Source organism: Myotis nattereri (assembly GCF_964212035.1).
Source record: "Myotis nattereri genome assembly, chromosome: X".
Classification (NCBI taxonomy): domain Eukaryota; kingdom Metazoa; phylum Chordata; class Mammalia; order Chiroptera; family Vespertilionidae; genus Myotis; species Myotis nattereri.
The window spans coordinates 13,499,478-13,787,835 of record NC_138078.1 but is presented as its reverse complement, the minus strand read 5'-3'; the positions used below and the strand labels follow the sequence as shown (position 1 = coordinate 13,787,835).

General features: G+C 40.2%; 1 protein-coding gene across 2 annotated transcripts; it reads right to left on the bottom strand.

Annotated features, from left to right (window-relative positions):
* Positions 1 to 63,562: 63,562 nt before the first annotated feature.
* On the bottom strand, positions 63,563 to 263,545 carry PHEX (phosphate regulating endopeptidase X-linked; the record flags this gene model as incomplete). 2 transcript variants are annotated; one of them, XM_081081267.1, is made up of 22 exons in its annotated part: positions 63,563 to 63,665; positions 65,912 to 65,988; positions 71,937 to 72,041; positions 73,045 to 73,110; positions 78,824 to 78,950; positions 82,236 to 82,307; positions 89,745 to 89,799; positions 113,295 to 113,353; positions 122,741 to 122,844; positions 133,524 to 133,601; positions 176,800 to 176,901; positions 197,875 to 198,003; positions 201,090 to 201,183; positions 211,179 to 211,324; positions 212,484 to 212,567; positions 215,456 to 215,572; positions 218,830 to 218,898; positions 224,800 to 225,026; positions 226,351 to 226,437; positions 251,945 to 252,106; positions 258,452 to 258,520; positions 263,428 to 263,545. In XM_081081267.1, 22 exons carry the CDS (start codon positions 263,543 to 263,545, stop codon positions 63,563 to 63,565), a joined length of 2,250 nt encoding a protein of 749 aa, XP_080937393.1. The 2 variants fall into 2 exon arrangements, with proteins under 2 accessions (XP_080937393.1, XP_080937394.1); XM_081081268.1 differs by lacking the exon at positions 65,912 to 65,988 and having other exon boundaries at positions 63,648 to 63,665.
* Positions 263,546 to 288,358: the final 24,813 nt, after the last annotated feature.

Here is a 288,358-nt window from a genome sequence, read left to right as displayed (position 1 = left end):
TGGGGCCGGCCGGGTCTGGGTCTCGCACGATTTCGAAGTGCATGCGGTGGGCAGTGACTTGACTCTGGGTCCCATGGCGTGCCCCAGACTCTGACAAGAGGAAGATTTTCATATACATTTTACTAATTTTCTTTCATCTCTGACACATATTATAGAGAAAGGGCAAACAGCAATATTAAAATATTTCCTCTAATTAATTCCCTTTTAATGTGCACGAATTTCGTGCACTGGGCCACTAGTAGTATAGAAAATGCACATTCTTTCTTGGGAGGGAATTTAAGCAGCTTCAGGAAAACTGTCATAATAGCCCCACTGAAAAATGAAGAAGGCATCAGCACCCAATTGGCATTCAATAAATATGTGTTGAAAAGATCAATAAATAATTGTAAACTGAGGCATATTAAAAGGTTTAATGGTTTGAGAAAAAGTCATTTTGAATTGGGCAGTATCCCATCTAACAGATAGAAAGGAGCTTGAAGGAGCTCCACAAAATGGAAGACTTCTATAGGCAGAAGGGGTAGGCACAAGGAAGTGATGCCAGGCAACAAAGTGGATTGCTTATTGCAAAGTCACTTGCCTTTAGGGCAGTGGTTCTCAACCTGTGGGTCGCGACCCCTTTGGGGGTCGAACGACCCTTTCACAGGGGTTGCCTAAATACATCCTGCATATCAGATATTTACATTACGATTTCATAACAGTAGCAAAATTACAGTTATGAAGTAGCAACGAAAATAATTTTATGGTTGGGGGTCACCACAACATAAGGAACTGTATTAAAGGGTCGCAGCATTAGGAAGGTTGAGAACCACTGCTTTAGGGGATAGCAAGGGTACATCAGGCAGATTACCTAACTAGCGTTGATCAGGTGATCCGTAACTTGGCTGGTGTTAGGATTCCATTTCTGGGAGAGCCAAAAACTATAATTAAGTCTCCGTTTGGTGACATGGAGCTTAGCACAAGTGACTCCATGTGGGGCTTGTTGTCTTGTTTTTAACAGAAGAAATGAATGCATAAATTAATGAATGAATGGATTCATGCAAGCAAGCTGGACGCAGAATCCTGAAGATTTCAGGAAAATGTATTCAGATTGAAAAAGCAAACTCTGGATAAGATGAAACCAAACTTACAAACTATCAGAAAATGCCTCCTCCTGCAGTGGAGAGCATCACTCGGCTGTTAATGACAGAGTATATGCATATTTACACTGAAATAACACATGGACTTGACAGCTTAATTCACAGTGTTTTCTCCTCACCACTTTGTTTCTTTGGAAATCTGCTAAACAAGAACTAAATGCCCAAATGTATGCACTGTGGCATTTCTGATGCTGAATGACAATGAACAACCTCTGTGGCATAATATGATAGGCATTTCCTCCCAGGAAAGCTTCCCAGAATGTAAAACTTGCATCCCATTTGTGGTGCTTGAGACCGAGTGATTTGCCCTCCATTAAACATGCTTTGTAGTTAATCCTCTCAAAAGTGTGTTCGTAAGCCAACCAAAGAGCTCTGTGCATTAAGAGATTTGGTCAATGACCATGTTTTAATGACCAGCAGATCACCAGGCAGTGGAGTTCTTTTACCTGCAATTTCCCCTGATAGGCCCTGCTTTAAATATGCAGGCACTGGGAGATGAGCTGGGAAACCAAGCCAAGAGGAGAGAGTGTGAATTATAAGCACATCAGAGCCTTGGAAATTGGCAAGCCCGCTTCATAAGTAGAAATGTCCCTTAGCAGAGGCCATCTGTCTCATATTCCATGTTGAGTCTTTTACCTGTTCTTTTAAGTAACAAAATATGGCACAGTAAGAACTTCCCACCCAAAGGACATGTCTTCAAGAATGAATGAATAGCTCCATTTAAAAAGCACTCAAAATATTGGATATGAGTCGGGGGGAAAGCAAGGCCACCCTTACCATACCCTTCCAACCTGGCTAAGCACCTCCCTCCCCACACGTGGCCCCACCACCATGAAATGTCCCGTCTCATCTTAGTCTCCTTCGACATTATTTTGTAATGTTTACCTAATTTTCGTCAAAGCATCACAGATCTTGAATCAGGTAACTTCCAGATTTGAACCTAACACCTTCCCTTCCTGGCAATGCAATCCGGGAAGAAATAATGTGAACCTCACTAGGACTCCATTTCTTCATCTGCAAAATGGAACAAGACTAGTGCCTCGTTCATGGGGCTCATGGGAGACGTAGGATCACACATGCAAACTGTTTTGCAAAGTGGCATATGATACATACTCACTGGATGCTCAGCAATAATAATAACAGCTGTCTATTATTGTAATTATAGCTATTCTATGCAACTGTCAAACCTTAAAGGTAGCAGAGGTTTTAAGAGCATGAAAAATCATGGCTCCCCATTAAAATCTGCTGTTACTATTGTTCTGTTTTTTAGTACTGATCCTCCTGGTCCCACCCCCAGAGATTGTGATTGACTTGATCTGGGTGGGGCCTAGGCAGTGCTATCTTTTTTTAAAAAAAAGTAATCTGCATTCATTGCATTCTTTTTTAAAATATATTTTTATTGATTTCAGAGAGGAAGGGAGAGGGAGAGATAGAAACATCAATGATGAGAGAGAATCATTGATCGGCTGCCTCCTGCACGCCCCACACTGGGGATCGAGCCCACAACTCTGGCATGTGCCCTGACCATGAATCAAATCCAGGACCCTTCAGTCCACAGGATGACACTCTATCCACTGAGTCAAACCAGCTGGGCCAGAGTTGAAAACTACAAACGCCCTCATGTTACAGGTGATGAGAATGAGTTCCAAAAAGCTGCATCAACCTCCTCCAGGTCACATGGCTATTTGGTATGGTCAAAGAAAAACCAGAGCTGGACAGTAGTTAAAGTAGTGCAAATTGATTTTACTCAGGATTGTTGTAATAGGGGAAAGAGACCATGGTAAAGAACGGGGCTCAATTTGGAATACAGCATGAGCAAGTAGAAATTTATAGCCAAGGAGCAGCAAGGGGGAGGGGGCAGCGGATAAAAAAAATTACTAAGAGAAAATGTGAGGGGTAAAGAGGATTCTTTCTAAAATGACTTTGCTGGGTTCTTTGCTAAAGACAGGCCACAGTGATCAGACATCACAGGGTAAGTAATGGAGGATGAGTAACCTGATTTGCTATTGAGGGGGATTAGATATGCTGATGGAGGGCTCTTGCTAAAATGACTTAGAAAGGTTCTTGCTAAAATGGGATTTTACAAGGAAGTGCCCCGCTGGGCCTAGGAGAAGATTCAGGTACCTGACTAACGTTGGGTCAAGCAAAGAATCTTTATCAGAATGTCTAAGCCTCAATCCCAGTATTGGTATTTCTGTCCCCTGCTTAACCCTGAAGGGTCTCCTCTGTGATGTATTTTTCACCTACAATGAAGCTTTAGGAAAAGAAGATGCCCTGTCCTTGGTTGGTAGGTAGCCCCACGGGGCAGCACAGTCCTCAGTTTAGGGAACCTACGTGTTTAATGGTCTAGGACCCAAACAATGATTGCTGGGTCCTGGCCAGTGAAGCATAAGCTGTTTGGATGTTGTCACCAGAGGCATGTGTGACAGAGGGCCATCCTGGTGCAGGCTTCCCTGTCTGATGCTCAACACAAGGGCAGTCAGGAAATGGACAAATTAGTCATATCTCCTAGAGCCTGTTCAATATCCAGGCCATGGCTTTTCCTGCTTCTGCTTTTCTTCATTTTGTATCATGGATGTCTAAGTATAAAATCTAAAATCTTAGGCAACATAAATTTGGTTATGCAGCAGCCTTACTCCAGCCCAGGCCCATTCCTGCCTCCAGGCCTTTGTGTATGCCATTCCACCCTCCAGTAGTGCCCTCCCTTCACCTCCTCCTTCCTCTCTACGCAAAATTCTACCCATTCATCAAGGTCCATCTTTGTCTTAATTAGCTCTAACTTTGAGAAATTTTCTCTTGCCTATGAACAATCATGCCAAGTCAATATCACACAGTTCAATATTTAATCCAACTTAGAAACTCAATTATGAGCTCCTCAGGGAAGGGAATTGTGGGAACATTTTTCTGTATATAATACAACACTAGAATATAGCGGAGCACCTATCAAATTTTTGATAAACAACTCTGGTTTGCTTTAGTTTGGGTCTATTACTTCCTAAAGGGGACGTAATGGGTGGGTTAATGAAGGAAAAAACAGCATGGATAAGCTAGGAATTAAAAATGTAATGGGAAGATAAACATTATAGGAATAGATTGAGGAGGAACTAATAATAACAAGGAGGAAACAAGCACATAAAGAATCAAAAACCTCTACTCTAGAGAGCAAAAGTGGGCCTCCTGGACGTCATCATGGAAGAGACGATGGATCCTTAAAACCCTCATTCTCGGTTCACACAGAATATTTATAAGGAGAGCAGAGGAAGTACTTTCTTCCCTTTGAAACCCAGAGGAAAAGTTGAGGTACCTCCTGCAACAGCTTGGATTATTGTTCAGCAAATATCCCCCCCCCCCACACACACACACACTATGAATACTCTACTTCCTTGCCCCCTTAATGTTAGACTTCACCATGTTAGAAGAAATGAGACAAGCAAGGCCTTAAATGTAAATGCACTTATATAATTGGGCTTGAACCTTCCATTACAAAATTCATCCATGAAAAGACCAAGCTGCAAAAGCCAAAGCTCCTTCAGCCTGGGCACCATAAACAGGTACATGAAGCGCACCTGAACCCAACCCACAACTTGAAGCCAAGTCCAGCCAACAGGCAGCTTGAAGAACAGCTAACCAGCCTGACCCAGCCAAACCACAATCAACCGACAGCCCTGTGAACAGGAGAATAGATGCTTTTTGTTATAAGCCAGTGAGTCTGGGGGTTGTTGTGCAGTATTTTTGGGCAGCAGCTGGTTAATACACCTTACATAGTCTGAAGGGGAATGTTGGATTGAATGTGCCGAAAAGTAATAACCCAGATAAATTCATTATCTGAGTCTAAAACACCCGGTTTTATAGCTTACATGACTCATGGCCTTCTAAGTAGAGCCAGCGAAAAACAAAAGTTCTAAAAGGGAGAAAATATCCCCCTGGTGCTGCAAACATTTTCTTCAATACAGCAGCACCGCAATGTCTATCTAAAAGAAGCTTTGGAGAGGTAATAAGATTGGGGGGCAGCAACTGCTGAGTTTAAATCTCTATTTGCGTAACAACTGAGAACTGTCAACTCTCCTCCATATAAAAGATTGGAAGTGGCCAATGACGATTCGGAGGGAGGGCTGCAAAAGCCCTTATGCTACCCTTTGGTGTCATGTGTCTTTTCCTCCATGTGAACCCATAGAGAAAGGGAAGGGAAGCATCCACAGGTTTAAACCAGACTCATCTGATCCTATTCCATTTTGGGGTTTGATAGAAGGTAAAATTCATAGGAACAGCATGAGGGAAAGAAAAGGAGTAGGCAAAGATAAAAGGCTCAAGTATTCAAGATGTCAACATCTTTAAATTTTATATACATACACATATATATATATATTTCCTTTTCCAAAAGGTAATACACTCATGTAATGGAACATTTGCATAGATGTGTGTACATGCATGTTTATGTATACATGTATGCATTTACACATATGTGTATGTGTATCTGTGTATATGAAAACTCTCCCACCTTGTCTGACATTAGTCTAGTTCCCCATACCTTAAAACCCACAAGTAATTACATTTATTAATTTCTCAAATATATTTCCAGAATTTCTTTAGGCAAACAGAAATATGCATTATAATTTTCTCATTTTTATTTATTTATTTTAAATATATTTTTATTGATTTCAGAGAGGAAGGGAGAGGGAAAGAGAGATAGAAACATCAATGGGGATCGAGCCCGCAAACCAGGCATATGCCCTTGACTGGAATTGAACCTGCGACCCTTTAGTCCACAGGCCGATGCTCTATCCACTGAGCCAAGCCGGCTAGGGCTAATTTTCTCATTTTTAACACAAAAGATAGCACTGCTATACCCATTGCTGTATACTGTTTTTTTTACTTCAGAATATATCCTGGAGAGCTTTCCATTTCAGAACAGAGAGATATACCTCATTTTTAAACAGCCACATAATATTCCATTCTTTGATTGTTATTGTGGCCTTTTAAACTTCCAATATGACTGTGTTCTTGCTTGAATGATTTCAAGTTTTATATTTCTTACAGATAAATGGGTTATCACTACATTTATTATAAATGGGACAATAATGATTCAAATGGAAAATGTGGTGATTACAGGATGAGTTTTATGATGTCTGAAACAATCTCTGAGATGTCAGGAACCTTAATAATAAAAATTCAAGAATCCCAGACTTCTTGGCAGAAAATGTGAATTTAAGAGTAAGATATTCCTCTGGGGGAACCATCATTACAAAACAGAAGAAGGGTGGACTCATGTTAATGAAACGCCCACAGATGTGAGCTAAGAGATCTTGTCCTTAGGTGCTCATGTTTTCAATCTTTTCCTGGGGAGCATACTAAATTGGGCGAAACAATGTCCTCCTTTTGTTTTCTGTAGAATTCCGGGAATTTGACTACTGTTTCCATAGGTCTTTTGGGGCCGTGTTTCTCTTGTTTTTATCTCTTCTCCCAGGGCACCATCTGGGTTTAGATTTAGTGTCTATTCAAAACTCTCACTTTTATAAAATAAAATTTCCTTGCTTTTCAAATGCAAGCTGTTGAAACCACTGTCTGAATGACAAAGTTTAGCACGAACTCCGCAATGTCGCCTGCTAGGAGTTAAAGAATGGGCTTCCCTGGGAAAAGGGAAATGTACAAATTCAGGGTCAGGAAATATGGAAGTCACATGTCCCCCATCCTCTATTATCCTGAAGAGAACATGCTAAGACTTAGACAATCTGCTGGGTCATGAAGCATGGGTTTGTGTTCCCCTAAAGCAGTGGTTTTCAACTGGAGATGAACTGCTTATCCGGGTCACTTGGCAGTATCTGAAGACAGTTTTGATTGTTACAAATGGGGTTGGGGAAGGTACTATTAGCCTTTTGTGGGTTGACACCAGAGATGCTGCTGACCATCCTACAATGGATGGATCTTCCCCCCACAAGAAAGAATGATCAAGTCCATAATGTCAATGGTGCTGAGGTTGAGAAACCCTATGCTAGAGGGATTTTCCAAATATGGCGATCTCTCTCCAACTAGGTTCTGCATTTCAAAACTTCTACTCTGCTAACCTTGCATCCTACAGTAGGATGGGCATATTGCACCATCTGATTTTTGTTCTTCCCCAAAAGCAGAGCCTGACACAAGGCTCTCATGGCATGGCTTGCATACGGGTAGTTTATTTTGGAATATAACCCCAAGGAACAGAAATGGGGTTATGGAGAAGCGTGAAATAGTGAGGGTGGAAAGCCAATTTAAGGACACAATATTATACTGTCACTACTGTGAACAATTGGAGCGCAATCCTTCTAAAGATCCCTTGAAGGGCCACATAGAATGCACCTCAAAATTGTCTGCCCTAGGGACTGATATTTATCTACTGACTGCCATTCCCCAAAGGTCAAGCATTTTCCCAGGGGAGTCAACTCCCTTCAGGTTTCTACATTCAGCTAATGAGTTAAGCAGTTAAGATAAGGTGCATATATCCATCTACATAGAGCTGGTTACCACCATAGAAAAATATGTGGGCAAGAGGATATGAGGCTAGCCCTGACCAGTTTGGCTCAGTGGACCTGCAGACTGAAAGGTCCCAGGTTCAATTCCAGTCAAGGGCATGTACCTTGGTTGCAGGCACATCCCCAGTAGGGGGTGTGCAGGAGGCAGCTGATCGATGTTTCTCTCTCATTGATGTTTTTAGCTTTCTATCCCTCTCCCTTCCTCTCTGTAAAAAAAATCAATAAAAATATATTTTTTAAAAAGAGGATATGAGGCTTAGCACAAGATATGTCCAGTACACTGTTGAGCTATTTATTTTGCAGTAGGGGGTCTGGTATTAAACCCTTCCTAATGCCCATGATTTAACTTTACAGATAGAAATAAGCAATCAGCCATCTAGCAATTTTTCTAGTCAAGAGTGAGGCTCTAGCCTGGAGAGAGCTTGATTCTCTTTCCTGGTAATGTTCCATTTCTAGCTGTTTTGGATCTTTTCTAAACAGCTCCTAGGTGATATCCTTAGGATGCCCCCAGCTGCTCAGATAGCATCCTGGGGTGATGACTTTCTCTCCATCCTTTGCCCTTAGGGCTCAGGGCTTTCAGACTCTTGAGGGAACAGAGTGGGCTTCTTCAGCCACCTGATACCACCATTCCGCACACAGGATTCTGCTCTCACAGTGAGCCCACCACTCCAGGATTCCCAAATGTCAAGCTTTCCCGTGTTCTAGTATTCTCAGATGGACAATAAAGCCACTGGACCACTGGCCATTCCTGAGCTGAGTTGCCTGGCCTGCCCACACAGGGGCTATGGGTAATTCAAGATCAGCATGGTCATCCAGTGGCCTTCCCTCATCGCAGATGACCCTGCTCACCATCTGTCCAGATTCCTTATCTGCATCCCCAGGATGGGTATCTCCTAATGGCAAGGTGGCCCATTGGGCCTTTCCTACTGGACAAGATAAATTTTGTTCACCTGCTTTGTCAGGTGGGTCCACTGTGGTTATCACCTCTTGTGTTAAAGGACTTAAAATAAATGCCACAAGGCAACACCATGTAATGTGGAAACATACAAGGCCAGGGTCATAAGATAAGAAGGGACACACGTGTCCCTCCTTCCCATTAGCTACATGAAGAGGTGTCCCAGGGCCAGGTCATTGGTTTGCATTCCTGATATGACACTGGCTCTTTCACTCTCAATCTTAGAGCAAATATGAGAGAAACTGGCCTTGTCAGAGAGGATACAAACACGTTCCTGGGCACCATGCTGTCTGGCTTTGGGTCCCAGCTCTTGGCAGGAGTTGTCTGAAAACACAAACTGGCAGGCATCTGGGGTATATGGGGCCAATGGGAAACACAACCATTTCTGTCCAGGTATGGGAGCTGCACGGCTCATGGAAAGCTGAGCGTGGGCGCAGCCACTCTTCCTGGGAAAAATAGGCAACGGGCTAGATGACCATCCAATCCCTTCCAAAATAACCAAAACATCAAAATAAATAAGAGAGATCTGCCATCATTGCATTACAATTCCAAAGCAGTAGATGTCCTTGATTGCTAAAATACAACCTAGGAGATTTGGGAGGAGCTAATGCTGACTTTCAATATTGGGCTGGGAAACAATGGGGAGACACTGACAAGCAAAACACTGCCTCTGTTCCGATTCTCTCTCCAGCCACTGCTGCATCCATTAATTTTCTGCCCGGATGACAGCATGCCTCCTAACGTTTGCCTTGCCTCTTTTCTGTTTGCCAATCAGCTCCAGCAAACCCCTTGCAAAAGAGAGTAAAAAACAAGCGCTTGGTAAGGAAAACACAAATAAAGCTTCACTGGTCTAGACAGACAGGTGCCATCATCAACTCTGACAGCAGCCTTAGCAAAGGAGCAGCCAAAATGATTTCCTTCCCTTCTTAAAAAAATAATGAGTAAGAAGGGAAAGATCAAATTATAATACATATTGGGGAGGTTTCCTCAAAAAAAGGAGGTAATAAAAAAGACTGCCATTGTATTTGAACACAGTTGATTCCCCGGTGTGTTTCCAGAACAGACAACAGAAAACACGAGAAACTGCAAGTAAACAAAACTGCAAATGTCATTTGGTCCTGAGGGGTGCAGCCCCCAAACAGCCCAAACGGTGCGGAGAGAATCAGTAATCACGTCCTCCTCCAGCCTGTGGTTAACAAATCAGCAGCACCCGCTCTCTAGGTATAATGGTGTTCTAAAAATAGCCGCCTGCCTCCTTATGTAACCCCCAGGCAATCTCATTCCGTTTCTAAATTTAGAGCCCACGGCAAAGGCCAGTCTGGTGGGGAGGTGGTTGGTGGTGCCAGTTAGCAGAATGACTCATAGATCTCAGCTAATCAAAATTAAGTTTCTCTCCCCCTGGAATAATATATGAAAGCATACAAGGATGGGAAGCATTTTTAAGAGCCCCAAATAAGATAAAGTAAGCTCCATGATTGCAATCAGGGAGGGAGAGGACAACTCAAATTCTCTTGTAATAGAAACAAAAATCCTATTATGTTTATCTAGTAACCTTACGAGGAGGGATTCTGAACGCGTCAACTTGGCGCCACTGATTGCAGACTGTTTATATGTATGGGTCAGCGACTGGGTTCGTGGTGACAATTTCTGAAGCAAAAACAAGACTTATTTACTTGGAAGTTTTCCATTAAACAGACACACGCTTTCCTATTCTAACCCCCTTACCCCCACTGATCATCTTTTGCATCTAACAGCAAGTTTACAAATAGAGCGATACACACATACACATTACAGATGCGTATCTGTCATAACATACTGGAATGGTCAAGTAATAACAGAGCCAGTTTTGTTTCTAGTCTCTATTCACAAATTCTCATTTACCCCCGTAAAAAGCTTCCATTTATCCAGCATGCACACCACCAGGAAACACTCACAGCCAGAACTGCTTGCAGTAATGTTCCAAATAACAAATGCTCGCAATGGTGGCTGAAGTGTTACAATAACCTAAAGTGTGTTTTGAATTATGATAGAAAGACAGCTTTCTGGTTTGAAGGAAACTGTCTAAATGTAGATGGATGAGAGGAATTTTCCACAGGCTGCAGGATGGAAAACCCAGGTCCGAGTCCAGCCTGCTAGCAATTCCCTTCAGAAGAATTCATTTCAACTTTCTGAGCCTCAAAAACCTACACCTGTAAAATGAGGCTAATAATACTTTCTTAGCAAAGTGCTATAAGCATTAAATGAAATGTAAAAAAATATTTTGAAATTATGAACTATAAAATTGTTCGGTTTTATAGTTTATGCTCTAATGACTAGGTGGAACAAAATTTAACAGCATAATCCTTTCAATGATCATTCTAGATAAATATAAATTCACTGTATTCAACCTGTGCATTTGTACAGTAACAAAATATAACCACCGTGAAAGAAAACATTTATCAAATTCATAACTTGCACTTTTATTTACACATCTGTTTCCAAAACTAATTATTTATTCAACCAGGAGCACCTTCCCTAAGTAGAGGCTGCAAGGAAATGAGATGTTGGGAAAGAAGGAAACATGATAGTAATAGCTAACACTTGTATTGCCTTCAGGTTACACCAAGTGCCCGCTGTACACTGTTCTAAGTACTTTGCAAATATCAATGTGTTTAATCCTCCTAACCACCCTCTGAGTAGCTACTATTATTGTCTCCATTTTATATATGGGAAACAGAGGTGCTGAGAGGTTAAAAATAACTTTCCTGAGGTCTCTCAGCATCTGAGTGACAGCTAAGAGACCCAAACGCTGAGTCCAGCCCTTGAGGCTGGGTCTAAAACCACTATACTACACTGCCTCAACCTGGGATCTTTTTTTCCCCCAGTGAGGATTCAGTCTGCTGACCCTGAGCTTGACTCCAGATCCAGAAGCACCCGTGTCACGTGTCACCATCTGTAAACTGTGCTCATTGGAAAAGAAATCTGAAACCCTGCATATAAAATTCCAGTGCTCAGCTTTGCTTGTTTGACTTACAAACAAATAACAAGTAAGGGAGATTGTAATGGACTTTCTGGTTGGGTTTTAGGGTCCTGTTTGCCTCTAGGGCCCAAGCCTTTTTGGGAGTTTCTTGCCCAAAAGAAACCCAAAAAGAGCTTGGACCTTGAAGATGAATAGTGTGGGGTATAATAGCCGGTCAATGATTCTCTCCAATCTCTGATGTTTCTCCCTCTCCTCTCCTCTCCTCTCCTCTCCTCTCCTCTCCTCTCCTCTCCTCTCCTCTCCTCTCCTCTCCTCTCCTCTCCCTTCTTCTCTGAAATCAATAATATATATATATATATATATATATATATATATATATATATATATATATATATATATTTTTAAAGGAAACCCAAGGCAGTATTGGTACAGTAATGGCAGGCCACGTAAGGAATCAAAGCCCCTCAATTGCATCAGTAGAGCCTGAAGCCTCAGCACAACCATTGTTATACACAGTGATCCTAAATCATCCAATACATTTAGACCAGCGGTTGCCAACCAGTGATCCTCGGACCACTGGTGGTCCGTGAGGTCCAAAAGGTTGGAAACCACTGATTTAGACCACATTCAGAATTCTTGAGTGAAGGAGTCAGAGGTAAAAATACATTTCCATAAAATAATTAAAATAAAATGTTGACATGCATACAATTTTTCTCTAAATGGAAAGTTTGCTCTACATGGACCATATCATTTCCTTATCATATCAGCACATTTACCGGTGATTACCCTGAAGAATCTTTGCAATGCACCGTACTAAGAACTTACTAGTAAAGCAATGGCATTCAAATTAGACTGTCTGAAAAAGATACAGAAATAGGGTTTAGGGTTTACTCTCTAGGCAAGGTTAATGGAGAGACTGAATGAGAAGAAGAAGGAGGAGGAGGAGGTGGAGGAGGAAGAGGAGAAGGAGGAGGAGGAGGTCATAAATGATGAGAAAAGAGAGGGAAGATCATTTGCAGTTGGAAAGGCATTATCATTTTAGATGCAAAAACCCTGGAGTGATAACATTATCAAAGCTCTGAAATCCTAATCAAAAACCTTATCATATGTGAAGAGATGCTATCTCTGAAATTTAAATCCTTCAACCTGTTTGCTTATGATTTCTTGAGACTGCAGCACCAACACCTAGGGATGCTTAAAATCCTCTGGAAGACAGGAATCTTCCAGAAAATCCAGTTTCACACTGTTGCAATGCAAAGGAATCCCACGTGGGGAGCTTGCTGTCATGCCAGCACCTTTAAAGGTAGGTGAGTGAATGAAACAGCCAGAAGTTTTGAGGTGTGGAACTGGGCTGAATGAATCTTCTTATTTCACACTTTGAGCTGGCCACAAAGCACTGAACAATATTGTGCTTGTTTGTGTCACCAGAGCCAGGAAGCTCAACAAATCCTAACATACAGACACACATTTAGCTGAGTCCACAGTAGCAATACTCTTTATTTCCTACGAGAGGTGCAGCATATTGATTCGACTGCTATCACTAGGCAGAGAGACAGAATTAAGATTTCATCTATTTTCCTTTGTACAGAAAAACCTTTCCATCCAATGGGGCATAGATGAGTGACCTACACAAGCAGGTAGTGGTATATTTATCTGTCTCAATATTTGTATTTCCCTTATAAATGTGTGTATATACAGCATAGCTTCCCCCATGACTACTGAAGTGAAAGAAGTTGGAATAAGATGATGGAAAATCCCCTCACAGAAATCCCTACTGTCAAACAGCATCTCTTACTGAGTCATTTACTCCTCTAACTGCCTAGAAAATGGCCTCTTCCAGGGAACTAAATGGCATCTCAAGTTGCTTGAGAAATCTAATGCACCACCTTCTACCAGACAATCTGTTCTCTTTTCATATGTACCATTAGGCCTATTATCCTTAATTCTACACCCACACAGGCTGTTACCTAGGCAACAATACCCCAGATCACAGGTTGGTCAAGACAAAATTTCCATCCATCTTTGTGAATCAAATGGGTTGCTAATATGATCAAATATACCAAAGTTGACTTTCAAACAGTTATAAAGGAAAGCTGTAAAAATAGCTAGAATCTCAGTGGTCAAAAGGAAGGTTAATGTGTGCAGGGAGATGTTTATGTGGTTTTCAAGGCATAAAGATAAGGTCTCTACAGGCCAGTACAGTCATACATACTAATACTTAGTCTCCCCAATTCTAGTAACAACTGAGAAGGTGCTGCTGGTTGTTTGGGAATTATTTTTTAATCCTCATCTAATGATATGTTTTGGTTTTTTTTAATTGATTTTTAGAGAGAGAGGGAGACATTTATAAAAAACATCATTCAGTTGCCTCCTGCATGCACACCAACCAGTGATCAAACCCACAACCTGGGTTTGTGCCCTGACCAGGAATGGAACCCACCACCTTTTGGTGTATGAGACAATGCTCCAACCAAATGAGCCACCTGGTGAGGGCTGTTTGGGAGATTTTTTGTTATTGTTCCTTAGAGGAAAATGTATGATATTGTTTCCATTTGCAATATCCCAGAAACAGATCCTGACCCCAGGATTTGGGTACAAGTAGTTTATTTGGGAGAGGATATACAAGACAGGCAGAAAAGGGAAAGAAGCCAACAAAGCATTAATGATCTGGTTATTGTTGTGGACAGTTGGGGCCCAATCCACTGGAGACCCTCTAAAAAGAGTATGGAAGACAACTCAGAATTGTCTGACCAGCAACAGGGAAGCTGATGTATGTATCCATCTTTTTGGTTGAGGGCTGCTCCCATGCATGAACTCCCAGGTACTTCCAGTAATTTTCCTAACTTCTTTGTGCCTCAGTTCCCTCATTTGTGAAATGTGGATAATTCTAATACTTAATCCAGGATTTTTGTGAGAGTTAAATGAGATTATCTTTATAATATGCTTAATATAATGCCTAGCACACCCTACATATTCACTAAGTGGTTGGTCAGGGGAAGAAGAGGGCTTGAGTAGGTTTGTAGACTGAGGGTATAGAGGATATGGAAAGTGAGATGTTTAATAATAAAGTTGGAAAACAACATCCTAGAGGGAGAAGAAAGAAATCAGGAATCTAAAGCATTATATTACCCAGGGAATTCTGTTTAAAACTCTCTAATGATGATTCATCTTGTTGTATCATAACTTGTTGTTTATGGGACTAAACTCAATAACTCCATGAATCTATGCTTGTTGAGCTCAACCAACGAAGTGAACTGAGCCAAGCGCTACCCTCATGTGGGGGAAGACAGGCATAAATAGACATAAATATGTAACAGAAAGAGTAGGCATGAGGGCAGAAAGAAGAGAATGAGGGCACAAGAGTGGCAGCTGAAGATCATCAGGGAAAGCTTTGCTAGTAGATTGGCATTGAGCAGAGACCTGATAAGAGTGAAGGAAGGGGTCACATGGCTATCCTGAAAGGAGTATTCTAGGCAGACGGGAGAGCAAAAAGAAAAGCCTTGAGGCAGTGGGACCATCACTGAAGAGTGAGGGGAAGAGCGTGAGGGCCAGTCGGGTGGCCAGTGGAACTGGAGTGGAGGAAACAGGGGAACTGTCTGAGCTAAGGTCCCAGAGGTAGCAGGAGGCTGAGGTCAGGCAAGGCAGGCGGTCTCAAACTCCAATGCACAGCACAATCACATGGGACGCTTTGAAAAATCCCAAAATTTCAAGCTGTAGCACAAACAGGTTTAATTCGAATCTGGGGTTGGGACCCTTGCAGCAGATCCCCAGGAGACGGATGTGTAGCAAAATATGAGAACCACTGACCTGGGTCTTTGAAGGCCATTTTAAGAGCTCTGGCTTTACCTCTGAGAAGGGAAGCCATTGGAGGGTTATAAGCAGAGAGAAACACGATCTCTATTGTAAAAGGCTTGCTCTGGCTGCTGTAAGTAGAATAAGGTAGAGGGGAGAGAGGAGTGACACAGCTAGAGCAGTTAGGAGGCAAGCACTATCTTATTGATTTTCTGTAACCCAGACGCTTAGGACAATTGCAGGCATAAAATTAATATCCCAAAGACATTCCCTCTGCCTGAAACCTCTTCCTCCAGACATATGAATGGTTTATCACCATAGTTCCTTCATAGGGGTGCCAGCAAAAAATTAGGACATCCAGTTAAATTTGAATTGCAGATAAACAAATGAATAATTTTCAGTATTGCATGAGACATGCTTATACTAAAAAAATTATTCATTGTTTATCTCACAGTCAAATTTACTTGGATGCCCTGTATTTTTATTTGCTAAATCTGGCAACTCTACCTTCAGGACTTACTTAGAGAAATCTTTCCTTGACTATCAAATATAAAAATGAAGCACTAGCCCCCCAAGGATCCTCTAGCTTTTTTTTTTTTTTTATCCCACTTCATTTATTTTCAAAGCTCTGATCATTATCTGACGTGAAATACACTGATTTGTTTCTCACTTGTCTCGCCCACTGGAGAATGCTACCAGAGAGCAGGAATTCTGTTATATTCACTGTGGTATCCACAGAACCGAGAGCAGTGTCTGGCATATAGTAGATACTCAACAGATGTTTGCAGAAGGATGGAAAGAAGGAAGGAGAGAGAGAGAGAGGGAGAAAGGAAGGGGGGGGCACAATGAATACATAGAAGATAAGAATGCAAATAAAGAGCAAAAAGAGAGAACCCATGGACAACAGTGTGGTGATTGCAAGGGGAAAGAGGGGGTGGAGGTGGAAGAGGACATAGAGGGGATAAATGGTGATGGAAAAAATTAAGTTAATATTTAAAAAGTAAGATAAGAATGGATGACACTATATATACATTTTCTAAAGGAGGAAAAGAGTTTAGAAAGCTCAATTCTGACTTTTTCCCCTAAGGCCATAGGAGTTGAGGTTATCTGCTAAAACTGTGGGAGAAAGAGTTGGGCCTAAAATTCAATGAGAGAGAAAAATGTTTAGAAAGTCACAGTGGAGAAATGGGAAAGCGAGTAAAGAGTGGAAAATATAAAGAATCATTAGAATAAGGAGGAATATCTGAGGTTGATAAGTATAAGTTGCAATGAAATTCAGGCTAGGTAAGCTCATAATTATCTCCAATGGTACTCAGAGGAGTAGGATTAGGAGACAATATACATAAAGCAATTTGGGTAAAGGTCTGAGACTTAAGGGCCAATAGATCGAGGAACCCATAAGTTGATTCATAACATAAGAGAACTTAAGATTCAGGCTGGGTTAGGAGGTGAGAGGATCTTAGGGGGAGTTACTAGACTTGAACTTGAGGAAGGGGCTGAAAACCAAGTCTAGATGTATGGGAGTGTTAAGTTAGGTTATTGTAGCCACAGAGAAGAATTTTAGAGTATGAATCACTAGAAGAGGTAATAATCTAAAACAGTTATAACAATATACTGTAATAAAAGTTATGTGAATGTGATCTCCCTCTCTCAAAATATCTTATTGTACTGTACTCACCTTTTCACTTAAAGGAAGCACTTTACAGCTTCTCATTGGCCTGTCCGAATAGACAGCATCACTTCTCTTGCACTTGCCTTATAAATTGTGTTGTGGTAATTAACTCAGTTAATGTATGTAAAGTACTTAGAATAGTTCACAGTAGGTAGTTTGTAAGTATTAGCTATCATAACTATGGGTATGGGTTGTTATCATTTAGTAGAAATAAAAGATGTTGTAATATAGGAGATCCATAGTGAGACAAAGAAATCAAATATACCAGATCAGTTTCATCTTGAGAAAAAGGCACAAATAACTCCAAGGAAAGTTAAGGGAAGGAAAAAGTAGAAATAAACACATAAAACAAATTTGAAAACATCATAAAAACAGACCTGGTCGATTCAAGACTTAGTTATTTGGGTAACATGTGTTGGCAAGGATGTGGTGAAAAGGGAACCCTTGTGCACTGCTGGTGGAAATAGAAATTGGTGCGGCCACTGTGGAAAACACTATGTGGATTACTCAAAAGGTTAAAAATATACCTGCCATGCCACCCAGAGATCCTACTCTGGGTATATGTCCAAAGGAAAAAATATCACAACCTTGAAGACATATGTCCCGTTCCCATGTTCATTCCAATATTATTTACAATAGCTGAAACATGGGAATAACCTAAGTGCCCACTAATAGATGAATGGATAAAGAAAATGTGGTATATACAGTAGTCCCCCCATACTGCAGGGGGGATGCTCCAAGACCCCCAGTGGATGCCTGAAACCATGGATACTACCGAGCCTTATACACACTTTGTTTTTTCCTATACATATACAATATGATATTTAATCAAATACTACCAGAAGCGAAGAAGCCCAAAACCAACAGAAAAATGGTTACTACTCATATATTCTCAGAGAGGATCCAGATACTAGAGTTAGCAAGCAAGAACTTTGAAGTTTAGTAAAGAACAGCAGAAAAGAGAGAGAATAGATGAAAAGATAGAAACTATCACCAGAGAAATAGCACCTATTAAGAAGGAATCAAGTGGAAATTGTAGAACTGAAACCTACAATATTTGAAATTAAAAACTAGGGGGAGAGAAAATGGCGGAGGTTTAGACAGACGTGTCGGTGCCTTGTCCCGGAGCAGATAAGGGCGGGCAGCTGAAACGGGTAGCATACAGCCCGAATAAGCAGAGGAGATTCAGCTGAGACAGTCTGCAGCCAGGAAAGACAGAGAAATCCTAGATAAAGGGAACGGTTAGAGGCTGAGGCTGAAACCTCTCCAGGAGCGCCGGCACAGCCGCGGAGACCGTGCCATCTTGGGTGACTGTCGCCGGCATCCAGAGACCAGCTACTAACCCGGCAACAACGGCTCTCAAGCAGCGCGACTACGTGAACTCAGAGGAACTCGGCTTCTCCCCACAGAAAGATCCAAGCAACAGCGGCCTCCTGATCTCCACACGCTCTGTCTGAGGAACAGCTGCTGTGGGTGAAGCCTCCCTCCACCAGCCAGAAGAGCCACAACAGCTGTGAACAGCACCCATCAGAAGACCCGCTAACAACAGAGGAGCAGCTGCTACCACAACCGCCCAAGGAGCAACCACAGCCCGAGGAGCCACTGCCACCTAGGGAGCAGCCACTGAACGACTCAATATCTATATACGTCAGTGAGATCAAACATGGGTAGACAAAGAAATCCCCAAAGGAAAGAAAAGGAGGACTCACCAGAAAAGCAGCTAAGTGATACAGAGGCATACAACATGACAGAAAAAGAATTCAGAATAAGGGTCCTAGAGTGCATACACCGGATGGAGGAAAAAATCGACAACTTATCCAAGAAGCAAGAAGAAACAGATGAAAAAATCGACAACTTAACTAAGACCCAAGAAGAAATGAAGTGCGATATAGCTGCAATAAAGAACACCATTGAAAGTATCAACAGTAGACTAGGAGAAGCGGAAGACCGAATTAGTGAATTAGAAGACAGGGAAGCAAAACACACCCAAACTGTACTTCAGTTGGAGAAAAAAATTAAAAGACAGGAGGAGAGCCTAAGGGAGCTTTGGGACAACATGAAACGAAACAACATACGAATAATAGGGGTGCCAGAACAACAGAAAGAGGAACAAGGATTAGAAAACCTATTGGAAGAAATAATATCAGAAAACTTCCCTGAGGTGGGGAAGAAAAAAGTCACACAAGCCCAGAGAGTCCCAAGCAAGGTGAACCCGAAAAGACCCACACCAAGACACATCATAATTACCATGGCAAATGTTCAGGACAAAGAGAGAATCTTACAGGCTGCAAGAGAGAGACGGAAAGTTACATACAAGGGATCTCCCATTAGATTATCAAATGATTTCTCAACAGAAACACATCAGGCCAGAAAAGAATGGACGGAAATTTACAAAGTGATGCAAAGCAAAGGACTGAATCCAAGAATACTCTATCCAGCAAGGCTATCATTCAAAATTGAAGGGGAAATAAGAAGCTTCACAGACAAAAAAAGGCTAAGGGAGTTTATCACCACCAAGCCAGCAATGCAAGAAATGCTAAAGGGACTGGTGTAAAAAGAAGAAATAAAAATCCCAGAAAGAAAACAGCCACACACACAAAAAAAGAAATGGCTACAAACAAGTACCTTTCAATAATAACTTTAAATGTAAACGGGCTAAATGCTCCAACCAAAAGATATCGAGTGGCTGAATGGATAAAAAATCATGACCCATACATTTGCTGTCTACAAGAGACCCACCTCATTAGAAAGGACTCACACAGACTGAAAGTGAAGGGATGGAAAAATATCTTTCAGGCTAATGGAAAAGAAAAGAAAGCTGGGGTAGCAATACTTATATCGGACAAAATAGACCTCAAAGTGAAGGCCATAACAAGAGATACGGAAGGCCACTTCATAATACTAAAAGGATCAATACAACAAGAAGATATAACCCTGATAAACATATATGCACCCAATGCAGGAGCACCCAAATACATAAAAAATCTTCTGGAAGATATCAAAGGAGAGATCGACAACAATACAATCATAGTAGGGGACTTTAATACACCACTGTCATCACTGGATAAGTCCTCTAGACAAACAATCAGCAAAGATACAGCAATACTAAATGACACACTAGATCAGATGGACTTAATAGACATCTTCAGAACACTTCACCCCAGTGCCACGGAATATACATTCTACTCAAGTGCTCATGACACATATTCAAAAATAGACCATATATTGGGTCACAAGCAAAGTATCCCCAAATTCAAGAAGATTGAAATCATAAAAAGCGTCTTCGCAGACCACGATGGCATAATATTAGAAATAAACTGCAATAAAAACAACCCAAAATACTCAAACACCTGGAAGCTGAATAGCATGCTATTAAATATTGATTGGGTTACCAATGAAATCAAAGAAGAAATTCAAAACATCCTGGAAACTAATGACAATGAAAACACAACAATCCAAAACCTATGGGACACAATGAAAGCAGTCCTGAGAGGGAAGTTTATAGCTCTACAGGCCTATCTCAAAAAACAAGAAAAAATGGTAGTTAATCAGCTAACTCTACAACTCAAAGAATTAGAAAGAGAGCAACAAGAAAACCCCAGAGTGAGCAGAAGGAAGGAGATAATAAAGATTAGAGCAGAAATAAATAACATAGAGACCAAAAAAATAATACAGAAAATCAATGAAACCAAGAGCTGGTTCTTCGAAAGGATAAACAAGATTGACAAACCTCTAGCCAGACTCACCAAGAAGCAAAGAGAGAGGACCCAAATAAACAAAATCAGAAATGAAAGAGGTGAAATAACAACAGACCCCACAGAAATACAAATGATTGTTAAAAAATACTATGGACAGCTCTACTCCAGCAAACTAGACAACCTGGAGGAAATGGACAAATTCCTAGAAAAATACAACATTCCAAAACTCAATCAGGAAGAATCTAAAGATCTCAACAGGCCAATAACTATGGAAGAAATTGAAGCAGTCATCAAAAAGCTTCCAGCAAACAAAAGCCCAGGACCAGACGGCTTCACAGGGGAGTTTTACCAAACATTCAAGGAAGAACTAAAACCTATCCTCCTCAGACTACTACAGAAAATTCAAGAGGAAGGAACACTTCCAAGCTCATTCTATGAAGCCAGCATCACCCTAATACCAAAACCAGGTAAAGACAACACAATGAAAGAGAATTACAGGCCAATATCCCTCATGAACATAGATGCCAAAATCCTCAACAAAATCTTAGCAAATCGGATCCAGCAGTACATCAGAAAGATCATACACCATGACCAAGTAGGATTTATCCCAGGGATGCAAGGATGGTACAATATCCGCAAATCAATAAACGTGATACATCACATAAACAAATTGAAAGAAAAAAACCACATGGTCATATCAATTGATGCAGAAAAAGCATTTGACAAAATTCAACACCCATTTTTGATAAAAACTCTCAGCAAGGTGGGAGTAGGAGGATCATACCTCAACATAATAAAAGCCATATATGACAGGCCCACAGCCAACATCATTCTCAATGGACAAAAACTTACACCATTTCCCCTAAGAACAGGAACAAGACAGGGATGCCCCCTCTCACCACTCCTGTTCAACATAGTACTGGAAGTGTTAGCCATTGCAATTCGGCAAGAAGAAGAAATAAAAGGCATCCAAATTGGAAAAGAGGAAGTAAAACTGTCCTTATTTGCAGACGACATGATATTATACATACAAAACCCTAGAGACTCCATCAAAAAGCTACTAGACTTAATACATGAATTTGGCAATGTAGCAGGATACAAAATTAACCCCAAGAAATCTGAGGCATTTCTATACACCAATAGTGAACTTTCAGAAAGAGAGATTATAAAAACAATCCCGTTTACCATCGCACCAAAAAAACTAAGCTACCTAGGAATAAACTTAACTAAAGAGGTAAAAGACCTCTACTCAGAAAACTACAGGACGTTGAAAAAAGATATAGAGGAAGACATAAACAGATGGAAGAACATACCGTGTTCATGGATTGGTAGAATCAACATCATTAAAATGTCCATATTACCCAAAGCAATCTATAAATTCAATGCACTTCCCATTAAAATACCAACGGCATACTTCAGAGATCTAGAACGAACTCTCCAAAAATTCATCTGGAATAAAAAAAGACCCCGAATAGCTGCAGCAATCCTGAAAAAGAACAAAGTAGGTGGGATCTCAATACCAGATATCAAGTTGTATTACAAAGCCACTGTTCTCAAAACTGCCTGGTACTGGCACAAGAATAGGCATATAGATCAATGGAATAGAATAGAGAGCCCAGAAATCGGCCCGAACCAATATGCTCAATTAATATTTGACAAAGGAGGCAAGAACATACAATGGAGCCAAGATAGTCTCTTCAATAAATGGTGTTGGGAAAATTGGACAGATATATGCAAGAAAATGAAACTAGACCACCAACTTACACCATACACAAAAATAAACTCAAAATGGATAAAGGACTTAAATGTACGACAGGAAACCATAAAAATTCTAGAAGAATCCAAAGGCAACAAAATCTCAGACATATGCCGAAGCAATTTCTTCACTGATACAGCTCCTAGGGCACTTGAAACTAAAGAGAAAATGAACAAATGGGACTACATCAAAATAAAAAGCTTCTGCACAGCAAAAGAAACCATCAACAAAACAACGAGAAAACCCACTGTGTGGGAAAACATATTTGCCAATGTCATATCTGATAAGGGCCTAATCTCCAAAATCTATAGGGAACTCATACAACTTAACAAAAGGAAGATAAACAATCCAATCAAAAAATGGGCAAAGGACCTAAATAGACACCTTTCAAAAGAGGACATTCAGAAAGCCAAGAGACATATGAAAACATGCTCAAAGTCACTAATCATCCGAGAGATGCAAATCAAAACAACAATGAGGTACCATCTCACACCTGTCAGACTGGCTATCATCAACAAATCAACAAACGACAAGTGCTGGAGAGGATGTGGAGAAAAAGGAACACTTGTGCACTGCTGGTGGGAATGCAGACTGGTGCAGCCACTATGGAAGACAGTATGGAGTTTCCTTAAAAAACTGAAAATGGAACTCCCATTTGACCCTGTGATCCCACTTCTAGGAATATATCCCAAGAAACCAGAAACACCAATCAGAAAAGATATATGCACCCCTATGTTCATAGCAGCACAATTCACCATAGCTAAGATCTGGAAACAGCCTAAGTGCCCATCAGTAGATGAATGGATTAGAAAACTGTGGTACATCTACACGATGGAATACTATGCTGCTCAAAAAAGGAAGGAACTCTTACCATTTGCAACGTCATGGATGGAACTGGAGAGCATTATGCTAAGTGAAATAAGCCAGTCAATGAAGGAAAAATACCACATGATCTCACTCATTCATGGATAATAGAGACCATTATAAACTTTTGAACAATAATAGATTCAGAGGCAGAGCTGCCTCAAACAGATTGTCAAACTGCAGTGGGAAGGCCGGGGAGGGTTGGGGGGCAGGAGGTAGGGGGGTAAGAGATCAACTAAAGGACTTGTATGCATGCGTATAAGCATAACCAATGGACATAAGACACTGGGGGATAGGGGAGGCTGGGGGACTGTCTAGGGCGGGGGGATAAAATGGACACATATGTAATACCCTTTGTAATACTTTAAGCAATAAAAAAATTAAAAAAAAAAAAAGAAATTAAAAACTAAACAGATGTATTTATCAAGAGATATGACATAGTAAAAAAAAACAGGATTTATAAACTGGGACACAGGTCAATAGAAAACATATAGACTGAAGCACAGAGAGGAGAAGCTAATGGAAAATACTCAAAGGTATATAAGACACATATGGAAAAAAAGTAAAATATCTAACACAGTCACAGAGAAAAGGAAACACAGAAAAGCACCAAACCACAGATTCAAAATGCTTAGTATATGCCAAGCAATATAAACAAAGAAAACCAAAGCTAGGTTTATATTAGTAAAACTTGCAAAAATCAAAGACTGAGAGCAAATCTTAAAATCAGAGGTAGAAAGATACATAGAGAGAGAAAAAAAAGAGCTAAGCAGGTTCTCTAAGGAAGTATAGAATCCAGAAGGCAATGGAAGTGGCACCTTTGAAGTGCTGAAAGTAACTGCCAACCTAGAATTCTATACGCAGTAAAATATGCCTAAAAAATGTTGGTGAAGTAAAGATATCTCCTAGCAAAAACTGAGAGAATTCATCACCCACAGGCCTGCAATACAAAAAATTCTCAAAGGAATTTTTCTGGAAGGAGGAAAATCATCTCAGAAAGAAACATGGAAATACAGGAAGGAAGGAAGAACAAATAAAAGCTAAAAATGAAAGTAAATCTAAATGAGTGATGAATATAGAAAATAATGAAAATATTTTCTTGTAGAGTTTAAAATATACATATAATTAAATTGCATGACAACACTAGTATAAAAGGAAGACAAGGAGGAGATAAAGTTCAATTCTTTTAAGATCTAGCATTGCCTGGGAAGTGGAAAAAGTAAAAACTTTGATTAAACTAATAAATTAAAGAAGCAGGCCATAGTCTCTGGGGTACCATTAAATTAATAGGAAAAAGATGTATAGCTAACAAGCTAACTGAGATGGGAAACTGAGTAATAAGAAATACTGATTGTCCAAAGGAAGGCAAAATTAGAGAATGAACTAGAAGTACAGGGACCACTACAGAAACTGCCTGTTACCTTCTAATCCTCTCAATCGCTGAAATTGGACAGAGGTGATCAAGATTCCTAGTGCATCTAGGCATCTGGCAGAAGCAAATGGGAACCTGCTCTGGAGGAAAATAGGATCATCTTGGACCGCAAATTATTTTTACAATTTTTCAAATACAATGTCCATCATGCAAACAAAAGCAGGCAAGACAACCATGAATTAAGACCAGCAGGGGGGGAAAAAACAGAAATACAATAACAAGGGAGGATGTTGGAGTTACCAGACAAACACCTTAATATAAATATGCTCACTAAATTCAAAGAGATAAAAGGCAATTGTGAGAATTGCAGCAGAGAAATGAAAACTACACAAGAGAATCAAGGTCCTTCTCCCAGCAGCAAAAATCAACATGTCAAGTCCAAAAACAAGTGGACCTTCTTTGTAGCACTGGCATATGAAATTACTGATTCATTTATCTAACAGGAATATATTGAGCTCGTTTTCTGTATAAGCTACAGTTAGACACTGTGAGGGAGCTAGGAAGAGAAATAAAACATTAGTACCCTGCTATCAAGGACTTTATATCTTACAGCCATATTATCATGTTATTCTATCCAAAAAGCACTGACCGACAATGCCTTAAGATTCTCTCTCTGTTGTTTTCTTTAAAGAGAATACGTTTTTATGTTTAAATGGTCTGGTCCTAAATCTATTCTGTAGGGAACTTGCTAAAGATGGATGGATGGGAGGCCATCATTACGTGTACAAGGATGGTCACTTTAATCTAGAATGGCAAGAGAAGAGTCACAATCATTCATACCTCACAGCACAATGGCTTCCATTTAAGTATTATGATCACACAGGACTTCAGGTCAGCACCATTCTTCAGCCCACGTAGGAAGCACAAGAAACTAGCTCCCAACTATACGTATTTGAAACTGGATTGATTTGGGGGCTATTGAAAGCAATATATTTCTTTTCAATTTCTTTAAAACAGGAAACTGCTGGGGCCTCCTGGAGAAAATAACCTATTCTCAATGCTGAGAGGACACTTGAATTAAAGTGTAAGTCACTTAACTTCCATGATAAATATCCCTCATTGCAAATATGGCCTTGAAAATTTTCCATTTGGAGCCTGGGAGGGAACAAAGTTATTTCTTAGAAGCATGACTTCTCTAAGCAGATGCATAAAACAAGGGGATTAAAGCTGATCTGTTAAAACACATCCTAAAAATCCCCTCTATTAAAGGACTATAGAAATTAGGAAAATCAATGTCCTCTTATACCACTCTCCTAATGTGTGTTCTTGTATAATGGGTAGTCCAATGGTCTAATTAAAGGTAATGTTTCTTAGGTGGTTAGGTCGTTGTTGCGTGGGTTAATATAGATGCTTGGTTAATAGTTAACTTAAGCATATTCTATAAACAGGCAACTATAAGTGTTGGACATGCATAGTCACAGAGAGTTTCAGAGAGATTCCAGATTCTACCATCCTTTTCTACTAGGAAATGGAAAAAATCACTGATTAAGGATAATTAAAGATAACAAGCCTTTTATGGTTGTAATTCACTTTCTCTCTCATCACATTACTGGTGCATTGTACACAAACACATTTCTGTACTGTCCAATGCGGGTCCAAGCTGGTTCATATTGGACTCATCCTGCCCTCATATCAGAAATGATATATATATATATTTGAGAAGTATTCTCAGGGTAACTTATGAAAATTCAGTGTTTAAAATTCACGGTCTTCATCAAATGCATTTCTATGGCTCCATTTCCATTGCTATTTGCTAGTACAAATGAAAGACATGAAGGTTGTAACTATTCTGCAGTACATCTGAGTTTTATAATACCTTCTGCCAAATCCCTGCAAGGCAAAGCCTTTTACAACGTGTCTGCGGGGGTTCTTCACCTCTCCATCTTTAGACAAGAATAGGGAAAGTTATGGTTTGAAAGTTTCTTACAAGAGTCTCCCCACTACTAAGACCATCCTTATCTGTAAGATTGCTTCCTGTTCCCCACTCTCAGCTCCCTGGAGGCAAGAGCTGATAAGATACAGGCATTGAAATGTTTCTGTCTCTTACACTTACTTTATTTAACTGAAGAGGTGAACACCCCTGTTTGGAAACTGGGGACCCAAAGCTTCTAATATAGACTAGACTCTGGAAGCCAGGGCTGGGCACAAAATGGAATAGAGATCGCTCTCAACTGGGAAGCATGGAACTGGAGCTGGCCAAACATATTCATGGGTGAAGGTAGACTGAAAATCACACAGACAATTCAACAGAACCACTAATTCCCAAGCCAGACGGGGAGGGGAAAACAATACAGTCACAAGGCAGACACTGACCACAGTGCTCTGGATGGCTGGGTTCAGAAGACAGATGAGATGCAGATCTGAGCGAGCACCTGGGATTCTTAAATATAAGGGACTATTTAAAGGACACATCTGGCCTTAACTATAAATGAAAAGGGATACCAGTAATGAAAGACTTGGCAAGTTTAATCTAAAAACAGGCTGTTTTTATTTTGTTTGTTTGTTTTTACTTAAAAAAAATTTTAATTCTTCAGTTGACATACAATATCAGTTTCAGGTGTACAACGCAGTGATTGATTAGACATTATATAACTTACTAAGTGATCATCCCCATAAATCTCATACTCATCTGACACTGTACATAATTGTAGTGTGAATGTTACTGGACAGGGACTGGCCCAGAGCAGGTCTGCCTCAGGCTGGGCTGTAGACGGTGAGTCATTGACTTCATGTAGGAAAGATTTCACAAGATGAGTCCAGGGGATTTTGAGAACCTGTTCTTTAAAGCTGGGGACAGTGAAACAAGGAAGGCCTTAGGGTAGAAGGTGCAACAGAAGAGAGCTTAGGCGGTGCTATGCTTTGGTTCTCTAGGAACGTTATAGGAAAGAAGTGAGCCAAGGAGGGGCTGTTGTCAGCTCACTGGGACGTCAGAGGAAAGGAGTGCCTTGGGGAGAGGTTTAGGGCAGCGGGTGCCAGCCTTTCAGACCTCACAAATCACCAGTGGTCTGCAGACCACCGGTTGGCGACCACTGCTCTAGAGCGACCCACACTGAATCTTTGTCCTGAGGGCTCTTTATTTTTCTTTTACAGACAAGAATCTTAGGGGAGGGTTTCAGGTGAATACTCATTAGCTTTCCAGGTGAATTTTTAATATGCTGATGCATCAAAATAAGCATATAGGGGTGTTTGGGATTATTCTTTGGTCTTCTTCACTGTTTTACTTTTATTTAGGGCCTATCTGGCTTTAATGGGGTTTTTGTTATTTGTCCCCCAGACTTCATCTGTCCTTGGCTTTAGCTGGCACAAATGGCATTCATTGGGTCTTTGTTCTCTATTTTCCAAGGCAGGGTGATTTAAGCTATGTATTCTCTGGTTAGGGAAGAGAGTATAAACCATTTGCTTTCAAGTGTCCTTGGTTGGGGAAGATAAGGTCTTGCGACTCACAAGTTGGCTGTAAGCTGTTCAATTTGTTTGGCCTTGTTTAATTTTCTTGTCTCAGTTTCCCTATTCCACTTGCCTAGGAATTTTCCTAGCTTCTTATCATCCTGCCACATTAAGAAGTCAGTGTAGAGGTTACTCTTAGAATGTGGCACAAGGGACCTTGAGGGGTTGCTGGTTATGTTCCGTTTCTTGATCTGTGCACAGGTTAAATAGATGTGCTCCTTGTGTGATTTATGATTTTACCATTTTCTGTAAGTTTGATATACTGCAACAAAACACTGACAAGATCCACATTATTTATGAAAAAAATGCATAAATAAAACCAGGCTCTTGAGAAAAATTTTTAAAGTATTCACATTCCCCTTTTTCAAAGATGGATTATTTGATAACACATTAATTCTCTTTTTTAAACATTTAAGCTGCTGTTTCTAATGTACGGACACAATTATTCTCATAGATCTCATGGTCTCTAGCTGCCATCTGGGACATGTTTTCTTGGGTAACCTTGAGTAAAGTTCAGATTTTACATTCAGAACTATAAAATCATGGGGGTAGGGGTACTCTTTTCAATAAAATGTTCTAAATTATCACAATTTTCAAACCACTTTCTTCTCAAGAAATGACAATAAAAGAGGGAAGCCTTGATCTCTGCAAAGAGTCCATGAATTAAGGCAAAAGGCAATATCAATTTTATTTAAATCTCCCCAAATCAAGAATACATGTTGTGGTAGGCAGAATAATGCCCCCATCCCAAAATGCCCATGTCCTAATCCCTGGAATCTCTAAATATGTTATGTTACACAGAAACATGGAATGAAGTTTTCTAATCAGGGGACCTTAGAATAAGGAGTTAGCTTGGATGACCAGGTGGGCCCCATGTGATCATGCAGGGCCTTAAATGGGGAAGTGGGAGGCAGAAGTATCAGAACCAGAGGGATGCCATCATGAGATTCAACCAGCCATGGCTGACTTGGAAGATGGAGAAAGAGATCACAAGCCAAGGAATGCAGGTAGGTAGCCCCTTGTCTAGGATATGGATTCTCTCTAGAACCAACAGAAGGAACTCAGCCCTGCCAACACCTTGATTTTAGCCAAGTGAGACCCAATTCAGACTTCTAGCCTCCAAAACTGTAAGATAATAAATTTATTGTTGCTTTAAGCCACTAAACCTGTGGTGATTTGTTACTGCGTCCTATTAATACAAGTGTTGAAATGCTTTGGAGCATTTTGGACTTCCTTGAGGTTGCCAGTCTCTTTAGAAAAGCTGGCCTGGAGGACAGTGTTTCTTGAGTATTCATGCATCTTTTTTTTTTTTTTTATTGCTTAAAGTATTACAAAGGGTATTACATATGTGTCCATTTTATCCCCCCGCCCTAGACAGTCCCCCAGCCTCCCCTATCCCCCATATGCATCTTCTTTCAAATAACCCCCGTGTTTCTTAGCATGCCACCATGGCCAGCCAGGATTCCCCTGTCACATTAAATTATTTTCCTCCACACAAACTGCTGGGCTCCACCCCTAGAGTTTCTGATCTGGGGTGAGGCCCGGGAATTTGCATTTCTAACAAATTCCCAGGGGAAGCTGAAGCTGCTGTTCGGGATGTTATCATCCTAATTAGCAGTTAATGTTAATAAAAGAAAGAGAGCAAAGGGAAAGTCAGATACTCTTGAGCATATACAGCTGGGAAGCAGAGGCCTGTTTGCTCCACCAGGAAAGTACAACTTCACACCCCAGGGAATAGCAACACTGCCCCTCTAAGGGGATTAACACCCCACCTTCCCCCACTCTGGTATTGGATAGTCGGAGGAGGAGGGGGAAATAAGGACATGCACAGTACAAGTCGGGGTGGCCCAGGGAAGGTGCCTGCCTGCCAATCTAACCTGGGGAATAATGGATTGGCTAGGGGGTGGACCCCATCAGAAACACACAAAATCTCGGGAAGTTAAAATCCCCAGATAAGAATTCCCTTTCTCTTGCTCTTCTGCTTGTTCTCTTGATCTCTCTTGCTCCATGACCACACTCATCTGTGTGATCACCTGTTCTCTCTCTATAGCCATGTGGCCTTAAGCAGCCACATGTCCCATGGCCTTGCGGACCCCACACACAATGGACTGCAGCTGGGAACACAAGCTAAGCTAGCCAGATGCTGGACTGTGCTTTAATATGGAGCAGAGATTCTGGCCAGTGACCTTCATTCAGGCCCTGCTGAAGACTGGACTTCTTCCATGGCGAGACAGATGGAGATGAGACCTTGCAGGGGAACCCCCTTAATTTTACATTATCAATAAAGCTTTCCACAAAACCCTGTGCTCCCATGGGGGCCTCAGGAAATTCCTTTCCTCGCTGCCCCCACCCAGAACTGCACTTCCACTGATAACCAGGGGACCACCCTTTGAGACGCACAGTTCTAGTGGAATAGAAAGGAGTGTAAAGAAATAATTAAATACAGTGTGATCACTGGCATGATGTAAACATACAAATGGTACCGTGGTCACAGTGCGGAGGCATCCAAATCATGCACTTGATTGGCGAAAGGCTTTAGAAAGAAATATCATTTCCACTAATACTGAAAATATATTTTTTTAAAAGAAAAGACAATGAGAAGGTGGGGGTGGGGGGGGGATTTGGCAGAGGGAAACCTGTATGGTAAGACACAAAGGGGGAAACAAACAGCTTTTTAAAGAACACCAAAAAGGTGGGAAATGAGGCCAGAGAGGGAGACGGGACAAATATGAGGGGTTTTTTATGCTAAACAAAGAAACTGACATTATCCCGAATGTTAGAGCTGTATTTGTATCTATAAACAGACTTACATGTTAGAGGGCTTACCTGGCAGATGTGTTAGATGAGTGAGACTGATGTGAGATCAGAAGCAGGGAAAATGCCAAGAAGGCTCTTCCAGCAGTCCCAGAGAAACCACGAGTGTCTGCACCACGGTAAAGGCAGAGTCTACAGACCTTGGCTACCAATTAAATATGGGGAATGCAGGAGAAGTGTGGAGGCTTGTACATCTGGTTGCCTAAGGGAAATGGTTCACCAAGAGAGGAAACAGTAGAGGAGGCATTTGCTGCTGGGAGATGATGTGGTGATGGATTCATAGAGATTGGGATTGAGGTGCCTAGATCAGGGGTCCTCAGACTTTTTAAACAGGGGGCCAGTTCACTGTCCCTCAGACCACTGGAGGGCCGGACTATAGTTTAAAAAAAAATATGAACAAATTCCTATGCACACTGCACATATCTTATTTTGAAGTAAAAACACAAAACGGGAACAAATATTTGTATTTGCATGTGGCCCGCAGGCTGTAGTTTGAGGATCCCTGGCCTAGAAAAATCCAAGGGAAGTAAACCAGATGCGAGTTATAAATACCTATAAGTTGCTAGTATATCAAAGCACAAAATGAAATTTAATGCTCAATCAAATAAAAATGTCTACTTACGGACTTTAAAAAATAACAAAGGTCATTCTATTTTCATCAGATACTTTTCATAGAACAGTATGCAACATCCTTCCAGTCTTCTCTCAATGTGTGGCAAGGCCCTTTCAAAGTCAACAGTATTGGGAAAGAAAAAAGAAAATAATTTAGTAATCATGTATTTGTGACAGAAAAAACCTAATGGCAATTATACTGAGGTAAGTGCTCTTTGTCAAAGCACCTATTCTGAGTTGGCTAGTACTTAGCTCCTTCTCTCCTATAAATAGGCAATGACTTGAAGATGTTCTGTCTGTGCCCTAAAGAAAGAACTGTTGATTGCAGTGAAACATAGGCAAAGTGTGGAGTAAATCAGAGTTACTGTTTTCAATTTTAAGTGACCATATAGATATTGCCTTAAGAATTTAAATAAGTTTGGCTGGCATGGCTCAGTGGTTAAGCATTGACATATGAACCAGGAGGTCATGGTTCCATTCCAGGACAAGGCACATATCCGGGTTGTGGGCTCAATCCCCAGTGTGGGGCGTGCAGGAGGCAGCCAACCAATGATTCTCTCTCATCATTGATGTTTCTCTCTCTCTCCTTTTCCCTCTCCCTTCTTCTCTGAAATCAATAAAAATGTTTTTTAAAAAAATTTAAATAATTTATTTATATTGAGCCCTAACTAAAACATATCAAATTCCACCACATATTCAAATGCAAATAAGTCATGTGGTATTAAAAGATAAAAATTAAAAGTTGACCCTCTATAACAAGTTCATTTAATTATTAATAAAAGAAAAATATTGTACAAAAGGTTAAAACTTGAAAACTTTTTTACAGAACATCATATAAATGCATGTAAAAATATGTACCAAAGAATCACCTAATAGAATGACAGATAATTTTTTTAGCCTTTCCTACATTGTATATTCAATAGTTGAGCACTATTGCTTTTTAAAACTAAAACACAATTTTAAAGCTATTTTCCCTAATAAAAAATAAAAGTATTTTGATTTACATTCTTAAGTATATTCTAAACTGAAAACCTAAGATTATGCAGACATCTGCCCCTATAACAGATGTTTGCCCAACTGCCCTTTCACTGTCTAAAATGCAGCCAAGTGGTATCCAAAGCTGTGTCAATCTTAGTGACAGATATCTGGGCTTATGAAGAGCTGGGGGGGCTAACAGCTTGTTCATATGTGATTGGAATATAACAAAGAGAGATATGGGAAAGCTGGACTACATAGAGAACAGAAAGTTTTAGGATATCTTGGAATATAATAAAGAGAGAGATGGGAAAGCTGTGCTACATAGAGAAATGAAAGTTTTAGGACATCAACTTAGAAAGCCATTTTGGATTATTGGGAACCATGAAAAGATAGGATTAAATGGATGGTTCTTCTTCAAAATAGCCCATGCGAATTTAATGCAAAGATAAAGAATAGGCACCGGGTGACTATGGCTCTATATGCTCCCTGAATACACATCTGTCTGTCATAAAGAATAGAGCTTAATCTTCAAGGTAAGAGCAAGGTAATAACTCAGCTATTGCACAAATGGCTGCCACAATTTTAGGAGATCCCAAGACAGCAATTCAGAAGAGAAAATCTGGAATACGGTTTTATGCTGATAAGCTCAAGACTTTGCATATAGTCTTCAGTAATTTGATCACCAAGACTCTAGGAAACACCAGCTGCATATGTAATGTCTACTTAAGCTTAATTCTCCACAATTTGTTCAAGGTTACTATGCAGTTTATTGAAGGTTAATCATCCTTATAACTTGGATATTAATGGGGAAACTGGGAAATGAATACTAGTATGTGCAGATGACAAAATATGAAGAAAATATTTAGTGTATTAAACCCTTTCAAAGGTGAACTCTCCCCATGTCTGAACATCAGATATTTGTAATTCATGTTTTAAAATATCACATTAGAGCAAATTTTAATTGTAAAACTGAACAGTGTGTGATTCTTTGACTACAAGGAGAAAGTGAAAACAAAAATGGCTTGTGTGAGTTAGCGATCACTGTGTAACAAAGCATCCAAAACTCAGTAACTTAAAGCAATACGTATTTATATTATTTCTCACAAAACTACAGGTAACCTGGGTGGTCCTTCTGGTCTCAGAGGAGCTCCTGCATGGATCTGCAGTCAAGTGTGGCTTAGGATGGGAGCTCTGCTAATCTTGGCTGGGCACTCTCACATGTTTTGAGTTTGGTTAACTTTAAGGCTGCTCTAGGATGGCTTTGAATAGGAAAAATGAGCTCTCCTCAATGTGTTCTCTCATGTCCCAGCAAGATAGACCAAGTTGGTGGCAGAACTCTGGAAGAGAGTGGAAGGATACAAGGCCTCTAGGCTCAGAACTGTCACATTGACACTTCTACCGCATTCTATGAGCCAAAGAAAATCACAAGGCCAGCCCATATTGAAGGGGGGGAGGCGGGGGGAACCAGACTCCTTTGATAAGAGGAATTGTGAAGACACACTGAAAGGGTAGAGCTATAGGAAGGGGTGAAGAACTGAGACCAATTATGTACGCACATAACCCAAAGAGAAAATCCAAGTCAAATGTTAGGAAAAAGTTAAAATACAGCAAAGCAATGTTCAATGAAGTAAGCAGTCCATTTCTTTCCTATTGTGTGATGACTTGTGATTAAAAAACACACACAACTAGATTCATTCAGCAGAAGAAAAAGGGTCTGTATCCCCACTTCATTCCAGTCATATACGAATTTCATCTATCCCATAGTTTTACCTAGGTCTGACCTTGAAAGATGCTTAAAACATAACTGAGTTCTCCCTATTAGAAATGAAATATCTCTGTTGACTATTTTGTCAAAGAAAAAATATATTATTTTATTCAGCATAATGCTGTTGCAACTGTTATGAGATATGCCAAATTCTGACATCTTTCAGAATGATTCAGATGAAACTCTGCCAAGAAAATTCCAATACCTGAGGCATTTTGCTGAATGTTGCATTTAATTATCTATTTCTTCCCCTTCCTTCATTTTTATAGACACAATCCAAGCAGATTTTATTTTCCCATCTGTGGTTCCTAAGCCATTTGAAAATCAAGAATAGCTGGGTCCAGAGTAATAATAAAAATATTTAGCCCTGGTCAGCATGGCTCAGTTGGCTGGGTATCATCCCTTGTACCAAAAGGTTGCTGGTTTGGTTCCTAGTCAGGGCACATGCCCGAGTTGTGGGCTTGATCCCCAGTAGAGGACGTGCAGGTGGCAGCTGATAGATGTTTCACTCTCACATTGATGTTTCTCTCTCTCTCTCTCTCTTTCTCTCTCTCTCCCTTTCCCTCTCCCTCTCCCCTCCCTTCCTCTCTCTATCTAAAAAATCAATACAAATATATATTTTTTAATATATTTTATTGATTTTTTACAGAGAGGAAGGGAGAGAGATAGAGAGCTAGAAACATCGATGAGAGAGAAACATCGATCAGCTGCCTCCTGCACATCTCCCACTGGGGATGTGCCTGCAACCCAGGCACATGCCTTTGACCGGAATCGAACCTGGGACCTTTCAGTCCGCAGGCCGACGCTCTATCCACTGAGCCAAACCGGTTTCGCCCAAATATATATTTTTAATATTTAACAAGAAGGATGGCATGGGCACTGACCAGTCAGAATATAGTCAGGCACTGGACTTTGCTATGCTGTGACTCCCACCACCACATCACGTCCCACTAGGAAGAAGGGATGGAAGATGGCCGTCCCCAACCCCCAGCACATGCTCTCACCCCTCCCCCACCCCCCGCATCTGTGTCCAGAGAGCAATTCTTATCAGCTACAAAAGTGCTCATGAAATAATCAATTCTTTAAAATTATAGACAGGCCCAGAAAGCACCAATCCAGTTTCTTATAGCACCAAATCAAGTAAGACCTTTCCTACTTCCCTCACCTCTCCTGCCCCAATCCCTTGCACTCTGACTCTGGAGAATCAAGACTTCCAGTTAGTGGAATAGGGGGAAATAAATTAAAGAAGATGTCACTAAGGCAAGAAGCTGACCACAACATTCTCCCCCAACTGCTAGTTTTCTACCAGCCACAGCTGGGGAAGCGGGGAAAGGCCTGACCCTTAAATCAATTCCAAAGTTTGACCATAATATCAGACTGGACATTTAATTACTAACCACAGGGCTTAACATCATCTAAAAGACTACACAAAAGTCATGAGATAGCCCAAATTTTTACCTGGGGGAAAAGAAAATATAAAACAAAGCAAACAGCAAGAAACAAAATAAAAATATTTTATAATTACATAACACTCTTTGTCTTTCTTTTAGGGACCAATAGAAAAACCCACCTGTCTTGAAAATGGCATTCTTGTAGGGGAGACAAAACTAAGAAAGCAGTAAGTTATATAACTGGTAGTACTAGTGCCATGAAGAAAAATTAAGCAGGATTAGGAGATACAGGGGGAAGTAGGGGGTAGGATATTTTCCACAGGGTAACAAGAAAGGCATTTGAACAGAGACATGAAGTGAAGATATGTGGGAAGATGGTCCAAGCAGGAAAAAAATAGCAAGTGAAAATGCAGAAGCAGGAATAAGCTTGGTGGTCTGAGAATCAAAGAAAGGGCTATATGGCTAGAATAGAGGGAGGGAGGAAAGCATAGAGGTCATGAGTGTGGAAAATTCACCAGCAGACTAATTGTACATAAAAGTCACACAAAAAACAAATTGAACCTGAAGTCTGGGGCAAAACCATTTGAGCGCCAATTTCCATTCTCAAATGATTACCTTGGTTGCTGCACACACAAAAAATGATAGACCCCTGAGAATGGAGACTGGTGACTAGTGACTAAATCTGTCAGGCAACTGCTTCCAAATCACCTAGGATACTTCCTGAAAGGGCAGATTACTAAACCCCACTCATCCCCCGAACTTACTGAATCTGAATCTTGTAAGAATAAGGCAAATGATGCTATTTTTGGCTGACTCTCCAGGAGATTCTCTCTGGCTGTCAGATTTACACAGTGGCCATTGTATGAGCACCCACAAAAGGACTTTAGCTCAGTATCAGATGTATGCTCTCTGTGAAATGTATGTATTTTGACTTGCTTCTTTGCTTTAACCACATTTCATCCAACATTAACAATGGTGCATGACCTTCTTCTGGTTTAAATTTTTCTGGTTCCAACTTTAATTTAGGCTTGAGTTTATTATTTATTCTACCTTCATTATTATTTTCCATGATTTTTATTTTTATTTATTATAAATACTATTTGTCAGTATGTATGCATCCATTTTATTGTTTTGAAGAATTAAAATGCCCCTTCAGCAACCTTCAGAATAATATAATGCACTGTATATATACTTAATTTAGATTTATGTGCATTATTAGAGGCCTGATGCACAAAATTCTTGCAAGGGGCTTGGCCCTCATAGTCCCAGCCGGCCCTCACAGCCCCTCGCAGCCCTGGCTTCATCTGGAAGGTCATCTGGACGGTAGTTCTGCTGTTTGGCCTAATTAGCATATTAGCTCTTTATTATATAGGATAGCTTCAAATTCTTTTCTGATATAAGGAAGGGTTCATATTATTTTTTTCCTATAAGAAACATTAACATTAGTCCAAATGGAGTGGCTCAATGGTTCAGCATTGACCCATGAACCAGGAGGTCATGGTTTGATTCCATCAGGGCACATGCCCAGTTGCTGGCTCAATCCCCAGTAGGAGGCATGCAGGAGGCAGCAGATTGATGATTTTCTCTCATCATTGATGTTTCTATCTCTCTCTCCCTCTTCCTTCCTCTCTCTGAAATTAATTTTTTAAAAATTAGCATTAATTGTATTATCTTTCTGCACACTACAGCTCTTCAAAGAATAACTGGATGAGTTTACTCCTAATGCCATTTAAAAATTTTGTCACAGCATGGAGGGACCTGAAGAGTATTATGCTAAGTGAAATAAGTTAGTCAGAGAAAGACAAGTATCACATGATCTCACTCATATATAGAATCTAAGTAACAAAATAAATTGCAGAATAGAGTGGATCCATAAACATGGAAAAATGGAACAGAGTGTGGAATCTCAGAGGGAAGGCAGGGGAGGGTGGGTGGGTGGGAGGTAATCAACCAAGGACCTTTTATGCATATATGCATGGCCCATGGACACAGACAATGGGATGGTGAGGGCCTGGGGTGGGGGTGGAGGGACTGGAGGGGGTCAATGTGGGGGGGAAAGAAAGGGACATATGTAATACCTTTAAAAATAAAGAATTATTAAAAACTTAAAAATTAAAATTTTGTCACTACGACATATATATCTGATCTGCTTTGCTGAATAACATATATTTCCTAAACCTAAATGAAAATAAATCAAGTTTTAAAGTCTGTCTTTATTATAAGTGAAATTTTATCATGATACTCATTTTTTGGTCCAACACAATGTGTAAGTGGTTTCATACCACATTCAACCCTAGGGGATTTCGAGAAAAGTAGGAGAGCTCTGCATAGATAATGAAAAGACTTAAAGTGATTTTGGCTATTTTCTTATTCCAGAAAACATGGAATGATATTGTATCTTAACAGTAACATTTTAGTAGCTCCTAAACTCAGGCAAAAAAGGGATTCCAGTTTATACCAACCCAAGTACCTACAATAATGTAATAGAAGCATTTACCATCAATATTTCACACGATTGCCCTCTGTGCTTCTAATAACAAGGCTTTCTCACCAGAAATATTGAATTAACACTGGACTCTCAAATTGCTAGGTGTGAAAAAAATCACTTACTTTAAAAAGAAGTGTGTTTGTCATTTCAGAGTGGTAAAGATTAAAATGTCCATTTATATTATTTCTAACTTCAGCTCTAAGCTCAGAGATGTATTGCCATTTGATCAGCAAAAATAAGAATTTGTTTTGCCTGTATCCCGCAAGATAAAAATGATAAATTAGCAATGAGTTCATCCTTTCCCCAAAAGAAATATGTTCTAAATTCATATCTATAACAATAAAAGCATAATATGCTAATTAGGCTGGACAGCCAGATGACCTTCCAGATGTCCTTCCAGACGACCTTCTGGATGAAGCTGGGCTGTGAAGGCTGAGCCCCTTGCAAGAATTTTGTGCATTGGGCCTCTAGTACTATCTATAATAATAAAAGCATAATATGCAAATCAACCAAACAACCAAACAGCAGAACAACTGTCCGGATGACCTTCCAGATGACCACACTATGACACCTACTGGCGCCAGGCCAGCCAAGGCGGGTGTGATGCTATTGGTGGGGGGCCTGGCCATTGCCCCATGATTGCCCAGCAGGGGGAGGCCCGGGTGATCGATCAATCAGGGGGCTACACAATTGCTCCAAAGAGGGAGGCCCAGGCCACTGACTGGCAGGCTGCGGAGGGTGGGCGGGGCCTCCCTCTGCGGGCATGATCAATCTCATGATCGCCCTACAGAGGGAGGCCCAGGCCACTGCCGATGGGGCGATCAATTGAGGGGGCTCTACAATCACCCCAAAGAGGGAGGCCCAGGCTACCCAGCCGGCAGTGCTGTGGCGGGTGGGTGGGGCCTCCCTCTGTGGGGGCAATCCATTGCAGAGCCCCGGCTGGGTGGGCAGGGCCTACCTCTTTGGGGCCATTGATTATAAGGCTCCTGGACTGTGAGAGGCCGGACTGAGGGACAACCCCCCCCCCTCGAGTGCACATATTTCATGCACTGGGCCTCCACATACTATATGTTTCATGTTTATACTATGTACCATTTAGCGGAGGAAATACTTCATGAGAGTATATTCAAATGATTTATAATATCCTAAGAATGTCAATTTATACATATGAATTCTGTATAAAGTGTAAATGGTCATCTTAGCAGGAATATAAGAAGTCCTTATAATGCAAAAGCTGATTGTAAAGCACCTTATAAAGCAGTGAAATTTATATAATTTAGTCATTACTTTTCTACAATAGAAAGTTATCCAGTATTCTTTACTGTTAACTTCATGCTAATATGTTCCAAGTATAGAATCCTTTACCAATAAAAGAAATAGGAAAGAAATTAATAGCTTCTTTTACTTCAAGTAAGAGGAAAAACTCTTATCACACAGTAATGAAACCAAGCAAATGTGGGTCTGTGACTATAAGAATGCCTATCATTAATAAATTATTCAAATTCCTCCATGGTACTTAAATTGTAATTTAAAACCCAATAAGCAAGAAACCATAAGAAAAGGACCAAACTCTACCATGAAATAAGGAATTATAATAAAGTCTATTCAGCCCTAAGTATTTAGTTGAAGACAATGACTGGAGTAGCACACGCTTCGTCTAAATGACACAATTTAAACAGTGCTAAAATATAATGTTACTTAAGACTAATAAATATGGTACATTATGTGATTCCAACCATTCTGGAAAAAAAATGTACTAACAAGTACTGTAACAGCATCCCCACCAGCTTGGAGCCTACAAAGTCAATTACATTGGCCATATCTTTCCAGATGATTTAGGAGTGCCTTTTAACATTACAAACATAAATCTATCACAGTGTTGGAATTCCGATGTATTTTTGTGCTTCTGGAGCTGCCTAAAAATGAAAAGGCATCCAAGTGAAATGCATTATATACTTATTATACTCAAAATTGCAGTGCCTAAAATGTGAAATAATTCTCTACCATTTAGCTGTCTGCCTTACACTATATTCTAGATTGCTACTTATATTTTGAAAAGTTAGTGGCAAACCATGTTTTTTTTTAAAAAAAAGATAGTATGTGGCTGTGCTTAAGTTTATATAAAAATAGCATCTTTACAACCATACTGAAATTTAATCCTACAAAAGGTAACAGAATATATCACACACACACACAAAAACACCCCAAAACAAAAACAATACTTTTGAAACGGAAACAATGTAAATTTATTTCAGGAACTCATATTACAAAAGGTCCTCTGGGTCATTTTACCACACTAAAGTAACAAAGTTGTTAAAATACAGCACATTACAGTATAGAACTTGAAATAATTCCTATGAAATAATTCCTAAAGTCATTGGTGTTATAGCTATCTCTATAAGAAGTGCTTTTCGCCCTAACTGGTTTGGCTCAGTGGATAGAGCATCGGCCTGTGGACTGAAAGGTCCCAGGTTCAACTCCAGTTAAGGGCATGTACCTTGGTTGTGGGCACATACCCAGTAGGGGGTGTGCAGGAGGCAGCTGATCGATGTTTCTCTCCCATCGATGTTTCTAACTCTCTATCCCTCTCCCTTCCTCTCTGTCAAAAATCAATAAAATATATTTTTAAAAAAAGAAGTGCTTTTCCTTCCTAATATAGTCAAAGTTTAATTATAAGGTTGACTATATTTAAGTCTTTTTCCTCTTCATCTCTTCAGTTCCCTTGTTAATATGGTCTGTACAGTATTTTGTCTGATCTGAACTATATGATCCAGGAAGTGAGGTTGGGGAAAGTAGACCTTGCATTGGTGAAGGAGGTAAAAATCCTTTTGATATAGGCCATATACCAGGATTTGTTTCATCTGGTTGTGGAAAGGGAGGGCCCAGAGTTTCTTGGTCTTTAGTTAACTAGGGTAAAAAGTTAGGATTGTGATGGTTGAAAGCTAATTTTCAAGCAAATGAACCACCATGTTGAGATAGAGGAGATCCTAGAGGAGAAGAGTTCATATAAGGTGGCACCTGAGCAATAATCTATCCAGGGGAAAAGTTACTGTTAATGGGTATAAAGTCATGGGTGGAGGTGGCTGATCCATTGTGCTTGTGTGGCACACATTTCCTAGGCCAGCGGTCGCCAACCGGTGGTCTGAGGACCACTGGTGGTCCGTGAGGCCCGAAAGGTTGGCAACCGCTGGCCTAGGAGGTGCAGACAGCATGCTGTACTGCTCTGGTGGAATTTGACTCACATGGTCCTTGACCAGCAGCATTACAGGGCTATCAGCTGTTGATGAGGAAATACAAGGATGAACCTTTTCCAGTGGAGCACAAGTAACAAGTTTTTCAGTTTTCCTATGGCAATGGTTGATATGAGCTTATAAGTCTCTTTGAGAAAAATGTTTTCTTGCATCCTTGGACAGCGCTACACGTGAAGAGAGAACTGTGCATGCTCAATTTGCAGCACAGGAACACTACGGCCTGAACACATCTCCATTTTCAGGGGGATTTAGTTTGTTATTGCATAAGTTAGCACAGTCATAGCAAAAAGCATGCTTGCAAGGAATCATGTGCCCACAGATTTTAATAGGAAAATCAAATTTGTCACAGAAATGAACTGGTGAATCATCCCTTTTACCTATGATGTTTACCTTAAAGTCTTCCCAAAAGCATTCAGGAAAAATTTTCTGTTTTCTCAACAGTTCACCTCCATTACAGTCAGACCCTTCTTTGTTATATTCAAATTCTTCACCAGCAGACCTCCTATTCAGTCCTTAGAGTTTGGCATGCAAATCTGCCTTTTGGTCACCTGCTTGAAAATGAACTTTAAAGGAATTCTTCAAAGATCAAGGCCACACAAGGATCCAAAACTCTCAGCACCTGGTAATCAATTATCAGCATCTGTGGGGTCCAGTTGGCATAATGGAACCCATTATGGAGCCCAGGAGACAGAGGTTAGATAAGATCTCACTCCCAACCTATGTAGCTATGACCTCCAAGGGCTTTCTTCCTCTCCCCTGCCCTATCACACCTCTCTGAGGAGGGAGTCAGGCATAGTTTGGACAAGGGGAAAAGAAGCTTCGGTGTTGAGGTTGCAAAGGCTCCTCTTCATGTGCCATAAGAGAAAGTGGTCTTTAACTGGAAAAGAGACTGATGGGAACAGGGAAGTAGGCACAGCCAAAAGAATAAGTTCCCAGCAGGTCCCACAGAGCATTGCCTTCTGGGATATCCTGATTTTTATCCGACTGCATTTTTTAAACTGCCTTAAATCTCTTGATGGTATATGTGTGCATGTGTGAGAATGTGTATGTGTACACATATATGTATATGTGTGTATACATATGTACAGTACACAGGTATATACACTGAGTGGTCAGATTATTATGACCACCCAATCAGTACTTCATTGACACTTCCAAAAATACTGAATATTTAAAACTTCCTAAGCAAATACTCTCAAGGTTTTATTATTTTTATTATTTGCATAACTAATACACTTCATTGTACTGATGGGGTGGTCATAATAATCCGGCCGGTCATAATAATCTGGCCACTCACTGTATATGTACATATACGCACACACATCTTTAAGATTTTGTCATGATACAATTAATTTAAAATCATCTTTGTCTTGAGGGAAGGAATACCATATTTATCTTATAAAGGAAGGGTCATATAAAAAGTAATTAAAATGGTAATTTCACAGGGCTAGACATTTGGTATCCTTGCTTAAAGAATGATGATGGGAATTTAGGCCAAATTTCCTCAGGTTTCACCTTCCTGCAGGTAGACACAGGACCTCAAAAATAATCACTTGGCTCCACCCCGACCTAAGGGGTCTCTCCTGAAGACATTCACCTTTTTGGCTATGTCAACTGTCAAGTATCTGCAGAAAACACCAGGGGGAAAATCACTGATCAATCAGAGAAAGTTTTTAAGACTTAACTGCAGTATAGGAAAACACTGCCTTAGCAGAATCTAAATAGTGTCTTAGAAGAAGGATGATAGCGGGCTAGAATCTCCGGGACTGGGCTGGCTGATTTCAGGGAAGGTCTTTAAAGGTTAATTGGGCAGGTTTTATAACATGACAGCTATAGATTGGTAGGCACAGGGAGGTGAGAATACTGAAGTGAATATTAACGGGGACCAGATTATTCTTGTTAAGTAAACTCTTTTCTTTGGCTCATGATTTTATCTTTTAGGAAAAAGTATTTCCTGGAAAAAATCACTAAGTTTTGCTTATTAGAATCATTTAACACTAGAGGCCTAGTGCACAGGTGGGGTCCCTTGGCCTGGCCGGTGATTGGGACCAATGGGGGGCAGGGGGCAGCCGGCTGGGGAGAGGGACCATGGGAAGTTGGCTGTGGGAGCGTACTGACCACCAGGGGGCAGCTCCTGTGTTGAGCGTCTGCCCCCTGGTGGTCAGTGTGCATCATAGCAACTGGTTGACCAGTCATTCAGTTGCTTAAGCTTTTATATATGTAGATAGAAACAGAAAACTATCCCCAGTCCCATTACTGTTCTGCATGATGACAGGAAATTATGTTGGTTTACTTTTCTCTGGTCTGGCTTGTTGGACTGTTGATTCTTGGCTACACCAATGGCAAAAGCACAATAATGCCATGAGAGTTACCACAGGCACCAGTACCCACCAATGACCAAAGTCACTGCTGCCCCAGGAAAGAAACAATACTCACCGGAGGTGCTGCTGAGTCCAAGAAGAACAATGCACTTCCTTCCCCTCTTTCCTTTCACTCTATTACATGGACTACAAAGCACTTCAGACTCAGCATTTCCAGTGTGTTAAAGAGGTTTTGCTGAAATCGCTCTTTTAATATTTACTTGCTCTTAACGATTGCCCCTGACAAAGACTCAGGTAGTGCAAACTGATGGTGGGTGGTTTAAATTTGAATGTTTAATGCCATTCACCTCTGCCACCTCCTCTATTTCTTGAGCCTTTTCAGTATTCCAGCAATGCTACCTTCTCTTAGGACCATTCACTCTCAGAAGGCAACTTCATCCCCCATGCAAATGCATTCCTCACGGGCCCATCTCATGGAGTCTCCACCTAACCTACCTAAACTCTACAGCCATCACACTTTATTCTCTGAAGCCAGGCCTCCTATTACATGTTGATTTAAATTGTATTAACGTGCAATTTTGTTGGGTTTTTTTTTAAAGCTGTATTTTTTTAATAAGCCAAAGTGGTTCTTACCAAAATATGGATGTTCTACCCCTATTATAACTGGCAAGTCAAAATTCTGAGCAAAAACTAAAACAAAGCATTAAGACATATGCAAATGTTCCTCTTTTATAATTACTATTACTTGTTTTCCAGGCAGTTTATGAGGGTTCAGTATTTTTTTCATTGATGTGCATATAATTCAAAGACCATGAATACAAAGGGGGGAAAGTCTGTCAAATATAATGTCCATACTTCTTTCCTTTCCCAGAACCAGTGTTTTTCTGTCTAAATTGAGACATTTCTCATATGACAAAATGTCCTTACACCTGACCCTGAGGGGAAAAAAAGCCAGTTGGCTAAATTTGCTTTTGCTGCTCATTGGGTCTACTTCAAATTATTTTGTAATAAATTCTAAGCTCAGCCTTTGCATCATGAAAGTATTCTTCACTATAGACAAGTGATGTTAACTTCTAGTCTAGACATCCCACACCCAGGAGCTCCTCTGGTTCAGCACTTGCAATAGCTCTGCTTATAGTATGTGCTTGTTTATAGCTGGGAGCTATAGCTGGGACCTGAAAGCCCTTAATAAATATTATTTGGTGAAATTGTTGATAAAATAAAAGGTACTGACCTTCCATTTATCCCCATCAGATTTAAGAAGCTATCTTGCTATACTTGAAAAGCTGCCATTACAAATTGATCCCTATTTAGTGCTTTTAAACAAAAAGTTAAATGGGCTTCCATTCAGCCACCTCCTTTAGGGCATAGTGATTCTGTCCTTCAATATCATTCTCTTAAAAGTTCCTAGACTTACATGGGATTGACAAAAGATTCAGTGTCAGCGTATAACAGTGACTGGATATCAAAATATTTGGGTTTGGAGATTTAGAAGAAATTGCATCTTTTGAAATTGCTTGGACTCATGGAGGCCTGTTTGAATTCGACTGCTTCAAAAAAAATCTAAATGAGGTTGGCGATGAAGAGTTATGGACTGCACAATGAAGATCAACGTGCACAATTAATGCTGGGAAACAGGATGAGACATCTCCGTTTAAGCCACGTTGCCATCTGGCCCAGACGCAGTCATTCTACCAGAGTGACACCAAAGGTCAGCGGGAGCGAGAGCCGTATGTCCCTCTGCCAGGCTCCTGGATTTTATTTCTCATTTAAGGGAATCTGATCTGTCATTCTTCTGGCTCCTGTGGGCTTTAAATTCACATAATCAACATATCACTGCCAGAGACTTAGTAATAGCTGAGGCAGTTTAAAGGTGAGTGGAGAATAATTGTGCTCCCAAGCCAGATGCCTTCAGTTTTGCAAAGAAATAAAAAGTCCATCTCTGGTCCAAAAAGTAAAGCAAATTGCCCTGTTTGAAAAAGACCTTGGCTGTCCTCCCAAATGTGCCAGTAGCTATATTTTATGTCCAAGGAGGGCTGGCCCTTTGCAAAAGTTTAGAGCAGTGGTTCTCAAAATGTGGTGCACAGACCCCTAGGGATTCCCAAGGTTCTTTCTGAGGGTCCCTCAGGTCAAAACATCAATACTAGTATGATGTTATTTGCTGTTTGACATTTGCAATGATGTTACAAAAGCAATGGTGGGTAGTACTGCTGTCATCTTAGCACTAAGCAAGGCAAAGGTACCAAACTATACCAATCATCACTGTATTTTTTACTGCCACACAGTAAAAAGAAAATAGCAGTTTCGTTTAAGAATGTCCTTGATGAAACTCTAAAAATTATTAACTTATTAAATCTAAACCCTTAAGTCCTCATCTTTTTCATCGTTTGTGTGACAACATAGAAGGTACTCATAAAGCACTTTTGCTGCATACCAAAGGACAATGGCTATCTCAAGGAAAAGCATTTATGTTGCCATTTGAGTTGGAAGGTGAACTATCTGCTTGTTTCGTGGAACACTATTTTCACTTGAAAGAGCAAGTGACAAACTATGGCTATTCAACCTTGGGTATTTGGCAGATATTTTCTCAAAAATGAACAAAGTTAGCCTGTCACTTCAAGAAAAGCAACTGACAATATTTATTGCCAATTATAAAATTCAAGCTTTTGAATGAAAATTAGAATTTTGAAAATCATGCACCTGTCACCAGGATCCTGACAGCTTCCTAGTACTTATATGATGAGATCAGTGGTGATTAATAATGAATGTATTTTTTAATTGTATGATAAAATGTGTCAACATTTAGAAGTTCTTCATAACTCAGTGAACCAATATTTTCCAATGGTTGATGTTATAAAATCATGCATGATTAAAAGACCCATTTAAAATCAAGACAACAATGAATTTTAATGTAACAGAGTATGAAAGTTTCATTAATATGCTTCAGATTCCATATTGCAAATAACCTTTAAGAAACTATCACTTGTTGAGTTTGAGTTTAGTTTCAAAGAAAACTATACACAATTATCTAAAAGGCTATTCAAATGCCCCTCCCTTCTCCAACAAATCTATAAGAACCTAAATTTTCTTCCTTTATTCCACCAAAACCAAATATCACAAAAGATTGAATGCAGAAGCAGATATGAGAATCAGGATGTCTTCTATTTAACTAGACATTACAAAGATTTAAAAATTTTTACAACAATGCTGCTCTTCTCAGTAATTTTTTCCTTTGGGGAAATATATTTTCATAAAAGTGTGTTGATTTATTATTGTTATGTTTAAATTAAATAATAAAAATGTATTTTTTAAATTTCTCGATAGATATACTCCATATAAACAACAACTCCTTGTGGTCATCAATATTTAAGAGAGTACAGGAATCCTGAGTAAAATGTTTGAGAACTGCTGCTCTTGGTGATCTTTAACATATTTTTACCTTCCCTCTCAGAGACACGCCACCTCTCCTTACATTAACTCCCCCAAACTCTCTCTCATGCAAATTGAATTGCCCAAAAGGTCTCAGATGGTCCCCATCTTCAAAATAAGCAGATGGTGGTATGTGAAGGGAAAGAAAGATCAAGATCACTTAAAACACCAAATACTGTGCTATGAATCTAATATATGGTACCTCATTTAATCTTCACAACAGCCCTATGAAATGATGACAACGACGATGATGATGATGATGATGATGATGATGATGATAATGTGCCCAAATAAAGGGGCGTGGGGACACATGGGGAGCTAATGTTATTGCAAGGGTCAACAAAACCACAGGTTCACTAAGAATTATCTATGGACCAAATAAATAAAGGGTGTCCCAAAATTCACGCAAGAAGTAATTTTGATAGAAAACACAGGTTTATAATTAAAAATTGTAAATTTTTATTTATTCATAAAGTATACAGTATAGGGTTATGTATGGAATAGCATATTGGGTAAATGGATTATCATGTCGCGATAGCGATCACCATTAACTGTTATTGCCTGAGCAGCCGCATTTTTGAAGAATGGTCCAATGATACCTCCAGCCCAATATCCGCACCAAACAGTGACACGTTGTGGATGCATTTGTTTCTCAACAATCACTTGTGGATTTTCTGAACCTCAAATGCGACAATTTTATCAATTAACCAAGCCATCAAGATGAAAATGAGCCTCATCGAAATTCAGCCACATTTATGCAAAACAGTCATGGAAAATTTCAACAAAAGAGTGCGTATGTGCCAGCAAAGCCATGGAGGCCATTTACCCTATATGCTACTCCATACATAACCTTATACTGTATACTTTATGAATCAATAAAAAATTTACAATTTTTAATTATAAACCTGTATTTTATATCAAAATTACTTCTTGCGTGAATTTTGGGACACCCTTTAAAAGCATCTTACAAATACCACACTACTAATTTTCAAATATAGGTGGGTACTGCTAGATTGAAATAAAACTTCATTGTAAAGCATTATCAAATTCACAAAAGCTTCTGGTCATTACAGTTTTTAAAAAAATTTCAATCAATGAATCACAAAACATGTGGGAGATAAAATATTTTTGACAGTGTAAAGGGAACAAAGGGATCCTCATCTTTGAAAAATATTGAGAATCACTGCACTGTAGCGTTATAACTATACTGAATCCACAGCAAATTTAGTACTTTCAGGACAATGCTAAGCTGTTCAGAGTGACATCTTCATTGCTAAAAACTCACTTTTGCCATCAAAGCATTTAAAACTCTAGACAGGGAAGTCAATAAACACATATGAAAGCCAACAGCCTGGTACGGTACAGGGTTGAATGAAGGAAATCAACAGAAAGTGCCATGAGAGTTCTGGGGACATAGAGGACTTCTGGCTGAGATCTTCAAAGAACTAATACTGGATCTGCATCTTTAAAGATCAAACTTAAATGAGCAGAGAGGAGAGTGACTGGTTTTCCAAAGGAATGACCTGTACAAAAACTCACGTGGGGAGCAGTTGTATTCCAAGGGCAAGATACTTGGCTCAATATAGGGGTCATATAAGGAAACAGTTGGGAAATACAGTTGGGAAAAGTAGTTTAGGGCCAAATGTTGGGGGACCTGAATGGACTAATGAGGGATATAACTTATCCTATAGGCAATTAAAAAATCATTGAATAAAGATATAAAAAATGGAGCAGAGTGTAGTGTAGATTGGTAAACTGAGACAGAAATCAGAAAGTCCTATGAGGAAGCAATTTAGGGCTGAAATTGTTCAGGTCTGATTGTGAAATAGAAGCCAAAAAGAATGAGTATGTGGGAGACATTGCAAGGTCAGTCTGAATGGCAGCAGGCAATGGAGAGGAGGAAAAGATTTCCAAGTTTTTCAAGCCCAAAAGATTATTACATGGTCCAATTAGGGAGGAACCATTTGGCCTGGGGCACATCTACTTACTCAACATCCCCATAAGTTTGGTCCTGGTCCACCAGAAAGTCTGAGGCCTTTGTTTTAGTGACATGGAGAAACTTTGTCTTAGTCCGAAAAAGAAATCAGAACGGTATCCCAAACTCATTACTAATCAATTCTTCAGCTTGTTTGGAAGATGCCTACTTTTCCCCACCCTATGACAGTGAGACTTGAACTTGAATGCTGCAGTTGCCCACTCACTACCCTGGCCCATATCTAGGCTGTTCCCTTCACTGAACAAGTCTGATGGATTCTCCCTGGGCTTTTGGACCAGCAAGGCCTTTGAACTCAGCTTTGTTTTTAAAGGACATTACCTTGGACTGGGAACCTTGGTTTTGTACTGTCCCATGACTCAATTACACTTGACTTTACTCCACAGCAGTGCAGAATAGGCACCTGTTTGGGTTCCCTGTTGTTTTCCACACCCTGTTTAACTCTACCGTTTCCTGTCAGATGGAGAACAAGATCAACTAGGCTTTTTGCATAGTACTAGGTCCAGTTCTGAAAAGTCTTTGGCAATAGTTAAAAGTAAAGGGATCAGAGAAATGACAAGGAGGAGGACAAGGAAAAAGCTTAAGATAAACATTTTCATTCCAGAGAAGGGGAAGGAGGGTGGCATAATGATGATGAAACAATTGTCTTCAGGTACAGAAAAGTCTCTGTTGGAGAGAAGCGTGATTGTTCTCCCCTCAGGCCAAGGGCCAGCTAAGGGGAGCCAAGGGCTTAGTTAGAGCATGTGGGATTTATAGAAGATAAAAGAATTTCTTAGACAAATGCAGAAATGGGTTTCAGAGGAGTTTGGTGTAATTACCTTTGCAGGACATGGCTAAGAATAGTACAGCTCCTCTGGCAGCCGGATGGTGAAGAGGTGTTCTGTGGAAAGCAGAAGGTGAACTTGGGTTATTTCTTGTTGTCCTTTCCAGAACTCCCCCCCACCCCCACACACACACCCTTCTTTTATGGTTTTATGGTAGAAATAGAAATTTCCAAACTTGGTTAAGCCCCCATGGAAGAACTCTGAATCCTTCTTCAGAGCAAAGGCTCTGGGCCAATTCCTGATATTTTTAGAATAAAATCAGCTAGTAAAGCTGTTGCCCCAGTGGTCACCAGAGCACTGTGGTGTTGATAATTCCAAAAGCCATAGAGCCAATTTCTGACTAAATGATATCCTACGCAGTCTAAAAAATTGTTTCTTTAACTGAAGGGTTGCATGGCTGGTTTTTAATTAGAATGGATTAATACAGTGTTCCCATTTACAAAAAACCAAAATTGAAAGGAAGGAAATGCAACAAGGTAATTCAAGTAAGGAAAATATTCTCCAGGACCTCTCCTACCCAAATATAACCTTAAAAAGAAAGAAAAAATAAAATAAAATAATTATTCTTTATATACCTAGACACTCTCTATATCTAAAATCTCACAGGTATCACATAGTTGTGTAAGTTTCATATATACATATATGTATATATGTATGTATGTATATATGTATATATGTGTGTATTTATCCATATATGTGTATACATATTTTATACCTATGTAATCATACAACCACATGCACAAATTGATTTTTGTGTATAACAGTATATGACAGTGTATATAGGTACCACTTTTATTCTATTTTCAGAATGGCACTAACACAGGGCTTCTCAGATAAACTACCTATTTCCCTCTCAACTGGCTCATTTGGAAAATTAAGAAGTTTGCATGCTAGTGCATAAGATGGTCTACATGATGTTTCACTGGAAAAAATATGAAATGTGTCATTGAGTTTTCATTCTAAGAAGCATATCCAGACTAGTCTCTTACCTACATTCCTACAACAAATGCAGGATTACCCAAGAGTACCAACAAAGCAAGAGCTCAAAAAGTGAGTAGAAAAAAATTTTTTGGAAGAATATGATATTCATTATTTCCCTCAAAATGCATCAAATTAGTTATTCTGGGGGAAAATCAGAACTTACGTGGATTTCCTTATATTTATTTTACCGTTTAAAAAAACTTTATAGTGCTGCCCAGCCAGTGTGGCTCTGGGGTTGAGTACAGACTTATGAACCTGGAGGTCACCGGCTTGATTCCCGGTCAGGGCACATGCCTGGGTTGCAGGCTCAATTACCAGTGTGGGGCATGCAGGAGACAGCTGATCAATGATTCTCTCTCATCATTGATGTTTTATCTCTCCTTCTCCCTTCCTCTCTGAAATCAATAAAAACATATATCTTTAAAAAACTTTATAGTGAAGTATACATATATAAAAGTATACAAATCATTAATGTAAGTAACATTCAGATTAAGAAACCTAATAGTATTAGTATTTCAAAAGCCATACTTGTGGGACCTTTCAGTCACTTACCTTAAAAAATCAACCACTGCCCTGACTTCTAATGGCATACATTAGTTTTGCATATTTTTATGTTTCACATAAATAGATTCACAAAGTAGGTTCTTTTTATGTCCAGTGTCTTTTATCCAGAATTATGTTTGTGAGAAACACTCATATGTGTGTAGTTGTAGTTTGTACATTCTTGTCTTTGTAGACTAGTGTTCAGTTATTTCCTTTACTGTTGGGCATTTGGACAGTTTCCAGTTTTAAACTATTATAAATAGTTCTTCTATGAACATTCTTCTACATGTCTTTTGGTGAGCATGTTTGCATTTCTGTTGGGAATACATTATATTGAACAATAGGAAATTGCCAATATTCAACCATTTTGACCTATTAAGATAATAACTTAATACCTAGAAATAAAATTACCATGTCATAGGATACATGTATATTTTAACTTTAGAAGATATTGCCTAATCGCTTTCCAAAGTGCCTGTACCTGTTTATAATCACAACAGCAGTATGTAAGAATTCTGCTTATGTAAATTCTTTGTTTCTATTTTAGCCATTCCACAGAGAGAGGTGTATAAATAAATCACATTGTAGTTTTAATTTGCATTTCCTTAATTACTAGTAAATTTAAATACCTTTTCATAGATTTGTTGGAAATTTGGATATCCTTTTGTGCGAACAAGTTCAAGTAATCTGCCCAATTTCCCATTGAGTTGTCTTCCATATTCATTTATTATTATTATTTTGATTTCACAGCTGAGAGAATTGTAATTTTTTTCATTACCGACCTTTATAAATATTTTTATCCAGTTCTGTTCCCAAAGAACCCTGTGTTCACCTCTATTCTATGATATATTAAACTGCTGAAATATTTTCATGTTCTTTTCCTTATGAATTGTTAAATAATTTTTAAATCATTAAATAATTGGGAGCTACAACTCTTATTCATCATTGTATTCCCAGTCCTAGATAATACCTAAAAAGTGATTCAGTAAATACTTGTTCAGTTACCTGATACGCATTTGACATTGTATTTTTCCTAAATTTGTGTTAATTTCCTATACTCTTGTATGAAGCTTATTCCAGCAAGGCAAATTGTATGAAATAGAGCATTCTGCCTGTCTCTACTACCTTACAAAAGAACAACACTAGTTACACAAGTACAAAGATGAGGATCAGAGCAGAGCAATAAAATTCTCCATTCTCCATTAAAATAAATGACTACATATAATAAGTAATAAAAATCTCATATAATTGAAAAGAAAAAAAATCAAGATCTTAATGAGCAAAAGGCATTGGTATACGGGTAATTTACAGGAAGTGAAAACCCAAAAGTTAATTAATAAAATTAGCAGCCAATTACATTTTTATATATTCAATAGATGCAAAATATTAGTTAAGATAAAGTTAATAACACCAAAAGCTGATCAGGTTTTGCTAAATGTGGTACCTTCTTATAGTATCCTTCATTACAGTTGTTGGCTTACATATCTATTTTCCCCAATAAACTATAACTTTTTTATGGGCAAGGACCTCTTCTGCTCTGGTTGTGTTATAAAACAATTTTCGAATCCTCATACATACAACTTTGTTAGAAAGCAATTTGTTACTATATTTCAAAAGCCACAAAAGCACATACATCATTCCCCTCTGATCAAATAAATTCACCCTTTGATATTTATTCTAAGAAAACAATCAAGAGGAAAGGGAAAATGTACACATTAAGTTATCTATCTCTGTGTTATTTACAATAGTTAAAAATGAATTCACTAATCAATTTCTAACAATAAAAAATGATTGAATAAATCTTCCAAAGATTATTCTGCCATTTAAATGGACTATTATAAAGAACCATGGATGCATGCCAATAATGAATGAAAAAAAATAATGCAAAATTATATTATGTTCTGACTAAAATTATACCGTATAATTATGCCTGGATCCAGAGAGCAACATGGAAAAGACAAATACAATAGAAGTAATTGGAAATTTAAAGTAGTGGGATTATATAGGAGTTTTGTGTTTTTTTTTCTTAAAATTTGTTATTGTTCATTTATTATCTCCCCTGCTACATTCCTGGACACAGCCATCTCTCACCTGGGTGATGGCAACAGCCCCCTAATTCATCTTGTTTCTTCTCTGGTTCATCCACAGGCTTAACACAACCAGAATCATCCTGGAAATCATGAGTCAGATCTTTTCACTTTTCTGCTCAAAAGTCTCCAATGGTTTCCATCTCACACAGACTGAAAATAAGAGTTCTTACAATGGTCTACATGACCATCAACAATCTGAATGCCAGTTTTCATTCTGATGGCATCCAGCTACACTAGCCTCCTTGCTGTCCCTCAAAGTCCTAGGGATGCTCCTACCTCAATATTGGGAGTTTTTATTTTACGCAGAATCCAATCTTATCTTTTCTTAGCTATTATAATAAAGCAAACATGCATGAACCTTTGGTATTTTCCACTTCTCCTAAAGGCATATAACAGTCTTTGGGGAATACATTTAAGATGAAAGGAATATATCTCTGTCCACCTTCCAAAGTTGCCTAGGAATATATCTAGGAGAATGCTAGAGTGGATTTGTCACAGATGCTCTGAGGAAATTTTTACTTATCAACAAGGGCCAAGAAAGAGAGAAGACAAGAAAAAAGAGAACTGGCAACTGGTTAGATCTAGGAAGATGTAAGCTAGGTGAGATGATAGACTAAGAAAGTGGATGGTCCTAATTTCGATAGGGTTATATGAAAACCATGCAAAGACCATTTCAGGCAAAGCAGTAAAAGTCCTGAGACTGAGAGTCTAGGAAAAAGCTTAGTAAATCTGAGAAACATAAAGAATACCAGTGTAAAATACCCTGAACAAACTGAGGGCTGCCAGATGGAAGTGGTGGTGGGAGGGATGGGTGAAAAAGGTGAAGGGAGTAAGAATTTACAAAATAGTTGTGGGGATATAAAAATACAAGGAATGTAGTCAGTAATATTTTAATAACAATATATGGTGCCAGGTAGTTACTACAATTATCAGGGGGATCACCGTGTAATTTATATAACTGTCTGACCTCTATGCTGTACATGTGAAACAAATATAAAAGAAAAAAACAGAATACCAGTGTAACTAGCAAGAAGTAATGAATACATGACAATGGAGGACCTGCAGGTTAGGGTAAGTTGTAATTTTATTGTAAATATAATGGAAATATCACTGAAGTGTTTTGAAACATGAATGATAATGCTATTATTATGAATTGTTTATGAAGTTTGAGGTTAAAGTCACCAAACTCCTGGATTAATCAAAATGCAATATGACTGCTAGCAATCTGCCTCATGTGTTACAGGCACATGTTAAAGGACAATTTACTTTTTTCTTATTCTGTAATAAATATTACTTCATAGATAACACCCGAACCTGGTGAGGGAGTACCTTCATCATTACTAGCATTTGTAGAGTAGTTTTAATATGCTGGAGGCTTTAAAATGGTTTTTATTCAATGTTCTCAATAAAATTGAGGCACTGAGCTTTCAGTTCCTAAAGAACCTTTTAAGCTTAAAAAGGCTTTTGATTGATTTCTTCCCAACAAGCTATGTGCATTAACTCAAATTCAATCTGCGCAGGAGCCTGCATATGTGTGCAAATGAGGGTTGAAATGTGAATCTCCAAGGACGGAACTTGGCCCTTGTAGAAAAGTAAAAATCTCCTCAGAGCATCTGTGACAAATCCACTCTAGCATTCTCCTAGATGTATTCCTAGGCCACTTTGGAAGGTGGGCAGAGATACTAATACATCCCTTTCATCTTAAATGTATTCTCCAAAGACTAAATTATATGTCTTTAGGAGAAATGGATAATACCAAATGTTTACTCATGCTTGTTTTATTAAAATAGCTAAGAAAAAATAAGACTGGATTCTGTATAAAATAAAGTGTCCCAATATTCAGCAGTTTAAAGCTTTAGACTCTTGCCCTGACTGGTTTGGCTCAGTGGATAGAGCGTCGGCCTGCGGACTGAAAGGTCCCAGGTTCGATCCCGGCCAAGGGCATGTACCTTGGTTGCAGGCACATCCCCAGTGGGAGGTATGCAGGGGGCAGCTGATCGATGTTTCTCTCTCATCGATGTTTCTGACTCTCTATCCCTCTCTCTTCTTCTCTGTGAAAAATCAATAAAATAGATTAAAGCTTTAGACTCTTTACTTACAGATATTGCTGGGTACAGACAATAATTCAGTACAGAACTATATCTATAGCACTTCTTTCAAAACAATTGTTTATTATATTTTCCCATTAGAAAACAAAATGTAGGCTTCCAGTTACTCGGATATCAATCTATTCTCCTTCTAACAAAAAAAGATACTATAAATATTTTTAAAGACATAAGCTCACACGGGCAAAAAGAAAAGACCCCTACTAGAAGCAAGCTGAAGTGCCCTGTAGAATACCAGAAGGCCTCAGGCTTTGGAAGCTCTAAGTAACAGTGAATGTCAGTATACATGATAGGGTTAAACACAAGGTGACTACTGAAAAGTCTGTAACTGAACTTACAGGCCCTCAGCTCCCTACAGGCAAGATAGCAAAGGTTTTATTCTCTGGAGAAGATGACCTGGAGACATTCTGGTTTCACAAGACCACACAGAGAGCACAGGCAATCATAAGGCTGAACACAGGTAAATCAACTGAACTGGAGAGTTATTTCAGCCCAGAAATTCAGGACTTAGGGTCACCACAACTATACGTTTGCCTCTTGGAGTGCGTGGATAAAACTAGATTCAAACCTGGCCCTGCTGTTTGCTAGCAAAATAATCATGGGCAAGCCAATGACCCCTCCAAGCTTCGGTTGCCTTACTTATAAAATGGGAATGATAACAGGATATCGGAGCTGTTGTAATAATTAAATTAAATATAGCATTTAGTGCATGTCTGGCAGGCACATGGTACATGCTCACTAAATGGAGGCTAGCATCATCAGTGAAGAACAGGTTCTGGGGCGCTTTCTGAAAGACTCAATATGGAACTACCATCAAGTACAAATACCTGTAATCTGATTCCTGTCTATGGAACATAACCTGAAATCCTAATAAGTTCAAGGTCAATATCAGGTTTGTGAATATTGTCCCATGTGCTCAAAAGAGCTTTGAAGTCAGACAAAATCAACTTTATTCCTAGCTCCTCCAATAACTGATGTGGTCTTGGCAAGCCATGCAAGCATTCCTCACCTGTGAAGTGAAGACACAGTAAGTAGTTGCAAGACTGTTGTGAAGCTTAAGCTATAATGCATGCTAGACACTAGCAGAGTGCCAAGGACATGGTGGGTGTCCAGAACTGAGAGCCCTTTTTATCGTGATCATTATTAGGGGGGAAAAACTTACAAATGCCAACTAAAAACCTGGACGATTTTGGAAAAAATGTGCTCTGGGCTATGTTTTTTTCTTCATCAAATGTCACTGGAGATGAGGATTGTGTGATTGTTACCAGGGAACTGATTCTGCTGACATCTAAGTCAGTTTGGAAGTTGACAGAGTATACTTCTAAATGGTAAACACTTCTCTTTTCGCCTAGGACAGTGGTCGGCAAACTGCGGCTCGCAAGCCACATGCGGCTCTTTGGCCCCTTGAGTGCGGCTCTTCCACAAAATACTGACTTCTGCGCATGGGCCACAAAGTTTCAATCGCACTGTACATGCACGCCCGCACCTGGTATTTTGTGGAAGAGCCACACTCAAGGGGCCAAAGAGTCGCATGTGGCTCACAAGCTGCAGTTTGCCGACCACTGGCCTAGGACATCTGCAGACATTGCAGCCCAACTGGCAGCATAAATGATAATCAATGATTCAGGTATACTTTACAAACTGGTGATTTTAATTTACTCACATAGTTCTTCTTTCTCTGTAAAGTGGAGTCTCAAGCCAGAATTACTTCAAATAGTACTTTGGTGGCTTAGACATGGACACTTATCTTCATTTCTTGGATTCTGAGCCGCAATTTGTCTTTTAAGTAGAGAAAATATAAAACAAGACATGATGAGTAGAATTTCTCATCTCATAATGAAGTAAAAATAAATGTCACATAAAATCCCTAAAGATACTAGAAGACATAGCATAAAAATTTATTTCCTAGGATATTTTATTTACTGTCTCAATGGAGTATATTTTAAAAATTTAGAACATATTGTAAACCCGTGGCATAGCTACAGAATCTTCTATTCAGTTATCGTCCTAATTGAGACAATTAACCAAACAAAATACACATTCAAATGAGATATGTATCTAAACCATTTAGAAATAATTAAAAATTATAGATCAAGTTTTCTTTCACTGATCACAAACTATGGTAATGCTTTTGTGGTGCTCATTTCCTGGCTCACTTTTGTGTGTTTATTAAAACACGGTACTGTCAGATCACAGGGAGTATCTTATTTTCATTTTCCTATCTCCAATCCTAAAGGGGATTAATTTGTCCAATTAAGCTGTTAATTAAAAAGACTCCTACAGAATGAACTGCAAGCTACCAATTGCATTTTACATTTTCATTGTGCTGTGCTCAAAAGTAATTTCCTAAATCCTTAAGAGCTCAAAAAGTTACTGCTTCATATTTCACTTTTGAGGGTACAGCTGGGATTGCTAGCTGATAGCCAAACCCACTTCCTCTTCTTTTGGGGCACACAGCTAGACTATATATCCTAACCTCCCCTGTGGTAGGTTTGGCCATATGACTAAGTTCTAGCCAATGGAATATGAGCAGAAGTGATGTAGATAACTTCTAGGCCTCTACCAAATCTTCTACTCAGTATTTTCCATGGCCTCTTTTCCTCCACCAGCTTCCTGAAGGTGAGCATGCATTGAATCATGTCAAGAATGGTGAAATTGCAATATGAAAGGAAAATGGGTCCCTAAATCACCAACTAGAAGAGAGAAGCACACTGATCATTAATATCTACTGTGTATGTAATGAAAACAAGAACTAAACTTCAATTGGATTAAGACATTGAGATGATCTGCTTTAACAGCTAGTGTGATCTTAATAAAGCAAGCAGCTGAACTTGAGGAACATGCAAATACCTACCTAAAACCTAATTGGAAATATTAGCTTCCTTCAAATTTTTATCATACATATAAATCGAAGCAGAATCAATACCTCTAGTTCTCTATCAGGGTGGGTAACGTCCAGGCTGCAGGCTGTATAAGGCCTATGAAATCATTTGGTCTGGCCCTGCCAAGGCATTAGTGGTGAGTTAATTAAATGATTGACCAAATATAGCAGGCTAATTTTTAAGTTAAGTCTGCATGGCCCGCAAATGGTGTTGTAAGTATCTAAATGTCACCTGGTAGAAAAAAGGTTCCCCACCCTTGGTCTATATAATCTATCAGATAAACCATAGCAAGATATTCTAGACTCCTGCCCTCATTCCCCCAAAGTCTCTTCTTCCTGTCCATGCCTCAGAGGTCACTCATCAACTGACATTTTTATGCATCTTTCCTTCTGCCACTACCCTATACACAAAAATTGTTATTTCAAAGGTCAGTTCACAAACTCTCCAAGAAGGGCATTAACAGGCCATACTCAGTTACTTACTACCCACCAAGTCTGCATCCCATCTGGGGTCTAGCTCCTATACATGGATGTTGTTGCACAGCTACTACAAACCATTGCATACTTTCCCAGATCTTAGAACATATTCATGCCAGAAAGATCTTTAAAATAATCAACAAGGTTGGGGGGTGAAGGCGGACTGGGAGAGGTCAATGGGGGGAAAAGTAGACATATGTAAGACTTTCAACAATAAATATTAAATAAATAATCAACAGGAATTATTTTATTTGTTAATTGAGACAATTAACAAAATACACATTCAAATGAGACATGTATCAAACCCATTTAGAAATAATCAAAATTATAGATTAGGTTTTCTTTCACTGATCACAAATTATGGTAATGCTTTTGTGATGCTCATTTCCTGGTTCACTTTGGTGTGTTTATTAAAACACGGTAGTGTCAGATCACAGGGAGTATCTTATTTTCATTTTCTATACTCGCACTGACAGCTGAACACCAAAATTCACCAGAGAAGTTAGTATGAATGCAATGGTATGCCTCTGGATTTGTCTGGACTCAGGTAAGGCAGTCAAGCTTTTGTTGTCCTGCACCACTGAGTCATTGTCCAGAGGTCGCCAGGGGACAGAAACTTTCCAGTACTTACAGTTCTCTGAAAGTTGCATGAGGCAAAGAGACTCCAGTAGCCTGAAGGCAGCCACCCTAGAGAGCCACAGCTATGTATAAAAGAAAGCACACAAAAGGTAAGGCTAGGGTGCCCAGTAAAAGGGCTTTTCCCTGTGGTGGTTGATAACTTGCTCAGAAGCCTTTTTTTTTCCTCAATAGGAATATTATTGCATAAGCAATAAGCCACATGTGTTGACTTATGTCCTGGAAGAAAATGCAATGATGACCTCGCAAATCTCTCATTGCCTGTGGATAAACTTACTGCATTCAAAACCCACTTTCCTAAGCCAAGAAACCTAGTTTAGTACAGTGATTTGTGTACTTTATGGGCAAATATTATTGTCTAAAACAGAACTAAATACGCTAAGAGATGTAATATATTTTAATATTCTTTAAAATAAGAGGTTTGAAACAGACATTTTTCAACTTTTTATTGTCCTTAAAATGATTGTTCACATTGTTTCACAAGCAGGGGAAGAAAATACAATGACCATTTAGATATAAAATGCATAATCCAAGAACATCTTTCTTTAAACCAGTGGGGCACTGTCACTGGCGATGAGAATGTTACTGCATGAGATAATCATATATCCTTCTATAATTTAATATAGGACTGAGACATTGTGCTAAAAATATCAAGGACGAAGCCTATCAAATGCTGAGATTATAGAAATATTGATAAAATAAATGTATTTAGAGATGGGTAATCGAAGGGATGAAGGCTAATGCCAAGGTCAGCAGCCAAAACACGGAAGCTCTGCCTTTTCTGACTCTGGAATACTTGACAAGTGACTTCAAACCTTTCCACTTCTCTGGCACGAGCACAACCTGTATGGCAAGCCATAGCTCCTACTTGCTTCTTAGCAATGCTCCAGGGCTAAATCAGATAAAAATTTATGTGCTATGCTTTAAGCTCCATTGAGGAAAGGCACTGAATAAACTTCAGGATAATTTATGAATCCTGAGCTTGCATTAATCATGTCCAAATCCAGCTCATAAAAGGAAAAAATGGAAATAGGAGGCCAATGCTGTGTGGTTGGTGAAAAGCTCAAGAAACTTTGGGCAATGGTGATAAGCCCAAACAATACCATTTTATATACATGAAATCCTTGACTAATCCAGATTTTCACACACACACACAAAACAAAAAACAAACAAAAAAACTATAACTCCTTCCAATGCCCAGAAATAGTTCACTGGCAGAACATCTCGTATATGAATCAGAGAAGTGTGCTATGGCAGTCCTAGTCTGAGATCCAATATCTAATTTCCTTTTAATTTACCATAATTATTTTTGTAAAACTTTATGGCTCTCCTTCAGTGGATGTGCTTAGAGAAGATTGCCAAAATACTGCCTTCTCTTCAGAATCACATTCGTAGGCCAGCTTCTCTCTACTTGTTTCCTTCCCTTCCAATTGCATTTTACCATCCACCCCTTAACCACTGTCTGCTTCTTTTAGCAATCTGTATTGAAGAGAAGGGACAACAAGAGTGTAATCTGAAAACTTAAACACGAGCATGTATTTGGAAATACAATCCAACTAGTACATTGTTCTAGCTAGTAGTGATGATTTGGTACTAATGCTTTGGTTTCATTTTATTTTAATAATGGCCATCCTTTCTAAAATTTCAGTGTAATTGAGTTATATCAAATAGAGTTAACGAGAACAAGGCAGGCTCATCATTTAGAAACTGTGAGGCTCCCAAGTGATCACCAATCAGTTTTTCTAAACCAATAAGTGACTGAACAATTCCCATTTTCAAAGTCATAATTCTATGCTTTTATCAAACACGTTCTCTGATTTGCAGGAATGTGTTTATTTGGAGTTTAAAAAGACAAATGTAGAAGGAAAATGCTTTTCCTAAAAGCATAACAAACCTCAGCTGATTTTAAATGTCCAAGAACAGGAAAAAAACAAGGAGTATCTTGTTATGTCTAAAACACAGCAGAATGACTCCTCCAGAGAAAAGGGACATATGTTTCCATCACCCCTAACCTACGAGTGCTTGTTTTTAAAATTACAAACTAATGGCATAGTAAGCCATAGTTAAGAGGAGGAAAAGGTAGCTGCCCTTCAGAAGTTTATCCATTCAGAGAGGAGGAAGTCAAGGGGAAAATCACTCTCCTCTGCCTAACACAATATAATTCTTTTCCTCATGATGGTGCCGCTGTATTTTTCTCCCTTTGAAGTTCCCATGGTTACAAAAGGACATGCCACACACACACATATATATATTTTAAAAGGATGACAAATCACAGGGATGCAAAATGGCCTCCTATAGTTGGTCTGAATTTGTCATTTTGCTTTAGAGATTTTCTCATTGGCCCACTTAATCCAGAATCACATGTACAATGAATAATGTCAACGGAGGGATGGCTATTTTAAGAAACCGTAAATGCCAAGTAACCATTTAAAGACCATTACAATTTTATACTGTGTGTGTGTGCGCGCGCGCACACATGTACACACACACACACACACACACACATACACACACTGATAAAAGATATATGAGTTCACTTGAAAGGATAAAGCTCTGAAGCTCAAAACAGTACGGCTCTTCCTTACAGACTCTTTAGAAGAAGACTTGAAGCATAAAAATTATGTTTATTTGAACTATGCAAAGACTTTTACATTTAATCAATAGATTAGAAAATGACTTCAATCAAGAAATTTTTCAAAAAGGCTTTTAAAGTAAGAGCTAACATTAATTGAGCCCAAACAGAAGGGTACTTTGCGCCCTTCTCAATGTAGTGTTTGGCCCTTTGTACTAAAATGGGATGAAAGCTATCTGTTCCTAATGGGAAATTCAAACAGCATTTATTCGGTGACTACTAGTTTTAGAAACAGGGGAATGCACATATAGGAGGGTAACAAGACAAACAGCAATTGGACTAAAGAAAAGTGTCTGGCAGACAGACATAATCACTGAGGTTTGAGCAGACTACATCAAATTTTGGAGATTTCATCTCCTAGTGTCCCTGCTGTTACATGAGTAAGAGTTTTGACTTCTTCTGGGACTTAAAAATGTATCCTTTTTTCCTATTTGATAACTCAAGTCCTTTACCAAGTAGCCTTTCTCCCAGCCTTGTTCATGCTGACTTGAACAGGGCAATCGGCTACATCAGATACAAGCTGTGAGGCCATTTTCATCCCAATATATTCCAAAGCTAAAGTCAAGAATGTCATCAACAATTACAAAATGAAGATGTAACATATTTCTAATATAACTACCTAAGATTTAATAAATGCTGGGTAATGACAATACATAAAATCTAGTAATGCATTTCACAGAGCAGGAAAACCTCCCAGATATCCAGGAACATGTCCTCTTCATTTAGAGTTAAAAGTTTAAAAGACAGAATTTTTTTCTGGATACATTCTACTTAGGCCCCTGCAAAGCTGGAGATTAAAATGTTATATACAACTTAGCTGTGGCTGACACACTAAAATGGACAATTGCAATAGTTCAGCAGATAGCGTTTTAACAAAAGTAAGTATCCTAGAGATTTTTGTTGGTTTGGTATTTTTAAAGAAACATGCTTGGTTCACTTCTTGTATTCCATTTTTTTAAGCCTTACAACTTTGAAAATATACTGTTTATATCCAAGCAATACCCAAATAATGAAGATGCATTAAAAAATAAAGGTCCTCAGGGGAATATAGGCCTAACGCAGTAGGCGGTGCATGCTCAGTGCAGCCTCTACTGGTGCTGTACAACTCTCTCAGGATGGCATACACCAGCAGTCCAGCTACCAGAGTCGGCAGGAGTCCGTGCCTCTGTTCATCGTGGAATTGGATGGACAGTTAAAAGCTTTCTGGAATTCTTCAAAGTTGCTAATTGCACCATTGACCCTAAAAAAGATATTTAATGTCATTTAATTCTTATATATCAACAGGTTCTGGATAAAAGTGTAGCAGCATATGGTAGAAGGGATGTTGCAGTAATTTAATCTCTGTATAGGACAGATAACTGAAACCCCAAATGTTTAAATAAACTTCCAAAAACAATTTAACAGAGCTGAGACTAGAACCAGCACCTCCTCAATGCCAGGAAAACAATCCTATCCATCTTCCAAATATTTTCAATTTCCTATGAACTGTAGAATTTACAGTTCCAATATGAGTATAAGATTGCATAATCCTAAAACTTTATAAATGCCTATAAACTGTAGAATTTACCAATACTTAGCTTCTCTATTTCTTTATCTTTTGGGGGAAGGTATAACTGATATAAAGTGCATGTCTTAAATGTAAAGCTCATAGTTGTTGGTTTTTCATGTGTATAACATACCCATGTTACTATCACTCAGATCAAGACATGAGATATTTCTAGCACCTAGGTGGCTCCCTAGTGTGCCCTACCAATAGTACCTCCAAGGAAAGCGACTAGTCTGACTTCTATAGCCATAGATTAGTTTTACCTGTTTTTGAACTTCATATGAATGGAACCACACAGTAGGCACTCATTTGTCACTGACTTGTTTTATTCAATATTTATGCCTGTAAGATTCAATCATGTTGCTGCTATAACTATCTTTAAATAACCCATTCATTCTACACAAACACTTTCTCTAAATTCCTATTATGTTTGAAGGCTCATATGTATCTAGAATCTGGTTCATGTAACAACACACCAATGAATGGTATCTAGTAGTTATTGGTGAGTAATGCTTTACTGGCTTTAACTTCAAATTCTGGGGTTCTTGCAAGTTACCCCAACTGCAGTAAAGGCTGAAGATTCCTACTTAGCACTCTGGTTGTAACTGCCTTGTGGAAGTAGTACTTCCATTGTGTGATTTCTGCTGTATTCAGAATATATAGTTATTGCAAACAACACTAATAAGCCAGCAAAAAACTCCCTCTCCATTTATTTCTTACTCAACTGACTTGGAGATTCAGCATTCTCAGTCACTGACTATTTCTTCGCTAATGATTTCTTTACCTATGAGCATCTGAATGAATACAATGGCCAATATCCAAAAAACATCCCCATAATCTCCTGTGTTTTAGCTGAGATGTGTAGGTAGGGATGTATATTTCATGGTGTGATTCATCCTGGGTAAGTGTTAAAGATAGAATTTAGTTGATAATTAGTAAGTATGCTCTGCAAAATTATCAGCTAAAATCCGACATTACAGGCAACTAGTTAGTAAAAGGAAATTCGTTTCTAAGAACTTATCTGTTGAGTAATTAATTTGTCAGAGGGCACACATTTTAGTCCATTAGAGACTGTCAGCATTCTTGACAGTTTAGGCTAGTGGGGGAGAATTTCTAACACAGTGATTAGATTTTATGCTATTGGGTAATTTATAGTCAATTTCTGAAGCATGTTTAAGGCAAGGTTTTAGGAATAACATTTTAAAATATAGGAGAAAGTTTAGATGACTTTCTTGCAATATGCTCATGGACTCATTTAAACATTAAATATAAAAACATACAGATGTAATATGTTCTAAGCAAAGAATGAATAAATATTGTTAAGGTTTCCTATATTTCCCATTATAATTCTTGTCCCTTACTAGAGTTCCCTCAAGCCATGCTAGACATCCAGCACAGGCTAAGTAATATTAACTTTAATTTTATTTTTACTTAATATTTTATACATTTTGAAAATTAAATAAGATTGTTATTCATAATCCTTTACCCTTCATATGTAAGCAAGTGTTTCAAAATAACATTCAAACTAAAAACCAAAATGTAGAGCTTTTGACTCTAGATATGAATTATAATAGCTTAATATGACCATATATCCTCCTTTGTGTTCAGAGCTATTCAGAAAGTGGCCACTCATTTATGTTTGTTGGTTAGCTACATAAAGAACTAGATACATTAAATAGATATTCTAGCACAAAATAAACCAGAGCTCTCTGTGTTTTAAGACACAGTCCGTTAAGATCACATCCTTGCCCAGGAAGAGACTTTTTGGGCCCATGTTTAGTTTCTATTTGGCCAGTATTTTTGCCTGTAAAATGGAGATATCACTATTTACAATACAGGCTTAGGTTCAAATCACCTATTTGGTAAAGCACTGAGATGGCTGCATAGGGCGGGGGAGGGAGATGCACATTAAAAACTATGTTACCCATTTGCCCTTTTACCTAAATTCAGGAGGGCTGTGAGCACCAATTTGGACTTGTTCTCGGGCAGCTTCCGGTCTGTAGGAATTGCACCTGACCTAGAAGAGAAAAGCATACTGGTAATTACGTTTCCATTCCAATTACACATTTTCTACTGCTTTAACTGCTCCAAATTACACTGAAGAGTAATTTTAGACTCAGTAGATGAAAGTTTTAGTAAATCAGATAAAACCTTATTCTGTAGTAACATCTATTATTCTAATCCCCGGAGTAGAAGTTTTTATCATTGTAAATAATTCCACAATTTGAGTAAATTAAGAAGGTTTCCAGACAAATGCTACAAATCAAGAGAATGGTACAGGGGTCCTCAAACTTTTTAAACAGGGGGCCAGTTCACTGTTCCTCAGACCGTTGGAGCGCCGGACTATAGTTTAAAAAAAAAAAAACTATGAACAAATACCTATGCACACTGCACATATCTTATTTTGAAGTAAAAAAACAAAACGGGAACAAATACAATATTTGTATTTGCATGTGGCCCGCGGGCCATAGTTTGAGGACCCCTGGAACGGTATATATGCCCAGGAATCAATCAATGTATTCATTGAATTAATATCATGCTTGGAATAGCCCTTATCAAATGTAACCATATTCATTTGAGTCAATAAAATGAATCAACCACCCATTATTGAGTATAGTCATAAGAAGTCAGTTTTTTGCTTGCCCTACCTTAGTCCAGCCCTTGGATAGGAGAACACTTCTCCATTCCTTTGAAGTTAGGTATGGCTATATCACTTGCTCTGACCAATGAAATATAATAAGTGATATATGTCACTTCCTAGAGAAGCTTTAAAAACTGGCAGAAGTTTTAAGAGCCTTCAGAACAATTTAAGTTGCTACATTAAGAACCAGTGCACATTTTCTCATATTTCTTTCCTACTCCTGTGGTGACCATGGAAGCACACGTCAAGATAAAGACTCTAAAACCCAGGTCCTTGAGTAATAACTATGAGCAGAGACCCATTAGTGACCAATGTTGGACATAGAGCATGAACAAGAAATAAACTTCCCTTGTTTAGTTTGTCCCTGCACCATAACCTACTTAATCCTGACTTGAAGCATGTCTTGAAACATGATATAGTCTTGAAGTATGAAAAGAACTAGGACACATGAATATGATTGGGGGGGGCAATTTAAAGTGGAGGAGAAAAGGGAAGCAAAGATAATATTTGAGAAAAAATAAAAAGAGCAAGACACTCAGCGTGGCTGAACTGTGGTGCCTAATGGGCAGCAATGGGAGACCAGGGGCGATGGTGCCAGATTTCTGAAATTCTTACCAATACCCTAAAGTGTTTAAACTATACTTAAACACCATTATGATAAAATGATAAAATCGTATTTTAGAAAGATGTATCTGTCAGGGGCATATAGAAGGAAATTAGAAACTAGTTAGAAGATTATTTCTGTATGGGCCCCAGGAAGGTTCCCAATGAATACCCACTAAATGAGTAGAAATGGGAATAGAATGAAGTAGAAAGATAAGAAGATCTGAAGGGGGAAATTGGCAGGTCACAGGAACTACAGGGACATAGAAAGCAGGAAAGGCTATACAATGCTTTGCTTTTCATAAAGATAAACCGTGAGTCTCTGTGGTTCTAAATTTAACTTTGAAGATGTTTTTTCTAATATGATTCCTTGATTTCCTCAGAAGCTAGCTATTGTGAAGTTGTTTCTGGCACTCCACTTTTCTTATATTCTTACACCAGAGGCCTGGTGCACTACATCCGTGCACTGGGGGGGGGGGGCGGTTTACTCAGCTCAGCCTTCTCCCTCTTGCAGTCTGGGACCCCTCAGGGGATGTCTGCTTGCCGCCGGCTTAGGCTCCCTCCGCAGGTGGACATCCCCAGAGGGGCCTTAGCGCTGCTAAGGAGGCTCCTGCCATAGCCGCTGCTCTTGCCAGCCATGAGCCAGGCTTCTGGCTGAGCAGTGCTCCCCCTGTGGGACCACACTGACCACCAGGGGTAGCTCCTACATTGAGCATCTGCCCCTTGGTGGTCAGTGCGTGTCATAGCGACCGGTCATTCCACCGTTTGGTAGATTTACATATTAGACTTTTATTATATAGGATTATTGTATAGTATTGTCTTTGCTTCCTGTATCATTTAGGATAATGTTAAAAACACATTATGGTTGTTATTGTTTTTCTAGTACCTTCTCAGGAGGGAAAATAACTTTGCTCCCTATAAGCAGGCATACTTCAATGTGCAAAATATTTAAAATCTCCTCACTCTTCAGTAGGAAAAGCTTCAAGATAAATTTCTCATTAGTGATATAAAATGGTTTTCCATGTTTCCAAAATCTCTTCAGTTTAAAAAAATCAGATATGGTTTGGAATTTTATTTGGAGACATTTCAAAAGTATGACTGTAATGTTGCTATCAGTTCACTTCATTCATCTACAAGGAGCTGCTGTGAACTAGAATGTAACTAAGATGGACCTTAAGTTAGTAAGTAAGAACCTGAGTAAGAACTGATGGACCCTGCACTTTAGAGTAGGGGTCAGCAAACTTTTTCTGTAAAGGGAGAGATAGTAAATATTTTAGGTTTTGCTGACCATAAGATCTCTTTCAACTACTCAACTCTGCTGTTGTAGCAGAAAACCAGGCATGGACAATACGTAAAAGAAAGTACATGGCTGTTTTCCAATAAAATGGCATTTATAAAAATAGACAGCAGGCCATATTTGGGTCCTAGTTTGCTAATACCAGCTCTAGAAAGTTCTGACTGTGTGTGTGCGTGTGTGTGTGTGTGTGTGCTTATTTTAGATATATGACCCAGTATTGACCTATAACAAAGTCTCTTTCATTAAACTGTGTTAGTCTTATACTTATGAAGTGTCTTTAATATACCCAGCATCTTTGCTGGGTGCTATGGAGATATATAAGAAATGTAAGGATCCAGAAGTTTAACTATGAAGTTAAACTAGAAGTCTTCAACATTTTGAGAACAGTTAAATATTCAACTACATGGTAATGAAGGTAAGTATAAGAGAATCAGAGGTTTACAAAAATGAGAACTGGAGTCCTTGTGGAAGTGTGGATGATGTGGAGGAGGTGGAACTTGACATGGATCCTGAAGGATAAATACGAAATTCAATAATCTGAGGGGGAGGAGTAGACAGAGGGTCACATTATAGAAGGAAAATCAAAATCAAAGCCAAAGAGACAGTAATGGGCATGGCATCATGGAGTGGAAGTGAGGACACCTTCCCAGCAAAAGATGAGTCTGATGGAGCTGTGGGAATTAAGAGCTGGTGGGTAGAATTGGATAAGGCTGAGGACAACTTTTTAGAAAGCTAGATGAAAGTGCTTGGCCTCAATTCGTTAGAACTTGGGAGCCACTGCAGTTCTTTAGCTGGTCAGTAGTGAAATAAAAGTGGTATTTCAGTGGTACGTAAGACAGTGTTGGAAAGATGCCAAAGTCTAGAAAATGTGCCATAAAGCTGGTGGAATAATCCAGAGTAGAAAAGATCAAGGCCTAGCCTACAGATGACAAAATAGGGTAATGGGGAGAAAGAGAGGCTGAATCTGAAGAGCAGTTAAAAGAATGAAACATCTAGCTTTTGGGGCATATGTCATAAAAAGAAGGACAGATAAATCAAATAAGACCTAAGAATCCAGATTTTCTAAGCAGGAAGATGCAAAGACGGGGGAGGGGGGGTATTAAAAGAAATGGGAAAACTAAAAAGAAAAGTCATTTTGTTCATAATTACACTTTTGCTGATATTGGGTCAGTAAATGATAATTTATTGAGAGCTGTCATGTCCAGCTTTTAGAAATAAAAGACCCCAGACAGGTGAGAGTCACTTAACCAGAGTTAACCGAAGAATACATGGGAATGCACGAACTTACTGAGAGAGAATACTAAGACTTAGGAACCAAAGGTTGTACTGATGAAAACTCTTATCTAATGCTGAGCATACAGATACACATCTGCCCACTTGTGGCCGTGTGTCAGAACCTTCCACAATGCACCTCTGAGTTTTTGAACATGAGGTCTACACATTTGTGACATAAACCACTGGAATAGTTAATAGCAAAGAATTGGCACTTGCTTTATTAGCCAAAGACTGGAACTCAGAATTGTGCCTTATTTAGTGCACGTCTTTCTATTTCTGCTCATAGAGCCCATTAAACTCACAAAAGAGTTAATGATTCTTCTTGCCTTTATTGTTGTTGTTTTCAGCTCTAATAGTCATCATATATTCATTTGACAGTTCAGAACACCAATGAATGAGTCACTAGAAATGGTTATTAATAGTATCAAATAGTAACATTGAGAAGCCAGGCTATATTACATAAATACCAAGTGATAGTAACGCTTGATTTTAAAAAAAAAAAAGCCAATAAATTTTGATTCAATCAATTATGTCTCATAGTTGGGGGACTGGGTGAAAAAGGTGAAGGGATTAAGAAAGTACAAATTGCTAGTCCAAAAATAGTTCCAGGGATGTAAAGTACAGCATAGGGAATCCTATATAATAAAAGTGTAGTATGGTACCATCTCACACCTGTCAGAATGGCTATCATCAACAAATCTACAAATGACAAATGCTGGCGAGGATGCGGAGAAAAAAGAACCCTCGTTCACTGCTGGTGGGAATGCAGACTGGTGCAGCCACTGTGGAGAACAGCATGGAGTTTCCTCAAAAAACTAAAAATGGAACTCCCATTTGACCCAGTGATCCCACTTCTAGGAATATATCCCAAGAAACCAGAAACACCAATCAGAAGGATATATGCATACCTATGTCCATAGCAGCACAATTTACAATAGCTAAGATTTGGAAACAGCCTAAGTGCCCATCAACAGATGAATGGATTAAAAAACTGAGGTACATCAACACAATGGAATACATTGCTGCTGTAAAAAGGAAGGAACTCTTGCCATTTGCAAAGCATGGATGGAGCTGGAGAGCATTATGCTAAGTGAAATAAGTCAGTCAGAGAAAGATAAATATCACATGCTCTCACTCATTTGTGGATTATAATGAACAACATAAACCGATGAACAAAAACAGATGTAGAGACAGAGAAGCATCGATCAGATGCTCAAAAGTCAGAGAGAAGGTGGGGGGGGGTCGGGGTGGGGGGAGAGATCAACCAAAGGACTTGTATGCATGCATATAAGCATAAGCGATGGATGTGGACAACAGAGGGTGAGGGTGAGGGCAGAATTGGGGGGATGAGAGGACATTGGGGGGGATAAGGTCACATTTGTAATATCTTAATCAATAAAGGGAAAATAAATTTTTTTAAAAAAGTGTAGCATGCAAATTGTCCCCTCGACAGGGAGTTCATCCGGGAGTTCGGCCAGGGGGCGGGGCCAGCTGGGGGAAGGGAGGGAGTACCCAGCCAGGAGCCAGCACCCGTTACGGACCCTACCAGTGCATCTATTTCATGCACTGGGCCTCTAGGATAGTGAATAATACTGTAATAACTATATGTGGTCGAGGTGGATACTGGAAATATCATGGGGAAGGTTTTGTAAAGTATATGATTATCTAACTACTATGCTGTACACCTGAAACAAACACCAAATAATACTGAATGTAAAAAATGCTTCCAATTAAGGTATAATCGGCTAAAACTTTATGTCTCATAGAGCACTTAAAAAATGAAATTTTCCCGGCTGGCATGGCTCAGCGGTTGAGTATGGACCTATGAACCAGGAGGTCACAGTTCAATTCCCAGTCAGGGCACATGCCCAGGTTGCGGGCTCAATCCCCACTGTGAGGCATGTAGGAGGCAGCCGATCAATGATGCTCTCTCATCATTGATGTTTCTGTCTCTCTCTCCTTCTCCTTTCCCCTCTGAAATCAATAAAAACATTTTTTAAATGAAATTTACCCTGAAAACAAGCAAGATAAAATTTCAGCTAAAATCAACTTTATGCCATTAAACTTTTGTTCCAAACTTTTGATCAAGGAAGCAAGCAAGCCAAAGACCCACATTTCATCTTTGATGGCCCTTCCTTGTTCTACTCACATGAGCATAACTCAGGAAGAAGAGCTGGTTATTGGTGAATGTGATACCTGGTAGCAGAGGCTCCTCAACTCCCTGCCTCTTGTCATTTATCCATTTCCTATAAGCCTGGTGAGAGAAGCAAAATGAATGATCTTCTGCAATGATGGCTTTTCTCTTTTCCCATCCAGTGCAGAGATATTAAATATATCCTCTACCATGTACATAATATATTTTGTCAAGGTTTCCTTTAAGAAAACAAACCTGGAAATGCAAATCAATGTTGTATGGCTTAACAGTGAGGCAGGTTCACCTGAATAAAGACCTTACATTCAATAAATACCAAAGCAATAGGGTCAAAGTGTTCAATAACTACCCTTCCTGCAAAAAAAAAAAATGTTCTTTATCTTCCTACCAGGGAACAAACAAATCAAGCACAATGACAAAGCCTATGGAAATAAATTTTGGGGTCAACATACTGCCAATTTTAAATTTTGCCAAGTAAGAGGGAAAACAATCATCTTCAATAACCATCATCTTGTAGAAATAAAATATATTTTAACTAGAATAGAGGAAGGATTTAATCTTCGAATAACACCCTGGTCTTTACATTGAATGGATTTAGCTTTATGAAAATCTTTCCATATCACCCTATGTTTCTTGTTTCACCACAAACCAGTGAATGATGAAAGCATTATTATGGACTCTTACCTGGCCCACTATATGAGAACCACTAGCCTCTGGTCATAATATATAAGTTTGATATTTTAAGAGAAAATTATAAGGAAGGAAAACTCATATGAACCTAGCCCCGAGGAGATTTCTGTAGCATGCTTTGATATTATTATGTATCTTCTGAAAACTATCTTTTAAATACGTGATTCTTAATAACAAAGATTTTTGTTTAGGAAGTAACTTTACACCCTAAAAAGAAAAAAAAAAGAAATGTAGCTCTATTCATATAATAGAGTATAATAGAGTCAATGGGGCAATATAATTCTACTTACAGAAATTCACAGAATTTACAGAAATCTAAGTCCTCAAGAACATGACTATGCTGTAAATTGAGATGTACCCATACAGTGTTTTAGAGCTTAATTTTAAAAATCACAACAAATGTTGCAGTACATACCCTAAAAGCTTCCCGCAGACCTCCATTATCGGCAATATTTTCTCCCAGGGTCCTCTTCCCTTTTACCTAATGAGAAGAAAAAGAAAAAAGAGTGTTACACAGTCAAATATCATTCAGCAAGAGGCATAAATATGATAGCAATAAAAAGTGCCACATTTTAAAGAGAAAATTACATTCAATAAGTCAGAAGTAGTCATAATATACTTTGAGATAAAAAACTAACCCCAGCAAGGTGCTCCTGAATATAATAATTTCTATTTTATTATGCAACACATTGTTTCCACCAACCTCTTTATTCTTACCCATTTAACCAGCTCCAATAAAATGTTAAAAAAAATATTCTCATTGACTCTAATTTAAAATGGGGAAAAATAAAAATGTCAATATAGAGATTACTTTCTCTGATTAACTCACATAATGTGAGTATTCTTTTCAGTGTGTTCATGTTTCCAAAAATTTACCATCACATAGTAACAAGAGTTTCAGACCAACCATCACCATTTCACCTTCACCAATTTCCAAGAAAAATTAAAAGGAGAGTAGTTTTCATGGGGAACAAAGGTCGAGGCTTGCAATATGCATGATAACTAACCAAGCATGGTGAAGAAATTCTTCTAAACTTTTGAAGATTGTTCCTTAAACCCTTTTATAGGCTATGACAAAGAACAATCTAAACCAATATAACCCACAAGCCAAAATCCAACCTGCTGCTGTGTTTGTACAGACAGCAAGGTAAGACTGGATTTTACACTGTTCAGTCTTTGGGGAAGAAGAATAGAAGAAAGCATAATATTTTGGGGTATGTGAAAATTATGTGAAGTTCAAATTTCAGTGTCCATAATTCAAGTTTTATTTGCACACAGCCATGCCTATCATGTACATATTGTCTGTGGCTGTTCTATCACTACTGTGGCAGGGTTGAGTTATTGCAACAGAGAATTTACATCCCACAAAGCCTAAAGTATTTACCAACTGGTCCTTTACAAAAGTTTGCCCATCCCTGCATAGGAGGCAGAATAATGTTCTCTGCTAAAAGATGCCTATGTCTTAATCCCTGGAATCTGTGAAAATGTTGCCTGATGTGACATAAGAGGTTTTTAAAATATGATTAAGGTAAGGATATTGAGATGGAGACATTAGCCTACATTGTTCAAGTAAGTCTAATCCTATATAATAAAAGCCTAATATGCAAATCAACCGAACAGCAGAACAACTGGTAGGCAGGGGTGAGGCTGGTGAGCGGGTGGTGCCAAGCTAGCCAAGGCAGGTGCCAGCGGGCAGAGGGAGGGGACAGTGATTGGTGGGCGGTGTGGCTGCAGGGTGATGGGGGCAGGGCCAGCATCCTCCAATCAGCTCCACCAGTTGCCTCCCTAAGCTGTCAGTCAGACATCCCCCGAGGGCTCCTGGACTGCAACTGGGTGCAGGCTGGGCTGAGGAAAGCCCTCTCCTCCCCAAGTGCATGAATTTTCGTGCACCAGGCCTCTAGTGTAATTATAAGGGTCCTTTTCAAATAGAGAAAAAGGAAGTCAGGAGAGTGAGTGTCTCAGCGTGATGCAATGTGAAAAGACTCAACCCAGCATTGCTGGTGCTGAAGAAGGAATCTGGGCAGCCTGTAAAAGCTAGAAAGGGCAAGGAAACAGATTCTTCCCTAGAGCAGCTAGAAATTAAAGCAGTCCTAGTGAGACCTGAGTCAGACATACAGAACTGTATAATAATAAAGTTGTTTTATTTCAAGTCACTAAGTTTGTGGTGATTTGCTATAGTAGCAACAAGAAACAATACACCCTGTTCTAAACCTTCAAGCCATGGATCCTATCAACTCTTTATTTTCATGCTAGCCCAATCACCCAAGTATCAGGCAATACCAATGAATTTAAGCACATCTTCAGATAACAGTGATCTCTATAATCACCCAGGACCTTCCCAGCTTCAGTCTCAAAAAGTTACCACTCCAGCTTTACATATCATCTTACAACACAAACAAAAATTAACTCAAAATGGATGATAGACTTGAACACCTAAAAACCATAAAACTCCTTGAAGAAAACAGGCAGTGAGCCCCTTAACAGTGCTCTTGGCAATAACTTTTTTTTTTATCTGACACCAAAAGCAAAAGCAAAAATGAATAAGTGGGACTGTATTCAACTAAAATGCTTCTACACAGCAAAGGAAACCATCAACAAAATTAAAAGGAAACCTACTGAAGGGGAGAAGATAATTGTACTAGTATATCATATATCAAATAAAGGACTAATATATAAAATATAACAGAGAACTCATACAACTCAATAGCAAAAAAACAAACAATTCAATTTTTAAAAATGGACAGAGGATCTAAATGACATTTTTCCAAAGAAGACATATAGATGGCCAATAGGTACATGAAAAAATGCTGAACATCGTTAATCATGAGAAACATCCAAATCAAAACCACAATAAGATATCATCTCACAGCTGTTAGAAGAGCTACTATAGGAAGGAACTCCTACCATTTGCAACAGCATGGATGGAGCTGGAGAGCATTATGCTAAATGAAATAAGTCATTCAGAGAAAGATAAATATCACACGTTCTCACTCATTTGTGGATTATAATGAACAACGTAAACCGATGAACAAAAACAGATGTAGAGACAGAGAAGCATCGATCAGATGCTCAAAACTCGGAGGGAAAGCAGGGGAGGGTGGGGGTGAGGGGGAGAGATCAACCAAAGGACTTGTATGCATGCATATAAGCATAAGTGACGGATGTGGACAACAGGGGGTGAGGGTGAGGGCAGGATTAGGGGGATGAGGGGACATTGGGGGGGGATAAGGACACATTTGTAATATCTTATTCAATAAAGGGGAAAAAAAGTAAATAATAAATAAATAAATAAATAAATAAATAAAACTTGTATAAAAATTCTTGTACAAATGCTTTTTGTGAACATGTTTTCTTTCTCTTGAATAAATACCTAGAAAAGGGAAAAAAAAAGACAAGAAATAACAAGTGTTGGCAAGGCGTATAGAAGAAGGAACCCCTGTACACTTTTGGTGGGAATGTAATTAGTGAAACTACTATGGAAAATGGTATGAAAGTTCCCCCAAAAAATTAAATATAGAATTACCATATGATCCAAGATTTCCACATTCTACTTCTGGGAATGTATCCAAAGAAAATGAAAACACTAATTCAAAAAGATATATGCACCCCCATGTTCACTGCAGTAGAAACAATCTAAATGACCATTGATGATAGATGCATGGATAAATAAGATGTGAAACACACACACACACACACACACACACACACACACACAATGGAATACTACTCAGCCATAAAAAAGAATAAAATCTTGACATTTAAGACAACATGGATGGACAATAGAGGGTATTATGCTATGTGAAATAGGCCAGAGTGAAATAAGTCAGACAGAGAAAGATAAATACCATATGATCTCACTTATGTGTGGAATCTAAAAAAACAAAATAAAAATGAAACTGAATTCATAAAGAGAACAGAGTGGTGGTTGCTAGAGGCAGAGGGTGGGGGTAGGGGAAATGAGTGAACTTGTTTTTGTTTTGTTTTCAGTTTAAATAAACTGAATTAAAATTATTTTTTTGTTAATCCTCACCCGAGGATATTCTTCCATTGATTTTTAGAGAAAGTGGAAGGGAGGAAGAGAGACACACAGAGAGAAACATCAATGTGAGAGAGACACATCAATTGGTTGCCTCCTGCACACTCCGACTGATGTCGGGGATTGAGCCTGCAACTGGGGTACATGCCCTTGACAGGAATTGAACCCGCCACCCTTCAGTCAGCAGGCCAATGCTCTATCCATTGAACCAAACCAATCAGGGCTGAATTAAAAATTTTTAAGAGAAAAAAAAATAAGGCTATTGATTTTCTTAGCAGCAGCTTCGTTGACACTATTGCTAGTCTACCAGCTGAAGAAATAGTTTAGCTGAGCTCTTGATAATTGCGACTACTGATTAGGGTGGGTGCATACCTTGGACATTTTTTCATGGAAATATTTGAGCATTAATCCTTGAAAAACTACATAATTTCATCTAGTCATTACTGGAGGTGGACAGAGTATTTATAAGGTTGCTGTACTTTGCTTCAGTATAAAGAAAAGCAGTGGGGCATCAGAGAAATGCAAATTAAAACTACATGCATGCATATAAGCATAACCAATGGACATAAGACACTGGGGGGTAGGGGAGGCCAGGGGATTGTCAAGGGCGGGGGGGGAAAAAAGGAGACATATGTAATACTTTTTGTAATACTTTAAGCAATAAAAAAAAAAACCTACAAGACATCGCCTCACACCTGTCAGAATGGCTACTATCAACAAACATGTGTAAAGAAGATATGGAGAAAAGAGAACCCTCATGCACAGTTGGTGGGAGTGCAGATTGGTGCAGCCACTGTTGAAAGCAGTATGAAGTTTCCTCAAAAAATTAAAAATGGAATGGCCTTATGACCCAGATATGCCACTCTGGGAATACATCCAAAGAAGCCCAAAACACTAATTTGAAAGAATATATGCATCCCTGTGTTCTTTGCAGAAGTATTTACAATAGCTAAATTCTGGAAGCAGCCCAAGTGTCCATCAATAGATGAGCGGATAAAAGAGTTATGGTACATTTATACAATGGATTACTATGCAGCTATAAAAAATAAGGAAATCTTAACATTTGCGACAGCATGGGTGGATCTGGAGAATATTATATTAAGTGAATTAAAGCAGTCAGAGAAAGACAAGTACCATATGATTTCACTTATATGTGAAATCTAATGAACAAAATGAACTAACAAACAAAACAGAAACAGACTCATAGAGAACAGACTGACAGCTGTCAGAGGGGTGGGGGTGGGGGCTGGGTGAGAAGGGTGAAGGGATTAAGCAAAGAAAAAAAAAAGAAAGACTCATGAACACAGGCAACAGTATGGTGATTGTCAAAGAGAAGGTTAGGGGAGGTAGAAGCAGGTAAAGAGGGAGTTAATGGTAATGGAAGGAGACTCACCACTTGGGGTGGTAAACACACAATACAATAAACAGATGATGCATTACAGAATTGTATACCTGAAACCAGTATAATTTTATTAACCAATGTCACCTCAATAAATTATTTTTTGTTATTTTTTTTATTATTAGTTAAGGTATTACAAATGTGTCCTCATCCCCCCCCATTAACCCCAACCTCCCCCCCCCCGCCCCGCACACTCATGCTCCCATCCCCCCGTTGTCCATGTCCATTGGTTTGGCTTATATACATGTATACAAGTCCTTCGGTTGATCTCTTCCCCTTACCCCCGCCCTCCCCTACTTTCCTTCTGGGGATTGATAGCCTGATTGCTGTTTCTCAGTCTTTGGGTCTGTCCCTTTTCATCAGTCTATGTTGTTCTCTATAATAAATTATTTTTTTAAAGTTATGAGTGACTAGATATCTTGTTCAGGACCAAAAGTTAGAATTGTCCCTTGCCACCCTGTAGCAACCCAATGACTATAAAGTAAATCCATGCTTCTTTTAGTTAACACCTAAAATCCCTTGGACTACTAGAGACTTGGAATTCAAATACTCCCCAAAACACAGCACATCTTGACACAGTCTTCCTCCCCAAATGTGAGTGAACTGGAAAAATAAAAGGGTTTGTATTCCTAAATGTCCCAGGGGAGAATGAAGCTGTTGGCCTGGGAACCACACTTTGAGCACCAATGGTCTAAAGCAAGCTAACATCCCAACGAGAAAAAATCCACAATATGTCCCCTTCACCACAGTCATACTCACATTTAGGCCAGCTTTCTTCCAGTAATAGTTGCTATACTGGTTAACCATGCACTTTGTTTTTTCCTTAAACTTTTCTTCGGAGTCCAGAGACCACCAAGGATCCAGGTTTCCATTTTTATCATATTTTCTACCTAGCAAAAGAAAAGTTTAAACATATTTGTATTATTTATGGAAACTAATTTCTTCATCTTCCCTATCCCTCGTTTCCACAAGTCTTGAAAAAGCAGTCCCAAGCAACAGAGACTACTCCTGGGAGCTGCTCCCGCCTTCTCTCCAGTGTCACAGGTTCATTGTAAAAGAGGAAAAAGGAGAAAGAGGTTTGAGGAAGTTCTTTCCTTCGAAGCAACAAAGAGCATTTCAATAAGACTCATCAGAAACACCATTCTTTTTTTTCAGTTCAAACTCATTTCCTTTTTATTAAAATTCAAGTTATCATTACATGGTTTGGTACTCAATAAAGGAAAATTTGTTCAAATAAGGTAATATGTTATCATCAGTATTTCCAGATGATTGTTTACACTCAAGTAGTAGTATCAGTAAATGCTTGGGAAGCCTATCGATGGGGTTTATACCTTGTCAAGGCCCAGTTCCTCTGGAGTGGAGATTCCCAGTTCATTGAAAGTTGGTCTAAGTTCCTGGATGACATAAGGGTAGATTTCCTTATGCGGTCCTGCTTTGTCCTTAACAACCTCTAGGATGTGAACAGCTCTAGTAAAACCATTTAACCGTCTGCGTGCCCGTAAAGCAGCATCAATGATTTGGGGTTCTGGAACCAGATCTTAGCCAACGAGCATGTTCATCCCTTTACGCAATTCCCAGGCATCAATATCTGGCTTGTTGAAGTATGTCATCCAGCGAGCATCAAATTCCTCATCTGTCTCATGTGACCCACGGGAGTAGCAGCGAACTGACTGGATACATCACCAGGACAGAGCCTCGGGTAATGATTGTGGTGGCAGGTAAGCCGGTCTCCTTTTTTTTCCGGCACACACCATTTTTAACTAATTTTGGATTCTTTGTCGTCACCTAATATGACCCAAAATCTTCTCTGGATTATGAAATTAAATGGCTTCAATCAGAAAGCCCGTGGAGGGAGTCAGAACACCAGTGAAATTCCAAATGATCCATAGGAACAGCCCTAATGAGTCATTCACACCCAGCAATCACAGCCCCTGACTCAACCCTATAGGAACGTGTTTCCTCCAAGTTGTCAGGAACTGAGAGACACAAAACCTGTTATGAATCATTCCACAGCCATCAGTGTGGATGGAAGGCCCATCTGTCCTGCTATGACAAGGAAGGTTGCTTTAAAAAGAGAACTTGGAACAAGAATGGAAATCTCCAAAACATAATGGAAAATGCTTTTCTTTTTCCTACAGGCTTACTCTTCACTTTCTCTACACCCTTCAAAAATGTTTGGGTGTATCTGAACTATCTTCTGTACTCACCCAAGATTACCATTGGTTTACTTTTTTTTTTTTTAATCCTCATCCAAGGATACTTTTTCCATTGATTCTTTTAGAGAGAGCAGAGGGAGGGGGAAAGAGAAAGAGAGAAACATCGGTGTGAGAAAGACACATTCCTTGGTTGCCTCCCACACGTGTCCCGACTGGCGCTGGGGCATTGAGACTGCAACCAAGGTATATGCCTTTGATCAGAATCGAACCCATGACCCTTCAGTCCGCAGGCCAATGTTCTAACCACTGAGAAAACCCAGCTAGGGCTAGTTTAAACTTAATTATGCAGAGAATTCTTTGTTGGGCATAAAAGAAAGTTCCCAAACCAAAGATGTTAATTGCTCTATTGCTCTGGCTGGTGTGGCTCAATGGTTGATCATCGATCTATGAACCAGGAGGTCACAGTTCGATTCCTGGTCAGGGCACATACCTGGGTTGCAGGCTCCATCCCCAGTAGGGGTTGTGCAAGAGGCAGTTGATTAATGATGCTCTCTCATCATTGTTGTGTCTGTCTCTCCCTCCTCCTTCTTCTCCTTCTTCTCTGAAATATATATATATATATATATATATATATATATATATATATATATTTAAAGATGTTAACTGGAATAATCTGAAGCTCTTCAATAAGGCTAGATGCCACTACCACCCTCTCTGGAAGAGTATGGAGTCACTGTCCTCCAACCACTAAACAACCAATTATAAAATAGATACTAGGCATGTCCTTATATGTACAATGTACTGATTACAGAGTGAAATATTTAGATGTTGTCCTTTGAGAGACAATCCTGAAGGCATCTAGAAGATTCCGAGGAAGCACTGTAGCACTGTACTTAAATTTCCCAGGAAGAAAGACCCAGAACCAAGAGACCAATACTGGCTTTTGTTTCTTATCTAAGACTATCCTCTCAGATAAACCAAGCATGCAAAGCTAGAAAGTATTGCTCTGGGTATTCAGATGACTACAAGGCAGCTATATTTTAACAGGGAGGAAAGACCAAGGGACCACAAAGCCTATGTGACTAAGTAAGGGCTAATGGGAATACAGGAAGAATTGTCCAGAAGGAGAAGAACCAAAAGGGTCTCTGGCCCTGGGAAGATACCCAGGAAAGGATGTTGGAGATATCACAGACATGAAAGAAAGGGGTCCCTCTATTAAATGTTGCCTTGAGCCAGCCGGGTTCTCGAGTCTACATGTAAATCTTTGTGTGGATGTAGATGTGATCATAATTTGCTGCTAATTCATAAGTTTTGGAGATTTCATATGGCTTTCCAATAGTACTCCAAACTTAAAGGAGAAAGAAGTGTTGTTTAAAAATGGTAACTCTCAAAGAGTGATCATTTCTTTAGTTTATGGCATATTCTGCTCTTTTCTTTTGCTTAAATGTCTTCAGGGAACATAGTATATTCTATATTATGTATTATTAGGAAAGCATATCCTTTTTAAAATTCTGAATATATGCCAGCATAGAGAAAAACAGAGACTGCGCATTGCATAATCCTTGAAACAGTATAAAGGAACCAGTCAGCCAAGCTCCAGATTCCTAACTCACTGAATCCTCATTTGGCAGCATGTATAATCATCCTCAGAGCAGAGCTCACACCTCCAGGGAGAGCATCAAGATGGTGAATAAAGAAATGACAAAGGGAAGAAGCTATAAAGGAATTCCTATAATTATTGTGGCAACTACAGCAATTGTGATCTGAATGCACAACTAACTTCATTGAAATGGCAAAGTCACTTTTTATCATTCTATCCCATTGCAATGGGAACAATTATTTATTTATTGCAAGCTATCACTGCAAGACATGGGGAAAGTTTATAATCAGCAATCATACTTCATTGGATAATCGTCAAGCTATGATGATGCCACTATGCAAAAATAATAGCAACAATTAACATCCACATAGTCAACATTATCATAAAAGCAGCAGCTTATAAAATGAACCAGTACTTACCATTATTATCAAATCCATGTGTAAATTCGTGTCCAACAATTACTCCTATAGCACCATAACTCAAAGATCTACAACATAAATATATAATTTGGAGAAAATTACAAGCATGAATCTCAGAGCATAATCCTTTAATTTTTTTCAATGAAAAGCAAAGATAATTTGCTTTCTAGTACCCATGTTAATAATAATCAAAAAATTTTTTAAAAAAATACCCAGCCCTAACTGGTTCGGCTCAGTGGATAGAGCGTCGGCCTGCAGACTGAAAGGCCCCAGGTTCGATTCCGGTCAAGGGCATGTACCTTGGTTGCAGGCACATCCCCAGTTGGGGGTGTGCAGAAGGCAGCTGATCGATGTTTCTCTCTCATCGATGTTTCTAACTCTCTACTCCTCTCCCTTCCTCTCTGTAAAAAATCAATAAAATGTATTTTTTAAAAAATCCAAATGTGCCCTTCTCATTAAAATGGACAAAGAAAATATAAATTCTAACATTATCATTATGACCATGTATGGGGCTTATTTCTCCTACCCTATGAAATTAGGGGTGTGAAAGAAATGGTTTCTAAAGTCCCTTCCAGCCCTAATGTTTTTATTATTCTACATCAGCTCTAGCTGTAGTTTATATTTATAAACACCCAAAGCAGTAGCAGGGTTGAAAAGATCCTGTCAGTCAACATACCATTTATTTTTTATCTGAGAACCTGTTGAAAAATCGCTACAGACTTAGAAGTTAAATTGTTTTTCAAATGTAGTCACAAAAAAGGAATAGAGCAGAGATTAAAAGGGATCAGCCTGCTGTCAAGGTAGTCACGTTTCTCTGCTTTTGTGACAGACACGCTCACAACTGAATGACAAAGACTGTGAAGCCTTAACCAGATTTGGAAAAGTCATTTTATCATTTCTCTTCACCTCTGAGGATGCATGTGGCAGATTACCTACAAGGGTGACCACTGACAATTCCACACACCCTGAATGCATGTGCCACCTCCTCCCAACAAGAGGCAACGTCTTCCTTTCCCTTAAATCTGGATAGGCCTCCGGATTTGCTATGATCAAAAGAAGGCAACAAAAGGGGCCGGATGTGGCTTCTGGACCTACGCTTTGACAGGCCTTAATGCTTAAAAATTTCCTACCTCGGAAGTCAATTCCATGTAAAGAAGGTAGACTAATCAGCTGGACACAAAGAGGCCAAGCAAGGCAAGCAAGAGACACCAAAAGTTGTCAGACTTCTAATGGAAGAGAGACCTAGCTAGGCCCCAGCCATTCAAGCCAGTCCAACTGGGACAGCAGACATGTGAAAGTCACCTTAGATCCCCTGGTCCCAGTTAAGTTGCCAGCCAACGAACACCACACAGAACAGAGACAAGCGTCTCGGCTGAATCTTGCCCGAACTGTGGATTCATATGCCAGTAGTGGTTGTTCAATGGAGCTTTGTTACATGGCAATATAACTGAAACAGAAGCATGTTAATGATATATGATGTAATCAATAAGGGGGCTTCCACTCATGTGTGTCTGGGATCTTCTCTCTCAGCTTTAAGTTCTATGAAGGTCAAACCTGTATCTACTTGATCACTGCTAAATTCTCTGTACCTAGTACACAGTAAGAAAGTAACAACGATTTAATTAACAGATTAACTTTACCGTTTCATGCAAGTGACAGATTGATATGTACCTTCTTCTAGTTATTTAATGTATGGATAAGGATTATAAACAACTTAAAATCCTTGTTATGAGGATACGTCCTGAGATTTGCAATTATGCTAAAAATACCAGTATTTCACAGTTACTTCCTGACATGCACCATCAAAGTAACCCGGCAAATAGACAGGACCAGTAAGTGGAAGGAACGAGAATTTTTGAAGCAACATGTTATTACAGGACATAATGATCCTTAACATGCTAATTGTTTGTCTCAACTATACCCAAGGAAGTGCTGCAAGATTTAATTTTTCCCCTTGGTGGCAATTCTTTCCTTTGTTATTTCTTTCCTGCAAGGTAATTTGCATTTGAAAAAATGCTTCCTACTGTTTTTCCATCATTGCAAACCTTCATTAAAGAAGTAAGAGTAAAATTATGCATTTCAATCATAGAGCTATCATAGCAGTGTGGGACAAACTTGTAATTTTACATAGTGCTAATTTTTGCAGCAGTAGCTATCACTGTGCAGCCTGTAACATTTCGTTTTTCCAGACCTCTCAGCCCTGACAATCATATTCGATTCTCTACAAGCCTTGGTCAGTGCTGTTGAATTTAAGAGATGAACAATGGACGTTTACCGGAACTGTTCTACAATAAATGTCCCTTCAGAGAGACTGCTCCAATAAGCTTCCTACTTGCGAAGGGTAATAGAGAATTCAGAAAATGATTGAATCATTGTAAGTTCTGATTCTCAGCCAAATAATTGCAATCCTTTGGACAAGAGACAAAGAAGTAATTTTACATGACTAAGCCTTACAATGATAATGGTTCATCATACTAAATTCACATATTCCATGTTATCAATGGACATTATTTAAATTAGCATATCGTAAAAATAAATAAATAAATAAATAAATAAATAAATAAAACTATGCCTTTTAACAATACAACTGGCTGGCCAGAACAAGAAGACTCCTGCAGAGAAAATCTAGCCTTCCAAAAATAAAATGGGAAAGATGAAATGTTTCCACCTACTCAGTTTCTCTTTTGTTCTTACTACCCAATGGATTTAACAAATGCACAGGGTTTGCTGTCAACAGGGAATCAATCATACTGCTGTCTGGAGCAACCATTATCTCAAGCAGTCATCAAGTAAGGGCTACTCTATGCCTGAAATGTAAAGTCATAAAAATCTCAGAGTTAGAATGTCTTTAAGGTCATCTAACTCTACTCCTTAGCTGAAGTAGGGCCCTCCTCTACAAAAACCAGTTCAAAAGGTCCTAAGACTTCTCCTTGGGCACTTTCAATAACCAGGAGCTCCCCCCACTTCTGAGGTGGCCCATTCTCTCATCAGTGGTTGTAAATAAAATAGATCTCGCCATAGCCAGTTTGGTTCAGTGGATAGAGCCTTGGCCTGAGGACTGAAGGATGCCGGGTTCGATTCTGGTCAAAGGCATATGCCAGGGTTGCAGGCTTAATCCCCAGTGTGGGGCATGCAGGAGGCAGCTGATCAATGATTCTCTCTCATCATTGATGTTTCTATCTCTCTCTCCCTCTCTGAAATCAATAAAAAAATATTTATAAAGAATAAAATAATGGTCACAGAGGCAGAGCTGCCTCGAACAGATTGTCAAAATGCAGCGGGAAGGCCGGGGAAAGTTGGGGGGCAGGAGGGAGGGGCATAAGAGATCAACCGAAGGACTTGTATGCATGCATATATGCATAACCAATGGACATGGGATGCTGGGGGGTGGGGGAGGCCAGGGGATAGTCAAGGGCGGGGGGAAAAAAAAGACACATATGTAATACCCTTTGTAATACTTTAAGCAATAAAAAAAAGAATAAAATAAAACAGATCTCCCTATTGTTAAAATGGAATCTCTTTCCTATGTCTTATATCCATTGGGTGGAATCTCTCGCTAAACACTCTCTGACCCCCCAACCCAAATATAGTAAATCATTCTGCCACCTTAAATTTCTTTCAAAAATACAAAGTTATGAGGTTCTTCCTCAAATGCTCTCTTCTCAAGTTCTTTCAACTATTTTTCTTGTCATGAACCTAGACCAGTGGTCGGCAAACTGCGGCCCCTTGAGTGTGGCTCTTCCACAAAATACCACATGCAGGCGCTCACGTACAGTGCGATTGAAACTTCGTGGCCACACTCAAGGGGCCAAAGAGCCGCATGTGGCTCGCAAGCCTCAGTTTGCCGACCACTGACCTAGACCAACATTTCCCAAAACATAGGAAAAGAGGGATTTTAGGAACCTCTAGGTTAAACATATTTAAATAAGTTTCTTTCTTACCTGCCTGAGGACTGGGGGGTCCCGGGTTCAATTCCAGTCAAGGACACATACCTTGGTTGCAGGTTCTTCCCAGGCCCGGACCCTGGTTGGGGCTCATACAGGAGACAACCAATCGATGTGTTTCTCTCACATCAATGTTTCTCTCTGTCTTTCCCTCTCTCTTCCACGCTCCCTAAAAATCAATGGAAAAATTTCCTCGGATGAGGATTAACAAAAAATAAAAATAAATAAATAAGTTTCCTTCATAGAGTTTCTTAGGAATTTTTATGCTGCTAAGTATTGTGGTTCTCCAAAACAAAGGGAAGGGGAGGATGACTTACCTCTGTTACTACTTCATGGAACACACACTTTGGAATATGTTATCTTAGGCCATTTACAATCCTGATTCTCTCCTCTGGAAACAATTCAGCCTACCAATGCCCCCATCATTATACCCAACACTCAGGGGAGGGCTAAGCTGACCAGTGTGGGCAGAAAGGATAAGCACTAGCTGGTTCTGAAGGCTATCTGTCCAGAACAGATGCATGTATGGGAATCCATCTCACTGGACTTTGATTCCCATGTGTCCAGCATCTCCATATTTCCAATGCTGATCTTAATAGAGGAGGGATGGTTTCAGTGCAGACACAGAACTCTTTAGGAAAAAAAATGCAAATCTCTCTTCCACTGAAGTCTCAAATATGGCTCAGCAAACCAAATGTTGAGCTAATCAACACTATTATTTCCTAAGTTCTTATTATTTTAATTTTTATATTAAAAATCATCTTACAGACCCAATAAACAATTTCATCAAATCGGTAACTTCAAAACTGAACCAGACTATTTCCAAGTCTCCAGGTATATAACCACAATAACAGAAGATGAGTTAAATTGCTAGTGATGAGCAGATTCATAGAATTCTAGAACTTTTTTAGTTTGAAGGGAGCTTAAGGAATATTTAGCCTAAACCTCTAATTTTATATAAATATATATATTTTTCCTAATCTTAACAATAGGGAAAATTGATTCCAAATATCTGAACACTAATGAAAACTATGCAGCTGAGGCCTAGGATGATATTAATGCATTTGGGCGATACAAACCACTTTCATTTTCATTTATGCTAACAACTCTGCTTTCCTACCATAGGCTTTACTGTTGCCTGCTCCTGTCCACTCAGCACTCACCATTTCCAAGCATAACAATCCAACATCTTCCAACTGGCAGCACCTGAAGCTACAGATGCTCCTCCATTTACAATAGGGTTACATCCCAATAAACCCATTGTAAGTGGAAAATAACTTAAAGTTGAAATGCATTCAATACACCTAACCTACGGAACATCATAGCCTAGCTTCGCCTACCTTAACTGTGCTCAGAGCAATTACAGTAGTCTACAGTTGGGCAAAATCATCTGACACAATGACTACACTGCAGAGTACCAGTTGTTCAGCTTCATGATCACTTGGCTGACTGGGAGCTGCAGCTCACTACTGCACCCAACATCACGAGTATCATACCACATAACACTAGCCCGGGAAGAGGTCAAAATTTCCACCAAATGTGTATTGCTTTTGCACCATTGTAAAGTAGACAAATCTTAAGTTAAAGCATCATAAGTGGGGGACAGTACATAGTGGGTTGCAGACTTTTCCCGCCACCAAAGCCCTCTTGGCCTAGGCTGGGGAATGCCAGAAGTTAATACAACTGGTGGAAGCCCTCAAGCAAGGATGGAAGGTGAATTGTAGGATAAATACTCTAGCTCCCTTGCCCTCGAGACAGGATCACATTGAAGTATATTCTACAGCTCTGCAGCAAGACTGTTGTCCACAGTGATAACTGGCTTTGTAACAGACGTGTCATAGGCAGAAGAGTGGCCCCCAAAAGATGTCCACATGCTAATCCCCAGAACCTGTGAATATGCTATTACATGGCAAGGGGGAATTAACACTGTTAATCAGGTGAGCTTAAAATAGGGAGATGATCCTGGTTTAAAGAGGACAGTGGGAAGAAGATGTGACTATGTATGAATGGTCAAAGAGATGCAACTTCGCAAGTTTGAAAGATGGAGGAAGAGGGCCATGAGCCAAAGAATGTGGACCACCTCTAAAAGCTAGAAAAGTCAAAAAAAAAAAAAAAATAGGTTCTTTCCCAGAGCTTTCAGAAAGGAATGCGGCCCTGCCCATATCTTGTGTTTAGCCCAGAGATCCAGGTTAGACTTATAACCTATAGAACTATAAGCAAATAAATTTACATTGTTTTAAGCCAAGTTTGTGATAATTCATTATGGCAGCCATAAAAAACTCCTACAATACAATTTATTGCTTCCTTCCCTCCTTGTCTCATTTACCCACTCTCCTGCTAGTGTTTCCTGGCATCACCTCCCAAAAGAACTATGTGCACTTGAATCCTTGTCATAGGGTATGCTTTTGGGGAAGCCCAAATCAAAACATTGCCACCATATTTAATCATATTTAAATTGCCATTTATCCAAACCAAAATACAAGAGACTGGACGTCTAAAATCAAGACTAAATTTTCTGTGCACTAAAGCAAGCAAAAGCACATAATGAAAGTGGTGATATTATTGACAATGAATATTATCAGAATTCCCAATATGTATAGAAACTCTGCATTACATAAGTCTACAATCTTTTGGTATTAATGGCCTTTAAACTGATATACATAACTCCAGACACTGCCAATTTTAAAACTATTGCATAGCTACTCAGATTATATTTCTAAAGACAAATCTGATTACTTGCTCAAAAATGTCAATATTTTCTATTGGCTATTTATGTCCAGGCTCTTTACCCGGCATTCTGAGCCCTCCAATTCAAACATCAACCCTCTTTTCTTGACTTCTTTTCCACTGCTTCCCTTCATATACCATTTAAAATAGTCAAACTAAACTCTTTGCTATTCTATCATCACATTTCTTTCCTTTTCTCACATTGTTTCTTCTATCTGGAATGTGGTTTGTTTGTTTGTTTGTTTGTCTGTTTGTTTGTTTGTTAATCTTCACCCAAGGATATTCTCTCCATTGCTTTTTAGAGAGAGAGGAGGGAGGGAGAGAAACATCACACATCGATTGGTCGCCTCCCACATGCACCCCAACCAGGGCCTAGAATGGAACCTGCAACCCAGGTGTGTGCCCTTGACCAGGAATCGAACCAGCAATCCTGTAATACTCAGGCTGAAGCTCCAACCAATGAGCCACACCGGCCAGGGCTGGAATGGTTTTAGACCCATCACCATCAACTCAAATCCCAACAATCCTTCAAGGTCCAAACATTTGTAGTATGAGTCAATGCACAAGTGAATAAATGCATAAAAATTAAAACTACCTGTATATTAATTGGCTTTTCTGTGCAGGCAGACATACGCCCTGGTAACAAGAATCAGAAAACAAATACCTAAAATGGTGAGAGTGGGTCCAGCCCATGCCAGGTTCCACGTCCTCTTTTTGCTGAACAACTACTGACTTTGTTTCTTGTTTTTTTGTTTTTTTAAACTTCTATGTTCTGCCAAAGCAGCATGTTCTTCCTTATTTGTCAATAACTGGTTTCTTTACTCATTTACTTACCTCGGATATTCTGTTCCCCAGAAGAAAGGCTTCTGGAGCTCTCCTGCTGGAAATCCTGGGAGAAAGACAAACAAACAAAAGTATAAGGGATATAGAGATTGATTTGATGATAAGTACCTGGTTCCAGCTTTAGCCTCAACGTTTCAAAGGCCCATATGAAAGGTACTCCTCAGGGAGCTAGGAACCCTCTAGGTCAGGAGGCCCAACTGTCTTGTCTCTAAGATGATATTAATTCAACTGAATTTGAAATAGGTACATTACATCAATTTCTCTTTTATCATTTTCATATTATTTCTTTTTTAAATTTACCTTTATTGGTAAAAGTATTACAGATGTCCCCTTTTTTTCCCTAGTGACCCCCCTCCACCTGTCACCCAACCCCTGCCCCTGGTCTTCACCACACTATTGTCTGTGTCCAAGGGTTATGCATACATGCATGAGTTCTTTGGTTAATCTCTCCCACCCACCCTCTGCCTTTCCTCTGAGGTTCGACAGTCTGTTTCATGCTCCTATGTCTCAGGATCTATTTTACTCATTAGTTTATTTATTTATTTTTAAAAAATCTTTATTACTAAAAGTATTACATATGTCCCCTTTTTCCCCCATTGACTGCTCCCAGCCTGCCCCCACCTTTCACCCCAGGCCTTCACGCCCCCTATTGTCTGTGTCTGTAGGTTATACATATATGTATACAAGTTCATTGGTTGATCTCTTCCCACCTACATACCCTCACCTGCCTTCCCTCTGAGGTTTGAGAGTCTGTTCCATGCTTCTATGTCTCTGGATCTATTTTTGTTCAGTTTATTTTGTTCATTAGATTCCACATATGAATAAGATCATGTGATACTTGTCTTTCTCTGACTGGCTTATTTTTCTTAGCATAATACTCTCCAGGTCCCTCTATGCTGTCTCAAAAGGTAAGAGATGCTTCTGCACAGCAAAGGAAACTATCATCAGAATGAAAAGGGAGCCCACTGTATGGAAGAACATATTTGGCAATGATACATCTGATAAGAGGTTAATTTCCAAAATATATAGAGAACTCATACAACTTAACAAAAGGAAGACAAACAATCCAATTTAAAAATGGGCAAAAGAACTAAATAGACACCTTCCAAGAGAACATACAGATGGCAAGAGACATAGGAAAAAATGTTCAACGTCACTAATCATCAGAGAGATGCAAATCAAAACGATAAAGTATCATCTCACTCCTGTCAGAATGACTACCATCAACAAATCAACAAACAAGTGTTGGTGAGGAGAAAAAGAAACCCTAGTACACTGCTGGTGGGAATGCAGACTGGTACAACCACTATGGAAAACAGTATGGAGTTTCCCCATTACATCAATTTCAAAGAAACCATTTTGCATACATATACTATTTGCATGTCTAGCCTGCCATGAACTAGAGTCCTTCATACTCAGAGTGTGCAGGAGGCTTCCAGCTATCTAGCAGCTTCCCCTAATACAAGAAGGACCACCTTTATGAACACTCACCCTGTGCAGTCATACAGGCCCTCCCATGCAGAAGGACCCTGCACTTGGTTTAATGTTCTGCTGTCACTGTCTTGAAACTCTTAATAATTTTCTCTCTGAATGTGATTTTGTAAAGGGCGTCCAAGGGGACAAGGAAGTATGTGTGTGAGCAAAGGAGTCATGCACGATTTGCGAGCCCATGGTTCCTAGATGCCTCACTTGCATGGTACTCCCCAGAGCACAGAACTCCTGTAGACCCACAATGTGTGGGAGTTCAGCAAGATGCAAAGTGAGTCTAAGGTAAGCATGTTACATCTAGGGCTGAGTAGGTGGGGGCTCCGACAGCTCAGAAGAGGCCTCTTTCCATTAGAACCAGAATGTGCTTTGATCACTAACAGGCAGTAATGGCATTCTCAGAAACAAGAATGATTAAGGTAACCTGTCATGCTCTTTCTTACTATATTAGCCAACCACATGCACCAAAAATGATGACATAGAAGGAAAGGGAAAGATAAGGCGACCCACAGTTTCTTTTCCTTTCAGTCCTTTCTTACTCATCAGTAAATGAAAGGTAGAGAGAGTTGATAGAATGTGCATGCATTAAAGTGAAGTAAAAACAGCTGAGTTAGTTTTGTGCAGTGTTCTGGTAAGAACAAAATACATATGCATGTACCAGCTACAAAATACAAATTGAATAATTTAGTTGATTCCACATACAAGTTAAAAGTTCTTATATTTGCATTTAAAACTGGCATTGCACAATATAAAGATGAACAGTAAAATTATGCTGAAGATTTAAAATTTTAATTTTCCTCACAACAGCACTAAATAGCAAGTTAAAAAAAATGACAAGTCTAGAGTACAAGAGGCCACAGAAGGCAGGAAAAAGCTTTATATTTTGGCACCTTCACGGTACTGTTTCCTGCTTTCTGAACAGGGGGAGCCCATATTTTTATTTTGCACTGGGCCCTGCAAATTATGTAGCTGGCTCCAGGTGCAGATGAGTGGGAGAAATGCTTTGCTTTGCCATTGCAGCTCACTACTAAATTTAGCACCCCAAGTTGATCCCAGGAGCTGCACTTACAAGTCATCACAACAGGGGATACAAAGAATAGTAACAAAAAGAGAAAGAGAAATATGCCTCCTTCGATGTCCTTGCCTGCTCCAGAGCAACTGTTCAAAGCCCCTTGAGACTGAAAGTTCTTTTATAAGATAAAATGCTTTCTCTTCTCTCTGTCCCTCTCAACATTCTTGCTACCTCCTCTCCATGGCAGCAGACTATGAGAAATGAGGGTAGGAAATCAAGTCCTTTTTAAAAAATATATATTTTTATTGATTTCAGAGAGGAAGGGGGGAGGAGAGAGATAGAAACATCAATGATGAGAGGGGATCATCGATCGGCTGCCTCTTGCACACCCTCCACTGGGGATGGAGCCCGCAACCCAGGCATGTGCCCTGACCGGGATTTGAACCACAACCTCCTGGTTCATAGGTCAGTACTCAACCACTGATCCAAGCTGGCCGGGCTCAAGTTCTTAATTTAGAAATGAAATGTTAATTTTATGTAACTTGTAGGTATGTAAAGTCTTTATATCTTCTTAATAATGCCATAGTTTGAGATTTCAAGGTGCAAAACCCTAATTGCAAAACAGAGATGGTTCCAGCTAGCAGTTCTCTCTTCCAGTTGCTTTCTGACTTTGAAGGGTAACATCATATTAACCTTCATAATCTCTACATTTCCTTTCATATCTTTTACATCTTTGTATCAATAGTCCATCCTTTCTGCTGGTGATTACTTTTAGTAACTCATTCTGATTTCTATATGTACAAACCACAGTTTTTATAAGAAAATTCCATCTCACAAAATCTATGATCAAAGCAATGCTATTTCCTAATAAGAACAATGATCATAAGCGAATGTGATTTAATTATTAAATCATTCTGGCTTTCCTGCTTGGAAATGTGCCCAGCTGGAAGCATTTAGCCCACTGCCAATCTCTTTACAGGAAAACATCTAACACTCCATGAGCCTCCACTTTGCCACTTTAGCTGTTAGATAGAGGCCCCATACTCACAGGTGGTGGCCATCACACCCCCGTGATCAGCTGTATCTTTCCAGCTTGTGGGGGCCATGGAACCCAATACTGATCAACAGAAGAATCTGATGCCCTTACAGCTGTTCTGCTGAAGTGAATGGATTAACAGTTTAAGCAGCATTTTTGGAGATGTCGACTGGCAAGAGTGATAGATTGAATCCCAACAGGGCCAACTCACTATCTTATCTCATAAGTGGGTAAGTTGTATTTAGCAAAGGTAGAAGTAAAAGATCTATAATAATAAAAGCATAATATGCAAATCAACCAAATGGCCGAACAGCAGAATGACCATCCGGACAACCTTCCGGACGAAGCCGGGACTGCGAAGGCCTACTCTTGCACGAATTTCTTGCACTGGGCCTCTAGTAATTAAATAAAAGGAAAGGGAATTCTTTCTCTTGCCCCTTTTAATAGGCTTTTCTTATGTTTTCTTGCATCTCCATTGCATTTCCTTTCTTCGCCATTTCAGCACTGCTTCACCACATTTCACACGTTTAAACCTCCTCCTTTTCCTATCAGTGTATTTGTGGGAGGCATTCCTCACAGTGTAAATGTGTACACACATCCACACACATATATGTGTATGAATATGAGAGAGATGAAATAGGGAGGGAGATGAAAGAGAAATTTAACTATTGGGTTGGCACAAATTAATAAATTTAATAATAAGCAATATTGGCCAGGGTGTAGGAAGTGTGTTGGTGGGAGTGAAATTGTTGCAAGCATTTGGAGAGCAATTTAGTCATCTCTTAATGCTTTAAATACCATTTAAAAAATTAGTAACTATAGAGCAGGAATGGGAAAATCCAGCCCTCGGGCCATATAAGGCCCATGAAATCATTTGGTCTGGCCCTGTGAAGGCATTAGGAGTGAATTAATGAAATGTTTGACCAAATATAGCAGGCTAATTTTTAAGTGGATCATTTTGTATGGCCCGTCAGGATGTTATAAATATCCAAATGGCCCTTGGTAGAAAAAAGGTTCCCCACCCCTGCTTTAGGAAAAGCATGAAGAGACGTTATTAAGTAAAGAAGATAAGTGAAAAAAATAACACTCAGTCATGTATGGGGTCCTTTTATGTGTAGCACATATAAATGCACACAGTCAGTTCTGCTATAACACTCATACTGAAAAGGCAAATTTGTTCCACCATGTCTGATATATTAGGGGGGAAACTGGGGCATAACTCCAATTTCACATCTGCTTATGTGCCATTTCCTTCACAAGAAATGCTAGATGAAGGCAGAAAACTGCACCCAAATGAACCGCATAGGAATACACAAAATGCACACATCCCAACATGTATGGACCAGCTACCTCCATTCACTGTGTGTTAGAAGTCACACCCACTCACATCTCATATTAAAACTGTCCTTCCAATTTCAGATAACCCTCCCTCTACCACTATACAATAACTCACAAGCTGCAAGTCCTCCAGGGCCCACTTCCACAAGCAGACTTCAGGTCTTTCCTAGGGAAAGTGCCATACTTACTGCAGCATCTATGTATTTACCCATTTAACATGTGCAAAACTGTGCTGTTATTTTTTATTAGGCTCCTAGCTTTTTTGTGTGTCGCCGACAAAGTTTTTGATTGTCGTGTCCCTAACCACTTTTCCCCATAACTCTTGTGGATTTTATTGTATAATTTTGCACTGCATAGTGATGTTTAGGAACACATGTCACATTATAACAGAACTGACTGTATATGTACACACATATATCTTACATATCTATGTGCATATTGCTGGGCCCCACCCTCAGAGTTTCTGAATCAGTAGGTCCAGAGAGGAAGATAAGAATTTGCATCTCGCCCTGACTGGTTTGGCTCAGTGGACAGAGCATCGGCCTGCGGACTGAAGGGTCCCAGGTTCGATTCCGGTCAAGGACATGTACCTTGGTTGTGGGCACATCCCCAGTAGGGAGTGTGCAGGAGGCAGCTGATCAATGTTTCTCTCTCATCGATGTTTCTAACTCTCTCTCCCTCTCTCTTCCTCTCTGTAAAAAATGAATAAAATATATTTTTTAAAAGAAAATAATTTGCATCTCTAACAAACTCCTTCACGATGCTGATGCTGCTGGTCCAGAGACTATACTTCAAGAACCACGGCCCAATGTGTACTGTGGAGTCATGGCTAAGCCTGCACATTGCTGTGTTGCTGTAATTGAGAAAAGTGTACAACAAAATAAATGTCCATCAGGAGGGAAATGACAATTATGTATAATCACATTATGGATTGCTATGCAGCAAATGAAAAGAAAGACACAGGGTTCAATAGTCTAGCATGGAAAAAATGCAAGACATATTGTTAGAATAAAGCAAGGCACATATATATAAATATCATTTATATATTTTAAATAAATATCCTATCCGTATGAATATACAGGTGGGGCAAAGGTAGGTTTACAGTTGTGAGTATGTGAAAGAGTTTATTCCTGTATTATATATTAATTATTGTATTATTGGCCATATGAACAGCTGTTAACCTACTTTTGCTCCACCCTGTATGCAAGTAAGTGCACCTAAAAGATCTGTAAAATACATGTCAAAGTGATCATAATGGCTACCTATGCCCAGACCTATTAAGCCACAATTTCTAGGATGGAGCTCTGAGCATCAGCATGTTTTAAAAGCTCCCCAGGCAAGTCTAATGTGCAAAACTTTCAGAATTGTTGGTCTAGTAAAAACAGGGAACTGCTTATAGTTAACTTAGCTGATGTATGTAAATCAGCCCTCCTGTCTCCTTCTCCTTTCTTAACCACTCCTCAACATCATGCTTGTAACATACAATTAGCTATTTTTATTATAATTTGCAGACTATTCTTTCAAAAATGAGACTTTACATGACTTAAAAATTATGACTGTATAAAAAGACAAAAATAGCTTTAATTGCACCTGCCTTGGAATATCGAAGATTAATGCTCACTCTAAGAAAGAATGATTATTACATCTTATTCAGGATTAGTTCTTGCAATCAGATAAACTGGATACCATTCTTCTAGAATCTAGGGGGCCATCAGTTGGGACATGAAAATCACTGCAATTACAAAGCACTTTTGGTTATGTTTTTTGCTATATGGGGGTTTCATTATCATCACTCTAAGATTAATAGTGGCTTTTTTTTTTCATTTGGCACCTTGCAGTAGTTTGGTGAATCCCAACCTTCTCCTTTCCAGAAAGTATCCAGTTCTAACAGCTGTGACTCATATCAAGGGATTCAGCAAGATGCCTTAGCCATCTGCTGGCTTCCTGCAGGTAACCTCCTGTCACCACATCTATCAGCCTAGAACTGACAAGCAGAAAGCAGCTTCTAAAATCTGCCTTCCATCTTGAAACCTTCTCTTCTGTCCCTTCTATTCTTTTTCTGCCATAATTACCTTTGGGCTGCAACAAAGAGAACCTCTTTGTTTGTTAGTCACCTTCTTTCCGAGGGTGACTAACCACTCCGTTTGCCCAGGACTGAAGGGGCTCCTGGGATGTGGCATTTCAGTGCTAAAATTGGGACAGTCCCAGGCAAACCAGAATGAGTTAGTTCCTCTCCCTTTACCCCAACAAGCTGTACCTCTTTTGAATTTGCAGCATTTTTATAGCTCAGTGCTTCTCAAACTTGATCATCTAGCAGAACTTTTTTTTTCACTATTTAAGATGTTTTATTCAAAAAACGATAAACAATTCAACCACAGTTGTAAATAAAAAGTGTTCTCATTATTTAAAAGTTTTAAACACACATTCTGAGCTCTATAAACAGGAATTCTTTTTTTTTATTGCTTAAAATATTACAAAGGGTATTACATATGTGTCCATTTTATCCCCCCGCCCTAGACAGTCCCCTAGCCTCCCCTATCCCCCAGTGTCTTATGTCCATTGGTTATGCTTATATGCATGCATACAAGTCCTTTAGTTGATCTCTTACCCCCCTACCTCCTGCCCCCCAACCCTCCCCGGCCTTCCCGCTGCAGTTTGACAATCTGTTTGAGGCAGCTCTGCCTCTGTATCTATTATTGTTCAAAAGTTTATAATGGTCTCTATTATCCATGAATGAGTGAGATCATGTGGTATTTTTCCTTCATTGACTGGCTTATTTCACTTAGCATAATGCTCTCCAGTTCCATCCATGACGTTGCAAATGGTAAGAGTTCCTTCCTTTTTAGAGCAGCATAGTATTCCATCGTGTAGATGTACCACAGTTTTCTAATCCATTCATCTACTGATGGGCACTTAGGCTGTTTCCAGATCTTAGCTATGGTGAATTGTGCTGCTATGAACATAGGGGTGCATATATCCTTTCTGATTGGTGTTTCTGGTTTCTTGGGATATATTCCTAGAAGTGGGATCACAGGGTCAAATGGGAGTTCCATTTTCAGTTTTTTAAGGAAACTCCATACTGTCTTCCATAGTGGCTGCACCAGTCTGCATTCCCACCAGCAGTGCACAAGTGTTCCTTTTTCTCCACATCCTCTTCAGCACTTGTCGTTTGTTGATTTGTTGATGATAGCCAGTCTGACAGGTGTGAGATGGTACCTCATTGTTGTTTTGATTTGCATCTCTCGGGTGATTAGTGACTTTGAGCATGTTTTCATATGTCTCTTGGCTTTCTGAAAGTCCTCTTTTGAAAGGTGTCTATTTAGGTCCTTTGCCCATTTTTTGATTGGATTGTTTATCTTCCTTTTGTTAAGTTGTATGAGTTCCCTATAAATTTTGGAGATTAGGCCCTTATCAGATATGACATTGGCAAATATGTTTTCCCACACAGTGGGTTTTCTCGTTGTTTTGTTGATGGTTTCTTTTGCTGTGCAGAAGCTTTTTATTTTGATGTAGTCCCATTTGTTCATTTTCTCTTTAGTTTCAAGTGCCCTAGGAGCTGTATCAGTGAAGAAATTGCTTCGGCATATGTCTGAGATTTTGTTGCCTTTGGATTCTTCTAGAATTTTTATGGTTTCCTGTCATACATTTAAGTCCTTTATCCATTTTGAGTTTATTTTTGTGTATGGTGTAAGTTGGTGGTCTGGTTTCATTCTCTTGCATATATCTGTCCAATTTTCCCAACACCATTTATTGAAGAGACTATCTTGGCTCCATTGTATGTTCTTGCCTCCTTTGTCAAATATTAATTGAGCATATTGGTTCGGGCCGATTTCTGGGCTCTCTATTCTATTCCATTGATCTATATGCCTATTCTTGTGCCAGTACCAGGCAGTTTTGAGAACAGTGGCTTTGTAATACAGCTTGATATCTGGTATTGAGATCCCACCTACTTTGTTCTTTTTCAGGATTGCTGCAGCTATTCGGGGTCTTTTTTTATTCCAGATGAATTTTTGGAGAGTTCGTTCTAGATCTATGAAGTATGCCGTTGGTATTTTAATGGGAAGTGCGTTGAATTTATAGATTGCTTTGGGTAGTATGGACATTTTAATGATGTTGATTCTACCAATCCATGAACACGGTATGTTCTTCCATCTGTTTATGTCTTCCTCTATATCTTTTTTCAACGTCCTGTAGTTTTCTGAGTAGAGGTCTTTTACCTCTTTAGTTAAGTTTATTCCTAGGTAGCTTAGTTTTTTTGGTGCGATGGTAAACGGGGTTGTTTTTATAATCTCTCTTTCTGAAAGTTCACTATTGGTGTATAGAAATGCCTCAGATTTCTTGGGGTTAATTTTGTATCCTGCTACATTGCCAAATTCATGTATTAAGTCTAGTAGCTTTTGGATGGAGTCTCTAGGGTTTTGTATGTATAATATCATGTCGTCTGCAAATAAGGACAGTTTTACTTCCCCTTTTCCAATTTGGATGCCTTTTATTTCTTCTTCTTGCCGAATTTCAATGGCTAACACTTCCAGTACTATGTTGAACAGGAGTGGTGAGAGGGGGCATCCCTGTCTTGTTCCTGTTCTTAGGGGAAATGGTGTTAGTTTTTGTCCATTGAGTATGATGTTGGCTGTGGGCCTGTCATATATGGCTTTTATTATGTTGAGGTATGATCCTTCTACTCCCACCTTGCTGAGAGTTTTTATCAAAAATGTGCCGGGGTCCAACCCCAGCAGGTCCAGGGGTTCCCAAAGGCATAGACAGAGTCGGCGAAGAAGGAATGACACGGAGACAGCGTTCAGTTGATCAGCAGCCTAGCCAGGATCTCCAGCCAAGTTCTGGTCTCGATCTCCAGAGAGGTTCTGCTCTGGATCTCCAGCCAGGTTCTGTGTCCATGTTGTCTTGCTAGGTTCTCCAGCCAGGTTCTCCAGGTTCTCCAGCCAGGTTCTGTAGCCAAGTTCCCTCACTAGGTTCTCCAGACAGGTTCTGTCCAGGTTCTCCAGCCAGGTTCAGTCACCAGGTTCTAGTCAGGTTCTCTTGCCAATTTCTGTAGTCAGGTTCAGTCCAGGATCTTTTGCCATGTTCTCTCGCTAGGTTCTGTCTCTAGGTTCTGAGGCCAGTTTCTGTCCAGGATCTTTTGCCATGTTCTCTCTAGAGAACGTTCTGTGTAGTTTCTGTGCCTAGGTTCTGTCTCTCTTGGTTCTGTCTTCTAAGTTCTGTGTCTTGCTGTCTTGTTACATCTGTATTTATACCAGTTGATTCAATCCTATCAATCTCTATTACAAAGGTTAGGGCGTTTCTTATCTCCATTCCAGGGAGTAAAGATTATGTAGCTTAAGCATGATTGTTCATAGTTAAAGTGATTAATTACCCACCTGGCACTTAGTTAAGAGGTTTTATTCCCTCCCTAACTTCAGGGGAAAATCCCTACCTGGGGAAACAACCTTTCTCAGAGACCTTGGTTAAAACACATAGTGCCAAGAAGGTGAGCAAACATATTAAGAACAGTATGCCATATATGCCAGGTCCTTTGAAACAGCAAGGATGGACCGGCTCCCGGCAAAAATGGGTGTTGAATTTTGTCAAATGCTTTTTCTGCATCAATTGATATGACCATGTGGTTTTTTTCTTTCAATTTGTTTATGTGATGTATCACGTTTATTGATTTGCGGATATTGTACCATCCTTGCATCCCTGGGATAAATCCTACTTGGTCATGGTGTATGATCTTTCTGATGTACTGCTGGATCCGTTTTGCTAAGATTTTGTTGAGGATTTTGGCATCTATGTTCATGAGGGATATTGGCCTGTAATTCTCTTTCATTGTGTTGTCTTTACCTGGTTTTGGTATTAGGGTGATGCTGGCTTCATAGAATGAGCTTGGAAGTGTTCCTTCCTCTTGAATTTTTTGTAGTAGTCTGAGGAGGATAGCTTTTAGTTCTTCCTTGAATGTTTGGTAAAACTCCCCTGTGAAGCCGTCTGGTCCTGGGCTTTTGTGTGATGGAAGCTTTTTGATGACTGCTTCAATTTCTTCCATAGTTATTGGCCTGTTGAGATTTTTAGATTCTTCCTGATTGAGTTTTGGAATGTTGTATTTTTCTAGGAATTTGTCCATTTCCTCCATGTTGTCTAGTTTGTTGGAATAGAGTTGTCCATAGTTTTTTAACAATCATTTGTATTTCTGTGGGGACTGTTGTTATTTCGCCTCTATCATTTCAGATTTTGTTTATTTGGGTCCTCTCTCTTTGCTTCTTGGTGAGTCTGGCTCATCTAGCAGAACTTTGATAGTTAAAATATTAAAACATGAATTTCCGGGCCCACCCCTGAAGTTTCAGATTTGGTAGTTCAGGGGTAGGGCCAGGTAATGCTTATTTATCACAAGTAATGCTGATACTGCTGACCCAGGGACCACACTTTGAGAACTGTTGCTATAGTTCAACACCTGACAGAGAAAACAAAAAAGTTCCTCCTACTTGAAGCTCAGTATCTCATATTCTACTCATATTCCAACAATTCCTTTCATACACATAATCGCTGTCCTAGGTATTCAAAACTGACACTAGAGGCAGTGATGTCCAGCCTAGGCCTGCAAAAACAGCAGATTCTCAATAAATACTTGGGTAGGTTCATGATTTGTATCTGGGTATGAGATAATGGTCTCAAGAATAAAAATATGACTAACATTTTCTCCCATATCAATTAGACCAAAAAAGTGAGTCTCTTTATCCATCTCCTTCAATAAAATCTTTACGATGTATATTCGGTAAAAGAAATCCATCTCTCCTATTGTTAGAGGAAATATAAACTGGTACTGATACCACTGTAATTAGCTAGTTATTAATAACTAGTGGCCTGGTACATGAATTTGTGCACATTGAAAGGAAATTAATTAGAAGAAATATTTTAATATCGCTATTTGCCCTTTCTCTATAATAGAAGTGTCAACCAAATTCACGATCAACAATGACAGATAGAAACACACGTGCAATTGGCACCAGCGAGAGCTTTATATGTATCATGCATGTGCAAGTCAACTTAGCCTTTTATAGATATGGAATAAACTTGTTTACTTAGACCTGCTTTCTGATTTAGTTAAACTTTTTCCAGCCCAGTGAAGCACCCCAACTTCTCTTTCAGGTAATTGTCAGCAACACAGCAATAAATATCAACATGAAGCAGATTATTATTGTAGATCACACAGGGAGAACAAAGGGTAAAATATTTAACTGCAGCAGTGTTTGACTATATTCTAGGCAGTGAGAAAACCTTAAGTCATTTACAAGGTCCAACATTTCTTACTTCTTATCAGTCGGGTCAAGTTTCTAAGTTTTCTAAATCTCCGTTTTCCGGCTAATTAAAAGAAAATAGTATTCCACCAAGTCTCCTATCTACCTACTCCAGGACTTCTGTGAGGATCAAATGAGATGAGGCATGGGAAAACACTTCACAGACATTTGGTTAAAGTGTAAAATGTTTCCACCTGGCTATAAAACAAGTCATTTTCCTGGACTGAAGAAACTCCAAGGAGGCTAGTTGCTAGGGAGAGGAAGCCAGGCGATGCTATGTGACATCATTACCCATTGCCCATAGCCACCGTTTCTGGGCTGGGCTGGGCTGTGGATCGCATTTTGTGCCATGGGGTCTCAGCAGCTTCGGCTGCAATTTGGTGGAGTGTCACTCTGGGGTGGTGGCGGGGCCTGTATCTCACTTGGGGTAAGGTGAGTGTTGCTTTGTGGGCACCAGGTACGCAGTGCTGTTTCTCTGTAAATGGCCAGTGCGCATCACGGCAGCTCCTGTGTTGAGCGTCTGCCCCCTGGTGGTCAGTGCATGTCATAGTGACTGGTAGGACAGACACTTAGCATATTAGCCTTTTAGATAGATAGATAGATAGATAGATAGATAGATAGATAGATAGATGATAGATAGATAGATAGATAGATAGATAGATAGATAGATAGATAAGATAAATAGATAGATAGGAAAGGAGCAAAGGGAAAGCCAGACACTGTAGGCCTGTCATGTGGGCAGCTTAACCAGGAAGCTACAACTTTGCACTCCCCAGGGAACCAATGGCCTATTCCCTGCAGGTCACTGTGGGGAGGGGTCCAACAAAGTGGAGATGAATGCATGCACAGATAAATTGGGGTGGCTAGGGAAAGTATTGCCTATTGGTTACACCTGGGAACAGAGATCACTGGCCAGAATAGGTGTGGCCACTGTAAGCACATGAAAATTTGGGAATACATAATCTCCTAAACAAAGTAGTTCTCTCTTGTGCTCTTGGCTTGCTCTGGGCTTCGTTGCATTCACCCGTGTTTCCTCCATAGCCATGTGGACCTGTAGACCCCACATGCAATGCAATGATGGACTGCTGCGTGGACACACAAGCTAAGCTAGCCTGATACTGGATTAGACTCTGCTCTAACATGGAAAGGAAACTCTGGACACTGGCTCTGATTTTAGCTCTGCTGAAGCCCCAGCTACACTTCTTCTATGGCAGGATAAAGGGGAATGGGACTATCCCATCCTCCCATGTGAATATCAGAAAATTCTTTTTCCCAGGATATCACAAGAAATCCACTCCCACTAGCACCAGGTGGGGACTAGCACCTCTCTTCTCTGAAAATAGTACCACTTTTCTCAAGAGAAGTCAGGTATACCGTATTTTAAAATCCCTAAACTGGGCATAATGTTTGACTCAGCAATTCCTCCACATCTAGGAATTTGCCCTTTAAAAAAGAGTCTCAGATTTGCACAAAGACTTATCCACAAAACATTATTTTCTACAATAAATATTAACTACTTTTAAAATAAGGATAAAAGACAACTGATTTTTTTTTTCAAGGGAGGATGTGTGAGATTTTAACCATCAAGATAAATTAGTGAGATTGCTCCCTGACTTCCTGTTCCCATCAGTATGGCTCTTTTCCACCTCCCTGATGCTCTCCTCAGTCTGGCTTACATCCAGGTTGCTCATTTCATGTGAGTGACCTACTCACACCGTACCTCTTTAATTGACCCTGACAATCAGGCCATGCTTTCTGCTACCAGCCCTGCAGCAAACCTGCTCATTCCTCTACTCTCTAAAAACAACAAGTGCCCTACAGGTGGCAAATGGGTCCCTCCTGGCATTGGTTCTGGGACTAACCAAATTAACAGGAATGCCATGAGACTGCAGGGCTTTCCATTTGAGAGTACCCTTGTCCTCTGGTGGCACTACCCTGAATGTCAATCTTGGCTGCCTCGTTGGTCAGGCCTCAGAGACAGGGGCTGTATGAGGACTTCCAGAGTCCTCGACTGCATCAGGACAAGAGCGTCTTAAAATAGTTGTAGCAGGTGACCCACAACCTTGCTTCTTGAGTGCCTTCATGACATGGTTGCTGGCTTCCCAAGAGTGACCAAGAGAGCAAAGCAGAAGCCACAATGTCTTTTATGACCTAGCCTCAGAAGTCATCCTCCATCATTTCTATAGTATCCTACTGTTTACAGAGGTCAGACTTATTCAGTGTGGGAGAGGGCTACACTGGGGCATGAATACCAGGAGGTAAGAATCACTGGGGTCTCTATAAATATTAAGTGAATAACTGGAAAAATTACTAAGAGTTGCTCTAAGTGTCAGGATCTCTTCTAGATAATGAGAAGTTTGGATCAGGTGACCATTTCAAGTTTCCTTCCTTCTAGCTTCAAAACTATGAAAGCCTATTCCCAAAATGTCCCCCACAAAAAACAGCAGCAAGTGAATTCAGGAATTTAATTCCACTTTGTGGTTTTAGGCAGAGTCAACGAAGTACGAGAAATTCTCCCAGCTTGAAACATAGTTTTTTCCTTAACAGCAAAATAAATATTTGATTTCAGGATTAATTCTATAGTTTGATGCTAGCATAAGCCCAGCCTCTGGACAAAGGCTTATTTTCTTTAGCAGAATATCTGTGATTAAACTGAGGAAACCAAATCCCTTGTGTATAACAGCAAAGATAATAACATCATTGGTTTTAGCCCTCAGGCCTTGCCTGTTTACAAGCCAAGGTTTTATTGGCTTAAAATAATTCCTTAATATGATTTGAGTCATATGAAAATAAACTGAAATGAGGCACTTTGCAGATATGCTTTGATATTGAATATATGAAATGGATTTTATTCTAAATACCAATCCATCCATCCTATCTAATAAAAGAGAAACATGGTAATTAGCGTACGACCGCTACCCTTCCCATTGGCTAATCAGCAAAATATGCAAATTAACTGCCAGCCAAGATGGCGGCTGCCAGCCAGGCAGCTTGAAACTAACATGAGGCTTGCTTGCTTCAGTGACAGAGGACTCCAATGTTCCCCGCCTGCCTTGCCGGCCTCTGAGCTTGCAGTTTAAGAAACATTGTAACAAATATAGAAGCTAAACAAAACCCCAGAAACCTGCTTTCAGCAAGCCTGGGATCTCAGAGCTGGAGTTATACATTGTTTCGATTATAGAACACAAACAAACCAGATACCTGCTTTCATCAGCAGAGGCCTCAGAGCTGGAGCCAGAGCTAAAGCTGGCCCAGAATAAATTAAAAAAAAGAAAAAAAGGAGCAGTTGGGAGCTTCAGTCGGACTGAAAACAGCCCTCAGCCCCTCAACCAGACTGGCCAGGCACCTCAGTGGGGACCCCCACCCTGAAGGGTGTGTGACCAGCTGCAAACAGCCATCATCCCCTCACCCAGGCTGGCCAGGCACCCCAGTGGGGACTCCCACCCTGATCCAGGACACCCTTCAGGGCAAACCAGCTGGCACCCACCCATGCACCAGGCCTCTATCCTATATAGTAAAAGGGTAATATGCCTCCCAGCACTGGGATCAGCGGAGCCGAGAGGCCTCCCGACACCAGGATCAGCGTGACAGGGGGCAGTGCCCAAACCCCCTGATTGCCCTGCAGCTGTGTGTGTGACAGGGGGCGGGGCCACAACCTCCCTATCAACCCTGCTCTGTTCATGACAGAGGAAGGCACCCCAACCCCCTGATCAGCCCTGCTCTGTGCCTGATAGGGGGGAGCTCCGCAACCCCCTGATCGCCCTGCAGCTCTGTGTGTGACAGGGTGCGGAGCCTCAACCCCCTGTTCGGCCCTGCTCTGTGGGTGATAGAGGGCGGCACCCCAACCCCCCCACACACAGGCCCTGCTCTGTGTGTGATGGGGTAGAGCCATAACCTCCCCATCGGCCCTGCCCTGAGTGTGACAGTGGCGGCGCCCCAACCCCCTGATCCGCCCTGCCCTGAGTGTGACAGGGGGCAGTGCCCCAACTCCCCTATCGGCCCTACTCTGTGAGTGACAGGGGGGAGCTCCTCAACCCCCTGATCGGCCCTGCTCTGTGCATGACAGGGGGGAGCTCCCTAACCCCCTGATTGACCCTGCTCTGTGCGTGACAGGGTATGGAGCCCCAACCCCCCTGATGGGCCCTGCTCTGTGCGTGACAGGGGGCAGCGCCCCAACCCCCTGATTGGTCCTGCTCTGTGCATGACAGGGTACGGAGCCCCAACCCCCTGATGGGCCCTGCTCTGTGCGTGACAGGGGGTGGCGCCACAACCTCTCCATCAACCCTGCCTTGAGTGTGACACGGGGCGGTGCCCCAACCCCCCAATTGGCCCTACCCTGAGTGTGACTGAGGGTGGCATCGCAACCTCCCAATCTGCCCTGCTCTGTGCATGACAGGGGAAGGCGCCCCAACTCCCCAATTGGCCCTGCTCTGAGCCCGACCAGGGGCTGCACCTAGGGATTGGGCCTGCCCTCTGCCACCCGGGAGCAGGCCTAAGCCTGCAGGGCGTTATCTCCCGAGGGGTCCCAGACTGCGAGAGGGCACAAGCCGGGCTGAGGGACCCCCCTTCCCCCTGAGTGCACAAATTTTTGTGCACCGGGCCTCTAGTATAAGTATAAATGGAAACCCCAAAGGTGAGGTGTTCACTCTACCACCCTCCAAACAGTATCAGTACCACCACCTGATTAGATCCAAGTTTAAAAGCTGGGTCAGAACACTCGTCAAGTCTCCTGGCTCCCATCCTCCAACAGTGCTCTACAATAGGGGTGGGCAAACTACAGTGTATGTAAATAGTTTTACTGGACACAGCATGCTCACTTGTTTATGAACTGTCTACAATTGCAATGGCAAAGTTGAGATTTTGCAACAGAGACCACATGGCTCACAAAAACAAAAATATGTACTACCTGGGCCTTTAGAGAAAGTTTGCTGATCCCTAGTCTATGCCTCTGGAGGCTTGGCCCTGAGGTAACCTGTTATTAATCCAAAATGTCTATGCATGCTATATGCTGTTCCAAATAATTTTATGGTGAAATGAGGGTGTCACTGTTTATGTTGAGGTATGACATACATACAGTAAAGGCACACATTTAATAGTAGGACTCACCTGGGCAACTACCTCCCAGATCAAGATAATGTTTCTTGTGCCTCTTCCCAGCCAATACCCCAACACAGAGAGCCATTATTTTCACTTCTGCCACTTAGATCACAGATTCATTTGTTTGTTCCCGAACTTTATGAATGGAACAATGCAGTGTTTCATTCAGCATTAAGACAGTGGCATTCTTACATACTGTAGAACGAAGCCATTTGCTCATTTTCTTTGCTATATAATATTCAATTGTATTAACATACTAATTTATTTACCTAGTCTTCTGTTGATGGACATTAAGTTCTTTCCAGGTTTTTGCCATTATGAATAAAGCTGCAATGAACATTTGTGTTACATGTCTCATTGTGAGCATAAGGATCCATCATCAAAAATGGAATTTCTGTGTTACAGGAGATATCAACAAACTGCCAAACACTTTTCCAAATTGGTTGCATTTTTTCAGTATGTAAAAATATTGTTATAATTTATAAAATATTTTAAGATCAAAAGTCCAAAATATGTCCCTCCAACACTTTCATATCTTGCTGTCTATTCTTGATGGACTGGCTCTCCTGGGGATTACTGGCATACCAGTCATCTATATATATAAAAGCCTAAACGACTAGACGACCGCTGGTAGCTATGACACGCACTGACCACCAGGGAGGCAGATGCTCAACGCAGGAGCTGTCCCCTGGTGGTCAGTGGGCTCCCACAGCGGGAGCACTGCTCAGCTGACAGACGGGTGCCAGATGCTGGGCTGACGGCTGGCAAACACAGCTGCAGCGGCATGAGCCTCTCCCATGGACACTCCCCCTGCGCACCTGATCAGCAGTGGAAGCAGACGCAGCTGGGCCAGGATGAATAGGAGTGGGGCGGCACTCTGCCCAGCCCGGCCTCAAGCTCCTCCCTGGCTGCCTGCCGCTTCCTGCACTACTTCGTGCTGTGCAGGGTCAACGCAGACAGTGGGCTGGAGCCCAACAAGCTGGCGGATAAGGCCGGGATGCGGTGGCACAGAGGTCCACTGATCTCTGCTGGCCAGGCCAAGGGACCCCACCAGTGCACCAGGCCTCTAGTAGATATATAAACCCTAACCTTGGCAATGTACTGGTACTTTTCAAATTCATCTCATTAAATCCTTACCCAAGACTCTGTGGGCTAGGTAATCTCAACATGTAGCAGATGAAGAAAATAGGGGCAAGGAAGGAAAAATACCTTGACCAAAGTCAAAACTAAATCAGTGGAACTCAAGGTCTCCCATTGAGGTTCTCGCTATTTCCCTACCCAGTGGTCAGCAAACTCATTAGTCAACAGAGCCAAATATCAATAGTACAACAATTGAAATTTCTTTTGAGAGCCAAATTTTTTAAACTTAAACTATATAGGTAGGTACACTGTTATTAACTTAATCAGGATACTCCTAAGGCTTAGGAAGAGCCACACTCAAGGGGGCAAAGAGCCGCATGTGGCTCGCGAGCCGCTGTTTGCCGACCACTGCCCTACTCACACTAAGTAGACCAGTTTTGCTGTTACCACAAAGTTAGAGAAGCACAAGCTTGGGCACCAATCACCTCAGCTCCTTGTGTTCTATTTAAACCACCTTATCAGTTCAAGTATAATTAAATTCTGCAACAGTTCCTGAGCATAACTCCTCCTTGAGCAGACTTAAACCATTACTATCTTACTATTTTGTATCTGAGGACATTGCTACCCAGCTTGACAAGGGTAGAAAAATAAGGAACTATATCCACCCTGCAAAATATCTAACATTGAAAGACAGTCACAAATAATAGTGTTTCATACAAAGTTGTGGATTTGCAAAAACAAACAAACAAACAAACAAACAAAAAAACAAACTATAGGTTTTTCATTTCTCTATTTTCTACTCAGGTCTCTACTGTACGCAGAAGCAGACTTAACTGGCATAAATCAGAAAATGATAATGGGAACTGAATGAAATCCTCATAAATCACGTTACTAAGTATAGTTACATCTTAGATGTGAAACCCAATTAAACAGATGGCCACATGCTGTCAGAATCAGGCCCTAATCAATAAAGATGTTCATTTCAGAAAATCACCTCAATTTTTCATTTCTTCAGTGAAGCAAAAAGAAGGCAGTTGGGGCTGGGGTGTCCCAGGAAACCCAGTGGGGAAATGTATAAGAAGGTACTCCACCTGTCTTAATTTGTAGTCCAGAAAAATCAGAACGGAGAGAGAAAAAAATCGCCCAAAGGATTCCTTGCCATCTTGCCTGGGAATGTAATTTACAATGAGAGCAAACACTGGTCATTAGGAAAATAGCAACAGCTGAATCTCTTAATTAAAATACCACTCAAATTGTTCATTCCAAACCCCCTCTGCTCATGAGCTTTCCAGAAACCACTGGGTTACCCTAAAATGGCTGCTTCTTCAGTAAACCTCTGATAGGATCAGTTCTTCCCAGACAAGAAAAAGGCTGAGCAGGGGTGAATCTTGGAGACAGAATTATTATGAGACTTACTTAAATCTTCAAAGGAGCAGTAAAAGCATTCACTGACATTGGAAAGTGAGTATGGAAACATTAGTGAATAGTCTATCTCAATGCCTTTTCTTGCATAACGGCTGATCTATTACATTCACTATATTGGTAAAAATTAAGTCTACCAATGCTAAGAAGTGGTTAAAATGATAGTTGATGAAAACACTTCTGTAGTCTGGAACACTAACTTTGGAAAACATTTGGTGTTATCTAGTAAAGTTGAGTATTTACATACCCTACAAGCCAGTAATTCCATCCCTAGTATAGACTCCAAACACTTTTTTAGGGGACTTGTATGAGAATATATTGAGCAGTGCTGTTCATAATAGCAAAAATATAGGGGGAAACACATAGGTCTCTCAACAGAAAAGACCTGTAAAACAAATAAGTAATCTGGGATACAGTCACACAATGGAATATTATATGGCAGTGAAAATGAAATAAACTACTGCCACATGCTACATGGATGAATCTTAAAAACATACTAATTGAAAAAACACAGTTGCTTAAGATTGCATATCATTCTTAATATGCTACAACATAAACAAAAATAAATATATTGTTTAGGGATACTTAAATGATTTAAAATTTATTTAAACAAAAACAAGAAAATGATAAACACACAAATCAGAATAATTGTTACCTCTATGGTGTGGGAGAGGAATAGGATGGGGAGGAGCATGAACAGATGCAATAATATTGGGAATGTTTCAGTTCTTGGTTGGGTGGTGGATTCACAGGCATATAGTTATCATATATTTTCTTTTATCCTTTATAACTTCATATGTTCTAGCATGTTCCATATATTATTTAGCATGTACCAAATATTACATAAAACATTTTCTTTTAAAGTGGATGATCTACAGAATTTTCTATTGCCCAATAGGTTATTTCAAGTAATATTATAATTCATATTATATAAATATAATTCATATTACTATAATGTTTATAATTGATAGCCCTAATATCATAAATTTCCATATGCAGCATAGTTTTCACCTTGGAGCTATATTAAAACATCGTGTTGTACACTTTAAATTCAGACAATTTTTATTTGTCAATTATATCTCCATAAAGCTAAGGGGAAGAAAGCAATGGTATTTTCTTGATAATAGTGAATACTTGTACAGTAAGGAGTGACATTCAAAATATTTAACTGATTTGATTACATAAATTGATGTAAAAATCCAAAATTACCACCATCTGCTTGTTTTCCTTCTGTTCACTACTCTCTCGGACCAGTCCTGCAGAGACTGCCATTCCCAAGTGTGGCCACATGAGGATGACTCTAAGGAGATGTGCCCGCTGGGAGCAGGAGACCACAGCCGCAGGGCTGTCTGTCCTCTGTGGCCAGGGAGTCCTGTCCAGATGAGGGCCAGCATGAAGGGTGTACTGTGAGCATGCAGGATGCCTCACTGAGAAGGTAGCATTTGAGCAAATATTTGAAGGAATTGGGAGTGTGAACCATACAGAGCACTTAGGGAAGTTTTCCTACTCAAAGAGAGCCCAGAGTACAAATGCCCGGAGGGAAGGGTCTCATGCTTTAGGAACAGAAAGGAGGCCAATGCTGCTGGAACAGATAGGGATAAAGGCAGCCTAGAAAGAGGGCCCTGGCCATTGCAAGTAGCTTGGCTCTTAATCTGAATAAGCGAGGAAGCTGATAACGGGTTCTGAGCAAAGGAGGAAAATGAGGTGATTGTAAAAGATCTTAAAATACTGCAATATTATATTTAGAATAGATTGAAGGGGGATCAGGACAGAAGCAGGGATGCCAGAGAGGAGGTGATTATAGGTATGGGGGCATGCTCAAGGGTGGCTAGTCTTTATAAATTCCATCCCCCACAGTCAATAAACAGCATAGAGAGATGCTTAAAACCATGAGATTAGATGTTATTGCCAAGCAAGGGAGGGAAGATGGATACCAGAAGAGGTGTAGGAGGGGGACAGGAGTATGAGAAACATGTAAGGGCTCAAGCAGAAGAGGACCACCTTCTCCGTAACAGGTAACCACCAACCTGAACTCACCATTTGTCATTCTCATGAACGTCAAATAGAATTGTCCTGCATGCTTCTGAACCTCATTTATATAGCAACATACTCAATATATTTTCCCAAGTTGTTTTTTCCACCACACAATAGAATATCTATGAGGCTCATCCATGTTAACACATGTCACTCTAGGTCAGTGATGACGAACCTATGACACGCGTGTCAGAGGTGACATGCGAACTCATTTTTGTGGTTGATTTTTCTTTGTTAAATGGCATTTAAATATATAAAATAAATATCAAAAATATAAGTCTTTGTTTTACTATGGTTGCAAATATCAAAAAATTTCTGTATATGACATGGCACCAGAGTTAAGTTAGGGTTTTTCAAAATGCTGACACGCCGAGCTCAAAAGGTTCGCTATCACTGACTTCTCTAGGTCACTCATTGTTCACTGCTATGTGGCATTCCTTTGTGTAAACATGCCACATTTAATTCATTTTCCTGTGGAGGGACACATAGCTTATTCCCCTTTTCCTGCTATTATAAACAATACTGTTATGAGCATTCTCACAGGGGCTTACTATATGAGACTTCTTTAGGGCAGTAGTTCAAACTATGTTAGAGTCACCAGGAGAGCTTAATAAAAGAGATTTCTGACCCCTGTGTCCAGGGTTTGTGAACAATAGGTCTACGGTGCATTTTAACAAGTTCCCCCATGATGTTCTTGCTGTTGTCCCAGGACCACATTTTGAGAATCACAGCACTAGGTCACATGCCAAGAGCGCAAATGATGGTCAGAGAGATGCATGCACAACTTTGTCTTTCTATGTTGCCAAATTGCTCTGCAAAGTGAGTGAACCAATTTCTACTTTCACCAGCAGTGACTGTCTGTCCTGGGTGCCAACACTTGGTGCTGTCAGATTTTTAATTTGTGCCAATCTGATCTTTAATAATTTTTAAACTTATCATGGCATTTATAATTACATATACCCACAGCATGTAAATAAAAGAAACTCAAGCCTTTGCATCCTAGGGTTAATCAGAACATTTCCAAACTTTTCTTATTCTATATAATAAAAGGCTAATATGCAAATAGACCGAACAGTGGAACGACCGGTACTATGATGTGCACTGACCACCAGGGGGCAGACACTCAATGCAGGAGGTGCCCCCTGGTGGTCAGTGCGTTCGCACAGGGGGAGCACTGCTCAGCCAGAAGCCCTGAGCCGGGCTCATGGCTGGTGAGTGCAGCGGTGGTGGTGGGAGCCTCTCCCCCCTCCGAGGCAGCTCTAAGGATGTCCGAGGGCTCCTAGACTGCGAGCGGGAGCAGGCCGGGCTGAGGTACCCCCGTTATGTGCACAATTTTGTGTACCGGGCCTCTACTATATAGATAGTACCCTCAGGTTCTATAATCTACTCAGTGCTATCTGCTTGTTTTTCTGCTCAATCCTAAAATAAACAAAATGGTATAGACAAAATCAGTAAGACCATTCTGAGAGAAAAGTGAAAGCTTGTTTCTTTTCATGGCTAACTTCATTGTATTTTTATTTATTGTAGTTGGGAGTTTTTCACTCAATGGTGATATAAAGCTTTAAAGAACTTGAAAGGTGAAAGGAGTGAGGAAAATTGGGCATATGGGTATGGAAATAAATTTCTTTCACCAAAATACCTGGTCACTTTTGGGGCAAAACTAAAAAATGCCCTACCCTTAATCATAGTCCTGGAAAAGTTCCTTCCATTTTGTACCAGATTAACAAGGAGAAGAGAAGCAGAGTACTCACGGATTTGGTTGGTAGATGCACTATAGAAAGCATTGACAGTCGTTGGATTTGTAAACCACCTGTAGCAAGAGAAACAAATATCACCAAGTGATCATCATTATCCAGGCAGGAGAGCAGCAAGAACAAACGCAATGTTAACCAGGGAACAATGGGGATATGAGGCAAGTGGGGAAATTATCGCTTCAATTTAGGGCTATTGTTCTGCTCAATAAACAATCTCATCCTAAACTGAACATGGTTCAATGAGAATATATTAACATGCCTGTTTATTCGCTGTTGCTAACTACAGAGAAAGTCAGCACCAGTGCTTCTGAAACAGTTTAATGAGAAATCCTAGACTCTAACGGGCTCTCCCTGCAGATGGAAACATGGCAACAAGCTGATGTTTGCCAGGCCCTGTTTAATGGGCCCACGGGACAGCTGAGTTACTATGCAGTGTAACCTCTGACCTTTTCTCATTAAAAAAAAAATGGAATAGTGTTAACACAGGGGTCCATGTAAAGAAAGATTAATAAAGTACAACCATGCTACCCAGAGTATCTGCCTAGTCTGGTGGAAAGTTTACTGATTTAACCACCAAAAGATCGACTGACTCGTTCTGCCACTATCACCAACTAGCTAGGCTGTGGTGGAATAGTCGCCTACTTTCTGAGGTTCAGCTTTAGCTATGAAATTAAGGTTCCAGTAGAAGATCTTGGGAGTACCTTCCAGCTATGAAGAATTTACACCCCACTTAAATTAGAACTCCGGAAAAAAAAATTTTTCTGTGAAGAGTCAGATGGTAAACATGTAGGTATTTTGCAGACAAAGAGGCAAAATCAAGGATGTTATATAGATACTGCTATAGTGAGAAATTTTTCCACAAATCTTTAATGAAATTCAAAACATAATAATCATGTACAATTTTTGGTAATACAGGACTATTAAAAATAATGGAATTCTTTTGGTGCAGGACAAAATTTTGCCTAATTGGGGTTCAAAGTTTGTGCTTTGCATCATCAAATCAACTACAAACATTTCTCTCTAAGAATTTCTCATGAGACATACAAAAACAGGCAGCAGGCAAGATTTAGCCACAAGCCATAGTTTGCCGAGCCTTGACTCAGATGGCTGTGAGTTTCGGCCAATCCCCTTTATGATTAAAACAAAGCAATTTGTTTGAAGCTAAATTGCTTAATATAAATTCCTTTTCAGAACAATCATTTTACTAATTTATGTTTAATAGAATAATTATGTATGTCAGTAATCTGAAACTAGTAGGAAATCTAAGTGATGATTCTTGTTGGCCCACCCATACCTTTTCCCCAACTATAAAGAAGTCCATGTATATGTCATTCTATTATTATTATTATTATTATTATTATTAACTAATATTCATTGAGCAATTACTATGTCCTCAGCACTTCCTATTGATAGGTTTTTCCCCATAGCAACTATAACAATTATTAGCTCATTACACAAATGAAGACAATGAAATTTACAAGCATTATATGCTTGTACAAAGTCTGGTCAGTCTGAACTTCAAACCAGTTCTCTTAAGTATTATAGTATACTGGAGATATTATTGGATATCAAGAAAGAGAGTTTCCCTTCTCTTGTCAAAATTGAAACCTATACTCTCTTCCATAAGTGTATATTCTTTTCATTCAACTTTAAGATTCGTATTTCAAAAGGTCTTAATGATTAACACAAAGTTACTGACTGGACTATTTTCCTGAGGAAATAAGTGGATATAAAAGCACCTTTATTTGTTGCTATCTATAGTAGGTAGAATTATGGTTCCCAAAAAGATATCTACATACTAATCCCTGGAAACTGTGAATATGTTACATCACATGGCAAAGAGGACTGCAGAGTAATTAAGTTTAGGGACCTAAAAATAGGGAGGTTATCCTGGATTTTCCGTGTGTTCCCATTTGAATCACATGGGCTCTTAAGAGCATTAAACCTTCTCTAACTGGAATCTGAGAGATACAACACGGAAGAGGAGGAAGTCAGAAGAGATGTTACACAACCACAAGTCCAGAGAATCCAAGAGTGAAAAGGATTCCACACACTGTTTCTGGCTCTGAGATGCAGGGGCCATGTGCAAGGACCAGAGAGAGAGCTCGAGTGAAGAGTGGCTCCCAGCTAACCGTCACGAAGGAAGGAGGGACCTTAGTTCTACAACCACAAGAAACTGGATTCTGCCAACACTTGATGAGCTTGGAAGAGGCTTCTTCCCAGAGCCTCCTGCTAAGGGCCTGCCCAGCTGACACCTTAATTTCAGCCTTGTAAAAACTGGAGCTGAGAAACCAGCCAAGCCAACCCACCCTTCTAACCTACAGAACTGTGAAATAATGCATTTGTGATTTTGAGTTGCTACAGTTGTGGTAATGTATTACAGCAGTAACATAAAAATAATACACTACCCAAAGACCCAAGCATTTGTATATCTGCTTTTTGGGTCAAGAGAGGGAGAATCTAGGTCTTTTAAATAACATTAGACTGAACTATAATATATTCAAAAGATTAAGTGTATTCCTAGAGCTCACCCCTTCTCTTCCCATTCCTCACAACTCCTCTCCCTTTTGCAAAGAATAAACTTTCAGAATATTAGGGTAAGAGCCATGAAAGGAAAATGTTTCTAACTGATGATGGATCAAGATGGACAAAACAGCCCTAACTGGTTTGGCTAAGTGGATAGAGTGTCGGCCTGTGGACTCAAGGGTCCCAGGTTCGATTCTGGTCAAGGGCATGTGCCTTGGTTGTGGGCACATACCCAGTAAGGGGTGTGCAGGAGGCGGCTGATTGATGTTTCTCTCTCATCAATGTTTCTGACTCTGTATCCCTCTCCCTTCCTCTCTGTAAAAAATCAATAAAATATATTTTTTTAAAAAGAAAATCTTTAAAAAAAAAAAAGATTGACAAAACAAAGAAATCAAACAACCACATGGGTGCTCTGAAGCTTCAGCAAGAATACCTAAGACATCTTATTTCAGATACATGACTTCAGTTTTCCTGACCTCCCAGAGCTCTTGCTGATTCTAGGGCAGGCGTGGGCAAACTACGGCCCGCGGGCCGGATCCGGCCAGTTTGAAATGAATAAAACTAAAAAAAAAAAAGACCGTACCCTTTTATGTAATGATGTTTACTTTGAATTTCTATTAGTTCACACAAACACTCCATCCATGCTTTTGTTCCGGCCCTCTGGTCCAGTTTAAGAACCCATTGTGGCCCTCGAGTCAAAAAGTTTGCCCAGCCCTGTTCTAGGGCATGTTTAGAGCCTTGAATATAGCCAGAGCTCATATCAGTTGTGGATGCTATATTTCTTACTAGAGGCCTGGTGCACAAATTCGTGCATAGGTGGGGTCAGGCCACCCGCCCCAATAGGGGCCAATCAGGGCCGGGCTGGCAGGGGTGGGGGAGAAGGGGATGTGGGAAGTTGGCCGGCCGGTCCCAACCCTGATCAGGATGGGGGTGCCAATCGGGGGTGGGGCTGGCCAGGAGGAGGGGCTGTGGGAGGTTGGCCAGCCCCGCCCCTGACCAGGATGGGGGGAGCTGATCAGGGGCGGGGCTGGCTGGGGGGAGGGGCCACGGGAGGTTGAGGGGAGCTGACTGGGGCCCCAATCAGGCCGGTTGGTCACCGCAATGTGTATCATAGTGACTGGTCATTCGGTAGCTTGGCTTTTATATATATAGATTGGTCAGTGCCCACGCTGTTAAATATTTTCTATATCACCCTTATTACATCCAAGTTTATTATATATTTAGTTTTATTATTCTCTAATATAAGGCTACCTGTGCTAGTTCTGATCTGTAATTTTTTTTACACTCCTCCTATTAAGAGGTGAAATCTAAGCTCCTCCCCTCTTGATTATGGGTTAGCCTTGGTGACTCACTTCTAAAACATACACTGCAGTGGACAATGACACCATGTGACTTCCAATGCTAGGCAGTTAAAGATGATACAACCCCTCTCCCCCATCAGGTGACCACATGTGCTGCCCTCCCTCACTCTCTCCTTCTTAGGAAACTTGTTCTTTGAAGTTTCTTGCTCAATCAGCATGCTATAAAGAAGCCCAGTACTCACAGAGAGCTGCAGCAGGCATTCCAGCCAACAGCCTGCATCAACCACTAGATGCAAGAGAGGAAGCCTTTCATGTGACTCCAGGCTCAGTCACTATCTGACTGTGACTTTCATGAAAGACCATGAGCAAGAACCACCCAGCTGGACCTAATGACCTCCAGAGCCACAAGAGAGAATAAGCAATTACTGTTGTTTTAACCCTCTAAACTTTAGGGTGGCTTGTTATACAACATTAGATCATTGAAATACTGAAAAGTTGGCTGTCCAGAGACTAAGTGCTACCTAATAGGTTGAATTTTTCCATAAAAACGTTTCATTTGTCCAACACGGTGGTTTTAAAAGGTACTAAACTGGAATCCCTTAAAATGAGATGTATGATCACTAGTGCTCCATAGTACACTCCATTCCCTACCATTTACACCTGTCTAGGCCACCCTTTGTTAACTCATGGGCCCTGAAGGCATTTGAGTTTGCATAACTTATCTCCCAACAAGATTTTAAGTTCCTTATGGGCTAAGACTATTGTCCAAGTGGTATGTGCTAAGCAGAAGATCACTAAATCTATTTAAATGAATTTATTGCTATGTATACATTTATTTGGATAAATAAAAAATGTCATTCATGTGCTTTAAATTTTCCTTCCTATGTCTTTAGGGTGTTCCTCTATGCTATGTTTGGGTAATGATTTCGTGGATAAGGAGGGAAGAGGTCTCATATAAATTTCAAATCCAAAAATACATGGAAATAAAATTATACTGGAGAATGGGATATATAAAAGGACCGTAATACTGAAATACAATAATCTAAAGGAAAGGACATTGGCACCCTGGTTTATATGAACCCTATAAAATAGATGTGCATGAAGCTAGAGTTTTATATTTTACCTATCAACTCATAATGATAGTCTAAGGAGTATAGAATGGAAAAATCATGGAGTATTTACTGCTTTATTTCTAATATCCTGTAGATTATATCCTTCCAATTCCATGTTATAGATAATGCTTTTGCAAATAAAAATTCAGCACAGGACCATAATTTGTGTAGACATTTGATGTATTTTTACACATTTTTTCAGAAGCTAGAGAAAGAAAATCCAGTCATGTTTGGTCACGGTAGAGTGAGAATGAGTTAATAGGGAAGCTAGCTTAAAATCATTTCTGTCAAAGAAGGGGGATCCTGGGGGAAAGAAATTACTTTTGATTCAAGCTGAGAAATGAAGTAAATCCCCTATTTTTAAGCAAGATGATGAAGTGACAATTCTGAGAACCAACACTAAATATGTACCTTCAGGGATGACCACCCAATTAATTCCATTCTTGCTGACATTTATCATCACATTAGAAACTTCTTAATGTACATTAGTGCAGCAAAAATGGTTTCCATGAGAATGAAAGATAAAGGGTATTTATCTCCTATACCCACAAAGAAGCAAAATGTTATTTCAGGGCTTTATAGAAATATAATCATGATGTGCTGAACTAAGTAAACTAGTGTAGTGGAGATACTCCACAATCGTCCTCACTCGATTAACTCATGAATTTTTAGGCCTAAAAGATATCTATTAAAGCCAATGAGTATCATAAAGCTAAAATTATCTACCACGCCAGAAAAGGACCAGCCCAAAATTTCTTTTAAAAAATTAACTATCGCATCACCTTATCATGTAAAAAGGACCTTAAATTCCTTAATGTTGCTTTCCCTGAAATAGACATATATCAGAGAAAATAAGATTTGCTAGCATTGTGATTTTCATTCCTGGAGAACTTTCCAGAAACATTAACCAATTTAATGTCCTTCTGAAATAGTTATTTGTGATAGAGAATAAAACTTATGCAAATCACTGTTTTTCTAAGCCCACAAAGTCAGCCAGCAAAAAATTAGAAATAGTCAAGGCTTTTAGAATCTGACAGCCCATCAGTATTTTAGGATGATGTTAAAAATGAGATAGATAGGAGTTTTTCAAATAGCAACCCAGCCTTTGCTACACACCCAAATGAACGTCATTTTGAAACTGAACAATTAACTTGGCAGCATCTCCAATACAGAAGAGTCTCTGAGAAGACCCAGAAGTTTCACAGAAATACTCGTAAGAGCCTTGCATTTTCCACAAGTTGGGAAAAAAAAGAGTTTGGATTGATCTGAAGTAGATCTGAAAGGGCAGGATGATATTCACAGATCTGTGACTACCATACTATATGCAGATGCTCATTGGGATATTGGAAACCATTTGCTGAAGTCATTGGATTTGAGAAGCTAGTTTTAGAACCCTAAAGGTGAAATTACTATTGAATTATTTAGGTTGGGAATGAAGTAGGATAGACTAAACAATACTATGATGAGAGGAGAGAACCAAGGGCAGTGGAGCAGTTGGCTTTAAACCAGTTATCTGTCATTTCCAAAGAAGTTCTAAAGCTTTCTGCTCTCTTCCTTTGTGCTTTTGATTGGCATCAGGGATGGGTAGGGGAGTGATTCAGCTTTAGGCCTACTCCTGGAGTCAAAGTTTTCACTAACTGTGTGGGTACGTGTTATAGGAAGGTTTGAATGGCAGAAGGCAGGAACTGGCTAGATGGAAATCATGGCTAAGAGGGAAAGGCAGTAATCCCAGTTTAAGGCAAGGGATGGTATGGAACGTAGAGTGTCTAGAGGCCAGAATAGAGAAGGGAGTTGGAAGGAAAAATAACAAGAGACCCAGAGAGCATAAAAAGAGCCAGCCAAAAATATGGAGGCCAGAATATAAGACAGGTTTAAAAAGTGGGCCATTCAAAAAAGGTGGGCATAGAAGCCAGACTTCCAGCTATGATGTATGAGAAGGTCAACAAATCCTTTCCACAAAAAAATCACTTGGACAAAGTTGTTAACAAACAACCATTTTAGGTCTCTGGGAATTGATCAAAGGCAAACAGCAAATTGAAAAAAAAAAGGTTTAATTTAGGAAAAACTGCTAGAGCTGGAAATAAGTAGAACAGAAGTCTATAGCCTAGCCTGGCACTGCTCCCATCCCTCCCAGCTCAGTCCATGAGAACTTTTCTCAGGATAGGGCTGGCTGAACAATCAGCAGCTTTTTGCCACAGAGGGTGGACTCAATTAGGAGTGGAGGTGAAAACTTGCAGCTATGTCAGCTCAAACTGTTGAACTTGTTAAAAAATAAATGAAGACAACCCATAGCTTTGATAGCCTGAAATTATAATTCCCATTGGGGAGAGCAATGGACCAGCCAGAAATTTAAAAGTAAGATCCTGGAACTAAGAGTCGTAGACGGGTGAGATAAGCTTGCCACACATCCCTGGCTGACTGGGAAACCAGGAACATATAGAGGGGACAGTAGAGAGTGTCCAGTGGGAAGTAAAATCTAAGGCAGGTTATAACTTTGAATGCACTCCCAACTCCTACCACAGACCAACTGGCAGAGGGCAAAAGCCCTACAGGCTAGAAGTGTTTGAGTAAAGCTCAGTCCTGATCCCTTGAGCACTAAACTATGCAGATACAGGGACAAACTCTAGGAAGTGAGGCTAATACAGTGGTTCTCAACCTGTGGGTCGCCAACCTGTGGGTTGTGACCCCTTTGGGGGTTGAACAACCCTTTCACAGGGGTTGCCTAAGACCATCGGAAAACACATATATAATTACATATTGTTTTTGTGATTAATCACTATGCTTTAATTATGTTCAATTTGTAACAATGAAAATACATCCTGCATATCAGATATTTACATTACGATTCATAACAGTAGCAAAATTACAGTTATGAAGTAGCAATGAAAATAATTTTATGGTTGGGGGTCACCACAACATGAGGTATTAAAGGGTCGCAGCATTAGGAAGGTTGAGAACCACTGGGCTAATAAATAAAATTAAAAAGAATTTAAAAAATAAGCAGAGACATCTACAGCTGCATACTATAGAGGACACAGATTCTGTAGTGTAAGTCCAGGAACATTACTTTTTAAAAAGTCTCAGAAATATCAGAACCCACATTTGCTAGAATATATTAAATGTCATTTTCACACTTTCAACAATGAAGATTAAAAAAAAATGTCATTTTCAACATGACAAAAATATGCTATGCAAAGAAAAAGTATAAAGCCAAATAAAAAGCAATCAATAAAAACTGACTCTAAATGAGCCCAGTTGTTGGGTTTAGCAGACAAAAACTTGAAAGAAGCCATTATAAATTAATTCAAAGAAATAAAATAAGCTATATTCAAAGAATTAATGGAAAATATGATGATAATGATTTAATAAATAAAGAATCACAACAGAGAAACAAACTATAAAAGGCATCCATATGGAAAGAAAAGTCCAATAATCAAAATGAAAAATGTGTTAGATGAGTCAACAGCAAATCTGAGAATATGCAAGAAGGAATCAGTGAATTTGAAGCTAGAGCAATAGAAATGATCCAATCTGGAGAACAGAGAGATAAACACATTGGAGAAGTGGACCTTAGCAGATCAGAGTCACAAGTGCTAGCAAGAATGAACAAAATGTCATCTAAACCTGAGCAGAAGAATGTCTCAATTGTAAGCCTCTTATTCATTTGTAAAATGGGGATAATAAGTAGTACCTAGACCCCACAGAATTGACAAGAGGATAAAATGAATTAAAACATGTGCAGCACTTCCTGACATACTATAAGCACATAATTATTACCTGGTGTCATCATCATCATCACACACATTTTGTTAGGGGGAAAATATCAAGGCTAGCCCAAGCCCAAAAGTTCCTAAGGAAACTTTCTTATCTTCAGGGACAGTACATATAGGCAGCTGAAAAGAAGGGGGATAAATCATAACTACTATTGGAAGGAAATAACAGAGTTATCAGTTCTGTGGCACTCATTATCTCATCAAATATCCTCTAGTTACTTACTAATTATACAATTACTTCTACATTTGTAATCATACTTTATGTTTTTAATATTTGTTCTTTGAGATCTTTAAAAGTTTCTACCTGAATGTGACATTCAGAAATTTATTTCATATATATATGAAATATATATACATATATTCATATATACTCATATATATAATATTCACATATATATTCATATATATATAATATAATATACATATACATATAACAAGATCTAGAAATGCTTTAAATGCTGGCATCCTGATAAACCCTAATAAGCCTTGTTTTGATATGTGTTGATGCTAGGAGTGAAGGAGCCATAATTAAACTGAACAAGTGATTCATATAATAGCAGAAATAAGAGTTGCCAAAACATTACACAGATTTTGCCAAAGCAAGATAACTGGCAAGCCAGTTACTTTGACTTGAGGGAAATTACAAAGTCTGGTCCAAAGAGACTCCTTTTCCCAACAACATTATTTATCTATTTCACTTTTTTTTTTTTTTTTTTTTTTTTTTTACTCACTCTGTTTTTGGAACAGCTTTTCTCAGCCAGAAGAAATCAGACTGTGCTAAATACTTGCGAGTTTGCAGGACGTTGCCAAAGTAGTCAGATTCTGAAAACTTGATCTGAATAAAACAAACCATAAGGATCATTGTTCTAAGTGCAGATAAGAGATGGCTCTGAAAAAAAAGACTTCAGTGCACAAATGAGTGATCAACAGAGAAGCTGCCCTTTTCACAGCCTCTCAGCCATCATCAGTTAACAAAGTATTCACAAAGCCATGAAAATTTCATCTCAGTGATTTTCTTTTAAAATAAAAAGCACAAAAATCAATATGGTCATTTCTGGATCACAGAAGGAAAAAAAAAAAAGAATAAGGCAAGCTGCAATAATTCACAATGTGTTTCCTTTGCTTTATAATTGAAAAATCTATTTTAACCCTTAAAGAACATATTATCGTAGGTTTAAAATTTCTTGGCCCACATGATTCTTTGAACTTTTCTAAAATGTGTACCTTATTTATTTGTCACATAGGTTCTTCTAATAACATTCAGTTTTGTCAACTGCAACCTCATTTAGCTTATAGATGACTGTTTTAGTCAAATGTTCAATCTAATTTACTGTATTCGACATTTGCTCATGAAGGAAAAAAAATGAAAGCTATTCAGAGACTTATTTTCCACCACAAGCACAATTGACTCACAAGGACAATTTAATTATTAATAGAATTTATCTATTAACACCCAAAAATGTACTGGTCACCAAAAATTAATGCAATTACAGAGGCAAGTCATAGATTACAGCTTGCATAGAAAAACAAGAAGTTGTTGGCTCACAACAATGTTGTCTAATAAAATAGGGAAACAGACATAATTGATTCTTGAGTTCCCTTTTCTTTTTTGGAAGGAAAATGGCAATTTCAATTCCATAGGCACTCTCTACATAAAATTAGCAGTATTTAGCTAAAACATTGTAAATAATATCTGTGTAAAAGTAAAAGCTATGGTTTTAATGATCTCTAATGCTTTGGTCTTAAAATATAATATTGTATCAAATAAAACAAGAAAAATATACATTGTAATAAGCAAATAACTAAGAGTAATTAAATCCTTATTAGTTGTTATATTTTGTAAATTTAAACCATGAAACTCTTTTATAGGTAAAAATTAAAGTGCAGCAAGTGAATGTACAGAAAACCCACGGGGATTGCAGTACAGATATGAATGTATATTTACAACTTCATGATTATAGACTTGACAGCGGCCTATTTGTTGGCCAATATCTGGCTTAGGTTTATCTCTACCCTAACATATAGTGGGTACCCATTATGTCTGTAGAGTAACTTTTGTTAGTGATTCAGCTTAGTCTTTTCAGGGGACCAGGCCAAAATAGAAAGAAAGGAGTAAAATAACTAAAAGCCCAGGTAGGAAAGGCAGTAATGAAAATACCAAATTCTGGCATCCTTGGTGTTCTACTTGACCAACCAGTTTTAAAGAAATGACTTTAAATTGTCCCTCCATCAATCATCTTATGGGGGTAGCTGATAAATAAATAAATTGTGGTATAATCACATAATGGAAAACAATACGGCAGTTTGAGCAAATGGTCTGTATGCATGAATATGAAATCATCTGAAAAGCAATGCTGAGTAAGACAAGTTATATGTATGAAAGAATTTAAAATTTTATAACATGTAAAACAATAATGCATGTTGCTTATAGATATGAACCTATCTTTAGCAAAAGCATAAAGAAATGCATGTGAATGATAAACACTGAATTCAAAATAGTGTTTATACCTAGGGAAGAAGAAGGCAGGGGAGAAGGACATTAGGTCAAAGACAAGTGCACAAACAATTTCCAATATATCTGTTTTATTCATTTAAAATATGTGTGTGCATGTATAAAAATATGGCAATATGTTTAATGTTTGTTAAAGCTATTTGTTCAAAATATGATTTTACATACTTTCCCAATGTTTGCTATTCTTCATATTAAAAGGAAATCTTATAATCAATTGTATTTTAAGGTAGGTATTTGTACTCAGCCTCAGAAGAAACAGAGTAAGTGCCTTGTTTTAGGAAGCAACCTCATCTAATAATCCTAATGCATTCCCAGTTTACAAATTGTGTCCACTATTCAACCCTTAGCTTTTTTCCATTTTGTTCCCAAGATAGTTCTGCCAGAACTCTCAGAATATGACTGTAACAGAAAATTCAGATACATTCTTGGGTTCAGAACAATTTCCAGGAAATTCTACCAAAGGAATTTCTGTCAAAAATATTAACTTTTTGCCCTGGCTGGGTGGGTCAGTTGGTTAGAGCTACATCCTGTGCACCAAAGGGTCACTGGTTCAATTTCTGGTCAGGGCACATGCCCAGGTTGTGGGTGCATATGGGAGGCAACTGATTGATGTTTCTCTCCCACATTGATGTTTCTCTCTCTCTCTCCCCCCCACCCTCTCTAAAAAAATCAATAAAAACATATTTTTAAAAAAATTTTAGCATTTTTGGTAATATCAGTGGAGTCAGTTGTTACTTTTAGAAGAGTTTGCTATTTGTGAGATTATCCTGTTCATCTGAGAGAAAAAAACTTGACGTTCGGGTTGTTCTACAGATATCGAAAGAAAAACCAACCAAATGTTTCCTAAAGAAGAGTCCCATGGCTAAAAATACTTTTAAGTAAATAAGGTCCTACCACATCCATGAAAATAACCATGAGGACCAAAACTCAGAAGTAAGTAATTACAATTTGTCAACAGCTTCTCATCTATGTTTAGAAGAACAACTTAAAATCGGTTTTATGAAATGCATAGTATTTACTGTTTCTTAGCCTGGTTTAGTTGATCTATTCCATTTATTTAATGGAAGTTACAGGTGATAAGAGACAAATTTTACTTTTTCCTGTGAGACAGGTTAAGTGTGGGGGTAGGAAGAGGTCAGCCGCAGTTATTACCTTGTGATAGATGGGACACAGTTAGAGAAATTACGCAACTTGGCAAAGCCATACGGTCCAAATCATTAGGTTCCTACTTCAATGTTATTTTCATTAGTCTTACTAAGAAAACCAGTGATTTAACAGAAGGAGTACAGGGAAGAAGGAGGAAAAGGTAAGAATTACGGTAAGAGAAGCACTGACTAAATAAATCATGGTACAGTTTAGTTTACTTAAAATAGACAGCTGTTAAAATAATGGTAATGAAGGCTACAGAAGACAAGGACAAAATGATAAAGGTCAGTATACAAAATTATATATAAACATCAATTACAGCTATAAAAATAGAAAGAAAGAAGACACTAAAACGGAATTACGTATTCGTATGTCCGAGCACCAATATCACAGGTACTATCGCATGCCTTTTCTCTATTTCCCAAATTTCCACCATGTGAGAATACTTTAATAATTTCAAATATTTTAACAGGCCCTTGAGTAAACAACTATGCAACTCAGCAACCACTGGGAAAGTTCCACTTGTAGAGATAGCAACAAAAATGAATGCACATGAATATTTTAAAACCACATGTAATCTTCAAAAAATGTTTAAACTCTGCAAGGGACAATTGTTGGCTGAACAGCCTCTTGTCCTTTTAGTTACTGGTGAAAATCTAAGTCAAGTTGGTAATGACTTTTAATCAATTCCATCGCCTGACTTTTCAATTGAGTGACCTTTGCAAAATTAATTGGGGCTCTTCTGTCCTTTCCTAAGAATAGCTATCCAGATCATAAAATTTAGGGGAATCTAAATTTCTCACCAAATGCCACAGACTAAACAGAATAAAGCTAATCCCCCCACCAAAGGCAAAGAACATGTAATAAGGGCAGAGCACGTGTGTTCAGCTTCTCTGCAGAATCACTAAGTACATGTTGATTAAACACTACATAAGTCAATAGAAGTATAGATTCTAGAATACTTTCTGTTTATGTTAAATCCATTTAAAGAGACTCAGAGATATATCCAAATATGTATAAGAAAGATTTTATGTTAAGCACACAAAGAACTTTCTGAATACTTAATGCATCCAGATTTTTTATTTATGTTTTCCCTTATTTAAATAGGAAAGTAATATGCAAGATTGTTTTTAGATGGCTTTGTCCATAAGTAGTGTGAGTGTGTGTGCATGTGTGTACACACCTACATTCAAACTGTTTAACAACCTACATATACGGTACACTGCGGAAGATGCAGTTCCCACAAGCAGCCAAATAAAGGTGAGGTAGCAGTAGGTAGCACACCAAACAGGAACTAGATGGCACCAGATGCCCTGTTGCCACCACCAGGAGTAAAGGCAAGTCTTGGTCTGCTCTGGCCAGTGGAGCACTCTAGATGAAAGCCAGGGCGTGGGAGTTACAGAGGGCTGGCTGGAAGGTTGGTGGATATCCCCTTCCAATGCCCACTCCTGGCTCTCCAAGGCCATGGTGGCCAGAGATCACTTGGGAGGGCTGAAGGCAATGTTTTATTTTGGTCTTCTACTAAATAGTACAGAGGCATTTCAATGTTTTAACAACCTGTCTTTCTGGAGCATTCCACCTAAATATTACCTCACTCTTGCATAGTGGCAGTAGCACTATCATTTATATACACATAAAACACACAACACATATAAATAGTTATACATTATTACATATATATATATATATATATATATATATATATATATATATATATTCCACTGGCCAGAGCAGACCAAGACCCACTCTAGAGAATATTATGTGAGTTCACATAATACCTATACCTCTCTATATGTATATATATGTTTATGTATATACTAGAGGCCCATTGTACAAAGAGATTCGTGCAATAGGCCTTCCTTCCCCTGCCAGTTTTCCTCTGGCACCTGGGACCCAGGCCTTCACTCCAGCCACAGCAGAGAAGGCAAGCCTCTTCAGTCTTCAGTTGTCTTCAGTCTTCAGTGTCTTCAGTCTTCGTTCCACACCTGCATATGCAAACTAACCGCCATCTTTGTTGGGTTAATTTGCATGCTCATCCTGATTGACTGGTGGGCTTAGCAGAGTGATACCAATTTGCATGTTTCTCTTTGATTAGTGTAAACTAGAGGCCCGGTGCACAAAAATTTGTGCACTCAGGGGGGAGAAGGGTTCCCTCAGCCCGGCCTGTGCCCTCTCACAGTCTGGGACCCCTCAGGAGATAACGACCTGCTGGCTTAGGCCTGCTCCCAGGTGGCAGAGGGAAGGCCCAATCCCAAGGTGCAGAACCTGGTCGGGCTCAGAGCAGGGCCGATTGGGGAGTTGGGGTGCCGCCCCCTGTCATGCACAGAGCAGGGCGGATTGGGAGGTTGCGATGTCACCCTCAGTCACACTCAGGGTAGGGCCGATTGGGGGGTTGGGGCACCGCCCCCTGTCACACACAGAGCAGGGTGGATCAGGGGGTTGGGGTGCCACACCCTGTCACACTCAGGGCAGGGCCAATGGGGAGGCTATGGCTCTACCCCGTCACACACAGAGCAGGGCCTGTGGGGGGGCGGGGGTTGGGGCGCCACACCCTGTCACACACAGAGCTGCAGGGCGATCAGGGGGTTGCGGAGCTCCCCCCATCAGGCACAGAGCAGGGCTGATCAGGGGGTTGGGGCGCCTTCCCCTGTCACGAACAGAGCAGGGTGGATAGGGAGGTTGTGGCCCTGCCCCCGTCACACACAGAGCCTCAGGGCGATCAGAGGGTTTGAGCGCTGCCCCCTGTCACGCTGAACCCGGTGCCGGGAGGCCTTGAGGCTCCGCTGATCCCGGTGCTGGGAGGCATATTACCCTTTTACTATATAGGATAGAGGCCTGGTGCACGGGTGGGGGCTGGCTGGTTTGCCCTGAAGGGTGTCCTGAATCAGGGTGGGGGCCCCCATTGGGGTGCCTGGCCAGCCTGGGTGAGGGGATGATGGCTGTTTGCAGCTGGTCACACACCCTTCAGGGTGGGGGTCTCCACTGGGGTGCCTGACCAGTCTGGGTGAGGGGCTGAGGGCTGTTTTCAGGCTGGCGGGTGACTGAAGCTCCCAACTGCTCCTTTTTTTCTTTTTTTTTTTTTTTAATTCTGGGCCAGCTTTAGCTCTGAGGCTTGGCTCCAGCTCTTAGGCCTCGAATGCTGAAAGCAGGTATCTGGTTTGTTTGGGTTCTATAATCGAAACACTGTTTCAACTCCAGCTCTGAGATCCTGGCTGGCTGAAAGCAGGTTTCTGGGGTTTTGTTTAGCTTCTATATTTGTTTAGCTTCTATAATGTTTCAAACCGCAAGCTCAGAGGCTGGCAAGACAGGCGGGGAACGTTGGATTCCTCCGTCACTGAAGCAAGCAAGCCTCATGTTCCCTTTAAGCTGCGTGGCTGCCGGCCGCCATCTTGGCTGGCAGTTAATTTGTATATTGCCCTGATTAGCCAATGGGAAGGGTAGCAGAGGTATGGCTAATTACCATGTTTCTCTTTTATTAGATAGGAGGACGTATCATTCACCAGAAACATTGATCTTTTCTGAAAATTTACCCATATCCAGCCCTGGCTAGTGTGGCTCAGTTGGTTAGCATTATCCTGTACAGTACACCAAAAGGTTACTGGTTCAATTCCCGTTTAGGGCACATGCCCAGGTTGAGGGCTTGATCCCTAGTAAGGGGCGTGTAGGAGGCAGCTGATCAATGTTTTGCTCTCACATCTGTGTTTCTCTCTCTTTCCCTTCCTCTCTCTCTAAAAATCAGTTGAAAAATGTATTTTTTTATAAGTTACCCATGTCCAATTCTCCTAAGTAAATGGATGTCAGCTGTGATTTTAACTTTAGTCTCTACTACAATTCTCTGCTGGCTTTCACAAGAATGAGAAAAGTGCCTAATGGTGTCGATTACTTACTTATTGTCTCTCAGATACATGCCCACCTTTTTACTCTGTTCTATAATGCTGGGGCTGGGCATCTGAAAACTATGTTTCTCAGGCTCCATTGCCAGTTAGCCCCCTGCCAATAGGAGGGACTGGGGGAAATCAGCAGGTGGCACGAGGGGAAAGAATTCTGTATTTGATCTCTTTCATTCTTTCTCTCCTTTTTCTTTTTCTGACATTGACTGTAGAAGAATCTTCATCTCCTCCTCACAGCCCCAGCTAAAATGGCAGTTCCTCCTCTGGTCTCCTAAATGATGGTACCATCACTTCCTTTTGTGCCCTAGATACAGGGATGGTAGTAGCTTCCTGAAGTTATTATCTCTGGTCTACCTCACCTTCCTGATTTCTGCCTTCCCAACTATCTCCTATATTAAATCTCCTCTCTTTGAAATACCTAGTGTGGTCTGGGCTTTTCTTAATGATACAGTAATCTTTCCAAGGTTGATATCATACCAGTCTTGAGTCTATATCCACCAAGGATCAATAAAGGACCAGTTAGTAAGGCTAATTTGAAAATGTACTGACACCTACCTTTTTTGGCTAATTAGTAGGCTTTCCTGTATGCTACTGGGGGTTCACATAAAGGACATTTCCTTTATTCTTGCTCTTTTCAAAGACTACAAAAAGATCATTATTCAGAAAAAAAAATTGGGAGTATCAATTTATCTTCTCTTCCTCAAAGGGGGGGGGGGCAAATTTTCTCTAATTCTTTACCTTTGCCTCTAAGTTCTTTCCCATTTGCTCTTATCTCAACACAGGTCCAATTTCAGTTTTCAGCCTTTCTCCTTGACCTTCTTCTAATCCATTACCTAATGTCTATCCTCTTTCCTTTTGCGTTTGTACCTGGTAAACCATATCTTCACTTGTGTCAAATAAACTAAGCTGTTTTCATTTGTGAAAGTCTCTCTCATGCTCAGAGCTTGTATAACCAGACATTTCTTATAGGCCTATAGTAGTCCTTATCTACGTATTTCTCCAAACTGAAAATACAGTCCCATTGTGTACCTGCAGTACTTTAGTCCTTTTGCTATTAACATCAGTGACACTATTGCTATCACATCAAGCAAGCATCCTTTACCTATTTTCAAGTTGCATTTTATTCATTTTCTCTATCAGTTTCCAAACACAAATGTATTTTATTTTCATGTATTTGGATTTTTTTTTCACTGTCTGTTTTTTTTTAATATATTTTATTGATTTTTTACAGAGAGGAAGGGAGAGAGATAGAGAGTTAGAAACATCAATGAGAGAGAAACATCGATCAGCTGCCTCCTGCACATCTCCTACTGGGGATGTGCCCGCAACCAAGGTACATGCCCTTGACCAGAATCGAACCTGGGACCTTTCAGTCCGTAGGCTGACGCTCTATCCACTGAGCCAAACCGGTTTCGGCCACTGTCTGTTTTTTAAAGTGTTAGAAACTCTTGGGTGTAATTGTGTCTGCTTTTTTTAAAAAAAATTTATTGATTTCATAGAGGAAGGGAGAGGGAGAAAGAGATAGAAACATCAATGATGAGAGGGAATCATTGATCAGTTGCCTCCTGTACGCCCCCCACTGGGGACCAAGCCCAGAACCCGGGCATCGAACCGTGACCTCCTGGTTCATAGGTTGACACTCAACCACCGAGCCATGCCAGCCGGGCAACTGTGTCTGCTTTGGCAGTGAGTTACAGAAAAACCATTTCTTCACAAAAGTGCTTACAAATCTTGGTATCTAATGGCTTCCATTCAGACCTTGGAGAAATGAGGGGAAATACACAACACTGCATCTGGGTTCTTTTTACAAAAGGTACCACATTCAGTGAGTCCATAAGTGTGGGGCACTGACTTTAAACAGCTGCACACTGTCAACAAAACATGATCAACTAAATAGTGTGAGTGAGGCCTAAATACTATCTTATTTGATTAAAGGTTGAGACCGTTCCCTTTATACAGCCTTTTCAATCAATTTGAGATACCTGGATAGTAGATGAGTTAATTCACAATGACTTTTCCAAACAAAAATAATTTAGTATCCTAAGTGCAAACTGAAGATGTCATAACTAACTCTTATACTGTGCTTATTGTGCCCCAGGATCAGTTCTAAATACTTTAAATATGTTAACTTATCTGATCCCCACAGCAGCTTTATAAGGGAAGGATTATTGTTATCTCCATTTTGACATGAGGAAACTTAACCACAGAGATCCTAGTTCACATAGTTACTAAACGGTAGACCGCTACACCAAATTGCCTCTCAAACCTTCTTATCTGTATCCTTGACTCGGAATATTTGCTGATCACATGTAATTGTATAGGTTCTCCTGCAATGATACTTGGTGCCCTGATGATGTTCTTCTTAGCAGCAACAGTTCTCATACTAATCCACAAAGTAACAGCTACCACTTATAGGGAGCCTACATATGTGCCAGTCATTATGGTAGGTGCTTTTACATTCATATAATCTCCCTTAATCATCCCAGCAATACTAAGACTTGGTTATTATTATCTCCAGTATCCATATAACCAAAAGGAAGCTAAATGAAGTTATGCAAGCTACACAAAACCAAACTAGTAAGTGGAAGAGGCAGAACCACTCTAAAGCCTGTGCTGTTAACCACTGGACAATATAACCTCCCCTCTTCTCTCCTCCCTTCCAACCAGCTCTAGGCAAGCAGCTCCCACCAATTCTTCAAACCTACCCCTCTATCCCTCCAGCACGGCTCCCTGACAAGGACCCTGCAGAACCCCTTTCCAGGTTACAGGCAGAGCTTCCTAGGCCCAGATTTCAGTCCCGGCTCTGATACTCAGTGTGGACTGAGGAAATCATTTAACTTCTTTGAGTCTCTACTTCCTTTTCTGCGAAACGGGGCTAAGCTCCATGTACTTCAGAGGATCACTGTGATGCTTAAAAGATAACGTACACGAATGTGTCAAGTGCATTAGTATTTTTAATTATCATAATAACTGTGAGTTTTTTCAGCATCAAAACAATGTAGAATAAGATGGGTTGTCTGAACTTTGTGATACTGTGAAGCATAATTATCTTCCTCCATGACAACTAGATCAATACTTGGAAGGGCATATCTTAGAGCCCAAAGGAAAAACTTTCTAATTAAAGCCTTCTCTCACTTTTGAATAATCTTGCAAAATTCTGACATTCATCTACAAAGCTGGAATTGCTTTCAGATATACAATTGTCAAACCTCAATTTCAGGAAAGAGCTATACCTCAGAACCAGTTATTTAAAGAATTCTTTAAAAAAGTACTTTTACAAGATAATCCAGTGAATGGTACAGACAGGGGTTTTGTAAGGAATCACAATTCTTTATCAGAAGTATTTAAAGAAAAGGAAATAACAGTGGTTGTGAGTAGAAATACCTGTAGTGAATACATCTATTGGAAAATACATGTCCCAAAATACTGGAATAAAAAAGAATTATTAGTATTCTTACATCACTAAATTACTGCAAATATACAGTCCAAGTCACAATAAATTACAGTCATATATATACGCACTTAATTTGCAAAAACACTCACTCACAAAGTTTAATGAAGTTAACGCTTAGCTGGCAGATTTATTACTAGTCATTTAATATGAATGAAGCACATAAAGATTGTTTAACAACAAATATACATTCACCATAAGAGCATGCCCACTAATTGCAAAATACGCAATTTGTTTCATTCTTTCCTTTACGATTAAATTAGGCCAAATCCAAGTGTTTTTGCTTTATGGTACCTGCTCAGCCATACATTCTTTCTGACACTTCCTTTATTTTTAATCTGTTCTAAATCTTGTGATATGCCTGAATATTAAGGCTCATACCTAGCCAAGGAATGAATAAGAAGTTGGTGCTTTTCTGGCACCGCCAGGTTTAATTGCTTGGACTTGGGTTAGTTGAAAGGCATGAGGCCAGTAAAACTTGCCAGGAAAAAAAATACAGTAAATTTAGCACTTACTGCTTTGAGGTCTTCATTAACATAAGTATCATTCATTATAAACTCAGGATAGCCAACTTTGGACAAAACAGCTCTTGCCTACAGAAAGGAAAAAGAAAATTTATGTCAGCGTTTCAGCACTTACACCATTAATAATCACAGGATGTAGGAATGCAACCTTCACCTGAAAACTACATTTACTGAATGTCTACTATATGCAACCCACTGTGAAGGGCAAAAAAATTGTTAGTCACTGCCCTAAAATACTGAAAAAAAAAACTATAGTGAATATAGCAAATAACTATATGTATAACATAAATAAAATAAAGATTTTCATAAAAATAGACACTAATGTTATCAAAGTCCAGAGCAGAGACTATTTCCACATGAGGAGAATGCTTAATGGAGCAGGGGCCAAACTGACTCTTAATAGAATGGTTGGGATTTCAAATTGCAGAGCTGAGCAGAAGGGCACTCCAGGAGAGGAAGCAGCAGGGGCAAAGTCAGGGAGATGGAAACAAAGGGCATGTGGGAGAGAGGGTGAGTAGTTGCTATACTTGGACCAGGAAGCACATGGGCGGGAAGCAGAGAACAGTACAGAAAAACTGCTTGAGCTAGATCACAGGGATTCCCGAATGCCATGCTAAAGAGGCTAGATTTGATTTTACAGATAACAGAGAACTAAATATTTTTAGCAAGAGTAAAATGAGAAGAGCCACACTTCAGCAAGATTATCCATGCAAAATTGTGAATGGTGAAAGACTTGAGGTAGGGGGTCCAGCCTAATTTAAGATGCATTATAACCATCCTTTTGACAGCCATCCTAATTATTCCCTGTGTTTTGCAGCATATACAGAATGGATAAAGCAATCACCTTAGGCACATACAAGGAACCTCCACAGGAGGAACAGACAAACTATGGCTCCTAGGCCAAATCTATTCCTCCCTCCCTCCGTCACATCTGCTTTTATAAAGCTTTATTGTGACACTGCCATGCCCACTCATTTACATGTAATCTATGGCTGCGTTTGCACCCATAATGATGTTGTTGACTGTTGACTAGTTGGAACAGAAACTCTGTGGCCAACAAAGCCTCAAATATTACTACCTGGCCCTTTATAGAAAAGGTTTTCCAACCCTTGCATTTGCAAGTGAAAATTTTTCTCTCTCCTCTCCTCAGATTCTGGGTTTCATAAAAACAAAAGAGCAGTGTACTCGAAGAGTAAGTACATTATTGGGGCTTTCCCCAATCTACTGGGATCCCTATAATCACTTCTGTACATCCCCTCCCCAGCATCAATATTCTTTTTCCTTTCTTTTTTTACAATATATTTTTTATTGATTTCAGAAAGGAAGGGAGAGGGAGAGAGAGATAGAAGCACCAATGATGAGAGAGAATCATTGATCAGCTGCTTCCTGCATGCCCCACACTGGGCATCAAGCCCGCAACCGGGGCATGTGCCCTGACTGGGAATCGAACCATGACCTCCTGGACACTCAACCACTGAGCCACGCCAGCTGGGATCTTTCTCCTATCTAATGGCCAGCACCTGAGACTCTTCGGAGGTCCCTGGGAGTTTATCTGTTTCCAAACACAACCCCACACCAGCAGCCCTCAGCTAGTGACTGACTGTGTAGGAGCATGAATGCCCAGCAGCTCCGTTGCTGCAGTTCAGACAAACTTCAAGGTATAACTGGTGCTCCAGAGTTCCCCCAAGGATCAGGCTGTCTGAGATTTCTCCGGAAATTGCACCCTTGCCCATCTCTCACCCTTCCCTGTCTGGCTTCACCCATATTCCCTTGCTGGTTTCTCTTGGGAGCACTTGCTGAATAAATCAAAAATCACTTGCACACAAATCCTCATCACCAGCTTCGCCACCAGCTTTGCCTCCAGCTTTGCCAAGATAAGACTCCAGGCAACCCCAAAAACGAGTATTTTTCCAGCAAAGCTAAACCAGTGACCTTTACATACTGCTCTTGGTAACGAGTTTTTTCCTTCATTCCCTTTCAATTTTCTTCACTCAAAATATAAATAGAATTAAGATAGTACATTTTCCTTATCTTCTTTGACATAATTCAAATGTTAAATATCAGCAGACACCTGAAACTCAAGACTCAGAAAGGATTTTACAAGTGCCGTAGGACACAGTTATAATGGGGTTTGCTGTTCCAGAGACGCAAATATAGCATAGGTCAAATTCTGCCTTCAAAGCCCAATGAGTTACACTGAAAGCCTGATGTGACCCAGATACCAGATAAGTAGAGATTACAACTCTCTCCTCAACACCAAACAATATGGCATCTGTCTATAGGTTACCATGTTCCAAGATGGTTTTATTATTTTCCTCATTGTATTTAATACCTCATTGTATTTTATCAGCTCACCACAAGCCGCAAACATACCTACAGCAAATAAAGAGATCCAGACAGTTTCCCTCAAAATAAAGACATGTACAAGCTGAGTCATCCACAACTGTTTTCTGAACACTGGTCTTTCCACGGCATACTGGTGAATTATGCATTGTTTTCTAAACCTCACGCTCTGAGACCACCCCCCACACACACTGCATTATGAAGCTACACAGAATATATTATCTTCTGCACCAGCTATGCAGGTCATTGAATCCTTTTATTTATCTATTTATTTATTTAGCAACACCATAACTTGAACAGAGCCAGAGCAGAGAAACAATTCCTATTCATCTTCCAAGGACACAGAGGTTGAATAAGGTAATAATATTAGTAGCAACATTGCCAAAATCTGAACAGAATTCTCTTCTTCCCAAAATGTGCCAAATAAATGTCTTTATTCAAACTTAAATGCTCCTTCTGCCAATCTGCTGTCAATTCCACATCATCCCACTCCACCCCATTCTCTATTCTTCCCTGAGAAGCTTCAGAACTACATCTCCCAGAATTCCATGGGCATGGTTCCAGGTTAGACTCTGCCAATTAGAAGCACTAGCAGTCACTGTTGGTAGCCAGGGACAGGTACAAAGACATCCGCAGACAGCAAATACAACACTTTGTCAGAAGCTTCCAGGCATTCTCCTGAGAAGACCCCTTTTGTGTTAGTGCAGCAGACATCATTGGCAGACTCTGCTCTTCACTTCCCAGCCTTCCCAATGGTTGCATAAGCCTGCAATTCCCCATATTACATATCTTCCTGCTTCATATACTTAGAAGGGCATCTCTATTCCTGAATAAACTCTAACTGATATACACTTTAAGGCAAATAGTGATCACATCACCTTTTTTTTCGGAATAAGAGAAATGAAGCATCAACAGTTTACTGACTTGTTGAAGGGTAAAAAAGTATTAGTGAGGCAGGCCTGAAATCAATTGCCTCAGAGGCTACATGGACAAGAAACAAAGGCAAGTCCCACTGCAAATACTGAGAGAACAGTGGCATTAATAGGTAGTAGACTGTATATTATGTCCTGCAAAAAATATTTCCTAGCCAACTGTGGTTGATAAAAAAATTCCAGTTTTCCTTAACCAGTGCATGTATCCACATCCCTTATTCACACAAACCTCTGGAAAGAGTATGCTCATGACAACCGCCTATTGTCTACCCAATCTCCATTCTCCTTTCCTTCCCTTACTATCAGACCCAAATCCTGCTTGTGGTGATAATGGACCCAACAAAAAATAGATGTATTTCCCAGCTTCCTTTGCAGCTAAAGTTGGCTGTGGGATGAGATTCAGGCCAATTACATACAACCAAGTCTTTGGTCCACTTTCACGAATCCATTTTCAAAGAGGATAGACTTGCCTGGCATATGCTTTCTGCCTTTATGCCAGTTTCTCTCCCTTAGCACTACTGACATTTCAGACCAGATAATTCTTGTTGTGAGCACTGTCCTGTGCACTGTAGATTAGCAGCATCTTTGGCTTCTACACCCTAGATGCTAGTAGCAAAACACACACACACACACACACACACACACACACACACACACACACACACCAAGGCTGTGACAACCAAAACTGTCTCCAGGTGTTGCCAAATATCTCTTAGGGACAAAATCACACCCAAGTGAGAACCACTGTTTTAGCCTTTCCTCTTCTTCCTCTCTGTAATGCTGATGCAATGCCAAGGGTAGAGCAGTTATAACAGGCAATAAACATGAGAGAGCAATCTACATGCTAAAGATGCTGGAAAGAAGCATTAATGGTATCTGAATCCCACCATATCAGGCCTGAAATGCCTTTTCCCCCCTCCAGGACAGGAGGAAAATAAACCCCTTATTTAAGGCACTGTATGACATGTTTTCTATTAGCTGTAGTTGGATGTAATCCTAACACACCCTCCTTTTCATCAGATATAGTTTGAAGGGGAAAAACCAGTACCTACTTCATAAGGTTGTCTGCAGTGATTCAGGATGACATACGTAAAGCACTTTTTATGCCTTGGTCCAGACTACATGATGAATAAATATTGACTGTATACTACACAGGGAAGTAGAAACATGACTTCTTCCAAGGATTTAGAATAACTGTTGGGTGCCTGTTTGGAGGGTCTTAGAGAGGAAGTCAGACCACATCGCACCCTTAATGGAATACTTGAACTCCCCTGTGGACATGTCACTCTCTTTGGTCATAGGCCCAGTTTCAGGAGGCCACACAAAATGGTGAGAAAGAAAGGCTGTTGAAGCAACTCTGAGATCAATGAGGAGACAAATATACCCACGGGGTTCTTGGAGCACGGTGAAAAATTTCTGGAGCAAAGCCAGACTCTAAGCATGAGCCAGATAACCCAGGCTATTCACAGCCCAAAAAAATTCTGAGGATTCTTTTGAGCGACCCTATTTACACACCTCAGAAAAGGGACACAAGAAACACTATGAAAGCTGATTCTAGAAAAAATCAACGGTTGCCTTTACTATTTGCCATCTTAATTTTGCCTTCCTGTCCTTTCTCTTTCCTGCATCCATTCCTCCTAACACCTAGCAGACCCTGGGTGTCATAACATTTGCTCTCCGATCATACCCAAGCTGACCTTTTCTTGTCAATACACTCTGCTCCAAATTCATCTCCCTTCCCCTCTTCACCCATCAAAAACGTTATTCCTGCAAAGTAGCTTATCCATTAGCTGTCATTGGGTCCTCAAACTAATTTAAAATAAAATGTGAGTGACTAATAGGAATCATTAACCCTGGAGAAATATCTGTATTTAAGAATGGTTCATTAACCAAAGGGATAAATCTAATTATATGGGAGATTTTTATAACTAAGAGAGCCTTCCTTTTCATACTACTCAAATTAAGCCGATGGCCTGTTCCACATAATCACCATTGTGTTCCCCACATGGAACACAGTGCCAGGCACATAGCAAGTGATCAATGCCCAATATATATTGACTCATATAATTATTAATTTAGTTGATAACCCTATTCTGATCAATGTCACCAATTGTATCAGAAAATATGAAAAGTTATAGTCTAAAATATGACCAAAAACATCACTCAATGCTGCTCACATCATGACATATTTCCATGTTAACTGACCTTACCATAGAAGAAAAATGGGGAGAAAGAGAGAGAGACTTTGTAAGAACCAAGGGAACTTTCTTTAAAATGAAGCAATGTTTCAAATCCATTGAAACCTAGTCTTGATGATAACCAAAACTATATTTGTAATTTATTTATAGTGTGTGTGTGTGGGGGGGTTAATTTAATTTCATAAGACTACAAAGGACACAGATCCTTAACATTATTGGAAGGTAGTAGATTTGGAATACCAAAAATATCTTCCTTTATTTCAGCATTTCTCCATGATTATAATAAATCATCAAGAACCAAAATATAAGAAAAGTGTTTAATTAAAATGATAACATCCATGTTCAATCTCCCTGATAAAGTGAGAAGATCCTCTTAAAAAGATAAGATTGCTTATATTAAAGGAGAGAACAGTTTCACAAGGATGATGCCTTATTTCTTTTTAAAGTTTCCATTAAAATCCTTGGTAATACCAATTTTTTTTTTAAAAAATTATACTTAAGATTGCCAACAAAATAGGAAATTGACTTAGATAAAAAACTATATTTTTAACATAGCTTTTTCAATCAATTGACAAATACTAATAATAGAGTCTGGGTTCAGGACTCTCCTCAGTGCTAAAAGAACATAATATATAAATGATCCATGGCCTCCCTGTATTTGTATAAAGGAACTGAGGAAAAACATTCTATGACAACCTGACATTATCATGACTACAAAGCATCAGCAGTACCTTAACTTTCTTAACCTTTCTGGTCCTCAGTTTCCTCATTTGTAAAATGTGGAAAGCTTACTTCTAATACCTACACAGTGAAATGAAGCATTGAAAGAGATATTTGAATGATAAAGGAATTGGGAAAGAAGAAGTTGAATTATCTAGATCAGGGGTGGACAAACTTTTTTCTGTAAAGGGCCCGATAGTAAATAATATCATTTTTGCAGACAAGATTATCTCCATCATAACTTTTTTAAAAATATGTTTTTATTGATTTCAGAGAGAGGAAGGGAGAAAGAGAGATCTATATAATAAAACGCCAGTGTCATAACGACCGATTACGACCGAAGGCTCAACCAGACCAGAAGTCAGTGCTGGGCTGCCGTGGACCCAGCACTGACTGGGGCACTGTGGGCGCCCTGACCCAGCACTGACTGCCTAGGGCACTGCAGATCAGGCCCGGAGAGAGGCCTGCAGAGAGAGAGAGGCAGTGTCTGATCCATAGCCTCTGTGGCAACCGTTGATCAGAACTTGCCTCTCTTACTCTCCCGGCCTGGCCAACAGCCGGACCTCCATTTCCCTCCAGGCCTCCACCGGGGCTGCTGATCAGCCCCACCTTTCTGATCAGGCCCCATTGATAGGCCCAGAGACGCTGGCTGGCATAGAAACTGACCAATCAGAACCAAATCTGGGTGAATATAAGGAACCAATGGCTGCCTAGAAGGCAGAGCTTTTGACGCTGACTGGCATAGAAACTGACCAATCAGAACCAAATCTGGGTCAACTGTGAGGAGCCAATGGCTGTCTAGGAGGCAGAGCTTTTGATGCTGACTGGCATAGAAACTGACCAATCAGAAACAAATTGGATGGCAGAGGAGGGCAGCTGGGGAGGGCAGTTAGGGGTGATCAGGCAGGCAGAGGCAGTTAGGGGCAATCAGGTCAGCAGAGAAGGGCAGTTTGGGGTGAGATCAGACTGGCAGGGGAGGGCAGTTAGGGGCGATCATGCAGGTAGAGGCAATTATGGGTGATGAGGCAGGCAGGCAGAGAGGTTAGGGGTGATCAGGCCAGCAGGGAAGGGCTATTGGGAGTAAGATCAGGCCAGCACGGGAAGGCAGAGGCGAGATCAGGATGGCAGGGGAGGGCAGTTGGGGGTGAGATCAGGCTGGCAAGGCAGGGCAGTTAGGGGTGATCAGGAAGGCAGAGGCAGTTGGGGGTGAGATCAGGTCAGCAGGGTAGAGCAGTTGGGGGCTTGATTAGGCAGGCAGGCAGAGGCAATTATAGGCGATGAGGCAGGCAGGCAGAGGGGTTAGGGGCAATCAGGCAGGCAGGCGAGTGGTTAAGAGCCAACGGTCCCAGATTGTGAGAGGGGTCCCCAATTGAAGTGGGTGCAGGCTGGGCTGAGGGAACCCCACCCCCTGTGCACAAATTTCGTGCACCAGGCCTCTAGCAGAAATATAAAAGATGAGAGAGAAGCATGGATATGGATCAGCTGCCTCTTACATACCCCCTACTGGGGATCGAGCCCAAAACATGGGCATGTCTCTTGACCAGGAATCGAACTGTGACCTCCTAGTTCACAGGTCAATACCCAACCACTGAACCACACTGGCTGGGCTCTATCACAACTTCTTAACTCTGCTGTTGTAACTGGGAAATCATCTGTAGATGACACGGACATAAATGGCTGTAACTATGTCCCAATAAAAGTTTATAGGCTTCCAGTCAAGATGGTGGAGTAGGTAAATTTGTATCCTCCCACAATCACATCAAACTTACAACTAAACTACAGAACAACCATCATTCATAACCACCAGATAGCAGGCTGAATGGAAGTCCTACAACAAGGGAATTAAAGAAGACTGGTAGGAGGGGCTGCAAAGCAGGCCCCACCCCCATATATAGAGGTCTTCCCTGAGAAGCGAGGGGTCCCAGCCCCTCACCAGGGTCCCTAGCCTATGGTTCCAGTGCCAGGAAAAGAACTCCCCATAGTTTCTGTCTATAAAAACCAGCAGGGATTGTGGTTTAGTGAGATGGAGGGCAGCTGGAGCCCTAGGCAATCCTCTTAAAGACCCTATGCATGTACTTACTTGGACTCACTCCCTCTAAGCTCCAGCACTAGGACAGCAGCTCAAAAAATGTCAGGAATATACGGGGAGGAATTGAATTGTTTGGCTTCAGAGCAAGAGCTGGAGGGGCAGCTTTCTCCCAGACAGAAGTATTGGCAGAGGCCACAGTGCCTTTGATGAGCTATTCTCCCCAAAAGCCTACAGGTAGGCACCATATCTGAATCTTCATCAACCTGGCTAGCACTGTTCACTCCTCTGGTGATTCCCTGAGATACCACCCCACCCAACTTGCAGGCCCACCCAAGCCATTTCCAGTGGTTTTTCCATACAAATGGTCTGTCTTGGCTCATGCTACGAACTTTCCTAAAACATCTCAAATAAGCAGCATCTGGCCTTGGCATGCCCTGAACCTCTCCTTAAGTGGACTTTTGCCTGACTCTAGCAGCTGGCCTTGGTTCACAGCTTGGACCCTCACAGGCACATACAAACCCCGCACAAGTAGCAGGTATCTGAACATGGCTTTGTAGCTCATGCCAGGTGGCTCCAGGTAGTGCACAGGTGGTGCCTGACATTGGCATGCATTTCCCAGGAGGCCTCAAAACCAGTTCATCCAGTGGACAGCTTCTGGACAGCTTCAGACCACACCACAGCACCACCCAACCACCTCCACAAGCGACACACTCAACAGGCAGACTCGTCCAGCACTCATCCAGAGTCCTGCTGAAACAAGTCCTGCTCCATGGGGAGGGATCCTCCAGAAAAACAACTAAACAAAATGAAGACAAGCAATCTACCAGATGCAGAGTTCAGAACACTGATTATAAGGATGCTCAATAAACTTAGGGTAAGAGTAGATGAACTTAGTAAGAACTTCAACAAAGAGATAGGAAACATAAAAACAAAAATTGAAACCATAAAAAAAGAACCAGTTAGAAATGAAGTATACAATAACTGAAATGAAGAATACTTTAAAGAGAATCAACAGTAGAGTAGATACAGCAGAGGATCAAATCAGAAATTTGGAAGATAAGGAAGCAGAAAAAAAAATCAGAACAGCAAAAAGAAAAAAAAAGAATTTTTAAAAATGAGATTACTTTAAGGAGCCTCTAGGTCAATTTCAAGCATACCAACATTTGCATCCTGGGGGTGCCAGAAAGAGAGGAGAAAGAGCAAGAAATTAAAAACCTATTTGATATATCCCAAGAAACCAGAAACACCAATCAGAAAGGATATATGCACCCCTATGTTCATAGCAGCAGAATTCACCATAGCTAAGATCTGGAAACAGCCTAAGTGCCCATCAGTAGATGAATGGATTAGAAAACTGTGGTACATCTACACGATGGAATACTATGCTGCTCTAAAAAGGAAGGAACTCTTACCATTTGCAACATCATGGATGGAACTGGAGAGCATTATGCTAAGTGAAATAAGCCAGTCAATGAAGGAAAAATACCACATGATCTCACTCATTCATGGATAATAGAGACCATTATAAACTTTTGAACAATAATAGATACAGAGCCAGAGCTGCCTCAAACAGATTGTCAAACTGCAGCGGGAAGGCCGGGGAGGGTTGGGGGGCAGGAGGTAGGGGGGTAAGAGATCAACTAAAGGACTTGTATGAATGCATATAAGCATAACCAGTGGACATAAGACATTGGGGGGTAGGGGAGGCTAGGGGACTGTCTAGGGCAGGGGGATAAAACGGACACATATGTAATACCCTTTGTAATACTTTAAGCAATAAATTAAAAAATAAAAATAAAAAAATAAAAACCTATTTGAAAAAATAATAACAGAAGACTTCCTTAACCTGGTGAAGTTTTGAAAAAGACTGACAAGTCCAGGAAGCACAGAGAGTTCCAAACAAGATGAACCCAAAGAGATACCAAGACACAGTATAATTAAAATGCCAAAGGTTAAAGACAAAAAGAGAATCTTTAAAGCATCAAGAGAAGAACAGTTAGCTATTTACAAAAGAGCTTCCATAAGACTTCCAGCTGATTTCTCAACAGAAACTTTGCAGGCCAAACGAGATTGGCACAAACCATTTAAAGTGATGAAGTTGGAGCAAGGAGCTACAACCAAGATCACTCTACCTGGCAAAGCTCTCATTTAGAATTGAAGGTCAGATAAAGAGCTTCCCAGACAAGAAAAGCTAAAGGAGTTCATCAACACCAAAACAGTATTACATGAAATGCTAAAGGGTGGGGATGAGGGGGAAAGATCAACCAAAGGACTTGTATGCATGCATATAAGCATAAGTGATGGATAGGGACAACAGGGAGTGAGGGTGAGGGCAGGATTGGGGGGATGAGGGGACATTGGGGGGATAAGGACACATTTGTAATATCTTATTCAATAAAGGGAAAAAATTTTAAAAAAGAAGAAAAAATTAATAAAAATACAAATAAAATGGCAATAATGACATATCTATCAAAAATTATTTTAAATGCAAAGGAATTAAATGATGTAATACTATATGTAAGCTCTAACTGAAAAATAAAAATTATTTTTTTGTTTAATCCCTTCACTTTTTTAACCAGCCCTGCAATGCCCCTACCCTTTGACAGCTGTCAGTCTGTTCTCTATCTATGAGTCTGTTTCTATTTTGTTTGTCAGTTTAATTTGTTCATTAGATTCCACATATAAGTGAGATCATATGGTACTTGTCTTTCTCTGGCTGGCTTATTTCACTTAGCATAAAGTTCTTCAGGTCTATCCATGTGGTTGTAAAAGGTAAGATGTCCTTCTTTTTTACAAGTAGTATTCCATTGTGTAAGCAAAAAAAACATACAAAAACCACCACCTTACAAACACAGACAATAGTATGGTGATTACTAAAGGGAAAGAGGGGAGGGGAGAAGTACAAGAAGTTAAAGCGGGGTATAAATGGTGATGGGAGGAAACTTGACTTTGGGTGGTGAACACACAATATAATATACAGATGAAATTTGTAGAACTGTACACCTGAAACCTACATAATTCGATTAACCAAAGCCAGTTAGTATTAAGTTGATCATCAAAATTGTCACCCCAATAAATTCAATAATAAATAAATAAAAGAAAAATAGCCCGGTGTGGCCCATCATCTGTACATCAAAACAGTGGCAAGTTCGATTCCTGGTCAGGGCAGATTCCCAGGTTGCAGGTTTGATCCCCAGTCGGGGTGTGGGTGGCAAATGATTAATGTTTCTCCTCTCTCTCTCTCTCTCTCTCTCTCTCTCTCTCTCTCTCCCTCCCTCCCCCTCCCTCCCTCTCTCTAAAATCAATTTTAAACATTTTAAATAAAAAGTATTTAATTATTTTAATATTTAAAAAATTTTATAGACACAAAATATTGACTCTCATATACTTTTATGTATCATGATATAGTCTTCTTCTTTTGATTTCTTTAAACAATTTAAAAATGTAAAATCTGTTCTTAGCTTTTGGATGATACAAATACAGTTTGCTGGGCTGACAAAGATAATTCAATGAGGGTAGATTGTTCGGTGAGCTGCCTCAATTAGTGGCACAGGGCCTAGTATACAGTAAGTGCTCAACAATGCTTTCCAAATTGAACAGTATTAAGTGTGAGTATGTATGTGTGCTTGTGTGTGCACGCATATGTGGGTTGGTGCATCTGTGGCTTAGCTACATTTTTTTGTTTTGCTCTTTGCTATAACTTACATGTATATGCAACAAATCTTAATTGCTTGGGAGTTTATTACTTGCCCTAAAATCTTAGGGCTACAGCTTTTAAAATTACAATTAATTTCTGTGGAAATAACAGAGCTCATAAGTGAAGATTATTATTTTGAGAGAGGAAAATATCACAATTGAACTCCAAAAAAACTTAAAACACAATATGATTTAAACTCAAGTCACCCCCCTCCCCCACCCCCCACCCCCCCGGCAGAAGTTTCCACAAAAGCATACTACAACTTGATAGTGCTTGGGGAAAGAATAGAACCAAATGTAATTCTGCTTTATTTGGCTGTGAGCTCTGAAACAGATGACCAAACTGATTTAAAGATTGGTTAAGTTGACTGCTTTACTTCTGAATTTTCAAAGCCACTTAGTATTAAGCCGATCGGTAAAAAGCAAGACAGAAAGCTCATTTGTTCTAATCCCCACTGACTTGTCTATTTAGGAGAGTCAGGTAAATTCTCAAATGCATTGCATGTATTACATCAAAGCCTTCTCTTTAATCACTTAATTAAACAGCTTTGTGATTTTTCTCTACATAGTTAAGTCTCAGCATATTTTTCCTTTTTATTAAATTAACCAACATAAGACAACATGGAACCACCGATGATCAACTGCCCTTTAATAAACAATTTATAGCACAACATTCTTAAGTTTGCAATGGCTTTGAAAGTTTCAGTCAGGCTTAACCACACCAAGGCCTTGTTCTCTGATGAGTTCTATAATAATTAATAAACATAAATCAAAATCTGAGCTTTAAGCACTCAGAAATTCAGGAGAGTGTACATAAATTATGCTATCCTTCAAAGCAATGGTTGTTTCCATAATGCCAAACAAATGATTGGCTGAAGATATTATCCTAAGCAGAGCTAATGGTATTGATGAAAATTAGCCTGAGGAACAGGCTTTAATATCCTTTGAGGCTATCTGGATCCCACAAATAATAACAATGCAGTTATCTAACAAATCTAATTTTATTGTCTTCGATAAGAATGACACTGATGTATTATGAATCTTCAAAAACTTTAATTCTGCAAATTGCTTTTGGGTGTGGTTCACAGGCTCATGCATCATGCTGGGGTGGAGGCCGGGTAAGCATTCCCATGAATCAGAGCGTACAAGTACAAGTCACAGTTTTGATTTTAAAAGAGCTGGAAGACAGGAATGAACACATTTCAGGTCTCTCACCCTTAACCCTGCCTGAGGACCCTCAGTGCAACAGACAGTCCCCATTTCTCTCCAATATGGACAACATTCTAGGAAGGCATGTTCCAAATTATAAGCCAGCTCCATCCATCCATCCTCTCTCTTGAAAACACCAACTCCATGTATCTTGGAGGTGGACAGTTTTTCCAGTCTGAAAAAGGAAACTACTCAGGCCCAGGTAAATCATAATTGAGCCACAATGACACTAAACATTTCCCTGGTGTCTTTGTGATGGTCCTCTCACTTGGGTGGGTACTGTATCCAGCAGAGTTAAAGAAAGAAATCGATATTTATGTTTTCTTAGTAAATAAATGGAACAGGGAGTAGCAATCATAGAATTAAGAACCCCAAACCATCCTATGATTAATCAATCCATAAAACAACAAATCCTCCTGAGGGTAGGGCAATATTACCTTAAAAATATAGACAACTCTCACACATCACCTTCAAAACTGAATAGGAGAGTGGCCAGATCATATAATTTTTTAAAAAATTAATACCTTTTTATTATTTTCAATCATGTAATAAATTGATCACAAAGTTTTTGCAAATAGAACAGCTGCTAGACCTGCTCAAATGAGTATCCTAAGTCTCAATTAGCTAAATCTATATGTTCAGACACAGCCAAGATAGATATACGCCCATGAGCCAGAACAATCCTATATTATGATTAGATTTGTATATGGGTAAAAGTAAATAATATCTTTCTCTGTCCAACACACCAGGCTCTACCATCAGGGGTTAGTAAACTACAACCTGCAGGCCAAAACCAGCCCACCACCTGTTGTTGTTTTTTCAATAAAGTTTTACTGGAACACAGTAAAGGGGTCCAGCGTATACCGCTGTGGCATAAGAATTATTCTGACCTGAAGGCATTTGAGAATCAACAAATGCAACAAGAGCCTTTCTCTGTACTACCCTTATCTGCCCCAAAGCAGATACTTACAAAAGAATTCCATGTCCTAAGTCCCCCTTAATGGAGGCTTCCCATTCTAGGGAGAAAGCATGACTCCTATCTCCAGAGATGAGAAATCAGCACCAGGATGAGAAACTGAACAGACCTTAGTTAAACAAACCTTACCTTCCATTAGTTTCCCCCATATACTTCTCAGCCATTTCACAACATTTAATGTCCCCTGAAATCCTAATTCTCTCCACTTGTTAAGGTGGTAAATAAGGCCCAATTTTTCACTGTTTCTCTGAGCTACATTTTCTGTGTTCTCCCGCCCACTCAAGGGAATATGGTACTTTGTTTTTTCTCTTGCTAATCTGTCAGTTTAACTCAAAGGCCCTCAAACACTGAACCTAAAAGGGTAAAGGAAAAGTTTTTCCTCTCCAACAACAGCCATGCTCATTTGCTGATGTACTGTCTACGACCATTGTCATGCTACAGACACAAAGTTATGTAGCTGCAACAGAGAACAGAGGGCCTGCAAAGCCTAACATATTTATTATTTGACTCTTTGCAGATAACAGTTTGCCAACACTTCTTCTACATAACAGGTTCCAAAAATTTTCAAAACGAATAGTAAAAAAAGCAAGGAAAAACTAAGGGAGAAAATTTAATTTTTATCGAGGTATAACTGACATATAACATTGTATTAGTTTCAGATGTACAACATAATTATTCAATATTTGTATATACTGTTAAGTGATTACTACAACAAGTCTAGTTACCAGCCATCACCATACAAAATTACAAATTTTTTTCTTGTGATGAGAACTTTTAATATTTAATCTCTTAGAAACTTTCAAATATGTAATAGAATATTGACTGTAGTCACTATGCTGTACATAACATTACATGATTTATTTATTTCATAGCTGGAGTTTGTACATCTTGACTTTGTTCACCCATTTTGTCCACCTCACAACCCAATTCCCCTCTGGCCACCACAAATCTGTTCTCTGTATCTATGAATTTTGTTTTTTGTTTGTTTTTCATATTCTGCATGTGAGTGAAATCATACAGTATTTGTCTCTGCCTTATTTATTTCACTTAGAATAATAACCTCAAGTTTCATCCATGTTGTCATAAATAGAAAGATTTCATACTTTTTATGGCTGAGTAGTATCCCATTGTGTGTGTAAACACACACACACACACACACACACACACACACACACACACACACACACTGAGTGGCCAGATTATTATGACCACCTGACATTTGTAGGCAAATTAGCTGTAATTTCCCACTGAAATTGCTAGAGGGCCAGATCATTATAAATATCTGAATAGCACAACATACCTAAGTATCGTTGCCGATCAAGTTCATCCTATCATGTTGATGGCATATCACAATGGAGATGGCTTCTTCCAACAAGACAATGCGCCATGCCACGGTGCTCGTATTGTGCAGGAGTGGTTTCAAGAACATGAGGGACACTTTACCTTGCTTAGGTGCCCCCCACAATCACCAGATCTCAATCCAATTGAGCATTTGTAGGACGAAGTTAATAGAGCCATCAGGCAGCTGGTTCCACAACCATCAAATCTCACAGAACTGGACAGTGCTATTCATCAGGCATGGTGTCAGATTCCTCGCATAACCTTTCAATATCTCGTGGAGTCAATGCCATGCCAAGAAGAATCACCGCAGTATTGAAGGCAAAAGGTGGCCCAACGAAGTACTGATGGGGTGGTCATAATAATCTGGCCACTCAGGTTCAAATATATCCCACATTCAAAGGCTGTTACATCGTGTTGTTTACCCATATCTTCAGAAAAAAATCACTTCTACTGTCGTGGTAAACAACCTGCTTCCCTATTTATAATGGTCTGGCCCTCTAGCAACTTCAGTGTGAAATTATAGCTAATTTGCCTACAAATGTCAGGTCTGGCCACTCAGTGTGTGTGTGTGTGTGTGTGTGTGTGTGTGTGTGTGTATATATATATATATATATATAATTCATCCATAAATGGACACTAAGCTTGGCTATTGTAAAAAAAAAAAAATACTGCAATGAACATAGAGGTGCATATATCTCTTAATTGTTTTAATTTTTTAAGTTTATCTTTATCGTTGAAAATCGCCCCCACCACCACCACCACCATTGATCTCCTCCATCTAGCTCCTGCTCCCTCCCCAGGCCTTCACAGCACTATTGTCTGTCCATGGATTATGCATATATGCATATAAATTCATTGTTAATCTCTTCTCAACCCCCACCTTTCCTCTGAAATCCATCATATATCTTTTAAAATTAGTGTTTTCATTTTCTTAGGATAAATACCCAGAAGTGGGATTGCTGGATCATTTGTTATTGCTTGTCTTTTTTATGAGAGCCATTCTAACAGGTATGAGGTGATACCTCATTATGGTTTTGATTTGTATTTCTCTGATGATTAGTGATGTTGACCATCTTTTCATATACCTGTTGGCCACCTATATGTCTTCTTTGAAAAAATATTTATTCAGAACCTCTGCCCATTTTTTTAATCTGATTGGTTGGGTTTTATTTTTTGTTTTGTTTTGTTTTGTTTTTGCTATTGAGTTACATGAGGTCAACATATTTTTTTTGGATATTAACCCCTAAAAGGTTAATATTTTTGGTCAGTTCCAACAAGATATAAAAATGTGATGAAATTGTAATAATGCTTCAAGTTTTGTTGAGGTAAATACCTGAATTTTAAAACACAGCCAGCGTAAAAATATTAACCAGAAATGGGAATCAATACCATGCGGAAAAAAATCAATGCACTGGGGTAAAGAAAAATGTATACAAATTATTAAAAATAATTTGCAAATGTCAAGAGTAGAAATGCACATGCAACATCTGGTCCCTAACACTTAACATTTCTCAGATAAGTTTAATCAGCTACTTAGTCCTCCTCCAATTGTTAAACTACTTACTTAAACAGACAAGCTGGAGATTAACTTAAATAAGCATACTCCCGTTCTCTCATCAACAGCTCAATTGAGTGGGAATTGTCATCCATTAAGATTTACCTCTGGGAAAGGCAAGTACCATACAATGTCACTTATATGGGGAATCTAATGAACAAAACAAACTAACAAAAAAAAAGAGAAACAGACTCATAGATACAAAGAACAGACTGACAGCTGTCAAAGGGGATCAAGCCCACAACCCAGGCATGTGTCCTGACCTGGAATCAAACTGTGACCTCCTGGTTCATAGGTTGACACTCAACCACTGAGCCACGCTGGCTGAGCTGAACAGTTCTTTAGTAGCCTAAAAAAACCTTTTGGACCACCATCCTCATAAAAATGGGGGAGAGATCAAATGATATAACTTTTCTAAATTGTCATAGTTTTCCTAACAGAGGGGGATACTGTAGGGGCAATGCCCATACATACTGCCTGTTCCTTAGACCCAGGAGTTCTCTAGTTCGGGGCTTTTTAAAGCTTTAGACTGGCAGCATCAGCACCACTTGGGAGCTTGTTAAAAATTCAAATTCATGGACCTACCTCAGACCTACTAAGTCAGAATGTCTTTGGGTTGCAATCCAGGAATCAGCATTATAACAACCTTACCATAAAGCAGGGATTCTCAACTCAGTACTACTGACATTTGGGCCAACTTATTCTTATTTACAGGGGTTTATTCTGTGCACTGTGGGTTGTTTAGCAGCATCCCTGGCCTCTATCTCCTAAATGCCAATATTTCTCCTTCTCATTTTCCAGTTGTAACCAAAACCATCTCCAGACCTTGCCAAATGTCCGCTGGGGGTACAATGTCACCCTGAGTTAGGAACAATTGCTATAGGAGATCCTCATGCATGCTCGTGTTTGAGCACTCTTTGCTTCTAGGTCAGTGATGGTGAACCTATGACACACGTGTCAGAGGTGACGCGCGAACTCATTTTTTGGTTGATTTTTCTTTGTTAAATGGCATTTAAATATATAAAATAAATATCAAAAATATAAATCTTTGTTTTACTATGGTTGCAAAGATCAAAAAATTTCTATATGTGACACGGCACCAGAGTTAAGTTAGGGTTTTCCAAAATGCTGACATGCCGAGCTCAAAAGGTTCACCATCACTGCTCTAGGTTGTGGAGTTTGCCAGGTTTCTGGACCCACTTCTGGGAAGCCATGACGTTGTAATATCCAGTCATAAGAAGAGGGTTCCTCCACTCCTTCAATATTCCTTAGGGATTTCACTAATAGTCACCACTATTATGCCATTAGGAGCATTTTATGGAAAAAAAACACCATAATATTCTTTTCCACAAATTTTTTAATGTGTCTCATGTATTTACAGTTCAACTTAATTTCTGACCAATGGCACCTAAATCCCAGGATGATAGGAGCAAAGAATTAATCAACAATTGGAAAATGCTTTGCAACAATAATTCATTATACAAATATAGCCCAAGATCTCAAAGTTGTTTAGATTAAAAGTTCCAATAACTTTTCTCTCAGTAATTTGGCAAAATCCATTTGTAAGTACTTTGAGTCATCTAAAAAGCCACGTTAATACAATTACAGTTCACTGAAAAATTAGCATGCAATCCAGTTTGAAAGCTAAAATCAGTCATAACAGGGTAATATTCCATTTAATTATAAAGATTAATTCAACCTTCATTTATTTGTGTATGTGTTTGGTCTTTTCATTTTTCACAAAATACCTGAAATTCAAATACCATCTGGTAGAATTGTTGCACAAGTGTCAGGAGCAATTATTAGAGTTGCAGATTTCATTTCAAAGTAGAATTGATAAAAAGGACAAAGGGAAGGAAGATAAGATGGAGGTGAAGGAAGTGGAGACTCAAAAAATGAGGTTTTCCACCAATTTGATGGGCATGTCTCCCTCTTTCTCCTTCATTCCCTGACATGCCACCTGCACACATGGTCCTAAATAACAAGTCCTGAAATGCCAATTTACCATATTTTCTGAAACAGGTGAAGATTCAAAGTGTTATGAGTAACAGTGTGAACTCTAATTATGATTCTCATCCGCCGTGTTTTTCCAAATTCTATTTACAACTTCCATAAAACTTGGCCTTTTAATCTTCCTTAATCATCTAGTGATTAAGACTGACCACACTTTCTTCATCATAACATCAGTTCAATATTTGACCTTTTACTGAATGACTACCAATTGCCAAACAAGCACTAGAGACTGGAAAACATCTTTTAAAATTTTTACTGAATTATAACATATACAAAGTATACAAATATTAAGTGTACAGATCAAGGATGTTTTAAACGCACACACACGGCTGTATTTGTAGCTCTGAGACAAGATTTAAAACATTTATAGTACCCAGAAGGATGCCCTGGGCGCCCTGCCAGTCAATAACCCTTCTGATAACCACTATTCTGACTTCTATCTCCATAGATTAGGTTTGCCTGTTCTTGAGCTTAAAAATGTGTTCTCTTTGGTGTTTGGCTTCTTTCACTCAACAGTACATCTGTGAAAGTCGTCGTGTTATGTGTAGAAGGAGTTGAGATACACAGTTTAATAAACTGCATCCCTGTCCTCAAGAAGTTCACAGTTGATCACATAAGGAGAACAAGGCGCAAAATAAAATTTTGAAAAGCCTACTAGAAGAATGCAGAGGATGGGATAGGACAGGATGGTCTGGAATGGGAAGGAGAAGGAAGTTCCTTATGAAAAGGTCATCTTCAAAGAGCAGAGCTAAATGGAAATAGTAACACTACAAACAACATTTTTATTAACAAAAACAATGCTCTTTACTGAACCACTACTAGGGACTAGGTGCTGGACTAAGTATTTCCTCATCACATCTAAAGTTTACTTCAACTCCGCAAGGGGGTACAGATCATGTCTATTTCCTAGCTGAGGTGCTTAGACTCAGAAAGGAGAAATAACTCTCCCCAAATCCTATAGGCTAATAAGGGCTAAAGCCAGCTTCTGAACCCAGCTTAATTTAGCTTTAATCTAACTTCAAAAAGCCCATGTTTTCCCAAAATGCCCTGTATTTTGCAGGTTAAAAAATAATATTATACAAATATTACTAATTTTTATAAATCCACATGAACTAAAAATTTATAACATATAGACCACCTCTGCATCAGTAACCATATTCAACATCCTAAGGCATATAATATTTTCAGCTGTAAGAATGACAACACACTTGCAGATTGAGTTTATGTATACTTTTAAGAAATTCTCCATCCTGCCCTAAGACTTGGCCAAGAGAGGAGGTCCAAACAGAAAAGGAAAGGTAAGAAAGTCTTTCTATTCGGGAAATATCAGAGTATCTATTTTTCAGACCAGTCAAGGTAATGAGCTAAATGAGATTTCACAACTAAGAGAAAGGTCCCAGGGAACTGGGCCCCAGGGAGAGAAGGTTGTCAACCTCATGGAAGAGATCCACTGGCAAAAACACCCTGTGAAATGAAGTCCATCCAGCCTGAGCATCCCTGGCTCAAGGATTTTTGGCTTTCACCCTCCCATTTCAAAAGAGGAATAACATCTCTCCCTAAGGGATCTTAACACTGTCATAAAGACAAATGAGAGCCAGTTTCCATTTTGAACCAATACAACTCCAAACTTTCCTGAAGCTTAACTGTGGCTGGCTTTGGAGTTACAAGTGCCATAACGTACCATAAGCAGCAGACCAGGAATCTTTGAACCTTACTCCAGAAGCCCATGAGATGGAACATGGATCTTTGGACTAAAGAGTCCTTGGTTCTAAATTTGGGTCCCCCAAAATTGACAATTTGGTCCTGCATTATCTGCTTGTAAAAATATATTACCAGCAACATGTAACTTTCTGCTGCTGTAATAGCCACACCTCTGGGTATGGCATACGTCAATGTGAATCTCATGGGTCTAGGTGCCTCGCTGCTCTCTACCTCTCAGATAGTCACAGTACCAGCCTCCATCCCTACAGACTAACCTCCAGACGTGAATGGAAGAAGACAGATAAAGAAGCTGCAACCCAAAGCCACCCTCTGCCTCCACAGTTCAGACCTGATTATTTATTCTGGGATGCCCATGGGCCATGTTTTGGAACAAATCTTAGCTCTGTTTTGATCTATCTTTGAAAAGGCAGTCTAAAGAAGGAAATCGGAAAGGCCACCTATATGCAAGGCAAAGCAATGAGACACAGCCAAGGGACAACGTGGACTGTTTGTAAACAGCAGCTTAAATGTCATCATCAATTATTCATCATTCAACAAAGCCACTGAATAAACTCTTACAAAACCACTTCATTCTTATTCAAGATTCAGCCCCACAAGAGAGGAAAGCAGCAAGATGTTAGTCAAAAACTTGAGACTAAGAAAGTTCTAGATGAGGTCGGCAAGCCATGGCTTGCAGTCCAAATTCCAGCTGCTGCCAGGTTTTGTAAATAAAGTTTTATTGACACACACCACACCTGTTTGTTCACATGTCATCTATGGCTGCATTCGTGCTATGCTAGTACCTCTGAACAGCTGCAACAGAGACCACATTGTCCATAAAGCCCAAAATATTTACCATCTGGTCCTTTACATGAACAGTTTGCCAACTCCTGCTGTATACTATCACTTCTCAAAATATGGTCCAGGGGCATCAACCTTTCCTGGGAGCTTGTCAGAAATGCAGAATCCCAGGCTCCACTCCAAACTTACTAAAAAATCTGCATTTTAACAAGGTCCCTGGGGGATGGGTATGTACACTCAATTTGAGCAGCACTGCTCTAATAGGGCTCTGCTTCTCAAACTTGATTGCTTCAGTATTTACAATAGCCAAGACATGGAAAAAACCTAAGTGTCCATCACTGGAGGAATAGATAAAGAAGTTGTGATTAACATACACATAAGAATATTATTCGGCCATAAAAAGGAGGAAATCCTACCATTAGCAAAATATGGATGGACCTTGTGGGCATTATGCTAAGGGAGATAAGTCAGACAAAGAAAAATACAGTGTGATCTCACTAATATGAAAAATCTAAATTGTTTTCAAAACCCAAATTCATAGAAAAAGTTGTCATATTTGTGGTTTACAGAGATAGGGGGTGGGGAGAGAGGGAATTGGAGGAAAGTGGCCATAAGGTACAAACTTCCAGTTATAAGATAAATAAGAACTAGGGATGTAATGTACAACATGATGACTATAGTTAACACTGCTGTATGACATATATGAAAGTTAAGAAAGTAAATCCTAAGACTTCTCATCACAAGGAAAACACTGTTTTACTTTTTTAAAAATCTCTATGAGATGATGGTACTAACTAAACTGATTGTGGTAATCATTTCATAATATACATAAGTCAAACCATTATACTGTATACCAGAAACTTATATAGTGCTATATGTCAATTACTTCTCAATTAAACTGGGCGGGGGGGGGGGCATGGCTGCTTTTTGGAATCACCTTTGAGGAGTTGTTTTTTAACTACTAATGGACTAGTCTGAGGGGCGTCCAGAATGAAAGTTTGCAGAGCTTCCAGCTCCTCCTCAAAGATCACGTGGCACCCCACACAGCTCTCATTCCCATTAGATGTTGAGAAGGAACACTCAAATAAGTTACCAATGGTTATTAGGGAGGGTCTGGGAAGTGAGGAGAGAGAAAAAGGGGAAGAGCCCTAGCTGGTTTGGCTCAATGGACAGACCGTCAGCCTTCAGACTAAAAGGTCCCAGGTTCAATTCCAGTCAAGGGCACATGCCAGGTTGTGGGCCCAATCCCCAATGTGGGCCCGATCCCCAATGGGGCCTGCAGGAGGCAGCTGATTGATGATTCTCTCTCATCATTGATGTTTCTATCTCTCTCTCTCCCTCTCCTTCCTCTCTGAAATCAATACAAATATATTTTAAAAACAAAAAGAAGGGGAAGAGATTCTCTCCTCTTCTATGCTCTCATTTTCTCATTTCAAAACTGCTCAAATGAGCTCCTTTTTGTGAATAACTTTTAATGGAAATTAGAAATTACTTAGAATTTATAGGACCTCGTTGGAAGACAATTTACTACATATTTATACAAACCACTTTGCCAAACCTTAACTTTCATTTCCAAAAGCCTAGAACAACCAGCCGAATTTATTTCATAGACTTGCAGATTTGTTTCATAACTTAACATCAGTATTAAGCAAAGGCGCTCTTACTGCAGCCCTAAAGGACGCAACCTCAGCCTTTTCCTCAACTTTATCCTGCTCTGGGACAGTCCCATTTGGCTCATTCGTTTAATCCTTACAAACCCCCACCAGGAAGCCCTTGTTAGCCTGCATAGTGAGTGTCAGTGCTGGGAACACCAGACTATATCAAAGTAGCCTATCTGCCCCCTTTACCTTAGCTCAGCAAGGACACAAAGTGAAGCATGGTCCTTCCAATGCCAGGAGTCTTTGGTTATGAAGTCCATACAGGGAAATCAGTGTAGGGGGTGTCTGTACTGAAAGTTAAGTTTATTTAGTAAGGAACTCAAACGTAAAACTGAAAAAAAAATGATTTGTCTGCTAAGATGGGTTTGGGTTCGTTGTGGCTTAGTCCAGTTCTGGGCTCTAAAGCCCAATAGGAATTTCTTACACCTATGCAGGCAGGTCTTACGGCCTGAGGCTGAGACCTTTCCCCATCTTAGTTCAATAATAACTAGGTTTACTCAAATAATTCTGTGAGTTAATGTATATACTGGTCTTGAGCTAAGGGGGAAAAAATCAGTCAATAATAAGAAACAACCTAACCAGTGGAATAGGAAAAGAGAAAAAAGTTAAAGGTGCCCAGTGGTCAGGTGTTAAAGATGGGTTAAAAATACTTCAAAATCATCTAATGCACACAATACAAAACTGAACACAAATGAGAGAGGCAAAGAACAGAAATTATTGTTAAGTACTCTCCAAAGATGGCTGCCGATAATGCCTACCCTCACTGTGTATTCATGTTGGTCCTCACATAGAGAGACGGAGTCATTCTCCTGCCCTTGAATACAGGCTCGCCTTGTCTTTGGGTCTTACTAAGAGAATATAGCACATAGAGCATTATGGGACTTCTGAGCCCAGTTCTTAGGAAGACTAACAACTTTGCTTCCTCCTTCTTGGAACCCATAGGTCCCTGGAAGAGGATCATGCTACCCTGCTGGAGAAAGAAGCCCGAACACTGAAGTACCAGACACATGACTGAAGAAGCTACTAAGACATTCAGCCATGGCCGCCATCTGAATGCAACTGCATGCGAGACTCCAGGTAAGACCAGTAGAAGAGCCATCTAGTTGAACCCCAGCCAACTCACAGAATCCTGAGAAATAATAAAATGCATGTTGCTTTAAGCAAGTTTTGGAGTGATCTGTGACACAGCGATAGGGAACTCAAGCACAGAACCACTGCAGTAAGTGAGTCATTCTACCGACATGAAAAAAATTAAAACTTGCTCTCATCTCTCTGGCAAATGATCCAGAACAAAAACAGCACAAAACTCCAAAATCTACTATAAGGAATTAATCCTTCAATAAATTCCTTTTTTTAAAAAAAGAAATTTTATTTATTTGAAACACCAAGAATAATACTTAAAATCACACTGAGATTGATTTTGTAAAATTGGCAGTGCCTCCTTCTATCAGCATACTTTGGTCGTGTCATTTCTTCCTAGCCCTGCTTCCAACCCCAAATCTTTACCTTCTTTTACAATTTCTTTCACTCATCCTACTGTTGATATCAGGCTGTTTCTCTGGTTCATAAATGAGATTCTGTCAGAAGTGGATTTGCTGTCACACCCTCTGCCTTTCCCCAGCTATACAAGGTCTAGAAAATGACAACTCAGAAGACCGGGTTAAATACAATTTCTCTCTCTTCACCTATTTTCCACTATCTGCCTGTCTGGCCCTCGGGTTATTAATGGAACTGACATTCCCATACAACTGACTGAGCAGGACCAGCAGCCAGATAAGACGGGAGCCACTGACAGCAACCGACGGACCCCAGAGATAGCAGATAAGCAAACACGTCATGGCTATTAGTTTCATCTTGGGCTGAAGGGGAGAAGCATCCCAAAATATACACAGGGAATGTAAACATTCCTAATGGACTCTTTCCTTATGAACTTAAAAAATCAATATATCAAAATTGATTCTCCAAAACCAACTAAACATGTATTTTATTAAAATATATTTTATTGATTTTTTACAGAGAGAAAGGGAGAGGGATAGAGAGTTAGAAACATTGATGAGAGAGAAACATCGATCAGCTGCCTCCTGCACACCCTCTACTGGGGATGTACCAGCAACCAAGATACATGCCCTTGACCAGAATTGAACCTGCGACCCTTGAGTATGCAGGCCGAGGCTCTATCCACTGAGCCAAACCGGTTAGGGCTAAACATGTATTTTTAAGTGAATTCCTAACATACTCAATTTGGATTTGGACCAAAGACAAATAATAAAGACAGGCTTTAAACCTCCCCCACTCATGGCAAGAATAAAAGTAATAACAATTCTCCACAACTTTTAAAAAGCATCTGTTGGCTTTGGGCCTTCGGAATTTTACTCTGAGGCTATCATGGCACTTCCCAATTGCTTTCAAAGTCCTACAACCAACCAGTCCCTTAACCCAAAATAATCCCTAATACACACTTAAAAACTAAACATTTTTACAGTACCACATTTACACTATTACTACTTGCCAATATTATAAAAAGTTTAAATATTTACTACTCCAAGTTTCATCTTTTAATACAGTTCCATTGTTCCACATTGTGCAAATTAGTTCTATTCCTTGACACTAGCACTATTTTTTAATGTAAGGCATAGTCATACACTAATTGACTCTTATTTATATTCTTGATGATCAACATTGAGAATGAACACTACAGAAATTTTCAAAACCCATAGAGTATATATTACATGTACGTCCACTGACATGCCCCTTACAAATGATAATTAACATCAACTTCTCACCCATATTTCTGCAAATTTGCTTTTTATTGAAACTCTGTATTTCAAGTTGGTAAGGAGCCTCTTTCCTCCCCCATGACAATAAAAAATCAATATACTGCTCATTGGTGAAAGAGCTAATTAAGCCCCTGATTATAAATTGTTCAAAACAGTTTGTGATTAAATAGAAGTCAAACACTACAGAAGATACCTTGTCATGCCAGAAAACAAAGACACTGTCAAAAACAACTGCAGTGGAGTCAAAATCCCCTAAAGGATGAGACTCAAGCTGGCCAATATGAGACAATTTGAGCTATAAAATAATAATTATTGTAATGGATTCAAACAAATCAAATACATAAAATCCCCTGGGTTTACCTAATTCTTTAAAAAAAAATCCTGCCTTGGCATCTTTGGAGTTACTAAGCCACCAACTCGTGAAAATTAATAAATACAGACAGACATTTATGCTGCCTTTTTATATCATTACTAGAGGCCCGGTGCACAAAAATTTGTGCACTCAGGGGAGGGGGTCCCTCAGCCCGGCCTGTGCCCTCTCGTAATCTGGGACCCCTCAGGGGATGACCACCTGTTGGCTTAGGCCTGCTCCCTGGGGGATTGGGCCTAAGATGGCAATCAGACATCCCTCTGGCAGCCCGGCAGCCCTTGGGGGATGTCCACTTGCCAGCGGGGAGCAGGCCTAAACTGCCGTCGGACATCCTTAGCGCTGCTGAGGAGGCAGGAGAGGCTCCCACCACCACCACTGTACTGGCAGCCATCAGCCTGGCTTGTGGCTGAGCAGAGCTCCTCCTATGTGAGTGCCCTGACCACCAAAGGGCAGCTCCTGCATTGAGCATCTGCCTCCTGGTGGTCAGTGTGTGTCATAGTGACCAGTCATTCCCAGTCCTTCTGCTGTTAGGGTCAGTTTGCATCTTTTACTATATAGGATAGAGGCCTGGTGCACGGGTGGGGGCCGGCTGGTTTGCCCTGAAGGGTGTCCCGGATCAGGGTGGGGGTCCCGCTTGGGTGCCTGGCCAGTCTGGGTGAGGGGCTGAGGGCTGTTTTCAGGCTGGCGGGTGACTGAAGCTCCCAACCTCTCCTTTTTTTCTTTTTTTCTTTTTTTATTCTGGGATTTATTTACCTTCTATGGCTGTCACTGGAGCTGAGAGCTGACTTTAGCTCTGAGGCTCGGCTCCAGCTCTGAGACCTCGGCTGCTGAAAGCAGGTATCTGGGTCTGTTTAGCTTCTATAATTGAAACACTGTTGCAGTTCCAGCTCTGAGGCCCAGCGGGCTGAAAGCAGATTTCTGGGGTTTGTTTAGCTTCTATAATTACAACATTGTTTCTCAGAGTGCAGCTCAGAGGCTGGCAGCGGCAGGTGGGGAACCTTGGCTTCCTTCATCACTGGAGCAAGCAAGCCTCCTGTTCGCTTCAGCTGCCTGGCTGCCGGCCGCCATCTTGGTTAGCAGTTAATTTGCATATGGCCCTGATTAGCCAATGGGAAGTGTGTTGGAGGTATGGTCAATTACCATGTCTGTCTATTATTAGATAGGATAAACTATATTCAGCATAATCAAGTGGTTGATGAGAGAAAGTCCTTTTTTAAAAAATATTTTTATTTATTTTTAGAGAGAGGGGAAGGGAGAGGGAATGAGAAAGGAAGGAAGTGGGAGTGAGAGAGAAAGAAACATCGATGTGAGAGCGAAACATCAATGGGCTGCCTCCTGCATACCCCAACCAGGGATCGAAGCAGCAACCTTTGGTGCACAGGACAACACCCAACCAACTGAGCCACACTGGCCAGGGTGAAAATCCTTTTTATTTAAAAAAAAATCCAGCTAATAAATGCAGAAAGAATGATAGAATTTTGAAAATTACCAGTTGTAACCCCTAATGAACTTGTACATCTATTCGATATTATCAATGACTTCCAAAATTAAGACAATGGTTTTCAAACGTGATTGCACACTTGTATCTCCTGAGAAACTTTTAAAAATGCTGATGCGTGGTCCCCAGAGAATCTGATGTCATTGGTCTGGGGTTTGGGCTGAGCATTAGGATTTTTTAAGCTCCCCAGGTGATTGTAAGGCACAGTCAAGAAGGAGGACCGCCACCTTAGGTGAAAGGTTGACGGGGAAGTTAAAATGGAACGATCAGGCTGACAACACCTGAAATCCACTGCTCGACCGTTTCAGTGGAAGTGGGAGAGCCTGGCATCGTGTGCCTTTTGGTGGGCTGTAATAGGAAGCACACAGCACTACTTATTAAGCCTTCTTGGCAAAAGAAAACTGAACCTGAATCAATTCAAACCTCTAGATTCAACTACAATTTACAAGAAATGTAAAGAACAGAAGAACAAATGCACTTCCCATTAAAATACCAACGGCATACTTCAGAGATCTAGAACGAACTCTCCAAAAATTCATCTGGAATAAAAAAAGACCCCGAATAGCTGCAGCAATCCTGAAAAAGAACAAAGTAGGTGGGATCTCAATACCAGATATCAAGTTGTATTACAAAGCCACTGTTCTCAAAACTGCCTGGTACTGGCACAAGAATAGGCATATAGATCAATGGAATAGAATAGAGAGCCCAGAAATCGGCCCGAACCAATATGCTCAATTAATATTTGACAAAGGAGGCAAGAACATACAATGGAGCCAAGATAGTCTCTTCAATAAATGGTGTTGGGAAAATTGGACAGATATATGCAAGAATATGAAACTAGACCACCAACTTACACCATACACAAAAATAAACTCAAAATGGATAAAGGACTTAAATGTACGACAGGAAACCATAAAAATTCTAGAAGAATCCAAAGGCAACAAAATCTCAGACATATGCCGAAGCAATTTCTTCACTGATACAGCTCCTAGGGCACTTGAAACTAAAGAGAAAATGAACAAATGGGACTACATCAAAATAAAAAGCTTCTGCACAGCAAAAGAAACCATCAACAAAACAACGAGAAAACCCACTGTGTGGGAAAACATATTTGCCAATGTCATATCTGATAAGGGCCTAATCTCCAAAATCTATAGGGAACTCATACAACTTAACAAAAGGAAGATACACAATCCAATCAAAAAATGGGCAAAGGACCTAAATAGACACCTTTCAAAAGAGGACATTCAGAAAGCCAAGAGACATATGAAAACATGCTCAAAGTCACTAATCATCCGAGAGATGCAAATCAAAACAACAATGAGGTACCATCTCACACCTGTCAGACTGGCTATCATCAACAAATCAGCAAACGACAAGTGCTGGAGAGGATGTGGAGAAAAAGGAACACTTGTGCACTGCTGGTGGGAATGCAGACTGGTGCAGCCACTATGGAAGACAGTATGGAGTTTCCTTAAAAAACTGAAAATGGAACTCCCATTTGACCCTGTGATCCCACTTCTAGGAATATATCCCAAGAAACCAGAAACACCAATCAGAAAAGATATATGCACCCCTATGTTCATAGCAGCACAATTCACCATAGCTAAGATTTGGAAACAGCCTAAGTGCCCATCAGTAGATGAATGGATTAGAAAACTGTGGTACATCTACACGATGGAATACTATGCTGCTCTAAAAAGGAAGGAACTCTTACCATTTGCAACGTCATGGATGGAACTGGAGAGCATTATGCTAAGTGAAATAAGCCAGTCAATGAAGGAAAAATACCACATGATCTCACTCATTCATGGATAATAGAGACCATTATAAACTTTTGAACAATAATAGATTCAGAGGCAGAGCTGCCTCAAACAGATTGTCAAACTGCAGTGGGAAGGCCGGGGAGGGTTGGGGGGCAGGAGGTAGGGGGGTAAGAGATCAACTAAAGGACTTGTATGCATGCGTATAAGCATAACCAATGGACATAAGACACTGGGGGATAGGGGAGGCTGGGGGACTGTCTAGGGTGGGGGGATAAAATGGACACATATGTAATACCCTTTGTAATACTTTAAGCAATAAAAAAATTTTAAAAAAAAAAAGAACAGAAGAACACATTAAAAGATGACATTAGGATATAATCAGCCATATCAAGTTTGTTGAAAATTCTACCAACCAAATGACAATTTCTTCAACAAAGAAATTTCATGGGTAAAAGAGAAGAGGATGGCTCTTAAAATTTTTAAAGTCTTAAAAGATGTACCTATTAACTACATTATGTATATCCTGCTTGCATACCGATTTGAACCAACCAACCATTTATAAAAAAGAAACAAACATTTTTTTAGATAATTACAGAAAATTGCACACAGACAGGATGCCAATTATCTCGGTATTGTTGATATTGTTAGGTTTGTTAACGGTATTGTGGTTAGTTTTTGAAAAATCTTTATCTGTTGAAAATAGATAATGAAATGTTTACAGTAAAATGATGTCTGGGATTAGCTTTAGAATTCTCAAGCATAAAAACAGGTGGGGTGGGGAGTAGATGAAATCAGGATGGCAAACATCTCTCACTAGAGAGCTGGGTGATGAGGACCTTGGGGTTTGTTATATACACTTTCATGCACATTTTTAAATTTCCACAATAAACTTTCCAAAAATATCAAACAAAGTAAAAATTAATAAAAATCCATTTTATACCTCTACCTCAAAGAAAAAAAAATGCAATTGCCTTTTCTTTCCCAATTATAAGAGATCGCAATAGGGCACTACATTATTTGTGAGAGGGAAAGAAGAGAAAACTTGGGGGGGAAATGAATATGTCATCTTACTAATACTGAGCATTTGCTCTTTGCTAATCACTGTACATTAGTTGTTTAATATTCCCAAACACGCTGTGAAAACAGTAGTCTACTTCTCATTTCATGGGTGAGGAAACTGAGCCGCCCCCCCCCCTCCCCCCCCCCAAAAAAAATGTGTTCCTTGCCTAAGGGTTTGGTGGAGCCATGATTCTTAATAAGGGCTGCTCGGTGGCCAAAGAAAAGAGTGCCATGCCATGTTAGGTTCTAAGCATATTAGACTAACCCACCGGCCACAGTTCTTCCCCTATATTTTGAGGGTAGTTTTTCAATTATGAATAAACACTACGATATTTCAAAATCGCAGAAAAGACAGGAAATATCTCACTATCAGAAATGGTAAAAAGGGTTTGTTATTCTCTTTCCAAGACTTAAATGGGAAATTAGATAAAAAAAGAATGAGAGGATATGTTACAACATGGTTGAACCTAGAAAAGGTGAAGCTAGGTGAAATAAGCCAGGCACAAGAGGTTACATACTATATGATTCTATTTATATGAAATGTCCAGAATAGGTGAATTCATAGAACGCAAATTGCTGGTTGCCTGAGGCTGGGAAAAGGAAAGAATGAGAAGTGACTGCTTAATGAGTCTGAAATTTCCTTTTGGAAACTTTTGGGGTGATGACATTTTTTCTGGAAGTAGATAGAGGTGGTGGTTGCACAAAATTGTGAATGTAGTAAATTGTACACTTTAAAATGGTTAATGTTGTGCAGAAAGAATGATAGAATTTTGAAAATGCCAGTTGCAACTCAAAAGTTTAAAGGGATAAGAAGCTAAGGGAGGAAAGAACTATGAAACAAAAATGGTAAAGATTTGAAAAGTTGTTTGGAAGTAAGACTCAACGGGATTCGGGTTCTTCCAGCTGGCTGGGAGGGAAGACTGAGATTTCTGGTTTGGGAGTCTGAAAAGCTGGCTGTGCCTCATGGAATGATGTGATCTGTACTGAGGATAAGACAGGGCCTTAGAAAGAGTGGGAGCCCATCAGGTTGCCACTTTTTAAATAGACAAATAGATTGATAAATGGTGTAATGCCCTACAATACAGTGTAACTGGGTTATAGCAAGGCATTGGAATTATCTCATACTTCTTGCAGACAAAATGGAGAAATCGGATGGCAGTTCCATGGACTAAAAATCCATTGGTTAGTGAATTAATTAATACCTAACAAAAGGAGTCTCCAAAGGATGAGCAAATAGGCTAGTTCTGGTTCCATGTTTTGAGCTTGCTCATCAATAACCCAGGTACACAATCATATAAAAAAAGCAGATTTATCAAATTATGAATAAGACAGAGGTGAAGACAGTAGTTAATATACTGAATGAGAGATAAGGTTTATAACAGTCTTTTGAAAAGCCATTCTAAGGAATTAGTCCTGAATTTGGGGGAAACATTTATATACAAAATATTTATCATAGTACATCAATAATACATCCTAAATACCCAACTGTGGAGAACTGTTTAAGTAATCTCCTACACAACCACTAAAAGAATATGCAATAGCAGTGAAAATTCTTTTATAAAGACTATGTAGTAACAGGAGAAATGCTTATAATATAAATGTTAAGAGAACGGAGAAAAAAGGAAACAAATTCATACACTCAGCATTATTCAAACCTATGTGCAGAGGAAAAAAACAAAGTTGTGCATCAAAATATTAGCAGTGCTTATGTTTGGATGACAGAACTAGCAACATTTGTTTTCTTTCTCCTTTTGTATTTTACTTTCCAGATTTTCTTTAAGGAGCACAGACCATTATAACAAAAACAAACACAGAGAAAATTCAGAAATATAGACTTTTAAAAACCAGAGCCATGAACAAAAATTAAACTGACTTTAATAAAAATATATATAAAGTTCTTGGATGAGGGTTTTTTTTAAATGCCAAGTTTAGGACTTAAAGTGACAGCACCTAACAATGGTTCCTGGGATTTAAAAAAAAAAAAAAAAAGACCTAGAAATTAACTGACTGTAAATTCATTATAAAACAACAGTGACATGGCTGAGGGGAAAAGATAGCCATAATATAAACTTCGGATTTCTTAACATAATTTGTATGCAAAACAAAGGCAGCAATAATACTCCCATGTGCTGTGTGAGTTGGACTATATCTAGAATATTGTGTTCAGCTTTAAACTTAAGCTTTAAAAAAAAGATGTTGAAACCTGGAGAGCAGCCAACAGGATGAGGCATCAGAAGCACAGCACAGAGCAGTGGTTCCCACACTTGGGCTGCATCAGAATCACCAGGAAGGCTTATTAAAATGCAGATTCGCCCTATCCTATGTGGCTCAGTGGATAAAGCATCGGCCTGAGGACTGGAGGGTCCTGGGTTCAATTCTGGTCAAGGGCATGTACCTTGGTTGCGAGCTCTATCCCCAGCTCTGGTCAGGGCACGTGCAGGAGGCAACCAATCAATGTGCCTCTCTCACACAGATGTTTCTCTCTCTGTGTTTCTCCCCTTCCCTTCCACTCTCTCTAAAAATCAATGGGAAAATATCCTCAGGTAGGATTAACCAAAAATAAATAAATAAATAAATAAAGGTTAAATCCTTCAAAAAAGTCCTCAATTTGATAAGTGCTATTTTTTAAATGCAGATTCCTAGAGCCCCTCTCAGAGTTTCTGATTCTATAGATCTGGGTTAGGGCCAAGAATCTGCATTTCTAACTAGTTCCTGGGTGATATCGACACTGCTGGTCTGGGGCCACACTCACACTTTGAGACCCACTGGCAGTGCAGATAAAAGCCAAGACCAAGTTGCCAGAGATGGGATCCCAGCTCTTCCACCTACTAACTGTGTGACCTTGGGCAAGGTTGCTTGCCCACTCTGGGCTTCAGTTTCCTCATTTGTAAAACAGAATGATTTTATCTACCTCAGATGGATATTATGGCTTTGAAGTTGTTAATATTTACTAGTATAATGCATTTAGAACATCCAGTCTGGCATATAATGTTTGTTAATTTAATGAAGAACACTTAGAGATGGTTCATCTGAAATAGAAAGACATTTAAACATCTTAAAATATTAGAAAGGCTTTTATGTGGAAGACATATTCTGCATGGTTCCTGGGGACAGACATGGAATGAAAGAGTGGAAGTGACCAAGAAGGAGCATCTGGATCTATATCAAGAAGGGCTTTTGGCCAAAACCGGTTTGGCTCAGTGGATAGAGCGTCGGCCTGCGGACTCAAGGGTCCCGGGTTCGATTCCGGTCAAGGGCATGTACCTGGGTTGCGGGCACATCCCCAGTGGGAGATGTGCAGGAGGCAGCTGATCGATGTTTCTCTCTCATCGATGTTTCTAACTCTCTATCTCTCTCCCTTCCTCTCTGTAAAAAATCAATAAAATATATTTAAAAAAAAAAAAAAAAAAAAAAAAGAAGGGCTTTTGGTACAGAAAACATACTCAATGACATGGGTACTAGACTTATCAGGGGTATCACTTCATAAATTATATCACTGTCTAACCACTATGCTGTACACCTGAAACTAATATAAAAGAAAAAAAGGAGTATATACTCTTCTTTAACTTATTACACATTAGAATATTAGGGCTCTGAGCAGTTAAAAAGAAAGAACACAAGTTACCTTTGTTTTAAATAATATTTCCCAAACTTCTTTGACCATAAATCCTTTGGCGGTATAACAACTATTAATAATATGAGAAATTCAGGATCTGAGAAACACATTTTTAGGAATGCCACCTTAATGAAGTATCACTGTCCAGGTTATCAGTAATCCAGAGTTAACTAACCTTACCAATGTTAACCCCTCTACCTAAACTCATAGACTAAAGTTGAGTAATTTTCAGTAATGATTTACTTCAAGAAAGCAACATGCTATCTATGTATGCAATTACAATGATTGGGCCTCCCTTCAGGTTGTTCTAAATATTTCATAGACATATAAGAAATCTATAAATTGAATGAGTCCATTAAAAAAGAAAACAACATGCATGAGTAGTTTTACATTATGTAAATTATATCTTAATAAAGCCTTTAAAAAAAAAGAGAGAGAGAGAGAATTGAAAATTCCACATTGAATTGCTTTGGCACCTTTGTTACAGATCAGTTGGCCAGATATAAGTGAGTCTATTTCTATATAGATATAGATGATATAGATAGATATAGATGATATAGATAGGTATAGATATAGATATATATATAGATATAGATATAGATATTTTTATTGTTGTTTTTTTTTTACAGAGAGGAAGGGAGAGGGATAGAGAATTAGAAACATCGATGAGAGAGAAACTTCAATCAGCACACTCCCTACTGGGGATGTGCCTGCAACCAAGGTACATGCCCTTGACCGGAATCGAACCTGGGACTTTTGAGTCCGCAGGCCGACGCTCTATCCACCGAGCCAAACCGGTTAGGGCGTGAGTCTATTTCTTTATACAAATACTCCACTCTCTTGATTGCTCTAGCTTTGTAGTATACCAACTTTGCTTTTTTTTTCTTTTTCGGAGTTATTGTTGCTTTTCTAGGTTGTTTGCATTTCCATATAAATTTTAGAAGCATCTTTTTTAATAAACAAAAAACACATGCTGGAATTTTATTGTGGTTGTGTTGACTCTATAGATCAACTTTGGAGAGAATCAATATTTTGGCATTATTGAGACTCTGAATCTAAGAGGATTAAAAGTTTTACTCCATTTATTTAAATTTTTAAAATTTCTCTAAGCAATATGTTGTTTTTGATGTTCAGGTTCAAAGCCTTTTGTCAAATTTATTCCTATTTCATACTTTTTGATGGTATTTTAACTTCTAATTGTTTATTTCCGTTATATAAAAATACAATTAATTTTGAATATTGACAAAAAAGAAAGGCTTTTTGGCAGATGGATCAATAATGGAGCGGGTTGCCTGGATGGGTTATGAGTGTCCCAATACTCACTTAGAACACACCCCTGTGAGAAATGGTGAAACAGGATTCCTATAAGAAGTAAGACAAAGTAGTACCTCAATAAATGTTAGCTAGTCTAGTAACACAACCTTGTTCGCGAGGGAGTTTTCACCTGTAATCACCTACACTTCTCAAAGTATTACCCCAGACCAACGGCATCACAGAAAACTTGTCAGGAATGCAAATTCCTAAACCTCAACTCAGAGCTACTGACTTAGAAACTCTGAGGATGGGGGTCTGGCAATCTGTGTTTTAACAAGCCCTCCAGATGGTGCTGATGTACATCAAGTGTAAGAACCAATGACCTATAGCATCACCCAAAGCAATATTAGCATGAGGCTATCGAACACTGAAACACGATTAAAGTAAGCTGACTCCAATAAGGTATCAGGTATAAAGTGCCTTTGATAAATACCTGCATCAAACTCCTACTTATACCGAATATTTGCTTTTGTGTTTAAAATATAGGGTGGGCCAAAAGTAGGTTCACAGTTGTTTGTATGGAAAATAATATAATAAGTAATACAAGTTTTGCGTACTCACAACTGTAAACCTACTTTGGTCCCACTCTTTATAAATCACAAAGATAATGCTAAATTTGTTCAAGAACAGAAAATCCAAAATCCACAGAGAAAAGCAATGCCCTCTTGACAGGCTCGCTATTAACCACCCTGCAGGGGTTGGGTGAGGGGATGCCATGAGAGGAAGGGCAGTGTTGTGACATGGAACATAAGAGCACATGAGAAGTGAAAGGGTCCTCAGAGACCATGCTCTTATGTCACTTCCTTCATAACCCAGAGGAAACACAGTGACCTGGATACATACACGAAACCTCACTTCGCACCTCCCTCCTCTCACTAACCAGTGTGGCCGAAGCCTCTCTGCTCCCACAGGACAGTGGTTTGGAAGAGGCAACTGAACACACTTGGAGAGCCTTTCTCATGCTCCGGGCACTCTTCTAAGTATTAAAGGTATATTAACTCCTTATAACAAATCTTTGGGTAGGTACCAATCTCCTCATTTTATAGACGTGAAAACTGAGGGTCCAAAAGGTTAAGTCATTTTCAAAGGGTCATACAGCTAATATGGGGTAGATGTTGGCTCTCGACCTAGGCAGCCTTTCTCCAGAGTCTGTACACTTAACCTCTATATCAGTGGTTCTCAACCTTCTGGCCCTTTAAATACAGTTCCTCATGTTGTGACCCCAACCATAAAATTATTTTCGTTGCTTCTTCATAACTGTAATGTTGCTACTGTTATGAATTGTAATGTAAATATCTAATAGGCAGGATGGTCTTAGGCGGCCCCTGTGAAAGGGTCGTTCGACTGCCAAAGGGGTCGCGACCCACAGGTTGAGAACCGCTATTCTATATGGTACTCCCTGTTGAGGACAGTGAGGGAGAGGAGATACAAGGCCACTAACTAGGCTTGTATGTGCATATGATAGTCAGAGAGCTACACAGCCAGGGAGACGGAGCCAGAGAGTACCAACAAGCTCAAGATGGTGACTCATGTGAACCAGGGACCCTGAAGGGAGAAATCCTAAAAGATGGTTTACTTGGTTTTGTCAGTCCCTGGCTGTCCCTGGGTATGCACTGGAATGGAGGCAGGAACCAAGGTGGCTGCATTCTTGAGCAGTTACGCAAACAGGCTTGAATCTGTACCAGGTTAGGACAGGAGATAGTATGATAAGCCTTTCCTTGCCTTTCTTCTACAAAACAATTTAGAAGAAATGTGTGAAATGAAGCAGGAGTGGAGGTCCCAAGAGAAAGTAACAGCTGGAAGCAGAGTTGTTGGGATTAGTAAGGAAGAAAGAGCCGGAGGAAGCCCTGCCCGCAGGCTGCAGGGACACATGTAGTGATGAAGAAGGGAAAGCAGCAAAGTGGGCACTCCCCGAGTCAGGTGCCCCCACACAGCATGTTTGGGCTCAGAAGCATCCTTCCCTAGACTCCCAAGACCGCTTTGTGTCTCCATCACATTAACTAACACTTCTCCCCATTTGCCTGGGATCCACGCCCTGCTGTGCCTTCCTGGGACTGTGAAAAGCCCTGCAGAAAAGGGACTGCAGTTGATCACCTCTGAATCTGCAGCTCCTGCTACATCGTCAGTTCCGGAAATGTCTGTGGAATTGAATTTGCTGAAGTGGTGCTAGCATCCAGATGCTAGAATCCAGTGTGTTGTCACCTTAAGGCGAGGAAGGATGGAAAGAGCACATACCCCAGGGTTGTGTCCTAGTTGGGGAGCTCCTAGAACTAGACCCTGAGACAAGGATTCACGTGCAAGCAGTTCATCAGTTCATTTGGGAAGTAGAAGAAACACCAAACACTGATAGGGGTCTGGGGAAGTGAAAGGAAAAAGGGAGGGTATCTGTTTGAGCCAGCTGTCAGTGTGAGCAGCTGGAGTTCACCCCACTGGAGAAGCTCTGGGAGCCTGTGCAGAACACACACTAGAGGGAGGAGGGTGCTGGGGCACATACATGACAAATCCCATCAATCTTTGGGTGTGCTCATTCCTCCAGACTATTGGGCCTTTTGTGTGGGTGGCATAGCAGACTCCAGCAGGAAGAGAAAGCTCTCAGGCAAAGTGCAGATGCTGGCAGCTGGAAGTCAAGATAAGGGTGCCGTGCAATGGTAATGGCAAGGGCAGTGGGCCTCAAACCTGAGCATGCATCAGAATCACCCAGAGGGCTTGTTAAAATGCAGGTCACAGGATCCCACTTCCATAGTTCAGCAGGCCCAGGGAGAGACCCAAGAATTTGCATCTCTAACAAGTTCCCAGGTGAGGCCACTGCTGCTGGTCTAGAAGCACTTGAAAACCACCGGGCTCGGGTTGTGGGCCCAACACGGTTGGTACAGACAGGATACTTGGGGGAAATCTAAAATCTAGAGTCAGACAGAGCTTAAAGATGAAGGAAACCAGAATGTCACCACAAAATATGTCTCTTAAACATGAAACTTATTTTGAACTGAAGGTAACAGAAGCAACAGGTACAAGAAAAGTTCCCTGCTCTCCTCCAATTTGCAAAACATAAATTTTCACAGTTGTCCTCCTCCCCTCTACACCAGGAAGGATAAAAGTGAATCAATGGAGACAACTTTAGACCCTAACAGCCCAGAGATATACCAGTCTATCTAGAGTCTATGTAACAAATTTCACTAACTAACCTGTACCTCCATTAGTTTCCAATATATCTGCCTTCCCACAACTGCCACATTTGGAAGTCTAAAACCACTTTCCTTTGTCTTGTCATTTTCCTCTACAAATTTATTGTTCTTTGTGGAAGATGATATACAAGCCCGAGTTCTAAGCCACCTCTTTGAGTTACTCATTTCTCTGAGTTTCTCTCAGATATGTATGAGATATACATGTTAATCAATTTCTGTTTGTTTTTCTCTTATTAACCTACTAGCAGCCCAGCGCGCAAAATCGCAAGAGGCGCCCCAACGTGCTGCGAGAGCCGCTGCTCGCAGGCCAGGGGGGAGGGACCGAGGGGTGCTCCATGTACCTCCTGGTGACAAGTCATTTGGTCATTGCAGCGTTATGGCCAGTGGCTTTTTATAATATAGATCTTTTGTTATAGTCAAGAGCTTAGAATGGTAAAAGGAAACATTATTTCCTCTCCAACAGAGACAAAACCAAAGATATGAGATACACTTTTGTTTGTCCTCTCTATAGGAACATTCCTCCCAGCTCACCAAAAGCCTGTGCCCAGGAGTCACGTGACTGTGGAAATGGGGCCATGCAGCAGTAACCCTCACACCTGCCAAGGTTAAAGCCACTCACAGCATCCTGAGGATATAACTCCCCTAGGAGTCCCATCCAGGTCTTTTTCTCTGGGGGTGGCTTGGCAAGCATAGGTTCCAGGGCAAAGAGTACAAACAAACAATTTTCCTAAAATGGTCCAGCTTCTGGCTACAGAATCAAATCCAACTGGTGACCAACGGAGTTCAGGAAGCTGCTCCTCCTGATCTGACACAGAGCTCTCCAGCAGAAGCCTTGCTCCCACTGCCAGGACAGTGGAAGGCAGTGCTGTGTCCCTTCCTGCCACACCTCAGAATCATTACGTAGTGACCTTGAGATCCTCCTGCTCAATTCTGGAAAAAGTAAACCTTTCAGAAGACAACCCGAAAATAATCTGTATCACTTTACATGCACTCAACATCTATGCTAACCCGAAAAATAGCAGGCCTCCTGCCTTTTGCGGCTTGTTTACAATAAGAGCACAGGCTGGCAGGGAACACAGAATCCTAAATAAAAATTGGTGCTTATTTCACCATATTAAACTCCCAACTGAAACCTACACTGTGGGTTTCACAGCACAAAACCACTCGTGACCTCTTAAGAGATGAGAGGGAAGGCAGGGAGATAGAGATAACAAATTTATCCTTTACAGGAACAGAGGCATCCTTGTTTACCTTTTACAGTGATCACCCCTAGCCAAGAGCATGAAAAAGCCACATCCCCACAATTCCATTTGGAGACCAAGGTGTTAGGCCTCAGACCACTGCAGGTATCTGGACCCTCCCAGTTCAGGAGGCCAGTCACTAGGGAATGCTGAGGTCAACACCCCTTAGGAGACGCTGTAATTAGCTGCAGTCCAGAGCTGAACAGTAAAGGAAAGAAAATCTTCTCCCCTTGCAATTCGGAACATTTGTTTCCATTTTCCCAATGGGTTGCCAAGTGACTCAGCATTGGCCCGTGTGGGCACTATTATTGATGAGAAATCTTCCACTTGGGTGATATACTGCATACAACACATGCCTACAGAACAGTGCCAAGTCATACCAGGAAGAGCAGGAGAATTTTTCACCTCCACTTCCGATGTAGGCAAATTCTGTCTTAATGCAGGGGCTACTTAGTATCAGAAAGACAAAGCCCTAAGATTGTCAGAGACTTCCTTCTAAGATTCAAGGAATCATTAGGCTGAGCCTCTCCTTGCTTGTTGACTATTAAAAGGCAATCAAATCGAGGACAGCAGAGAAAAAGGGCAAGAAAAAAATAATTTTTCAAAAACAACCCAGGGCAGAAAAGCTGCATAAAAGCCTTCAGCTGTCTAAATGTTGTCTTTGTGAGTACTACGAGCTCCACCCAGAGGTCATTTCTAGAACTGCATGTTCATTGAATTCGGAGGAACAAATCATCTCCTGGGGTCCAGGGTCTGACCTGCCTTTGAAAACTGTTGGAAATTCTTGGACCACATTCCCTCTTTCTTGCCTTTCATTAAAGGAACTGCTCCGAACTCTGAAATACAGATATACTCGGGGAACCGGATGAGATCCAGTAGAACAACTGCCTTTGATATCTGCACTCCTGGCAGGTTGAACTCAGCTCAAAGACAACCTAGAGTGTTCAAAGAATACAACAGGTCCTCAGATAACATTATTTCACTAACATCGTTTTGTTAGAACATTGATGAGATCCCATAGGAACTTAACTCTTGTGTATATCGATTAACCTATGGTAAAACTGGTTTCATTATATACCGTATCATTTAAAGTTGCAGCACCTACTGATGACCTTAACTGGGGACTTACTGTACCTTTAGAAGAAAAACTGAAGAGTGAAGAGCAACTCAGGGGGGCAAGCAGGAACATGCCTAATATTAAGACTGAGAACAATCCTCCTTAAAATTGGTCACTTGCCTTGAAGGCCTAAAGGTAAGGCATCCACTCCCTTATGCAACTCAGAAGATCTCTGTGGGGCAATCGCCAGCCATACTTCCCAAAGAACTGACTGCAGAACCCAGAACATTCACCTAGTACCCATCCATTCATAACAAGCACACACCCCTCACCACACTACCCCATCCTCCACACTGATGACCCTTAGTCCACAAGGGGTCAGGTGAGGATCAAGAGCCCACAATGCACCGAGCTGTGATCTACCCAGTAGAAAAAAAAATCCTATTCCAGATAGCACAAGCTAGCCTACAAATAAATGAAGCCTTAAAAAAAAAACACAGTATGTTGGTGCTGAAAGTTGCATCTACCATCTGGAAAGCTTCTCCTCACAGCCTGCATGCTCCTGCCTTCATCAGCTTGCGCCTTACATGACTTAAGACAGCTTTGACAGATTCTGAAAGTGGAAAAAAATCAAACTTGCCCTTTGTCTTCCTCCAACACCCCCAACCCCCGCTGTCCAATTCTTTCTTCACTGTAAACACTGAACAGCCTTTTTCTGTCTATTGATAAAAATATCTATGGCAATGTTTATGCATCTCAGGAGTATTTAAGCTCTAGGAAATATCCTTGCTAAACCTCTGCATATTCTCATTTCAACAAGGCTAAGCATTCCCAGAATGCTGCCCTTTTTTTAATGGACTTTATTTTTTTGTTCACAGCAAAATTGAACAGAAAGTTCACAGATTTCCCATACACCCTCTGCCCTCACACCTGCATAGCTGCCCCATTAACAACATCTGCACCAGAGTGGTACATTTCTTACAATCAATGAACCTCCACTGACACATCATCATCACCCAGAGTCCATAGGTTACATTAGGATTCACAGAATGTTGTACATTCTATGAGTTTGGACAAATGGATCATGACATGTATTCACCATTACAGTATCATACAGAGTAGTCTCACGGCTCTAAAAGTCCTCTCCCTCTTTGCTTCTTGACCAGACGGCAAAAATATTTGTGCACAGCATAACTCGATATGACTCTAAGCGGTATTCCTTGGGCCGGCCTAGTGATAAGAATCACCAGGCTGACTGGTTATCACAAATGTTCAGACTTCACCCTCAATTCACGAAATCAGATCTTGTTGGGGAGGGGCTCAGAAAGCTATAGAGAATCCAGACACCCCAGGTGATCGCTATCATCAGAAAAGTCTCAAAAATACATCTCTAAAGAAAAGATGCTGCTAATTTCAGAGTTTCCCAGATGCACAGCAGCATCTGTTAAGAATGTAGCAGGGATTGCCTACCCACTTGAGCTCCAGCTCCATCAGAATAACTAGAATTCAAGGTGGGTCCCATTCTTTATTTTCAAAAGCATGGCTGCTAATACTTTCCTCATTTATTCCCTTATCTGGTTGCACAGTACCAGAAACTTTTACAAGGCCTAGCAAGTGTCCACTTCTATTAGGAAATCTTTTTTTCTATTCCTCCACAATGGCCTACCACTGGTCTCCAGTTTGCATGCAAGCTAGGCGGATCATTTGTGCAAAATAATGGGTTAGAAAGTAAATCTGCTAGGTTACAGGAAAGGATTTGCCTGAGGACATTTGCACACATCATGCACGAACAGAAGGACACATGGCCAATATGGATTTTTCTCCTTTGTGCCTTGAGGGCTTTTCTGCCAACTGTTCCCCGAGGCTCCCCACAGCTCTGCATTCTGCCATAGCCAATGATGGTTTATGGCAAAAATGCGCTGGGCAGCAAGCCATGTGTCTCTTATAGACGGCAATTAGGAGGGAAGAAGGAAAGGCTGAATTACAAGGTGTTTAAAAATGTAATTCAAAAAAGAAAAAGTCATCTTATTTTCTCTTACCTGCTGGTGATGAGATCTATGTATTCATCCCAAAAGAGAAACCCAACTTTAGGGTCATTCGGAGTCAACAGCTCAGTCAATATAAAAATCAACCACATAATGTTGAGCATGAAAATCCATTAAAGCAAAAGTCAGGGTTTGGTTTCTTTTTTTTCTTCATAAACTGGAATCCTTACCTTTTCTTTGGCTTTCTTTTTGGTTCCTGCATCCATCCACTCATTTTCCTTCTCCAGCATGTCAATAAAGGCCCAGCGAACACCCTCAATCATTTCTTCCATCTACCAAAAAAAAAAAAAAATACCCGAAGATGCAGATTAAAAAATCAAAAAGCTTCAGACCAGGTTTTCTAGGCCATGAGAAAGTTCAATGCTAAACATGGTGGGAAAGAGGCTCCTTTCAGCTTGACTTTATGCTCTGGCAACATTGCCTTTCCTAGAAAAAAATCTTTTTCCCCCCACTGCTAGAGATAATTAACCATTTCTTTCCATGAGAGCAATTATTAGCCCATCCTTATCAAGGTAGCAACTAATTTCAATAGTTGCTACCTTTAATGAGGGTTTGAGAGAGAGAAGCAAAGGCCCTTTAATAAGGGTTTGAGAGAGAGAAGCGAAGGCCTGGGCTGTATATTTCAGACAGGTATTGCAGAATAAAGTGAGTGAACAGTTGAAAGAGATGCTATTAACAAAGAAACAGGCAGGGAGAACTAGCACCCCAAAGTATACATCTCCAATATAAATCACACTTATGTCAGAACCCCAGTTCGTTCCAAATTTAGTGCCAGTGGTTAAACCCAATGTTTGGCTCTTCTCTGTTGTCTTCCTACTCTCCTCTCGACTCCCTTGCAGCTCGAAAAAAGTCTTATGTTATTTCAAATCTCAAATGGTAGGTTTAAGGGGTGGGTGCTACTGAAAAGCTCTCTTCTGAAATGCCTGTCCCAAAATGTTTCATCAATGAGACCACACCCATGTTCATGATGTGTTTGCTCTGGCTTTTCTTCCAGTGTGTGATTGTGCATCAGCAGAGGGGGTGGGGGAGGGAGATGCTAACACTTAACTTCAGAGACCTTGCCTGGTTATGGATGTAAACTTCTCAAAATCTCATTCTCCTTCTGAGATGCTCCAGTTTTCTCAATGGGAGACTCAAGAAAGAATACATACTGGGTTTAACACCAGAATTAAATTTTTCATTTGATATTATGGGGTTGTAAATCCATTTTTAGAATTAATTCTAGAAGGGAAAAGGTTTAGATATTCCCTTGGTTCTATAATGAATTGTCAGCACAAAGCTCAAAACAATTTTTTCCTGTTTAATAAGTTTTCAGCTATGTTTTCAGTTCAATAACAGTTGTAAGGGAACCAGAGCTGTAAATCAGTGGGCTGGATTCCATCATATGTAAATAAGAACAAATAGCAGATGGAAAAGGGAGGGGGGGGGGACTTCACAGCTATTTCTTCCCAACTTAGTAAAAACATTAAAAGAGAAATCTCGACGTGGGATTGGGACATGATAAAAACATGAAATGACAGAAGAGCAAAGACCCTTTAAAATTACTAAGTCACTGATTCTCAATCTCGTCTGCACATAGGGATCATTAGGAGTAGCTTTAAACAATCCTGAGACCTCAGCATCAGGATTCTGATGGCATTGGTCTGTCTGGGTGCAGCCTGGATGCTGGGAGTTTTAAAAGCTCCTAGGTCCATGGTCGGCAAACTGCGGCTCGCGAGCCACATGCGACTCTTTGGCCCCTTGATTGTGGTTCTTCCTAAGCCTTAGGAGTACCCTAATTAAGTTAATAACAATATACCTACCTATATAGTTTAAGTTTAAAAAATGTGGCTCTCAAAAGAAATTTCAATCTTACTGTTGATATTTGGCTCTGTTGACTAATGAGTTTGCCGACCACCGTCCTAAGTGATTGTGCACACAGGGTGGAGACACAGTGTGTGCGTCTCCACCTATTTTACAGATAAGGAAATAAAAGTCAAGGCAGTCCATAGTCCCAGCTAGGGAGGGTCAGAGCCAGGATCTCACCACAGTGCTAAATGACAGCCATGAGCTTAGAACTCCTAGAGGTGTCCCTAATAAATCGAGGAAAATGCTAGGGAAACAGAAGGGAACCAACAGAGATGCATAAGTAAACATTTCAAATAGGAAACCCACACAAGGACAGTGTTAAAACAACAAGGAAGTCTCTAGGGACTGGATCTTTTGCCTGTGCAGCTACCAGCACCCCTAGCCTTTATGACCTCATCATGCAGCAGCTCACAACATCTAGTCCATCACCTTCACATAAAGAGAGATGCAGTATCTTCCCAAACTAGGAAGGGACAATCAGGATGGAAAGAAGTGAATGGATTGACTTGAGAGGGGTTCAGTGACCAAATTAATGGAATTGGGTGATTCATTTGTATGTGGAGAGGTGATGAAAGTGGAGAGATCAGATTAATTCCCAGATTTCAGGTGGGGGCAACTAAGTGGTTCCTGCTGCCATTTTCTAAGACTGGGAAAGAGAAGGGGCTGGAGACAGAAGCCATACATCAGTGGGATGAAGAGGGCATGAAAGGACGGCAAGTCGGAGAGAAAGCAAGGACAGAGTAAGAGTGCTTGTAGGGTTCAGAGAGGGGTCTGTGGGTTTTTGGTTTGGGTTGTGTGCATGTTTATTGATGCTGCTACTGCTTAAAGTATTACAAAGAGTATTACACATGTCTCCTTCCTCCCCCCTTGACCTTCCCGTGGCCTCCCCTACCCCCCAGTGTCTTGTGTCCATTGGTTATGCTTATATGCATGACATTTGACTATTTAAATAGCAGTGGAAACTCAACAATTAAAAAACAAAACAACAACAACAAAAAAAAAACCCTGATTTTAAAATGGACCAAAGACACCTCACCAAAGAAGACATACAGATGGGAAATAAGCCTACACAAAGATGCTCCACATCCCGTCATCAGGAAAATGCAAACTGAAACAACAATGAGATACCACAGTACACCTACTAGAATCCACAACACTGGCAACACCAAATGCTGGTGAGAATGTAAAGGAACAGAACTTTCGGTCATGAGAATACAAATGGTATATTCACTTTGGAAGACGGTTTGACAATTTCTTACAAAACTAAACTTACTCTTACTATATGATGCAGCAATCGTGCTCCTTGGTATTTACCCAAAAGAATGAAAAATTTCTGTTCACACAAAACCTGCACATAGATGTTTATAGCAACTTTATTCATAATTGCCAAAATTTGGAAACAACCAAGATATCCTTCAGTAGGTACTGAATGAATAAACTGTGGTAAAGCCACATAATGGAGTATTATTCAGTACTACAAATAAATGGCTGGGTGGCTCAGTTGGTTGGAACATGATCTCTCTCTCTCTCTTTCTCTCTCTCTCTCTCTTCCCTTTCCTCTCTCTCTAAAAGTCAATAAAAACATATCTTCAGGTGAGGATTTAAAAAATAAATTAAGCCGAAACCGGTTTGGCTCAGTGGATAGAGCGTCGGCCTGCGGACTGAAAGGTCCCAGGTTCGATTCCGGTCAAGGGCATATACCTGGGTTGCGGGCATATCCCCAGTAGGAGATGTGCAGGAGGCAGCTGGTCGATGTTTCTCTCTCATCGATGTTTCTAACTCTCTATCTCTCTCCCTTCCTCTCTGTAAAAAATCAATAAAATATATTTTTTAAAAAATAATAATAATAATAAATTTAAAAAATAAATATGCATATAAATTCTTTGATCTCTTCCCTCCCCCCTTCCCTTAAAGAATCCTCAGTCTGTTGCATGCTTCCATATCTCTCCATCTATTTTGTTTGTCAGGTCAATGGGGGGAGGTGAGAAGGGGAACATCTGTAATACATCTGTAATACTTTCAACAATAAAGATAAATCTTAAAAATTAAAAAATACAAAAGTTAAATAAAATAAGTGAACTATCACATAAGAAAACATGAAAGAACCATAAATGCATATTACTAAGTGAAAGAAACCAATCTGAAGAGACTACATATGGTATGATTCCAACTATATGCCATTCTGGAACAGGCAAACTATAGAGACAATTTTTTAAAAAAATCAGTGGTTCCCATGGTTGGGGATGGGGAGAGAAAATGAATAGGCAGAGCACAAAAAAGATACTCTGTCTGACATTATAATTATGGGATATATGTCATTATACTTTTATCCAAATTCATATAATGTACAACACCAAGAGTGAACCCGAAGGTAACCTATGAACTTTGAGTGATTATGATGTATCAGTGTAGGTGCATCTTTGGTAAACAAATATACCTCTGTTAAGTGATGTTGATAATGGTAGACTACATGTATGGGATCAGAGGGTATATGAAAAATGTCTGCACATTGCTCTCAATTTTATTGTAAATCTAAAACACTCTAAAAAAATGTCTTTTTTTAATTGAAAAATATATAGTGATTTGACCCAGTGAAGAGGAAAACGCTGAAAATATGGGAGTGAAAAAACACACGAATAAACCATGAGAGGGTAAAGGGAACAGTATCCAAAGAATACAGAAGCCCCTTGAACAACACAGGTTTGAATTGCCATGGGTCATCTTACATGTGGATTTTTAAATGCCATTCCTGGGCATTATAATAACTATCAAATTAACTAACACTTTAAGCATTTTGCATAAGTTTCCAAAGCTCTCTATCTGCCCACTGCTGATTAGCGTGCCAAATGTAAACAAAAATTGAGGCAAAAAGATTTCAGCCTATTGCCAGGACGAAGAGTAATAAACAGTTGACTCATATGCAGCTTCCTTCTACCTCTTCCTTTCCTTCTTGCCCCTCTCCCCCGCCCCGCACCCCACCTGTGTCTTCCCTAAATATCCATTCTTTGGTAACTCAACATCCTTGTGGCCCTCTCATAGATGTCAAAACCCAAGTAATGATAACTTCCCTCTTTGCTTTTCCATGAGCCTCAATACTCTCTGCCCTAGGCCTCTCAGGCACCACCACCCCTCGCCCCAGGCCCCAACACAGGTTCTCAACTTTCTCTTTTTTATAGACTTTACAGACTTTTTATATAAAATTTCTGTGAAATGGTGCTGAACTACCCCAGCAGACTTCAAGAGCAAGGAAAATCTTTGAAGCTAATTAATGTCATTAGTTGGCATGTCAATACAAATAAGAGAAATAATGATTGTAGCATGCTGGAACTACAAAGATAAATCCACTGAGCACTTCTGATTTTTATCTTTAAACTACTCCACAGCATCACATAATAATATCACCTTCAGTCAAGTCATGTTCCCTGAGGCAGCAAAAGCCTGCTATAATTTTAAAATGCATAAAGAGAGAGAAATTGTATTACTTCATCAAACCTTGACCTAATGCTCCAACAAGGCAACATATAATATTAATAGAAATTACTTAAAGTGGAAGTCATAGGGTGAAGTTATCCATAGAAAAATATTTATTTAGAGTCAAAAGTCAAAATATAACATATAAAAATTAACCCAAGTGTTATGATAAAATCGGTCACATTCAGGATAACAGCCCTCCAGGCAAAGCAGCAACTTATTAGGCATCTATTTATTTCTGATTTTATGGATCTACACTGTGAAAATACAGTTCATTTGATTGGTCTATAGGCAGCTGTTATTTCTTTACCTCAACCAGTGTTATTTAAAAGTTGGTTCCCCTTCTCATTCTCTGTACCCCAGGATTTTTCCCATAACGTTCTACATCAGACACTGGTGAATCCACATGCATATGCATGCACCTGTTATGCTTTCATCAAAGGTTTTCTGTAATGAGATTCTTCTATCTTAGTAAATTACAAATTGTCTCACCTGTTATTTCTCTTTTGACCTCTCATTAACCTTTTTCCCATTACATGGATATAGGAACTTCATGTGTTTTATAGAGTCAAGATGGTCCAATTAATGCATTTGAAGGGACATATGCCAATACAGGCATACCCTGTTTTACTGTGCTTTCCTTTGTTGTGCTTCACAGTTATTGCATTTTTATCAACATCTCACAGACCCCCCCCCAGCAAAAAAAGATTGCTACTTATTGAAAGCTCAGGTGATCATTAGCAATTTTAGCAATAAAGTATTTTTAATTAAGATATGTAACATTGTTTTTAGACATAATATTACTGCATGCTTAATAGACTATAGTACAGTCTGTAGCAATAAATCCTACGTGGCCAAATCAGATTCTACCTCATAGGCATGAATCCCAAACACTTAAGCCCACACATTCAGTGCCTTCTCTGAGATCTGTTAGACATATAATCAGAATATAGGTGTGTGTTTAATTGCCATTTATATTTATTTGGATCATGATTTAGATCAAATAAGACCATAGATATATAAGCAAACTCTAAAGTGTTGATGGGGATCAGAATTTGCAACCCCACAATATGCCTCTTTGGCATAAGGATTACTGTTAAGAAACAGCAGACAAAGGAAAAGCTCTGAAAACTTGTAAGAGACATGGACACTCATAAGGGGAATCTTCATTTGTCAGGGTAGCTCCCTCTCTTCACTAGGAAGAGGAGGATGACTCAATATCTAGAAATAAGATCTTATCACTAGAGAAGGCAAAGATTTAAATCTGTATTACAACCTTATCTTCATGTACTATGCTTTTCCTGATCACCCACCATAACTGGCTTTCCTCCCCCCTCAATATCTTTTCTCTTTTGTCTTTAGCTGGGGATGGTATTTAAGGTGGAGGCTTGGTCTATTTTGAAGAGTTACTCAATTGTCCTGGATCTCTCTCATGTATACAGGAGTGCACATGTTATTAAAATTCTGTTTGTTTTTCTTCTGTTAATATATCTTTTAAGTACAGAAGGGTCTCAGCCAAGAACCTGAAAAGGTAGAGGGAAAATTCATTTTTCCTTCCCTACAATGTTCTGTAAACTTAAAGTTATTAGTTTTACAATATTGTGTCTCACATATTTTTCACGATATGATTTCATCTCTCACATAATATAGCAGTTGCTCAATAAATACAAATTGATTTATGCTTTCATAACCTCCAGTGGGTATATAGCTAATATGTGAAACTTAATCAAATATTGTTTGCATATGCTAAGGTACAACAGTTATCCCAGCAGTTATTCCAGATATAAACTTTAGTGAAAATCAAATGACTCAGTAAGTTAGCCCAGTCCATTCTGAGATTGGTGATTCCAGCATGATATAGGACAAATGGCTAAGAATGGTTTAAATATATATTAATATATCTGGTAGAAATACTCATAGGCTGATAGTGTTACCATTATAATTAGCTAGTTATTCATATTAATAATAGAACAGATGTGAAGGGAAGCCAGACATTATAAGCATGGCCGTCTGGGCAGCTTCACCAGGAAGTTGCAATTTCACACTCCCTGCAGATCACTGGAAGAAGGGGTCCAACAAAGGGGAAGATGAGCGCATGTGCCATAAAGTTGAGGTGACGTAGAGTCTAACCTGGGAACAAAACAATTGTCCAGAGGGGCTGGAGCCACTGCAAGCCCATGAAAATTTGGCAATACATAATCCCCAAAGGAATTCTCTTTTGTTCCTCTTGTTTCACTCCTGCTTCCTTGCACTCGCCCATGCTTCCTCCATAGCCATGTGACCCTAGAAGCCCACATGCAATGGACTGCAGCTGGGAAAATAAGCCATCCTGGCCAGATGCTGGACTGGACTATGCAAATATGAAGCAGAGACTCTGGGCATTGGCTTTGATCTTAGCCCTGATGAAGACAAAATGGGACTTTTTCTATGGCGGGAGGTGGGAGGTAGGACCTGGTAAACTCAGGAGTTTAATTCCACAGAAATAAAACTTTCCACTATACCGCATCCTCCAATGGGGGCCTCCATAAAATCTTTTCCTCATGGTACCCCAAGAAGCCCATTTCCACTGGCAATTGGTAGAAACACAGAGGACACCCTACCAATTACAATAGAGTTCTTAAAAAAGAAGAAAAAGAAGAATCTTCAAGGTTGAGTATGTGTATTAATTTTAAAATAATGTAATTTTAATGAAATTCTTAAATAAGACAATGCTGAATAGATTTTCCTCTTTAATAACTTAGAAATTATAAGTAATATCTTAATAAAACCTAACATTAAAAATTCTCCTGCCCTAGCCAGTTTTTCTCAGTGGTTAGAGTGTTGGCCCGCAGTCCAAAGGGTCTCGGGTTTGATTCCAATCAAGGGCGCATATCTCAGTTGCAGACTCGATCCCCAGCATTGGCTGGAGCTCATATGGGAGGCAACCAATCAATGTGTTTCGCTCACGTTGATGTTTCTCTCTATCTCTCCCCCTTACTTCCACTTCTAAAAATCAATGGAAAAAATATCCTCAGGTGAGGAACAACAACAACAACAACAACAAATTCTCTGGTATCCCCATTGTCTTGATCAGGGCAATGTTCCTTAAGTTATAACCACTTGACTAGTGAATATGAAAAATGAAAATCATTGTCATTAATTTATGTGGCTTGCCCTGAAGAAATAGGCTACAATCTGAGGGAAGTCCCTAAAAGTTTTCTTTCTGACAATTTACTAGAAATAGAGACATTAAATAAATCAATGTACCAATAAATATTAAATATTCATTTACTCATCATTTACATACTCTATTATAAACTGGGTTTGAATTGATTCTTGATAAAGATATAATAATGGCACTAAAATAAGAAGTAAAGAAGAGACCCATATTGAGGTGGGAGAAGTGGTAAATTCAGAAAAACTAAGGATAGTTAGAAAATGCTGAGGTTTCTAGCAGCCAAGCGAGCTAATAAAACAAATTATACCAGTTTGTCAGGATTAACAAACTTGCTTAGCTAGTTTGCAAAAGAAAAATCATGTTGGCAAAAGGAAAAAGGATATCAAGTTATTTGAGCCCCAGACATGCTATAAAGCATGTTAGTTTGGTGGTGCAAAAGTTTAGTGTGTCCTTTTATCAAAAAGCCTGAGACTGGGTCAAGGACACATGCCTGGTTGTGGGCTCAATCCCCAGTAGTGGGTGTGCAGGAGGCAGCTAATCAATGATTCTCTCTCATCATTAATGTTTCTATCTCTCTCTCTCCTTCTCCCTTCCTCTCTGAAGTCAATAAAAATACATTGCTTAAAAAAGCCTGAGACTGGGGTGAAGGAAATAAGGAGTAAAATCCTATTTACTGGATATGAACAGATAGGTTGCATTCTAATTTCATAACTCATCTTTTTCTGTTTTCCACTTTCCATATCTAAATGGGAATGGAATAAAGACCAGAATAAGGTTTAGAAGTCAACCGGTCTCATAATGATCAGGCCTTGGGCTGTGGGTAAACTCCCCCGAGCAAAATAATTCTGCCTGGTCACTTCAAAAATTCAGCTCTGTTGGAGGGCATAAATGCTTTCTTCCAGTGAATGAATTTCCAGTGCAGGGTCTTCGCAGTCCACAGATCTGATCAGATATGCTTGACAAGACTCTATGTGGCAAAGGCATCAGAGTCCAATGTTAGCCAGAGATGTAGACAACAAACAAGAAAAGTGGACCAAATGTGTTGTCATTGTAGAAGAATACTCAAGACAAAGGCAAGAGTAGTGTCCACACTTATTTCAAGAGAATTCCAATGAGATTTCTGAACTATTTGTTGGGTGTCATTTTATCAAAGGTTGCTTAAAAAGAACTGTCATACTTGGGGTCTGATTACATTCTTGTGATGAGATTTAGTCAGTAGAGAGTTGTGAAACCTGGATCTGTTATGGAAATTATATTTGACTCCTTGAGTAGTTTCATGAGACACTCCTATGAGCCAGATTTAGCATTAAATGATAGAGCAGGTTCTGAAATGTGGCCAGGGCACTAGCATTAAAAGGATCTTTACCCCAACTGAAAACTACTACATGGGCATGTACGGAGGACTAGGAACAGCAAAAACCCCAGGCACTTTCCTCGCTCTCACTTTTTCTTTTCTTCACTTTCACTCTTTCTAAGAGAAATTAGAAAGAGATGAGATCTCAGTGCAGAAGAGTTGTCACAGTTTATGCCAGGACTTTGATGATATGAATTATCTCCATATGATTAATCTTAGGCACGACACACAGTAATAACAGTTGCTAACATTCACTGGGCATTTACCATGCACCAGGCATTGTACAAAGCCTTCTATGAAAATTATCTCACTCGGTCCTCACCATAAACCAATGAGGTAGGTGCAGTAATCCCCCTTTATCCACTGTTTCCCTTTCTGTGATTTCAGTTACCTGTGGTCAACCACAGTCCAAACATATTAAATAGAAAATTCCAGAAATAAACAATTCATACGTTTTAGCTTGTGTGCTGTTCTGAGTAGCATGATGAAATCTTATGCTGTCCCACCCAGGATGCGAATCATCCCTTTGTCCAGCGGATCCACACTATGTATGCTTCCCACCCGTTAGTCACTTGGTAGTTGTCTTAGATATCAGATCGGTGATGAGAGAGAGAATATTCACAAAACTTTCATTATAGTATATTGCTATAATCGTTCTATTTTATTATTAGTTATTGTTAATCTCTTACTGTGACTAATTTGTAAATTAAACTTTACCATAGGCATGCATGCACAGGCATACCTCATTTTATTGTGCTTTGTTTTATTGTTCTTCACAGATACTGCCCTTTTTACTAATTGAAGACAAGACCCTCCACCAGGAAAAATATTTCAACTCACTTTACTGTGGTGGTCTGGAACTAAACTCAAAATATTCCCAAGGTATGACTAGATAGGAAAAACCAGAGTACATATAGGGTTAGGTACTATCCATGGTTTTAGGCCTCCACTGGGGTCCTGAAACCTATCCCCCACAAATAAGGGGAGACTACTGTACTTTTGTATCCCTATCTGATTCACTGCAATGAAGGTTTAAATTCTCTACCCCTTCCTTTATCCATACCCTTGGCTGTGTCGCTTTGCAATTCCTTCCACTAAAAATGCACAGTATATTTCCCTACTCTGTCAATCTGGACTGGCCTTGTGGCTTGCTTTAGTCAACAGAATGCAGACATGATACTATGCCAGTTATGAGCTTGGGCTCAAGAGGCCTCACAGTTTACAGTTTTCTGCTTAAATAGAAAATTAAAAAATATTAAAAAGAAAATTCCAGAAATAAACAATTCATATGTTTTAACTTGTGTGCTGTTCTGAGTAGCATGATGAAATCTTATGCTGTCCACCCAGGCTGTGAATCATCCCTTTGTCCAGCGGATCCACACTATGTATGCTTCCCGCCCATTAGTCACTTAGTAGTTGTCTTAGATATCAGATCGGTGATGAGAGAGAGAATATTCACAAAACTTTCATTACAGTATATTGCTATAATCGTTCACTTGCTCACTTGCACCTCTGCTATCACTAAGCAGAGCCGAGTCATCCAGATCACCTGTGCTGAAGCCAACCTAGACCAGCCAACCCCCAGACACTCGAGAAGCCTGCCAAAATAAGCAGAGTTGCCCCTGTGAACCCAACTGACTCCAGCTGTATCAGCAATAATTGTTTATTGGTAAAACCCACTGAGGTTTTGTGATTGATCATTATGCAGCATTACTTTAGCAGCAGAAACTCATGTACCATTTATACAGGAAGACAGAGGTACAAAGAGATTAACTATCTTGCCCAAATTAATAAGAGTAGAGCTGGGATATGAGATGCTAATGCAACATTGCAGAAAATAGGATGCAATTTCTATATGTCAATATAACTATATTTAAAGACCTTTAAAATTCAAATCTCAGAGAAACTGATCTTGACATTGTGGCTGTTACCATTGACTAGACACACAGAAACAGGCACACTTGGTGCCAGAGAGGATATCCTTTCTTTGCATGACTTGTGTAGAATGGCTATCCTGAGACCAACCCTCATGAGTACCAGCATCTGCAAGGAACAAAGAACCCCTCGTATCAGAGCATTGCTATAATGAATGGCACTGACTTTCATGTGACTTCTGCCATCAACGTTAGAGTTACATCTCATTTCCTCAACCACTGAGAGAAACAGTGAGTGGGGGAATGGGAGAACTTGAATATTAATTACAGGACATCAATTCAATTATCTTGGTTCACTAATGAGGTGGACTCCTAGTGTATGGAGGTTGCAAGTTCAAACTCCACCACTGCAATTGGACCCATGTGGGTACTTAAGTCTTTGGCACCAGCTGCAGCAGTATGGGGTGGGAGGAGAAACCTGTTCTTGGAATAAGAATTACTACAGGAATTGCTCACCAGAGCAGCTCGGAAACTTGGAAGCTACTGTAGGTCATCTATTTCATTACTTGAGGACATGAACAATGTCTTTACCATAAGAGAAAAGAAGAATAAGCTACTAGAGTACAGGAGAAATTAGTGAATTGTTTTACACAGTAAGTAAAGTTTTAATTCTTCACTCAGTAAAGTCTGTATCTGAAGTGTAATAAAAGGTTTGTTCCTCGATAACTAGATTAACCTTCTGTATACAGAATGTTTTAATGTATAAGAGACCAGTGACTTTAGCTTTGATTTGAGGGTTGACAAAGACTCTCTCCTTGACTAAACTTTAGCCAGATTCCTCTAAGCCAGCGGTTCTCAACCTGTGGGTCACCAACCCTTAGGTAGCGACCCCTTTGGGGGTCGAACGACCTTTTCACAGGGGTCGCCTAAGACCATCGGAAAACACATATATAATTACATATTGTTTTGTGATTAATCACTATGCTTTAATTATGTTCAATTTGTAACAATGAAAATACATCCTGCATATCAGATATTTACATGACGATTCATAACAGTAGCAAAATTACAGTTATGAAGTAGCAACGAAAATAATTTTATGGTTGGGGGTCACCACAACATGAGGAACTGTATTAAAGGGTTGCGGCATTAGGAAGGTCGAGAACCACTGCTCTAATCCCTCTTCTTTTTTTCTTTTTCTTTTTTTAAAATATTTTTTAATTGATTTCAGAGAGAGGAAGGGAGAAGAGAGAGATAGAAACATCAGTGATGAGAGAGAATCACTGATAGGCTGCCTGCTGCACACCCCCTACTGGGGATCAAACCTGCAACCCGGGCATGTGCCCTTGGCTGAAATTGAACCTGGGACCCTTCAGTCCACAGGCCGATGCTCTATCCATTGAGCCAAACCAGCTAGACCTAAGCCCTCTTCTTTATTAGGTCTTGACCTTGGCCTCCATCCTGTCCTTGCCAGGCCTGCACAGCCCAGTTTTAGCAAGAATCCTGATTAAGTCAGTTTAGAGAGAATCCTCCACCCTTTATAACTGAGAAGCATACATATCTATTTGGTCAAACTCCTCAAAACCTGCCCCCCTGGCTAGCTGAGCACTCTGGCCTGCCTTCAGCAAAAGTCCCCTGATCCTTGATGTCTCCTCTTAGTAATTTTCCATCCATTGATCCCCTCAATATGCTGGTTGGCCATAAATCCCCAGCTGTTTAATCCAATCTCTCCCCCCTACTGTGAGAGTCTTCACACCTTTTGCAATAGTCCTGAATAAAGTCTTCCTTAGCATTTTAACAAGTATCAGAATATTTTTTCTTTAACAGGGTTCACCCTATAACAAAAAGACAGAGAATTTGAGGGAACAGCAAAAAAAAAAAAAAGAAGAAGAAGAAGAAGAAGAAGAAATGCCTATTGGCTGAATTGAGTATATGAATAAAGATAAGTAGTTTGGGACACTATCATGAAATAAAATGATATGGTTTAATAACTTGCTTCAGTGAAAATGTTTAAATGGGAGCTCCAATTTCACTGAATTTTCTAGAAATGACAGTTAAAGCAGAAAGATTGTCTGTGGATTGTTTGTTGTTGTTTTTTGCTTCAACACTTAATAGAAAATTGTTCTTGGACAATTTCACATTTGCCTTAGTAACTAAAGAATGGTAAACATTTTAAAAAGGCTTTTTGATGAAAAATCTTACAGAGCCTTAGGTCACCATGCCAAATATCAAGGATCACTCCTCAGAGTGATATATGTAGAAAATACTGGAAATTGAACTCAGTGTGTGGACTGAGCCAAAAAACATACCTAGAAAGTTGCTCTTAGATGAATTTTCTGATATCCAACTTATTTCTTATTGTTTCTTCTGAAAATTATGGAACATAAAAATGCAATGTCCACTGGTTAGACTTGAATTGATTAAAATTTCAACTGTATTTGTCTTTAAAATATTGAAATACTAGAAGCAAAATCTATTCCAACTGTTTCCTATCTCTAAAATACTAAGAAATAGATAAATGTGTCTTTTCTTTTTATAATATATTAATATATGAATAAGTAATATCCTGATAAAGGTGAATTAATTATTAAAATAGCTGCTGAGTCTCCTCATTATGACAGGTCTCTCCATGCCAGTCATGAAAATGGTGAAAATTCTAGTTTTTTGTTTAGAGAGAAGCAAGGGAATAGAGCACTGGCTTAAAGCTAGATCATCTGGGCTTAAAACCTACAAAAACCATTTTTAGGCTGTATGTTCTCAGGAAATTTACTCTCTGAACCTCCGTTTTCTCATCTGGAAAATGGAGGCAGTAATAGCAGTTATAGGTCCATTGTGAGGATTGAATGAGTTAACATATGGAAAGCACTTAGAAGAGTGCCAGACATTCAGTTAAACCTCAGTCAAAGTTACCTACTTTACTGCCACTGCCATATTTTTTAAAACATTATAGCCTGACCATCACTGTCACACTAGACCCCTGGAGACCATCCCTTCCCAGCCATCACTGGAATCTTCACCTGCCCTCCATGGATGTGGATATCTATGTGGGAGCATTTATTCAGATATTACAGATATCAATTCTCAATAATAAAAAGAAAATGGAAGAGGAAAATTACAAGTAATAACTTTAGAAATCCCTCTTCCCCCCATGTACACACATACCCCTCCCTAATCCTCTCTCCAGTCATGTAGAGGTCATGAACATACAGAACAGGGTGTGTCACAGTGGCACTGGAGCAACATCTCTATTTACAGTGACAATGCATCGTAGATTCACTAAAGGAGTCCCACTTTCATACCCTGTGTATAACTTTCCACACAATGTGTTAAATATTCAGCTAATATGCTATGTTTTAAAATTATGCATGATCTTCAACTAAATAACAAAAACTTAAAGAAGTTCTCTGAAATACAAGGTCCTGATTTGGAGTTCTGAAGATTGGGGAGAGAATGTTAGTGTTTAAAAGCACAACATTGTATTCCCCAGGATATATTAAGTTTGGCTTCCAAAGTATTGACCAAGATTTAAATGTGGGAGTTTTTTTGACCCTGTGATCCCACTTCTAGGAATATATCCCAAGAAACCAGAAACACCAATCAGAAAGGATATATACACCCATATGTTCATAGCAGCACAATTCACCATAGCTAAGATTTGGAAACAGCCTAGGTGCCCATCAGCAGATGAATGGATTAGAAAACTGTGGTACATCTACACAATGGAATACTATGCTGCTGTAAAAAAGAAGGAATTCTTACTATTTGCAACAGCATGGATGGAATTGAAGAGCATTATGCTAAGTGAAATAAGCCAGTCAGAGAAAGATAAATACCACATGATCTCACTCATTCATGGATAATAAAGACCATTATAAACTTATGAACAATAATAGATACAGAGGCAGAGCTGCCTCAAACAGATTGTCAAACTGCAGTGGGAAGGCCGGGGAGGGCTGGGGGGCAGGAGGGAGGGGGGTAAGAGATCAACCGAAGGACTTGTATGCATGCATATAAGCATAACCAATGGACATAAGACACTGGGGGGTAGGGGAGGCCAAGGGATTGTCAAGGGCGGGGGAAAAAAAGGAGACATATGTAATACTCTTTGTAATACTTTAAGCAATAAAACAATAAAAAAATTAAACAAAATAAAATAAAATGTGGGAGTTTTCACATAAAAATCCATATTTCTGACTTTTCTAAAAAACAAAACAAAACAAAAAAAACACTCCAGAATCCTTGCAACCCTTGATGGGCATCTGCTTGAAGACAGCCAGAGCTGGATCGTAGGTAGCACATGCATGCCTCTCCACCACTATTGTGTCCCAGACACTGAGCCCCAGAGACAATTACCATTCATCACTGGACTTGCCCTGGTTTTTGCTGATACCCAGCCAGCTTTACTCATGTATGTTAGTTAATGTTCCTAATTGACTGTGTGGGTATTTGAGCTTGGATCCTCTGGCTTTTGATTGAGTCCTTTGCACTCCCAGACACTAAACATCTTTTAACATGCAGACTCCACCCAACCCAGTCCCTGATCCAACAAGAACCAAGCCTCCAAGATGCTTACATCAGAGTAGGGTCTGGAATTCCTCTCCTCCTCTAAGCTGGTATGCCAGAGAACCTGAAACATCCTCATCAAGTAGCAGCTTGGCTCCCACTCCTATTCCCAGGCCATGAATCCTGGTATTGTTTGAGTCCTTCCCTGCTGATGTTAGAGTCCTCCATAAAACCTGGCAGGTCAGGAACCAAGGACCTCACCTTCCCAGGCCTGGCTACTAGCACCTCCTCACCCAGGGACTGAGCTCTGCTACACTGAACTCACGAGATCCCTCTTCAATTCATTAGATGGTCACTGTTCAATATGGTAACCACATGTCCAATATAACAGCCATGCATGGCAATTGATATGTGGCTAATCCAAACTGAGATGTGCTACAAGTATAAAATACATATGGGGTTTCAAAGACTTAGTATGAAATGAAGTATATAAACTATAACACTAATAACTTTTACATTAATTACTTGTTGAAATGCTCTCTCCCAAACTCTATGATAAATGGTGCCAACCAGAAGCAACCCTGTCATTAAGAGGCTATAGAAACAGAAATACTGAGAAGCAGTAAGTCCCTTGGAGAAACCTAGGTACCAGTTTTCCAAGGAAAACTAGATATGTGGGGGTGTGGGGGCCTGGAGGCCCTAACACAGGATTTGGGACAGTCCATTTAAACCAATTTGAACCAGGGAAAAGTTTCAATGATCTGAAAACTGAAGAGGTTCCTTGTATTAATGAAATGGACTTTCATAAATGAAGTACTGCTGTCCAACTCAACAGCCTGCCCTGCTCACATGAATCACCAGGACAGGGTTTTTTCGTGGTTAACTGCAAATGAATGATGTGAAAGCCTTGCTACTCCAAGTATGATCCCTAGAATTGCAACATCAGCATCACTTGGGAGCTTGTGATGCAAATTCTTGGGTCTTACCCCAGACCCAAGTTAAAAAGATCCTTGTTAAATGCAATGAGATCCTCCGGTGATTCCTGTAGAAATCAGAGTTCGAGAAGTACCTGAAGTTTAACCTTCTGACTGTGTTCATTTGCTTAACAACAGACTTTTGTAAATAAAACAAAGGCAGCCTTCCTTCTAAGTTAGAATCTCTGGAATTTGTCCCATTGGGGATCTTTCTGTTTTCCTTTGGGCTGTAGCTAATAATAAAAAATATTTTTCATGTAAATAAATCAGTACTTCCAGGTAGTTCTTGGATGGGAGCCCTGTAGCAGGGTATAAAAAGCCAGATATTTCTCATGTAAGTTTCCAATTTAAGTTTTCCCTGAGGCAAACAGCTTCGGCGTAAGGGATGCAAATAAATTTATGCATAATAGATGAGTATCTATGTTAACTATCACACTACCTCCATGGCCATGTACATCAAAATAAGGGGGGGGGGTAGGAATGCCAAAATCTACTTTGTTTTAGAATGTCACACTCTAACACATGAAAATGGAACTTTCACACCAAAACTGAGAAAAACAAATTAATCCACATACCTTTCATATTACTTAAAATTCTTCTACTGCCAAAAAAGTCCCACTATATAAAAAAAAACATTGTCCCTTAATTGTTTTTATATCCTTCCAAGAGGTTATGTTACCACTGTGATTATCTGATAAATTTCAACCCATTTACTCCAACCAAGGAGTGAAAGAAAGCACACAATGGGAATATTGAGTATTTTGAAATAAGACATTAATTCTTCAGTGGAATTATTTGCAAGAAGAGGACTTGTATGTTCAAATATAAAATCTCAAACATGGCTTAATTCTCCAAAGTATCAAAAGACATCAAAAATCCAGGTAAACGTATTTAGATTTATGGCATTCCAAACGAACTTCAACACATAATACATAGTTATGCATTACATATCAACACATAATACCAACCAGTTGGTATTATCATGTAGCAGCCCATAATACCAACCATGTGAAATAGCATAACAGACTTTCTTTTCTCTTTGCCTCTAAATTCAAGCTGCTGTTTGCCTTTAAATTCAACCTGCATGCAAGCTGCTCATATATTTGTATATGGTTGACTATAATGTATTGTTATTAGTGAAGGGGAGCAAAATATACCACCCCAAAATATGCCTCTTTGTCAGAGTAATTATTTGGGGCTGATTAGTTTTGAGAGGCCCCAGACACAAGAGAAGCTCTAAAAATAGAGAAGTTACCTTTTTGTGAGAGAAATTAACGTTTGCAACAAAAACCTCCATTATAAGGGTGTCTGCCTCTGTGTACCATGAAGAAAAGGATGACTAAGTCTCCAGAAACCCTTATCACTAGAGAAGGCACAACAACCTTACCTTCCTTTACTGTGCTTTTCCTGGTCACCTCCCATAACTGCCCCTCCCACTCCAACATCTTTTGTCTTTAGCTGGGGATAGTATTTATGGTGGTGCTTTGGCCTATTTCCGGGACTTACTATTTCTGGGTCTCTCCCATGTACTAGTATACAGGAGGTATACATGTTACTAAACTTCTGTTTATTTTTCTCCTATTAACTGGTCTTTGATTATGGGGGATCTTAGCCAAGAACCTAAAAGGATAGGGGGAAAATCATTTTTTCCTCCCTTACATTAGTTAATCATGCCTAGATATTTTGCTTCATGCCATTTGTAATAAATATTTCTTCACAGCTCTAGCCTGTTTGGTTCAGTGGATAGAGCGTCGGCTTGAGGACTGAAGGGTCCCAGGTTAAATTCCAGTCAAGAGCACATGCCCAGGTTGCGGGCTCCATCCCCAGTATGGGGCATGCAGAAGGCAGCCAATCAGTGATTCTCTCTCATCATTGATGTTTCTATCTTTCTCTCCCTCTCCCATCCTCTCTGAAATCAGTAAAAAAAAAAAAAAAAAATTAAAACAATACATAGCTTCCTCCAATGCAGCTGAAACAGATGAACAAGAACACACTGCCAAGGTAAGGAATCTCTTTAAATGTATGAACTTCAAACTCACCTCGACCTTTACTGCCTCCAGGCAGCCATACTGCATTTCCTCAGTTATCTCATTCTCCCACTCCCCGAGACAACTATTTCACACCTTCTCCTCTCCCCACCAACCTTCAAATACTGTCTGAAACTCAAAATTTACATACCCTCCTGCCTCCTTGACATCTTCACTTGGAAGTCTAATAAATCTCAAATTTGACAGAGCCAAAACTAAACTCCTGATCTCCTCTTCCAAACCTGGCCTTCCCACAGTATTCCCCTTATCAATTAACAACTCCATACTTCCACTTAATCAGACTCAAAGCTCTTACTCGCAGATCCCTCATCCGATCTGTCAGCAATCAACTCTACACTTCTGAATATATTCAGAATCCACCCCCTTCTCACACTGCTACTGCTACCACCTAGTTCAAGCCACTTTCATCTCTGGCCTAGTGCCTCCAGCAGTCTCCTCCCTCCTCCCTGCTTCTATCCTTGATGCCCTAGAGCAGTGATGGCGAACCTTTTGAGCTCGGCGTGTCAGCATTTTGAAAAACCCTAACTTAACTCTGGTGCCGTGTCACATATAGAAATTTTTTGATCTTTGCAACCATAGTAAAACAAAGACTTATATTTTTGATATTTATTTTATATATTTAAATGCCATTTAACAAAGAAAAATCAACCAAAAAAATGAGTTCGCGTGTCACCAGTTCGCCATCACTGCCCTATAGTCTCTTCTGAACAAAACCGCCAGGGTGATCCTCTCAACATAAGTCAGGTGACATCAGGCCTCTGCTTAAAAGCCTGCCTTCGATCTCCACTTCACTCAGGGTAGAGCCAACATTCTTACAATGAGCTACAGGCCTTACAAAATGCCACCATCCCTATTACTGCTCTGACCTCAGAGTCTATTTCTCTCACCTTCATTCCTCCCACTCCAGTCTTGTGGACCTCCCTGCTATTCCTAGATCTCTCCAGGCACATCCCCGCCTTATGGCTTTTGCTGTTCCTTCTGACTAGAACACTGTTCCCCCAGATAGTTGCCATACCTAATTTCTCGCCTCCTCCACATCTGTGACTAATGTCATCTTCCCAGTGAGGTTTTTCTTGACCATCCTATTTAATCCTACAACACAATCCATACACCCACACTTTCTGGCATGCCTGATTCCTCTTTACCCTAGCTCCTTTCTCATTTTTCCAGAGTTATTGTCATCTTCTAACACACCTGTTAATTTATACATTGTGTTTTCTACTGTCTACCCCACTTCCATTTGGATGTCAACTCAGTGAGGTCTGCTTTGTTTTCTTATGTATCCCATGGCCTAGAACAGTGTCTATATTCGGCATATAACAGGTGTTCAATAAATCTTTTTTGACTGACTGAATGAAACTTAACCTCACCTCTTATTAAATGTATTTGGCTGGGCCATTAATGCCAGTGCATCAATTACAAATAGCCAGGGACCATAGGTACCTAGAAATTCATTACACAGTTCTTTCCACTTTCATATGTTTAGAAATTTCCAAAATAAAGGGTTTCTTTTTAAGTTTATGAAAAAAATAGACACAACGTGTTTTCTGTGAGGTAAGTGTCACGCCCCTTTATTTTTGAGAAAACAGTATAAGGAGAGAAGAAAAAACCTGCATCTTATTTTTAAGCCACTTAAAAGTTGTTAAATAAAATTGTTAAATATATTGCAAATCACTCCATCTCTGGGTCTCTGGCTTCCTCATCTCTAAAACAGAGAGTCCTGACTGGAAAAACCCCTACCTTTTGTAATTACAACAGTTCAAATATCCAATCATAAAATTATCTAGGCCCTTTTTTTCCTAAGCATAGACTTCACACATTTAATTTCTCCAGGGGAAATTCTGACTCTATGTGGCTTGATTTCATACTTTTCTCAGTACTAAATTTTCTTCATTTTCATGATTACGTTCTGTGTTTGAGTTTTTAGTCAATATGAAACTGATAGCAGCCTGTTGGCCATATCCATGTCAGACCTGGTTAGCTGCCATTGGCTTTGAGTTGGGGAGCAGCACTTACCATCTCCTTCTTATCTTCCTGGAAGTGCACATCCACAAACATTTTTCCAACAACATAAGGGAGGGCACTTTCGATAAAGTTTACACATTTGTCCCATTGAGGCAACAAAGTTGTCGTCCCCTGGATTACCTGTGGGAGACAATCAATCCAGATTTAGTTCCACTTGGATGAAACCTATGGCTGAAAAAAAAAATCAACAACCTGAAGAAAACAGTCTATGAAACAGTGCACATCCCACCCATATACATGTGTCTGATAGTAGAGCCAAAGATCAAATCAGATGAAGAAAAAATTCTGCTTGTCCCCAGGTATATTTAAATTGAAATAAAGCCCTAGCCAGTTTGGCTCAGTGGATAGAGCATCGGCCTGGAGACTGAAAGGTCCTGGGTTCCATTCCAGTCAAGGGCATGTACCTTGGTTACAGGCTCCTCCCCGGCCTGGGCCCTTGTCAGGGTGTGCAGGAGGCAACCAATCAATGTTTCTCTCACATCGATATTTCTCTTTTCCTCTCCCTTCCACTCTCTCTAAAAATCAATGGAAAAAATATCCTCAAGTGAGGATTAAAACCAAATAAAAACATTTTGACAGTGGGAATAATGTAACTGTCCATCCCTTCCAATTTATCCCATTAAACAAAGGATCTAGAAGCATAGCTTTTCTGCAGTTTACAGGGATGTGGCGGGATGCTATCCAAATGTCCAGGGAATATTTAATATCCACTGAGAACTTAAGCTCCACCAAGAAAGGTCTAGAATCAATAGGGGATCCAAGTTCCTGCCCAGCGAGGGTTTCCTTGTTCTGGGCAGAAACTCACAAGGCAGACCAGGAGAACATGGCCCACCATGAACAGCGCAAGAAGCATATTTACATTGTGTCATAGCAAAGAACACACTGGTAACCAGGAAAATCCAGATGTAAATGTTTTTCCCATCTGTCCCAATTAAATCATTATAAGAAAATATTTACAAACAAGTAAGGAGGTTCCAAAACAGGATTTGCAAGGCTCAAAGGTTTACTCTTAGGGATGAAAGCAAAGAAATAAATATTATTTAATTGCACTCGGAGGTTGAGAGTTCAGAGCACTCAAAATGTAAAGTGAAGGCAGGCAGTGAGGAAGGGAGGCCCTGAGAATGGTGGCTGGAGGCGTCCCTTGAACAATGTTAGACCCAGGTTGTTGGCACAAAGCAAATGGGATTAACGTTTAAGTTCATCTATTCTTCCTCTACTCTCTGGTCACACAACCCCTCTCAGAAGTAAGGAATGCATCTATTTTTAAAAGCTCTAGAGAGAACGACTCTACAACTTTCTTTGGCAATTCAATATTATATTTAGCACTTTACACTCAAGAAACATCCCCTCATACCTAACCTCAAAATTTTCACACTCTACTTCTTACACCTCTCTCTCTGACGCTCTTCACAGTGGGGGTAGAGAACAGCTGGGTACCATCTTTTATGTGATCCATAGGAGTTAAATATATATACATATATATATGAAATCTACTAGTTTTGTAGTTTAATCCTTTGATATGACCTCAATATATATAGTTGTTTTATGCTGTTCTATATAAAGCTCAATAGTCTAGTGACTTTGAAAGGCCAAAATATATTCAAAATAACTGTGTTACTCCTCAAGAGTAATGACCCACTAAGAATTTCTGTATTTACCAGTTTCTGTAATAACTAAAACATTTGTTAAATGAAACCACAGCTTATAAAATTCATCATTCAAATACAGAGAAAAAATATTTTTTAAAGTCACTAAATTATTAAAATGTTACTTTTTTAAAATATATTTGTATTGATTTCAGAGAGGGAGAGGGAGAGAGAGATAGAAACATCAACGATGAACGAGAATCATTGATCAGCTGCCTCCTGCAAGCCCCCCACTGGGGATCAAGCCCGCAACTCAGACATGTTCCCTTGACCGGAATCGAACCTGGGACCCCCCCCAGTCCACAGGCCGACGCTCTATCCACTGAGCCAAACCAGCTAGGGCTTAAAATGTTACTTTTTTAAAAAAGCCACAAAATTCTTAAGTCCTCTAGTAGTGGGAGAATTATTCAGACAAAAGCCTCCAAAACATCCCTAGCCAGTTTGCTCAATGGATAGAGCTGCGGCCTACAGACTGAAGGGTCCCAGGTTTGATTCCGGTCAAGGGCACGTACCTTGGTTGCAGGCTCCCCCTCCCCGCACCGGGCCGGGTCCTGGTCAGGGTACGTGCAGGAGGCAACTGATCAATGTGTTTCTCTCACATTGATGTTTCTCTCTGTTTTTCCCTCTCTCTTACGCTTACTAAAAATCAACAGAAAAATATCCTAGGGTGAGGATTAAAAAAATAACCTCTAAAACAAAGACAAGCGTTAACACCAATGAGAATAAGAGTGGCAGAGAAGAAAAGTGTTTCAGACAGTTGAATGAGATCTCCCAGGAGTCTAGATTTAGGCTTCTTTGGCCTAGCAGAGTTAAGAGAGATTCTAAGATTGAAGATCAAGATGAAATTAAAGATGAAACTCTATGTCTAAATTAAGGATGAAACTTTACTATCTAATACATATGCCATGCACATTTTAAATATTCAGAATACTAAAATGAAAAATAGTTACAAATACATCACTAAGAAATATTAAAACTATAATTAGAGAGAACCAGTTAAAAACACTGGGGGCCCTTGGCTGGTATGGGTCAGTTGGTTGGGCATAATCCCTTGCACCAAGTCTGCCAGTTCCATTCCCAGTCAGGGTACATGCCTGGGTTGCAGGCTAGGTTCCTGGTGGGGAATGTGCAGGAGGCAATCGATCAACGTTTCACTCTCACATCGATGTTTTTCTTTCTCCTTCTCCTTTCCTCTCTCTCAAAAAATCAATAAAAGTAGTTAAAAGAAAAAAAAAAAACATGGGGAAAAATGGGAATAAATTGACGAAAGATGGAGTGTGAAAACAATGTGATGTCCCAAGTATTGCCCTAAATATCTTTACATAGCCTCATCAACTATATATATTGAGGTCATAGCAAAGGGCCATAACTGCACCTTACTCTAACTCTCTATGTACCTCAATAAAAATAAAGAAAGAAACAAAAAAAGTAGAGCTTGGCCTGCAAAACTCCCTCTGTCCAATTCCTGAAGATGATTTTTATTGGATTAACTAATATATAAACCATTCCTGCATGTAAAGTTATCAAGTGATGTAACATTGCAATCTTTTTAAAACTTACCCTTGAGAATTCCAGCCACCTATACTGAAAGCGCCTGCTAAGGTTTGGAATTCTGGAATAAACCATCCTCCACACCAAATAGTTGGCAATGGTCCTGTTAACAGAGAGATGCACATTTATTATATTTAGGTTGCTATCTGATGCTCTGCAAAACACCTTAGGGAAAACTGTTGGCAAAGCCCCTTGGAGGAATCTCTTGCTTATTAAAAAAAAAAAAAAAAAAAAAAAGCTGCAGAACTTTCACTTGAAAAATGACATAAGATGATACAATGTCAATACACTTAACCAAAATTGGCTTGCTTTTCACCAACTCCTACAGGTAGATGAAATGAATATTCCATCTCCAGGCCTCATTTGTGAACATTTTGCTTTCCCTCTCAGGGCATGGAGTCCACTGTTGCCCAGTGTTCCATGTCTAGAAATTGTCCACACCCACACCTTTGAATTATTAGGCGACTTGATAAAAATGCAGATGAATTCTTATCTTTGGAACAAACAGAAATATATTGGCTAATACCAATTATGTAGATTTGCACCCTGGTTCTATGCTTACTAGATATGTGAGCTTGGGAAAGTCACTTAACCTTGCTGATGTTATCATCCTTTGTCATACAATGGGGATGACTCCTACCATACACGGTTATTGTGAGGTTAATATAAATTAAGAACATACTTGGAAAATTATAAATTCCAGATTTCTGTTGCTGTTATTCACTTCCAAACATATAAACAAACCCAAATGCTCATGTAATACTCATAATGCATATCTTAAAAATCCATTACACTCTATCAAGTGTTGTCTTTTTCCATAAGCAAAAGATGCCTTGACCTCAGAGGATGTGTGACCTGAGTTAACTTCTAACTCAACAGTGATGATGAATTTTTAATGACCCATCTCCTCCCAGCTGTGCCATTATCACAGTGACTAATAACACACATTCCTGAGACAGCTCTTGAGTCAGACAGTCATGTGAGAGCAGTGTGACATGATGATGATAACTGGGCCATCAAGAACAACCCACATTTGTACTAGATTTACGGGGGTGATTGCTTTGTAAGTTATATAAATGGCTAATCACTATGCTGAATATCTGAAACTAATATAATATTGTATGTCAACTGCAATTGAAATATTAAAAAATATTTTTTAAAAAGAACGCTCTCATTTGCCTGGCACTCTAACCCAGTAAACGTGCACTCCTAGCAATAAAGTATTTTTTCAGCATATATAGCCAATATATGTGTAGTTATTTTCATTTACATAGAGATAAGCTATTGGACTAACATATTACAAATGTTTTTGACAAATGCAGAAATAGAAATTTTGGAAGTTAAAGTGAAATAAAGATATTTTCAAAAATCATTAGTTCTTCAAATACCATTAGTTAATCCTTCTAGACACATTATCCATATAGGATTAGGATAATACAATGACAGTGGCTGTAAATCCCTATTTCATATAGTCTTCTTGGGCATTTCAAAACATTTTGGACCATAGCCTTGTCATATCTGGTTAGACCACCACTGTTTTTAGCTTGTCATCTGCCTAACCAAGATGACAAACTTGAGTAGAAAAAGAGGCGCTTCTGCCATTTTCTTGCCACTCACTTGTGCTTACTTTACTAGTAGTGGCTTCAATTCCTGTTTCTCCGCAAGAATTTTTAAAGTCATTTGTCCATTTGGGGGAGGGGAATAAACTAGATAATACAATTTATAAACCTACATATATATATATAAATAGTTTGAAATTATTTTCCATATATCTAATAAAAACAAACTACTGCCAGTGACACTGCCCCCACGCCCTGTGTGTGCCATACCGATCAAATGCAGAGTTTGTGGCCACCTATATAGAATATAAAACCTAATTATTTTTTTCAAAAAAAAATAGGCATATACAAGTTTTCAGATTTTCTCTTGAATTCAGTGGATATTATTGGGATATGTGCACTCCTTCTCAGAAGCCCCTGTTCCTATCAGTAAAGTCTAGCCCTTATCCATGCTCTGAGGCTACTACAATAAATATGTAGTTTTAGATCATTCCCTTGGATCTTTTCAGTTCACATCCCTACTCCTGAGCAAGACAAGAGGTGCTCACTGAGCATTTACTGCTGCCCAAGTATTGTTCCAGATGCCATGAGGAATGTAAAGAAATAGGAATCCAGGGCCTACATTCAGAGAACTTAGAGTCTAGTTGGGGGACACAGGACTTCAGATTTCAGCTTGTTCATATAATCAGGTTTCTGAATTGAAGGCACACATAATAAGAATATATGAGATTCTCCTTTCACTCAATCAGCACATTCTGGGCACCTAGATATATACTAATAGTTCTAGGTACTGGGGAGATGGAAAGGCAAGAAAGATATAGTCAATGATCTCTTGAAGCTTTTAGCTGAGCAGGGGAAATGAGGCAAGCACATCAAGAATGTTTTGGCAGCCCTAACCAGTTTGGCTCAGTGGATAGAGCGTCGGCCTGCGGACTGAAGGGTCCTAGGTTCGAATCCAATTGGGGGCATGTACCTTAGTTGCGGGCATATCCCCAGTGGGGGGTGTGCAGGAGGCAGCTGATCGATGTTTCTCTCTCATCAATGTTTCTAACTCTCTATCCCTCTCCCCTCCTCTCTGTAAAAAACAATAAAATATATTTTAAAAAATGCTTTGGCAGACACTGGCACCCAAAAGTATGTGCCAGACACTTCACAGCTCAAACTGAGGGATGAGAGTAAGCATCATGAGAGGGACAGGGCCTGGGCTGTGCCAAAGGCTGGAAGGCTCAGGGGTGTGAAGCAAGAACATGAACTGTAGACAAGCTAAATAATGTAGGAATAGCTTGTTTGAAGGGGATGGTGAGCAGGGTCATCACTCTCGGAGGCAAAAGGCCAGCCAGCTGCAGTAAGGGAGACACAGGCAACAATCAGGGTCCAGGGTAGAGAATGTCAATGGGGCAGAGCCTGACCCTAACACAAAGTCTGTATGTTCTTCAATCTTAGAATATTGCTTGTTGGGTGTGACAGCTATGCTGGATCCATAGGTACAGATTAGAAGGTCCCTGGCCAGAAGATATCCTATGTGAATTCAAAAAATATTCCCTCAAGGGAGCAGTGATAAGCCAGATTAACTAGGGACACTGTTAGGAGGGGCCTGATGGCAGTAGAAAAGACATGGTGGTAGAAGCATACTGAAGATTTAGAAGTGTGGGCCTTTCCAGCTCCCTTGAAATCATATGGCATTTTCTAGAATCCCCACAGCAATTGCTATAGAAGAGATATTATTGTACCCATTTTACATACAAGGAAACTTGAGGCCTAGAACCATTAAGTAACTCCTCATTATTATAAAGTCAGTGGGTCTCCAACTTAGTAAAATCACCTGGGGAGTTTTAAAGGTCCAGATGTTCAGGCCCCTCCACACCAATTACATCAAAATCTCTAGGGTGGAACCCAACATAAATAGAACTGGTGTAATAAACGATGGAGGCTTGACCAGACTTGGGTGTGTCTAACTCTAAGCCTGTGTGCTTTCCCCATGCTACACCGTGATGCATGAATGCCTGTAATTCAGAAAAAAATTCTAGACCAAATCACGGAGACCCCAAAACACTCTGACAAAGGCACTTAAGCAGAAATCTGTAGGTATGAAGAAAGAACAGTGTGTGAGGAAAAGCCAGGAGATGGAATGCAGGAAGCTCGCACAGTAAGACAATGGTGCTGATGAGCTGCTCCAGTGTGTGATAAATACACTGACAGAACTCGGGGAGCACACAGCTGCAGAGTGCTAATATTACCAAGCCAGGAGCAGATCTGACCATAATGACTGAATTACTGCCACCTAATGCTCAGATACACCAAGAAAAAAAAAATTAGACTCAGCAACAGCACTTGAAAATAGCAAATAATATCTTTGTTTTTTCCAAAAAGCATTTTCAGCAGTATGGTGCTTTCCCCAAATGACAAGAAATAAAGTAGAGAAAAGCAAAACACCTCAGGAGAGAACCCACCACTAACAGAGCAACAGGAAAGCATTTCCCAAAGCGTCTGACCAGGAAGATGTTTTTAAAGAAGCTTCTGCTGCCCTGGGTTCTCAACTAACATCAGTGGCAACTAACATTTGTATTTCATTTCAAAGATCATAAAGTACCTTTTATTAAAAAAATATATTTTATTGATTTTTCACAGAGCGGAAGGGAGAGGGATAGAGAGTTAGAAACATCGATGAGAGAGAAACATCGATCAGCTGCCTCCTGCACATCTCCCACTGGGGATGTGCCCACAACCCAGGTACATGCCCTTGGCCGGAATCGAACCTGGGACCTTTCAGTCTGCAGGCCGACGCTCTACCCACCGAGCCAAACCGGTCAAAGCAAAGTACCTTTTTTGATCCTCATTACCGATGTTATGGGGTGGTTATTATTATTATCTCCATTTTCAGATGAAGAAAACAAAGGTCAAAGGTCAAGGGACTTCCAAGGATGTGTCAAATCTGGGACTAACATTTGGTCCTCAGATTCCAGAGCTTGCATTTGCTCCTCTCAGTCATACTCCCTAAGGTGAACCAGTTTCTTCTCAAAGGTTCTCAAAGCCAAAGAAATCTCCCTAAATCCTAGAGGCTGCTCAGAGGTATGCCTAAGGCTGTGATTCCCAAGTTGTGTCCCTAGCCCAGCAACTTCAGCATCACCTGAGAACTTGTTAGAAAATTCCTGGGCCTGCCCCAGAGCAACTGAATCAGAAACTGTGGGGTGGGGCTCAGCAGTATGTTTTAACAAGCCCTCTGGGGGTATTCTGATGATTGTCAGGTTTGAGAACCACTGATCTAGGAAAACTCCATCTCCTCATCTTTCTGCAGACACAGCTAAACTAGGACTTTCTAAATCCCAGATTCTGTATTCCTAACAAGCTCTCAGGCGAGGCCAATATTGCTCTCCATGGGCCATACTTTGAACAGCGAGGCCCTAGATCACCATCAGCATTGCTGAACCCTATAAGAGGTCCACAGAACAGCACATTTTCCAGGTAAGTCTCTAGGACAGTGGTTCTCAACCTTCTGGCCCTTTAAATACAGTTCCTCATGTTGTGACCCAACCACAAAATTATTTTCGTTGCTACTTCATAACTGTCATGTTGCTACTGTGATGAATCGTAATGTAAATATCTGATACGCAGGATGGTCTTAGGCGACCCCTGTGAAAGGGTCATTTGATCGCCAAAGGGGTCGCGACCCGCAGATTGAGAACCGCTGCTCTAGGAGCACCTGTGCAACAAGAGTCATCTCACTTTAATGTACACTGTGCATGCTTTATATGAAAATAAAATTGAGGACAGAAAAGATCACAGAGGCTTGGCAAAAGCTCCCAGAGTCTGCTTTAGGCCAGGCTGCTAAAGTACGGGTTGCGCGCGCGCACACACACACACACAGAAGATGCCAAGTCAAATTTCTCTGACCTCATCTTTCCTCAGCCTCCCCCTCCCATTCTTGCTCCTCAGACCAAATAAGATGGAATCTAAGACAGCCTCAAGTCAGGAGTGGGTGGAAGAACTGAAGGGAGACAGGAGGGGATGGAAGTCTGCAGCACCCATCACCCAGTGATGTGCTAGACCCATGGTCGGCAAACTGCGGCTCGTGAGCCACGTGCAGCTCTTTGGCCCCTTGAGTGTGGCTCTTCCTAAGCCTTAGGAGTACCCTAATTAAGTTAATAACAATGTACCTACCTATATAGTTTAAGTTTAAAAAATTTGGCTCTTAAAAGAAATTTCAATCGTTGTACTGTTGATATTTGGCTCTGTTGACTAATGAGTTTGCCGACCACTGTGCTAGACAACTGGCTTGCCAAGAAAAACTTGATCTGTAGCATTTGCCGATTTCCAGGTTGTAACTATTCCCAAGCCAGGAACAGATCTGACTATAATGACTGAATTACTGCCACCTAATGCTCAGACACATCAAAAATTAGAGTTGATTTCAAACTATGCATGTGATCTCATTCCACATGGAGTTGGAAAGACATGCCCGATACTTGAGGAACCCAGCACATCACTGCATCTTCACGCCCCCTTTCCACCTTGAACTCCAACTCCGTTTCCCTATAGGCAGCCTCCATGTCAAGCCCTCAAATGGCCCTGCCCTGGCCACCTACTTCCTTGTCCCTCAAGGGCCAACACAATTTCTGGAACAACCTCTGGGGGATCTCACTGCTCTAGTTTTGAACCAACTTTCAGAGTCAGTGCCTCTGTCCCCAAAGCCATTCAGTCAGAAAGAGAGGCCTGTTCCCACCAGGCTGGCAGGAGACATGATATAAGAGGATAAGAAGCAGTCAATAAATGAGCAGCTAATACCAACCCAAGATGGTTTGGTAATCCTGAAAATTAAAGGAGAGTTGTCTGTCTCCAAACTAACAGGGAAGTGTCTGAAAGGTGTCTCATTTCCATACAGAGGCATGTATGGGAAATAGACAGGACATAGAAATGAGGGTCACCGAGTTTAGAATCTCAGCTCTGCTCCCTCTAATAGGTGTGTCCTTAGGCAGGTCACTTAACCTCAGCTTCCTCATCTGTAAAACGGAAACAATATAGTTATTTTAAGGTAACTGTTAGTCATAATGGTGGTTAACATCATCATGACCCATGTGTGATTTTCACTGGCAGATTCTCAGAACAGAGGCACAGCAGAGACATCCAACTTGAGAAGGATTGGCTGTTTCTTCAAAGGTATCTCCAGGGAAGAGGTGAGAGGATGTTAAAAACCTTTCCTTTATACATCCTGAGCCCAAACCAACCCCTCAAAGCCTCCCCAGCTCTCTGGACTCTTGCTTCGAAGGCAACATGCTAGTTTCATCACTGGACATATGCAACATCCCTTTTCTACTCTCCTCTGCCTGGAAAGCTCCTCCTTATTCTCTGAGGTTCTGCTTACATATCACCTCCTGGATAGTGGTGATTGGGGCATCTGGTTAATTTCTAGAAATTTTTATGAAGTATCTACTATGAAAAGCACTGTGTTAGGCCTTGAAGTTACAAAAGCAATTACAGCAGATCCTCAAATAACATTGTCTTGTTACAACCTTGATGAGATGCTATAGGAAGTGAACTCTTATTTATATCAATTAGCCTATGGTGGCCCTACCTGGTTTGGCTCAGTAGATATAGAGCATCGGCCTGCAGACTGAAGGGTCCTGAATTCAATTCCGGTCAAGGGCACTTTCCCAGGTTGTGGGCTCGATCCCCAGTAGGGGGCATGCAGGAGGCAACCAATCAATGACTCTCTCTCATCATTGATGTTTCTATCTCTCTCTCCCTCTCCCTTCCTCTCTGACATCAATAAAAATATTTTTTTAAATCAGCCTATGGTAAAACTGGTTTCATTATATATCATTTCACTTAAAGTCATAGAACCTATGGATGACATTAAGTGAAGACTTATTATACAAGAGTGCCCACCATCAGGTGCTCACTACGTCATTTGGGGGCAGGGTGGAACAAACAAGAAAATGTCATTTCAAGAAAATTAGATCATTTATGTGATATTTTGCTCCTGGGCACACAGCTTAACTATACTTCCCAGCTTCTTCTGCGGTTAAATGGGTTATATGACTGTGTTCTGACCAATGAAATAGGGGTAGAAGGGATATGCACCACTTTCAGGCCTGAGCACAAAAACTTCCTTGCAATCTTCTACCCTCTCTCTTTCCCCACATATCAGCTGAATGGAGAAGATTTCAAACATCCAGAGAAGGGAAGTCACGAGAAGAAGGAGCCTGGATTCCCAAGGCCCTGCTTGGAAGAAAGCATCTTATAGGGACACCCACGTTGGACCGTCCCATGAGCCAAGAGTATAATTTTTATTGTGCAAGCCAATGAGAGTTTAGAGGAACTTATTGCAGCAATTGGCATGTCCTGACTAATATGTAACTATGAGAACCCAAGGGGATCGTTCCTGGACTGGAATACAACACAAGTGAGGATCAAATATGATTAGCAGTATAAAAATGCACTGTGATGTGCAAATAAAAATTAATCTTTTCAATATGTAAAGTGTCTTGAAATCTCATAAGAATATATAGGATACAAGTTGTTTTTGATGAATTGGTTTTTGAGGCATAAATTATGTGAAAGAGATGTTTTTTGTCTTTAAAACTGAAGTTTCATAATGTCTAAAGGTTATTTTATATCATGGATATACTATCTGTAGGTAACTTTTCTATCTATATATTCTTCCACTGCTGTTCACTACATTTACATCAAGTTATCACTTTGACAAGAAGCAGATTAAAATCTCCCTCTACTCATGATCTTCTTGGTCCCTTTTGTTATAACAAGTCCTGCAGTTCTAAAGTATAATCATCACCATAGAGATGATTTTTCTAATATAGTAAGCCAAGGCCCAATCTATCACGTTGTTATAAGTTAGGCTTTTATGGAAATAAAATTAATTTCCTAAAGCACCTACTAATTTACAACCAACTCACTAGGTCTGAAGAATACATATATAGCATGGTGAAAACTTCACCTTTCAACGCAAATTACCACCAAAATTTAAAATGTGCCCAATAACTCAATGGCATAGGCATAGAAAATCATTTGGGTCATATTTTATAGTATTTCAGAGCTAGGAAGCACATATGAATAAGTTATTCTAATGTAGTGAATTCCCCCCTCTCCAAAAAAAAGTAAGCATAAGACTTTCTTGAGTTGCTTGTTAAAATACAGATTCCTGGGCCTCGCTCCAGATCTACTTTATAGGCTTCTATGGAGGAGGGGCCTTGGAATCTGTATTTTTACCACAGGCTGCTGGCATTACTGGTCCATGGAGCACAGTTTGAATAGCAAGGCTCTACCCCACCCAAACACTATTTACCTCTAGATTCAATTTTTGCTTAGAGAATTTTCAAAGAATCACTGCTTATTTCTGGTAGAATCTTAAGTGAATTTATTGTTTCTTCTCCCCCTTCTATGTATGTTTACTGTCTTGCATGCTTTCCTCAAGGAACACATACTGTTTTTTCCATAAGAATATCTCATCTTAAAAAGAATACAGCTCTTCAAACGTGTCCTTCCGTAGGTGAGGATGGATGCTGAATTTTATTACTAGGACTTTGGCAAGTGGTTTTTAAAAAAATAATAACCCTTTGCAACATGCCTTGTATAAGTCCAAATAAGAAAATATGATTTTTTTTATCCTGACCTGGCAATTTGCCTTTGTCTTTGTAAACTAGTTGACCTTTCTGTGCTTCATTTTCTGTAGTGAAATCTGAATGGCTTCATAAAGATGTAAAATTACCTTTCCCGGGCATTTTTTGGGTTTCCTTATTTTGTAGTGCTAAAGTAGCACCCCAACAAATCCTAATATATTCTCTTTTTTAATATATTTTATTGATTTTTTTACAGAGAGGAAGGGAGAGGGATAGAGAGTTAGAAACATCGATGAGAGAGAAACATCGATCAGCTGCCTCCTGCACACCCCCTAACTGGGGATGTGCCTGCAACCAAGGTACATGCCCTTGACTGGAATCGAACCTGGGACCCCTTAGTCCGCAGACCGATGCTCTATCCACTGAGCCAAACCAGGTAGAGCCTAAAATATTCTTTCTAAAAAGAAAAACCTGACAGTTCCTGAAATTCTTTCATCAGTGCAATTTTTCTACAGCTCTCAGAGTGATCTTACGTCTTTTCAATATAGGTACCTTGGTTTATTGCCACCAAGTGACTTATTGGCTAAAAAGAAACAAGGGGGCGAAAGCAGCAATAGACTAAGAATTAACTGGGGGGAGAGAAGATGTTCATATGGAAGTCTCAGAAAACATTATTACATGACTAGTTCACAAAACTAACAAATAATTTAGGTTTTCAGAGAGAAAATAGGGAGAAATACTGGAAATAAGGAGCAAAAACATTGTGTATGTGCTGTCATTGCAGCAAGTAAATCACAGCAGACGATGGTTTTGGCCAATTTGTCACAAAGGGCACCGTGATTTCCCCCAAAACTCTTTTGATGCAACTTTCATTAAAAACAGTTTTCAAAGGATGTGAGAGGTAAGGCCTTAACATTTACAAGGAAAAACAAAAGTCACAGTAAAATACACAAGGAAACTCTTACTTCTTCCTCTCAGAGCCTAATATCCTAAACAGATCCTTAAAGTACTGCGGGACACGAACCACCACGTTCTCTGAAGGGCCGATGTCCTTCAGGTCAGGGTAGAGTCTGGTATCGATGACCTTCTTGATATAACCCAGCCAGTCAAACTGAGGAGTAAGAGAAAAAAAAACAGAGTGAAGTACCTCTTGCTAGGCAGCAAGCAAGGCAAATATCATCGGTTTAACAGAATCCATTGCTTGTGATTTCAAACCAAATAATTAAAAATGCAACTTCTCAAATTTAGAAAATAAATGCCCAGTCACTGCCACCCAGACCTACTACTTGCATCATAAATGGAACATGTGTTCTATACCATCCGCATATGGACAACACATACACTCACCTAGTAATACCCACACTCACTCTGCTGGTCCCTCCAGTACTCTCTGCCCCTCCCTCCTCAACTCTCCTCTCCTTCATTTCCTCTCTCCCCCTCCTGTACTCCCCTCTCCGTTCTATGCTCCCTTTCTCTCCTCCTTCTCTCTTCCCTTTCCCCCCTGTACTCTCCCTTACTCACTGTCACACCCACAAAGACACAAATGCCCCAGGACATTACCGGTCTTCCTTCTGACTCAACCTTTCTTGCATAGGGGAAACAAGCAGCAACAAAATGTAACATATCCCCTCTTCAGAGCATCACTATCTTGCTGTTTGAATTGGTCCCTCCCTTGCTTGCCTCCACTATTGAAATGAAAAACCAGCTACTCACAGGCCCAGCCATTCCTATAGGTAGGGATGGCCACATACATGCCCCAATTCTACTCAATACAAAATAAAAGGAAGCCACCTGGGAATAGTCTAGAAATGTTTTGGTTTTTCCTGGTAAAAGAATTAGATATGGCCATCACTGTCCTTTCCCCCTTCTTCCTGCCCTGATGGCAGATGTGATATATGGACCTGTGGTAGCCACCTTGCATGCCTGAATCATCCAACATGAAGTCAAAAAGCCAATACACTAAAGAGAATGGAGTGGAAAGAAAGAATCTGGGCCTTTGACAACATTGTTAAGCAGCTAAACCAACACCAGTAGCCACCTATGTCTGAACTTCTGTCATGTAGCAAAATGAGCTGTCAGTTTTCTGTCCCAAGAGCAGAAAGCATCTTGATGCACAGAAAAGGGATAGTGTATGTGATAATGGACAAAGATGATGATAACCAAAAAGACTGGTGGTAGGTTTGACAAGGCAAAAACTTACACACAGATGAAATGCAATCACCGGTAAACTAACCAGTTAAAATAAAATCCCCTGGATTGTTTTCACCAACCTGGGGAATCATAGCACTCAGTTGGGAAATGTTCATTTTGTTGTACATGGCCTCACTGGTTCGGTTTTCATGTGGAATCATTATCTGTTGAAAGGAGACTTTGGTTATTTTTTCAAAGGAACAGTTCCTTACTGCATGACACCTTCTACATGTGCGCAAACATCTGCAGACTATCATACGGTTTTTCAAGATTTTGGTGTGGTGCTGAACTTGGGAGAGAAAAACAAAAGACATCACTTCAGGCAAGATTTAGAAATAAAAAGAAACTTCCTGTCCTGTTCACTGGGAAACATTGTCCTCAGTACAAATATAACTACCCAGAATCCCTTCCTCACCTACAATGTGGATGGACAAAATCTATTATTGGCCCAGTTTTGACATCAAAGTCAATTGAGACAAACACCTTACCTTCACCTGTGGTGTCCAGATAATGAGCTCAGTGTGTCAGGAGCCACAGACCATCCTTCATCCCTAGGGCCACATTTTCACTGAACAACACTCGACGATCTGGACACCACTGCCTCCTGTCATCATTCTGTCAACAGCTCATTCCCTCGCTTCCCTTCGTCCCTCTGGTTTCCCTGGCTTTGAGATTCCCCTGGCCCCACTGCTGGCCTCACCATCCTGATACACATTTCCAAGTCAGCATCTCCAGCCCTGACCCTTCACACTCTTTCCATTCCCGATATGCATGCCCTTGCCATTTTGCCACCACCAAAAAAAAACTGAAGCTTCTAGCCTTTGCCATGTTTAATCTAATCAAAGAAGAGCCGCAATGATGACCTTCCTCATGGGCCATCGTAATCACATCCATGAACAGGCAGTCGCTCCCCATACCCACCCCTGAGTCACATCATCTGGTTCCCTTGCATTAAACTTGCCACTTACCACCTCCACAGGACTCTCCTACTCTTACACCCCCATTCACAACCACCACGCCCAGGGTTGGAACTATGATTCCAGACTTTGCCTAGATTCATTTCCTCTGTCAAATCTTGCCATTAAACTCCATTTGCCTCCAATCACAGGGGCCACTCCATCACTAAGACCTGCCCTGGTGCACACACCTCTATCTGGGATTGGTCAAATGCACACTTCCATGGCTGTATTTAAAATGACTTATTTGTGCTGGACTAAGCTGTCCTGCCACCCGAGGGAAGCTTCAGAAGCTTCCGTAGAACTCTATTTCCCACTAATTTTGAATGTCCTCAGTGACCTGGGGTGTAAGAGACGGAAGTGCGCATTACTAGCATGCCAAAAATCATGTGCCATGGATTTTTCAAGGCAAAGACACAGAGGGCTGAGTGGTAGACATCTGACCCCTCTTTTCTAAATGATTCAGTGCCCTTAGCTTCCCCGTCACCCTCCACAGAAGAGACTTCATGTGTCTCACAAACATCTTCGAGGTTTTGTTTGAATCATTGCCTCAGACTGTCCACTCCTCCCTCTACTCAGGCTTGCAGCCCCAGGTTGCAGCCCTTTGGCCTCAAAGCTGTTTTGAGCGCTCTGCTAGCTTTCTCCCCATCCCATGGATTTGTCACTTCATTTAGCCTCTTGACAATTCCCAGTCTTTCCTCAGCCCAGCTGTTTTTAGTTCCCTTTTTGGTCTAAATCCCTGGCTCAGAACAAGGCCTTCCCTGATGTATCAGAGCTTCAGTCCAAATTAGAGCTCTGGGTCTCCTATTTGCCTAGGAAGGGAATCCAGACAGCCTTTAGGCATGGCTTAAAGGCACAGTCTTTGACTCCAGAACATCTGCAGTGACCTTCATCACACAGTCTTCAAAGGTGACACGCAGGAATGGACTTTTTGTGCTGCAAGTAGAAGTTTGGAGAGAGGTCCACACATACATCACTGCTACTGAAAGGCTAATTCCTCCTCCACCTTCTCCATCACCCCAACTCCATACCTCAAAATCCCACTGCACTTCACCAAACACAAGCCAAGCAACACTTGGAGTCACATGAACTTTAGGATTTTTAGAAACTTGTTATAAAAGCCTAACAACCCATATACAAGTGTTTCTTGACAAAAGTTTGTTTTCCCCCACAGCAAAGTATCCCAACAAACAGATCTCACGATACTTGCTCTCTCTGGTTTGGGAATGTATAGGGGTTTTACACTTTGGTTCTTCTAGGAAAAAGAAGTTATTCTATAAAGAAAGCTAACCATTTAGGATTTCTCACTCTCCCTTAAGTTGGTTCTTATATCTTTTTGTTCCCAGCATTAGCCTGGAAGAATTTAAGGTGACCTACACAGAACATAGTAACACAATGAGATTCATTAAAGCAGGGCAAGAAAAGAATGAAAAAACAGGGCTGGATACAAAGTAGTACCAGAAAGGCAGCTAAAAAGGCTCACCCTATACACTTCTACATCAAATTTGTGTATCCAATATGGTGGGACAGACTTCTCTAAGTCCCTATCTTAGGTCAGACTGACCCTGAGTGGCAATGGGAAAAGAGTAGGTTAGGTAAAAAATTATCTTCCAGCCCTAGCTGGTGTGGCTCAGTGGATAGAGCATTGATCTGAGGACTGAAGGATCCCAGGTTCGATTCTGGTCAAGGTCACATGCCCAGGTTGCAGGCTCGATCCCCAGTAGGGGACGTGCAGGAGGCAGCCAATCAATGATTCTCTCTCATCATTGATGTTTCTGTCTCTCTCTCCCTCTCCCTTCCTCTCTGAAATCAATAAAAATATATATATTTTAAAAATTACCTTCCACTCAAACCAAATCAATAAGGATTCATTAAATAACTATTCTTCTATTGGAGCTATACAGGAGTTTCTCTTGGAAAATATAGTCAGAGAGTCTTTGGCCATAGTTGAGACTTTCCAGAGGAGGTGCTATTAGTTATACCTTGGACCCAAAGGACAATGTTACAGAATGCTATTTTATATATTTTTTTCATTCAGGATATACTGCCTTTAAAATAAAGAAAATTAAAAAAATAAATTTTAGATTAAGTCTTACCTCAGCTATCTTAATTTCCAGTCTAAGCACTGACTTCATGTCATGCTCTGCTCGGGAGCTATTAGCACCCAAAAGTATGGCAGTATCCACCATGAACTTGTAAAGGGCCTCCCGATACTGTAAAAGATAAAGAAGCAAGTGACCATGACAACAGTCTATTAGAAAGTATGTTTCAGAGACATTGGAGAGCAGAAGCAGCAGGTGGAAATAAATTCCCTTCATTTTCACTTGTACTCAATGTACAGTACAGTCATTATGTGATACCAAACACCCACCTACCACTTTGGGAGAAAGAAGAGTGACAGCTCCTTGGATACTGTTTCCATGAGAGGCAGAAATGTCCAGCCACCGAGAATCAAGAGAACTAGTTTTGTAGCAACCGACAATATTATGGATATGTGAAACATCTCCAAATGAGCCCAGAATAGAAAGTTAAAGGTCAGACTCCTCTTTCCAGGCAAGAGAGGCTTAATAAAATAATGGGAAAGAGCTGTTGCTAAAAGCAGAAGGCATGATCCATGAAGACTAGTGGGAACAGTGATTTATTCTCTTCCAGCTCCATTTTCCCACCTTCACACTAAAAAAAAAATAAAAGACCATCAGCTGCAGCCCTAGGTCTTTCTAGTTTTGCACAGTTTTTACAAAGTTCTCCTCACCCCCTCAGGAAAAAAAGAAGGGAGAGATGAGAGAAATGATGAAGTGAAACTGAGCAAAGAGCAAATACAGAATGTCTTCCCTGCATGTCCATAAACCCATTTTCATGACACATATTCCTGGAGGGGAGAACCTTATTTTATGGGAACTGCAGAATCTCATTGGGGGTCATATTTCTCCTTTCAGATATACTTGTAAGAACTCAATATACTAGGTATTAAATAATCTCACAGTTATGCTTTAGGAATAAGATTTCCTCACATACACCTTGAATCTGTAAGCTATTATTACTGTGTTTATGATGTTGGAACCTATACAGTGCTTGGCATATAGCAGGCCCTTAATAAGTATTTGTTGAATCAGTAAGCAAGCTTTGCAAATCGGCTCAATTAGAAACAATCTTTTGCAATTCCCAGTTTTATTAAAAAATATTTAATTAATCAACACATGTGCAGATGTCTTGCTAGGCATTCTGTGCATATGAGGGGGGTACAGATGAAAAATTAAATAATACTTAAGTCTGATTTCCCAGTGTGTGATCTGGTTCTCAGTGTGTAAGAGAGATAAACATGTAATTACAAACTTTAATATTAGAGAGACCAACATAAGTTCTTTAATAAAGCTGCTAAGTGCTCGAAGATTAAAGAGCTGGAAAAGAATTCCAGCCTGGAGAAATCGGAGACATAATGTTTGAAGGAGACAGGTTCAGGAGCAGTGAGGAGACCGCCTGTGAGATGTACGAGCTGCCTTTGCTGAGGGGGGAAAATAAATAGATGGCACATTAAAGCTGGTTTGGGACCAGGTCATGAAGAGGCCTTGAACTCCCAATGAGGAATTTATATCCTGCCTTGTGAGCAAAAGTATGATGTGAGCTGCACTAAGAAGAGAATTGATCAAGTGGTACTACAGAGGCAATGAAGGGAATGAATGGAATGGAGGGAAGAAGGTAACAATCAAAATGCTATCTGCTGTAATAAAGCCAAGAGTTACCAAGGGCCTGAACTAGAGTAGTAAGAACAGAAAGGAGGGATCAGGTAGAAGAGAGATTTTGAAGGTAGAGTCCACAGGACTTGACTGATTGGTTATAGGGGGAAATGATTTCAAGTCTAGTTGCTGATAGGGTGGTGACCCCAGCAGAAGCAGAAGTGCTCCCAGACTGAAAAGTTCATTACATCTACTTTCACCCTGGCTGGGTGGCTCAGATGATTGGAGCATTGTCCCATACACTGAAAGGTTGGGGGTTCAATTCCTGGCCAGGTCATATAACTAGGTTGCAGGTTCAATCCCTTATTGAGGTGCATATGGAAGGCAATCTATCAATGTTTCTCTCTCACATTGATGTCTGTCTCTTTCTCTCCACCCCCCCTCTAAAAGCAATAAAAAATAAATAAAAAACGTATCTTCAGGTGAGGATTAAAAATATTTTTTGAAGTTCATTCCATCCACTTTCAAGAATGAAAACTTGCCAACCTTCTTTGATGACTGCCCTCAGCCAAAAGATTGCTTAGGATCTTGGCTACCTTCCTGCCCTCCAGAGCCTTCTAGATATAGGGTCTTGTATCAGCAAAGGAGCAGGGACTTACTCTGTGAGCTAGCACTTCCCAGTCTAAATTCCTGCGTTCTCAGGCTGGGCCAGAAACCAGAGAGCTCCCTGATTGAGGAGACCCTGGGTCTGAGGCTCTTTTGGAAATTCAACAAAGTTTCCAAAATGAATTGAAAGTATTATGAATGAACCAGTTCTAATCTATAATGATAAAAGCATAATATGCTAATTAGACTGGATGTCCTTCCGGACGACCTTCTGGATGAAACTGGGGCTGTGAGGGAAGCCTGGGTCCTGGGTGCCAGAGGGAAGCCGGTGCTGGCAGCCAGGGGAAGGAAGGCCTACTCTTGCACGAATTTTGTGCATCAGGCCTCTAGTCCAATATAAAAAATAAAAAAAATGTAGGTTTCCCAGTCAACCCAAAAAATATAACCTGGTTGATCCCATCTGGTTCTCATTAATCTGTGGCAACCTGATAAGAAAACAGATTCCTGGGCTCTACTTCAAGTCTACTAAATCAGATTCTCCAGGGCTGTGGCCCAAGAATCATACATTTAATAGAATCCCAGGTGATTCTTAAGCAGCACAATTTAAGAATCATTATTTGAGAGGGTATACCTCCCCACACGTTACTTCTGAAATGTGTAGTGAGCTCTCTGTACTTCTGAGGAATGACTGCAAGCTAATTTCTTAGTTACTTCATTTGGGTGTGCTGTCTCCCGAGCTCCAACATGAGAGCACTGAGCATGGGGACTTGTACAGCCTTGATACTCAGACTTCCAGAAGTGCCATTTATGTCTGAATAAAAAGCCTTTCGTTCCTTAATTGGAAATACGGTCATCAAATAGCCACACTGCTGTCCTAGACAGTTTGGCTCAGTGGATAGAACATCAGCCTGTGGACCAAAGGATTCTGGGTTCGATTCTGGAAAAGGGCACATATCTAGGTTGCAGGCTCCTCCCCGGCCCAGGCCCTGGTCGGGGATCGTGCAGGAGGCAACCAATTGATGTGTTTCTCTCACATTGATATTTCTCTCTGTTTTTCCCTCTCTCCTCCACTCTCTCTTAAAAAAAAAAAAATGCCACACTGCTCATTTCCAGTAGTGGCAGAAATTCTAGAACAACTTATGAACCCATCAACAGCCTGACAAGGTGCAGAGTGGAAATATAAAACTTACAGATTTGGCTTCTGTGCTATTGTCAAGGTAGTCTTCCCTCACAGCTAGGGAGAGCGTTGCTTGGTCCAGCTGTTGAAATAAAAACAAAGTATTTTGCGTGCACTGTAAATTATTATGTACCATGTTAAGAAGAGTCATGAGATCTGAATCCCAGTCATATTTTGAACTTGTGTTACCATTACAAAAACAACTCAGTACACTCAGATCTACCAGTAAATAGACACTTCAGCAATGATAGATATTATGAAGTATCAGAGACTTGCCTCTGCTTCCCCAATTCATGGCTTCTACCCCTTTCAAGGTTCTATCAATAGTAAATAACCTCAAAGATATTTGAATGGGAATAGTTCTTAGAGATTATCTGATTTGCCCCCTTACTTGATGGGTGGAGACAAAAGCCAGAGAAGTGATGTGAGTTTTCCAAGGTAACATGGTTGAGCAGAGCTCATAGAATCACTGTCTCTTATTGCCAGATCCAGAACTCCTCTCACGCAGTATTTTGCAAAATGCCCATCTGGATGGAACAGACTGTCCACTTCCCCACCCCTAAAATACTGTGTTGGATTGATTTAAATTATAATTTTGAGAAATCTTAACAAATTTAGAACCCTCCCTGGACAGTTAGGATAGGTGATAAAAATACAAATAATAGGAAACAAAATAACTAGAATTATTATGGAAAAGTATAGCATAATCATTGGAATTAAAACTTTCAGCACTTTAAAGGTGATCAAAGGGAAGAAGGTAGTTTTTTCCAAGAACATGCTAGAACAACTCGACATCCATATGCAAAAAAAAAAAAAAAAAAAAGAACCTCCACCCATAGCTCAAAAATTAATCCAAAATTAATCATAGACTTAAATGCAAGACCTAAAAACTATAAACTTCTAGAAGGGAAAATCTTGTGACCTGAGGTAAGACAAAGAATTCTTAGACATGACAGCAAAATTGCAATCCATAAAAGAAAAAATAAATTAGACTTCATCAACATTAAAAAATACTGCTTTGTGAAAGAGAACAAAAAGACAAGCTACAGAAAAAGTATTTAAAAATCACATGCAGGATGGGGCAAAAATGGGTTTACAGTTGTTCAAATGGAAAATACAATAATGAATCTATATACATATAAAAGGCTTAGCAACCATCCAACTGGCCAGTAGGTATGACGTGCACTGACCACCAGGGGGCAGACGCTCAATGCAGGAGCTGCCAAGCTGCAATGACTTGGCAGCAGTGGTTCTCAGGTGACAAACCCTGCAACCAGAGAGGAGGGAGCCCGATTCCTCACTGGGCCGCGGGATTCCACCTTTGGCCCTGGGTTATGTTGTTGCAGGGCACTGTCGGCCCTGAATCAGGTTTACTGCACACTTGCCTTAACATGGGAAAATTTTAATCACATTCTGAAAAAGATAAAACTACAGGGAAAGAGAATGGGGTTTGGGGATGAGGAAACTGGTTGACTACAAAGGGGCAACATGAGGTAATTTTGGGTGGTGGTGATGAAACTATTTTATTTCTTAATTATGACGGTGATTACATGACTCTGCATTTGTCAAAACTTATAGACACATGCATCACAAAAAATGAATTTAATGACATTAAATTTAAAAACGAAATTTTATAAAGAACTTTCTCTAAATCTATGGTCATTTTTTTCTTGAATGTCAACAACTGCCTAAAGGCTAAATTATGTGGATCCCAACAGCAGATTTTCTCATTTAAATTTGATTCAGACATAAAAATGTTAGGTCAAATTAACAGGATATGAAATCTAAAAGACAAATAAAAAATTAGTAGCATCTTAATAAAAACCGGATCCCATATTCCTATATCATTAGTTTATACAATGCTAGATTGCTTGGGTCTATCTCTATTTTCTTCTTCATTTTACTATAAGCTTAAATATTTTCTATGTATAGGGTTATAGTTTTCCATGAAAATCTTCTTTATAAGCAACAAATTCTACAAAGGCCAAATTAAGAGTTAGCAAAGTCATGAAAATTTTAAGAAAAATATTGCTCTTGTTTCAATGCGGGGGGGCGGGGGGGGGATGCTTCCATAACATTCACTTTGTCTGTGTGTATTACTAAAACCCTCAAATTTTTGTGTTCAATCTTTTTCTCTAATTGGCTCAAAACAACCAAGTCACAGGCCAGCCTGGCTTCATCATAATGCAATTCCCAATCTACCACCATTTCTTCCAAAATTTAAGCAAGCCAGAACCACAAAACACAATATTATGATTAAGATGTTTTGGATTTCAATTAGATTTGGACCACTTCAAGAATCTTTTGATCTTCAGTCTCATAGGAAAGGAAATTGAGTAGACAACATTAAGGGAGCCAAAGCTTCCCTCTGATGAAATGAAGTTTAATCCACTTATTGTAAAAGTCTCAATGATTAAAATGAAGTTACCTGACCTTTTTTAAACCGTCACATTGTTATGGTTTCTAGGGAACATTTTAAATACACAAAACAGATTAAATAAGGTCTGTCAACTAAATCTCATTAGGAACATACAAAGTCTTGAGGCAAAAGACTTTCTCAAGAGGCCAACATTAGGACAATGTTATTTGAGGTTTGTTTGGTTTTTTTAAATTCTTATGTCTGAATATTGCAAGTTGAAAATAAAATATCTGTTTGGGAAACCCAACACATTGAACGGAAATATGAATTGTTTTTCTCCAACTGCAATAAACCTCAGGACAGGAAGCAGAGTAGTAATAAAAAAAGAAGCATCTGACAAATTATGATATAAGAAAAGGACAGACAAAGAAATGAGAGAAACGTCATTTCTAAGAGAGGTTGTCCTTGTCATACTTTCGGATTTTGCTATGAGTCAGACAAAAGCAGGCCACTGAGTGATGATGAGTTTAAGTCAATGTTTCAGTAACACATACTGATGAGACAACCCTGGCCTTCCAAACCCTCATGATCACATATATTGAAGTATTTCACTATCCCTTAAATCTTCATTCTTGTTATCCTCTTACATAAATAAACCCAAATACATGCAACAAGGATTGGGGGCATCAACTTTTGTTGTTTTCTGTATGTTTCTACCTTTTAAGCCTGTGATAAATCCTGTACCATCTCACCACAGAGGAAAAGGAAGTCTAAGTACATTGAGGGAGGATGGTTTGAGGTAAGGGAGACTTCTCCCAAAGCAAAAAGAGGTTCTTCTAGGTAGCCAAAGAAGTCAAAATGTCTCCTGAGCAGAGGGACCAATCAATGTCCCTAGAAGGTGGCAGGATCTGAGAGGGAGTGAGGGCCCAGGGCCCCAGCAGCAGAGACGCACACTTGAAGGGCAACATGAACTGGGATAGTGGGTTTATTTTCAGAAACAGGTAACTGATGATTGGAGGATCTCCCAGTAGCCAAGAAGAAGGCTGAGAAATGGGGCAACCAGGAGGTAGGGAAGTGACTAGACTGGTTCAATTTCCCACTAAAAGGTGGGGTGGGAGCTCAGTCATTGATGAAATTGACTAAAGAAAATGCCCATTTCTCACATACCTGAATTTGAAATCTGAGTGTTACGTTGGTTACAAAAATTGAACCAAATGGTTCTGACCAGTTGCCTGGTCATGCTCTAAGACAGGGGTGGAGAACATCAGGCTGTTGATGGGTTCATAAGCTGTTCTGTTTGTTTTTAAAAGAGAGTAATCTATTGACACAAGGCAGAGGTCAATTGGACCATTACCATCATTGTGTCTTACACAGCATGCCTTGCCCTGATAGCATTAGAATATGTGTCAGTGCTGTGTTGTTTATCACCCAGCATGGAAATAACAGCTGTCACTGGAACGAAGAGTTTTCTCTTGAGTAGATGGGAATTCTTTCAGTGTCTAAAGACTTCCACTGTTGGTAGATATGGGAAAACTACGGCCTGCAGGCCAACCAGCCACACACCCACTCATGTCTACAGCTGCTTTCCCAGGTACAAAAGCAGAGTTGAGCAGTTGAGACAGAGATGCCATGGCTCACACAGCCCAAAATATTTACATCTGATCCTTTCCAGAAAAAAATTGCCAGCTGCTTGGTATAAATAAAAAAAAAATAAACTCTAGCCCAAGTTGATTTGGCTCAGTGGATAGAGTATCTATCGGTGGAATGAAGGGTCCCAAGTTCGATTCTGGTCAAGGGCATGTACCTTGGTTGCAGGCTCGATCCCCAGCCCTGGTTGGAGCACATGCGGGAGGCAACCAATTGATGTGTCTTCTCTCACATCGATGTTACTCTATGTCTCTCCCCATCTCTTCCACTCTCTCTAAAAATCAATGGGAAAATATCCTCAGGTGAGGATTAACAAAAAATAAAAATAAAACAAATTAATTCCTGAATGTGGATTTTAAAAAGTTGATATATCAGGAAAGGGTAATACACTCTAAAAGTTTTATACTTCTGATTTGAATATAAATATATTATTAATATTTTCTAGCTCAAAAAAGGACAGAACTGGGAGGGAGGAAGCAGTAGCTCAATAAAATTTTCATTATTATTCAAAGTAACTGAGGAGGCAAAAAAATGGTAGAATCAAAGCAAAACATTTTGAGAAATGTTATTTGAAGTCTTGCCAAGCTCTTTTATTAATGAATCTTTCATTGTTGGTAGTCTCCTGATTTTACCAATCTGTGTCAAGGTATGTCTGTGTGGCCCATTCCTTGGAAGAGAAGGGATGCTTACTCTCCCAATAGAAAATGCAAGCCAAGCACTTGGAACAAGTTTCACTTTATCTTATGAAAGGAAAGGAAGAGATTCAGACTGAATTTGACAATGAAATTTTAGGCATATATGCAAGAAGGCTTTAGTGATGGAAGAACAAGGAATCATGGCATGTGTTCTCTCCTTTGTCAGGGGAATGAGAAGGTGAGGGGAAGAAGAGAGTTCAGAAAGTCTTTGCACAATAATCCTATATAATAAAAGGCTAATATGCAAATCGACCAAACTGCAGAACGACTGATCACTATGATGTGTACTGACCACCAGGGGGCAGACGATCAATGCAGGAGCTGCCCCCTAATGGTCAGTGCGCTCCCACAGGGGGAGTGCCCGTTCAGCCAGAAGCTAGGTTCATGGCTGGCAAGTGTAGCAGCGGTGGCAGGAACCTCTCCCGCCTCCATGGCAGCATTAAGGCTAGGGAGCAGGCCTAAGCCATCAGTTGGACATCCCCCGAGGGCTCCCGGACTGCAAGAGGGTGCAGGCTGGGCTGAGGGACCCCCCCTCCAGAGTGCACGAATCTCTTGCACCAGGCCTCTAGTATCATAATAAGTATGTATGGTGCAGAGTGGGTACTAGACTTATTGAGGGATCAGTTCACAAATTATATGTGTCTCACCACTATGCTCTTCACCTGAAACTAATATAAAATACTACTGAATGTCAACTATAATTGAAAAATAAAAAAAGAACATGCTAAATGAAAAAAAAAGAAGGAAGTCTTTGCAGATCTCTTCCCACTGGAATTTAGGTGCCCACACATGCTTAGAGTAGACATTGAGGGCCAGATCACAGATCACTTGAAATTAACTTGCTCACTAGCTTCTTAAAAGGCTAATAAAACTGGTTTGTTCATGATTTACAGTCTGCACATCTGTGAAGGGGGTAATACTCTAGATCAGAGGTTCTCAACCTGTGGGTCGCGACCCCTTTGGGGGTCGAACGACCCTTTCACAGGAGTCGCCTAAGACCATCGGAAAACACATATATAATTACATATTGTTTTTGTGATTAATCACTATGCTTTAATTATGTTTAATTTGTAACAATGAAATTGGGGGTCACCACAACATGAGGAACTGTATTAAAGGGTCGCAGCATTAGGAAGGTTGAGAACCACTGCTCTAGATCCTAATGTTTAACATAATTTTTCCTTATCATTTCACTAAGGTAGTATGAGTCTCTTTCCCTAGGAAGCACCCCAAAAAGCTAACCTTGGACAGAACAAACGGGATGACCAAGTCTTCACTATACCTTCAAGATGTGTTCATTGGATGCCTTGTCATCAGGGGACACATACAAACGGATAAATACAGAATTGCTGTATTGACCACGAAACGTTGCAAGTGTCTGAAGAAGGCTGAACTTTCTCTCTGACCAAACCCCTTCAGGACCGATATTAGACTCGAGCACAGGCCAGCGAAAAGGTGAGTGCCGCAGGATGTGTAGCAATGGCTTGGCATCTGCCTTTTCGATCGCTTCTGAAAGGGAAAAAAAGATTAAGGGAGAGTTAGAATTGCAAACTGGATTTCCAAGCTAGAATGCAAAGGTATCTTCTCAAGAGAAAATTCCCGTAAGACTCCAACTTAACATTTCAGCTGTTATGGAGAGGTGCCGTAGACTGAAGATAACCAGAGACAGAGCTACCTATGACTCACACAGCAATGTCACTGTCTAAACCTGGTATTCTTGCCAGAAGAGCTGACTAGGGAACCTGCTGGATATTCCCTACTATGAAAGATGGACTTACTACACTGACCCCAGGCAATGGGCGATGTTAGGCTGATAATACTCTGCAATGCTAAGGAACAACCCTAGGTAAAAGCAACTGCTCAATAAAGCCAATCACACCCCAATAAAAGTGAACTAATGCTTCAGACTTTTTCATCAACTTTTTCTGCTCTCGTCTAGCTCACTGAATAATACCCAAAATCCTAAACAAGTTAACACACTTCCCAGAAGCACTGGCTTCTTTCTGCAATGACCTTGAAAGAGCAGACGAGATAAAATTATGTATCTCTTTTAACTCCAATCAGACCCAAGATACGGAGACATGCCTAAGACAACCAACAGATTACTCTCAGGCTGATGGAGAAGCAGGAGCCTGGCCTGCCTGGGAATCTGGATTTCTCTAGGCCCGAGTAGGTCCTTAGGGGACTAGCAATACTCCCAAGTGCCCTCTCTCCCAGGTTCCTTCTCGGACCAGACCTGGCCTCTAGATTCTGGTTTCTGTACCACATATAGTGGGGTTTGACCTTCTGATCTCACCCAAATGTCTCACAGAGTAACTGATACCTAAAGAATCCAAGCCATAGAAATAGAATCATTTTCTCCATCAAACCAGCAAGAGAACATTAAGACAGGGCAGGGCTAGTCAAAACCCAGTTTTTGAGAATTGTTCCTTTTCTTAAATAATATCTTTAAACATTAAAAGAACTCTGAAGAATAGGGGTGTTAAATATTTTATTTATTTTTCTTTATTTCTTTATTGATTTACTAGAGGCCCAATGCATGAAAATTCATGCATGGAGGAGCAGTCCCTCAGCCCAGCCTGCCCCGTCTCACAGTTTGGGAGCCCTCAGGGGATGTCCTACTGGCGGCTTAGGCCCGCTCCCCACTCTGGCCTCCCTCTGCGGGAGGCAACCGGGCTGATCAGGGGAAGGCGCCACCCCCATCATCCTGCCGCTGCCGGCCACCACGGCTGCCTGCCCTCGGCCCTCGAAGCTGCTGCGGCTTTATTTGGAAGTACATTTGGCTGTCTGGTCTAATTAGCATATTATGCTTTTATTATTATAGATTACTCACTCTCATTCATGCAAGATGAATAAAGGATTTTGGCTTTCTGTATGGCTTCGGTGTCCCGCCTTCTACTGATTGATTTCTCCAAAAGTGCTAGAAGGTTAAGAAAGGATTTATTAGTATCCACCCACATATAGTGCTGAGTGGGAGGTCACTTGATAATCACAGTCTCCGCCTCCAGAAAATTAGATGTAAAGACAGACAACCCTAGAAAAAAGACTTCTATAAAAGATAGGCAGACAGCAGAGCCGATTCCAGCTTGCTTGAAGTTCAAATAAAAACAATTTAACATTATTTTCTCAAAGGTTCTACTGACTCAAAGAAACCAAAAGTTCAATTTCCAACTGAGACGGGACCTTATGCAGGGGTTAATGTTTTCTGCCACCTACACAAAAAGAAACAGAATTCATTTATTCAAGAACCAAAAATAACTAAATTCTGTTCCTTGTTTCTGCACCGAGTAATATTCTCAACGGAGGCAATTTCATCAGGGTCGGGTTTCTTAAGGTTTCTTCACAGTCCAGCCTCTCAGGGAGGTCACCTGGAAGATATTTCCCATTAGAAGTTTTATTCAATGTTGTATAAACATGCTGTGGACATGGGAGAAGTTGTTTAGACAGGAAATGGAGAGGCGAGATTAGAAAGCCTAACCAAATTGCCTAAAAACTTGTCCATTTACACATTTGAAGTCCTGGCCATTTAAATAAGGCCATGTGTATAAAATGGTTGCCAGCATAGACATAAGCCTGCCTGGAAAATGACTTTCTATTTACAAAATCACTGATGCTATTGTTTGAAGGAGGAAAATGACAGTTGTCACTATTTCAAGGAAGGAGGAAAACCAAAATTCAATAAAAAGCTACCCTCCTTCAAAAAGACCACCTTGGTTATATACTTGAGAGTATCAATTTACCAACACTAAGCCAAGACAAAGAATCCTTATGCAGCACCGTGGCACTGCCTCTATTGATCTATGTCAAACTGGTATTATCAAAGCATTTGGGGGTTATTTCTGAAATGTAGCAGCCTCCAAATGACGTTACAACAGATGCTCCTACAGTACTCTGAATTGCTTCAAAGCACAATGTACAGAGCTAATCAAATTAATAAATAATTACATATTCTCTGAAGAGGAAGCGACTTCTAAACTAGAAGTTCTACATTTCAAAAATAAGAGAAAAGCAATCCAGAGCTCCTGTCCAGGTTTTTTAAGCATCTGCAGTATGTCAAACAAGTCCATGTAACTAGATGGATTCAAATAAAATAAATTGAGTTGGATGTGGGTGTTTTCAATTATTTCAACTTGTATAGTGCTTCTTTCTTGTGTATTACACAGCAATAAACGTGGAATAACTAGCCCCAAGGATAAAGAAGGGAGTTTTTTTTTTTTTAGTAAACAGAAAGCTCTAAAACCATACCCATATATATTTCTATTCAAATCAGATCATGTGCCTTTCCACCATATTGCTTCCACGGCCACTGACTGGATTGTTGGGGAGACACGTTTGGAATAATTTCCACATCTCCAAATTTCATTTAGAGATGTGATATTATTCCAACGCTATAAACACTCCATAGGCTGCAAACATGAAGGCCCTAAAAACAAACAAACAAATAAGCAAAAAAAAAACACAGCAGCAAAAGAACTCAAAGTATTATATATCTACCTGAGTGGACACAAAGCCATTCTGTATCAGAAGAAGGAAAAAAGACATGTGTATGCTAAGTAGGGCAATCCCAAAAAGCTAACCATGCACAAATATCAATAATTTGTATATCTCACAATTCTGTTCCAGAATTTGTCTTTTAAAACAAATTCAGCTACCACGAATATCTGGCTTACCCTTTTCCTTCTCTCTTTCTCTTCATACCCAAGCAGGCAGAGCATTGATATGCAGACAGTGATGTAGCGATCAGTTAGCAGCATCCATTTAATCTATCTCTGTATCTGAATTAGTGGTAAGAGAAATAAAATCTAGCCTAGGGAGTCATTAATAAGCAGAAAACAAAGTATGCCTATCAAAGGCAATTGCTCAGATTATTAAAATGTCCCTAATGCACAGAGAAGGGCTCGTGGGTCACCCATACAAGGGCATTCCTATAATAATCTGACTTGTTTCCTGGATGATTTCTCAGTCCTCCATCCACCCCGTATCCAGTTATTCCTAATCATGTTACAACAGAAAAGGAAAATTCCAGTTCATTAAAAAACCTGTAGTGCAGTAAATCTCAGACTTTAAAATTGATTTCAAAGTGTTTCTGGTCATCAAATTTAAACATTACATATATTATGTATTTTTTTCTTGTCAGTATGCTCAATCAAATACAATTTTTAAAGGCAACATAACAGACATATAAAGGAGGTGAGCTTTCAAATGGCACAGACATGGGTTCCAGTTGCAGCTTGCCACTATGTTCCAGCTAGAACTTGAGCAGGTTCTTTAAGCCTCAGTTTCTTCATCTGCAAATTTGGATAAGTATAGTGCCTACCTCCCAGGGTTGCGGTAAGAATCAAACATTTTAATGCACAGAAAGTGCCTGTTTCAACACCCGGACACATGATAGGTGATCCATCAATGGTGGCTTAAACAGGATTACAGGCTGAGTCAGCCATGCCCCAAATTGTAAAGCAATCAACCTTATTTCTAGTGCTTCCTCCATAAATGGTCTTTCCTCCTCCTTTCTTAGGATATTGTAACCACTCTGTGTGTAGGATGATTCCACAAATTGAACCTGCCCTGGCCACCTTGCAAAACCCATGCTCTCAACACTTCCTTTGCTTTCACAGTAGAGGCAATGCTCCATGGGGAGGGATAATTTGCAGTCAGTGTTAACCTCTGAGAATATTTTGTTCCTCCTGGAAACAAGGCATTTTCTTTGTTATGTAAACACTTTCAATGAAATTACAGAAAAGTACATAATTTGCAGGACTTCCACAAAGTAAACACACCCACATAACAGATATTATGACCAGAATCTCAGAAGCCTCTTGTGCTCCCTTCCAGTCACTAACTCCAATCAAGGCAACCAACATCCTCTTACTCCAAGTCACCTTACTCAAGTCTATTTCCCATATTCTTTTTGGGTAATCTACCTTTTATCAATTTTATCAACACAAGTCCTTTGTTGAATATTTATATTGCGAAATCTTCTCCCATTTCATAGACTTCATTTTATTAATGGTATCATGGGATGAACTAACATTCTTTATTTTAATGTAGCCTAATTTGCCCACTTTTTTCCGTCTATGGTTAGCATATTTTGTGTCCTATTTAAGAAATCTTTGCCTGCCCTGAGGTCATTAAGATATTCTCTTAGGTTTTCCCCTAGAATTCTTATAGTTTCACATTTATATCTATAATCCATATAAAATCTGTTTTTGCCCATGGTGTGGACAGCCGTGCCTTTTAACACAAGCCTGGCCTCACAGAGAATGAGTTATGTGAGAATTTCAATAGAGAAGGTATTTTTGATCACTGGACCTCAAATATTATCACCAAAAAATACTTTTGGTGCATAAAATTTACATTAACAATGGCTATTTTCTATGAGATCGAGTACTCTCTAGCGCAGGGGCTGGATCACATTCATCTTTGAATGCCCAGGGCTTAATGCTTGCATTGTTGATGTCCAATGCATATTTGCCCTAGTTGAAATCCTGACAAGGAAAGTCTGAGAGAGAGTTTTTATCACACTGGAAAGGAACTGTGAGAAATTAGACTGACTTATTCTTTTTATAATCAACAATGTCCTGATTATGCTAACATCCATAATCTCCTTTTCTCACATTTTAGTCCCTAGGTCATACAATGAAATTTAAGAGCTCATCTGTTTTCATGAACAGCAGGGGTTGTTTTTTTGTTTTTTTAATATATCTTTATTGATTTCATAGAGGAAGGGAGAGGGAGAGATAGAAACATCAATGATGAGAGAGAACCATTGATTGGCTGCCTCCTGCACATCCCCCACTGGGGATCAAGCCCGCAACCCAGGCATGTGCCCTTGACCGGAATCAAACTCGGGACCCTTCAGTCCGCAGGCTGACGCTCTATCCACTGAGCCAAACCAGCTAGGGCAGGGGTTGTTTTTTGTTTTGTTTTTAATTGAATTCATTGAGGTGACATTGATTAATAAAATTATATAGGTTTCAGGGGTACAATTCTACAATATATCATTTTTATTTTATTGTGTTCACCACCCCAAGTCAGTTTTCCTTCCATCACCATTGATCCTCCATTTACCTTCTTCTACCACCCCCCTCTCCCCTTTCCCTTTGGCAATCATCATACTATTTGTTGATTGCCTATAAATTGTTTGTTTGTATAATCCCTTCACCTTTTCCACTCAGCCCCATTTGGGTTTACCAATGGTCTCAGCTTAATCATCCACTTCTACTTCTCCACTAAGGAAGGGGCAGGGGGCGGATTCTTAGTTAACATTCAACTTCCTTAAGTGCAGGAGCCAGATAGGACTATCCATTCTATTCACTCAATTCACTTCTCCTGCTCAGACAGGCTCTTTATTTAGAGTTCTGTAATAGGAAGAGGCAATTCCCAAGGAAAAAGAATGAGACTCCTTAAGAGTTGACACTCCCCTGGTAAGGTGAGAGCTCAAGGCAGTCATTTGAAGATTCTGCAATATTTAGCACCTTCTCAACTAATAGTTTTCAAAAATCCCACATGCATAATGTTTTAGGCCTTTGAACAAACACCTACCAAGAATCTCATTGTTGAGCTGAAGCCATTTTAATGAGATGGCTCCAGATAATAGGAATTCTTTCAACATAGGCTCCTTTGTGTCCTTTCCCAGACTCTGCACTCCTATATACCTGTTATACAGGAAATCATCTGGCTACTTGCTGAAAGACAATAAATGCTGGAGCTGCTTGCCTGATTTGCTTTACAGAAGCAGTAATTGCAGTCTAAAACGTTCATGTCAAATGTCATCAAGGTGATTCCTCAATTCAGAGTATATTAGAAATCAGGGGGAGTGTCCTCTTAATTCTAATGAGAGAAAAGGTATGAAAAATACCAAGTTTGGAAAACCAAATCTACATGTTTAAGGAAAGGTGTGCCCTTCCACACCTACATAATGAACAGAATGTTCTCTAGACATGTATATTTTTTAAACCTATCATATCATGGCCTGCTTTCTCCTTTGGTGGTACTAAAAAACCACCTTCGGATGGTACATGGTTGAATGTCGCCTCTAATCTTACTATTTTTAGTCCTTGTTGATTTTCCGGGCTACAGACTTCAATTTGGTTTCCAGGCTCCTCAGTTTATTTACTGCATTGAAAGGCTTCATTTTTCTAACGCACACATGCAAGGTATTAAACTTGTATGGAGTTAAACCTGGAGACTTTAAATCAGCTTGCAAAGCCCGGTGTTATTCTCATTAAAAAATAAAATTCAAGTTAACTAAGTCATGGTCTGTGGCTCCCATAGCTCTCAAGTTTTCACATGAATTGTGTGAAACTCAACTCTGCAGTTCCTGGGCCCCACAGCCAGTCAAGCATGGGATTAACTGAGTCTGTCTGACGTACTGAAAAGACAATAAAAGCTGATATTTCTCATTCTTCTGGAAATCCCCCACCTAAGGATAAGGAGAGAACCTGTCAGAAGTCTTTTCTCTGTTCGTTTTTTATGATCATCCTATAAATGATAATTATTGGCATCAGCCTAAGAAAAGGGGGCAGATAAAGATTTTTTTAAAAAAAGAAGTCTGTCAAAAAAAAGAAAAGGGGGCAGAGATTATTGTAGGGGAATCAAAAGCCTCTAACTCATCAATCTAAATCATGGGTTAGCAAATAACATAAAAATATCCCCCGTTTAACACAAAAGACCTCTTTGTCCATAATGAAATCAATTTTATAAAACTGCCAGATACTACAATAGTCTAACAGAAGGTAACTTTTTTATTATGTTCACGCATAAGAGAAGTTCTAAGGATTATACTTATCAGGGTTATACCTCAAAATAATTTAAATTCTAACATTACTCTTTGATAGCATGTTATTACAATGAATTTGCCAATATATTTTAACTCGTAAAATTAACCTTCCTACTTACATAATTTGTATCTTAGCGGGTAATTCAATGTAAGGCCTGGGCTGAACTTAAAGTCATTAAAATCCACCTTCGGTTTTTGGCCTATAATAAAACCCCTAATTATATTTTCCCTGCCTCCTATTCCTACCATCTTAACATTACAAGGAAAAGGCCATCTGTGTGGTTATATACCCCCTGTAGTGGTCCTTCCTGAGCAGTCCTCAGATATCCAAGGACCCAATGGTGACAGCATTCATTTATTAAGTACCTGCTCTGAGCCAGGCGTATGACCTCCATTAATCCCTGACCAACCCTAAGAGGCAGGTATTTAACCGCATTCTAGAGGTGAGAAACCGGTAAGAATTTATCCAAGGAAACTCAGCTAGCAAAGGTTAGAGCTTGGGTTTGGACTCCTGTTCATTCCACCAGCAAGTAGCCAGTAAAATTCCACCAGTTGCTTTCCTGTGTGAGAACTAGGCCTCCAGTGGCTAAACCAGAGGCAGCACTGCCCTCATGGACTTTCTTGACAGCTCTCTCAATCATAACCGGAAGAAAGGCCTTCTCTACTTACATAGAGACTTGTTTTCTGCAGTGGTCGAGTGACTCTGCGCTGAGCCATCTAACCCCTTTGCCCTATCACCCTATTGTGATCAGAGACACACTCCTGAGGCACCTCGCTAGAGATGGCAGGCCTGGTAAGGTTAGAACAAAACAAAGTTAGCTGGTCCCTAAGGCTGGACTTCACATAATGTCCTAGTCCCGTGGTAGGCAAACTGCGGCTCTCGAGCCACATGCGGCTCTTTGACCCCTTGAGTGTGGCTCTTCCTAAGCCTTAGGAGTACCCTAATTAAGTTAATAACAATGTAACTACCTATATAGTTTAAGTTTAAAAAATTTGGCTCTCAAAAGAAATTTCAATCGTTGTACTGTTGATATTTGGCTCTGTTGACTAATGAGTTTGCCGACCACTGCCCTAGTCTAAACCAGTGGATTCCAAACTTGAGCATGCAGCATCAGTATCATCAAAAGGGCTTGTTAAAACACACTGTTGGGTCCCGGCCAGTGGTTGTCAGTTGGCTCGCATACCAAAGGGTCTCGGGTTTGATTCCTGGTCAAGGGAATGAATGGGATGCAGACTCTATTCCTGGCCCCAGTCAGGGTGCATTTAGGGGGCAACCAATCAATGTGTCTCTCTTCTCACATTGATGTTTCTCTCTTTCTTCCTCTCTCCACCCCATCCTTCCTCCCTTCCACTCTCTCTAAAATTCAATGGAAAAAATATCCTCGGGTGAGGATTTTATTTTTTTTAATATATTTTATTGATTTTTTACAGAGAGGAAGGGAGAGGGATAGAGAGCCAGAAACATCGATGAGAGAGAAACATTGATCAGCTGCCTCCTGCATACCCCCCACTGGGAATGTGCCTGCAACCAAGGTACATGCCCTTGACCGAAATCGAACCCGGGACCCTTGAGTCCGCAGGCCAACGCTCTATCCACTGAGCCAAACCAGTCTGGGCGACTCGGGTGAGGATTTAAAAAAAAACAGTCTTGGGTCTTTTCCGCCAGAATACCTGATTCAATAGGTCCGGGTAGCGCCCAGGAATTTGCATTTCTAACAAACTCCTAGGTAATGTCAATGCTACAGATCAAGGGAACACACTTTGAGAACCCCTACTTTAAAGCAACAGTACTCATCAGCCCTCCTTTCCCCAACTTTATTAAGATATAGTTGATAATTATCACCAGTTCTTTTTCATGCCTGTGATCCCAGGACACATCACCAGCCCAGATTCCCTCCTCCCCCATTCTCCACCCAACCTAAGGTCAAATTAAGGAGCTTTTGTCCTTTCTTTCCTGCTTTCACTCTGCAGCTCCATTTTAGTTCAATGTCAACAATCTTTAAGGAGATCACTACTTATTTTTAATTCTGGAACACTTTCCTTACATTGGCCCATTTAGGTCTAATTTAGTTCCTCAATCTCGCAAAACCCAGCTTTAAAAAGTTCCCTTCTTTTTTATTAAATTTATTGGGGTAACATGATTAATAACATTATGTAAGTTTCAGGTATATAATTCTATAATACATCTCCTGTATATTGCATTGTGTGTCCACAACCCCAAGTCAATTATCCTTCCATCACTATTTATCCCCTCTTTACCATCTTCTACCTTCCCCTATCCCCTCTTCCCTCTGGTAATCCCATACTGTTGTCTGTGTCTATGAGTCTGGTTGGTTTGATTGTTGCTTTCAAAAATGATGAAATACTGCCATTTGCAACAACATGGATGGATCTTGACAGTATGGTGCTAAGTGAAATAAAACAAGTCAGATGGAAAAGGATAAGAACCATATGATTTCACTCATAGGTAGGATATAAAAAGTTCTTTACCTTCCTCAAAGATAAAATGCAATAGGGGTTTGAGATGATGGTCAATTCACTTGTTCAAGAGGGGGGGAAAAAGTAGCACTATGCCAGGAAGATTCCTAAAGTGGAGGGAAAAAAACAACACAGAGCAGCTATTTTCAATCCCAGCCTATACCACACCCTATGAGGAGGAAGAGTGGGATAAATACTGCATCCCTGAAATCCTAAAAAATCTGAGCTGCAGACTTCACAATTCCTCCCCTCATCTATGACAGCGGCATCAAAATACTGTAAACATAGGTTTAAAAAGCCACTTCCCAACTAACCCCTGTTTTCACTCCCACCTTTTCACTCCCAAGAGGAGGTGAGAGCAGCAAAGGTTCTATTCTTGGCTGTTCAAACCACAGTGTGTGGTGGAGGGATGTTGTTCCTCTAAAATTGGGTTTCTGACAGTGAGGGATTGGGAACTGGGCTCTCTTTCCTTCTCTACCCAGAATCCTCTTCTCCAAAAGAGGGGAAGCAAAAGCACCTTTGACACAACTGGAGGACCCAAAGGGCAAAAGAGCCAGTGAGTCGAGAGCTAACTTCTACACCCACTGGCTGCTGCTGTGGCTTCCGTAAAGGCTTCTGCTGGGTGTCTGGGGGTGTTTGGAAAACACCTAAGTTTAAAAAAAAAAAACAGGAGCTACAGAGATGAGACAATGACCCTTCATTGCTGAACTGGGGAAAAAAGAGAGAAAAGGATACCCAATAATGCTTGGGGATTTCTGTAACAAGGAAAACAAACTCTACTTTTGTCTGGATCTCAAGCTAAAGAACAGAACAGCATGATGGGGCCTTCTGAATTGGTCTCAATACATCAACTCCCTCCTCCAAGCCATTCTCCACATGCAGCCAGTGTGCTCTGGCAAAGCACATCACTCACAGAGGCCCTTGACATGACATTTACAAATGGCTTCCCATTGCCTAAGGACAGAGGCTAAAATCTTTACATGACCTACAAGGCCTGCATACTCTGGCCCCTCCTTTTTCTTTAGTTTTATCTTTTGTCCCTTTTCCCTTCTAACTCTGAGCTCCAATCTCACTGGCCTTCTTGGGTTTCCTCAAAGGCACCAGCTAGACATAGACTCTGCTCATGTAGCTCTTTCCGCCTGGGTTAAAACGGGAGACATTTGAATTGTTAGACCCATAATCTGTGGGGGACAAATGATATGGCTGGACTGGTTTGGGCAAGTCACATAATTTCCTTGACCTTCACTTCCTCGGATGTAGGGCAAAGATAGAAATAAACAATGATGGCCGACATCACAGAATTAAAGTGAGGAGCCTCTGAGAAAACAAATGATATGCTAAAGGAATAAAATTAGTAACAAAAATCATTTAGGCCTTGAGGAAGTGGACTTATGAATTCAGAATAGACAGCAGGTAATAGAAACAGTTTGACTTAGAATAATATAAATGGTCACTACAGGAAGTCTCTGGTTAAGGACACAGGTAAACTTGTGAAAACACTAGCACATATTTGTGTGTGTGCATGCGTGCGCACACGCACTTCTCTCTCTCATAAACCTAAGTTCCTGCATTTATCTTAATTGTTGATAAAAATTCCCTTCTCATTTTACAAACTAAAAGGTCCATGCATGTTTTAGAAAGTATCTTTCATAGTGCAAATATCAAAACCAATAAGGCTTTCCAAACAAACATATCTTGCCTGTGACAAGCTATTATCTAACCAGCATATAATTAATTTTCCTGTTATGGGTAGTGCCTTTTTTAACATGGAATGTTCTCTTGACACTTTAAAGTAAATAGTCCTTCATTACTAATTCATTAAGCATTCACACAGATGCTATTAATCACAAAGAACTAATGTGGTATTAATGGGTAGGTTATTAATCTGCAATTACATGCAGATTTCCTAACAAATTCAAGTTGCCCAAGTTTTTTGAGGGAAAATGAAATGAACAAATCTTTCAGAAAGCAAATCAAGGGGAGAAATATCTCTCCCTGTACCATAATACAAAATTATTTTCTTTTTATCCTAAGAAATCTTTGTATTTACCCAGTACAATGACATTTACAATATATAGGTCTTCATCAAAATAATAACAGAAACCGAGGAAAAACTAAACTCATGCACTTGGGGAAGGTGCAGAATTTCTTCAGTGATATACTGTGTCCTTAGATGTAGCACGGCCTGGGCTACTCAGTGTGTGGTCACCAGAAAAGCAGGGTGGGCACCACCTGAAAACATACTAGAAATGCAGATGCTCAGGTTCCTTCTCAGACCTACTGAATCAGAATCTGCATTTTAATAAGATTGCCAGGTGATCTGTATATACATTAAAGGTTGGGAAGAACGCTATTAAAGTACAGCTTTGTAGCTGCAAATTGGAGAAGGAAGGAACGGGGGCGGGGGAGTTGCTTATATCCCATTGAACATTAAAGCCTAGGTATGCTGAGGAGGAAACATCACACACATCTCATTAAAACTGTTTAAAGCACAAAAAACAAGATGGATGTGACAAGCAGATGGGGAGCCTGGATTATCGGAAATACAATTTACATACCATATTTCCTCAATTCTATGAAGCACATTTGTTTCACATCTGCACATCTCTGAAATTGGAATCCATCTTAAAACTGTCAGCCAGGCACAGTCATGATGTAGTGGCCATTGCCTGCCCATGCGTGACCTTATCTAGCAGTTTTACAGTTAGCACTTCAAATGAGTCGGTTGCATGGCTAGTAAATTGTCACTTAAAATATCTGCAGATAGATTTCGCCACAATTTGGCAATGAAATGCAAACTTATTGCATATCCAAAAAGTCAGTCTTGGAGGAAAATCCCTGAAACAATTCGGAGCACTTTTTTTTAAGTATATTTTATTGATTTTTTACAGAGAGGAAGGGAGAGGGACAGAGAGTTAGAAACATCGATGAGAGAAACATCGATCAGCTGCCTCCTGCACACCCCCTACTGGGGATGTGTATTCAACCAAGATACATGCCGTTGACCAAAATCGAACCTGGGACCCGTCAGTCCTCAGGCCTATGCTCTATCCACTGAGCCAAACCAGTTAGGGCGAGGGAGCACTTTTTAAAGAAGAGCTGAATCACTGCTGTTGTTGATGGAAAGAAAACAATATTTTTGTGAGAAAAGAGCACTGATGATGTGAAATCAAAACAGACTATGAAGAAGTTTTAGGAATACCTTAACCAACCTCTTTGGCTTGCATTTTCCATTTTAATTATATTACTATATAACCCTTTCGATGAAAATAAAATTAAATTCTCAAGTGATAAGAAAGCATTGTGTAGTAACTTAGTCTTTCCTAGCATACATGAAATAATGGTACATCTTACAGTTGACAGTATTTTTGATTTGATAAAATGTGGTATTAATTTAGTTAAGGCTATGGATGACACAGCATTGCGTGTTCTCTGGCTTAATTTTAAATCAAATAAAGTTAACCAAGAAAACTGCATGTAACTATAGTGCTACCACTACAGAAGACCACGTATTTTTCTTTCTGGGAAATAATGTGTCCAGAATACTAAAGCTATGTTTGGATTTAAATCAAAGAAAGCATTATAAAAATTAGTCCAAATGACTCCAAAAGCATTTTAAGGACAACGGAACCTCCGGGTGAGATGAGACTTTGAATTCCTGAATATCAGGTCTCAGGGCAGAAACACACGTTTGGCCAAGTGGGAAGGTGGTGTGAGGCCTTTGGAGAGAGTAGCTTCGTGGGCGCCCTGCCACACCGTGGGCTATGCAGCCTTCAGACCTCAGCCGGAGCCACAATTGCCTCCTTTCCTCACCCAGCATTTCCCACGCATTCCCTACTTGACAAGTTTCACTCTGGCAATGACCTGCAGCTTTCAAACCCCAACTTCCTCTTCTCCACAGCTCAGAGTTTCCAGACTGACATCAACACCTTTGCCCTCAATTAAAATAATATAATTTTATGTCTTAATTTACTTGTACTTGTGTGTATCCAGACCAGTGTGTAGATCCGGGGGGGGGGGCAGAGGGAATAAATCTTTTCTTTTTTTACATTATCCTGGGACTCGGCAAAAATGTTGGCAAATGTAAATTGAGAGGAAGTCATAAATTAGCTAGGGCATTGTCTGGCATCATTTAATGTCAACTAGAAAAGCATATTACCAGAGTAGTTATTCTGAATGGTTCTCATTTCAGAAAGCTCATAGAATCTTCTCAAATGAATGGTGGCTACAGTTCTCCACCAAATTAGTTTTGGCATCATCCTTGAATAGGTTCTCAAACTTGGCTGCCTATGAGAATTGCCTGGGGAAGGTTGTTATCAAAAATCCAGAAGCCCAGGCTACAGCCAGACCAATTACATCAGAACCTCTGCAGATAAGACCCAGGCATCTGTGTTTTTAAAACTCCCCAGTGATTCCAATATGCAACCAAGGTTAAGAAGCACTGTTCTAGAACTACCCTATCTAATACAGAAGCCAGTAGTCACATAGGGCTATTGGGCACTTGAAATGTGGTTGGCCCACCAAGTGGTTGTTCCACACAGAGATGTGTTGCAAGTATGAGTATCGGATTTCAAAGACTTGGTAGGAAAGAAAGAATGTAAAATGCCTTGTGAATAATTTTTTTTATATTGAGTGTGTGAATGAAAGTATTTTGGATATGTCAGGTTAGATAAAATAAATAATTTGAGCTGCTTCCTTTTTATTTTTTTAATGTGGCTATTAGGAAATATGTGAAATGACATGTTTCTTGCATTTGTCACTCACATTTCTCTTGGACAACACTGCTTGGGAAGGTGCCTTTATAGTTCACTAGCTGTGTGGAACTAAGGGAATTACTTAAGTTCTTTAAGCCTCAGCTTCCACAACTATAAAATGGGATAAACTACCTTCCTAGTTGTCAGGGTTTTAACCAGGCACTAAGGGTCAACCCGTGTGAATTCTAATCCTAGCTCCATTACCTATTAGCTATGTGATCCCGGGCTGGTTATTGTACTGCTTGGTTGCCTTTATTTCCTCCTTTGCAAAATGTGGATAAATCTTACATACTTTAGGCTTACTGAGAGTGCCATTTAGAGAGTTCAACAAATAGTAATTAAGGCTATTATTTAATAAGGGCATCTCTATAAAGGGCCTCACCTGTTAGGCCCTACTCAGTGTGAAACATTCACTTACGAATTTTCTTTGGAATCTACTAAAGGCTCACTTCACAATAATGAGAAGAAATTCCCCCATTAGTAGTAAATTGGGGGAGAAATGAGAATTCTGCCACATTGTAAAGATGCTCAACCCATATACAACTTCAAGTTGCAATTGAAAAGTTGTCAGAATTGAGGGTGAGAGCATAGCTAAAGACATCTATCTCATCAGCGAGTTTGGAAGTGCAAGGATGAAATTTTCAATTCAGTCTTGCCATGCATTTTCATGTGCAACCATCTTTTTAATTGTTCTAATGCCTGAGTTTTGCCACTGACCAATCAGAAGTATAGTCAAGGTAAAATATTTGAGCCATTTCTCTAAGATGCAGGTTTCAAGGCCTAAGAAATCTGAGTCCTCTTGTTTCTGGTATGAAATCTGGATGATGCTTGGAAACTCCTGCAAAAATCCCATGTTCTCAGCTCCATTATTATTCTAGCTTCGGGCAACCAACAGCAAGAATACATGGGGCCCTAGCCAGTTTGGCTCAGTGGATAGAGCGTCGGCCTGTGGACCGAAGGGTCACAGGTTCAATTCCTGTCAAGGGCAGATACCTCAGTTGCAGGTTCCTCCCCAGCCAGGGCCCTGGTTGGGGCTCGTGCAGGAGGCAAACGATCGATGTATTTCTCTCACATCAATATTTCTCTGTCTTTCCCTCTCTCTTCCACTCTCTCTTAAAAAAATCAATGGAAAAATATCCTTGGGTGTGGATTTTAAAAAAGAATACATGAGGACCTGGAGGAGCTTCAGGAGTCATTACACCAACGCTCAGGTGCATCTGCCTCTGAATTGTTACCACCAAAGCCAGCTAGGATTTTTCTTCCCTTTCCAAACAGTCTTCCTTTTTCAGGGAGTGGCTTTCTAAAAACAGGTCACTCTTCTACTAGATTTATTGGAGTGATCACTTTGTAAGGTATATAACTGTCTAATTGTTATGCTGAAACTAATGTATACCTGAAACTAATATAATGTTGTATGGCAACTGTAATTGAAAAATAAATTTTTAAAAATATGCAAGCCCTCTGAACATCTGCAAAGTAAAGTACACTTATACACACCGACCATGCAAAATGAGGCCTGGGTATAGGCAGGCTGAGAAGTGTCACTGTAGGAGTATATATGTCTTTCTCAGGATGCACATATCCTGTGTCATTAGTCATGTAGAAGAACTTATATTTAGTCAAAAGAACCTAAAATCAGTTGGCAATCTTCTTAAAATATATATATATATTTTATTGATTACAGAGAAGAAGGGAGAGGGAGAGAGAGATAGAAACATCAATGATGAGAGAGAATCATTGATAGGCTGCTTCCTGCACGCCCTACATTGTGGATCAAGCCCGCAACCCAGGCATGTGCCCTGATGGGAACTGAACCATGACCTCCTGGTTCATAGGACACTCAACCACTGAGCCAGGGCCAGTTGGCAATCTTCTAAAATAAAATATGTCTTTCTTCCTACAACATTCAAGCTAACTAGTAGGAAACTTTTCATAATGTGTTGCAATATTTATGCTACAAAAATGCCCCCTCATCTATTTTTCCAATCCTTTTCTTTAGTCAGTATTCCCATGTGTAACATATCTAGGCTGTCACTCCACTTTCAGCAAGCTCAGCATTCTCTGTTGCAAGGCAAAATCTCACAAATGGATGCTGACATTCTTCACCCGCCCATCTCACTCCTGTCATTTCTCACCAACAGCCCTGCTCATTCCTTCCTTCCAACAAAGCCAAGATATATTGATTTGATCTTCTCCTTAGAATTTGACTCACAGAACTTCCAATTTTATAATCCCTCTCATGCCCCTACCCTTTCAAGCTCAACCAAGAGTCCCTATCTTCAAGATGAGCAAGCTCTTTCACATACCACATAATATGTACTTATGCATAAAGACTCTACTTGGTATATTACTATTTTCAATCATTTGCACTCTTTGCAAATATTTGTAATTACACCACAATAAAAACTGTACCATCTCTAGTTGGGCATAGGCATGTGGCAGCACTCAGTAATTTCATCTATAAATATATTTATTCCTTGGTAGAGGTAATCCCATAAAGCTTGCACTTAATCAGTTCAAGACTTGGCACAAATCTCCAAACACAAATCTCTGGTTCCATTTAATATCCTTATAAACACAAATTAACTGTCAGTAATGTACTCATTATCCAGGGATTCTAGACAGTGGACTGTTCGAAAATTGGGTTTGAGTGGACCCATGGGGCCATATAATAGCCAACTCCACTCAAAACACCTAAAACAGGATGCAGCAAAAGGCTGGAATTAAATAAAACTATACCTTCATAAGGTTTGCCCCAGCAATCCTTACGTAGGCAGGGGGTTCTTAATCTTCCTTGTGCCGTACATCCTGTGGGCAGGCACTTAAAACCTACAGACCATTCTCAGAATAATGTTTATGAGTGCATAAGAAAAGGAACACAACTGTAACCGGGTTGGCTAAGTGGATAGATCATCGGCCTGCAGACTCAAGGGTCCCCGGTTTGATTCCGGTCATGGGCACGTACCTTGGTTGCGGGCACATCCCCAGTAGGGAGTGTGCAGGAGGCAGCTGATCGATGTTTCTCTCTCATCGATGTTTCTGACTCTCTCTATCCCTCTCCCTTCCTCTCTGTAAAAAAATCAATAAAATATATTTTTAAAACAAGAAAAGGAACACAGATTTATAAAGGAAACCAGTTATTCGGAAACAGTTAACAAAACAGTTGTTTTACTATTTGACATCATGTTTGTGATACTTCATTAACTCATTAAATAAAATCCAGCATTGGGTCTAGCCACGTTATGATTTTGAAGTGGTGATGTATGTAAATAATATCTTAAGATACTTGTAACATCTGTATTTAAGAAAAATAACAATGAGTTGCAATAAAAAAGTGACAGCTAATAATATCAGAGTTTGTTGCTTCAGTTCATAATTAAAATGCTAAAGTTCCATCAAAAGTTAGTAAAAATAACGGTGCATTTTTCCCCATGCAAGTTCCTGAATTCTATCAAGTGCCCTCTTGAGGGGTTGTGGGCCTGGGTTAAGGATCCCCTAGGGATGAGAAAAGAAAGGGGCATAGATGTAATTGTTTTAATGGCATCTAAAGAGGATCTAGAGCAGCCTACGATGACACTCTTTCTTATTTTCCCTGATTCCCCTTTCCTCTTCTTTCTTTTGCTGTAGGAGTAATTTAAAACTCACATTCCCCAAAGAGTGTGTTGTCTGACCAATTTGATTATCAAGACCTTGCAGGATTCAAGGTAAGGGCCATGGTCTGTCAATAAAAGTTAGGAATACACACAGATATCATAACCTATTGTTTTCCCTCCTAGGCCTGCCATTTTCAGGACCAGCTGCCTTATTTACAAGTATGTAATACTTTTGAAAAAAAAAAAAAACTAGATCACAATATTTTACTCTAGTAATGCTCTAAAGTTTTTTTATAAATTCAAGTTATAAAATTTGTATTTGGCTTTGAAACTAACATTTCTTAAGCATCTATTATGTGCCAAGAGCTTTTAAAACATTAATTTAAGCCTCATGAAGTTAACAGTAATAACAGATGCTAAGTATTGAACCCTGTGCAGAAGATATTCAGCACATCTCAGTCAATTCTTCCAACAGTATAACCAGAGAAGAAACTGAGGTACACAGGGGAAGTGATTTGCCCACTGTCACATAGCCAGTAAGTGGCAGAGCCCCAATTTTTTTTCAGAGACTGAACTTGACCACTATCCATTGAGCTCTGATTTCCCTTGTTGTAACTTATACAAGACCACAGCACCAGGGAGTCTTGGAGCTGCGGGAGGACTCTGGACTGGCTCACTGTCCTCCCTTCCTGAGGCCTAGAACACAAACGGAGAACAACCAACAATTACCCTTCCCCTCCTGTCAGGGCCAAGCTCTGGTTATATCTCAGGACTTTTCTGGGAGAGCATGCAGCATCCCAGGCACAGGAGGAGGGGGAGGAAGAGGAGATGAGAAAACCACTTCTCCCTGTCCAACCAACCAGCCACTCCACCTCAGCACCCAGCCGCACAGAGTGCATGATCATTCTCTCCTTTCTTCAACAACTATTTACTCGGCGCCAACTATGTGCCAGTCACTAGGCTGTGTGCTGGATCACAGTGAAGCCAAAATGGACAAGATTCTGGCTTTCAGGAAATTTACCCTCTGTGGGGTGACCAGGTGGGGAGTGGGAAAGGATGACACGCATAAGAGAGAACATGGAACAAGTAAGAAAGTACAGAAACAAGATCATTTCAGATGGTTATACATGCCACAAAGGACAAACTTACAGGTAATAGGAGTCAGAGAGACTGGGTAGGAGTAGGGGGTTATCTTTAATAAAGATGTTCTCTGACCCTTCTCTATCACTGAAATAAATTTGAATTCATTCCAAGATAACTCACCTTTCTAATGACCTCTTCAGGGCTTTAGAGCAGCACTGTCTCATAGAAATATTATCTGAGCCACATATGAAATTTTTAATTTTCTTGTAGCTGCATTTAAATAAGCAAAACGGGTGAGATTATATATATTTTATTTAACCCAAAAGATCTTAAAATAGTATCGTTTTAATATGTAATTATAAAATAATCAGATATGTCACATATTTTAAAACAAAGTCTTTGAAATTTGATATGTATTTTACACTCACAGCACATCTCAATTCCAGCCAGCTATATTTCAAGTGCTCAAAGCCACATGTGGCTAGTGGTTACCATAAGTGAACAGTGCAGTGCTAGAGTCTTGATTACCATACCTATTGAAACATTTTGTGATATGCAGATTTTTCATTTCCACAAGGACAATCTTGGGAGCTTTATTAATCTCTGCACTTCTGTATCCTCCTATGTCTAACATGATACCTCTTGCTAGATGTGAATGAGAAAGTGTAAATTCTGGTTGCTATTGACAATAATCTTACACCAAACAGACTTAGGAGCATAAGATGGTGGACATCAGAGTAGAGAAAGAAAGGAATGTGATCCTTAATGACATAGTTCAGCTGCTGGATCAACCCTTACCTAAAGTCCACTAGGCATTTTGGTTACATAAGCCAGCAAATTTTTCTTATTGTTTAAGCCAGCTTGAGTAGGCGTTTTTGTCATTTGTGACTGAAAGCAACTGCTGCCAGGAAAAAAGTAAATGCTCAGTAAATAATCTTTAGTCCACAAATTAATTAATATGGTCACAATGCTGTGCATTTCTATTTAAAGTGAATGAATTTCTCCCAAATTAAAGAGCATACTCAGAATGGATGCAATGAATAGATCTGGTTCTTATCAAGCAAAACCAACTTATTTGTAATATTAACCATTATGACAGAAGAACTACATGAAATCCATCTGGCTAAGATCATATCTTAAAATCAAATGCTTGGAGCATTTAAGAGTCAAAAAGTAAGACAAGGAAATATATGGAGCATGGAAAAAACACACAAGAAGAAAACCTAAAATGCCAACTGCGAAAACTACTAGAACGCAAGCTTTTACACATGGTAGCCATTCTCATGGCCTCTTTACTTCCTTCAGCCAGTGAAACAGAACATATCTTAAAGCTACATAAATATTCTTCACAGTCTTCAGGAAGAAATTCATTTCTATATTTGAAGTGAATATCTCCTAACAGGAAATTTCTACACTTTTAAAATTTGACAACTTCTTTCCCCTTCCTCACACTCCATGCATCCCCACCCCCACCCGAACTCAGATGGTGTATGAAAGATTAGGAAAAATGTGAACAACAACAAAAATCTTTCCAAGTAAAATCATTTCATTTGACATTCTCAAAGTCCTCTATACAGGCCCAAACCTTCATGCAGGACCCCTCTGTGCATACAAGAGTGATGGTGACATGTGTATAATCTAGCAATCTTTGCTTCCTGTGTGGCCACATGGAAAAGAGCCAGCATGATCAGAAAAATGGAAATCTTCTCTGAGTGGGCACACCCAGTCTGCATAGCAGATTCACTGAGGCTTCCAGGGCCTGAGTTTCCACCAGGAATAAAAAGCCCACCACAATGGCCCCACCGCATCCCCATTTTGATTTTTCCAGTCTGATATCATTTATTTCAAAAAACTTAATGATATCAAGGCTTAGATTGGTAATTCATTACATTATGTTCATGGTATGAGGAAAACGCCACTGTTAACTGTATCTTCACTAATCTGATCTTCCTAGTTATCAAATCACTTTACTGGAGCTAAACTGAAGTTTTCTTTTATCTGTAAAAGTTGGTTTGGCTAGGATTATTTGTAGGGGGGAAAAGAAGATTATAGAGGGTTATTTAATTATGAGAATCATTTGGATCTCAACCAGCAAGTATTTACAAATAAACAACTGATCTATGAATCACAATCATCTTTCTCTACTCATTAATGCATAGCCCCTACTTCGCTTTATTGTTCCACTGATGCTGTCTGTGCTTGAACATAATAATATACTGCATTTCTTTACGAAATATTGGCAAAGATTGTTATTCCATAATAGAGATGAGCTGGCCCTACCTTGAGTCATCTGTCTTCTGTTTGACACAAGTGTTCTATCTCACTCATTGCCTCATGTTTCATAAGTGCTCATTTGCAACATTTTCATCTGCTCGTTCATAAGCAATGCATGCTGTGTCATCTCCATGGTCACATAAAGACAAATTTGGGAGGTTTTGTAGGAAGGAAATTTTAAGACATTTAAACACATGACTATATTCAGCTTTTTTTAAATAAAATCCTGATTCTTGAAGAGAACAAGAAATTATTTTATTTTCCAAGTAGAAATCTGAGTCTTATACGCCATTTAAAGACAAAATTCACAAAGCCAGGTTGCTGACTTCAATAGAGGGCAATTTTTCATCAGCCAGGTCTGTCAAATCCATTTTATTTCACAAATTGGATGGCCATATCTGTGTGTTCTCTATCAGACATAAGAAAATGGTTTTCTTTTGATTGGTAGTATTGCATTTTATTTTTGGATGTTCTCTTTATCGAGGGTGAGAAAAAATATCTAGACAGTATTCAATATTTTTGAAAGCACATGATATTTACAAAGGATAAGACCAGAATAATACTTAAGAGTTTCATAGACATTACTTTGTGAGACTCAGAACTATCTTTGAGATAAAACTGAGGAGCAAAGGACAAATATTTATTAAGGGCCTGCTATATGAAAGGAACTGGACTGGATAATTTATATGGGTCATCTCCTTTAGTCCTCACAAACCCCATGAATTGGGTATTGTTATCTCCACTTGAAAGATAAGAAAAACTTGAGCTAGCTAAGTAATTAACCAAAAGTGACACAGAAGAGAAATGAAAGGGAACCAGGATTCAAATCCAGTTCTGTGGCTTCAAAACTCATGCTCTGAGTAGCTTACAGTAAGGAAAAAAAAAATTGTAAACAACCTAAGTGGCATCATAGGAATTGCTTAATCAGGGGTGGGGAATGTCTGGCCTGTGGGCCATATACGGCCTGCAAAATCATTTAGTCTGGTCCTGCCAAGGCATTAGGGATGAGCTAATTAAATATTTGACCAAATATAGCAGGCTAATTTTTAAGTTGATGATTTTGCATGGCCCACAAATGATGTTAAAAATACCCAAATGGCTCCTGGTATAAAAATGGTTCCCCACCCCTGGCTTAAATAAACTGTAATCCTATATAATAAAAGGCTAATATGCAAATTGACCAAACGGCAGAACGACCAGTCACTATGACGTGCACTGACCACCAGGGGGCAGATGCTCAACACAGGAGCTGCCCCCTGGTGGTCAGTGTGCTCCCACAGGGGGAGCACTGCTCAGCCAAAAACCAGGCTCACAGCTGGCGAGTGCAGCGGCAGTGGTGGGAGCCTCTCCCACCTCCTCAGCAGTGCTAAGGATGTCCAACTAATGAACACCCCCCAAGGGCTCCCGGACTACAAAAAGGCACAGGCAGGGCTGAGGGACCCCCCCTCCAAGTGCACAGAATTTCACGCACCAGGCCTCTAGTGTATCCATAAAAAGCAATCATGGAAAATGATGTTATAGGTCTATTTTTATTTACATGAAAAGATGTTAACATGTAAATATCAAGTAAAAAGAGCAGATTATAAAAAAGAGAACATATTATATGATTCCTTTTAAGTTACACATATAATTTTATATGTATATTTGCAGTTAAAAAATTATAGCTAGGTGATGGGATTTGAAGTATGTTTCTTCTTGTTATTCATTTATAGTTGGTGTACAATGAGCTTCTATTGCCTGGATGCTTGGATGAATGGGCAGATACAGTGAGAGATATGTAGATACATAGATATAGAATATATAAAGAGATATAGACAGAATTTAAAGATCTAGTGTTTAAAAACTAAGATTGGAGCCACATCTGATATTTGAAAAGCTCTATTATACACTTTAAGAATACTCATGTGCAACATACTTGTAAGAGTTCAGAAAAATATATCTATAAGTCTATCTGTATATCAATGTCTATACATTTATAGATATATTTTCTCACTATCTATATGTAAATGCATTGATATAAACAGAATAAAACAATATCTACACATTTATAGAGACAATGACAGAATATTATAAAACAAATATAGCAAAATGGTAGCAATCAGGGAATCTGGCTGAAGAGAATGTTGGAGTTTCTTGTGCTATTCTTTCAACTTTTCTGTAAATGTGAATTACCTCAAAGTTTAAAAGTTTAAAAAAGTAATACACATTTTATATTTCAAATACATAGTCTGGTACAAGATTATACCAATTTAAAAAGAGACACTACACCACTATTTGGTCTCCTTATTGGCACTTGAAACAAGAGCCTGTGATCAATTTTTTAATTCACCCTTTACAGTGTTTGTCACAGAATAACACGATTTATTTGGTTGTCTTCCCCAGAGCACAGAAATATATGGGAAGCCTCCCATTTTGTTTCACAAGGCCAGCACAATTTTAATAACAGAATTGGACAAACCTAGCACATAAAAATTCATGGACCAGCGTGAATCATAAATATAGACACAAATGTAAAAAACAAATAATAGCTTATTCAAGTCTAATAATTCCTTAAAAGAAAATAATAAATCATTCACAGGTAGGGTTCATTTCAGGTTTATAAGGTAAAGTCAGCATGAAAAAATCTAGAGAATTTAAGAGATATTTCATCTGACTTTCTTGATAAATAGTAAAGAGAGGTTTTTCTTTCACAACTCCTTTTTGTAAACTAGAAATAACAGAACAGAATAAAGAAGACTACCTATTACGAGGAAAAATATATTTGAGGGGGAATACTAGAGACATTACTATCCAAGCTAGAAATATGAAAAATATACCCATTATCATTGCTATTATTCAACTCTGTTCTGGAAGCTCTAGGCAACATAGTAAAAGGAAATTATAATTACTTCTTAATTTTATGATAACCTCTCTAAAAAATCCCAAAGAAGCCACAAAAAGCTATTAATTAATAAAGTTTTAATCAGATCCAATACAGTATATCAAACCTTTATGCCAGACATCGCAAGTTGGCAAACTTTTTCCATAAGGTTCAGAGAGTAAATATTTTAGGGTTTGAAGGCCATACGGCCTCTGTAGCAACTATTTAACTCTGTCATGCAAAAGCAGCCATAGATAATACAGAAATAAATGTATGTATCTGTCTTCCAATAAAACTTTATTTACAAAAATAGGCAGTGGGCCGGATCTGGCCCACTGGCCACAGTTTGCTGACCCCTACTTTATACCACACAAAAAAAAAGTCGATGGAGAAAAGTTACCATGTCAAACAGCAAAACAATATGTAAAGACCTAGAAATTACTTTCTAAAGAGCGATTCAACTATATGAATCAAAATTTAAACTATGAATACTCTTTCAACATAACAAGTGCATTTCTGGGAGCTTATACTAAAGATATATTTAGGGAAGGACATAAAGATGTGTACACATGGATATTTATTATAGTGTTATTTGTAATAGGAAAAAATATCTCTTACATAATCCATGTCTATGGAAAATACATCATTTTTAAAGGTGACAAAACAGTATGCATATCAGTTAATTTTTAAGTATATGGGTGTGTGATGGCTATGCATATGTAATCACACATGAAAAAAAATCCTGGAAAGATATATACCCAATTGCTTCATCAGCAGCTACTCCTCGGGGTGGACTTATAGGAGGCTTTCCTCTTTCCTTTTGCATGTTATTTTTGCTCTTCTCTATTTCCCATCTAAGCTTGGAAATGAAATTTTTCATTTTTAAAAGAAGTAAGCAAACAAAAAACTCCAGTGCTGCTCTGAACAATTTACTCTTATTTCTATGAATTTTAAAGAAGCCTGTATACAATATCCTCCTCAAATAAAACACATCAATACTGATTTTAATTTTTACATTAAGACATCTCCAAAATTTTCTTTAAATTACTAACTGTTTCATGCCCTGAAGATGGAAATCTTTTTATTGTAAGTAATGTAAAAGGAGCATCTATCTGGAAATCTTGTCTTTCTCTTATTCTTCAGTGATATTTCTGCACACGTGATTGGATTTTGAAAGCCACAGAAGGGAAACAGGAAATAGGCAAGATTGGAAAGTGATGGACCAACCTGAGGTAATATCTTATAGGGAAATAAGTATTAGCAAATTCATTCCTTGAAGTCTTATTTATGGTTGCATAGTATGGGAATTTCACCTGTTGGGTTGGGGTAAATCTCTGACATTCTTGAAAATTCTCATTTATAATTTATGATGACTAAGTTCGGGTCTCTTAGTAGAAAATGTAAGTTCATATGGTCTACTTTTTTTAATCTTTATTGTTGAAAGTATTACATAGGTCCTCCTTTCCCCGCCGCATAAACCTCTTCCAGCCCACTCCCGTCCTCCCCCGACCCCGCCCAGGCCCTCACCACCCCACTGTCTGTGTCCACGCATTATGCATATATGCATTCAAGTTCATTGGTTGATCTCTTCCTACACACCCTCTCCTGCCTACATATGATTTATAGCTAGTGACATTTAAGCATGTTTTCCCTTACAATTGATAACAGTTATCTATTTTACCATGTTTTGGTTATAGTATATCTATAAATTGGTACATATTTGATTTTCATGTATTTAAAATCTTGGAAAAAAAGAGTTGGGAAAGAAGGGAAAATAATGATCCCTGTAACTGCTCAGAAATTCTTTGTAGGTATAAATGAATGCAAGTCATATAGTATAACTAACAGTTACCACAAAGAGGAAAAAACATTATTTTTGCCTTCTCAAAACACCGAACTTATCTGGCTTTGAAATCTACCAATTTCCCTCCTGAAATGGCGGTCTCCAATAGCTCAGCATAAAAATTAGATCCATTGCAAACAGAAGATCCTCTGGCAAAAGACATTTTCAACTTTTGAAGGGTGTGTGCACACACACCTATGTGAGTATGTGTATGTACGCACATGTGAGTACGTGTGTGTGATCTTGTTGTTGCAAGAGAGGCCATGGGAGAAAAGACAGTCTCCCCAGAGCCAAGTTAGAAGTTAACAGGAACAATATGACAAACACAAAGGTCATTCAGAGTTCTCAAAAGTGATGTCAAAAAACAATGAGGTGTCAAGTATATTTTGTAAGCCATAAAAATCTAGGACACAATGAGCAAGTGATAAAGTTTGCTCTGAACACAACAGACAAATAAGTACATTGATATAACATGGTTTGCATTAACTATTCCTTTGCTCCCAGTCTCAATCAGATATTATTTGTCCTTCAGCAGCAGAAATTACTACTGTGAAACATGAACGTAATGACTCAAGCTTGTATTGAGATCGGGGAGATTGGAATTCCACAACTTTCCTCCCAAGCTTCCATTTTTAAAAATCTTGAACATGAATTCAGTATAGCTAAAAAGTGAATAGGGAAATTATGGTGTTTGGGGGTTGTTTTTTTTTTGGTCAAATACTGATCTCTGTAAAGCGTGTCACTATCCCCAGTAGAAACTTACCCTTCAACTTGAGGTCCACATTATGTCTCAGCCAAGGATAAACCCCATAGCTTGGCATATCTTCGGGAATCGGATTGCTGTTTATCCAGCCATCACAAGCAAACCGGAAGAAATTATCACAAGGGTCCACGGACGGATTTACTTTACTCAAGATGGCAGCAGCTATGTAAAAAGAAAATCATAGGATTAATGACAATCACTGAATGCTGTGTATTGGCCTCTTCCAAATTAAACAATGATTTCCTATCTACCAGTTCCCAAGCCTTAGCTTTTACATTTCCCTGAATCAACTGCTATCCAGTAGTGAACTCTGGGTTGTAGAAGGCTGCTAACTTGGCCCTATACGACTCCTTGGCTAGAGAGCAAGGCAAAGTGGGCATTCTAGATGAGGGACCCAAGGCAGGGGCCTCTCTTACCCAGGTCTAGGAGCAGAACTGAGTATTTGTATAAGTTAACAGAAAGACAAAATAGACTGATGTATAATTTTTTTCCTCTTTCATAAGTCCACACACAATTACATATGACATATAGTCGATAGGTAGGAAGTTTGTACAAATGTAAATGTTTCCATGAGCTTTCAAAACCATCTTTCATTACAAAATGAGAAGGTTCCAATATTCCCAACATTGAACTCCAACTCTCTTCCAACTGTCATACAATTGCTTACTACCGCTCTAGCACAGAGATATCCACCAACAAATTTTTTTCAGACAGCCAATATTTTGATATTGGAAAGATGACATCCTAAGTAGTTTTCATACTCTCATTAATGCCAGAATACATTTCTGTTCAAAGTAATGAAAACCCAATGAGTTTTCAGCTAAATGTGAATAAATTGCCCCCCAAAGTAAAATCTGTATACATTTAGATACACATGTTCGTTTGGCTACATGTGTGGTTCCTCCAGGCTTAAAAGTAAGGCTAGATATTTCTCTTGCCTAGACTTTCTATGAAAATTTCAAACATCATTTTGTCTTCAATAAAGTAAATAATATACAAACACCCTCATTTCTATAGGACATCAAAATTCCTATTTTCAAACTCCCCCCAAAAAAGAACAAAGCAAAAAAATTGATTGTCATTAATCCTATCTATGGTTTAGAAGTTTGATAAATTTTAAATTGGCTTAATATTTTCATCTTTCAGAATTCAGTTTTATCCAATTACATTTTTACTTACTGCTACTATATTATTATTATTTAACATGCAAATGTACTAGGACACACAAAATCTTCATTTCAGTTTCTTTTTAGTTATACTGGCTGTGCAGCCACAAAATGAATCTTCTATGTGACACCTCAGGATCACTGAACATACAAGTTTCAGTCCCACACAATATTTACACTCACACAAAGGAACCCCACACACATTATTTTTTTTTTTTTTTGCAAAAAGCCTTATTGTTTCCATTTGGTCCAATGCATGGGAGAGGGCTTCAGGGTGGTTAAAGGAATGGCTAGTAGTTTCGGGAGAGGCTCAGGCAAAAGCCAGACCCCAGGGGAATGCAGAGGGCCCCACACACACAAAGGCCTCTGGGCTCCACAGGCTTCTGGTTGTGCTTAAAGATGGGCCTTTCAAAGAGATCCTGCCCAGCCCAGCCTGGGGGTGGAAGCCTGCAGATGTTAGTCAGGTGGTCACTCATCTTGATGAGTTTCACCTGATCATCCAGGAAGCCGTTCTGCAGGAAGTCCCGCAGCTGAGGGTCTGTGACTGCACGGACAGAACCCAGGGCCTGGCGCAGGTTCCTCTCCCAGGCCAGGGCGGCTTCCATGGCGGCCTGAGGTTCACCCACTCACTGTGGGGAGGCTTCAACACGACCTGGAGAGAATGCGGCCACCTCGCTGGTTTTGCATCTTTAAGAGATGCTCAGCGCCCTCGCACTACTTTTCCACGGACTCTTGGAAGAAGCGGTCCCGCCCTCCAGAGCCACATTGTCGAGGTGGAAACAGGAGCCCAGAGAGAGGTGGGTGTGGGGGGCCCGCAGGTGCAGGTTGGCCCGGCGGGTGACCGCAGCCTCCACCTCGGTGGAATAATTCTGACCAATGTGGGAGCTCATGGCTGTTCGGCAATAAGGAGTTAAGGTAGAAAAAAACAAACAGTGTGTTGGCTGGGCCCGGAGGTGGTTCAGAAGGTGGTGACTGGATGAGACGCTGGAGAGTGGCCGGAGGCTGGAAGAAGGGGTGTCCCAGGGTCTGTTCCGTCCCAATACTGTAGAAGCAGAGACAGATCCGGGACCACCAAGGACACTCTCACACATTTTTATTCACACAAACACATTGCTTTCTCGGTGCCTCCCAACCCTCAAATGTAGCCCTCCCCATCTTCTCAGTATTCTTGCAGGTACCTAGAAAAACTGCAAGGTCAGCTCCAACCTCAGCCCTGATATAAAGTGAAGGAATACATCACTCACTGAATTTGGAATTGAGCCCGGTGAATGGGGAAACTCTAGCTTCAGCCTCCAAATTCATCATTCACATTTCCCAGCTGGGCACAGAGCTGCATTTTGAGAAGGGAACTGTGACTTCAAATTGCAAGGGACCATACACCAAAACTCCTTTCCCCCCACTCAGCTTCACGGGGAAAACCCAGACTCTTGTTTTAATAATAATAATTATTATACATATATATACACATATATGTATATATATGATGATGAAGGAAACCTGTGTTATGTACTCTCTCAAGTTATCTATAATAATAAAAGCATTGCCCTAACTGGTTTGGCTCAGTGGGTAGAGCGTCAGCCTGCAGACTCAAGGGTCCCAGGTTTGATTCCGGTCAAGGGCATGTACCTTGGTTGCGGGCACATCCCCAGTTGGGGGTGTGCAGGAGGCAGCTGATGGATGTTTCTCTCTCATCGATGTATCTAACTCTCTATCCCTCTCCCTTCCTCTCTGTAAAAAAAATCAATAAAATATATTTTTAAAAAATAATAATAAAAGCATAATATGCTAATTAGACCTTCCTGGCGACCTTTCGGACAAACCCGGGGCTGCGAGGGCCGAGGCAAGCCACCGCGCCTGCAAGGGCCAAGCCTCTTGTACAAATTTCATGCATTGGGCCTCTAGCTGTATATAAGGTGAATTGTTATGTGGTTTCCAGCTAATGTTTATGTAGTACATATGGAGGCATCACCCCATATACCAGGCTGAGTTTGTAAGTTTAATCAGGGCTCAAGAAAGAGGGGGAGGGGGATGGTAATAATAATAATAAATACTGGGCATTTCCTCTGTGCCAGGAAATATGCTAGCCCTTTCCAGGCAGTATGGCATCATCACAGACTCCAGAGCCAGACTATCTGGATTTGAATGCCAGCAATACAATGCAGTAGCTCTGTAACCTCAGGCAGGTTACTTAACCTCTCTATGTCTTAGTTTCCTCATCTGTAAAATGCGGACCATAATAACACCCCATAGGATTTTCAAGATAATTAAATGAGTAAATATATGCCAAGTGTTCAGAACAGTGCCAGAGACACTGCCAAATAATACAGTTGCCAGGTAAAATACAAGATGCCTAGTGAAATTTGAATTTCAAATAAATGACTAATTTTATAGTATAAATTCATAGCAATTATTATATGGGACATACTTCTGCAAAAAAATTACTGGTTGTACGTGTGCAACTCAAATTTAACGGAGCATCCTAAATGTGTCTGTAGCTAAATCCGGCAACCACACATATAAATTTTTAGTACTATAATTCCACGAACACTTATCTGAAACTTGAGGCCAGATGTTTCAGAGCTCATAGATTTTCACATTTTAGAAAAGTTATACAGTGCATATACCACAGATTATATAACAGAACGCCTCCAGCAACATCTGGAATGGCACTCCTGAAACAAGCACATTAAGAATTCTATTGGGAATGTATACATATTCTCATAGAGGGAAAACAAAGTCTAAAACAGCCTCACATAAGTTAGGATCCAGTTTTGCCACCACAGGAGTTGAGATCAGGTCCAGTCTTGCCAACTGAGAATTACCATGCTCTCTAGGTTTGGGGTTAAGGATCTGGAATTGTGGACCTGGATTACTACTACCACAATCATTATTTTCTTATATTCTCACTGGCATGATAAGTGAAAGCTATTATCCCCACTTTACAGATAGTGAAACTGAGACTTAGGGTGTCTGTTGTACTTAACTCAAGATCATGTGGCTTTTAAGTGGCCACATTATGCTTCAAACCCATGCCAGACTGTTTGCCCTTCCCCACTATCATTAACATACCCGTTCCTTCATTCCTTCATTCCTTCTTTCCTTCTTTCCTCCACTTCTTATTTTGAAACACCGGTTAAAATAGGAGGAAATAGAAAGGGTGAAGAAAGGAGATTGATGGGAGAGACATCTTAGAAAAGGTTCCGAAGCCAAGTACTTTCTAGCGTGCTGCACCCACATACACACATAGCGCCCACGCATGCATGCACAAGGCGCCCAGATATGCACAAACTGCATACTCACGTGCACGCACTCGCGCACACACACGCACACGCACACATGCACACGGCACCCGTGGATGCACGCACGCACGCAGCACGCACAGATGTGGCATGCACGCACATGCACGTGGTGCACGCACACGCACGCACGCACACGGCACCCGTAGACGCAGGCACGCACGCACGCAGCACGCACAGATGCGGCATGCACGCACATGCACGTGGTGCACACACACGCACGCACGCACGCACACGGCACCCGTAGACGCAGGCACGCACGCACGCAGCACGCACAGATGCGGCATGCACGCACATGCACGTGGTGCACGCACACGCACGCACGCACGCACACGGCACCCGTAGACGCAGGCACGCACGCACGCAGCACGCACAGATGCGCATGCACACACATGCACGTGGTGCACGCACACACACGTACACACACGTCACCCGTAGACGCAGGCACGCACGCACGCAGCACGCAGATGCGCATGCACACACATGCACGTGGTGCACGCACACGCACGCACGCACACGGCACCCGTAGACGCAGGCACGCACGCACACAGCACGCACAGATGCGGCATGCACGCACATGCACGTGGTGCACGCACACGCACGCACGCACGCACACGGCACCCGTAGACGCAGGCACGCACGCACGCAGCACGCACAGATGCGGCATGCACGCACATGCACGTGGTGCACGCACACGCACGCACGCACGCACACGGCACCCGTAGACGCAGGCACGCACGCACGCAGCACGCACAGATGCGCATGCACACACATGCACGTGGTGCACGCACACACACGTACACACACGTCACCCGTGGACGCATGCACGTACACATACACACACATGTGGCATGTACACACATAAGCACGTGGTGCGCACACGCACACACGCCACCCATGGACACACACATACACACAGACATGCGGCATGTAAGCACAAGGCACGAAGGCACGCACACACAAAATGCACATGCACGTGGCTCCCACACACGCACGCACGTGGCACATGCATGCACACGGCATCCGCGCACACAGCATTGCTCTGGTCCTTCCCTTGGCCACCATTCTGCGACGTGTTCTGCAGGTGTTCTGCAGACCCCTGTGCATAGTGGGGCTCATGTGCTTAACTTATCCTATGGCTTTCTCTTTCGAAAACACACTAGTGTCCCTGCCCACCTGAAAAATGGGGGTGGGGCTGGAAATCTAGGCCCTAACACTGGTTTATGGAAGGAATCTAATAGCTGAGGCAACTTTAAGTACTCAGCTTCACTTTAAGGAATTCACTGATATACGGCCTGATCACCTCAAGAAAAATTTGACTTGTAATGTGGAATAGAAGGACCCAAAGAGACTCCAGGTAACCGAGGAAGCATGGATTTACAGAGAATCCCTGCGTGGACACAAGCAGGGTGGACCCACTAACCAGAAGATTCAGAAAGACTGCTTAAGATAAATAGGAATCTATCGAGTTGAGGCCATAGGAAGGTCAATGGTCTCGATCTTTGGGCCTTAAAGAGAGGCCATTCAGCTTTCCAAGCCCCTTTCTGATTTCCTTATACAGGAATACCCTGGGGGGGTTCTTTTTTTATTAAATTTATTGGGGTGAGACTGGTTAATAAGGTTATATATTGTTTTCAAGTGTTTTATTGTGCTTTGCTTTATTGCTCTTCACAGGTGTTGCTTTTTTTACAAACTGAAGGCAAGACCCTCCACCGGCAAAAAGACTACAACTCACTTTGTTGCAATACTCATTTTATTGTGGTGGTCTGGAGCCGAAATCGTCATATCTCTGTCTGCCTGCAATGACTTGAAATACCGCACAGCTGTTTTTTTGTGTTTTTTTTTTTCAAGGAAAAAGAAAACAGGAAACCTGCGCTCCACAACTTCACACCCAGATTTGAAAGTAAACTTAAAATTTCATCAAAATTGCATTTCATACTTTGTAAACCTCAAGCAAACAGGACACTAAAAATACCACCTGTTTTCTCTTCCACTCCCCAAGGTACCATAATTATAACTTGACACAGGATGGAAAACTGACTTACCAGCTTCGATGCATTCTGGCTTCAGGCAGTACTCCTGTTTAGCTTGGAGACTTAAGAAACCTTGACTCACTGAAAAAACAAGACCAAAATAAAGAAATGACTGCTTGAAGCAGATCACCCTCAGGTAACCCACCATCAGGCACATATACAAGACATTTGATATCAGTTCATCCTTCTCAGTATTGACACAGAACTAAAAAATCCAGTTGGCTCAATATCACAGAACCAGACTCTGGTCATTAGCTAAGTAACCTTGTGAGACTCTTGGTTGCTCTGCAATTCAATTCTCTCAAACATAAGATGATTGGGCACCATTAGACCAGCGCTTCTCAGAATGGGGTCCCCTGAGCAGTGGCAACAGCATCACCTGGGAATTTGTTAGAAATGCAAATTACCAAGCCCTGCAGTCCTTCTGAATCAGAAACTCTGAGGTGGGGCCCAGCCATCTGCATTTTAACAAGTCCTCCAGGGGATTCTGATGCAGGCTCATGTTTAAGAACTACTGGGAAAAAAAAAAACAACAAAGTACTGGGCTAGAAGATCTCTAAAGTCTCTTCTATCTCCTATTATCTATGATTTAAGTCTCATAATTTTACTCTTTTGTTTACAACTACATTCTGGTTTTAGTGATGGGAAAATTGAAACGTCATTTCCAACAAATCCTGAGTGGAAAGAGAGAGTTCTGGGTCTTATCTAAACCATCCATATAGATATGGCCCAAGGGGGAGGAAGGTAATATATATTGTATGTAACTCAGTCATCTAGCAAGAGAGCCATTATTTGCCTGCTTTGTACCCCACACACCCTCCTCCCTCCAGACCCAGCCTAGCTACCAGACAGACGCAGCTCCATGGACCAAGCTTCCAACTACTTCCACCAACACAAAGCAGAACAAAACCCCTGCAAGATGGAAACAGCTTTCCACCAATAGCTCACTTTCCCCCATCTGGTGCAACATTATCTAAATGGATTTCTGCGGGAGTACAGAAGGGTACCCATTTGTAAACTCCAGGTAGCACCTGGGCATTAGCAGATGTGAGCTTAGATTTCAGAAATATTTTTGGTAGCCGAAGAACTGGTGGGGAATTCATTATCACTGGGCTCTGTGGGCAGAACTAGGGAACCATTTGGAGATGTGGCTGTGGGGAGATGGAAGTTGGGGGTGGAGGGCTCTTTGTGGCATCCTCAACTGAGAAGCAGAATCAGAAAGCGTGGTGGTATCTATATTTCAGCTAGAGATGGAATACTTGCCAGCCTGTCAATCTGGTTTGTTTATTTACTTGCCTATTTGTTTATATTCTGTTTTATTTATTAACCCACATTCTGAGAGGAGCCAGCTTTTTCTCTGTTCATATCTCTGCTGCCATCCTCCAAACAGCCTTTTTACCTATTACACTGCAGATTTAATGAACTGCCTATGAAACACTTCAGGCCTGCTTTTAAGAAATGAAGTATTGCCGAAACCGGTTTGGCTCAGTGGATAGAGCGTCGGCCTGCGGACTGAAGGGTCCCAGGTTCGATTCCGGTCAAGGGCATGTACCTGGCTTGCGGGCACATCCCCAGTGGGAGATGTGCAGGAGGAAGCTGATCGATGTTTCTCTCTGATCGATGTTTCTAACTCTATCTCTCTCCCTTTCTCTCTGTAAAAAATCAATAAAAAATATATTTAAAAAAAAAAAGAAAGAAATGAAGTATTGACCTAGCCGGTTTGGCTCAGTGAATAGAGCATCATCCTGCAGACCGAAGGGTCCCGGTTTCGATTCCGGTCAAGGGCACATGCCCGGGTTGTGGGCTTGATCCCCAGTAGGGGGCATGTTGGAGGCAGCCGACCCATGATTCTCTCTCATCATGGATGTTTCTATCTCTCTCTCTCTCTCTCCTTTCCTCTCTGAAATCAATAAAAATATTTTTTAAAAAAAGAAATGAAGTATTGTAGCATAAAGATGCATTTTGATTTCTTTAAAAAGCAAAAAAAAAAAAAAAACAAACAAACAAACAAACAGTGGTTAGGTAAAAATATATCTGTGCAGTTTAAAAATTAGTACCAAATATTGCAATGTGCTTGGGTGGTGGAACCATGGAGGAAATTTCCCCTTGAGTCTACTTCCATATGTTTTCCAAATGTTCTTTAATGAGCATGTGTGTGTTTTTATAATGGAAAAATAAACTTTATTGTAAATAATATTTTATGGTTCTGGACAATACCTTCTTGATACTAGCCTTGTTTTATTTTATTTTATTTTATTTTATATATTTTATTGATTTTTTACAGAGAGGAAGGGAGAGGGATAGAGAGTTAGAAACATCGATGAGAGAGAAGCATCAATCAGCTGCCTCCTCCACACCCCCTACTGGGGATATGCTCACAACCAAGGTACATGCCCTTGTCCAGAATTGAACCTGGGACCCTTCAGTCTGTAGGCCGACGCTCTATCCACCGAGCCAAACTGGTCAGGGCAGCCTTGTTTTATTTTAAATATATTTTTATTGATTTCAGAGAGGAAGGGAGAGGGAGAGAGAAACATTAATGATGAGAGAGAATCATTGATCCGCTGCCTCCTGCATGCCCCACACTGGGGATCGAGCCCACCACCTGAGCATATGCCCTGACTGGAAATCGAGCTGTGACCTCCTGGTTCATAAGTCAATACTCAACCACTGAGCCATGCCAGCCAGGCATAAGACTGAATTTGAACAGGAAGAAGAATATACCACAAAGTCAAACTAGAAGCATCTTGAAGAGGGGAGGACCTTAGCCAGAATATTATCACAAAGAGCATTGCCTGGCAGGTCCCAAGAGGTTTCCAGACAAGGTCTTTGCTGGGTGCAAGGTGGTGGTGGCGGGGAGGAGGCAGAGCCTGGGGAACTAGGTAGTGAAGAGGGAACAGAAGGAGTCTGACATAGTGCAGAGATATCTGACCAAAATATCATTTACTTTTTAATTTGAGAGTGTAAATATATTTTAAAGCAAATGTCTCTGTCGGTATGCATCCAAATGGATGTGGTCACCTGAAGCAATGCTTCTGAAACTTTAATTTGTAAACATGCAGATGCTGAATCAGTAGGTCTGGGGTGGGTAGAGCCCAGGCTTGCAAGTGATGCTGATGCTATTGGTCCACAGACCACCCTTTGAGTAGCAAAGGTGTAGAATAGCCACACCCTTACTCTCTAACATCATTAGAGCTCCTCTTAAAGATTCCTAGTGAGAACCAGGTTATTGGGCACACTGGAAAGTTCTTTTTTTCTATTAGATACAGACCTCCTTGGGTCTGTAGATAATGGCTTGGTGAGTTTTACTGTGCTCTAAAAACTTAACTGTTGACCCCAAAGAATCATGTTCTCTCAAAGAACAAAGATTTGCTGCCATTAAAAGTATTCCAGCCCTAACCGGTTTGGCTCAGTGGATAGAGCGTCGGCCTGCAGATGGAAGGGTCCCAGATTCGATTCCAGTCAATGGCATGTACCTTGGTTGCGGGCACATCCCCAGTAGGGGGTGTGTAGGAGGCAGCTAATCGATGTTTCTCTCTCATCGATGTTTCTAACTCTCTATCCCTCTCCCTTCCTCTCTGTAAAAAAATCAATATATTTATTTAAAAAAAAAAAAGAGTATTCCAACTTATATGCTTCAGCCTCAGAATGTAATCATAACAATGGAATTTCAAAAACGTTTCAAGAGGCAGTAATATAATTCAAAACAGTACATATTTTTACATAAACAATCACCATTCGGATTTTTAAGTTGGGAGTGTTTTCAAAACACAAATAGTCTAGCTTTGTGGTCACTTCCTACACAGTATGGAGTCCCTTGGCATGCCCCTATCAGTTTTCCTCCAGTTTTGAATTTCAGGATAGGACACTTGCCTAAAACCCAAAAGCCAAGAGATCGCATAACAGTTTTCGAGAGCCACAAATTTGGCTGCAGGAGTAGGAGATTTAACTGTACCAGAAAGCAATAAAGCCACCTAATTCCCTAAATTTTCAGCCACAGACAACAGGGAAAGATGGTTTGCTCATTTTAGCAGAGTTTTCAACCACACAACCCTAACTCTTTTCAAGTTTAATTACTGGTTTGCCCCTGCCAAGATAAACATGGCCTCCTGCATCCTGTATGTGCCAAAGAATGTTTCCAGGCATGCTACATTTCAAACTGCACCTAGAATCTGCTAAGTATAGGGCTTGGTCCTATACAACTTTCAAGCTCATGAGATAGTATGGGCTGAATGAGAAAAATACAAAGGCTGATAGGCAAGGGTTCAGAATGCCTACAGTCTTTCCAACGTATTACATTCTTTTGTATAGGAATATGTTTTTATCGTCATATATTCTCCCTGGAAACCTTATTCTCACCAAGAGTTAACATAATTCAATCCTAACACCTTTCAAATCTTGGAAGAAAACCTCTTTTCCTTCATATTATTTTTTAAATCTAATAGAAAGGCGGATTTAAAATTTTATCCCACCAGAGTCACTGGGTTGGAAAGGAAGAATATCATTTAAAGGTGCATTTATAACAACTAATTTGTATTTTGTGTGTTAAATTTTGTGATTCATTCAGGCAAACATTGACAGAAATCAAATGGAAAGAAATTCCAGCATGGTTTTGATCACGGTGTAATTCTTTCCTCACAAAATAAATGAAAGTATCTGCCTATGAATTCATAAACACTCATTTTGCTAAATGTAATGCATAAAAACAATATTTGCCCAGTGCAACCGAATCCTCCAGCCACTCAGAAGCCACTTTATACCCACTTCACATCCTGGACTACGCACTGAGTACTTGCGTGTATTTATTTATTTAGCCTCCTAAAGAAAAGGCTCCCTCTTATTTGCATACTTAATAGAAACTAAGGATGCACCATCGACCAACACAAGCAAACAGCCCTCCACCTGCATCCTGATGAGTCTGACAGAATCAAGCACAAAGACATTTCACTGCATTCGCCCAGCTCCCTGGCTTCCAGTGCCGCACTTACCTAGAAAGAGGATGGTGCCCAGCACCAGGGTGCTACCAATGAACACCACCAGGGCGATCCGAGTGCCTTTGCTGGCCGATTTCCCAGTCTCCCTGCTGCTCCCCGTTTCTGCTTCCATTGGGAGGGATGTGAAGGCCAGACAAGAAGAGAGTCGCTGTTTGTGGTCTGTTGGCCGGTTTCAAGAATCTGGTAGGTGTTGACATCCAAAGTTCTCTTGCTCTTCTGCTAATGGACAGCTGAAAAAGGTCCTATCAGGAAAGAGCCCCTCACCAGCCCTTCTCAAATAGTTCTCCACACAAATGAAGTAAAAGAAACCCAAAATATTGGTTGCCTCGGCTCTCCCCCTGACCAGACAAAATAAACAGCAGTTGCTTTATCTTGGTGTGCTCCCCCCAGCAAAGTCCCTCTCAACCAATGGTTTGGCAGGCTCCTCTCTCAGGCGTTCCGGGTGTAGATGTTTTACTATGTTGCTGAACAGATGTTTTAGCTATTTAAATGTATAGTCACTTGGGGAGGAAAAAAAACAATTGTCTTTATCACAACTGGATTCTCGTCAGACTCCCCCTGACCATGACAAGTTAGGTGGCAAGGATTCTCCGGACCCACTTCAAGATTGCAACATCACATAATTCTTTTCGCAATAGTCATTCTGCTCGCCTGAAGTGTCTTTATCAAAGATATGCTGTCAGTGAGCAAGTCCGTTTTTAAAGCCTTCTAAGAGTTCCTGGGATATCCTGGAGCATTTTATTTTAGGAACTCTGTGTATGACCACATGTGCCAAAAATCAGAGTCATAGTCCAGTGCAATGCAAAGTAGCAATTAAGACAACCTACAGAGGCTGATGGTTTGGACCGGAACATTTTTTTTTTAAGGAGGAAGGAAAAGCACATCCGCTGTGTAGTGCTAAGAATTGTACAAATGACAGGTAAGTTTTCAAATTAAGTGTATTATGGTAAAAACATTTTTTTCCTGCATGGTTTGATGAAAAGTGTCCCCCATGTATTTTTACTCTAGTCCCACGGAGGCAGTCACTGGTTACTATGTTGTGTGTGTGTGTGTGTGTGTGTGTGTGTGTTTTAAAATATATTTTTATTGATTTCAGAGAGGGAGAGGGAGAGAGAGATACAAACATCAATAATGAGAGAATCATAGATCGGCTGCCTCCTGCACACCCCCAACTGGGGATCAAGCCCGCAACCCATGCATGTGCCCTTGACTGGAATCGAACCCGGGACCCTTCAGTCCACAGGCTGATGTTCCATCCACTGAGTCAAACCAGCTAGGGCGGTTACTATGTTTTTATGTTTCCATAAGCACCCATTTCAGCAGATTCCCCAGGATGAATTCAAAGGCAATTGGTTTCACTGGGAAGACTAATTAATGAGTGGATCTTTGGTTTCTTTGATTATGCTAACCTTATGAAAATCTGCTTTCTTCATGGGAAAGGGCAACCAGTATTTCAATGCTATTGAAATGATATGCATTTTATGATCTGATTATGGGGGTGGGCAAAAGTAGGTCTATAGTGTGAGTATACAAAACAGAATTTATTCTTGTATTACTTATTAGTGCACTGTTTTTATTAATAATAACCTACTTTTGCCCACCCCTGTATATAGATACCAGGTTTTTTTCATTTTTAAATCCATATTTATTGTTGCTAATATTACAGTTATCTCCCATTTCCTCATCTCCCCACCTCCTCCCAACCTATACCCCCTTCCAGGTCTTTACCACCCTATTGCCCGTGTCCATATAATAAAAGGCTAATATGCAAATCAACCAAATGGCAGAACGACCGGTCACTATGATGCACACTGACCACCAGGGGGCAGACACTCAATGCAGGAGCTGCCCTCTGGTGGTCAGTGCGCTCCCACAGGGGGAGGGCCGCTCAGCCAGAATCCGGACTCACGGCTGACAAGCACAGCGGCAGTGGCGGGAGCCTCTCCTGCCTCCACAGCAGCGCTAAGGATGTCCAACTGCTGACTTGGAGTGGACCTAAGCCATCAGTAGGATATCCTCCAAGGGCTCCTGGACTGTGAGCGGGTGCAGGCTGGGCTGAGAGACAATGCACCACCCCCACCCCAAGTGCACAAATTTTGTGCACCGGGCCTCTAGTAAGTATATAAATTCTTTGGTTTACCTCTTTTTTCTTTTTTTAAAATATATTTTATTGATTTTTTACAGAGAGGAAGAGAGAGGGATAGAGAGAAACATCGATGAGAGAGAAGCATCGATCAGCTGACTCCTGCACACCCCCTACTGGGGATGTGCCTGCAACCAAGGTACATGCCCTTGACCAGAATCGAACCTGGGACCCTTCAGTCCCCAGCCCGACACTCTATCCAGTGAGTCAAACCAGCTAGGACTGGTTTATCTCTTCTTGTCCCCCTTAGATATCATTAATTCACAACACAATTATTACTTACCTGTTCTTGTTTTATTGGAGGTCATAGGACAGTGGGTGTAGGGGGTGGAGGATTCAGCTACATTTAGAAACCAGTGGAGCATTTTTCTTTCTCATACAAAATTTGTGCCTGTGGGCCTGGAGGTCACACCAGAGCACAGCAAACACCAATGAGCCCAGTATAACATGGCTCATGGTCTTACCTGGCTGATCCTGGTGAGGCTTTAGATCCTTTCATGGGATTCTCCTATGGCTTTAGACTTATTTCATGACATATCCTACCTTACTTTTGGCTCAGTTCATGTTGCCTCAAAGTCAGAAGAGCATAATCCTTCTCTAAATTATGACATCATAGTAACCTATAGTTAATATTTGCTCATTGGCTATTGATGTTATTGTGTTTTTGTTGTTATTCTACAACACTAGCAAACCTTTGGCTCCTAGGTTGGAATTCTCCCAATAGTTTTTAGACTTGACTCCACAGTACTTCTTAGACTTTGAGCTCCATGAGGTCAAGAATTGTGTCCATCAAGTTCACTGCTGCAGCTCCAGCCTCTACAGTTCCTTGCCCATAATGGCAAAGGGAGGAATAAGAGCAATGAAAATCACCCAAGTTAGACGTAGCTACTTACTCTTAAAAAGCAGCTTCAGGAACCTCAGATACTAGTAGCTGGAGGTGGGGGCGGCTCAGCCTCCTAACTCCTTCTAAATGCTCAAATGATAATGATACTTTACATGGGCATAGCACTTTCATATCCCACTTTAACCTCAGGCAAACACATATACTTGATAATAAAGGTATATTTACGTCTAGTTAGGAAATGAGAACACTGAGACCCAAGGACTGGCCTCAGATGGCATAGGAGAACCAGAAAATGGAAACACGGTGAGGAGGATCACTGCCATGTACATTCTCCAAATCTCCTCACATATTTTGGGTCCAGACTGACATGCAATGGTGGCCATGCGATGCCAGCTGGAGTAGCCTTTACCCTCCTTAGACTGGCAGTTTCCCCACAGGTGAGGGCAACTGGGGCTTACCCTGAAGTACACCTAGCTATTACTTAGCAGCATGAATTCATTCCCAAACATTCAACTGCTGAATGAAAAACAAAAACCAAAAAATACTTTAAATAATTGTAATGGAAAACTTATGATGTATTCCATCCTAAACTAAGATATGCAAATGCAGACAGAAAAATGTATTAATTGAACAATGAAAACACCTCTATAAAAGTAATTAACAGCCCAGCCTGCATGGCTCAGTGGTTGAGCATTGACCTATGAACCAGGAGGTCACAATTTGATTCCCAGTCAGGGCACATGCCAGGGTTGTGGGCTCAATCCCCAATGGGGGGTAGGGCAGGGGTGGGCAAACTTTTTGACTCGAGGGCCACAATGGGTTCTTAAACTGGACCGGAGGGCCGGAACAAAAGCATGAATGGAGTGTTTGTGTGAACTAATATAAATTCAAAGTAAACATCATTACATAAAAGGGTACGGTCTTTTTTTTTTTTTTTTTTTTTTAGTTTTATTCATTTCAAACGGGCCGGATCCGGCCCGCGGGCTGTAGTTTGCCCACGGCTGGGGTAGGGGGTACAGGAGGCAGCCAATCAATGATTCTCGCTCATCATTGATGTTCCTATCTCCCCCCCTTCCTCTCTGAAATTAAAAAAATATATATTTAAAAGTAATTAACAGCTTCCAGGATTTTGAAAACATTTGTTTGTATAATGTAATATAATGAAGTTTTATGGGGGTTTTTTTACTCACCAAAGGAATAAAGGAAGACCTCCGAATGAGTGGGACTTGGTAAAGGGTACAGGTTAATCATCTATATATATAAAAGCCGAGCGACTGGAATGACCGGAACAACTGGTCGCTATAACGTGCACTGCAGCTGGCCAACTGGCCTGATTGGGGGCGGGGCTGGCTGGCCAACCTCCCACAGCCCCTCCCCCAGCTGGCCCAGCCCTGATTGGCCCCAATCAAGGCAGGCCAGCTGGACCCCACCTGTACACGAATTCGTGCACCGGGCCTCTAGTTCATTATAAAGCACATTCTTCATTCTGTGCCATTTTCCACATTAATTTTCAACCTTTTGGGAGATGATGATTATCTTGTACTTAAAGTGCATTTAAAAATAGTTGTAGCACAGAAAAAAATCCCTAGGCCAGGGGTCCTCAAAATAAAGCCCACGGGCCACATGCAAATACAAATATTGTATTTGTTCCCATTTTGTTTTTTTACTTCAAAATAAGATATGTGCAGTATGCATAGGAATTTGTTCATAGTTTTTTTTTAAACTATAGTCTGGCCCTCCAACGTTCTGAGGGACAGTGAACTGGCCCCTTGTTTAAAAAGTTTGAGGACCCCTGCCTTAGGGCAAAATACAAAGTCCAAAACACAGAGAATTAATGAGTGCTCACAAAGACAAAAGCATGGGTCTGCATATTAGGGTACATAAACCAAACCTGGCCCACTGCCTGTTTTTGTAAATAAAGATATAATGAAACAAAGTCACACCCATTTTTCACATATTTATTATTGCTGTGATCCTACAAGGTCAGTTGAGTCATTTTCCAACACATACATTATGGCCTGTGAAGCTTAGCATAGTTACTCGCTGGTCCTTTACAGAGAAGTTTACTGACCCATGGACTAAAAAGTAGTAGAAGATGGTGCCTCTCACCCCACCTCCATGGCACCTATCAACAGAACAAAATATTCATTGACATGCTTTTCGAAATCATTCCATTCAGTGTTCTGTTGTGTTAGAGAAAATGGTCAATATGTCTTTGCCTGAAACTATAATAATGAAACTGTCGTAGGCAGTTAAAGAGACGGGCGCAGAGCAAGGACGATGGGCCAGGTACAGAAGGTCAACAGGGTAGAAAGCCCCAGGTGCCTAGCAATGGACAATCAATTGGAGGGGACCTTGTCCCCAGAGGGACTTTTCCTTCCCTAGCATATTGCTGGTCATGAGGTTTGGACCCCCAGACCTTTTCTCCCTAGAGCCGTGGTCGGCAAACTGCGGCTCGCGAGCCACATGCAGCTCTTTGGCCCCTTGAGTGTGGCTATTCCTAAGCCTTAGGAGTACCCTAATTAAGTTAATAACAATGTACCTTCCTATATAGTTTAAGTTTAAAAAATTTGGCTCTCAAAAGAAATTTCAATCGTTGTACTGTTGATATTTGGCTCTGTTGACTAATGAGTTTGCCGACCACTGCTAGAGATAACATCTAGGCCTCAAGTTGTATTTCAGCTTCAGGTCTCGATAAGCAACAAAGCCAACCACGGCTGACATCAGGACCAGCTGCATTCAATACTGACCCCCAGCCCTGGTGCCGGCCAATCAATCAGTGGGGACCATAATCCTGAAGGGATACACCTGGAAAACTGCTGAATACTCTATTAAAGATCTTCCCCTCGGACTTTCCCTAAAATCTCCACCCTTAACACTCTTAGGACAAGGACCCAGCACTCTGCTCTCCCGGGAGCTGGCCAGTGCCTTTACCTTTCCTTCCCATAACCCTTCCCTGCACCAGGCCCATTACCGCTACCTTCCTCACTCCCAAAGCTCCAAGGGTCCTTCCTTTCCCTCTATAACTTGTTTCTTAAGCCCATTTCTTCTGGGAATTACTTTTTCTACCTCTGTAATTTACCCAATAAATGTTCTCTTACAGTTTGGGTTTTGTTTTGAATTCTTTCCTAGCCAGAACCCAAGTACCCAGGTTGCTCAACCCAGGTTTGGTCTGACAGCAGCAGCCTAACACCTGGTGCTGTTCTTGCTGCCTGCAACGAAACTAGTACTGCATATTACTTGTGTGTTTTGGGGTGAAAAAAAAAAGTCATTATCCTGGGATAAAAAGGGGAGAGAATTGTCAAAAAATTGTATAATTTCTCCAAGAACTGTGAAAATGAGTTAACAAGTCACTGTGCATGTAAGTCTGTTAATAATTTGGCCTGCACCCACCCAACTATTTCAATTAAGAACCTCCAGGATTATCGTGAGCCTTAACTGGAATCAATTAATGAATCAACACAAGCTTCTTAATATTTTTGTTTCCTGGCCCTGTGCAAGGCCCTGTAAGGGGAGATGAAGAAGTCATGCCAGAGATTCTGGACCGGTAAACTGGGCTCAGCCTTCAGAATATGCAAAACCCTTAGCAACTTAGTTACAGAAGAGAAAAATCCAGTATGTATCCAGAGAAACAGAAATCCCTGGGCAGTTGATCTGTTGGGAAGACTTCCAGAAGGAGGACCTGCAAGAATGGACAGCTTGGCCCTAGCAGGATTGCTCAGTGGATAAAGCCTCCACCTGCAGACTGAAGGGTCCCGGGTTTAATTCTGGTCAGGGGCACATGCCCGGGTTGCAGGCTCAATCCCCAGTAGGGGGCTTGCAGGAGGCAGCCAATCTATGATTCTCTCTCATCATTGATGTTTCGGTCTCTCCCTCTCCCTTCCTCTCTGAAATCAATTAATAAAAAGAGTAAAAAGAATGGGCAGCTTGCATATAGGTCAAGCCCCACCCGGAGCTGGGAGTTTCCCGGCCATTTACTTCTCTTCCTGTAAGATTCACAGTAAGATGATTTATTCAGAGATAACTGAATCCTGCAACCTCAGTGCAACTTCAGTGGCTGAGATGACAACCGAAGCTGAGCCTTTATGCTAGACAAGAATGCATCTGGTCATTACTTGGATGTGCGGGGTCTTCTGTTTCAGGCAGTAAAATCCCATGTGGGCCACAATTTCAGTGAGAAGGAAGGAAATGATTCAAATCCTGAAAAATGTATTCATCCACCTCCTGGAAGGAGGGAGGGAGGACAGAGAACAGAGGGAGAGGAGAGCTAAATGCTGGAAACTCAGAGCTGGGGGCTATGGCGGGATTCTGTTATTTGTTGGCAGGTCCCTCAGACTAGGGAGGCTTGAAATCCCAGGCCTTCCACTAATGAGACTCATTACTCACATTATATCTGATCTTTTTAAACATCTTTCTTAGCTAAGTGTTCTATCTCCCTTTCCAGATGAGGAAACTAAAGTGATTTACCCAAGGTCACATAGCAGATATTTGTCTTAGGCCTGAGGGGTTTCCAATTTCAGCCTCTTTTCTCTCTGCCATATTGCTTGACAAATTTGCTTATCTACCTTGGGTAATTAGTGAAGGTAGGTGTAGCATGTCAAACTTACACTGGAGCCAAGGAAAAGTGATAAACTATGCTTCCTCTAATTTTCTTGTTGAAAAGACTATCAGGTTTCATTTCCTTAACAGCAACAGCAGCCATCATCCTATATAATAAAAGGCTAATATGCAAATCGACCAAACGGCGGAATGACTGGTTGGTCATTGACCACTGGGGGGCAGACGCTCAACGCAGGAGCTGCCCCCTGGTGATCAGTGCGCTCCCACAGGGGGAGTGCAGCTCAGCCAGAAGACAGGCTCATGGCTGGTGAGCACAGCAGAGGTGGTGGGAGCTTCTCCCACCTTCACAGCAGTCAGACAACCCCGAGAACTCCTGGACTTCAAAAGTGCACAGGTCAGGCTGAGGGACCCGCCCCCTCCCCCAAGTGCATGAATTTCATGCACTAGGCCTCTAGTTTAATATAAGGGGAAAAGGTTTTCAGGTGGGGAACAAAAATAGCAATACACAAAATATCTCCTGATTTGAACATTAGGAAGAACATATACATTTGAAAGGCTATTGTTCCATGTGTTGTACTTGTTTATTTCTGAGCCTAAAGGGGGACTTTATTCCTTGATATTCTCATCTCCTTGGCCACACATTTCTTACTACTATTTCTTACATACTATTTCTTCAGCATGTACTCACTTTATGTGTATTATCAGTCCTTATAGCAAGTAGTCCTATGATACAGGAATCGTTGCCCATGTTCTACAGATAAGGACACTGAAGCTGGCAGAGGATAAGAAATATCCCCCAGCTCTAGCTGGTTTGGCTCAGTGGAAAGAGCGTCAGCCTGCGGACTGAAGGGTCCTGAGTTCGATTCCAGTCAGGGGCACGTGCCCGGGTTGTGGGCTCGATCCCCACTGTGGGGTGTGCAAGAGGCAGCCAATCAATGATTCTCTCTCATCATTGATGTTTCTATCTCTCTGTCTCCCTCTCCCTTCCTCTCTGAAATCAATAAGAATCTATTTTTTTAAAGAAAGAAATATCCTCAGGGTTACATGATGGGCAAATTATAGAGCTCAGTTGGAACTCAAATCTATCTGACTCCTGTTTTGAAATGTACTCAGGTACATTTAATCAGGTATGATAAGAGGACAGACACACAGACGGTCTTTGAAAGAAGAGTTTATTACTCTCAGTTTTAAGAGGAGGGAGCATGCCATTCAGGGAGTCAATCAGATGGCAGGAGTGAGGAGAAATTATGGGCAAAAGCCTACATTGAGCTTTCCAAGGGTAGTAAGAACAGTTAGATATGAGCATATACCTGTCTGTTTCCACCTGTCTTTGAGCCACCTGAGGGTTGCCATCATGACTGAGACATCTTTATACCCGTGGGATGTGACAGAGAAGGCACTTAACATTGTAAGATAGATGTGACTGGAATTCAGTGAGATGACAGAAGTGGGCCTGAAAAGGCTAGGTTCAGAATATTTTTTGGCTTAAGAGAAAGGAATAGAGATAGAGGACTGATAAAGGTCCCTTTCTCTGACGGTACTAGACATAATCAAGGACAAGAGGGAAATTTCTTTCAAGATAGTGGCTGAGGAGTCTTGTTTGCACCTCCCTGGCCATAACTCACCAGTGGATTCCTTAATGTCAAGTGGTCTCTGGGTACACTGAGCCTGGTTTTATCGAATGAAGATACATCCCTTATTCTCTAGAACTTTCTGCCAAGACAATACTCGGTGAAAAATAAAAATAAAAGGATGGATGAAGATTAAGTAGGGCATCTTCTACAAATGGAGGAAGGAAACTAAGATATTTTTTTTGCTTCTTCCTTCTTCTCAGCCATCCCCAAATAAGAGAGAAAAAGAAAAACTGGCTGAAAGCGAGGGTCCACCGGACACTGTCACCCATCTCTGTATCCGGAAGCCACCTTATCAACTGGGCAGATTGCTCAGGGTGCTCCAGTGGCCTCAGCTCTGAATACCAAGCAAGCAGCCAGGTGGCCAACTTCCTTCATACATTGAAATCTACTTAAGGAATAGGCAATGTTTCTTGTTTACTGTAAGATTTTCAAATCTCAGCTGATTACTTTCAGTTTCCTAATGCATTTGAAAGATTTTTACTCCAAAAGAACAAACGACAAGTGCTGGAGAGGATGTGGAGAAAAAGGATCACTTGTGCACTGCTGGTGGGAATGCAGACTGGTGCAGCCACTATGGAAGACAGTATGGAGTTTCCTTAAAAAACTGAAAATGGAACTCCCATTTGACCCTGTGATCCCACTTCTAGGAATATATCCCAAGAAACCAGAAACACCAATCAGAAAGGATATATGCACCCCTATGAAAGATTTTTACTCCAAAAGAGCTTGTTTATCACACTATATTTGCCATTATTCCTCCAAACATAGCTTAATGAGTACTCCCTGTCCATATTTTTAAAAATATAATATAGTTCCTTAAGCCCACTCCTACCAGAGTACAAATGGAGGTCCATACACATAGCATTTATTTGCTTTAAATATATTGTTATTGCTTTCAGAGAGGAAGGGAGAGGGAAAGAGAGATAGAAACATTAATGATGAGAGAGAGTCATTGATCACTGCCTCCTGCACACCCCACACTGGGGATCGAGCTCACAACCCAAGCATGTGCCTTAACTGGAAATCGAACTGTGATCTCTTGCTTCATAGGTCAACACTCAACCACTGAGCCACACCGGCCAGGCTCCACATAGTATTTCAAGCTGCACATCAGGCTACAAATGTTAAATAAAATACAGTCTCTCCTTCTAACTTGGAAATATATCTCATATCCATCTGGAAGGCCAGGCTCCAATTCCAAATTCTCAGACTCTGTGAAGTTCCATGCAAAAACATGGAAGCAAAGGACTCAGCCCACTCCCCTTTCTCTGCTCACACCCCAACCTCCAGCAGCACCTTCACCATTTCCCAGCCCCTGGAGCTTGAGCAAAGTCTTCCATCAGGATGATGGGATAACTGAGAAAGATACACCCATGGGCCCTAGAAGTGGGCTCTGAGAAATTTGGACACAAAATGTCAAGTCTTAGGAATACACAAACTATTCTAGAAGGGGAAGTAGGCACATCCCCATGGCACTGCAGACCCGTCACCCCATGGTGAGGAGCAGAGCCAGAGGAGAGCCGGGGTGAAACCCTCTGAAACCAGGTCCCAGGGCAAGGCCCCTTTTGCCCAGGGCTATGGGCAAAACTGGAGTCCGCATCACACAGATTACAATTTAAATCCTTTTGCATCAAACCTAACCAAATAGATTTAAACTACAAGAACTTTTTTTTAAGCAGAGAAATACAGATCTCAGAGGTTGGGGATGAGCGACCTACTGCAACTTAGGACTGTCACAGCTAAAGCAAAAGGAAAAGACCTCAGTCAGGTGTTCTTAAAGCAATTGATACAAGTTCATTTGTTTAAGGAAACAATATTTTTCAACATGTCGAATTCCAGGAATATTTTATTGTGTTAGTATTACATAAAATTCATCAGGTGGTATATGAATTCCAAAAATGTAATACATTATATAAACAGAACAGTAAGTAATAAATACTACATTACACAATAGGCTGACTCACCGATATTCTACTTGGAGTTTACAGCTCCTCTCAAAGGCTAAGCATTATTTAACTGTAATATTTCCCAATCATATCCACTCAGATGATCAATTCTGTTTAATCACTGACAGTCCTGTAATGGTGGAAAAGGCTGGATTATTTTTGTTTGAAGCTAGTACACCAAGTCCCATCGTATGGTATAATTAAGAACAACTGTTTACTTTTTCTTAAATTCAACACCCCTCACCCCCACCTCAAAAGCTAGACATTAAAGTACTAAATATAATGATCCTGGTAAACCAAATTGCTATGTTCCTGGCAGCCCTTCCCTGCTGTTTCCCTTAAACATTTCTATCTGAAACGATGAATAAAAAAAGAAAAAAGAAGAAACCTGGAAAATATACAGCTTCACTGCATCTTCCACCTAACCATCAGAGTTTCTGTCCAAGTGCTTTAAAAACACTCCCTCCCTCATTTTCCTGTCCCTTTTTGGCCATTTTAGATTGTCACTTGCATTGTTTTAAGTATCTATGGGGCACACCATGCAGGATCATGAGAAACCAGCCCACTATTTTATATCCATGAGTAAGTCTCCCCAAATAGATGGGGGGATCTTCTTGAGGACCTTCAGTCATCTTGGTTCACTCGGTCCCCTTGCCAGGACCTAACACATAGGAAATATGCAAATCATATGTTTAATAAGGGGTTAATATCCAAAATATTTAAAGAACTCTTAATATTTGATTCAACAACAAAAACTTAGTTAAAAAAAATGGGCAGAGGATCTGAATAAAGACTTTTCCAAGAAAGATATACAGATGGCCAACAGGCACATGAAAAGATATTGAACATCACTAATTATTAGGGAAATGCAAAACAAAACCACAGTGAGATATCACCTCACACTTGTTAGAATGGCTATTATTAAAAAGACAAGAAATAAGTATTGGAGAGAATTTGGAGAAAAGGAAACCCTTTAATACTGTTAGTAGAACTGTAAATTTGTGCAGCCACTATGGAAAACAGTGTGGAAGTTCTTTAAAAAATTAATAATAGAACTACCATATGATCCAGCAATCCCTCTTCTTAGTATTTATCCAAAGAATATGAAAACACTAATTCAAAAAGATATAGGTACCCCTGTGTTCAATGCAGCATTATTTACAATAGTCAAGACAGAGGAACAACTTGAGTGTCCCTCAATAGATGAATGGATAAGGAAGACCTGGTACATATATACAATGAAATACAACTCAGTCATAAAAAGGTGAAATATTGCCATTTGTGGCAACATGGATGGACAGAAAAGGACAAAAACTGAATAATTTCACTCATATATGGAACGCAAAACAAAAAAGAAAAGAATGAACAAACAAAAACAAGAACAAACTCACAGATACATACAATAGCTTGGTGGTTACCAGAGGGCAAGGGGTATGGGGACAGAAGGTAAAATGGGTAAAGGATGTCAAACGAATGGAGATAGATGCAAACTAGATTTTTGGTGGTGAGCACGCTATAGAGTTTATGGATATCAAATTTCAATGTTGAATAATTAAAAATTATATAATGTTTATTAACCATTGTTACCTCAATTAAAAATTTTTAAAAAGCAAGTAATGTACATGGGTCCTGGCTTAACACATTTACTAGCATTTAAATAGTTCCCAAGAAACAGCTTTTTTGGGGGGGGTAGACTGCACACGCTAAAGTCCACAAACTTATCATTCTTAGGTATAACTACCAAATTTGATAAAATATTTGATTCACAGCACCTTCAGCAATTTGTTATAATGCAATTATTTAGCCTTTGATAACTGCTCCCACATAACTCAGCTGTTAATTCAACTGTTTAAATTTAATGTTTAAAAATAAATAGATAGTGGGCCATCATAAAAAAATTTCATCTAGACTGTGATCAACATCTTCTTCCTTTTTATAATATTACAAGATACATTATAATCCATTGGCATTCTGCAGCCACTTGCATATCTTTTTTAAAGTACATTTTTGGCACAGCCCCACCAACTATCACCTTCTCCAAGTGCAAAAAAGCTGTTGGACCCAGAAACAGGCACATGAATAAATGAATAACTTAATGTAGGACAACAAATGCATTTTAAATCATTGGGGAATGAATGGACGATATAATCAAGGGTACTGGGACAAGTGCTGATCACAATGGAAAAAAATTCCTTCACAACTCATAGCATAACCAAAACAAAACAAAACAAAAACACCCTTCCGTACATCCTACCAAAAAGAGGTTGGGGATGGGGGAGTGGGGAATGGCAGATAAATGAAAGACCTAATTATGAAACGTTTAAAATACTGAAAAATATTAATTTAAGAGAAAATTAGGCTAAGCAAAGATCTCTAAAATGAGACAATAAATACAAACATATAGGAAATAGACTGACAAATTTGACTATATTAAAATAAAAACCTCATGTGCATCCAAAGACACCATTAATAAATGAAAAGACAAATACAGCCAAAGCTAGTCTCCTGATGGTTATAAAATATAATTAAAACAAAATGCTTCTGAGAAAGATTTCAGAAAGGCAGGCTGGGAGTAGATACTTGTAACTAATAAGCAACACAGGGTTATTATACTGGTGATGTAAACATCATAGATCAATTAGAAAATAGAAGTTCAATAGCCAATGGACAGAAGACAGGTATTTTTCAAAATAGGAACACTGGCTGGCCAAATAACTTATAATAATATGCCCAGCCTCATTAGTAATCAAGTGCATGGAAATTTAAACCACAAAAAATTACCATTTCACACCTCCAGAGAGACAAAAATTTTAAAGTCTAACAATGCCAATTTGTTATAAGAATATTGGCAATGGAGCAACCTCACTTCTCATGCTCTGATCGTAAGTGTATAAACTGGTACACCACTTTGGGAAGCAGTTTGGCAACACCTAATAAAGTGGAAGCCTAGAGAAGCAAACGTGTGGGAGGGTACTGGAAGAACTGGGGATTTTTGCTTTTAAAGAGACTACCAGGAGGTGCCATTTATAAAGAAATTGCAAATTTAAGGCCAGGAGCAAAATAGTGGTGGGGGGGGGGGAGTTGCGGGGGTGGGGGCGGTAAGCAGATAAGAGAAAGGATACAGTTCTAGGTCTCCTCTGATAAACTTTGCCAAGTACCCTTCTAACTCCTAGAAGTAGTAGGTCTAACTTCTGAAAGCTTCAAGTGCAGTGATGTTTTAAAGGAGTGATATTTTGAAATGAGCTCTTTGATGCATAACAAAAACCCACAGTGGCCCTGACCGGTTTGGCTCAGTGGATAGAGCATCGACCTGTGGACTGAAAGGTCTCAGGTTCGATTCCAGTCAAGGGCATGTACCTTGGTTGCAGGCACATTCCCAGTGGGGACTGTGCAGGAGGCAGCTGGTCAATGTTTCTCTCTCATCGATGTTTCTAGCTCCCTATCCCTCTCCCTTCCTCTCTGTAAAAAAATCAATAAAACATATATATATATATATATATATATATATATATATATATATATATATATAAAATGTTAACATCACTGTTATATATATATATATATATATATATATATATATATATCCCACAGTGATGTTAACATTTTCCCAACTTCTCCACTGCTTTTCTCTACTAGCATTATTGGAGCCTTCTGAGTCTTCCTTGAAGGTGTTGACATTAGTCTTCTAAATTTTGAAGGCCTGCCTAGTCAAATGCATTCATTCCATGAAAGAGAAGCTGGCCATCATTTTTTGTTCATTTCTTTCTCAGTGCTGAGTTAAAACAAAGTAGTCACTATGCTTACCATTATGCTGAATGACCCGAGTCCTTGAATAAATCTCATTTATTGCTAGCCAAAGCCTCCTGACTCTTTTGAGCTGGGTCAACACACCTTACACCACATATTAACTGTGTGTTCCAAGCCTCTGTGACACTCCTCTTATCTGTCTCTTCCTGTGTCTGCATCATACTTCCTATTGGATTACAAGAGGGCAAATCTCCCTTCACTATGGTTATTTTAAATGTTTTTCTTGGCTATTCTTAGAAACTTATTGTTACAAATGAACTTCAAAATCACTTGGTCTAATTCTAAAAACTCCCTTGGGATTCTGTTTAGAATTATTTATCATTAGGAAGAAAGACATTGTTCTGATATTTTCATACAAGAAATGCAATGTGTCTCCACAGATTCAAACTTCAGTTGCTGTCTTTCAATAGCTCTTCCATAGCCAAACTGCCAGATGTTATCTTTTTGATGATTTATGTTACAGTATGACTTTGATCATTTCTATTTTCATTCTCTCGTTATTGAGTAATAACTCTGTGCCTGGTAAGTTCCGAGGATGCAAAGCTCAATAGGGAACAGTCCCTACTCTCCAAGAGCTTATGTAACATAAACATCGAACTTGAACCAATTTTAATACACAAGAATCACCCATTCAATGAGTCCTTCCAGAACACATCAAGAACATCTAACCTGAGGTTGGCGGGGACGAGAAGAGATAAACCAAAGAACTTATATACTTACTAGAGGCCCAGTGCACAAAATCACACAAGATTCAGAGTCCCTCCTGCTGCCGCTGCGGGACCCATCAATGCACCTCCTGGTGACCAGTCGTTTTATCGTTCCAGCGTTCTGGCCTTTTATAATATAAACTAGAGGCCCAATGCACGAAGATTCGTGCAAGAATGGGCCTTCCTTCCCCTGGCTGCCAGCACCGCCTTCGCTCCAACCTAGAGCTGCCTTTCCACCTTCAAAGATTTCACCCTCTCAACCTAGCCAATGTGGCACAGTGGATAGAGCACCAGCCCGCGGACTTAAGGGTCCTGGGTTCAATTCCAAACAAGGGCACATGCCCAGGTTGTGGGCTCGATCCCCAGTAGGGGATGTGCAGGAGGCAGCCGATCAATGATTCTCTCGCATCATTGATGTTTCTACCTCTCTGTCCCTCTCTGAAATCAGTAAAAAAATATCTATATCTATATATATATATATCTATATATCTATATATATAGATATATAGATATATATATAGATATATATAAAAGATGTCACCCTCTCTTTGCTAATAAGAGGCCATCTGTTGACCGCTTCACTTAAAGTGCAATACAGGGCTCTAAGGTTCTGTCTTCCCACATTTGTCACAGTCAAGGTAGATAATTTGTGCTGCTGTCTCTCAGTAAGACAGTTTCCTCTTTCCTTAAATACCATGAATTCTGAACAGGGGGCATTAAGCACTCCTTGAATTTTACATTAAGTTCTGAAGTTAAATGTGTTAGATTGAATTACTGTTCCCAATTCTTCACTCCCCTGTCATTCATATGCTGGCTAGAGGCCTCACTGACAGAGCAGACTTCCTTGCCTCTCAGCCTTAGGCTTGGCTAAGCAATGTGCTTTGGCCAATGGGACAGTGACAGACATGGCACAGACAGAGGCTGAAAATGTGGATGCATCATTGTGCTTGCCCTCCTGCACTCTCATCTGTCACCATAACATGTCTCAGGCAGCCACTGGTCCAGGGAGGTTGAAAGGCATGTGAAGCAGACTTAGACTCAACACACAGCTTGGACAAAGCCCAGCAGAGCCCAGCCTGGATCTGCTGAACCCCAACCAACTCCTAGATGGGTGAGAGAGAAATTAACACATACCGATCTAAGCTGTTGAAATTTCAGTCTCGCTCATGTTATATAATATTATGGCGGTAATAGTTAATAGATAAACGCTCCTCTGCCATCTATTTGGAAGACAGTGTGTATTAGTTTCCTGGGGCTGCTGTAACAAAGTACCACAAACTGGGTCGCTTTACACAGAAATGTATTGTCTCCCAGTTCTGGGGGCCAGGGGTCTGAAATCAAGGTGTCAGCAGGGCTGGTTCCTTCTGAGGGCTGTGAGGGAGGATCTGTTCCAGGCCCTTCTTCTCAGGCATTCCTTGGCTTGTAGGATAGCGTTCCCCCTGTGTATTCACATTATATTGGTCCAAATTTCTCCTTTTTATAAGGATACCAGTCATACTGGATAACAGCCCACCCTAATGATCTCTCTTTAACTTGATCATCTGCAAAGACGCTATTTCCAAATAAGGTCACATTCACAGGTACTGGGGTGGTGGTGGTTAGAACTTCAACATTCTGGGGTAGAGGACACACACAATTCAACCATAACACTATCCCAGATGTCTTTCTGGCAAGGGAGAGATAAGACTGGAAGGACCTGATGGCCTTTCAGTTAATGGAAAATCTAAGTTTATCTTTCCACATAGCTGTAGCAGGAATAAATATTAGGTCTGTCTTCCAAATGTTTGCTGTTTTACAAAGCACTTGTAGTAAATCACCTCTAGGCCTACTCTCTTATGCTTACTTTATAGCCTTTGCCTTAGTAAATCTACATTTACTCCTGCATGCTTCTATTTCCAGCAGCCCTGATAGTACCCTGTTGCTTTGAGCTGGTATTTCATGCTGCTTTTTTTTTTTCTGCTGAAGAGGCTGCCCACATGTTCTTTCCCTCATACACTGCCCTTAATGTATCTCATTGTCTTCTCTGACCCTCTACAGAGGTTGTGGCCAAAGTGGCCGAGAAGTGCTACACAAAGCTGTTCTAGCACAATGTCAAAACTGAATCACATAACCTCTAATCTTTCCCCTTATTATTCTCTGTATTTTCAATAAATCCGAAAAAGACCCAAGCACAAATTGAAAATTTGTTCCGGTTTTACTCTCCACGGAAATAAACAAACTTACCTAAACCCGTGAAATCAAAGCACAATCCAAGCTTCAGTGACTTGCATGTTTAGTTGAATAAAAAGCATAATCCCTTATCCTGGTGTTGAGAACCTTCTAACTGTCAAGGCCACAGGGTCTCCACAGCCTTTCAAAATTGCAGGGAGGACTCAAACATTTCTGCACTGCTCATTACTTCAAAGTCTCCACTAATTGGTTCCATCCACCACCAGTTTTGTCATTTTTCAAATGCTGGGGGGATAAAAGCCTTTGGGGGAGTATTGGGAGGTTAAAAATTGAGCCACAGATTAATGTTTTATCCAATTGCTTTTTAAACAAAAATCTATGAGGACATGTCAAAGCCTTGGACATCAAACGCAAACTCATTTTAGCATTACTAGGCCAATATCTATTGCTTTGGAGGTTGCTGGTAACAATAAGTTGATATTTCAAACATTTCATGTCAGCAGTGGTTCATGCAACAGCTTTCTCCATTTTTCTCCAATACAATCCATATGATTTCCCAGGTCACTCTAGCTCGGTACTATTCAAGGCATGGTCTACAGACTGGCAACATCAATGCCAGCTGATTAGACTGTCAGAAATGTGGACTCCTGGGTCCTGCCCTCGACCTACTGAATCAGACCATTTTAAGAAGGACCCCAGGTAATCAATTCCTATGCACACTCAAGTTTCAGAAGCACTGTCCTCGTTTTTTTTTATTCCTATTTCTAAATAGCAGGACAACTACTGTTCCAGCTGAACCTTTTAAAGTCCTCAGCCAGTTTTCTCATAAAACTAATTGAACAGCTTTTTAATGTGATCCTATGTTCAAATTTAAACTATCACAATTCAGCCCTGGCTGGTGGTGCTCAGTGGTTAGAGTGTTGGCACAAGCACTGAAGGGTCGCAGGTTTGATTCCGTCAAGGGCACGTACCTGGGTTGCAGGTACCTGCGGGAGGCAACCAATCAATGTGCCTCTCACATCAATGTCTGTCTGTCTGTCTCTCTCTCTCTCCCTCCCTCCACCCCTTCCACTCTCTCTAAAATATAATCAATGGAGCCAAAGCCGGTTTGGCTCAGTGGATAGAGCGTCGGCCTGCGGACTGAAGGGTCCCGGGTTCGATTCCGGTCAAGGGCATGTACCTGGGTTGCGGGCACATCCCCGGTGGGGGATGTGCAGGAGGCGGCTGGTCGATGTTTCTCTCTCATCGATGTTTCTGACTCTCTATCTCTCTCTCTTCCTCTCTGTAAAAAATCAATAAAATATATTTAAAAATAAAATAAAATATAATCAATGGAGCCCAGCTGATGTGGCTCAGTGGTTGAGTGTCAACCTATGAACTGTATTCTCTGACATTTCAGGAGGTCAGGAGTCTGAAATAAGTCTTGCAGGGCTCACATCAAGGTGTCTCCGGGCTGGTTCCTTCTGGAGGCTCCAGGGGAGAACCCGTTTCCTGCCTTTTCTAGCTTCTAGAAGTCACAGTTCAGTTCCAGGTCAGGGCACATGCCTGGGTTGCAGGCTCCATCCCAAATGTGGGGCGTTCAGGAGGCAGTTGATTGATGTTTCTTTCGTGGATGTTTCTCTCTCTCCCTCTCCCTTCCTCTCTCTCTCTCTAAAAAAAAAAAAAAAATCAATAAAAACATTAAAAAGAGATTTATATAACAAAGAAAGAACTACCATTCCTGTTCCAATTTGCCAATTTATACAATAATACCCTTTTAACAGCATTTTTCCTCCAATACAGGGTCCAATGTAGGGTTAGGTACTGCATTTAGCTGCCATGACTCTTCAGCATCCTTTAATCTGGAAACCTGTTCACAGCCTTTTGTCTTTTTATCATTAATACATTTAAGGAATTCAGGCCTCTTGCCCTAGCTGGTTTGGTTCAGTGGATAGAGCATCAGACTGTGGACCAAAGGGTCCCGGGGTTCAATTCTGGTCCAGGGCACATGCCTGGGTTGCAGGCTCAATCCCCAGTGGAGGGTATGTAGGAGGCAGCCGGTCAATGATTCTCTCTCATCACTGATGTTTCTTTCTCTCTCTCCCTCTCCCTTCCTCTCAAAAATCAATAAAAAATATAAAGAATGCAGGCCTCTTTTTAATAGAGCATTTTTCATTTGGGGCCTAATGTTTCCTCAAGATTACATTCGAGCAATGCAGTCTTACCCAGTATTGCATAGCTGCTGATGGACCCTCCTGAGTACTGCAGGTGTGATGTCCATCTGCTCTTTGATTCTGATCACCTGGTCAAAGTGTTGCACAATTCCTCCACTGTAAGTTGACTTTCCTCTTGCAATGGGTCCTAGAGTGAATAATGCCCCCCTAAGGATGTCCACACCATACTGTAATTCCAGAACCTTGTTACCTTATATCGCAAAAGGGACGTTGCAGCTGTGGTTGAATTGGGGAGATTATCATGGATCATCCAGGTGGACCCAACAGAATCCCCAGAGGGCCTTACAAGGGGGATGCTCAGGGGTCAGAAAGAGAAGGCAACGTGACTGAAGAGGGAGAGAGATCTGAAGATGCTATGTTGCTGGCTTTGAGATGGAAGAAAGGGCAAGAGCCAGAAAAAGGCAGACAGCCTCTAGAAGCTAGAAAAGGCAGGAAACGGATTCTCCCCTGGAGCCTCCAGAAGGAACCAGCCCGGAGACACCTTGATGTGAGCCCTGCAAGACTTATTTCAGACTCCTGACCTCCTGAAATGTCAGAGAATAAATTTGTGTTATTTTAAGGAACTGTTTGCGGTAAATTTGTCTGAGCAGCAATAAGAAACTGATATGCAGCTCATAAGCAATCTGTGGGAAACAAAGCCACATAAATATGCTCCTTGTCAACATCTCCAAGATTTTTTCACCAGTGGATGATTTTTGCCTGATTCAGTCTTCACTGTGCCAACAAAATGCTAATTTTTCAACTGCAGCACTCCCTCCCCCTTAGCTAGTTGGTAATCAGCATTCTACAGTAAGCATCTTATCCGTTTTATTTGTCCCCCATTTTTTTGTATATTTGTTTTCCATGCACCCTCATGACTTCCAATTTTCTTGCAGCCATTTACTAGTACAATTCACTATTATGGTTAAATATTTTAGTGCATAAATCTATCCTGGATTTACCCAGTTGGAGCCTAGGGCCAGGCTCAAACTAATCACAAGCATCCAGGATCAATCAGAGTCTCTTGCTATCACATCCCTCGAGCAGACAGGACCAGTGGCCTTGCTGCCTGACCTGCAGGGACTGATGGGAACCCCAGCCATAGTCCACTGTAGGCCTGTGAGGACCAAATTGGAGCCCATGTGCAAGCATTCTGTCCAATGGGTGGGCTATCACCAAGGGTAGCTGACAGTGGAGTGCAAACAAACAGGAAAGAAAAAGAGAAGATACAGAAGTGGCTGGCGCCAAAATGGCGGCAGATCCTACACTTCCGGTTTTCTGGTCTGAATGTTGTACACAGGAGTTTCTGCTCCTCTTCAGCCCTTGGGCGCAGCAAGAAGGAACCCCGAAAGACTTGAACCCAAGTGAAGAGACTTCCTTCACCTACACAGTGCTGTCACTCATACTGGGACCGCAGTCTTGCTAGGGCAGGGGGGACATTCTTGCTCCTTGATGAATGAGGACGCAGGCACATCTCCCTTTATCATCATAGGCTATTTCTCTTCTTTTTTTAAAAAAAATATATTTTATTGACTTTTTTTACAGAGAGGAAGGGAGAGGGATAGAGAGTCAGAAACATCGATCAGCTGCCTCCTGCACATCCCCCACTGGGGATGCGCCCACAACCAAGGTACATGCCCTTGACCGGAATAGAACCTGGGAGTTTTCAGTCCGTAGGCCCACGCTCTAGCTCCGGTCAGGGCGGCTATTTCTCTTCTTGAACATGCCCAACTCTGTGTAATTTTTTCACACCAGCCTATTTCCCCCATGTCCCACATGGAAAATAGAATTCTAAGAATTGGCCTTTACAGTGCACTTTAACTCCTAAGTGCCTACGACACACATAAAACATTAGACAAACAATCCTGGGCTTCCGGCTCCAGGATACACCTCTCCAGATATTGGAGGGCTTCTGTCAATATGGACTGGACTGGTTCCGCTTGCTTTACCTGGGAGAGCCCCCGACTCACTGATTCTGTTCTGTTCCTGTGTAAAGTTGCAGAGGGGCCTGTTCCCTAATGCTTCATCATAAAGGGATCCCGCACAGAAATGACCACCACATCACTGGATGCTGCCAGGGGACACCATCTGCATTAATGAACTGGCCAGCGGATCTCCGGGACCCCAGTACAGGAGAAGAGCCTACTTGTCCAGGCACATTTATCATCTGATTTCCCAGGAAAATCACATCCAAAGAGTACTCAAATAGCTTTCCAAAAGCACGGAACTATTTTTTGCCCACGATCTATTTCTCATTTTTGAAATAATGAATAAAGCAGAAATCGGTGGAATGACTACACCAGGTAATTGAGATTTTAAATGATCCTGGCCGAGGAGAACGGATCTGCCAGTACTGATTTGAGGTTCTGACATCAAGGTGAAAAGTACCCAGCTACCCTGGCCCACCACCTAAATACTATGAAAGCAAAAACTATAGGTCAGGGGTTCTTAACCTGGGAATCTATGGACAGAGTTCTGTACATCCCTAAACTTGGATGGGGAAACATTTTTATCCTCATTTTCACTAACCACTCACTGAAATTTTGCATTTTCTTTAAACATGAACGTAGGTGGCAAACCATGTCAGTATTGGCAGTACCTATGACTTTGTGTCATCATTTTTTCAGTTGCTACAGATCTTATAAATATTTGTGCTCGTTACTACCTCAAAAATATGGTACTCAGCCCGGCCGGTGTAGCTCAGCTGTTGAGCATGTGCCCAGGAGGTCACAGTTGGATTCCCGGTCAGGGCACCATGCCCAGGTTGCAGGCTCCATCACCAGTGTGGGATGTGCAGGAGGCAGCCGATCAATGATTCTCTCTCATCACTGATGTTTCTCTCTCTTTCTCCCTCTCCCTTCCACTCTGAAATCAATTAAAAAATATATTTTTAACATGGCATTCAACCCACCACTAGATCCATCTGTGTAACAAGTTATTAAGGCACAAATATTAAATCATAAATTTTTGAAAAAATATAACTTGTTTCCTTCGAATTATTTCTTCTTTATGTATTAAAAACATGTTTCTGAGGAGGGGCTCGCTAGTTTCACCAGGTTGCGAGAGTCCGAGGAGCAAAATAGGATAAGAAATCCTGATGTCAGCTTTCAGAGGGCAAATTCCGAATACTGGAACCTAGACTCAAAATGGTTAATAGCCATGGGACCCCAGGCATATTTTACATTTTGACTGCTGGCCTACTCTGTGACATTAACACCGAATTCACAAAGCTAGTTTTAGGCTGAGCAACCTAATGTAAAGGAAAGTGGTTTATTAACCCAAAGCACAGGAAAGTAAAGATTATCTGATACAAAAAGACACTCAGCGACAGGATAATAGGAGATTATTTTCTCAAGGCCACACAGCAGCCCCTATCAAATAATGTGGCTGTGTACAGGCCAGTGTGGTTCAGTAGTTGAGTGCGTCAACCCAGGAACCAAGGGGTCCCAGGTTCCATTCCAGGTCAGGGCACGTGCCCAGCTTGCAGGCTCGATCCCCAGTAGGGGGCATGCAGGAGATGACCAATCCATGTTTCTCTCTCATTGATGTTTCTCTATCCCTCTCCCTTTAAAAAAAACACACAAAAAATATTTAAAATATTTTTAAAAAATGGTAACATTTTTTAAAAAATGATGCAACCCAACAGCAAAGTGCTATTCTAAGACTGGATAAGGCACTTGAACCACAATCAATCAATGAACTGCTTCCTTCACAGAGAAAGCCTTGACACGAACAAAAAAGTTCAGCAGAAGTAAAAAAACAAGTGCTTAGAAAACAACTGAAGGACTTCACTTTTAGCAGAACTGCTCTAGAACCTCAAATACAGGTGAATCCTATATAATAAATAGCTAATATGCAAATTGTCCCCTCAACTGGGAGTTCGAACAACCCACCCACAGCCCCTCCCCAATTGGTCTTGATCAGGGTGGGCCTGCAAGACCCCACCCATGCACAAATTCATGCACCGGGCCTCTAGTGGTATCTGACATCACTTACACACTTCCTTCACCCTGTCCCACAACTCATGGGAACAGAATGAAATGTATCAATTTATTGAGAGCAATGCAAATTCTATGGTAGCAATAGCTAACGCAAGCAAAGAGGGGACTATTCAACTGCATGGGAAACAGTAGCACATTTTCACTATATCAGCGCTGCTCCAGCCCAGTAAAAGCACCATCAACCAGCCTTCCTCCAGCCCAGTCACACCCCAATCACGTTTTTAAAATATTCGATCACACTTTCAAGAGAAAATAGCATTTTCTTTTTTTCTTTATATCTGCTGAGTTGGAGAGAACTTAAACTACAACCATATTTCTTGTCTTTAAAAAAACTGAATATGCTGTGGTATCTTCATACCACAGCATATCCAATTTTATTTTAATGTATTTTTATTGACTTCAGAGAGAAGGGAGAGGGAGAGAGAGAAACATCAATGATGAGAATCATTCAACAGCTGCCTCCTACATGCCCTACACTGGGGATCGAGCCTGCAACCTCAGTATGTGCCCTGACAAGAAATCGAACCTATGACCTCCTGGTTCACAGGTCAAAGCTCAACCACTGAGCTACTCTGGCTGGGCCAATTTTAGATTATAAAAGAGACTACAACACTATAGCCATTAAAGTGAAATAAGAGTGCTCAGATCTTATCACATTTCCTTAAAAAATACAGCAAAAGTGGACGTTGTTTTTAATTATCAGAATTCAAAATGTGCATGCTTTTCTTTTAAAACAATCAGGCTAAATTGTCCTTTCTTCAATACGGAGAAATGAGTAGGGTCAGAATTTACCATTCTCACCCAAAGTAAAAAATATGTATTTCCATTCCTTTCTTCTTGCCCTACTACATTCCTTACTCTGCCCTGAATGCATCTTCCATGGCCTGGCACAACCTGATCCACCTCATTTCTATCTCTAAGC